This window comes from Tursiops truncatus, chromosome 2, assembly GCF_011762595.2.
Source record: "Tursiops truncatus isolate mTurTru1 chromosome 2, mTurTru1.mat.Y, whole genome shotgun sequence".
Taxonomy (NCBI): Eukaryota; Metazoa; Chordata; class Mammalia; order Artiodactyla; family Delphinidae; genus Tursiops; species Tursiops truncatus.
In genome coordinates this window covers 130,273,205-130,561,562 of record NC_047035.1, presented here as the reverse complement: position 1 = coordinate 130,561,562, position 288,358 = coordinate 130,273,205, and the positions used below count along the sequence as shown (strand labels likewise).

The 288,358-nt window shown below is 36.8% G+C and overlaps 1 pseudogene; it reads left to right on the top strand.

Annotated features, from left to right (window-relative positions):
* The first annotated feature begins 134,032 nt into the window (after nt 1-134,032).
* LOC101325711 (dnaJ homolog subfamily C member 7 pseudogene) lies at nt 134,033-135,407 on the top strand (annotated as a pseudogene).
* The last annotated feature ends 152,951 nt before the right edge of the window (nt 135,408-288,358 follow it).

The window sequence follows — 288,358 nt, the reverse complement described above, 5'->3', positions numbered from 1 at the left end:
GTCATATGTTGTCTCTCCTTTCCAATTTTTAGAAGAGTTTCTATAGAATTGGTGTTCTTTCCACCAAGTGTTAAAATGTTGGTAGAAGTCTCCAGTGAAACCACCTGGGTCTGGAATTTTTTATGTGGAAATATTTTTACTACAAATAAACACCTATGTATTCATAAGTGAACTTTTATTGTGCAAGGAATTTGTCCATTTATTTTAATTTGTCAAGTTTATTGGATAAATGAGTCATAATATTCACTTTTATTATTTTATTATTGGTAGAGTCTCTGGTAATGTCATCATGCTCGTTCCTAACATCAGTTAATCTTTCTTTTTTCCTTATTGGTCTGGAAAGAGAATTCATCCTTTTATTGGCTTTTTGCAAAGAATCACCTGTTTATTATCTTGATATTCTCTATATTTTTCTGTATTCTCTTTCCCTGATTTCCACTCTATTCTCTATTATTTCCTTTCTTAAGCTTATGTTCATTTAAATTTACTCTTTATTTCCCAGTTTCTTAAGGTTGAAAAAGAAGTCATTGATTTGAAACTTTTGTTCTTTTGTAATGTATGCAAATAGTCCTATAAATTACCCTATGGGTACTGCTTTAGCTGCATTCCACGAATTTTGATATGTTATGCTCTTATTTTTATATAGTTTAAATTCTTATTTCCTTTGTGATTTCTTCTTTCATACATTTGCTTTTCATAAATGTGCTATTTAGTTTACAAATATTTGGAATATACTACAGTCTATATAGCCATTCTCCCGTTTCTGGGCATTTGGCTTGTTTCCAGTATATTGCTATCAAGTAATACCACCAAAAATCCTTATATTCACAATGTATATGCTTAAGACTTCTTTTGGGATATGTTGGGTCATAAGGTATATACATCTTCAGCCATATAAAGTAATGTTAAATTGTTTACCAATTCCAAATTATAGCAATTTATGTCATTTGTATGTATTGCAAATATTGTCCCTTAGTTTGTGGCTTGTTCCTTATCTCATTTTTTTCTTTTCAGTTTGCTTCAGCTGTAGTTTATTTTTTAGTCTTTTAAGAAACTAATGTTTTACATGTTTATATTAAATGTAAATTTTCTTTATGATTAGTGCTTTTTTTGTGTTGTTTAAAAATTCTTTCCTTACCCTATGTCATAAAGATATATTTTCTTATATTGTCTTCTAGAATTTTTAAGTTTTGATTTTTTTGCATTCAAATTTTTAATACACTTGGGATTAATTTTTAAATTTTAACAAAAATGGAATCTAATTTTATTTTTTTCCATCATTTATGGATCTTTCCAGGATCTTATACTCAATAGTCTTGTTTATGTCCTGTGGATATGCAAAATTCACTTTATTATTTATCAAGTTTCCATTATGCATGAGTCTGTTATCTTTACCCTAAGCATTGGTCCAAATCTGTCTAGTCTAGCTTTCCTGTCTTATCTATTATTTTAGGTCTTTCTTGAACTATTATTTTTAACATCAATATTTGCTTTATTGCAAAATTGCTTTATTTGTAAACATATATGTAAGTCATTAATGTTTTATATTTGATTTGATATTTGTTTAAATTTTCTCATATATCTTCCTATTTCTTTCTCCCAAACCTTCTTTATAGAATAATTTGTATTTTTCCTGAAGCACATCTTTTAGAATACTTTTAGGAATAGTATATTGTTGGCAAACTTTTACTTTATCTCACAATGCCTTTATTTTACACTTGCTTTTGGAATACATTTTTGTTGAGTCCAGAAGTCTAAGGTGACCATTATTGTCTTTACATTTTGAAGTACTTTTTCAGTGTTTTCTTTCTTTCACTGAAAAATCTGCTGTCAGTCTAAATATGTAGTTGCAAATATTGTCACTTAGTTTGTCTTTTCTTTAGCTGCCTCTAAGATCTTTTCATGTTATTGTTCTACATTTTGTTTAATGTTCTGGAAATTTCTCAGCCATTATATTCTCCAAATTTTTTCTCCCCTACACTTTCCTTTAGAAACTGCAATTAAACTTATATGTTCTCTTTCTTCATGTTTTAACCTACTTTTCATAATTTCATATCCTTAATTTCTGAGCTATATTTTGAATTTATTTTTCATCTCCATCTATCTGTTCACTAGTTTTTTCTTCATTTGTGCCAATTATTCTGTTTATTTTATTTGTATTTTTGATTTTCCACAATTATATTTTTATTTTCAGAAGTTCTACTTGACTACAATTCTTCCTGATTCTTTGGATTATTTTTTAGATATTTGTTTTTTTTAATAAAATTCTATTATTTTAAAATTATTTTACACATTTAAAAATCTGCACTTGATAATTCAAAAAAATCCAGTCTTTTTAGAGACCCTAAATCTGTTGTTTTTCTAAATCTGTAATTAAAAAAATATATATTTGATAATTGTCACATATGGTAGTTTCTTTGTTTATTTGGCAGTTTTATTATTTTTATTATTTCCTGATATTTTACTGAATTCAATCAATGGGTATTTTCAGGGTACTAGTTTGAAGAGATTTGTTCTTTCTCTATAGAGAACTGGTAAGTTTTCCTTTGTTAGGTACAATGTTATCATTAAAAAGAACCTCTTTAATTTCTTAGCCTTGGGGTTCTCTGAAGCTTGGCAATAGTAAAAAGAAGTACCTACCTTTTTCAGGCTTGAAAAATCAGGCTTGTGGTTATACATTCGCAAAATATACAATTTTATTTTCACCTGAAGCAAGATCTCAGACAAAATATTTCTCTGCCTAATTTTTACCCATGGTTTAAACCTATTAAGTGTCCGTTCTTTACACATAAGTCACTGATTCAAATCCTCTACTTTGTGTGGACCTAAAGCATAGTCTGTCTTTTTTTTTTTTTTGAGTAGCCATTAAATAGGAAACTTTGCCTTGCTGGTATTGCTCTTTCAACAGAATATCACCTTCTTCTGTGTTACATTTACCAACATCTATGTTTTCAGCTTACTCTTTAGTTCTTCAACTTTTCTTGTGAACTCAGAAATGCATTTTAAATTACATCTGTTAAAATCCATTCACCATCTCTGTATTTTGCAGGGGTGGAGAACTAATCATCATGCCCACTTTACCATGCTGCAAGAGATATAGGTCCTATGATTCTTTTATTCATTCAAAAATATTTTTCATGAACTCACACTTACTTTTTGTTCGTCCCTGATTGAAGGCTAGAAATACACTGGGCATAAAGGTAGTCTATGTTCCTACTATCCTGAAGTTTGGATTCTAGTGGAGCAAGGGAGACAAACTTTTTCTATGTGTCTGTGTTTTAAGTAGTGCTTAATATTAGGAACACAAATAGAGTTAAGAAATGGAATTAAGATAATATGATGATGATGATGATAGTGATGGTGTGTGTGTGTATACGTGTGCAGTGGGGAGTGGGATGTTTAGGAATAATATCAACAAAGTTTTCTTGGAGAAGATAACATTTAATCAGAGACCTGGATAAAGTGAAGAAAGAGTCATGTGAAAAATCCGTGAAAAAAAATTTTTTTTAAAACTCTAAAATGGCAAGTGAAAAGTCTTGGAAATCCCATGGAGGGGAGACAAGTAGGAATGTTCCAGTGTGGCTAGAGCAAAGGGAATAAGAGTGATGATGATAGCAAAAGGGGATCTTGTTGACCATGGCAAGCAGTTTGACTCTTGTTCTGCTCATGACTGGAGTTTTGCACAAGTCAATCATAGTATGTGAATTTGTCTCATAAAAAAATTAATTCCACCTGCTGAATTGAGATTAGTTGGGGACCAGTTAAGTGGATTTTGAAATAATTGAGACAAAAGATAATGATGGCTTGGACCAGGACAGTGTAGTGGAGGTAGAAAGTAGTAGTAGGACTTGGGATGTCTTGAAACTAGATCTTCCAGGATTTCTTTATTAATTAGATAAGTGTGTGAAAGAAAGAAAGGACAAGTGATGACTTCTGGGTTTTTGGCCTGAGTAAATTTGTTTATAGCAAGACCATTTCCTGAAGGCACAGAGCATTTTCAGGGAGGTAGAGGGTATGAATTTTGTTTTTGAATTTTAAGTGTGAGATACCTGTTTGACATCCAACAAGAGGTTGAGGATGGCAGTGGAATACATGAGTTAGAAATGTCAGGGTCTTTGAATTCAGCGTATTTGTGGTCCACTGGTACTGATCCATCTACAAGATATTTAGAAGGATTCAGAGCAGTAAAGAAAGTAAAAGGACTGTAAATGATAATGCAAGTAGTGGTTTTAAAACTGTAAACTTTACTTGACATTTTTTTGCTTACCAAATTTATAATTAAAATTTCTGTGCAGCTGAGGCTAAGGAATTTAAAAAAAAATTCTATAACAACCTGTGAGACTGTAGCGCTCTGAAATTTTATTTATTTATTTATTTATGTTTTAAACATCTTTATTGGAGTATAATTGCTTTACAATGGTGTATTAGTTTCTGATTTATAACAAAGTGAATCAGTTATACATATACATATGCCCTCATATCTCCTTCTTCTTTTGTCTCCCTCTCACCCTCCCTATACCACCTCTCTAGGTGGTCAAAAAGCACCGAGCTGATCTCCCTGTGCTATACAGCTGCTTCCCACTAGCTATCTATATTCCATTTGGTAGTATATATAAGTCCAGGCCACTCTCTCACTTCATCCCAGCTTCCCCTTCCCCTTCCCTGAGTCCTCAGGTCCACAATTCCATTCTCTATCTCTGCATCTTTATTCTTGTCCTGCCCTTAGGTTTTTCAGAAACATTTTTTTTTAATTTTCAGATTCCATATATGTGTTAGCATATAGTATTTGTTTTTCTCTTTCTGACTTACTTCACTCTGTATGACAGACTCTAGGTTCAGCCACCTCACTACAAATAACTCAATTTCATTTCTTTCTATGGCTGAGTAATATTCCATTGTATATATATGCCACATCTTTTTTATCCATTCATCTGTTGATGGACACTTAGGTTGCTTCCATGTCCTGGCTATTGTAAATAGAGTTGCAATGAACATTGTGGTACATGACTCTTTTCGAACTATGGTTTTCTCAGAGCATACGCCCAGTAGTGGGAGTCCTGGGTCATATGGTAGTTCTATTTTTAGATTTTTAAGTAACTTCCATACTGTTCTCCATAGTGGCTGTACCAATTCACATTCCCACCAGCAGTGCAAGAGTGTTCTTTTTCTCCACACCCTCTCCAGCATTTATTATTTCTAGATTTTTTTTTTTTTTTTTTTTGCTGTACATGGGCCTCTCACTGTTGTGGCCTCTTCCATTGCAGAGCACAGACTCTGAAAGCGCAGGCTGAGCGGCCATGGCTCATGGGCCCAGCCACTCCATGGCATGTGGGATCTTCCTGGACCGGGGCACGAACCCATGTCCCCTGCATCGGCAGGTGGATTCTCAACCCTGGGCCACCAGGGAAGCCCAGTTTCTAGATTTTTTGATGATGGCCATTCTGACTGGTGTGAGGTGATACTTCATTGTAGTTTTGATTTGCATTTCTCTAATGATTAGCGTTGTTGAGCATCCTTTCATGTGTTTGTTGGCAATCTGTATATCTTCTTTAGAGAAATGTCTACTTAGGTGTTCTGCCCATTTTTGTATTGAGCTGTTTGTTTTTTTGATATTGAGCTGCATGAGCTGCTTGTAAATTTTGGAGATTAATCCTTTGTCAGCTGCTTCGTTTGCAAATATTTTCTCCCATTCTGAGGGTTGTCTTTTCATTTTGTTTATGGTTTCTTTTGCTGTGCAAAGGCTTTTAAGTTTCATTAGGTCCCATTTGTTTATTTTTGTTTCTATTTTCGTATCTCTAGGAGGTGGGTCAAAATGGATCTTGCTGTGATTTATGTCATACAGTGTTCTGTCTATGTTTTCCTCTAAGAGTTTTATAGTGTCTGGCCTTACATTTAGGTCTTTAATCCATTCTGAGTTTATTTTTGTGTATGGTGTTAGGGAGTATTCTAATTTCATTCTTTTACATGTAGCTGTCCAGTTTTCCCAGCACCAATTACTGAAGAGGCTGTCTTTTCTCCATTGTACATTCTTGCCTCCTTTTTCAAAAATAAGGTGACCATATGTGCGAGGGTTGATCTCTGGGCTTTCTATCCTGTTCCATTGATCTATACGTTTGTTTTTCTGCCAATATCATACTGTCTTGATTACTGTAGCTCTGTAGTATAGTCTGAAGTCTGGGATCCTGATTCTTCCAGCTCCGTTTTTCATTCTCAGGATTGCTTTGGCTATTCGGAGTCTTTTGTGTTTCTATGCAAATTGTCAATTTTTTTGTTCTAGTTCTGTGAAAAATGCCACTAGTAGTTTGATAGGGATTGCATTGAATCTGTAGATTGCTTTGGGTAGTAGAGTCATTTTCACAGTGTTGATGCTTCCAATCCAAGAACATGGTATACCTCTCCATCTGTTTGTATCATCTTTGATTTCTTTCATCAGTGTCTTATAGTTTTCTGCATGGAGGTCTTTTGTCTCCTTAGGTAGGTTTATTGCTAGGTATTTTATTCTTTTTGTTGCAGTGGTAAATGGAAGTGTTTCTTTAATTTCTCTTTCAGATTTTTCATCATTAGTGTATTGGAATGCTGGAGATTTCTGTACATTAATTTTGTATCCTGCTATTTTACCAAATTCATGGATTAGCTCTAGTAGTTTTCAGGTGGTATCTTTGGGATTCTCTATGTATAGTATCATGTCATCTGCAAACAGTGACAGTTTTACTTCTTTTTTTCCAATTTGTATTCCTTTAATTTCTTTTTCGTCTCTGATTGCTGTGGCTAGGACTTCCAAAACTGTGTTGAATAATAGTGGTGAGAGTGGACATCCTTGTCTCATTACTGATCTTAGAGGAAACTCTTTCAGTTTTTCACCATGTAGAATGATGTTTTCTGTGTGTTTGCCATATATGGCCTTTATTATGTTGAGGTAGTTTCCCTCTATGCCCACTTTCTGGAGAGTATTTTTCAGAAATGCGTGTTGAGTTTTGTTGAAAGCTTTCTCTGCATCTACTGAGATGATCATATGGTTTTTATTCTTTAATTTTTTATATGGTGTATCACATTGATTGATTTGCATATATTGAAGAATCCTTGCATCCCTGGGATAAATCCCACTTGATCATGGTGTATGATCCTTTTAATGTGCTGCTGGATTCTGTTTGCTAGTATTTTGTTGAGGATTTTTGCATCTTTATTCATCAGTGATATTGGTCTGTAATATTCTTTTTTTGTAGTATCTTTGTCTGGTTTTGGTATCAAGGTGATGGTAGCCTCATAGAATGAATTTGGGAGTGTTCCTTCCTCTGCATTTTTTGGAAGAGTTTTAGAAGGGTGGATGTTATCTCTTCTCTAAATGTTTGATAGAATTCACCTGTGAAGCCATCTGGTCCTGGACTTTGTTTGTTGGAAGATTTTAATCACAGTTTCAATTTCATTACTTGCGATTGATCTCTTCATATTTTCAATTTCTTCCTGGTTTAGTCTTGGAAGGTTATACCTTTCTAAGAATTTGTCTCTTTCAGGTTGTCCATTTTATTGGCTTAGAGTTGCTTGTAGTAGTCTCTTAGGATGCTTTGTATTTCTGCAGTGTCTATTGTGACTTCTCCTTTTTCATTTCTAATTTTATTGATTTATTTTTGTGACACATTTTTCTTTTCTCCCCACCATAAATATCAGAGTCACATACTGTGTGTTTTTTTTTTTAAATCATCAAATATAAGTTCATTTTACCAACCAGCATCTGCTGACTTTACTCCTGCTTCCACCAGGGACAGCTTATAGATAAATACCTGTTTCATGGCCATGGGGACCTATTGTCGCAGAACAAGCTGTCCCCAGACAGAAAGACTAATCTTTGTGGAGTTGTTGACACCCTGTGTGAACCTTAAGTTAATCATTTGATCTCTTTTTGTGCTTATCAATCCTTTAAAAACAATTGAATGCATAACCAAAGCTTGACTCAGTTAGATCCATCATTTTATAACCTAGCAAATATTTGCTGAGTGCCAACTACATGTTACCACTATGTTTTTGCTGGGTTCTCCACGCTGGAGGAACAAACCTGTGCTGTGACATCAAGACAGTCTTGCATTGAAGGAATTTCTGATCAATTGAAGAGGGTGGGAATCACATAAGGAAAGATGTCACTAAAATGCAGAGCTTGGACAGAAGTTTTCTCGACGTGCTGTGAGAAACAGAAAAGGAAAATCTTAGAGAGTGATTGACCAGGCATAGCATCAGATTTATTTCCAAAGAACAAAGATTCTTGAAGGGGGAATTAAAGAATCAGAAATCATGTCCAGAAAGCAGTGAGCAACTGAAAGTAGGGTGTGTATACTGGAGAGTATCCAGTGATTAGAAAAGTGAGGAGGTTTACAAATTATGAGCCTCTGTATTTCTGCAAGACTGAGCTATTTGAGATTCACACAGAAAGTGAAGAGCAACTTTTTGGAGGAATGACTTGAACATGATACAAGTGAATTCATTTTTTAGCTATTTCTCTCTAGGAAAAGAAAACATGTAAATGAGGGAAAGATAGATAATAGAGCTTCACTCCTGCATCAATACAGGTGACACAATGAGGGTGTGGACCTTGCCATTATGAAAAAGGATTCAGAAGGTGGGACAAATTCACATCACTTTCAGATATTGGAAGTCTCTAGAGTTAGTGATCAAAGGAAGTGTGAGGGAGAGAGAGGAGAAGAGAGACTCTGTCCTGGATGCTCTTGATTAATGCAGGTTAGGAATGAAAATGTTATGAAGTTGAGGAGGTAATAAAACTAATTTGGGTTATATTAAATTGGAGATTCATATCAAATTAAGATATGCAAAGAAGCCATATCCATGAAGAAGTTGAGTATGGGAGTCTGGGGGCACAAAAGTATGGTCTTACCTAGATGAAAATGTACTTGAGTATAAATACATACAATAATTTTCTGTAATTTTATTTTTCATATTTGGCTGTGCATGATTGCTTCCTTGGGAATGCAGAGGCAGAATAGAGAGTCATAGGCAACCATTCTGATGACAATACTTAATTCTTAATAAACAAAGGGTTTGGAGTAGCAAGTTAAAATTCAAATAATCATCTTGTGATTCCAGGTGGGTAGAGTTTGTTTACTCCATCTAAATTTGCCTTAATTTTCTTGAATGTCACAAATATATCCTCAATGTATCCTATTCTGTAGGACTTGATGGGTAATCATTCAAAGAAACAAGATGTAGAACCATTTCCTGGAGCATGTGTATTTCCACAAAGCTCCCTTTAATTTGAAGGTCAAGGGAGAGCCCTTGATTAACCAGTTAGAGTCAGCTCCCGTCTCTTTATATAGTTTTATTAGCTCATTTTATTTAATAAATATTTATTGAGCACCTACTAAGTGCCAACATATAGTGCTGGTGCTGAGAATTTAATCGTGGTGGAGAATGACATGGCTGTGTTCCTCCGCCCCATGAGATGTACAGTCTGGCTTCCTAAAGTGTCCACAGTGCACTTCATCTTGTAATTGGCATGGTTGAATGATCAATAGTCAGGAAAGGGAAGAAAAGCTGCATATGCCATCTGGCCCTAAAACTACAAGGGGATTTTAGAGAAATCAAACATTATCTCACATTTTATTTGGGATAAGATTTAGCAGAGAACGTTTATTTAAGATTATAATGTAACTAGCAGGCATTTATTCACTGTCCTTAATTAAAGTATTTATAACAGAATGACAGACAGAATTAAGTATTGGCCTTATAAGATTAAAAATTAAGTAGAGAGAGAGAGAGACCTTCAAGATGGTGGAGGAGTAAGACATGGAGATCACCTTCCTCCTAACAAATACATCAAAAATACATCTACATGTGGAACAACTCCTATAGAACACCTTCTGTATGCTGGCAGAAGACCTCAGACTTCCAAAAAGGCAAGAAACTCCCCACTTACCTTGGTAAGGCAAAAGAAATAAGAAAAAACAGAGACAAAACAATAGGGATAGGACCTGGCCCTCTGGGAGGGAGCTGTGAAGGAGGAAATGTTTCCACACACTAGGAATCCTGTTCACTGGCAGAGACGAGGGATGGCAGGGGGGGGAAGCTGTGGAGCCATGTAGGAGAGCACAGCAATAGGGGTGCAGAGGGCAAAGTGGAGAGATCCTGCACAGAGGATTGGTGTCACCAGCACTCACCAGCCTGACAGGCTTGTCTGCTCACAGGTCGGTGTGGGTGGGGGCTGGGAGCTGAGGCTCAGGCTTTAGAGTTCAGATCCTAGGAAGAGGACTGGGGTTGGCTTCGTGAACACAGCCTGAAGGGGGTTAGTGTGCCATAACTAGCCAGGAGTCCGGGAAAATGTCTGGAAGGCCTAAGAGGCAAGAGACCATTGTTTCGGGGTGTGCAAGGAAAGGGGATTCAGAGCACCACCTAAACAAGTTCTGGAGATGAGCACGAGCCACGGCTATCAGTGCGGACACCAGAGATGGGTGTGAAATGCTAAGGCTGCTGCTGCAGTCACCAAGAAGCCTGTGTGCAAGCACAGGTCACTATCCATACCTCCCCTCTTGAAAGGCTGTGCAGCCCACCACTTCCAGGGTTCAGTAATCCAGGGACAACTTCCCCAGGAGAGCTCACTGGGCACCTCAGGCTGTTGCAATGTCACACCAGCCTCTGCTACCGCAGGCTCGCCCCTCAATCTGTACCCATCCCTCCCCCTGACCTGAGTGAGCCAGAGCCCCTTAATCAGCTGCTCCTTTAACCCTGTCCTGTCTGAGCAAGGAACAGACGCCCTCAGGTGACCTACATGCAGAGGCAGGGCCAAATCCAAAGCTGAACCCAGGAGTTGTGTGAACAAAGAAGAGAAAGGGAAATCTCTCCCAGGATCTCAGGAGCAGCAGATTAAATCTCCACAATCAACTTGATGTACGCTGCATCTGTGGAATACCTGAATAGACAACAAATCATCCCAAAATCGAGGCAGTAGACTTTGGGAGCAACGATATATATATATATTTCCTTTTTCTCTTTTTAAGAGTGTGTATGTATATGTTTCTTTGTGTGATTTTGTCTGTATAGCTTCGCTTTAACCATTTGTCCTAAGGTTCTGTCTGTCTGGTTTTCTGTTTAGTTTTTTTTAGTATAGCTTTTAGCACTTGTTACCATTGGTGGATTTGTTTTTTTCTTTTTTTTTAAATTACTTTTAAATTTTTAATAATTATTTGTTATTTTAATAACTTTAATTCATTTTATTTTTTCTTTATTCCTTTCTTTTTTTCTCACTTTTCTTCTGAGCCATGTGGCTGACAGGGTCTTGGTGATCCGGCCAGGTGTAGGCCTGTGGCTCTGAGGGTGGAGAGCCAAGTTCAGGACATTGGTCCACTAGAGACCTCCAAGCTCCATGTAATATCAAATGGCAAAAGCTCTGCCAGAGATCTCCATCTCAACGCTAAGACCCAGCTCCACTCAGTGACCAGCAAGTTACAGTGCTGGACACCCTATTCCAAACAACTAGTAAGACAGGAGCACAACAACACCCATTAGCAGAGAGGCTGCCCAAAATCATAATAAGGTCAAAGACACCCCAAAACACACCACCAGAAGCAGTCCTGCCAACAAAAAAGACAAGATCCAGCCTCATCCACCAGAACACAGGCACTAGTCCCCTCCACCAGGAAGACTACACAATCCACTGAATCAACCTTAGCTACTAGGGGAAGACACCAAAAACAATGGGAAATACAACCCTGCAGCATGCAAAAAGCAGACCCAAAAAACAGTAAGTTAAGCAAAATGAGAAGACAGAGAAACACATAGCAGATGAAGGAGGAAGATAAAAACCCACCAGACCAAACAAATGAAGAAATAGGCAGGCTATCTGAAAAATAGTTCAGTGTAATGATAGTAAAGATGATCCAATATCTTGGAAATAGAATGGAGAAAATACAAGAAATATTTAACAAGAACCTAGAAGAACTAAAGAGCAAACAAACAATGATGAACAATACAATAAATGAAACTAAAAATTCTCTAGAAGGAATCAATAGCAGAATAACTGAGGCAGAAGAATGGATAAGTGACCCGAAAGATAAAAGAGTGGAAATACTTACTGCAGAACAGAATAAACAAAAAAGAACGAAAAGAATTGACAGTCTTAGAGACCTCTGGACAACATTAAACACACCAATATTCGAATCATAGGGGTCTCAGAAGAAGAAGAGAAAAGCAAAGGGACTGAGAGAAGTGAAGGGTCCATAGTTCCAGAAGATGTGGTGCTGAAGGCTCTTTACTGCATCTTGCCATAAATGGCCAAGTTCCAAAGCCCTGCAATGGAAACCTGCCCTGCCACTGCTTCCACATACAAGCCCTCCTCCCCAAAGCATAAAAAAAGCAGACCTCATCCCAGAGAGGGAAGACAGATTTCAGCCCCACCTCCCTTCTCCTTGCTGGTCACCCTCTCAAACACCGGTGCCATAGTACTGGCTTCTGTGATCTTCCGACAGTTAGCCCTGTATTCGGTCACACTGTTACCTGATTGGTTAAATTTTGAAGCAAGTCCTTTGTTAGAATTGGACTTTGATTCAACGTATCTGGTGTTGAGTTCTCAATTCAGATGAACTTTGCTGGTGAGCTACTGAGAACTGAGACCCCCCCAAACAATCAAGAAGCCATTCTGTGAAGTTGACAAGTGAAAGTCTGCAGACTGGAAAACCTCTCCCTTTACACACTGAGAATTCTCACCAGAGTGAATGGAAGGTGTGTGTGTGTAAAGAGCACATGAGCAGCGGGGGTTCATCCCCAGAGAAAGAAGGTATTGAGTTGCCTTGGTAAAGAATTTATACACCATATGTTCACAGTTTCTTGACAGCCGTGTGGATGAAAGAGTCTTGGTGCTCCAGCCAGGAGTCAGTGCTGTGCCTCTGAGTTGGGAGAGAAAAACTTCAGGACACTGGTCCACAAGTGACTTCACAGCTCCATGCAATATCAAATGGCAAAAATCTCCCAGAGATCTCCAACTCAACGTCAAGACCCAGCTTCACTTAACGACCAGCAAGCTACAGTGCTGGACACCCTATGCCAAACAACTAGCAAGACAAGAACACAGCCCCATCCATTAGCAGAGAGGCTACCTAAAGTCATAATAAGGTCACAGACACCCCAAAACACACCACCAGAAGTGGACCTGCCCACCAGAAAGACAAGATCCAGCCTCATCCACCAGAACACAGGCACTAGTCCCCTCCACCAGGAAGCCTACACAACCCACTGAACCAACCTTAGCCACTGGGGACAGACACCAAAAACAATGGGAACTACGAACCTGCAGCCTGCAGAAAGGAGACCCCAAACACAGTAAGTTAAGCAAAATGAGAAGACAGAAACACACATAGCAGATGAAGGAGCAAGGTAAAAACCCACCAGACCAAATAAATGAAAAGGAAATAGGCAGTCTACCTGAAAAAGAATTCAGAATAATGATGGTAAAGATGATCCAAAATCTTGGAAATGGAATAGGGAAAATACAAGAAACGTGTAACAAGGACCTAGAAGAACAAAAGATTAAACAAACAATGATAAACAAAGCAATAAATGAAATTAAAAATTCTGGAGAAGGGATCAATAGCAGAATAACTGAGGCATAAGAACAGATAAGTGACCTGGAAGATAAAATAGTGGAAATAACTACAGCAGAGCAGAATAAAGAAAAGAGAATGAAAAGAACTGAGGACAGTCTCAGAGACCTCTGGGACAACATTAGATACACCAGCATTTGAATTATAGGGGACCAGAAGAAGAAGAGAAAAAGAAAGGGACTGAGAAAATATTTGAAGAGACTATAGTTGAAAACTTCCCTAATATGGGAAAGGAAATAGTTAATCAAGTCCAGGAAGAACAGAGAGTCCCATATAGGATAAATCCAAGGAGAAACACGCCAAGACACATATTAATCAAACTACCAAAAATTAAATACAAAGAAAATATATTAAAAGCAGCAAGGGGAAAACAACAAATAACACATAAGGGAATCCCCATAAGGTTAACTGCTGATCTTTCAGCAGAAACTCTGCAAGCCAGAAGGGACTGGCAGGACATATTTAAAGTGATGAAGGAGAAAAACCTACAACCAAGATTATTCTACCCAGCAAGGATCTCATTCAGATTCGATGGAGAAATTAAAGCCTTTACAAACAAGTAAAAGCTGAGAGAGTTAAGCACCACCAAACCAGCTTTACAAAAAATGCTAAAGGAACATCTCTTGGAGGAAAAACAAGACAAGGAAAAGGCTTACAGTAACAAACCCAAAACAATTAAGAAAAAGGCAATAGAAACATACATATCAATAATTACCTTAAATGTAAATGGATTAAGTCCTCCTACCAAAAGACACAGACTCGCTGAATGGATACAAAAACAAGACCTGTATGTATGCTGTCTACAAGAGACCCATTTCAGACCTAGGGAAACATACAGACTGAAAGTAAGGGGATGGAAAAAAATATTCCATGCAAATGGAAATCAAAAGAAAGCTGGAGTAGCAATTCTCATATCAGACAAAATAAACTTTAAAATAAAGACTATTACAAGAGACAAAGAAGGACACTACATAATGATCAAGGGATCAATCCAAGAAGAAGATATAATAACTGTAAATATTTATGAACCCAACATAGGAGCACCTAAAAACATAAGGAAAATACTAACAAACAATATTACTAATTAATATTACCATTAATTACTATTTACTAATTACTATTACTAAGCAGTATTACTAATAATAGCAGACAGTATTTTGCTAGTATTCCATAAAAGGGGAAATTGACTGTAACACAATAATAGTAGGGGACTTTAACACCCCACTTTCACCAATGGACAGACCATCCAAAATGAAAATAAATAAGGAAACACAAGTTTTAAATGATACATTAAACCAGATGGACTTAATTGATATTTATAGGACATTCCATTCAAAAACAACAGAATACACTTTCTTCTCAAGTGCTCAGGTAACATTCTCCAAGATAGATCATATCATGTGTCACAAATCAAGCCTAGGTAAATTTAAGATAATTGAAATCATATCAAGTATCTTTTCCAACCACAACGTTATGAGACTGGATATCAATTACAGGAAAAATTCTCTAAAAAATACAAACACATGGAGGCTAAACAATACACTACATAATACCAAAGAGATCACTGAAGAAATCAAAGAAGATATCAAAATATTCCTAGAAACAAATGGCAATGAAAACATGATGACCAAAAACATATGAGATGCAGCAAAAGCAGTTCTAAGAGGGAAGTCTATAGCAATACAATCCTACCTCATGAAACAAGAAACATCTCAAATAAACAACCTAACCTTACACCTAAAGCAATTAGAGAAAGTAGAACAAAAAACCTCAGTTAGCAGAAGGAAACAGATCATAAATATCAGATCAGAAATAAATGAAGGAAACAATAGCAAAGATCAATAAAACTAAAAGCCAGTTTTTTGAGAAGATAAACAAAATTGATAAGCTATCAGCCAGACTCATCAAGAAAAAAAGGGAGAAGACTCAAATCAATAGAATTAGAAATAAAAAAGGAGAAGTAACAACTGACACTGAAGAAACACAAAGGATCATGAGAGATTACTACAAGCAACTGTATGCCAAAAAATTGGGCAAACTGGAAGAGATGTACAAATTCTTAGAAAAGCACAACTTTCCATGGCTGAACCAGGAAGAAAGAGAAAATATAAACAGACCAATCACAAGCAGTGAAATTGAGACTGTGATTAAAAATCTTCCAACAAACAAAACCCAGGACCAGGTGGCTTCACAGGCAAATTCTGTCAAACACTTAGAGAAGAGCTAACACCTATCCTTCTCAAACTCTTCCATGATATAGCAGAGGGAGGAGCACTCCCAGACTGATTTTATGAGGCCATCATCACCCTGATACCAAAACCAGACAATGCTGTCACAAAGAAAGAAAACTACAGGCCAATATCACTGATGAACATAGATGTAAAAATCCACAACAAAATACTAGCAAACAGAATCCAACAACACATTAAAAGGATCATACACCATGATCAAGTGGGGTTTATTCCAGGAATGCAAGTTTTCCCAAATACATGCAAATCAATCCATATGATACACCATATTAACAAATTGAATGATAAAAACCATATGATCATCTCAATAGATGCATAAAAAGCTTTTGACAAAATTCAACATCGATTTATGATAAAAATCCTCCAGAAAGTGGGCATAGAGGGAGCTTACCTCAACATAATAAAACCCATATATGACAAACGCACAGCCAATATGGTTCTCAATGGTGAAAAACTGAAACCATTTTCTCTAAGATCGGGAACAAGACAAGGTTGCCAACTCTCACCACTATTATTCTACATAGTTTTGGAAGTTTTAGCCACTGTGACAGTGGCTAAAACTTCCAAACAGTGACAGTGCAAACTGTCACTGTTTGCAGATGACATGATACTATATACAGAGAATCCTAAAGACTCTACTAGAAAACTACTAGAAGTAATCAATGAATTTGGTAAAGTAGCAGGATACAAAATTAATGCACAGAAATCTCTTGCATTCCTATACACTCATGATGAAAAATCTGAAAGAGAAATTAAGGAAACACTCCCATTTACCATTGCAACCAAAATAATTAAATACCTAGGAATAAACCTATCTAAAGAGACAAAAGACCTGTATGAACAAAACTATAAGACACAGATGAAAGAAATTAAAGATGATACAAACAGATGGAGAGGTATACCATGTTCTTGATTGGAAGCATCAACATTGTGAAAATGACTGTACTTCCCAAAGTGATCTACAGATTCAATGCAATCCCTATCAAACTACCAATGGCATTTTTCACAGAACTAGAACAAAAAATTTCTCAATTTGTATGGAAACACAAAAGACCCCGAATAGGCAAAGCAGTCTTGAGAAAAAAAAAATGGAGCTGAAGGAATCAACGTCTCTGACTTCAGACTATACTACAAAGCTACAGTGATCAAGACAGTGCGGTACTGGCACAAACGCAGAAATATAGATCAATGAAACAGGCTAGAAAGCCCAGATATCAACCCACGCACATATGGTCACCTTACTTTTGGTAAAGAAGGTAAGAATATACAATGGAGAAAAGACAACCTCTTCAATAAGTGGTGCTGGGAAAACTGGACAGCTACATGTAAAAGAATAAAATTGGAACATTCCCTAATGCCATACACAAAAATAAACTCAAAATGGATTAAAGACCTAAATGTAAAGCACAACACTATAAAACTCTTAGAGGAAAACATAGGCAGAAGACTCTATGTCATAAATCACAGCAAGATCCTTTATGACCCACCTCCTAGAGAAATGGATATAAAAAAACAATAAACAAATGGGACCTAATGAAACTTAGAAAACTTTTGCACAGCAAGGAAACCATAAACAAGGGGGAAAGACAATTCTCCAAATAGGAGAAAACATTTGCAAATGAAACAATTGACAAAGGATTAATCTCCAAAATGTTGAAGCAGCTCATGCAGCTCAATATCAAAAAAAACAAACAAACAAATCTAAAAATGGGCAGAAGACCTAAATAGACATTTCTCCAAAGAAAATATACAGATTGCCAACCCACATATGAAAGGATGCTCAACATCACTAATCATTAGAGAAATGCAAATCAAAACTACAACAAGGTATCATCTCACACCAGTCAGATGGTTATCATCAAAACATCTACAAATAATAAATGCTGAAGAGAGTATGGAGAAAAGAGAACCCTCTTGCACTGTTGGTGGGAATGTAAATTGATTAAGCCACTATGGAAAACAGTATGGAGGTTCCTTAACAAACTAAAAATAGAAGTACCATACGACCCAGCAATCCCACTACTGGACATATAACCTGAGAAAACCATAATTCAGAAAGTCACGTACCACAATGTTCATTGCAGCTCTATTTACAGTAGCCAGGATATGGAAGCAACCTAAGTGTCCACTGATAGATGAATGGATAAAGAAGATGTGGCACATATATACAGTGGGATAGTACTCAGCCATAAAAAGGAATGAAACTGAGTTATTTGTAGTGAGGTGGTTGTACCTAGAGTTTGTCATACAGAGTGAAGTAAGTCAGAAAGAGAAAAGCAAATATTGTATGCTAACACATATATATGGAATCTAAAAAAAAAAATAATGGTTCTGAAGAACGTAGGGGCAGGACAGGAATAAAGATGCAGAAGTAGAGAATGGACTTGAGGACATGGGGATGGGGAAGGGTAAGCTGGAACGAAGTGAGTGTGGCATGGACATATATACACTACCAAATATAAAAGAGATAACTAATGGGAAGCAGCCGCATAGCACAGGGAGATCAGCTCGGTGCTCTGTGACCACCTAGAGGGGTGGGAAAGGGAGGGTGGGACGGAGACACAAGAGGGAGGAGATATGGGGATATATGTATATGTATAACTGATTCACTTTGTTATAAAGCAGAAACTAACATACCATTGTAAAGCAATTATACAACAATAAAGATGTTAAAAAGAAAAAAAAATTAAGTAGAGAAAACACGTAAATTGTTATTTTATTTCTAGGTATAGTAATTTTGAGAGTTTTTACTTTATAAGGATATCATCCATTGAAGGATTTATTAAGAATAAAATTTTAATTCAAAACAAATATAGTATCCCAGATGTTTTGAACAAATTCTGAAATCTAATAATGATTAATAAAATGTCAAAAGCAAATCTATTCTGCCCACTCTTTACTTACTCTTTTGAACATGGTTGTATTAACTGTATTCTAAGAGAATTTATTATCTAATTTCTCATGTCAAATACATAGTAGGTCCTGAAAATGGAGGTGGTAAAATGCTTTTTTTAATTATTAAAAAGTTTCTTATATTAAAAGGGTATTACTGACCTGCATTTTATTGTGTTAGGCTGAATAATAATGATTCTAAATCATATTTTTCCCCCAAGAAGTCCATCATTCATTTTTTCAAGTATGATTTAAGAAAAAAAATGAAAGACAATAAACTTCCTTGAAAACAAATTAAAAGGGTTATGTCTGTTAACAGTAAACCATTTGGCAACTTGATTGGGGAAGTCAAATTTTCAGGATGACAATGGGCCAATAATCAGTTCTGGGACTGGGGCAGGGGAGGGGCTAGGCCTCAGGGACTGCATGGGTCATATTTACCATGTAAGGTTCTGGCAAAGCTTTCAGATGTGATCTTTATTAATTCCAATATTTTATTTTATACCTGAATTCATAATTGTGCCTTAAAATCAAATGAGATGTCATTGTATCACCATCTGTTGTTTCAAAAATAAGAGACATATTGTCGATGGCCACTTAAAAAAGATGAGTCCTTGGAGTGTTCAAAAACTGTTTCTGCAGCATTTTCAGATTTTTTTCCATTTTAATAGAAAGAAAAATTAGGAATGTAGGTAGAAAAGTTCCCAGCAGTCTTGTATTTACTGCTCCGAATAAATACGTGAGAAAGTGTGTTTTATTTCTTAATGTTCTCCTCACTCCCACATCGCCACCATCGTGATGCCCATGTAGACTGCATTTTTAGAAGCAGGAAAGGATTCAGTCTTCCTCAGTCAGGACTGGCCTGGACAGAGACATCACGGCAGAGAGAAGGTGACCATTTTTTTCCCAGAGGTGACCCTTTAGGTGTTAGCCATGACAGATCTGGCAGGGGTGGGGGGTGACAGATTCACATCAGATATGCAATGTGTGATTGGCAGGATGTTTAGTAAAATTTATACAGTCTCCTTTTCCAGATCTGCCAATCTATCATCTCCCTCAAACATGAAAAGATAAGAGACAGGGATTTTTTCAGCCTTGGTGTGATTTTCTTTGAAGTAAAGCAAACACTTTTACAGTAAGCATTTTATTGTACTCTGAATAATATTCCAAGTATTCTGAGTTGTATATCAAATTGGACATACATGTGTGCATATAAATATCTTTGTAGTTATGACTCATAAAATGTTTTGCCTGAATATATATACTATATATATTTGTATTACACATATGCATACAATCATGCATACAATCTATTCAATACCACACATACATAATCTTTTCAATAACATGAGAGCAAGAATCCCAAATAAAAACATATTCCTGGGATGTGATGGGTCATATTTTATTCCTTTGTGATTTTAACTCACATTTGAACCCAGATTTCTAAAACCAAAAGGCACAGTGCATAAAACCCAGCATGTTAAGGACAGGGTGGAGGTGGGAGATTTCTGATCTTTCTGACCTGAAGGAGGGTCGCATCTGTCAGACACCTCAATTTTAATGGAGCTGAAATCCATCACAAGCATGTAGCTTTCAAATCCCAAAGCTTGCATGTTCCTAAATCACACCATTTAAATCCATGGAAAAGATCTCATTGGATGGACTTCTGCTTTCAAGGAGGATATTTCTACTGATCCTAAGAAGTCTAAGGGGAAACAATTTTCTCATTATTTGCCACTCTCCCTATCTTGTTTCGCCCACCTGTAACCCCAGGAGAGGCCGTTCAAAGTCAGTGGCTGCATGAAGCACCGAGGAAGAACATTTGAAGAAATAAAAATAAGGGTAAACATTCCTGCAGATTTTCACTGAATTTTAATGTATATCTGTGAAAAGTAATAAGCGGGCTCTAGTTCATTAGGCAAGAACAAATTTCTCCCCACAATTTTATCTGTGTTTAATTAAATATTTAATTAGTATACCTCTAAAACTAATTTTTCAATGTGTTCAGTACATTTAGCAGGACGGACTGGTGCTGGGCTCTGTCTGCAGAAACACTTCTGTGGATGCGGACAGCCCCCATGCCCTTCTTGTCCTCCTGGGTGAGCTGATAGAAGCGAGTGGGTCATTTGGCATTAGCAAAGGAGTAAGTTAGCATTTGCACTGAGCTGGATCTTGCCAGGCTGTGCATATTGGAAGCCACAGACAGAGGCTCCTTTCACAGTGATGAATGGGTTTTTTCAAGCGTTCTGCTCCCTAGTTATGAGAAGGGTGACCCGGTCAGGAGACGACTTTATGAAGCTATAAAAAATGTATGTCACTTCGGACTCTCTAATGTCACCGGGAAGGGAAAAAAAAAAAAAAAAAAAAAAAACCTGTGCAAAAATGGAAGGGTAATAAGGCTGTTTTCAATGCTCGAAATAGCTTTCTGTCTACAGTCATATGTAGCCCTGAACCTGGGGCACAGAGAGTGCCCATGAAGCACTGTTGTTGGGCAGATTAGAAAAAAAAAATTTGGCTTTGTTTAGCTTTGCTTGTCTTTGCAGAAATGCTTATGGTAAGGACAATCAGACATTTCCAAAGGCAGGTCCGGTAGCTCTGTGTCAGAACTGGAAAAGGTGAAATGTCTTTTTAAAAGCCAGCCATGTACTCAAGGTGGTGATGACTCTTAAGTATGCAGAAGAGCCAGAAAGGGAATCACTACAAAGTAAACACATTTTGAAAGGGGTCTTTTAATCTAATATTTTATAAAGTCTTTCCTGTGTATCATAAGGAATTTTTTTTAAGAAAGAAAGGTTTGCCAGGTACGCTTACCCCTATGCCTTCTGTTGAATACTCTGGAGTTTACAGATAGTGACATGTAGACTTTAACAAAAGCAGTCCTCTGTAGACCCATAATTTAGCATTCATTGAATTCTCTTATTCTTCTCATCAATATGCAGATTTCACAGTATCAGGTGCTTTCCTTTTTGATATGTCACATATTTCATAACTCGTGTTCAAATGATAGTTTACACAAGGTAGGGAACCCAGAGGACCAAGGTCAAAGGTTTTGCCTTTATTAGGGCTTCAATTAGTCACAGGTGAACTTTGGAATGTCTCAACTGGATTCAAACACTAGCTTTGTTGGGGTTGAATTGCACAACACTGGAGTGTCCCCTTTCAAGCCTAGATGTGCCATTTCTTTTTCTGGGACCTGCCAACTTGCTCCATCAATGCACCTGGAAGGGGGAAAAATGTGAAAAGCAATGAGCTTAATACTTCAGTTATAGCAAATGTCAGGCTCATGGATGGTTCTGAAGAAGGAGGGAGAGAACTGAGTTTTTCACCCATACAACATGAGTTTGGCATTTCTCACCCTTTTTTTCATGAAGAGGACTCTGCACATCAGGCTAGCTTCCTAGCCACATTCTGAGAAAAGTTGGCCATAGGTGATTCTCTGTGTCCTGATCACTGTGTTTTCTACCATCGTTGCCACAACTAACCAAAAGCCCATGGAATGTCTAGACCTAAGAATTCTCCCCAGGGTGTAGACTATCTTGTAGAACCATTGAAGCAGTCAACCAAGTCTGTACTCTTGAAAGAGTTTGAATGTTAGACACATAGAAAGTTAGCAGTCAGCTGAAGCAGGCAGAGGGGAAATGAGAGACAGGAAGACACTGAATTAGACAGAGGACAGAGTCTACAGAGTCTTTTGCTCTGCACCAAAGAAGCAACGATATGAGGGCTTGCTCTGGATTCCCCAAGGCCTGGCTAATTAACAGTTTATCCCGACTTCTCTGAGCATCATAAAGCCCTAACATCTGTAAACTCCCGATCTGTTTTCTCTTTGTAGCCTGATCAACACAACATAATACAACAGTATACACTCATATTTCAAAGAGGTCTCATCTTACCATAGAATATTTTTAAACTTTACCTAAAAAGCAGCTAAGAAATAAGAGGGATTTAAGTCCTTATTTTTATTTAAAAAAATTTTTTTAACATCTGTATTGGAGTATAATTGCTTTACAATGGTGGGTTAGTTTCTTCTGTATAACAAAGTAAGTCAGCTATACGTATACATATATCCCCATATACCCTCCTTCTGGTGTCTCCCTTCCACCCTCCCTATTCCACCCCTCTAGGTGGTCACAAAGCACCGAGCTGATCTCCCTGTGCTATGCAGCTGCTTCCCACTAGCTATCTATTTTACATTTGGTAGTGTATATTTTGCAGCTCTATTTACAATAGCCAGGACATGGAAACAACCTAAGTGTCCATCGACAGATGAATGGATAAAGAAGATGTGGCACATATATACAATGGACTATTACTCAGCCATAAAAAGAAATGAAATTGAGTTATTTGTGATGAGGTGGATGGACCTAAAGTCTGTCATACAGAGTGAAGTAAGTCAGAAAGAGAAAAACAGATACCATATGCTAATATATATATATGGAATCTAAAAAAAAAAAAAAAGGTTCTGAAGAACCTAGAGGCAGGACAGGAATAAAGACGCAGACGTAGAGAATGGACTTGAGGACACAGGGAGGGGGAACAATAAGCTGGGATGAAGTGCCTATCTTTAAAGCATTTTAAAGAGGAGAGACAATATATGCTAATTGGAAGCTTCAGATTGGCTATTTACTCTTACAGCTTGGAAAACAAAAATAATGTACTGGAGTTGGCTTCTCTACCTAAGCTTTTGTTTTTGTTTATTAGTTTTCCTTTAATAAAAACGGCATCGCTCTGTGTATTTGGATGAGTAAGTTTGGTTTAAGCTAGCCCTGCAAGTTAAGATGGGGGGTCTCTGATGTAAAAGGAAATAGAAACCAAGTCATGAACATTGTAAAGATCAGCAAGTGTAAGAGGGAGAATCAGTGATGTTTTAGGCCCTGATCTCTTGCTAGTACATTATATTCCCATCTTTTAATCTCACATGAAGGGTAAGTAGGCAGGGATGAAGTTCTCCTCTAGGAACAGGCAAAAGGTGTGTATGATCTATACATAATTTTTAAACTATAATAAAACTGACAAAAAGTAGATCTGCTTTTTATTAACATCACCATTATCTCCCCAGGTCAGCCCTTGGAACTCCAATGCTATCGTTTTTTTGTTTTTTTTTGCGGTACGCGGGCCTCTCACTGTTGTGGCCTCTCTCGTTGCTGAGCACAGGCTCCGGACGCTCAGGCTCAGCGGCCATGGTTTACGGGCCCAGCCTCTCCGCGGCATGTGGGACTTTCGCGGACCAGGGCACGAACCCGTGTCCCCTGCATCGGCAGGCGGACTCTCAACCACTGCGCCACCAGGGAAGCCCCAATGCTATCTTGTATACTGAAGAATGTGTGCTTCACAAAATAAACCTAAGAAATTCTCGAGTAGAAAACGGATGCTATTTTCCAGACTCAAAGGATCAGAAGGCCTAATTTTGCCCCAGTGAGTGCTTGGCACTCAAGAGAACTCCTAAGACAGATATTTGGATCTAAGTTTTCATTAGTCTTGATTGGGCTCTGAGTATTGGAGCCCAATAGCATAAAACAGATATTTTTTCAAGAAATATTCCACATCACTTAAGAATTTATTAACAATTTACATAATTGTTTAAGTAATCTGCATAATTGACAGAAAGTTTAATTTGACCCTAGTTCAACTGTAACACTTACGGTTTTAAATTGAAATTGGTATAATTCATTTATGAGAGTAATTAAGCCATGGTGTCTAACAAATACAGTGTATGCTGCCTGAGGCCTCCAAGGCCAGAACATGCTATTAGAATGTTTTATTTAAATATGTCAAATCTGTTCATCTCTACCATCACCCATGTTAAAGTGGAACAAATGGCCTCTTTGACCTTGAGCACCATGCTTCTGAGACACAGTATTTGAAGCACACAATTCAACTATCTTTCTAGAGGAATCCATGAGCTAAAAAGTGTTTAAAGAAAGACTAAACTTTACCTAGTTTTTACTTTCCAAAAGTGTTCAGACATATCTGTTTCTATGATAACCACACATTATTAAACATCAGTTTTTCAGCATAGCAGAAAAATGCCCCAGAATAATGGATTGTTAGCTTCTGACAAGTTGACTAAAATTCATGAGAATGAGAGAAATGGGGAATCTGTCAACTTTCCTTGGAATGCATGATTTTTATACTTAAGTGTATAATTAATCCAAGTAATTGAAGGATAGTTATCCCGAACAGTATATAATAAGATAATAGTGCTGAACAGAGCCACTGCATATGTCTGGGGAAGGGCAGAGATTAATTTGGACAAGAGCTTGTGGCATGCAACATCTCTTCACTTGGAAACTATCAGATCTCATGGGTTTACTTTGTCACTGTCACCTGTTCAGCCTTGGGGACCAGAGGAATACGGACGAGGGTCACCTGCAGGTGACATGGTTATGTAGACAAAAACCTCTCTTGGGCACACTCAAGATCCATCCCTTTGTAAAACTCCCATGAGTATTCCAAAGAAAATTCTGGATGCATCATATGTTGTGTAATGCATACACAACATATGATGTGGATGCATCATATGTTGTGTAATGCATCATAATGTTGTGTAATGCATCATCACACAACACCACGTCTTAACACTGTAGGGATTTGTATTTTCCCCCTCGTTCTGCTCTTAGGATTTATTTTGTTTCTTTTTTCTCATTGATTCTTCATTCTCTTGATTAATTTTCTTATTACCCTCAATTCTCTTTTCTCGCATTATTTGAGAATCCAGAGTCTCAACCCTGCCCTTCAGACTTGCAATATTGAGTTGTTAGTAATAATTATGCTTCAACAGGTGCTTCTTCAGTGCCAAACACCATGTCAGGTATTTGATATAATTCATCTAATTTAATCACTATTGTAGTCCTACAAGTTATCTTCATTGTGCAGATGAGGAAATGGAGACTTTAGAGGAGTTAAATGACTCCTCTAGGTCCCAAAACTACCTGGGTTGCACCCATGACCACATGACCAATACACACACACACACACACACACACACACACACACACACACTTGGAGAGTTCCACGCCACTGTATAATGTCTGGGATTATGACTTCATTTCCTTTTTTATTGTATAATAATAAAAACAACAACATCAAATACAACAGAGAGAGAAAACCACAAACTTAGAGCTTTAATAAGTTATTATAAGTTCAACAGCCTTGTAATCATCACCCTGGTCAAGACAAACACTGTTAGCCACACCAGAACACCATGTGTATGTCCATTCCCAATCACAGCCCTCTTCCACACGTCATAACTATTGAAGTCTCATAGAGTCTCTCACAGTCTGGATTTTGTAGACTGCATACTCACAGTGCAGTTTTTCATGTTCCCATATCCTCGACATTTCCTGAAAACTGGCGGATGGGCACAGAACCTTGAAGAGACTCAGGTTTGATCGCTTTGGCAAGAGTAAAAGTGGAACTCTTGCTCTTTTGACAAAGGCACGTACCATCTGCTTGTCTTTTTGTGACGTTACCAATCACTGATGCCCAGTGACTTGATCCATTGATTCTTTGGAGGGTATTACAATATGGGAGATATTCTAATTCTTTCATTTCTTTTTCATGAATTTTCTAGAAAACTTTTATAGAGAGATGTTTTTCCTCTTTGGTCCTGTAATGGAACCATTCATATAGAAAGGCGGGATAAATGCTTGTTTCTTTCTTATTAATTATTGGTTTTAGTGATGATAAATATGCGTCTACTAGTACATGGAGGTGACAGATTATTTTGTTTTTAATATGTATATGAAGAAGTTGATTTAAAAATATGTGATGGGTTTCAATCCATTGTAATTATTGATATTATCCTTACTGAAGCTCAAATTGTCACATCTTTGGTACTAGAAGCCATTTAAAATTGGTCCCTGAGTCCCTTTGACATAATCCTAGTAATATTTAGTAACCTTTGATAGCTTCCTTGTTATTTAGTATAGCAAAATTTTTAAGGTTCATCTTCTATATTTTCTGCCCTAAATCAGCTATCAGCTATCTCTCCTTGAGTGAGTGTTATGGGTTGAGTTGTCTACAAGCAACTCACATTATATATAATAATATTGCAAGGTTTAAAGGAAAAGGAAGAAAAAAATATATCATGCAAAAACATTAATTAAAGTAAAGCCATAATGGTTATCTTAATATGAGATAATACAGATTTCAGAACAAAGAAAATTTTCAGATACAGAGTGGGACATTATATAATGATAAAGGGATCAATAAAAAATAATACATGACTATTCTAAATGTGTATGCACCAAATGGCAAAGCTGCAAAATATCTGAAGGAAAAACCAATAGAACTAAAAAGACAAATATAAAAATTCACAGTTACAGTTAAAAAATTCAATGCCCCTCTTTCAACAGCTAATAAAACACCTACAAAGGAGATCGGTAATGGTATGGAAGAACTCAACAACACTGTGAACCAACAGAATCCAACTCGCATTTATAGAACACTTCACGCAAGAGCATAATACACATTATTTTAAAGTGCCCGCACAGAATACATCAAGATGAGCCTAATCCTTGGTCATAAAAAAAGCCTCAAAAAATCTTAAAAGTGTTTAAATAGTGTGATGTCATTAAAAAACAATGATATCAGGGAAGAAATCAACAAGTGAAAGATAACAGGGAAATCTCCAAGTATTTGAGAACTAAACAGTACACTTCTAAATAATGCATAAAAAAAAGGAGTCTCAGGGAAAATAAAAATTACATTGTATTGGATGAAAATGAAAATACAATGTATCAAAATTATTGGGATACAGCTGAAACAGTTCTGAGAGGGAAACATACCTTTACAAGCATACATCAGAAAAGAGGAAGAGTCTCATGGTAATGCTCTAATTTCTCACCTCAAGAACTTGAAAAAATAAAGGTAAGATAAGCTGAAAGGAAACAGAAGGAAGAAAATAATAAACAGAGAAGCAGACATCAATGAAATTGAAAATAGATAAAAAACAGAGAAAAATCAATAAAACAAAGAGCAGATTCTTTTAAAAATATCAATAAAATAGAAAAACCTCCAGGATGACTGACAATGATGGCAGAGAAGATGCAAGTTATCAATGTCAGGAATGAAGGAGGAGGTATCACTATAGACCCTACAGATTCAAAGAATGAAAAGAGAATATTATGAACAATTTTATACACATGACTTTGACAACTTAGATGAAATGACCAATTCCCCCCAAAAACACAAACTACCACAACTCACTAAGTATATAATAGATAATTTCAATAACCTATAATTACTAAGGAAATAAATTCATAATTAGTGAACTCTGCAAAAGGAAATATCCAGATATGGATAGTTTTACTGGAAAATGCCACCAAATATTTTTTAAAATAACATCAATTCTACACAATACCTTCCAGAAGGTAGAAGAGGACAGAACATATCCCAAATATTTTTATGAAGTTACTATTACTCTGATGCCAGAACTGGAAAAAGAAAGTACAAAAAAGAAAGAAAGAAAAGAAAAAGAAAATCATAGACAAATGTTCTTCATGGATATAGACAAAAAAATCTGAAATTTGTTAAGATATGAATAAATATCAGCAAATTGAATTCTGCAATACATAAACAATTATCCACCATCACTAAGTGATCTAAGGTTGCAGAATGATTCAATATTCTACTATCAATCAATACAATCCACCATTTTAACATTCTGAAAAATAAAAAAAAAAATACATGATTATGTCAGTTGATGCAGAAAAGGGCATTTGACAAAATTCAGTACCCACTTATAATTTTTAAAAAGTCTCAGGTAATTAGGAATAGAGGTGAAATTCTTCAATTTGATAAAAATACCCTACAAAAAATCTACAGCTAGCATTATACTCTGTGATAAAAGACCAAATGTTTTCTCCCTAAGATCAGGAATAGGCAAGCATATCCACTCTCTTCAGACCTATACACCATTGTGCTGGAAGTTCTAGTTCTATAAGGCAGGAAAGGGATGTAAAAAGCAAAGCGATTGGAAAGGAAAAATAATACTATCCATGTTTGCAGAAGTCACGATCGTCTATGTAGAAAATATTAAGGTATCTAAAATTAAAAAAGTCCTCTTATGACTATTAAGTTTGATCGGCAGGGTTGCAGGACAGAAAATAAACAAACAAAAATACATTATATTTGTACATACTAGCAATGAATGCTTAGACACCAAAATTAAAAGTATAATATCATTTATAACATATCAAAAAATAAAACAGGTAGAAATTTAACAAAAATATACAGGACTTCTATGATGAAAACTACCAATGCTGATGAAAGAAATTCATGAAGACCTAAACAAGTGGAGAGACATACCATGTTTATGGATTAGACAACTCAACACTGTGAAGATGTCAATCCTCCTCACATTGAATAGAAATTCAGATCAAAATCTCAGCAAGATTTTTAGGAAAGAAGGAGGAGAAAATATCTGGAATCTAAGACTAGGCAAAGAAACCTTAGACTTGACACCAAAAGCATGTTCTATTAAAAAAAAAGAAGAAGAAAAATTGGACTTCATCAAAATTAAAACATGTTGTTAAAAAAGCTGAAAAGACAAGCTTCAGACTGGAAGAAATTATTTGCAAACTGACCAATGTCTGATATCTAAAATATATAAAGTGGTCTCAAAACTCAAATAAATGATAATAATAATAATCCATTTTAATAATGGGGGAAAAAGCCATGAAGAGGCATTTCAGCCAAGAGGTTTTACAGATGGCAAATAAGCACATGAAAAAATGTTTAATTTGAACTTTCCTAATTGTTAGCCTTTAGGGAAGTTCAAATTAAAATCACAATGGGTTATCACAACAAGCATATCAGAATAGCTAATATTAAAAAGAAAACAGCAAATACTGGCAATGACTCAGATAAATTGGATTACTCATATATTACTAGTGATAATGTAAAATGATACAGCTATTCTGGAAAACCATTCAGCAGTTTCTTTACTAAACTATAAATATATATACAATTAACATACAACCCATCAGTCACACTCCCAGGCATTCATACCAGAGATATGAAGATTTATGTTTCCAGAAAAGCCTGTATGCAAATGTTTGTGGTATCTTTATTTGGAATAGTCCAAAACTGGGAAAAACCCAGATTTTTCTTCAACAAGTAAATGGATAAACTGTGGTATATCCATACAGTAAAATATTACAATCAATCAGTCAATCAATCAATCGATCAGAACAAATTATTGACAGTCAAGAACCTGGAGGAATCTTCAGATATTTATGCTGAGTAAAAATTCCAATCCCAGGGCTTCCCTAGTGGTGCAGTGGTTGAGAATCCACCTGCCAATGCAGGGAACACGGGTTCGAGCCCTGGTCCAGGAAGATCCCACATGCTGCGGAGCAACTAAGCCTGTGTACCACAATTACTGAGCCTGTGCTCTAGAGCTCACGAGCCACATCTACTGAAGACCGCATGCCTAGAGCCTGCACACCGCAACAAGAGAAGCCACCGCAATGAGAAGCCCATGCACCACAATGAAGAGTAGCCCACGCTCCCTTGTTGTTCTGAAGTAGTGCTTGATTCATCTAACACTTAGATTTCAGATTTTAGTAGATAAACTTCTGTTTATATAAACCCTCATTATGCCTGGTCTAGAGCAAATTTCAAAAAATGGGAACATTATCAGTAATACTATTATTATTTAATTATCATTCATTTCTTAAAGGAAGCAAAAAATACACAACATGCTTGTAGATCCCATGATCTGGCTTGGGGATTCTTCTATATATGCACAATCAACAATAAGCTTCACACATGCTGCTCTGAGTCCCCCATCTGTCTCTGGCAGAGTCATTTCTCATTTCTCTGGCAGATTTTTCAAGCTTTATGTGCTCTTTTTGATCCTCTTATCTTTGGTGAACTCCTTTTGGTTCTCTGTGATATTGTGCTCTCTTGCTTCATTTGTTCTGCTTAGAATTCCACCCCATACTCCCAACCAACCCTCCCGCTTTCCCCCTACACACAAACACACACACACACCATTCTACCAAGCACTCTTTGAGTGACTAAACTTTACTCGTATCTCAAGGCTCAGGTTATCTATCTCCACAATATGGACCTCTCAGCTATATCAAGTGTTCCTGACAGTATTTTAATTATTGGTTAATTGTCTCCTCAGCTAAATTATAAGCTTTGGAGAGTAGATTCTATGTTTGTCTTCTTCACCACTGTACCCAAGTGCCTACGTCAACACCTGTCACCAAAAAGGCAACCAATAAGAAAGCATCATGTCGTTTTATCACTCTGTGCAGCAGATAATAAGGATCCTCTGCTAGAGTGATGCCAGGGGTGGAGAAGTGATCTACAGGCAGCTGAAGTTTTCAAAGGAAAAAAGCAAAGAAATAATTTTTTCACGTATGTTCTATGTTTGAAATGTATCCTTTATTGTGATTTTTATAGAAATTTGTTGCTTTATTAATAATAATCAGTTTCTTAAAGATGGCCCATTTCATGCAAGGAGTGAACTGATCAGATATTTTTTACTAATAATAACTTCACAGGGTACAAGCCGTCTCTGCTCACATTTTTCAGCTTATTTGGGGTTTTATTTTATTTTTTTTACTTTGGGTAGATTTTCATCTTTATCATTAATGCTATGTTGACTTATACCTTCAAATTACCAAAGTAGATAAATGGCTGCATTGAGATGTACACGTAGTGAAGGATTACAACTTAGAATATCATTATCAATGGAAACGGTGTTCAGGTATCCAATGTAAATACAAATTGTGAACCTTTAAGGGCTGGGACAAGTGAATTTGGCCTGGTAGCCAAAAAGGAAAAGTGAGATTAGAAGTGTGACAATGAACATCTGAAAACTGAATTTTATTGCACAAATTAACCATTATTAGTCCTTAGTGTGTTGAGTGGTATGACATTTAGGCAGAGTTAATAGGAAACATTGAAGGTTGTGTGCTCTTGTAAAACCAACCTACTCACCTTTCTGATAACCCAATTTAGATGTGTGTTTGCTTTTGTTATTCTCCAGACAAGCACAAAATAATGCTTTCTAGTAGAACTGGAGAATAAACTGGAAAGATTGAGTTGTACAACTTTTACCATAAGCAGCTACTGGTCACACAAGAGACTTGTGAAGCTAATCACAAGTTAAAAAATATCCTTAGAGAAAAAATATAATACTAACAATTGGCTGAATTGTTTCATCAAATGATATTATGGTTGTGTGTTAGGTAACATTGATTGCGTGTGGGAGCTGCAGTGCTATCCCATGGGTGTGTTTATAGTTCTGGCATGAGCATACAACTTACAGGGGCCAATAAGAAAATAACTTTATTCTCTCACACCCTCTCCCAACCTCTCATCGCCCCTCTAAACATGCTTAGTGGGGCTTGCTTCTTCCTACCCCCTATATTGAAAGCTATTTGGAGTCTTATGGTTTTCAGACTTAAAATAAAATCCTCTAATATTCAAATAATCTTTGTTCAGGAATTCATGTACCTAGTCTGGGCAATGAGCAAAAGCACATCTCAAATGTCACCTTTTTCTTTCCCTCAGTGTAAAGCAGCTTTGGTGGTCTGAGACAGGTCTGGTGATAGATCCCTTCTTTGCTCCCCTGTCTTGAATTTTTCCTCTTTTCCCCCATAACTGCAGGCCAAAGTTGTGTTTTTATAGAGACAGGTGCCAGTATGATTTGGCTTCAGTTTTCTCTGGCTGTAGTGGATATTTTGATCTAACACCCTCTGGTCTTTGAGGGCAGACAAAGCTGATTTCTTGTGTTGGGGCCTAGTGTGGATTCTACTATTACCCCCTCACCCACCACTACCACCAGACACATTGGACTCTACTTTTCATGATGGGCACAACGTATTTTCACTCAAATAGTCATGTAGTTGACTGTTGCTGCACTGAGTTTCATCCTATGTTGTTTTACTACTTCCTCCAGGCAGTTCTTCTGGGAAGAATTAAAATGTCTCCAGGCTGGCTCTTTTCCCCACCTGGCCCCTCTCTAGTCTATGAGACACACTCACTCAACCTCACCCCTTCATGAAGGTAAGTGCAGCCAGCTCCTAACGTGTCTTTTTCCATTCTCTCTCCTTTGGCCAGTAATCACAGATTTTCCTCCTTAGATTTTCTACTTAATTAATATTCTACACAGCCTCATATTTTTAGATCTAGTTCATTGTGCCCTAACTCTTCGCCTAAACTCTGAGAATCACATCTTGAAACTCCCAAGTGATCTCTTTGAAGACTACCTCACTAGGCTTGAGATTCACCCATCCTTTAGGAAGAGGGGTGAGAAAAAAAGCTATGAAATGTTGAGTTTCTCCAATTTTTTTTTCAATTTCCAATACTTTTAGCTGATTTCCTGGCCTAAAGTTTTAAATCTGGTTTTTAATATATCCGTTGCAAACCCTGAAAAGATAGCCTAGTATCTTTTATTTATTTATTTATTTATTTGAATGTAGGTATTGTGGATGCTATTGTGGTGGTCTTAGGGAGAGATCCAGCAAAAATGGAAACAAAAGGAACCCCATTTTAATACCCTACAGTACATGTATGAAAGAGGAGTGTTTGATAAAATTGTGTTTATCATTGAAAACCTGTGCTCCAGAAGACATATTTAATTAATTATTGATCATTTTGCAAGAAGTGAAGTAAGATTAGAAAAGTCACATTGGAGCCAGGACAAATACCACCTGCTAAGTATACATCAATATAGGTCCTTTTTATGAGAATGAAGTAAATGATATGGGAATAACAGAAAACAGTTAGCCAACAACAATTTTATCCCAATTTTGTGTTAAAGATGCTACAGAGAATTGTTACTGTGATAATATTGAGGCTACTGAAGGCCTCTTCAATATCCTGAAAGAAGTACTTTTTAGTGAGGTCAAGAAACTGATTTTTCAAAGAAAAAATATTCTATCTGTGCAAATGAAACCTTTTAATTTGGTTTTATTAATTGAGAAATTATGTAAAAATACTTTTTCATGAAATTACTTTTTTCATGAAAAATACTTTTTCTGATAAAGCCAGAAAAGACCCTTTGTATGATTTCAAGTGATGTGTTCAAATAACACATCTTAGTTATTTATTATGTTTAATAGCCTGAATCTAATTATAAAGTATTAATATCACAATTATTAATTTAAAAAATAAAATATTAGGATTTCTTGAGGGAACTTGATATTCTTCACTTTTGAGAAAAATAAACTGAAAGCATATTATTGGGGACATTTAAAGAAAATAGTTTCAAATTCTTCATCATGTATGAAGAAATATTTCCAGAGCTGAGTGCAACCAAGAGATTAAGAATTCAACAGAGCCATCAATTATTTCATTTTCTGAATATCAGTTGAAGTGGGACATGGCATCTGATAGTGTCTAAAAGAAACCTTCAATGAGAAATAGCTTCATAATTAGGGGGATATTTTAAATCTAAATATTCAGAAATATTTGATGGATGTTATCAAACATAGGCTGCCATTACTGAGAATCTATACTTGGTACATAATATTTTCTAATTTAGTAAAAAGAAAGAGAAATAAAAACAAAATGATAAGCAAACATGATAGTTGAACCAGCCATAGTTTTTAAAACAAAACTTTTCCACAGTTATGAGATAATTCTTTCTCCTTCCCTTTCTTAGTTATATGTAAGAGTAATGTTTTAAATATTTTATTGTTCTTACTAAATAGATTTTCATACATTTTTATTTTATATATTTGCCTAAAGTTTGTGATCAGTGCTAAATAGCCATTATATGACATGAATATCTAGTCTACTGAGAATACATTTCCCCATCTTTGTGCATCTGACACTTAGCACTCTATGTAACATGGAATTGTTACAAAACATGTGTCAAGTCAAGAAGCAGAATGAACAAATGGTGAGTGCTACAGACTGAACTATGTCCCTTTCAAATTCATATGCTTGAAGCTCTGACCCCCAATGTGACTGTGTTTGGAGACAGGACTTTCAGCGGGTAATTAGACTAAATGAGACCATAAAGATAGGGCCTTAATCTGATATAATTGGTGGCTTTATGAGATAAGAAAAATTTCTCTCTCCCTTTCTCTCAGTCTCTGTCTCTCTCTCTCTCTCCACCATGTGGGGACACAGAGAAAAGGTAACTGTCTACAAACCAGAAAGAGAGCTCTCACCAGCACTGGATGGGCTGGCACCTTGATCTTGGACTTTCCATCTCCCAGAAACATGAGAAAATAAATTTCTGTTTTTTAAGCCACACAGTTTATGATGTTTGTTATGGCAGCCCAAGCTTACCAATACAGTTGGAATGTAAAATAGTACAGCTGCTAAGAGAAACACTATGGCAGTTCCTCTATTTTTAAAAATTTTAAAATAGAATTACTATATAATTCAGCAATTCAACTTCTGAGTATATACCCAAATTAATTGAAAACAGAATCTCAAAGAAATATTTGCATATCTGTGTTCATAGCAGCATTATTTACAATACTCAAGAGATGAAAGCAACCCAAGGTTCCATCAATAGGTGAATAGGTAAAGAAAATATGGTGTATACATAAATGTGCTATTATTCAGCCTTAAAAACTAAGGCATTTCTGACACATGTTATAGCATAGATGAGACTGAGTACATCACGCTAAGTGAAATCAGCCAGTCACAAAAGACAAAAACTGTGTAATTCTGCTTACAAGAGGTATCTAGAGTAGTCAGTTCATAGGAATGGACAGTAGAATGATGCCAGGGACTGAGAGCAGGGAGGGAACAGGGAATTGTTGTTTAATGGATTTAGAGTTTTAGTTTTGCAGGATGAAAAAGTTCTGGAGATTGCACAACAATGTGAACATACTTAACACGAACTGTACACTTAAAAATAGTTTCAATGAAAATTTTATGTTATGTGTATTTTACTAAAATTAAAAAAAAATCTTAAGAAAGGTTTTGGTCAGATTTACTGTGAGACTCTGCCAAGAACTGAGTCCTTCACCAAACACTTTTCCAACAGTCAGAAACATCACTTGTTAACCACAGTCAGCCATTTATTCCAAAGGTCCTCTAAGTTTATACACTTATCTACATTGAGATTGCAAATGGTCTAGAATAACAGTCTGATGCTCTATATTTTGCATGTCTAAGAAAATTGTGTCTATTTCTTCCTTTGATGGAATTGGGAGTTTGAGGAAGAAAATAATGGAAAGCCTTTGCTCCAGGAAATTAAATGCTGCCTTGTGCAATATTTGCGAGTCTCAGATATTTAGGTTTATATCATAGCCATGTGTTTTCAATATGTGTACATCAGCAGACACTTTACTCTTTATATCCTATTGCACTGAAGATTTCAAAGCGCTTTATGAATAACAATTTCCTGAGATGTAAGCTTTTGGAAACCACAATCTGTTTTTCTTTTTCTGAGATGAGAGAATGAGCTTCATCTTGGAAGGTGTAGTGGGAGAATGTGGAAAAGAAACCTTACCTGTGTGGAGAGGCAGATATGGAGAGTGAGATGTGAGGGAACAGGAGAAGAATGTCTCCTTTTGGTCTCTGGAAGTAAAGTTTATGAAAACAATATAATAACTAGGCTACTTACAATGGTGGCATTTAAAAATGATAAATCCATATTATCTTCCTTGTGTAAATTAATAAGTCAAAGAGTGGACAAGCAAGGAAATACTGAACACTAAGGTACTGGAGTTTGTGAAGGAAACTAGGGTATGAAATGAGAAACACTTAGTTCCTGCCACTGAAGAGCTTCTCATGTGTTAGTTTATTCTTGCTGTGTGATAAATTACCACAGATGGAGCAGTTTCAAACAACACAGATGTATTACCCCACAGTTATGTAGGTCAGAGGTTCAGGCAGCGATCAAATGGGTTCTCTGCTCAGGGTCTCATTAAGTTGTGATTGAGGTGCTGGAGCTGCAGTCCTCATCTGGGGCTCAGAGCCTCTTCCAATCTCACTGCTGCTGGAAGAATTCACCTCCTTGGGGCTGTAGGACTGAGGTCCTTCTTCTTTCTGACAGTTGACTGGGGATGGCTCTCAGCTCCTAGGACAGTGTCAAATCCTTGCCATGATGATTACTACATTTTCAAAGCCAGAAATGGAGTAGAATCTCCAACACTCCTGTCAAGTATCTCTCACTCCCAGAAAGGACCTGTTCCTTTTAAGGGTTCAGTCAGGCCCAGCATCTGATCTCCTTATTGATTAAAGCAAAGCAAACTCATTGTAACCTGAATTATATTCTCCATATTCCTCTTACATATGTAAGGTGATGTAATCACAGGAGTGACAACCCATAACATTCAAAGGTTTTACCCACACTAAAGGGGGGACAGTAATACAAATTGTATACATGATGGAGCAGGAATCCTGGGGGGTCATCTTAGAATTCTACCTCTCATATCAGAGAGAAATGTATATAAATAGATAATGCATTATTTTAAAATGGTAAATGTTGGGAGCTATCTACTCAGGAGCCATGAGACCAGAGGAGGGGCCCTTGGCCAAGTCTGAGGATATAAGAAATCCTGGCGAATATAAGGTCACTTGAGTGTTAGAAGTTATGCAAAACTAAGGTAGGCAAAATAGGTTGAGATGGGCATAGATGAGCTCAGAAGAGATTGGAGAGAGAGCGGGTTACAATAGGCCAAGGTGAGAGTTCTGAGGATACACTGCTTTAGAGGGGCAAGAAAGGAGGCAAATAAGAAGAGTGATCAGAGAGGCATGAAGAGAATAAGGAGTAACATAGATGCCAAAGAGGTCAAAAATGATAAGAAGGAGTGAGTGATTTTACTAGTTTCTTAAGGCTGTGTACTTAAAGTACCACAAAGTGAGTGCCTTAAAAACAACAGAAACAAAATCCCTCATAGGACTGGAGGCTAAACATCTGAAATCAAGGTGTTGACACAACCATGCTCCTTATGCAGATTCCAGGGGAGGAATTTTCCTTTCCTCTTCTTAGCTTGTGGTGGTTGCCTATAAATCTTGGCTTTCCTTGGCTTGTCAATGCATCACTCCATTCTCTGCTTCTATCTTTACATGGTCTTCTTCCCTGTGTGTCTGTGTCCAAATTTCCCTCTTCTAATAAGGACACCAGTCATTGGATTAGGGTCCACTCTAATCCAATATGACCTTATCTTCACTTAATTACATCTGCAAAGACCCTATTTCTAAATAAGGTCACACTAATGGACTCTGGGATGAGAATTGTAACTTATTTTATGGGAAGGGAGGCACAAGTCAACAAATAAAGATAACAGTGATCAAGAGGAATAGAGATTGAAGGAAAGATAAAAATTGAAAGGTGATTTCTGGCTTTACCTGGGAATTTAGGGGTGAGCTCTGTCTGAGGGGAATGATTGGAAGCCAGATTGCAGTGGTTGATGGAGGAATGTGTGGTGCAGAAATACAGACTTGGAAGCAAGGAGAATAAATGAGAACTTAGAGGAATCCATGTCTGGGATCAAGGGAGGTGTAGGCAATTTTTAAATAAAAATGGAAGCAGATAAAGATGGGTATAGAAATGACCACTTCTTGGGGAATGTCTGGTAGTTACAATAACTCACTATTCATGGACTCAGTATTCTTCATGAATTAAGATCTGAGGCTGAGAAAGAGACCACTGGTGAGGGGTTGGGCTCTTGAAGAGGGTAGTATTTTTAAAGATTTGTTCAAGGGCAATGTGAAAGAGAACTAACAAGAGATGCTGAGGCCCAGCTGAAGTTGGAGACTGTTATGTGTGATGCAGACATCTGCAGCCAGGGAGGCTTGGTGTCAAGACTGTAAGATCAAACCAAGTGCTGGCCTTCTGCTAGAGCCAAGGCTGGCTATCTAATTTGCAGGACTTAGTGCAAAAATGAAGATATGGAGCCCCTTGTTCATAAAGCAAGAAACAGTCTTTTCCTTTCTTCTCTCTCTTCTCCTGTCATGGTAATTTTTATTGGCTACTTAATGTCATCATGCTCCCTCTGGCTCCTCTAGGACACCTGTGGGTGAGTATGGAAACAAGCCCGCAGAACCCCACCCCATACTTGGGGTACAGGGAGCATGTGCTGAACCACGACCTTCTTCATCTCCTATCAGGCGTAAAAAGTGATGGTGCTTGTTGGGTAGGAATTGGGGAACAGACTGATATGAGTTTATCCCAGGGAGGAGAGGAGGGTCCATGCAGGAACAGTCTCCAAGCTCCTGACACATGCTTCATTGCCCCATTGGACAAGTTTCAAGACAAAAATGCAAAGGTAAAATTATTAATAATTTCAATATGGTGAATGGAGGAAAATAAACCTCAAGTTGGGGGCCACCTTCTGAGTGTGTGGCCTTGTGGGACTGAACTGGTCCCCCTACCCAGGAAGCCAGCCCCAGCAGATGTATCAGGTGGAGGGTGTGAGGCACTAGATAATGTGGGTTTGATGGTGCCCAGCGTGAAGTTATCCAGAGCTCTAGGTTGAGAAAAGAAGGAAGAGATGCCAGAAATATTCTGATAGGCGTGCAGGAATGAGGCACTAGGAGTTTCAGTGGTGTTGGAAAGCATATGGATTGTAGAGGATGAAGTGAGGAAGAGCTGAAACAGTAGGAAATTGTGATCTCAGAGTGAAATGTGAGAATCTGACATTTTGGTAGCCATTGTACAGGAGGCTGAAATAGAATAAAACATAAAGAATTCTGTTCCTCGAAATGCAGGAGGCTTGAGGATGGGTATCAATGGAGGCTTGTCATTTTTTTCCCCTCCTTGTTCTCCTCCAAGCCCCCATCCTTTTTCCATTTACCAAGATCTCTGTAGAAAGTGAGGGGGAAAATTGAGTCATGATGTTTTAACTTAATAGCATTACTAATTTCTCACCATCTCCTATGGCTCCCAAAATGTATATACACAAACCATCAGTTTGTGTAAGTTGACACGTGATAACTTCCCATGGAGTTAAAATATCATGGAACTGCTTTATTTTACTCTAAAATTAAATCACAAATGAGGTATTGGAGACACATAAACACAACCATGTGTTATTTGTGTGACCTTTTTTTTTTGTATCTCTAAAGGCAACAGGGAAATTTAAACACACATAGCCAGTGTAGCCTGTGTATTTAAGAAAATGGAAAAATGCTTTATAATATTTAAAGTGTATAATGGAATATCATGCTTAATATAAACACCTTTTGTGTGGAAAGGGAGACCAGAACATAGGGCAGTATTATTTTCTCCTGTTGTGCTTTGCATTAAATTTGCTTTAGGCATAATTGATTAAGATCACATATAACAAATGTCTCTAACTAGAGAAGAGGCCACTGAGAAAAAGTTCTTTCTAACGATTCTATCAGGACGTTTTCTTATTGTCAAGGTTCAAAAAGTTAGTAAAATGCTGGGAAGAAGTAGCTGAGGAAAAGTATTAAGTGCAAATTTGTATGGAAACACAAAAGACCCCGAATAGCCAAAGCAATCTTGAGAACGAAAAACAGAGCTGGAGGAATCAGGCTCCCTGACTTCAGACTATACTACAAAGCTACAGTAATAAAGACAGTATGGTACTGGCACAAAAACAGAAAGATAGATCAATGGAACAAGATAGAAAGCCCAGAGATAAACCCACGCACATATGGTCACCTTATCTTTGATAAAGGAGGCAGGAATGTACAGTGGAGAAAGGACAGCCTCTTCAATAAGTGGTGCTGGGAAAACTGGACAGGTACATGTAAAAGTATGAGATCAGATCACTCCCTAACACCATACACAAAAATAAGCTCAAAATGGATTAAAGACCTAAATGTAAGGCCAGAAACTATCAAACTCTTAGAGGAAACCAGGCAGAACACTCTATGGCATAAATCACAGCAAGATCCTTTTTGACCCACCTCTTAGAGAAATGGAAATAAAAACAAAAATAAACAAATGGGACCTAATGAAACTTCAAAGCTTTTGCACAGCAAAGGAAACCATAAACAAGACCAAAAGACAACCCTCAGAATGGGAGAAAATATTTGCAAATGAAGCAACTGACAAAGGATTAATCTCCAAAATTTACAAGCAGCTCATGCAGCTCAATAACAAAAAAACAAAACAACCCAATCCAAAAATGGGCAGAAGACCTAAATAGACATTTCTCCAAAGAAGATATACAGACTGCCAACAAACACATGAAAGAATGCTCAACATCATTAATCATTAGAGAAATGCAAATCAAAACTACAATGAGATATCATCTCACACCAGTCAGAATGGCCATCATCAAAAAATCTAGAAACAATAAATGCTGGAGAGGGTATGGAGGAAAGGGAACACTCTTGCACTGCTGGTGGGAATGTGAAGTGGTACAGACACTATGGAGAACAGTATGGAGGTTCCTTAAAAAAACTACAAATAGAACTACCATATGACCCAGCAATCCCACTACTGGGCATATACCCTGAGAAAACCATAATTCAAAAAGTCATGTACCAAAATGTTCATTGCAGCTCTATTTACAATAGCCCGGAGATGGAAACAACCTAAGTGTCCATCATCGGATGAATGGATAAAGAAGATGTGGCACGTACATACAATGGAATATTAGCCATAAAAAGAAACGAAATTGAACTATTTGAAATGAGGTTGATAGACCTAGAGTCTGTCATACAGAATGAAGTAAGTCAGAAAGAGAAAGACAAATACTGTATGCTAACACATATATATGGAAATTAAGAAAAACAAATGTCATGAAGAACCTAGGGGTAAGACAGGAATAAAGACACAGACCTACTAGAGAATGGACTTGAGGATATGGGGAGGGGGAAGGGTAAGCTGTGACAAAGCGAAAGAGAGGCATGGACATATATACACTACCAAACGTAAGGTAGATAGCTAGTGGGAAGCAACCGCATAGCACAGGAAGGTCAGCTCGGTGCTTTGTGACCGCCTGGAGGGGTGGGATAGGGAGGGTGGGAGGGAGGGAGACACAAGAGGGAAGAGTTATGGGAATATATGTATATGTATAACTGATTCACTTTGTTATAAAGCAGAAACTAACACACCATTGTAAAGCAATTATACTCCAATAAAGATGTAAAAAAAAAAAAAGTATTAAGTGCAAAGCAGACTACAACATAACCATAAGAAAGAAATGAATATTAAGGAACTATAATTTCCCTATACTTTTACATTTTAAAGATCAATGCCCTTATCAAACCTCAGATAGAGTTTATATTTTATAATACATCTTCATCTGTAGGTGAAAACATTTTACTTAAAGAGAAGCCGGCAGACACTCTGGAACTCTCAGTACATGGAAGCTTGAAGTTGAAACGAATTTGTTAAAAAGAATTATTAGGGTTCGATAACAGCAATTTTTTCTCAGAGGAAGCAGGTTAAGATGCATCATTTGAAGAACAAGTATCCAGTAGGGAAGAGCTCAGAAAGGGGTGGTGAGAATGTCTCTTTTTTATTGCCATAAATATGTGAGTTGCATCTGGCTGGATACTCTCCCATCAGTTTCTTTTGAAGCAGAGTTAGACATTTCAAGTGGACATTTGGATGATAAGAAGAAGGAAGAGGAAGATAACAAGGTGACTTTTATTTTTATTTATTTTATTTTATATTATTCGTGGTACGCGGGCCTCTCACTGTTGTGGCCTCTCCCATTGCGGAGCACAGGCTCGGGACGCGCAGGCTCTGTGATCATGGCTCATGGGCCCAGCCGCTCCGCAGCATGTGGGATCTTCCCGGACCGAGGCACGAACCCGTGTCCCCTGCATCAGCAGGCGGACTCTCAACCATTGCGCCACCAGGGAAGCCCAACAAGATGAATTTTGCTGGACCATTTTAGTGCTATCTGGATTCCTAAGTGCAACCTTGTGGTTAAACTTATCTGTTGATGTAAGACACCAACCTGTAGGTGCTCACTAGCAATATCCAGTCTATCAGAAGATCAGTTTCACAGCATTTCCTAATACCCAGGCCGAATTCCTGGTAAATTTTAAGTATCAGATTTTCCCTAGTATTTCAGAATAGATGCAGTAATGCACAACTCAGGTTAAAAAGAAAAAGAAAAGAAATATTGCATAGAAGATTCTCAATGCTATTTTTTTCTGGATCTCTTTTCTGCTAAATGATAGGGTTTTGTAGAAGAAAATAAAATCCCATCCAAATTTTAAACAAAGTGCAATTCATTATATTTTGGCGATGTAAAAGTTTGTTTCAGAGAAAACGTGCGTTTATCTATCTGTATAACCAAAACATATTTCAGAGACAGGTTTAAAAAGTAAGTGTCCTAAAGAGTTAATATCGTCTTGAAAGAAGCACAAGGTTTTTTCAAAGCGTATCAGTTCTTGAAGCAATATGCTTGCTGTTCACCTAACAGGAAAGGGAAAGGTGCATCAGATCATCAGACATTAGAGCTTTAAGTGCAAGTGAATTCTTTTCAGCTTATTCAGGTGGCTCCAACTGGGCAATGAATTTGTATCTCAGTACCATTTGATGGCCTGGAGTTCTTAATTACCAAACAAATGGAAAGTTGCTGCCTGGTGCTGACAGCTCCTTTGTGTACCATCTTCACAGAACATGAATGATTAATGGAATTTTCCCAACACAGTCAAAATTGTTTACTGATGGAATTAAAGCTGAAATTGGCAAGGTCCTAGTGGGAAGACTTTTGCTATAATGTCACAGACCTGCCAAGCTCTCCAGATGAAAAATAGGAACAGTTAGTGATGGCTTTGAGCAGTTTTGGATATTCTTAGGGTTTGATCCCAAATGAAAGTCATCTTTACTTGGATGTTGTATTGGAGGAAGGTACTGACATTCAGTCTCTCCTCTCTTTGTGGCTTATAAACATCAGTGACAGGGTCTGTGTCCTGATGAAAGCACTGTACCCAGGTAAGTAGTAAGGTGACATCTTTCCAAAGCCTGAGCCAGAGAAAATGATCAAAGTCCAGATCTATTTATTTTGGCTTTATTACTCCAGAAGCCCCAGCACATTTCTTCTTAAGCTCAAGGCAGGTGGTCTGGGCATCAGAGGAAGAGGTTATCCTAGAAGGGGAAGATTGTTAATGTCTAGCTTTATGAATAGCTGTGATTCTGGAGACAGAATCCAAGTTCCAGGTAAGATTCGTGCTTGGTAAATATTACTGATTCTGGTGTTGGTGTGATTAACAGGATATCAGAGTGTTTCATTAGTTTCAACTGTCAATAAACCTTGCCAAATGTACTGGGTACCATTGCATGTTGTTTTCCTGTTGCCTCTTGAAATCAGCTCCAAATAAATAAAACAAAGGACACATTTTGATCCTTTTAAGAGCTCTGGGTGGTGGTTCTACAGTCAATGATTTGCAGATCTCTCTACCTCTGAGTGAGCTGGTGTATTTTCATAGTTTCACCTACTCCACAGAAAGTGCCAGGCACCATGCAAGCGGGCAGATGCCAGGGTGATTAGCTAGAAAGCCACGTAGATTAACCTCCTCTATTAGCATGTGGTTCCAGTTTGGAAGGGATGTGTGAGTTTTCTCAGTATGCTTCCAACACCATCAGAGACACATAATCATCCCCCCTGGGAGAGCAGAAGGAACAACAGATCGCCAAGTGTCTCTAATCCCCAGGGGAGTTGTTATTGTATAATAACCACATCTTTTCTTTGCATTATCCTACTATTGGTTCATAACAACAAATGACTTGGGCAAATCAGGGTGTAAAGCACAAACTATCTCAGAGAGAAAAGACTGTACATTTTCTCCCTAACTCAAAGTTCAACTGGTTTTACCACAGTGTTTAAAATGTGGTTCCTGACTAGAATGAGGAAAATATACACAATTAATCTGGCAGAAATCAGGGAATATGGGAGTGTAGTTCCTTTCCCTTGGATTTGTAGATTTTGGTGAATAATAATTTTTACAGATGAAGGTAAAAATCAGAGAATATCAGTTACCAAATGCAAGTTCATGTGTCCAATGCACGGTGAGGCCAGATAAACTGAAACGTTGGAGTTTGGAGCAGAGAAAGGCCATGCAAGGAGACGGGTGGCTTGTGCCCTAAAAGCCCTGAACTCCTTGAAGAGTTTCAGCAAAGCACTTTTAAAGGCAAGGTGAGGGAGTGGAGTGGTTAGTTGTTGTAAACTTCTCTGTGGTTGTTTCTGCAGCTGTCCACGTAGGTCAGGGCACGATGTTCCTGTAAACCTCCAACAAGACAAATATTATTCTCTGTTCTGCAACTGTTTGAACGGACTCTTAAAGGTCAGATCCCTGAGTATAGGCTGTCCTATATATTTCAGGCTATAGGCAACATTCTTTTACAAAAGACTCAGAGCCAGCATGACTAAGGACAGGAAAAGGAACAGATCTAATATGGAGTCAGATTTGTTCTTCCTTATTACATATCCAAAAGAGCACAAGCAAATGATGATCCAGTGACTCTTAAAGTGAGGTGCTCAGATAACACACTTCCACTCCCTTTGAGCTACACACTATATCAAGTTTGCTGATGTCTGAAGACCTTGATAAAGTACATAAGAGCCTGGTGCCCAAGAACTGAACACAACTCTACCACTTAGTAGTACTTGGGAAAGTTCATTTAATTCTTTGAGCTTCAATTTCCTCATCAGTTAAATGCAATCATAATAATACACAATTACAGTAGTAATTAAACGATGTCATCCGCGTAACTGCCATGCACAGTGCCTGAAACATAGTAAGCATTTGATAAATTGGCAGTTGTATTGCCATTCTGATGGCCATTCTGATCATTATTATTATTATGGGATGAAAATTCTAGTTCTTCAATAACTCTTCCATACAGAATGGCCTGAGGGCCATTTCTACACAAAATGTAGAAATAACCAAGTTGACTTAATGCTAATTTAAAGGTGTGCTGGAGTGTGTATGTGTGAGTGCGTGTGTGCCAAATCTGACACCAAGAGTCCAGCACTCGCCATGGTTCGGGTAACTTGATGATAGACAGTTGAGGCCTCCAGGATAAAAAGCCAATGGGTTATTGTGTCCAGTGATTCCCGAAAATTTATGAGTCATAAAGGGAGGGGAATGAGGAGAATGGGAAGTTCTTTGAACTTGGACTCCCTTAAGTAATTGCTTACAATGAAGTCCTCTGTTTCACCTTCCTCTTCCTGCCACAAAAGGTTTTTTTTTTCAGATATTCTCTACTTTGCGTGTCCTGTCTTATTTGTTTGCTTGTTTGTTTATTAGAAAAACTGAGAAACTCATGAGAATATTTACAATGAAGAATCAATTCTACACATTGTGCAGAAACACTTTCCATCTAGCTGGATGAAGGTAGCCTGTTAAGAAAGGTTATTTTCTTCTCTAGGTCTAGAGGGAGCAAGTTGATAGAAGAATTCATGTTGGTAAATACAATTAGGTAAAGAGAAGACATTGAGAAATTTTCCTCTGTATCAAATTTTGACAAAAATCTTGGAAAAAAATATTACAAGCTCTCTTAACTTGAACAGGTTGTATAACCTTCTCATGACTCAACCTTCCTCATGTCTAAAATAGGGATAATAATGGTATCTAACTCATCAATTTATGAGGATTACGTGAGTCCATTTTTATAAAACACTTAGAGCAGTGCCTGGCACAAAGTAAAAAGCTATATAAGCATTTATTAAATAAATAATATATTTATGAATAAAGTAGGAGAATAGAAATGTTTTATATGTTATTGCTTTTCTTCTTACAAGAAATACATGCATGCATATATATATATATATATATATATATATATATATATTAGAGAATGCTTGAGAAATATGTGTTAAAGAAGTAGTGAGTTGCATTTTAATCAGAAATCTAAACCATAATTTAGTTGACTTTGGTTTTTATCCAAATCTAAATGTTTTAACGTTCTAAATTTGGTAAACATTTAAAATTCTCTTTAGAACCCTAAGAATGTAGTATCTTCTCTATGAACTCAGTTGATTCATCTTTGAAGCTTTTAGAGTTCTAAAGGTGTATGATGGTAACAACTTTGCTATTATACAGAAAGTAACTCTTGCTTTATTTTTTAATATTACGCTCTCTGCATTGATTGGCCATGCTCCTGTTCTATTACTGAGAGTGAGATTCATCTCCTTTATGACTCTTAATGTCTTCAGAACTTGGGCTTGTGACGTTTCCCAAACCCAAAATGACATGGGCATTCTTATTTATTCCTTATAAAGAAATGAATCATTAAAAATCAGTCAATCAACCAATCAATCAATTGATCAATCAGTCAAGGAATTAAGGCTAGTCTCAGCTTTCCTTGGCTTCTATTTCTTTTCTTTTCTTTTTTTTTTAACATCTTTAATGGAGTATAATTGCTTTACAATGGTGCATTAGTTTCTGCTGTATAGCAAAGTGAATCAGCTATACATATAGATATATCCCTGGCTTCTATTTCTTAGACAATTTCACCATGGATCTAAAGAGCTGTTTCTCAGCCTCATTGATCCTGTCATATTCTAAGGATCCATCTACATGAGCATCAGAAAAAAATCAAGTACAACCTCAGAGGCCCCTGATTTGAAATACCAGCCACTAGGGACCCACTTTGATTGTTAAAGGTCAGGGAAAGGTCCAGAAGAGAAAAAAAGAAGGAACAGAAGCAAAAAACACACTCAATATTACCATCTTTGAGATTGTTGTGTGGTTCATCAGAATATCTTCTTAATCTAAAACCTTTTATAACAAGCATATGGTCCTACCCCAAGAACATTGTCATGCTATTTTAAACATTTAAAAAGTGCATCAACAGACACTTCCATCAAAATAAACCAACAGTACATTCAAACAGCAACCCCTGTCAACCTACCTACCTCATTGTTTTTGTTTTGTGTTTGTTAGATGAAAAATTGAGGGAAAATGGAGACCACTGATTATAGGAAGAACACAAATAAAGACAGTCCCATCAGAACCCAGAGTTTTCCACCAAGGCAGGAAAGTCTTCCAAAGGAGAATCACCTGCTGGGTGAATAATCCAGAACTGAGCCAGCAGTTTTATCTCATAGTAATGCTTAACCCGATATTCATTTTCAGCTCACAGTGGTAAGAGTAAAGAGCAATTTCACAAGAGCTGTCAAATTCTTGATTCTACTCTCCCAGCAACTGCTTCAGTCTCATTTTGGAGATGTTAAACACCCTATCAGAGGGCCACACGCTGTTACTGCACTGTTAACACTTGCTCTTGGGACATTGGTGAGAGAGGCTGAGTGGTCGGAAACTTCCCCTTAGGTAGTTAGGAGAGAGACCTACTAATGCACCCTCAGACAACATAAGGTGCACATGCCACAGTAGTGCAGAAGTATGTTTCTTTACAAATCATTTCAGGATAGCACTTCAGACACATGCTCTTGGGAATGTAGCCCTTGCTTGACTTTAGTTTTGAAATGTAGCTGCTAAGCCTTCCTTTGGGTTGTTGATGTGCTTTCTAACAACTCAATATTCTTAAGTTCTTCACACGTGATAAGCAGATATTCCATCAGGAGATTTCACTGCACTCAACAGAAAGCTGTCAAATGTTTACACTGAACTAAGAATGGGAAGAAGATTTTGATAATATGTTGGATTATTGGATTCATTATTCAAAGGCTTTAAACAGAAAGCAATGGTACTATTTTTCTTGAGTTCTGAGTTACTGTGAATTTTAGCTACCTGTGCCTGCCCATATTTTACCAATGCAAACTTGTATTATGGTGAAAAATAACTAGATTGGTGCTTAGGAGACCAGAGCTCTAGTTGTCACTCTGCCAATAACTATTTGACATCGGGTCAGTATTTTCACCTCTGTTCAACACTCTTAACCTGTGAAATGGAAGTGTTAGGCTAGATAATTTCAAAGGTCCCTTCTAACTCTGACAATCAATAATTATCACTCTAATACATGTGCCAATGAAATAAAATAATTGAAATACATTCCTGAATGTCTAATAATAATTAGGCATTATAGGTCAGTTCTTCTTAAAATTCAATGCTAGAACAACACAAAAAAGAATGGAAGAAGGAAAGAAAGAAGAAAGAAGAAAAGAAAAGGAAAACAGAAAAAAGGAAGAAATCTTGGTAGCATCACTGGCATTACTTCAGATGAGGATAAAAGATATGTACACATGCCAGGATGCTTGTAGAGTGGAGTTCAAAGGACAAATTGAGAAAGCCGAATGCTTAGGTCCACATCCAACCTCAGCTGCCTACAAACTGAGTGACTTTCATCAAATTGCTCATTTTCCTATGTACCTCAGTTTCCTCATCTACAAAATGCTTATAAGTAGTAATAAATACCTCATAAGGTTTATATCTCCTGTGTCTAGTCAAGAACAAAGAATCCATTCTATGATTTCAAAATATATTTTGGGTGAAAAAAATCGAAGTATTCTTGTTTTTTTTTTGTTGTTGTTGTGGTGCGTGGGCCTCTCACTGTTGTGGCCTCTCCCGTTGCAGAGCACAGGCTCCAGACGTGCAGGCTCAGTGGCCACAGCTCACGGGCCCAGCCACTCCACGACATGTGGGATCTTCCCAGACCGGTGGCACCAACCGTGTCCCCTGCATCGGCAGGCGGACTCTCAACCATTGCGCCACCAGGGAAGCCCTAAGGATGATTTTTTTAAATAGTAAAATAAAGATTAAAAAAATGGATTTGAGTGAGGCATGTATACCATTTAAGGGTTCTCACACCTCTTCTCTGAAAGGTTCTTTCAGTGGGTTAGTCTTTCTCACTTTTGCAAAATTTCTCCTTCACACTTTCCTAAGAATCCTAACTCTTAAAAGAATGAACATCATTAGATCAGAGCTAATATAGAAAGAATCAAAATTGGGGAATTTATTTACCTAGAAACAGAGACCCATACTTGTTTTAACCTTATTCCAGGCAGGAGGCAACTGGTATCAACTTCTTTGACCCATTTTATTAAACAATTTTAGATTGTTGGAATGATCTTAATGAGCTCCTTAAAGGTTTTGTCTTGTTGAATCACAAGCTTCCCAAGATTGGGAGTTCTGTGTTGAAGAAAACAACCTGTCACCAGCGAATACCATATCCTTTCCCTTTTAAAGTTAAGCATTGCTACACTTGAGTGATTATAACAGACTCGGCACCTCCGAAAGTAATGGGATTACTCGGGCATCACAGTTCACTGGTTAGCCTCATTTTGGAGAATTCATCTCTCTTAATGTTGTTCCAATAAGGTGAGGCAGCCCTAACCTATGAGAAGTGAGTTCTGATTCTCTGCAAGGGAGGGGCTTAGTGTAAACCAGGAAAATATGCATGGACAAGCATGGAGAGGCAACTGAGTAAAAATCTAAGATTTCCTACTAGGCCCAGAAGAATGAGTTTTTCAGTGGTGTCGTATTCACTGAAAACAAGTAAGAAATGGTGATGGTGAGAGAGAGAGTTAGTTGACAGTGTGCGGTGTGAGGCATGTACACAGTCACCCCTGCCCACCTCTGGGACTGGTCAATAGGGAATATGGGACATTCTTTGCTCAGAACTGTTGATTCGGCAACCATTCATTTCACAGCTATTAGGTAGCAATTACTCCATTATATCAAGGAAGGCATTGTAGACACTCCACTTGGGTTCATTGACTGGTAGGAAATGAAAGTCACTCAAATATCCAAAAATTGTAATTGAGTGTAGTGTCATGTTAGATTTTGTACAGAGTAAGGCATTGAGAGGATAAAGGGGAAAGAGACATCTAACCTCCTACGGTAAACTTTTCTGTGAAGATATGATACTTAAGTGGATTTCTGAAGGATCATTATCCAGGCAGAGAGAACAGGATGAATGGGGTGGAGGGAGAGATGCTTCCTGGAAACCATATGGAATTTGGTACATCAGGGGAAGGGATAAAGAGAGCTGATGTTTAGGCACATAAATGGCTTTGTGAGCCATGCACAGGAGGTGAGGTCACGCTGACATGGGCAGATGGGCATTTTAGGCACTTCCTTAGGGCAGCAGGGTGGTAGAAGATGGGAATGGGGGAGTAGTTGGAGGACAGGAATGCCAATGAATTACCTGTTATGATAATCCAGGAGAGACTTCATGAAAGACTGAACTAAGACGGGGGTCGGGCTAAAGACATACATAAGTGGGTATAAACATAAACAAAAAAGTTAAACTATCCACTCAAGAGTTCTTTTGCCCTGGACTGGATGCAGGGAGTCGGGGACGGAACTAGGCACACAAACTGCGCTGTTATTCAACAGCCGCAACTAAGCGGGTGCCATTCATGTTGTAGATGTCTCAAATCTGTATGTTTATTAAGGTAATATTCTTTTAAGGTATCTTCTATCAAATACCAGTGAGTGTATACTAATCTTCTGACAGAATAAATTGATTCACAGAAGGGGTGCCTTATTTTATTAGTATTATATAAAGATTCTACGGGTTGAGAGTCACATGGGTTGGCGAATTTCAGGTAACTAGTAAACTAATGAACTTTTAGGTAAGCAGTATTAAGGAACACAAGGATTCCACACCCGTCTTAGAGATACTGCTTGTAAATGCATGAATAGATGAAAATGTTGAGAATACAAGTAAATGAGTTAAAGAGACTTGTATAAATGCTTATATATAGAGAGAAAAGATAAAAGACTTAAAGTATATATTTTCCTAATTCTATCACTGAACCACAAAGTTTCTCTCATCACAGCATAATATCCTGGACTTCTATTTAGTTTGCTAAGTCAACCGATAGATAGAGCCAGGATTGGGGGGATCCGATGTTAGAATATAATGGCAGAATTTCTCTGGTGATAAAGAAGCCCACTTTGACACCGGGATCCCATAAAGCTGAATTCCTCAGTTGGGGATCTCAAACAGAAGTTGAATCTCAGAGCAGGAAAATGGAATTATGAAACTCTGTTCTTCCTGAATGTTACATTGGGCTCAATAGCATAAATATCTGTCTGCAGCTTTCGATCTCTTTGATGGTAACAAGCTATTTATTTACGGATAGAGTTTCTAAAAGGTAGCAGTTTAGCACTGCTTTCTTAGTGATCAGTGGGCTGCTTAGGAAGGAAAGGGAGAGAAATAGCCAGGATCCCCCTGTCAGGTACTTGCTACAGGCAGTGTCACAGCCCAGTCTGTGCAAGTGGGTGCCCACAAAGCCCTGAGTTAGAAAAGTGGACCTTTGGAAATTTAGAGATGCTTCATAGACCATGGAATGTTTCATCACTTCCTTGAGAAACTGCAAAAACAAATATATGTCACAGGTTACTACAGGAAGGAATGCCTGAATATTGAAAAGCGATATAACTTGAAAATTTAATAGTTGACATGAGGAATCCAAATTACGTTTTTGTCTGAAAAGGGCTGGAGAGTATTGATACCGGTCTAGTGTTTATAGAAGCAGCATGTTGCCCACGTTACTATAAAGACAAGAGAGATACCACCCTGATTTTATAGCATAACTGCCACATCCAAAGGTTTTCTTATTTCTAAGTAAAATAATTAAACAGAAAACAAGTAGTCTTTTAAAGAACTAGTTGTATTTTACATTTTGAGAAATAAGTGTTATCTAAGTTGTCTACTTCTGATAAAATTCAGAGTTTTCGACATATTGTGCTGCAATATTTGAAATTACTAATGTGTCTCTAAAGCTGCTTTATACATGAAAACAAATTAAATCTGCCTATTGTAAAGAAATTGCACCAATGTATGAGATGTTAAAATATACAATGTTTCTTTTTAAGTACTTTCTTAAGGCAGGCCTTTAGGAATGTATGATAAAGATTGTGAAGTTTGTTGCTTCTTTTAGCCTTAGCAAAGCCATTTATTTTTACAAATGCCATTCTGAGTGGGCTCTGGAGTGGAAGTGGCCTCCTCACAGTGTGTTAAAAAACCAGCCTGCATCTATGGATAGGAATGGGGTATAATGCTGAAAGCTTCTGATTTAACATAGTAGTTACTGGGAAAAATAAACCTTTTTTCATATTAGGCCTCGGAGAACATGCACGTTAAAAATTACATTCAAGGGAAGTCACCAGTTGTATAATTGATCAATTTAGCATGTTTCAAGTGTTTGTCATGTTAAAAAGGAAAATCCTTATAAACCTAGAATTGTAAATGTTTAAATAAAAATTCATGGTTAATCAGTCATTGAAATGATGTATCAAATTTGAATCTCCTTAAACCTGCATGACATCATGCCCCATGGGAGAGAGCTGAAATTAATCAAGGTAATTCTGTTGTATGACCTACTTTGGCATTTTCATCTGATGGAGCCAGGAAATGGGCTGGCTAATAGTCCATTTTGTAGTATCCTAAGATCTTAGCAATTCCATATTTAAGGAGGTTAATAGGATACTAATTGGGGCCTAGGTGAAAAGTTCACAAGAAAAATGAACTCACCTGGATATGAGGACGATGGCCTCCTTTTTACAACTATTCTTCTTAACAGTTTCACCTTGCAACTCAGCGGGGAAGAAATCATGCACCTTGGGAGACTTGTGAAGCTAGTATTTTGTCCTCTGGTCCCTGGGTAATAATGGCTAGCCAAATGCTGGGGTCACAGGTCACTAGCAAGATCAGCACTCTGCTTCTTATGAAACAGAAGTAAAGAAAATACCACAAAGGGGAAAAATTCATACAGAAAATACGGCCCATTTCAGAGCTGTTGTGAACTTTTAGGAAAAGCACATTTTTTCGAGACTTAGAAGGTCTAAATAAAAAGAAATCAACTTCATCATCTCTGCGTAAGTAGAATTAAACCATGATTTGTATGTGTGTGTGTGTGTGTGTGTGTGTGTGTGTGTGTGTGTGTGTGTGTGTGTGTATGTATGTTTTAACAAGCCTGGAAATCCTAGCTTTGGTCATTATTGACTAGCTAATGGCTCTATTCATCAAGGCCAATATGGTAGAGATGATAATATTCTTTCTCCATTTTCTCCCCTGTAAATATTTGCAATAACTCCTAGATCACTTGGGAAATTCATCAATAGAAAAAGCAGGTCCCTGAAATATTTCAAGCTCTTCCTACTGCCTTATGGCCCCTCTGGCAATGTTAGACAATCCTAACACTATCTCAGAGTATTATCATTTCTTACCTTGCTCTCATTATAATGCATCCGTAGATAACATGCTGTGTTGTGCTTTCCCTAATATTTCTTTAGGTTTTTATGTACAGAAAGAGTTAAGACATTTTCTACCATAAAGGCTCATGGCATGTCTTTCCATCTCCCTCTCAATGTGCGATCCATCTTCCAAGTTTCCAGAAGGGGCTGAGATTTTTAAAAACAGCTGTAATCTGCGGTCATTGATGGTGGAGTAGATTGTTTGCCAAACTATTACCATAACTGTCAACCGAAATCAGAAAAATAATCTCATTGTGCTGGACAGATGCGTTTCCTGCATTATTGATAGAGTCACTCCAGAGTAATAGAGAAATATAAAGCATTGTTCTATTTACAAAAGGAGATTGGTCAAGTCCTTGAAAGTGAACATGAGAGACAGGCACTTTCAGGAAGTGAGATATAGTCAACTCAGTAAAAGTTATGTGTCAGGGCCACGTGACCTCTAGAGTCAGCCGTAGAAGCTCAGGGCGCTCCCCCCCACCCCCGCCCCGGTTTGCTCTCAGAAGTGATAAATTGATGAAACCTGTGGAGTTTTTTTGTTTGTTTGTTTTTGCAGTACGTGGGCCTCTCACTGTTGTGGCCTCTCCCGTTGCGGAGCACAGGCTCCGGACGTGCAGGCTCAGCGGCCATAGCTCACGGGCCTAGCCGCTCCGTGCATGTGGGATCTTCTTGGACCGGGGCACGAACCCGTGTCCCCAGCATCGGCAGAAGGACTCTCAACTGCTGCGCCACCAGGGAAGCCCAAACCTGTGGAGTTTGCTGTGCATTCTTCATCTCTCACCCCATCTGTGTCCCTGTATATGCAAACTGTCCTAATGTGTTCACTACATACCTCTGGGTATCAAGCGAATTGCTCTGGACCACTATATCATGGAATCATTGAATTTGTTTATTTCAAGAAGACTATCCCGACATTCCACAGGAGCAGTGAGTGAAACACACCTTATGCCTCCTGGCTTTGCAAGGAGGGTTAGTCATCTTCTATGCTTAGCACATGGTCCACCATTATTTGAGCTGTGAATAATGCTGAGTGATTCTATTTTTAGAGCACACAAACTGTGAAGGACTAGGAACTTCACATTTATTATCACTAATCCACAGAGCATCCTGACCAAGATAGGGATATCTTTTTAAATCTTCATTTTACTGCTGAAGAAATGGATGTTCAAAGAGGTTCCATAGATTGTCCGAGGTCATGCAGCTTTTAAATAATTTATCAGGAATTTGAACCTAGCCCTAAATCCAGGGCACAGTTCCACTAGATCATGTTTTCTTCCATTTTATTGAGGTACAGGCAAAACTGTATTATGCATTGGAATATTTGTCTCTGCCCCATACACCTTCCTCAAATATTAATACACACACACACACACACACACACACACACACACACACACACACACACACCTTTTTTCCTTATGGAAACAAAAGAGAGTGCCATAGCTGCCCAGTGCATGAATTGAAGGATACTTAATGAGACGGGTGGAGACCTCGGCACAAATTCCTAAATGAACTCATCGCAATACCCAGATTCTGTCCTCAGTAAGTTCCATATATTTCTGAGCAGAAGTTTGTGAATGCTGACAGCTCCATCCTGAGCACAAGGTAGGCAGCCAGGAAGTCTAAATTCCAACCTGGACAAATCAAAGTCTCTATGGTTTAGTTTCCTGTCTTTTTAGAGGAATGCATAATCCTGACAGTCTTTTTGGAAGCAGCATGGGGATTCATTCATTAACAACCCAGAAATATGTTGTAAGCAGAAATTCCTGTAAAAATGTTGTATAATATCCTTAGTGGAAACTTAAATTAGTATTAAAATTCAAGGCCGTATGACAAATTAATTCACCTGCCCCAAAGATCTGTTATTATTACTGTTTTTTCTTTTGTTAATTAATATTTCCAGGGAAATGGCTCAGCATTTTGGGATTCTGAAAGAAAAGTGAGCATGTGTATTAAAGCTGGTTGGAAAGGTCCATTATGCGGCTATTCTAAAATGATTTACTTTAGTTTCTCCTGGGGTGTGATGGCTTTAATCTAGCTGCAGTCTTGCAGCTTGTACTGTTGTCTTGACATGAGGAGATCCCAGGGTATAGGTAGGGCACACAGACTGGTCCTCCTACACGAAGTCTCAAGCCTGTGGTCAGAGCAGTTGAGTGAGTTAACCACTGGAATGCAGTGGGACCACTGGCGCCATCTTGGAACCAACCACCTACAGAGCCCAGGGCATAGGTCTGTGGAATTGGAGCAGGTAAGTTCTGCCTGACCTGACCACTTTCTTTGCACAGCTATTGTCTTTCAGATTGACAACTGGTTATCCTCAGGTAAGAAAAGATAGCAAATCCCACAAGTTTGAAAGGCAAAGCATGGGGACAGAGGAGCCAGAAGTAGGGAAGGAAATGACATGGAGCAAAAAAGGGCATTGTATTAAAAACAAACAAAAAATTCAAACATGGACACCCTTTCTACACACACACACACACACCCCTTCATATATTGCCTTTTCTTATTTTCATACCAAAGTATGCCTTTAGGACTGTTAGGTTTTTTGAGGAATTGATTCTTTCACCACTATGAAATATTTCCCTTCATCTCTAGTAACACTCTCAGTTTTGAAGTCTACTTTGTCTGATATTGATATAGCTGTATTAGCTTTCTTTTGCTTGTTGGTTGAATGGTATATCTTTTACCTGCACTCTTTTATTTTCAACCTGCTTGCGTTTTTATATTTAAAGTGTGTTTCTTGTAAACAGCATGGATCTTGCTTTTTTAAAAATCCAATCTGATAATCTCTGCCTTTAATTGGAATAATTAATCCATTTTCATTTAATGTAATAATTGATATGATTTTATGAGCCACCCTTCTTTGTCTTCTTTTATTCCATTTGGTCTCGGTCCTTTGATTTTTTTTTTCCTGCCTTCTGTGGGGGGGTGACATATTTTTTAATATTCCATTTATCTTGTGTGTTGACTTTTTAGTTATTCCTCTCTTTTTTAGTGTCTGTTCTAGAGATTACAATCATCAACTATAAGTCATTATGTACTACAATCAAATCACGTTATGCTTCCTTTTACACAGTGTCAGTATCTTACCATAGTACCATTTAACCAGGCTTTAAAAAAAGAAAAAAATACTTTTTTTTCTGGGTTGTCAAATACAAATCCCATAGATTAGCAGTTCATAACCTTTATTTTGGGCCATGGAGCCTTTTGAGAAGCAGAGGAAAGCTCTGGACCCCCATCATATATGTGCACATAGTCACACATAGTTTTGCATGCAACTCCAGGAGGTTTGCACCTACATGGAAGCCCAGTTCATGGACTCCTTGAGTAGGATAAAATTTACCTTTTTAACCAGCATTAATGTGGAATCTGAAGCACAAAAGAATGGAAAGGCAATCAGAGGATGAGGGTTAACAGAGGATGGGACGCAGGAGGAAAGAGAAGGAAAAATATAAATTAAAAACTATTCCAAAATCCAGTTATTGACATTTTTTAGCACCCTATTATCATGCTCCTACCATGGGTCATATAAGGTGCCAGTGATTTAACCAGGTGTTTTATAAAGTTATCTTGAAATCTCCTAACAACCCATGAGATTTTGAATTTATAAACTTTTAAACTTATAAGGTTAGGGAATTTAAAATTTGAACAAATAACCTGTCCACAATACCACACACATATGCAGCTTCAGAATTCATATGCCCTCTTCCTGATTCCAGACTATCTGTCTTTCCTATACTCCAGGTGGTCTGATGAATTTTCTATCATCTTGTTGTCTAAAAACACTTATTTTAGTTTAGGAAAAATAGGCTATAAAGGTGCAAATATAATTCAGAGCACCTTTGTTGTCATAAAAGTGGTGAAGTGATTTCTCCTAAAGCAGGACTGGGGTGGGGGTGTGTTTTCCCATAAGCTGGCTCCCAGGACTCTTCTATCCTGAGCACTTGGTGCCCCGAGAGCACCCAGGTAAGTAAGAGAAGCAATTGCTGAATGGAACGAAGACAAATTGACTCATCTTCCAGGTGAGGAGGGAGTTAATTGCTCTGCTTATGGGCACCATAAATCATTGCTTGGTACATTTTCTGATAACCCATGGCCAAGAGAAAGATGTCCATCTTATTGACAAAATTTGGCTTGTTCACCCAGAAACGTAGTATCCTGCTGATATGCATAAATAACTAGGGTTAAGTTATGCATGAGCACTAGGGTTAAGATGTTTTCCACTGACTAGCTGGATGAACTTCAGAAAAAACTGTCCACCTCAAAATGTCTTCTTCATTTAAACTGAAAATAATATCTTCTCAAATTTTACCTATCATTTACAGAACAGTTTAAAAAGGTCTTCTTGAAAGAATTGTGATAGGAAAGTTCTATTTGTGCATACATAACTATTTCTGAAACATATATAGAGACTCAAGGAAGTTACCAAAACAGTTAAGAATTGATTTAATTAACCTCTGTATCTTAGTGTTGACCTAGGCTTTATGACTGGCACTTAAACTCTGGAGTACCCCGAGCCCAGAGTGCAGGTGTATTTGTTTGTACATGCACATGCATTCACACACACATACACACACACACAGACACATATACTCTTGCTCAGATACACCAACTGCAATAGCATTTTTAATTGAAATGCATAAATTTGGACTGCTAAATCTATTAACGATTTGTTTTAATTAGGAACCCAGCTGCTTCCTGAGATTTTGCAGTCTGGGTTTCAGTACTTTTGCCATCTGAAAATGAGTCTCAAGTGGGTTGCTTCAGTCTTTCAGATCAGCATTTTTAAAGACTTGTTGGAAGAGGGAACTGCAAATACTCTCTGCTGTAAAATTACAGCTGCCTTTGTCCTTGGGTGAGGACAGGGTTGCTTTGTTAGCGTAGCCAGTGCCCTGCCCCTGACCTCTCACTTGGGCATGTTAAGTCTAGCAGGCAGCCTGATCTTTGGATCACCTTTCTTTCAGATCTTGCCAACTTGGCTCACAGAGATGCAGCATCATGGTGATTTTGAGGTCCGTACTTATCCCACTATCGGTAGGGGGAGCTGTTACTTGAAGTCTAAAGCATCAAATCTATTTTTTTTTTTTCAATATTTCACTAGCTGAGAAGACAGATGTGTGCAAGTCAGTTCAGTGAAGTAGAGTCTGAGGAGCAGTCACATTTTTTTACCTCCTTTCTGGTGTTCAGCTAATGTCAGCAACATAACTTGTTATTTTGGTAACGTTAAATGGAGTATAACACATTCTGATCATCAGTCAGTATGGAAGCCATTCATTAGTCTATTCACTCACTCATTTTCTCATGTATTTATTCAATCCTTATTGATTGCCTACTATGTAAAAATGCACAGTGCTAGGAATAGGAAGATTACTAAGGCACTGCTTAGGTCTTTCAGGAGTTTATAGTCTAATGGATGAAACACAGACACAGAAATTATAATTACTGTACAGCATAATAAACACTAATAGAAGTATGTACAAAGTACACTGGGGCAACAGTTAGAATGATTGGGATGAAAGGAAGCAGGTCAGGGGAGAATTTGTGCCTGTGGTACTGGGAATGCTCTCATTAAATATTTGTTCCATGAATATCAATAAAAAATGGATGAATAAAGGAATGGATGGAGAGAAAAATGTGTTGATTGGAAAGTGTGGTGGAGGAGATCAGGCAGTCTAGGAAAAGTGGTGTGAAGAAAGCTTAAAGAAAGGGCATGGGGAAGCTGGAAACTATGAGAAGCCTGATGTGGTTAGAGTTTAGAGCCAGAGAAAGAGCCCTACATGGTGCCAAGAGGTGAAAAAAACAGAAAAGCTTTTTGTGCCATTCTAAAGAACTTGGACTTGATTGCCAGGAAGTCACTGGATCAGAGGAGAGATGAAGTCGGATCTGTATTATAAAAAGGTCATTTGGGCAGTGATATACATGACTGTATAGAATGTAAGACTAGAGGCAGAACAGAAGAATACACTTGAGATATTTTCAATAATATGAAACTTATCTAGAAGTCTGAACTAAAGATTGTGACAGATTGGAAAGATATTTAGAAAACAAATCAGCAGGACCTAGCAGGTAAATGAATGTGAGTTATTAACAGTTTTAAAGGGGAAAAAACATATTGTATTCCTTGGTAAGTATAGACATCCTTCTCTGTGGAGAAGCATTTTCCTAAACATTGATGTATATAGATCAATTGTAATAGATTTCTTGCTAGCTATTTGAAGACATCACCTGAAGAAGTCATACAGAAATTAAAAAATGTAACAATGGAGTGTAAAGCTTGGGTTAGCCAGTGTCTGTATTTGTATAAATTCAGTTATGGATGGAATATTTAGAAATATATGTTTTTATGTAAAAAGCCCTTTATTAATTCATATACATGTATTTATTTATCACTTAAGTTATCAATAAATTAGTTTGGCATTGATATAATAGGAAATGACTGTAGAATAGGAGTTGATAAACAACAATCTGTGGTACATACCCAGTATCTATCCTTCCCCATCTCCTTTTGTCAGTAAAGTTTATTGAATAAAGATTTATTGGAACACATCTAAGTTCATTCATTTATTGTCTATGGCTGTTTTCATGCTGCAGTGGCAGAGTTGCGTAGTCATGACAGAGACTGTATTGCTTAAAAAAACCTTCAAAGTATTTACTATCTGGTCCTTTATAGTAAGAGTTTGCTGATCCCTGCAGTAGAATATCAGATAGTTCTTACCTGGAGAGAATGAAAACAGGAAAATCAAAAGGAAAAATGCATTATTTATTTGGAAAGCTAATGTGTTATTGTACCATTTCTTCTGGGCTCTTGGGTGAAATAGGAGTAAAGAATGTTCAGAACGGCTTGGTAGAACATTAGTCACTCAGTCCGTTCAGATGGTTCATAGCTCATGTATGTGAGGCCAAGAGCAGCAAGTGGAATGTGGGTGTGACCTAGTGAAAGAGTCCCTGGACCCTAGGCATAAACCAAGATCTGGATACCCCAAGGAGCAGCCACAGGAGGGCAGCAAAGTCACATGACATTTAAAATATCTACGTGAGAACAATAATCATCAATAGTGTGTAGATTAAAAACACTATTTGGCATTTAGTGACATGGGCACCAAGCTCCAAAGGAAATTTCTTTTCCATAAATATATATGCCCAGTAGTCTCTGGTGGATCCACGTGAAGAAATATTCAGAAATAAAATCTGCCTTGGGGAGAAGTCAAACATGTGAAAACAAGAAAGAGCCTTGATTAGGATGAGAAATGTCAAGTACAGATACTGAGAATTTTTACTTCATGGAACAACATTGATACACATTCATTAAAATAACTAGTGTTCACATTTTGACTCCTTTAACAGGAAAACAAGATGTTCTCATCACAGCTCATAACCCTTCCATGGGAAAATATGCATAGTGTCTATTTTAATTGTTTGAATAATGAGCATTGAGAAATAGCATTTCTTTATTTTTTTTTCTGTTTTCATTCTTCTCAACATTTATCTATTTATTCTGTAGAATCCTGTGCCAAACATTGCACCAGAGAAGGGGGCATATAACATAAGAGTAAAAAGAGAGTGGAGTTATTTTATAATTTTAAAATTACACCCACACCGAGAATCATAAACATCTCTGAAAAAAAGCATGGTTTAAAATTATATTTCTGTTTTTCCTTCCACTTCTTTGCCTTAATTTTGGCCATATATTAAGCCATTTCTCAGTTTCAAAGTGTAGACAAATGTGTTCATAATCTTTGATCTGGTGAACAGAAGTTCTTAATTTTAATGTAGACAAATTTATCCCTATCTTCTGTTATGGTTCATAACTCTTGTTTAAGAAATTTAAAACATTGGTTTTAAGATTTGTATTAAATGTTTTACTAAAGTTCTAAGTCATTAGAATACTAATATCTATATTACAGCTTAACAAGTCATTTCTTGGCTGTGACTTGGCCACTGTTGATCCTTCCCTAATTAACTCTTGTTCCTGGTAGGTGTTTCTTGTTTGCACGTAGTACATCTACAATAAATGTTTGCTGGAACAGCTATTTTCTATGTCCCTGATATTTTGAGGGAAAGGATAATAGTTATTTGCAACTTCTTGATCAGGGTCAACTTTAACCAGATCTTTCCAACTGAAGAGAAATGATTAGCAGCTAATTATAACATTTTAAAATGTGAACATTTTTCCCTTTGATTATTCCAGTAGTTAATGCCTTAGACTTTGGGAACTAGAAGGAATTTTTGTAAAAATAATTAGCTTAGTAAAATCATGGATTTGTGTGGTGTGTGTGAGTGTGTGTGTGTGTGTGTGTGTTTGTGTGTGTGTGTGTGTGTGTGTGAGAGAGAGAGAGAGACAGAGAGAGAGAGGGAATATCTCAGGGGATAGCCATAAAAAGGTGTACACAGGTATTTTTGTCTCTAATTTGCTGACCATAATCCATATAATTCTAGGGAAAAATTTTGTGAGAAAACAACACATTCAAAAGCTAAATATAACACCCCCTTTCCCTGCTTTACTTTAAATAATTTCTCCAGTGTAGCATGACTTTCTCATCTTGAATCCTCTGAGATCTGCTTAAAAGATGTTTTGTTAGCCTGACAGGGGTGAAGGACTCAATTTAGGCGTGATTCCCCCACCACCCCACAGTGTGTAGATTAAAAAGACCATTTGGCACTTAGTGAGGTTAAAATGGGATATCTAGATTCTCCCTCATGAGTCACAAGTAAAAGGGTCCCTAAGCCTGAGCAAGCAGATAGAAATCTCAATAAACAAGAAGAAGATCTGGGATTTTAGCTAAGCAGCCCCAGGGTTCAAAGAGACATGTTCATAGGAGAGAACACATTACTGAGTGGTCTCTACAAAAGTCCGTTTACCATCATGTGGCATTATGTACAATTTCCCTGATTCACTGAAAATTGATGTTTTCACAAGACATGTTAAACTTATAGCCATACTCTCCCTGATTAAAAACAAAAACAAAAATCAGATGAAGAAATAAAAAACGACAGAGGAAGATGAAGAGAAAGAAAATATTTTTCAGAAAAATGTGTAAGCTTTGCACTCAGATCACCATCTAAATGTTTCTCAAGCCCTTTCAAATGGGAATGTGGTTTAGAGTAAAAGCTAAGGCTCTTGCTTTTGAGAAGCTTACAGTTTAAATAAAAAAGGTAGAGTGGTATTTCATTGCATGGTGATATGTGACATTTAGACTTAAAAAATGTCCTGGGGCTCTAGATTAGAAAAAAAAGATATAGCTATTAAGAAAAAAAAGAAGATTCTATTCTCTTAGCAGTTGGTCAGCATGTAATATATGTATTTACATTATAGATATAGATACAATATCTATGTTTCTACATAACTGGAAGAAAAAAGAAAAAAACATAACACCAAAAACAGGGACAGAGAAAGGACCTTATTTAAAAGGTTAATCATCAGGCCCTTAACGCAAAAGCTTCAGACAGTTATTCGTGTTGCTAAGGGAACAATTAATAAGAGGCATACAGCTTTAAAAAGTGAATTTCAGTAACATTTAGTTAAATCAAAAAGAAAACTCCTGTTGGTATTTTGATTGGGATTGAATAGCATTATTTAATAAGGAGATATGACAAATTTAGGACATTGTCCTCCTAGTCAAGGACAAACTATTTCTTCTCATTTATTCTTGTCTTCTTTTGTGGTTCTTAAAAGAGGTGTAAATCTTTCTTAAAGTATATCTATCTATATCTGCATCTATCATATGTATCTCTATCTATTTTTCTATATCTATCTCTATACATATTTCCAATAAGATGATATATATTTTTATTGTTGTCATTTTTTACTTCATTATATTTTCTATCTGGTTATTTTTGTAAAGTTCATAAAAATACATTGGAGAATTATTAAGATATTTCTGAAAAGAGAATAGTAGGAGGCTTGGCTAACCTAAGCATATAATAAAATATTTTATACAGGTTCAACAATTAAAGCAATTTGGTAGTGGGATTAAAAATTATACAGATCCAAAGAATAGAATAGAATTCAGAAATGGATCTAATAGTATATGGGAATTTAGTAGCTTATAAAACTACTATTTCAAATTAGTGGGAGAAAATGTATTTATTCTTAAAAACAAGTCCTTCCTAAGTATGACACATGAGCCAAAAAGGAAAAGATAAATAAATCTAAGCACATAAAATTTAGAAATTTCTGATGGCAAAATACCACAAGTAAGGTAAAAATACAAATAGCAAACTGAAAAAAAACTTATGACAGATGGAAGACTAATTTCATCAATATACTAGAAGGCAAAAAAATCAAATATAAAAATGAGCAAAAGATTCAAGAAGGCAATCCTCAGGAAATTAAAAAAAAAATGACTCAACAAAGGGGAAAATGCCAACTGTGTTCATTTTGAACAAATGCAAAATAAAACAAAATTATATGGCATTTTTCTCCCATAAAATTGTCAACATTTTAAAAGTATTTATTACAGTCATTGAATGTGTGGAATGAAAATGAATGTGTGGAAGGAAAATCATTTTACTCTTATGTGAGTAAAATTTTTGGTAAAATTTGGATAATAACTTGGAAATATCCATTAAATTTATGAATGCATATGCTATTTGACACAGACATTTCAATCATTCTATAGAAATATTAACACAAGTGTTGAATGAGAGATATATAAATATACTTATTGCAGTACTTTTTGAAAAACCTAGTAAAAAAGATCATTTTGTACAAGTATATGAAGATAGTTAAACAAATAATGATGTAAAACTATACTTTTATTAAAGCATTATTAAGTAATTATATATATGTATTGATTTAGAATGGTATCCAGGATAATACTGACAAGTGAGAAAAGCAATTTGCAGTTCAGTAGGTATGGTATGATTCTATTTGGTTTTAGACTACAGCTGTGTAGTCACCAATGTCTAGGGATAAGATGGAGAGTATGATTACAAAGGGATAGCATGAGGGAGTTTTCTGGAATGATAGAATTGTTCTGTATCTCATCCGTTATGTATCGTGATTGTGGTGGTGATTACACAAATCTACACATATGTTAAAACTCATAGAACTTAGAGTTATGTCAGCGAGATTGCAAACATGGAAGCTCTAGACCCTTGTTCCTCCTTGGAAACACTAACTAAACAACTGAAAACAGAACTAAAATAACTACAGGAGCTTTAGGAATCAGTCAAAGATCTATAGTGACCAAACCCAATGAAAAAAAGCTATGTTTAGAATGGTAGGAAATTTCATGGCATTTTTGCTCATCCTTGCTCCTTCCCCTCTCTGGAATGATATGGTACAGTGTTGTGGGGAATAGCGGCCTGATATAGTTCCTTCTGCAAATCAGAGAGATCAGAGTGGACTGCATTTGCAATATTCTAAACTGTCTGCAATCTTCCTCAGGGACTGACCTCTGTATCACCTAACTTGAAGCCCAGATGGCCAAAAGAATCTCAGATCTCAAGGTAGAAAAAGATGTCAGAAGGAACAGGCATGGTTACATGAAACTGTAAGAAGAAACAGTTACATGAAAACTGTAAGGGGATTATAGACTTAGAGATACCTGGAAGCCAGAGGTTATAGGCAGAGGAATTCAATAGAACAGCTGAAGCTCCAACAAGTAAAAGAGAGACTCTAAGGGAAATTAAAATAATTAAAAATAGCCATGTACAGTGGGGAATTTGGGGAAAATTCAGTACATACAAGCTCAGGGAAGACACCAACTTGGCAAAGGCTTCAGAAGACATTAAGTTTTCCTCCTGGGCTGATCAGTGAGGGTCTTCTCCAGCACAGAGCCAGTATGCAAAGACTGAAAGGGGTGGCTGTTTTTTCAAATGCCCAATTTCCAACAAACAACCACAAGGCATACCAAGAAACAGGAAAACATGGCCTTTTGAAAGTATCAAAATATATCCATAGAAACTGTGACCCTGAAAACAACACAACCTTCAGACTTATCAGAAAAAGACTTTAAAAGAACTGTCCTAAATATGGACAAGGAACTAAAGGATATCAGGAAAACAATATATGAACAAAAAGAATACCAAAGAGATGTTATAGAAAAAACAAACAGAAATTCTGGAGGTGAAAAATACAAAAACTGAATTGAAAATTTCACTAGAAAAGTTCAGCAGACTTGAACAGGCAGAAAAAAAGAATTACCAAACATAAAAAAAAATTGAAATTATCAAGTCTGAGAAGCAGAAAGGGAAAAAAAAATGAAGAAAAGTGAACAAGCCTAAGGGACTTATGGGGCTACATTAATTGGACCAATATATGAATTATGGAAGTCCCAGAAAGAGAAGAGAAAGAAAGAGGCTTATTTGAATAAATAATAGCCAAAAGTTTCCTAAATTTGATGAGTGACATGGCTATGTACAAATGTAATATGGTCAATGAAATCCAAGTAGGAAAAGTCCAAAGAGACCCACATGAGACACATTGTAATCAAACTGTCAAAGGACAAAGACAAAGGGAAAATCTTCAAAGGAGCAAGAGAAAAACAACTTATTGCATAAAAGATTTTCAGCGGATTTCTCAGCAGAAAATTTGCAGACCAGAAGGCAGTGGAATAATATATATAAGGCACTGAAAGGGAAAAAAAAAACTATCAACTGAGATACATATTCTTAAAAAATATAAAAATGAACTATCATTAGTGGAGTAGGAAAATGGGTCTGGGATTGTCTTTTTTTTTTTTTTAATTGAACTATAGTTGATTTACAATGTTGTGTTAGTTTCTGGTGTACAGCAAAGTGATATATATATATATATATATATATATATATATATATATTCTTTTTCAGATTCTTTTCCATTATGGTTTATTACAAGATTTTGAATATAGTTCCCTGTGCTATACAGTAGGACCTTATTGCTTATCTATTTTATATATAGTAGTATGTACCTCTTAATCCCAAAGTCCTAATTTATCCCTTTCCCCTCCTTTCCCCTTGGGTAAACATAAGTTTGTTTGTTTGTTTTCTACATCTGTGAGTAGGTTTCTGTTTTGTAAATAATTTCATTTGTACTATTTTTTAGATTCTACATGTAAGTGATATCATATGATATTTGTCTTTCTCTGTCTGACTTACTTCACTTAGTATGATAATCTCTAGGTCCATCCATGTTGCTGCAAATGGTATTTTTCATTCTTTTTAAAGGCTGAATAATATTCCATTATATATATATATATATATATATATATATGTGTGTGTGTGTGTGTGTGTGTGTGTATACACCACATCTTCTTTATTCATTCATCTACTGATGGATACTTAGGTTAATTCCATGTCTTGGTTATTGCAAACAGTGCTGCTATGAACATTGAGGTGCATGTATTTTTTTCTAATTAGTTTTCTCTGGATATATGCCCAGGAGTAAGATTGCTGGATCCTGTGGTAACCCTATTTTTAGTTTTTTAAGGAACCTGCATACTGTTCTTAGTAGTGGCTGCACCAGTTGGTCTTGGGTCTTGTTACTATTCATTAATTCTGTTTCTTTATTCTTAAAATCATGAGCATATTTTATTTCAGAATTTAAAAACTACTAATTAAAATATTCCTCCCTCACTCAAAAAAAGTGGTATATGTCTTAGCACTATGTTTTATTTTTATTTGCATTGGGCTCAAAAGGAGCTCAATTTTAGCTCTAAGATGCTACTTTACAAATGATTCCTTTACTAGCACTTAGGAAAACATATTTTTTTTCATCCTTATGAGTTTAGAGTAGAAGTAATGTTTCCCTTGGCAGATATATGGGATGTATGGGCTGGTGTGTGTGTGTGTGTGTGTGTGTGTGTGTGTGTGTGTGTGTGTGCGCGCACACATGCTTGCATGAATCTATGGGAGCCAACAGTTACCAACTAAATTAGAACATTAAAGAGGTGTGTCTGCCACAGACCTTAGTGAGAACACTTCTGAGAGGACAGGATACAGACTGCTAATTCCAGTTTCTTCTGCAAGACTTAAAATAAATCCCCCAGCATCCTTATTCTTCTCCATGCCATTGACTTTTAACCACAGTCTGTTCTGTTGCAACTCCCAAGGCAGTGTTCTAGACTGAAAAAAAAAATCAGACTTGGATAGAGGTATAAGTGGGAAAAAGGTAACAGATCTTGGGGTGAGGCCAACTCCTGCTGGATGGGGTGTCATGAAAAGCACATGGAGGTTTGCCTTGCAGAATATATAATAGAAATTCCCAGGACAATCTGTTTAGAGACACATTTATAACAAAACTTGTTAATAGTGTAGCAATTTGAATTTAGGTGTACAGTCTACATTAAAGATATAAGAAATGTTTGGTTTTTAGCAGTATCATTTGAAAGTATTGGTGATTTTCTTGTACATGGGCAGATTAGACATTGACAACTTGGCCAAGTTTGATAAGAAACAAAACTGAGTCCATCATTAATCATTAGAGAAATGCAAATCAAAACTACAATGAGATATCATCTCACACCAGTCAGAATGGCCATCATCAAAAAATCTAGAAACAATAAATGCTGGAGAGGGTGTGGAGAAAAGGGAACACTCTTGCATTGCTGGCGGGAATGTGAATTGGTACAGCCACTATGGAGAACAGTATGGAGGTTCCTTAAAAAACTACAAATAGAACTACCATATGACCCAGCAATCCCACTACTGGGCATATACCCTGAGAAAACCATAATTCACAAAGAGTCATGTACCAAAATATTCATTGCAGCTCTATTTACAATAGCCCGGAGATGGAAACAACCTAAGTGCCCATCATCAGATGAATGGATAAAGAAGATGTGGCACATACATACAATGGAATATTACTTGGCCATAAAAAGAGATGAAATTGAGCTATTTGTAATGAGGTGGATAGACCTAGAGTCTGTCATACAGAGTGAAGTAAGTCAGAAAGAGAAAGACAAATACTGTATGCTAACACATATATATGGAATTTAAGAAAACAAATGTCATGAAGAACCTAGGGGTAAGACAGGAATAAAGACACAGACCTACTAGAGAACGGACTTGAGGATATGGGGAGGGGGAAGGGTGAGCTGTGACAAAGTGAGAGAGAGGCATGGACATATATACACTACCAAACGTAAGGTAGATAGCTAGTGGGAAGCAGCTGCATAGCACAGGGAGATCAGCTCAGTGCTTTGTGACCGCCTGGAGGGGTGGGATAGGGAGGGTGGGAGGGAGGGAGATGCAAGAGGGAAGAGATATGGGAACATATGTATATGTATAACTGTTTCACTTTGTTATAAAGCAGAAACTAACACACCATTGTAAAGTAATTATACACCAATAACGATGTTAAAAAAACAAAACAAAACTGAGTCCACTTAAAAGAAGGACCTCATGATGGCCTGGGATACTAGGACATGCATTCTCTGCTAGGCCTTTGCTGTTTCACCTGCTGAACTGCTGAATCACTCCTCCCCATTCCTCCCATCAAATGGGGGAGACCCAGTTCCTGGGGGAAATACAGCTGTCTGGACAGACCCTCAGCAATGGTCTCCACCATCTGTGGGTCACATATTCTGGCTGCACTGGTGAGAGTAACTTCTTATTTTTCTTCTGGCTTGGATTCTTTCCTCCTTTTCCTCCATACTGCATCTAAAAGGAGTTGAGATTTATCAATAAAGCTCTTTGTTTTGTTGTACTCATACCATGTGAGTCTTGTTTTCTTTAATCAGGAGGGGGGAAATACTGCTCTCAATTCTACCTTTGAAACAAGGAAATTAATCTTTTACCATATAAAATGCCGAGGTTAAGAGTTCACTGTATTATCATAGAAAGGGAGCATCCTTGAGGCCAAGATAGCAATGTTCAAAACTGGTATTGGTGTACAACTCTGCTTGTAGTTGTTGTTATTGTGGTCACTTTTGGGGACTGCCTTTTCCCTGTTAACCACCTGATTCCACATATACTTTTATTCCAGGTGTAGGCTCATGAATCAACCTAGACAATCATAGTACTATATTCTTCTGATAGTGTTAGGATTATATATGGCCAATTTTATTGATTTAACCAACATAGAGAGCACTTACTATGTGTCCGGAACTGTTGTAAACATTTTACAAATACTCAGTGATTTAATATTTTTTAAATATATGTACGTTTTATGAAGCATTCTTTATATATATATATATATATATGTATATATGTGTATATATATATATATATATATATATATATATATATTTGGCCACACCATACGGTATGTGGGATCTTAGTTTTCCAACCAGGGATTGAACCTGCACCCCTTGCATTGGAAGCACAGAGTCTTTACCACTGGACTGCCAGGAAAGTCCCTGATTTAATATTAAAAATAGCAGAAAGTAGAATTCAACTCAGACAGTACAGGAGTCTTTAATGAAGGGACTACTTACTGAGCTGTGGACAGGGCTGAAGGGACCAATGAGAAATATGAGGTCCTCAGAGACAAGCAAGAGATGGTAGCCTTCGCCACCTCCAGGCCTAAAGGAGAATGAAAGAAAATCACCTTAGCTAACGGAGCACAGTGAGAATTGGGGCACTGAATATGGGCCCCTCTTTGGGAGCTGTATTCCTGGAGGGACCTAGTCAGTGACACTGATGTGGCCCATGGTAGGAGGAAACAAGGAAGAAATATGACAACCACTGTCTCCTCTTGCCCTCCAGACTTCTCCCAGGGCTTCCCATTTGTCCAACCCAACTGGAAGGCTGGTGATCAGGTAGCCAGGGTTATGCAGTCTGTTGGAGTCTGGGCACAAAACCGGGACAGTGCAGAAAATGGATCTGGGGTGGATGGTAAATAAAAAAAACAACCAATACACACTCAAATCATTTTAGACATTAAGCAGAGAACAAATAACAAAATCATAAAGTAAATAACAATTAAAAATTTTTCTTCCTAACTTTGTAGATACCCATCTCCTCCCTGACCCTTACAAACTACTGAAGTCATTAACAGTCTATAAATATCTTGGTTCTAGCCATGAGAATTCAGCTAGAACACCCCAGCAGCCTAGAAAGGCTGAGGCTTTCAGGCTTTCAGCAGATTGGGCAACAATTTTCCATTTACCATTTCCCTTTGCCAGATAATTCTAGGGTTAATCCCTTACACTCCCCTCACACCAAGCCAGCCTGTGATATTAACACTTAAGAAACACAGGGCTGTTTACATTTTGGTGGAGAGCTCATGTTATCAATTTGCACATTAGTGAGCTCAGCTATTGCTCTCTTCTATCGGGATCTATTGAGTGGTGGCTGGAGAGATATCCGCTGCTCAAAAAAAAAAAAAAAAAAGAAAGAAAACTTAGCTGTCTGATGAAATGTTTTAAATGCAGAGGGTTCACCTTGGGGTTGGCTGCTGTTCAGATTTTATCCATTAATAACACACAGGGCTGCCTCTGTACTTTCCAGGGCTGATAGGAAAAATAGTACTACTTATAGGTCCTTGTTTTGCCTGAGGGAGCATATTCCAAATGCAGGTTGTGGGTTCCTGTACACACACGTGTGCATATGTGGGCACATCTAGTTCCATGCATGTAATGGTGCTTCTTGGAATTCTTTTATTAAATGACTCATAAGAGGATTTTTCCATTATACATTATTTTCTTCTGATAGAACCATTTTTAAGAAAGAAGACAATGTGTTTGTCAGTGTGAATGCCTAAGCCTAATGCCTGACCCACAGAGCTGCATTAGCATCTTCACTCATTTCCAGTTATTTGATATTATGTTTGGAAATAGAAGGGGGAGGGAAACTCCGAAACTGTGATCCATTTTCAGTGTTTGCCCTACTAGACCTTATGCTGACATTTGAAGCTAAAGGAGGAAAATTAAAATTGCTACAAGAAGGTGGTATAAATGTACCAACATGAGCTGTTGGATAGTATTTGTGTTCTTAACAAAGTCCCATATTTATTCCCTCTTACTTTTTCTTTGAGATACTTTAAGAAAAAAGATATTTAAATGAGAGTCATGATTAGGTTTCTGCCATACGTTAGTTTTCAGATGCAGCTTGTGAAGAACTTGGCATCATTTGGCCAGGAGAGGATTCTATGCATGATTCCCTGAACGTTGATGATGGAGTTATCTGAATTGCATTGTGTTGTTTTCTCTCTTTCAGTGTAAACCAAATAGCTATTTGCTATGGAGAAGAGTTATTTAAGTATTACTTAAGATGATGATTCTCTAATGTATGAAAGCATGTGTATAATGGGGAATACTTATATGAAGGGGGAAGATGATCACTGAATTGTTTCCTGAAGAGTTTTGTTAGGCAATTACATTTAAAGCAAGAAGGGGATGGCTTTAGCACTTGGTCAGTGAGAAGCAATTCACTAATTTTTCTTTACCTCTAAAACTCAACTGCTTCAAGTTAATGAAAAACCTTTCAATCAAGTCATTCTATACTTAATATTTATCTAAACTACTTTATTAGCGCTAATGGTGTCCGGGGCTAAAGTTAAGAAAAGAATTGTCCCTAACCCCTCCTAGAAATGGAATTGATCATCTCAGAGAAGTTGTATCAGACACTAAGGCAATTATAAACTTTGGATTATCTGTGTTGGGTTAAGCATTTTATTTCATATTTTCTACACTGAAAGGTTAGTCTCAAGCTGAATTGCCCCATTTTTTTTAGCAAGGAGAATTACATGAATTAGCATGGACTAGAAAGAATTGAGTCTACAGTCAAACTTGCTGTTGAGTCAAGACGTAATAATAATTACTCACTAATTAACTAAACCCTGAAAAAAAATGTGAGAAGACCATGATGGCTTAGAAATGTTTCTACACATATGGCATGTTTATTTTTAGATGCTTCTTGTATTTGTTTCCTTATAACTTGCCATAGAAGTGACATTAAATTCCTGGCTTTGACACTAACTGTGTGACCTTGGGCAAAACAGTTGGCCTTTTTAAGTATCAGGTTTTTTAATCTGGATAGAGGAGATAGAAAACACTTCACAGTGGTTATGTGAGGATCAAGAGAGCTAAACTACATTTATTCTTTTTTAAAAGCTTTTGGGAAAATGTCATAGAGAATATGTTTATGGTGTGAAAGAAAATGACCATGCTAAGAAGGAAATAGACTGAGGGCAAAATTTTATTTCTCGAGCCAGTCTTCTTTCCATTTAACTATTAATTTCTACCATCCAAAAGGTCATGAAAGGCATAACTGTAACAAAAATACCATTAGAACCGTGATTTAAGGACAGGAGCCAAGTGGTGAAATGACGAAAATTCATCTTAAATCAAAGAAAGTCAGAATTATGGGCAGCTGAAGACAATGTCGGCAGCACAGCTATGTGCCTCCTCATTACAGTACAAAACAAGACAAAACAACAGAAAGAAAATAGGCTCTACGTGGAAATTTCACACTTGGCATACCTTGAAGAAAGATGTTGCCTAACTGAAAAATCACTGGGATTAAAAAAAAGAAAAATCAACAAATCCCAGCTTAAAATCTCTCACACTCCCACAACCCCATCCCAAATGTATGGCTGCCTAGAGAAACCCCCATGATTTTTCAAGGTATCAAGAAAATCTGTGAAGAAATGCAGAAGAAATACAGATGCTCATGAGGAGGAACAAGTTTGTTCTCAAACTGCCCCAGAAAAAGCAAGTCTAGGCTGAGTCTAAAGAGTATCCAAGTGGATCTAAGGATGGATTGTAGGAGAGAGTTTTCAATGTGTAAGTTAACGTGGCAGGCATAATCTAAAGGGGTGGTTTAGAGGGGTGGTGTTTGAAATGCATACATTGTAGGACAGAAAAAAGATGAGAGAAAGAGAGCAGAGACAGAGAGAGAATGAGAGGGGGAAAGCACTATTTGGCCGTGGGTACTGAAGAACAAAAGGAGGAAAAGGGGAAAATTCAGGGTCCTGAATATCAAAAGAGAATTTTAATTGAGACACATACATTCCCCCACCCCACCAACAAACATATTGAAGAAACAGGCCAAAATATCTGGACTTTGATATATTGATAGATGAGGATTCTTTTAAACTAGAAATCATGGAGAACACCTCATACTACAAAATTAAACAAATGGAAAGTCAAATCCATTCAGAGTTATTACAGAAAATCAAGAAACACAGTCTCATATATATTAAATGAGGAGTGGTCCCTGTAGGAAAAGAAAAAAAAAAACTATGAAAGAGAAGAAACCTGTAAGTTAATATTTCAAACAGAATTAAATATACTCAAGCAATAAATGTATGGAAAGCCAACGTGCATCAGAAAATTTTAAAGTAAGACAAAAAGGGACAAAAAACTAGGATGAAATTAAAAGAAAGTTGACTTAATTCAGGGAAGAAATGGAAGAAAAAGACAAAAATGTTTCACAAATAAATAATACATTGTAAGATGCTCAAGGGAGAATAGACTCAAATAATAATTTAATAAGGGTCATTGTAAAAAGAAAGAAACAACCAAGAGAATGAAAATGAAAGGGTCAGAGAGAACATAGCAGAAATGGGAGAAAAGCACAGAAGGAATAACTTCTATTTTGTTGGAGTCTCTAAGGAAAAAAACAAAACAAGGGAACAGAACTAATATTTAAAACTATAATCCAAGAGTATATTTACAGCAATGATCAGAGGAAAAGTCACAATATTAAACACCTTCATTAGACAAATAAAAAAATGAATATAAATTAATTCAATTCTCAGCTCACAAACTAGAACAACAAAATAAATTAAAATATACAGAAGAAAGGAAATAATAAAAGTGAAGAAATTGATAAATAACAGAATAACAATAGATATGGTTAATAAATCTACATTCTGGTTTTTAGAAAAAATTAACAACATAGACAAATCACTAAGTTCATCATCAAAAAAGGGAGATACAAAATAAGGGATAACAACAAGCAAATAACCACTGGCACAGAATAAAACTCAAAAATCATAAGAGACTACCTTGTAGAATTCTATGCAAATAACTATGAAAACCTAGAAAAAGAATAATTTCTTCAGGAAATGCATTTGACTGAAATTGGCCCCATTGCAAACAGAAAGCTTAAGACCGATTTCCATTTAAGGAGTAGAAAATGCTATTAAGGAAATGTGCCACAGAAAGCACTAGACCCAGATAGCTTCAAGGGGATTTCTAGTATATCTTTAAAGACCAAAGGGTAACTCTTTAAATTATTTCAGAGCATTGAAAAGGAAGAAAAATGTCATAATTTTTTTTGATGCAAGTCTAACACTGATATCTGAACCTCTTAAAGGCAGTACAAAAAGGAAAACTAAGATCTGTATTTTCCAGGTATCAAAGCAAAAATATGCATTAAAATATTGGCACACAGAATGCAGACCTAAATTAAGAAACAACTACACCCTGAATACACAAATGAAATGTATTCTAGGAACCTGGTCAGCTCTCCCACCAGGTCCTCAGCACCCATGTTACTCTTGATCCTCCTGGCTGGGTCTCCCAGCTCACCTCATGCTTTGCGCTTGTTTACCTTAGTTTTTATTGCCTGTTTTATTGCCATCAAAAAGCAATTTTTGATGTTGTTTTAGGAAGATGCATCCTAGACGATTTAAATATAAAATAACTTGTCACTAGTTAATAGTGAGTTCTTCTTTTATGCCACTTTCCCTATAGTCTCATTTAGTTCAATAGGCTTAATTATTGAACACCAACTTGGTACAACCCCTTGAACCAGAATCTAGGCCAGCTCCATTGTTCCCCTTAATTAAATTATTTTCAAACCTCTATTTACTTTGTCCTACCTTTTTCCCTAGTTTTCAAAATGGTATTAAATTTTGTAATAATAATAATAATTATATGATAATATACATTATTATTATTATTAACAAAAAAGATCACTTTATTTAAATTTATAATTCTTCTTTAGGTTTTCTATTCCTCCTCTGAGAAGATAACATTTGATTAAAAGGCCCAGATTTTGTGATGGGATGATTTCCAGGAGAGGAGCAAAAATGTTCCTCTTTATTTATAGCAGGTCTGAAGTGAGAAATTTCTTTGAGAATTTCTTGCCAGGAAAATCTTTGTTTCCCTAAGGAGTCCAGTGTGCTTTTTTTCATGCTCATGGTGAGAGCTATGTAAATTACTGTGTCACACATTTTTCCCTCAGACTCTTACTTGATATTTATTGATATATATTTATGGCAAAAATATTAATCCATAGGGTGGGAACACTTCTTTCTCTTTATTTACCATCTCATTTTTACTTATATCATTTTATTGAATATATGTTTTACTATAAATTGTCTCATATTCTTTGGACACTGACAAGCTAATTAATTATATTTAAAATTAAGATATTTAACATTTGAATGTCACTTAGAGTTTGCAAAGTATAGGAGAATACTTTTTGTCACACTCATCTATTCTTTTATATCTCGTGCAGTTTTACAGGCTTTCATGCATGTGCTTTATACTTAACATGATATAGAAAAGCAGTATCTTTCTCAATCATGACCTTACACTTGGAGTAGGAGGAAGACAATCAGGTGAGATTACGGAGAGAATAGGGGGGCCATGACCACAGAAGAAGTGGCACTGATGGACTAATTTCCATTTCCTCTTTAAAAACTTTAACAAGGTGCTGGCAATAAGAGTTGTGGAGACCCCAGGATCATCTTTTATTGTTGAAATAGACTTTTGCTCATGTATTATTGCTTGCAATGCACTTAGAGATGTGATGTTGCCGGGAATGGCTGTGTGACCTAGAGAGGGAAGAAACAGAGGTCTTCTCAAATGTTCCAGTTAATTCCCTAACTCTGATGAACAGAGAGAGCCAGGGTGCCAGTACATGCAAGGGAGTTTAGAGCATGAGACAGCTTCCCTTGCTTTGAAATATTAAAAAGAGCATCCAGAATTCTTGGTAGCATTTACTGGGTGTGGAATGTTTAGAAATCTGGGGGGGAAATGTGAAAGGTCTCTACTGTTATCACTAAAATCCTTGTCTCATGCGTATCCTGAGCAATAAATGTCTGGCCTACTGAATGGGAAGGGCCACAGATAAAAGAAAACACAGGGGAAAAGTATCATTGGTTAATCTTTTAAAACTCATCTCATCACAAAGCTATTTGAGCAGAAGATATCACTAGATATTTTTGTAAGAACCAATGTGTCTCTGTATAAGACCAGACCTAAAAGGTTTTAGTCTTAATAGTCAAGACTATTTCACGTTTGTTTTTGCTGATTTTTAATACATTGCATTTATTTAGCACCTACTATATCCCTGAAGCTGTACTAGATGCTGGGGCACACAAATACCAGAGACAGTGTTTTCACTCTCAAGAAGCTTACTTCCATGGGGGAGTCAGATATTGTAGAAAATCACGGTGTGCTTATGTGAAAACTATTAATAGGGAAGTGTTTTTATATTACTATGGAATTAAAAACTTTTAAAATCTAATATTGCTAAAATCGCTGTCAAAGGACATCTTAATTCTAAATATTGGATCCATTAAAATCAAATGGGAAAGTTTTTACTTGAATATCACCATTGTGTATCAGAAATCATAGGCATGTCATCGCCTCTATTCATCCACATAAAAATCACACACAGACACATGCACAGAGGCATAGGCATCCTTATCCTGTCTTCACTTTACCTGGGAATTCTAACCCACTAGGATGTGTTAGTCTCTTCATTAGTCTTCCATGGGTTTCCTAAGGAGAACAGTGAAGAAACAGATTAAAATGGGGAACTGGCCCTTGGCACTGACGCTTCAAGCCAGGATGTGACATTCAATATCCCAAGCCCAGAGGAAGACCTTGGTGTGCCTGTGCACTCGCCCTGAAGATATCTGGGCTTCATAATGGAATCCTGCCTGATGGTCGGAGGGAAACTTCTGAGTGGATCTTGAGAGCATTATTTTGTCACCCAGCTTCTGGTCCAGTTTCCCCTAAAGTGATGCTGAAGCCCAGGGCCCATAGACCACCAGAAACAGACGACATTACTTTATTAACTTGTCGCAGCTAAAAAGGATGCACGGGAGAAAACCATGGGGTTTCCTAGTAAAATAAAGTTGGGAAAGACTTGTGATAGGAGGTGGGCTTGTGTTAGGGGATTTTGAGGAAGATTTAGGAAAACTGGAATCAGTTCTGTATTGGGTGGTGTCAGGAAGAGGGGGTAATTTAGCCATTGGGCGTACTAATTTTCATCTAGGAGGACCATAAAGGGAGGTGTTGTTATTGCTAAAGAGGCAGTAGACAGGGGGTGTTTGGTCATTTTTGTGGTGGTGCAGAGGTCTTTTTTTGTCTTTGCTGAGACATGATTACAGAGCAGTCTTGTGTTTGTCCTGTTTTATCATGGTCAAGGAGTGATGTGTCTGATTGTTGCTATTCTGTGAGATTGTTTGTGTTCATTGGGCAACACCAGTCTAGCTACTGGTTGTCAGCAGCTAACTGTCAGAGGGCTCAATAAGCAACCCAGAGAGAGTGAGCCTAACTTTAAAGCACTGTCACATTTAGGATATTCAGGGAATGAGCAACGCCACTGTTTGGCAGTCTTATGTTTGGGACAGCCTAGTTGGGAGGCTGCCTCGATTACTTTGGTGGACATACAATTAATCGTGGCATTGGCAGGGTATTGGCAGTACCTCATTCATGAATTCATTCAAATATTTTTGTCCACCTTCCAGATGGAATTGGTGATGCCAAGGCAGTAATCCTCTGTGGCAATGACAAACAAAAGCAGTGGCTGCAGAGACTAGAAGTCAGAGACAAGAGAGGGTATAAGAGCAGGCAGAGGGATATGTCAGCCACCCAGAACCAGGGGCCTGAGCTAGCTACAACAGTCATGTGGAGCTCGGAGCCCTGTGTGGTCTTATCACTGTAATGGTTACACAATTTGGCTATCTTTCCAGTTGGGAAGGCGTGGGCTATGGTTCTCGTTGACTAGTGGAAAAGGGCTCTTGGTGGTAGGTTTAGAGAGCTTTGGGAAATTGGAATGGACTAGTAAGAAAATATGAATGACATGATAAGGCATCTCAAAGCAAATAGGTCACATAAAGAGAGAAAACAAAAACTGAACAACATGAGGGACTATGAAAAAAACAGACACCTCCCTTGTCTAATCTTCACTCACATTTGATGATGTTGCATATTCACCAAAACTGATAGCTAGTTTAATAACTGTTTTAGTTAGGAAAAAATATTAACATTTTATGGAACAAGAGAATACTGAATCAGCCCAGAGTACCGTCGTGATAACTTGAGGAAATCGAGTATTGACAGTTTCAGAATGGCCATAACCATGTCTTCATTAGATCTGCTTAGCATGTAGGATGTCTATGAAGTGCTCCCTTTTTAAAAAAAATTAAAAAGCTGAATTTCTTTGGCAGGAAAGTATTTGTGAAGTTTTTAAGTAAATGAAATGGCTCTCTTTGCATTGAAATGTAAAGCTCCCATTTCCTCTCTTTAAATGTTTAAAGGATTTTTTTGTCAGTTTCAGCATGAAGAAACATTAAAATTCATCTCAGCCAAAACCATATTGGATAAAAAAATAAAAAGATGTCAAATATCGGCAAATGGATCTGATAATCTGCAGAGTATTTCTGCTGTCAAAGAAGGACCGTGGGATAAAAAACACGTGTTCTGGATTTGACATCCCTTGGCATCTTGTAAATAGCCTCCACGAATCCATACCTTAAAACTGCCAACACCAGCAAAATTGTGCCCAAGTTTCTAGTAAGTTAAGCAAGCAAAGCAGAGACAGGAAATGTGACTAGATTGCATATAAAAACCCAAGGACCCCGAAAACTGACCTCAAACTCATTTTACCAAAAGAGCTGCACTGTTACAGAATTGTCCATTTATTTATAAGTCAAACAGCATTTTGTGGTATGTATGTATGAATAAATAAGAATATAGAGAATAAAACATGTTAGGAAGATCAGGGGAGGATGATGGGGTAAGTGGGAAGAATTTTCCTTGTGGAAAAATAAAACCCTGCTAAATAATACAAAATAGACATTTCTCATTATTAAAAGTTTCTGCCTCAAGAGAACATCTAAGTGATCCTTTGGCCTGGATTTCTAACATTTTAACACCACCTTCCTAAATAGGAAAAACAATGTATTTGTCAGTTTGTTGCCAGATTCAAAACTCAAAAAGGGGGGCTTCCCTGGTGGCGCAGTGGTTGAGAGTCCGCCTGCCGATGCAGGGGACGCCAGTTCGTGCCCCGGTCCGGGAGGATCCCACATGCCGCGGAGCGGTTAGGCCCGTGAGCCATGGCCGCTGAGCCTGCGCGTCCAGAGCCTGTGCACCGCAACGGGAGAGGCCACGGCAGTGAGAGGCCCGCATACCGCAAAACAAACAAACAAACAAACAAACAAAAAAACAACTCAAAAAGGTGAGTTTCCCTGGAGTTGGGAAGTGCTTTCTGCCCTCCTGTGCAAATCATTGACAAGGAGTCCTCCTCCAAAGACGAAGATAGGGCCCATGATGCATCCTGTTGAGTGAAGTTTCAGTGACTACCATTGTTACCGAGCCCACATTCAGCGGCTTGCCCCTCAAAAGCCAATAATTCGAGAGGCAAGTGTCAATAGAAAGGAAAGGTGCTTTAATCAGAAAAGCCAGCAATCTGAGGAGAAGGTGAACTCATGTCCATAGACCAACTCCAAAGATTCTGGTTAGCCATGACAGTTTTTAAACGAAAGAACTTCAATGAATCATCAAGGCAGGGGGCTGGGTTCTGCATCATTCTCCGTTGTGTGCAGGCTGGCTGACTGTCTTTTCAGATGTTGTCTTGCCTGTGTGATCTGCCTGCAGGATTGCTAAGAGGACTGTTGGGGGTAGAGAACTAGTCATTCTTTAACTACTTAATTCTTCATCCTTACTTCTTTTTATCTAAGGAACAAATCCACAGGTTCATTAGGTTTATTCAAGGTTAGAGGGGAACAGAAATGGGCAAACAGAAAAGGGGCAAAAGAGCTGCTTTCATCATCACAGATCTAGTTGTTTCCCCCAAACTGAAAAGTTTTGAAAAGTTTGTTTCATCAACCATTTCTAAGTAATATTCACTCACTGCCCCCAATTATTAATCAAGAAAATTGGTAATTAGAGCTCTTATTAGCATATTATATGCTGACATTACCTACAATGAGTGTGAAAGCTCTTTTGCCCCTTTCCTGTTTGCCCATTTCTGTTCCCCATCAACTTTGATAAAACCTAATTATAGGAATGAGATCACTAGGCAATTTAAACTAACTCCTGACTTATACTCTCCTGAATGCACACCATGCCTTGTCTAACCTGTTGATTCTTATCCTAGATTAAAAGAAGAATGAATAATTAAGTAGTTAAAGAATGACTAGCTCTTTACCACCCCCCCCCCCAAAGCCCCCTTAGCAAACCTGCAGGCAGATCACACAGGCAGGATAACATATGAAGAGAGAGTCAACCAGCCCACATGCAATGGAACATGATGCAGAATCTCAATGATTCATGGAGATTCTGTTTACCGCCCCCCATCCTTTTCCTTTAAAAACTGTTATGGTTGAGCAGAGTCTTTGGAGTTGGTCTCAGGACATGAGTCCACCTTCTCCCTATTTCCGGCTTTTCTGATTAAAACTTTTCTTTCTGCTAACACTTGCCTCTCAAATTATTGGCTAAGTGGCGAGCAGCTGAACTCAAGTTTGGTAACAAATAGTTATTTTGGCCAAAAAAAAAAAATCATCTTTTTTCTTGCTCTCTGAAATTTTATTAGGGTAAATGTGCATTTCTATACATGAAAAATGACAATGGCATATATTGGGAATACATTGTATGATAGATGATTTATAAACATTATTTTATGTAAACCTTATGGCAAGTCCACAATTTAGGAATTAGAGAGGAGGATGGAGGTCTACAAAATTGCCCAAATCTCACATAGTCAAGGAGGTGCAAAATTGGATTTTGAACACTGATCTGCAGGATGCTAAAATCCCATGTTTTTGCACCACTCCCTGCTGTCTTTTTCACAAATAGCTTAGTTGCCCATAGTGTATGGATGACAAAGTTCCTGAGGATTTCAGCTTGGACACATCTGCATCTCTGACCCTTCTCTGACCCTTTCGTACTCTGATGAAAACATATTTAGACATATTCCACTGCCACTTCCAGTAAACACAAATAAACATGCAAAGTCTGAAAATAACATAATAATAAAGCCTCATTTTAACTTGTATTTTCTGTTAATACATATAAATCCCAACTTTTTCAGTGGCTGTTTATTATGACACTGTACTATAATTTATTAAATATTTCTCTATCAATAAACACTTAGATTATTTTCCATTTCTTTTGCTATTGTCAACAATTCTGCAGTAAATACAAGCATTTATTTTTTGTGGATTTGCACAAGTCTTTCTGATCCCTAGCATTCATAATTCTGGGCACGTGAATCTGCATATCTTAAAATTTGAAAGACATTGTTAAATGGCCCTTTAAAAAGTCAAAATGAGTTTAAACAAATATTTTTAAAGTGAAAGCATGTTTATTGAGAGAGATACACATTCCATAGGCAGAATTTGGTCCGGCTCCGAAGGATTAAGCAGCCCCAGGGCATGGGGTCCTCTTGGAAAGTGAGAGTGGATAAAAAGTCAAAACAACTTTTATTCCCACCAACGCTGTTGAGGACAGCCTGTTTCCCAGTCCACTGGACAACCTTGGTATTATCAAACTTTTTACCAATGTCATAGGAAAAAAATGTTTTCATTGTTTCTTTTTTTTTTAATGTTTAGTGCTATTCCATAGATTTTTTTTTTACTATATATACATTTTCTATGGAGAACTGTCTGTTTATATCCTTTACTCATTTTCTCTTCTTATTGATTTTAGGAACTAATGGATACTAATATTTTGTTAATCAGTCTTTGTCTTTAAACTCTGTTTAAATGACTTTTGTTACATAATTAGACCAAAAAAATGTGTACTCAAATTATAGATGCTTCCAAGCACTTGACCTATGAGCTGTGTTTTATTATTTCCTATGTTGTATGAATGAGGAAACTGAAGGACACAGAGACACCCAGTAAGCAAGTTGCCAGGATAGGAACTCAAGAAGTCTGACCCAGGGCTACTAAGCATATGGCTTTTCAGTTGATTTTTCTCCCCTTAAATGCTTCTGAATTGAAAATGTATTTCAAAATAGGGTAATAGAATTATTAAACTCTAAACTTTGCAGAATAAGAGAGAGAGCTTTGGAATGTGGGTCTCATTTACCACGAAAGGTTAGGACTAAAGGTTGTAGAGTTCATTGCCTTTGACTCTAGTTCTGGGTTGGCCTTCTTATGACAATGGCTAAATAACCAGAGCAGGCATGGACGAGTGAATCAAAGGATGGCTTGAGAGCATAAACTTGCAATTAGCACTGTATTTCAAGATACACACACACAAACACACCCTCCCACACAGTTACACACTCTCCTATGAAAAGCTGGCAAGGGTGAACAAGGTCAGGTGGAAACTCAAAGCAAACAGAAAGCTCCAGAGCAGAAAGCTCAGGCTGCTGTAGAAGATCTGATGAGGCTGCTCTAAGGGGAGATGGGACTTGGCTGTTGCACTGCAGCCTGCGGAGCTGACAGGCGTGTGAAAGCGGCTCTGCCTGTCCTGAGAGCACCTGCTCAAGAGCACCAGAAGACGCTCCCTGACTTGTACCCTGATAGTTCCTTGAGCGTCCAGTCCATCCTTAGCATCTTCCTCTGATCTCTTAGGCCAGTGAAGCAGCCTCTTGCATTTCCCCATCTTTGTCCCTTTCATTTAAGGCTCATCCCATCTCTTCCAATCACTCTACAGCACCTCCCAGCTGGGTTCTTCTTCTCTTCTCTGACAGTGGCCCCAAGCATAGCTCAGGGGTTCCTGCCAGCCTGAGCTCCCAAACCGTACCCCAGGTTATGCTCCTGTGTCATTTTTCACAGGACACTGACTCCTTCCTACCTCCCGCATCCCTCTTTGGAGATGTCCCCTCAGAATTGCAGGCCTGTATCCCTGTCTTCCTCCTTAAGTACACAAAAGTCTCTGCTCAGCAGCAAACTGTGGCTTTCTTTCTCCAGTGACACCCACGGCCCCAAATATTTCCCAGTTGTATGTGATTTCATCAAAACATACCTATATGCTACATCTAATCAGCTAACCTACACCAATATGATAATTGGAGACAAAGGCTCAATGTTGTTCTGTGCCCCAAAGGAACAGATAGGGAGTCCAGAGGACCTTTCATCAGATCAGATAATGCCTTAACCCCCCAGAAAGGACTCCAATGATGAGAATTCCGCTTTCACCGCAGATGGGCCTTTCAGTGTTCATTAAGTTACACTGGATAGGTGAGCCCCCCTTCCAACTCTTCATGGGGTTAGGTCTAACCTAATATTTATGTAGGTCTGGGATTTTTTTTAATCCCTTTTCATTTCACAAATGAGAACTGCTCTTCTTTTTTGTGTTCAGCGTGTCTACGCCAGAAAAATGTCCATAATTCGCTGTTCTGCATAGCTTGTTTACACAACTCCTCAACACAAAATGTGATATGTGAAAATTGGTTCTTTTAAAATTTTTATTTGTATTTTTTTGGCAAGCTTTGGGAAAGGCCTGTTTCCTGGCACTCAAAGTAGCCAGTCTTGGCATGAACAGCCCCTGACAATTTCCAGCATATGGTAAGAGAAGATGCTTCTGCCCACCCATCAGGTAAGTGCCATCTTTCTGACTGCAGCAGTGATAGATGTTGTGCTTGGAGAGCAATGACTGCTGGGAAAGGTGCCAAGCAGCCAACTGGCCAAGGCTGGTGAGCAGGTCAGAATGTACCAGGCCTCTGGGGGAGGCAGCCCTGTCCGTTCCCAGTCACACTGAGGCCATACTCTGGAAAAACGTACACAGGCAAGTCCTGAATTTGGCTGCAGAGCTGAATATTATTATTTGTTTTGCTAATGTAGCCATAGTATTTTTCAACAGAATGGTAGTATTTCTGGTTAAATATACCTGCAGAGAGCATTGATTCAGCTATCAGGCAAGAGCCCCATAGTCAGCCCTCTCCTGTATGAAGCGGACTTAGCCATCTCAGAGAGGTGGGGCCTGACATCAAAGTTTTTGCTACCCAGTTTATCAAAGCAGTGTACCTTCAGCACTGACTGTCAATGCCAGTCATGTGGTCATTTTCAGTCTTTTGGAAACTATTTTGTTGTTTCATATATATATATATATATATATATATATATATATACACACACACACACATATGTATATATATACATATAAATATATATATATATACACACATACACACACATACACTCAATGTAGAAAAGTAAAATGATCCCCAAAGTATGAAGAACATAAATATTGTTCAAACACCACTACCTAGAGATCATAGCTAAAGTTTTGAAAAACTGTCTTACAGAAATCTCTCTATTCATGTATATTAGATTTTATGAATGAACTCATGCTACACACACTTGCTCATAACCTATATTTTTCATTCAGTAATATATCATGAATATTATTTTTTAAATGTGGCATCAGAGACTATTGCATATGTGCACAAATATTTACTTAAACAGTCCCCTAGGGAGGACATTTAGGTTGTTTCCAATTTTCTAATATTATAGCAATGCTGCTGGGAATGTCTTTTTATGCTTATGCAATTATTACTTGAGGGAAACTCCTAGAAACTGGATTATTGAGTCAATGGTAGGAACATTTTGCCCTTTGATATATTTTGCTAACTTTTCCAAAATACTTTATTAATTTATGTATTCTTAACAACATTGGGTTTTATAAAGTGTTATAATATTTATGAATTAATTTCTATTGCAATCTGGGGAAAGATAGCAGCTAGTAATTTTTAGGTAACTGGGATAAAAGTTCATGCATAGGAGATGGATTAGGAGCCCTTTGGAGGATATTGGTAAGGCCATTGATAAGAAGCTGGCAGAAATCTCTGCTGAGAGTTTTAGGAAATAAAAATATGAGGTCTTCAGGATCTGCAACCTCAAGTAGGGCTAATATGACCCATCATCCTACCATTTTGTCTTGTTTGGGGTCTATTCTCCCATCTCATATTCTTCTCTCTCTTCAAACCTCTCATTCTTGTCTTACCCTCCTCCATTATTTCAGTAGATGGCTTCTCTTAAAACTTTATCAAGAAAAAACAAAAACATCAGAAAGGGACTTTTTCTTTGTCAACAAATTTACAGATACAAATAGTAGTAGGCTTATATGTATTACATGTATTTTTCTTCTTTTATTGCATTGGCTAGAGCTCATAGAGCAATGGTGACTCATAGCAGTCAGAATGCGTAGCTGTGAACAGGGATGTTTTTCATATTCCACCAAAGTATAATGCTTGCTTTAAGGCTCCTCCTAGAAACCCAGCCTAGGGGTTCTCACCAGGAGCAATGTAGCCACCCCCAACCCTGGACACATGTAGCAAAAGATCTGGAGAGGGCTGCTATGGGAAACTAGTGGGTAGAGGGCAGTAACTATGCTAACATCCTATAAGCACAGTAAGACCCTCTACAACAATTATCTGGCCCCAAATATCAATAGTGTTAAGGTTGAGAAACCCTGCTCTAGCCCATGGTATGGCTCAGTGTTTAAGAAAGAGAACTTGGGAGACAGATTACCTGGATTTGAACCCTGGCTCTACTACTTACAAACAGTGGGGTTTGATCAATTGAGGTTAAGGTTTCAATAAAGCCTGAATTGTCTGTACCTGACCCATCATTGACTTTTTGGAAATCATGTCACATGTTAGTGATAGTATAATTAGAAAATACCTTATGTACAGAAAGTAATAATTAAGATGGAGCCATTTGATGTCTCTCTGGCTGCACTTAGGGAAAACTTTTTGGAAGTAGTTTGGAATAGGTTTGTTCCACAGGCAAAAAATAAAAATCATGAGGAAAGAATTTGAGTCAGGCATGAAAGAGTTAAATCGAACGTGAGAGGAGAATTTCTAGGTGTGTATCTGTACCTCCTGCAGTCTTTTCTCCTCTTGACTTTAGTCAAATCCAATGTAGATATTTAATCCTTTGGTTCCACATTCTTGTGTCATGCTCCTATTTATTAGCAACTCTGCCAGGATGGTACTATGAAATGACAAAATAAGAAGCTCATTGTTGGCCAAAATGTGCTGGCTTGGGATGAGAGCAACTACACGAGCTTGCTGCATACTTAAATAATATAACCCAGGAGGGTTAGACTGATTCCTCCCGGAAGGGGAGGAAAGAAGAGTGTCATCAGAATCTCCCATGTTGCTTCATTTATTTTTCATTTCTCTCGCATCCTTTGAGTTCTGTTCTGGAAGGATTCCTTTGCTTCTCTACCCATCAAAAATTGTTCTTCAGTGACATCCAGTCTTTTGTCCCATCCATTAAACTTCTCATCGATTAGCTTTAATTTCTTTATTTTGACCATCATATTTTCCTTTTCAAGATCTTTATATGTATAATATTGATATATAGTTATATATATATCAATATATTATACAGTTATATATAATTAAAAATCTTGAAATGTATATATCCTTTTCTTACTCAAGGTATATGATATTGTCTGTTCCCTCTTTAAAGATATTATATTTTAACCTGTATCCACATAGTGGAGGTATGAATATGTGTGTGTGTTGTGTATATACATCGTGCACATTTAATTCTCCTCATCTCCTTGCTTGATTATTTCCATAGCCTCCTATTCTGATCCCCTGTTCTGCCTTTTGCCAACTTTCAACTTCCAAAGAGTGGCGGGGATGTTTTTTTAAATGTTGGGCTTCCCTGGTGGTGCAGTGGTTGAGAGTCCGCCTTGCCGATGATGCAGGGGACACGGGTTCGTGCCCCGGTCCCGGAAGATCCCACATGCCGCAGAGCGGCTAGGCCCGTGAGCCATGGCCGCTGAGCCTGCGCATCTGGAGCCTGTGCTCCGTCCGCAACGGGAGAGGCCACAACAGTGAGAGGCCCGTGTACCGCAAAAAAAAAATAAAAAATAAGGAAGAGTTCCCTTTTGCTCTTTGCCATTTTTTAGGTGAGGAATCACTTCTGGAAACCCTGTTATGACAGCAACACAACACTGCAGGCTTTGTCTGCAGGAGGTAGCATGCACAGGGAACTGGAAGGCAAGCTGTCCCCAGGTACCAGCACTTACTGCTGCCTTGGGGACCAGAGGCAGCAGGAAAATGGAGTCTGCTCCAGAAGGCCCCTTCCAGGCTTGGCTTTTCTGTAGATCTCATCAGCAGAGGCACCAATTAGTGCTCATTAGAAAGGTGTTTGGGATTCTTAATTTATTTTGTTTTCCTGATGTGGAAAGCGTGGACTGAAAAAAGCAATGTGTTCCAGGAAAAGACACAGTGCTGGAGAGACAGCTGCATTCTAGACATCACGGAGTGAGGCTACTGTGGGTCTTAATGAGGACTGGTTGTCGCAGATCCTCTCCGCAAAGGAAGGGGCTGCGAGCTACCCTTGTGCCTGCAAGTCCTGTGCTCTGTGGCTGTGCAGATCATCCCGCCACAGATCACTGTCACTTCACAGGGATGGGCCCCAGGATCTCCCATAGCCCTTGGTAAGAAACAGTTGACAATAAGTTGTAAAGCTGGGATGGCTACACATTGCTAAATTACTTATCCTTTATGGATACTGTAGGATGGAAGGGTCTGAGTGGGTTTCCTGAACTGGGTCCTGTCTGCCTTATGGGTCATGTGGGGAAAGCAGGTGAGAAGTGCTGTTCTGGAACATCGAGCAATTGTACTTTCTTTAATGTGTGTGTGTTCCCCAGCTTCTTCCATTTACATTCTTTTGCAGAATAAGTTTTACTTTTTCTTGTATAATTTCTATTTTGCCTGAAATAGCACTAAGAGGATATGGATTAAAAATGGAGGATATCCAAGAGCACAGGGTTTGGAGTCAGAGGATATGTTCCAGCCCCAGCCAACCAATTTCTAGCTGGGTGACCTTGGGCTAATCATTAACCACTGTGAGCCTCAGTTTCCCTGAGTGGAAAATATGGAGTGGAGGTAATAATACCTGCCCTGCATATACCCCATGGCTTCTGTGACTACTAGCAGGGTGCTCTAGACTGAAAGTTTGAGTCCCCTTAAATTTCATATTTTGAAATCTTAACCTCCAATGTGATGGTATTCACAGGTGGAGCCTTTGGGAGGTGATTAGATCATGAGGGTGAATCCCTCATGAATAGAATTAGTGCCCTTACAAAAGAGATCACAGAGCTCTTTTTCGCCATGTAAAGATATAACAAAAGACAGCAATCTATGAACTAAGAACTTCTCATCAAATATTGAATCTGCTGGTTCCTTGATCTTGGACTTCCCAACCTTCAGAACTGTGAGAAATAAATTTCTATTGTTTATAAGATGCACAGTCTATGGCAATTTTGTTATAGCAGCTGAAACAGACTAAGACACAGAATGTTATAAGTAAAATTTCTCTGTAAACCTAAATAAACTACAGATAGGCTTTGAACAAGGATGATCAGTTATTTTACTATTGAAAGCTGTATTTACAAAGATTGGTACCTGAATGAAGTCAATGTTACCCTGCTCCCAGAACCAAAGCAGTACAAAAAATAAAAGTACAAACCAATATCCTTCATGAATATAGAACAGAAATTCTTAGTGAAATATTAAGAAATATACATATCCTTGAGAGACATAATACTGAAGTAACACTGAGATATAAATGACTGATAGCTAATTTTGACTACCAGGGCCAGTCTGGGGAGCCCTATGCACCCAGAAGAGGCCATAGGTGCAGGCTGGGGAGAGGAAGAAAGAGAGGTATGGGGTATGGGAAAATAGCCTCAGGAAAAAAAAATTCTAGCTACAGAACATGGACTGGTTAAGTGCACAGTTTTGCCTCTGAAAGGTCCTGTTGTTAATTATTTTACCACTCAATTTGGAATTATCTACATTTGAATTATTGCATTTCTTCATTCGTTTCTTTCCTCACTTGCCGGCAAGTTTTATTAAACTGCAGTATTGCGGTAGGTGATCTGGGAGATCTAAAGATATATAAACCAAACTTCTGACTTTAAGGAGTTTACTATCTAATAAGGAAGAAAAGAGAAATTAAACAAATAAGTATAATTCACCAGGGTAGTGACGTAGAGAGGAATGGCTTTCACATTGTGGATTTCAGAAGACAGGGCTTCTAAACTATACCATGGTGGTAAGTCTGGTTTTAGTAAATGAGGATGGATGGTTAAGGGTTTTCCAGGTGGAGGGAAGAGCATGAATAAGAGCTTAGTGATCCAGCTTTCAGTTGGACACTCTCCCTCTTGTCAACAAGTCTTCTCAACTCTTTCGAGGACCTTCTCCTTCTCTAAGAACAGCCTGGACTGCACCCGAAGGAAGGGCAGATCCCTTGGCCCATCCAAGAGCAAGACTGCCCCCCTGCTTCTCTCTTTTCACTAGTGAAGGGTAACAACTCCAGGTGTTTTCACTTCAGAGACTCCACTAGCCACCATACGCTCAGCACTTGGAAGGTAACAAATTTGCTATGTCACAATTGATAATCAACTCTAGTAAAAGAATGTCCAAATCAATTGAGCTTTAGCAAGGGCGAACCAACTGGACGCAGGCAGGCTCCCAGCTAGAGCTGGCTGGGCTTGATAAATTTGCCCTTATTATGGCTATTGATGTTTAAATTTCTTCAGGGATGTTGTTACATGGGTGCCTGGTGGTGACAGAGGTACGGTGACCTCCTTCGATCCTTAATCTACACCTGTTAGTTGGCTCCCTGGTTGCCTCTGAGTATGCTCAGGCTTAAAGGTTAACAAAAGAAAAACAGGCCAAGTTTACGCGACGGCAGCAGCGGATCAATGCAAGTAAATAACCTTCTCTGTCTTATTTCCCCAAGCATTATTGATCCACATTCTTTGTTCTTTGTCATGTTTCTGTCTTCTTTTCCCAGGGGACACTCAACAGTCAGCTTGTACTGGACATGTTAACTGACACATTATGACAGCTACCATTTTGTCACTCGATGTGATGAGGTATATATAAGTATATTTTATATATATATATACAGACATATATATATATATAATTTTACTTTGGTGTTTTCTAAGCTGTAGGCTGGTAAGTGAATTTCTGACATAAACGTCCTTTGCTCCAATTTCTTTTCTTTTTCTTCTGTAGCAAGCAGGTGAATTCTGTGAATCTCTATCACATTAACAGGTTTATTTGTTGGTTTTTAATACCAATCAAACTGGATATTAATCTGATGATTTAAAACTAAAGTCACTATCAGCTGAAGTTTAGGGCGATAAGTCCAGGTGAGTTGTACATGCTGATGTCTGGCCTGACCCCCCCAGGACTTATGTTTCTTTAAAAATTGGGTCCTTTTCTTTTCTTTTCCTGGTAGTTTTGAAAGGCTATTTGTCATCTTTCCTTCGTTATCTCTGTGGAACACTACGGGATGTTACAGTGATACCTCTGGCCATCCTGAGCTCCATCCTTTCTCCAGTAGGGGTCTGCTGGTGCTCCAACAAGATGGATACTCAAAGTGATGAATGTTAATTTGGACTTTTATAGTTTTCTTACCAAATGCATTGGTTCCTATTCATATGTATCTGATGTATGTATATCAATTCCAAAATAGAATTCCCCATGTAATTAAAAATTAGTTCTATAGAAGCAGGAACATTCTTTTCTAAAACCAATTATACTTTGCCACACTTGTTTAGTTGAAAAGAAAAACATCCTCTTTGAGTTACAAAATAAATAAAGCTAGGTGAATTATAAAATCATGACAGTCAGTGTTGTACACTTCTATAGATCTCCTGAGTAGGGATGTATAGTTTAATTCTGAAAAAAAATACTTGAAAGACCTTAAGAGCACTATAAAGTATTTTTATGGCATCCTGGGAGGTAAGACCACTACTTTTAAGCTAAAAATGTATTTGAATGAAAAAAAAATAGAACCCAGTATCTATAATTGTTGCCCTTGAACTGAACATTTATGTCAAACAAAATAAAGACAATACCACTTATTTTGCAAAGGGAAAAAATAGTCTGTTAACAAATAGCTAGTGCCAATATTTCCTTTGTGGACAAACTTTTAAAAATTAAGTCAATATTGGTGATCTAATGTGTTGAAACTGACTGTAATTATCTAAAGTCTTTAGGGTCAATAGTGTAAAATTTGTTTCTTAAATTATTTGACCAAAGAAACTTCACTTGCCCAGGGATGTATGTCAATAGTGTGCTTCTCTCTTTCATTTGTAAATCATTAAAATGCCCCATGTATAATAATTAATACCACTGTAAAGCCCCTTTCTCCCAGATCCCAATTTAGTATTCTGTTTAATCCACTGAAGAGTCACCTTTCAAGTGATGTGTTGGTGCAGTATGAAAACTTATTTCTAGCATTTCTCTACATGCAGAAATTTCTCTACTGCAGGCATTGCTGGAGAATGAGAAATTGGTTATCATTAATGTTTAGAGCTTTTCATCCTTGATGTGCGCAAAACTAATTAATGAATCCTTGTATGAGAGTCACACCAAATGAGTTGTTAACATTCTGTTCAACAGATAAGAACCTTTGGATTTTGGTCACTTACTTAACCTACCTCACTGTTCAGAGACAGTGAGTAGGGCAGGTAATGGTCCCAGGACTATATGCTCTTGCTCCTATGTGTAGTATACTGGGATGCTTTCTGAAATAGCAAATGTGTTTTCTTTCGGTTGTGTCATCTCTAGTTTCATGTAACCATGGCACTAAAATGAAGGGAAGACATTTTATCTGTATATGTTATTCAGGACTATATATTATAGAGATAATTTTGAAATTAGCCTTTATTTTTTTTTTGTTTTTGTTTTTGGTTTTGGTTTTACAACCACTGGCCCTCCCACAAAGGTCAGTACAGTTTTAGGAGAACATGGTCAAACTTTGAACAGAAATAAAAATGAAGTCAACTGAAAGTATTTCAACCTTTGAATTTCTGCCAAATAACCTCTTCTTTTCTATCCCCCAAGCTGTTGTTGGAAGTTAAAGAAGACAAAAGGACTATTTTCAAAGCTTTAAAGGATTTGGTTTTATAGGAAGAGTCTGTTTGGAGATTGTTTTTCCCTCCATATGAGAATTTTGTCAGCTCATGCCATACTATGAAAGAACCCAAAATTTCCCAGAAATAGTATTTAAAGACATCTTTAGTATAGAGAATGAAAACAAAATCATTACCATGTTTACAATTGCTACAAGTCTTCTATTTATTTTTTCTATTCCTCTCAAGATATACCTTTCTTACAAGAGTTTCAGTATCAAAATAAACTTTGTAAAGTGTTTAGATATTCCCGGTTTACCCCAGTCACAAAACTGGTCCATAGAAGCTTTGCTTGAGGATCAGACCAGTGTCAGAAATTATAGAACAATATATATAAAACCTCGCTTATCCAGAGAAATTGGAATATTTTTAGTGCACAAAATTTTTAATTTTCCCAAAATATCTCAGTAGTTTTTTTTTATGTAAGTATATATGCTACAATAGGAGAGGCACACTAAATAAATCTTTTCAACACATCCAACACAGGTAGGCACGTCTAGGTTCTCTACTAGTTTTCCCATGGAAACTTAGGCTGAGGAATCCCACAAAGATAAGATGTTCTATTGTATGAAAGTAGAGCACGTACAACTATTTTAACTGTGCTTCCATAGAAAGAAAGTCTACAAACACCAGAGCCTTTGTTGATTAGAGCCATATAAACATGGTACCATAATTCATTTGCATGAGATGCATATTAGGTGATAATTTTCATGAACATTCTCACTGAGATGACCTTATTATCAATGTACATAATTGAGTACCCTTCTTTTCTGTCCTATAAGCCTACTTATTTGATTTTATCAAGCAATATCTCTAAAACCATTGTGAACTTCTTGACAGCAAAGGCTGTGTCTTGACAGGTTTTGTAGCCCCAGTGTCTGCACATAAAAGGTATTTTATAAAAGTCTGTATGAAGGCTGATACAGCCACCAGTATTAAATTATTATACTGCTTTACCACTTGTTGACAGTTATCATTAGTGATATCTGGAATATTAGGAATATACTAAATCATTATGCCACAAATGAAAAGGTCTGGAATCACACACATGAGGATTTGGGGTGGCTCCAAGCATGAGTGAAGATGGCTTGAGGCAGATCTGTAAAGACACTACTGAATTTTGCCTCATTGCCTGAGAGATTTCAAATTCAACATGCCCAGCGCTGAAACCCAACTCTAAGTTTTGCTTCAAGTTGCAATAGACTTCCTAGACCAGGTAATTCGAGCTCTGTGACAAATGGACAAGCTTCCCCAAGTCTGATAGAAATAGCAATAGAAGATGAAATAATTGTTTTTTGGGATATACACTTCGGTTGGTTTTGAACTAATACCAAGGAATCATTGGTTGCATGAGCTTGTGGGAAGGCCATGTGGTATAGCATTGTGGTTCTCAAATTCCAACATACACACAAAGCACCCAGGAACCTTTTTGAAAATGTAGATTCTAAAACAGTAGATCTGAGGCTGGGCTTGAGATTCTGTATTTCTAACAAACTCTTAGATGGTGTCATTGGTGGTGGGCTAAGGCATACACTTCAAATGCAAGGGTATAGCATATAGCTATAGACTTTGGAAACAGAGAGACCCAGGGTTCAATCCTAGCTGTGCTACTTACCAGAAATGGGATTTTGTGCAAATTTAAAACATTCCCGAGTCTTGATTTTCTTAATTGTCAAATGGCAATAATAATTCTTATCCCACTGATTTGGGTTTAAGATTAAATGAGATGTAGAGTATGCAGCTTAGTTCTACCCCACCCCACCCCCTTTTCTTAAGGGTTAAAAATGCAACTCCCGGGCTTCCCTGGTGGCGCAGTGGTTGAGAGCCCGCCTGCCAATTCAGGGGACACGGGTTCGTGCCCCGGTCCGGGAAGATCCCACATGCCACGGAGCGGCTGGGCCCGTGAGCCATGACCGCTGAGCCTGCACATCCGGAGCCTGTGCTCCGCAATGGGAGAGGCCACAACAGTGAGAGGCCCGCGTACCGCAAAAAAAAAAAAAGAAAAAGAAAAAAAAATGCAACTCCCTTGTTTATTTGAGGACTTAACAAATGTCTGATATAAGAATATTTTTGTAACCTCTCTAAGCTTAATGATTCATATCTGTAAAGTGAAGATCATGCTCCAATTTCTGAATAACTGAGATCACAAATGGAAAAGTCTCTAACCATTTCTAGAGCAAAATAGGTACAACATAAGTATTATTCTCTTTCCCTTTGCATGAGCATAACTTAAGAAAACCAGTACATACCTGGACCCCCATGATGATAAAACAATTTTTGGAACACTGTCTCTCATCGTGCACACAGAAAAATTAGGCCTCTTAAAAGTTTGTGCACTATTTCAAAAGCAAAATTAGTTGGGAAATCTTTTTACGCTTCTAATCTATATTCTTATAGAGAAATTGCCATGTCAGGAATACATAGTTTTGCTCCATCTTATCTTGTGTTTTGTTTTGCAACTGGGAAATAGATATACTTCAGTAAAATAGAAAACATTTGTTATGCCTTAAGGCCCTATTTGGTCCTGTATCGTGGTCATATAGCTTAATTTAACTGTTATTCAACTTCTTGAGACTTACACAGCAAATATAACCAGTCAGAATAGGTTAGCTAGTTTTACAGTAATAAATCACCTCGAAAATACCCATGGTTTAAAGAAAAACAAGCTTTTTTTCCCTCCCTTTTATGCTGCATGTCTTTTTTAGATAAGGATGGTGGGGTGAAGAGACTCTTTACTGTAGTCACTTAGGGACACTGGCTGCTGGAACAGCCGCCATCTTGACTGTTGTAGCTGTCATCCCAGAGTGAGCTCTGCAGGGTATTTTACTGGTAATTGGATGCTATAGCAAAAACAATTTCCTCTCACAACTCACTGGTCTCAACGAGACACATGGCCCCATCCCACCAATGCAATGGACAAGAACTGTAATCACACCATTGTCCTGGAAGGAAAATAACTTGAAATAGTTGGCAAATAGCTCAAATGACCACCATACTTACTTTATCAGCCACAAATATTTATGCTTCCCCATAGATCCTGGGCTGCCTCCAGCATGGGACTAACCACTGATTCCTTCCATTCTGATTCCTTGACTTCAGCAACACAGCAACCAAACAGACACACACTGGGGTACCTGGACCCTTCCACCACCTTCAGACTCTGAATGCAGTGTATGGAGTCGGACATCCCTGAAAGCCTTGGAAGGAAAGAGATCATACCAATCAGAAATGTGTTGGATGTTAAACCTCCCCCCACCAGTTATGGAGTAAACTTTGACCAATGACAAAGAGAAAACTTCCCTCCTTCTCACCTTTTAAGGACTCACTGAGATTTTACCTTGCAGCATTTCAAGAAAAGCAGACAGACCTACTGAGTAGATTGCTGCATCTCACTATGGGTTCTCATCCACAGCAGTCAGCATCACCATGCATCACTTGAATTGCCTCCCATTTTCTCTTGCCTGAAGTTTTCTTTTTCCTCATCTTCATCAACCTGGGCTTACACCTCCCAACTAAAGTATTGACACTTGAATCCTTCCTTTAGGCTATTTTCTCAAGAACCTAGGTTGTGCTACCTAACAAATCTGCTTCAGGTTCTGCTTGTACACAGTATCATAGTGGGAGTCTGACCAAATGTAATATTTCTGATTCATGGAATCAGACATGGAACCAAACCAGGTCATGTTATTTGGTGGGTGACCTCCAGTGGACCTCAATATTGCCAAAAACTATTTTTGGTCATTTTCATATTTGACAGCTTAGGCAGAGAGCTTATTCAATTACATCAATAACTGATTCAATCATTATTAAAATTAAAATATTACCTTGGCACTATTGACATTTTGTGGTGAATATTTCTTCATCGTGGGAGGCTGGCTATAGACCTTGTCAAAAATTCTCTGAGGGACAAAATCAGTCCTAGTTGAGAACCACTAATTATAAACATTTTGGTAGCTTAAACTTTTCAAGGTAATTACTTTTTAAGCCATGATTTAAATATATTGTATTGATTTTCCATATTGTTACATGTAATATGAGATACTATACACACACACACACACACACACACACACACACACACACATATATGGATTATCTAACAACTTCTATAACATATTTTCCCCAATAAGTTAAATACCATTCATATGAAAAACATGGAGGAATACCATTCTAAATTAGTGAAGATGTGGCAGGTAAAATTTAGACAGATGAGGTAGAAAGATAAACTGGTAGATTGATTAGATAGATAGATAGATGATAGAAAATCACAATACACTAAGTGTATTTCTAAATAGATGTTATGCTGAATATACTTTTTTCATTGATAGTCATTACATTTGTATACACATGAATGCTGCTAAATTTCTAAAAATTATTTGTTCTATTCAATAATTTATATTGTAGTCCTGAGACCTTGTTGGGATTTTTTTTTTTTCCGCTACTGGGAACTTTTTTCTTAGGTAATGAAGAACAGTGTACCTGTTCAAATTGTCATGAAATTCAAATGAAGAAGTCTAAATTAATGAGGTTTTGCTGTGCTTGAACATATGCTGAGGACTGATATCAGATCATCTCTAGACTCTGAACCAATAGCAATTACGCTGTATCTTTAGTGGTGTCAACCTGAATTAAAAATTGGATGGCTTTATTAAGAATACCTGTAACAGATTTCTTAATTAATTTAGAGATACTATCAAGTAATGTAGTTCACTGCAGCTTCTAAAATAGATAACATATGAACACCTTTCTACCTTTTACTTACTTTATTATAAATTCAAGATTTTTAAAAGTAGAACATAATAATTGCTCAAGGTAAGTCAGATCTATGGGAAAAAATCATGTTACAGTTTCTTTGTTTACACATATTGCTAAGTCCTTTATCCATAGTAATTTTTTCTTTACTATTAAATTTAATTACACTGGTCAATTACATAATCTGTGTTCTACCTAGTTTTCTTCAATAGTCAAACTGATGTTATGGGCTTCATTAAATTGATTCACTTGCTTGAGTCACTCTTTGCATGTACATGATACGTAGTTAAAAATTACTTCAAGATAAAGATATACACTATGAATGTATAATAGTGTACATGTATGTAAGATGTTAAAATAAGATGCCTGAAAGGATGTTCCCTAAATGATTAAAATTGGCTCTCTCTGAGTGGTGGATTCAAGAACTCTTTAAAAAACTTTTCCTTTATATTTTTCTGTTTGAGTTATTTATAATAACTATTTACTGTTTTTCAACAAAACATTTTAAATGACATTTTAAATGTTCTTCAAAACATGGTTTTATACTTATTGAAACACTTTAAAGAATGTGTCAAAAATGTTATTAATTTTCATATTAATATATGTTTGATTTCTCAAACTATCCCTTCAGAAGTGAAATACGGTACCCTATATCTGAAAATACTATGTATGAGTATAATAATAAAACATTAAAGTAATTTCTTCTCACACTGTTAATTATATTTGAAATATTGCTAAACAACAACAACAAAAAAAACTAGGACTTAAAGGAAAATAAATGTAATGCTGCTTTTTCCAACATTTTAATTTTAATTAGGTATCCTGATTTTTATTTTTTTATTTTTGCAGGTCTATAATTCCCTTTCATTGAGATTGATTTGTTATATATAAAAGTATACTTGTATTTCAATACTTGTGAACAACAGCAATGAGGTGATAAATTCTTCCACAAAATTTTATAATTATATAGAGATAATTCATTCAAGAAATCAGGATATATATATATATATATTTAATATACAATGCTCATTTTAAAATGAATTATATGTATGTATATAATACAAACACACACATATAGACAAATGAGAATTCATTAAGCAAATGAACCCTCAGAGGACAAAGCATTGATTTAAATCATCATTTTTATAATGTTACTTAAATATATAAAAGTATAAAACTGAGTACATAATTTTCATGGTTATAATTTCTTTACAACTAAAAATTCTAAGAAGTTTATAAATGCATGGAAAACTATAAAGTCAGGTATATCTAATAAACCATTATTTTTAAAAATTAAGTATTGTTGATTTACAATATTATATTACTTGTACAACATAGTAATTAAATATTTTTATAGATTATACCCCATTTCAAGTTATTACAAAATTTGGCTATATCCCCTCTGCTGTACATTACATCCTTATATCTTAATTTTATACCTAATAATTTGTACCTCTTAATCCCCTTCTCCTACCTTGTCCCTCCCTCAATGTTCATAGCACCATTATTTACAATAGCCAAGATATGGAAGCAACTTAAGTGTCTATCAACAGATGGATGAATAAAGAAGATGCGATATATATATATATATATATATATATATATACACACACACACACAATATATATATATATACATACAATGGAATATTACTGAGCCATAAAATTAATGCAATTTTGCCATTTTCAACAACATGGATGGACCAGGAAGGTATTATGATTATGAAGTAAGATAGTCAGAGAAAGACAATAAACCATTATTTTTAACATGATGGATTATTATTAAAACTAAAAAGTTGAGGTTCCTATTGGACACATGTAACCTAAGATATGGTTCATCATTAAATTTATATTTGTGTTTCAACTTCAATATTACTATTCCAGATTTTTTATGTCATATAATAATGTATGTACTATACATAAAACAATTGCTGTAAGACTTCGCTTGCAATTCCGGGAATTATTGAGACTCAAACTTTATTCAAAATGCACACAAGTAATATCAAACACCAATTCTAATGAATCATTTGATATATATGTAAGACTTTTTTGTTCACTGGAATATAATGTTGGTGTTATGGAATTATTGATAGTTGTGTTAAATGGGCATCTAATTCAATTGTTGCTGAAACTGGGAATAGAAAAAACTTTCATTGATTTTATTTTTTTTAATCATTACACCTATTGCTAATGAAATGGCGTTATGCTCTTCTGCTTAAAAAACATTATCCACTCAATATGTCTGCCTCCAAGGTGTATATGGCATTCCTCCTTAAAATATTTTTGTTTAAGTCATGAACTAGAAGCAATTTGACTTCCATTTCTGTTTAATACATCAAAAACAAAAAAAGGCAAATTATAGCACTGAAATTGAGTGGCAGAATACTAATTTCCAGACAGTCCAGAATATGCTTATGTTGTTTTGTTTCTAGAATCATTTAAAAAATGAGAAAGTTTGTGTAGATGGTGGTAGATCCCAGAAAATGGGTTTCTAGAATGTGTTCCAAGTTTAGAAATCCTAGTTTAGTGGAAGACATGTTTAAAACTCAACTTCTTTTTATTCATTAATTCAAGATATTTAGTGAGTTCTTGTTTTTTTTTACATCTTTATTGGATGATGGTTGCTTTACAATGGTGTGTTAGTTTCTGCTTTATAAGAAAGAGAATGAGCAATACATATATCTACATCTCCATATCTCCTCCCTGTTGTGTCTCCCTCCAACACTCCCCATCCCACCCCTCTATGTGGTCACAAAGCACCAAGCTGATCTCCTTGTGCTATGCAGCTGCTTCCCACTAGCTATCTATTTTACATTTGGTATTGTATATATGTCCATGCCACTCTCTCAGTTCGTCCCAGCTTGCCCTTCCCGCTCCCCATGTCCTCAAGTCCATTCTCTATGTCTGCATCTTTATTCCTGTCCTGGCCCTAGGATCTTCAGAACCATTTTTTTTTTTTTTTTAGATTCCGTATATATGTGTTAGCATATGGTATTTCTCTTTCTTTTTCTGACTTACTTCACTCTGTATGACAGACTCTAGGTTCATCCACCTCACTACAAATAACTCAATTTCATTTCTTTATATGGTTGAGTAATATTCCATTGTATATATGTGCCACATCTTCTTTATCCATTCATCTGTTTATGGACACTTAGGTTGCTTCCATGTCCTGGCTATTGTAAATAGAGCTGCAGTGAACATAGTGTTACATGACGCTTTTTGACTTACGGTTTTCTCAGGGTATATGCCCAGTAGTGGGATTGCTGGGCTGTATGGTAGTTCTATTTTTAGTTTTGTAAGGAACCTGCATACTATTCTCCATAGTGGTGATATCAATTTACATTCTCACCAACAGTGCAAGAGGGTTCCCTTTTCTCCACACCCTCTACAGCACTTAGTTTTTGTAGAATTTTTGATGATGGCTATTCTGACTTGTGTGAGGTGATACCTTATTGTAGCTTTGATTTGCATTTCTCTAATGATTAGTGATGTTGAGCATCCTTTCATGTGTTTCTTGGCAATCTGTAAGTCTTTGGAGAAATGTCTATTTAGGTCTTCTGCCCATTTTTGGATTGGGTTGTTTGTTTTTTGATATTAAGCTGCATGAGCTGCTTGTATATTTCGGAGCTTAATCCTTTGTCACTTGCTTCATTTGCAAATATTTTCTCCCATTCTGATGGTTGTCTTTTCGTCTTGTTTATGGTTTCCTTTGCTATGCAAATGCTTTTAGGTTTCATTAGATCCCATTTGTTTCTTTTTGTTTCCATTTCTCTAGGAGGTGGGTCAAAAAGGATCTTGCTGTGATTTATGTCATAGAGTGTTCTGCCTATGTTTTCCTCTAAGAGTTTGATAGTATCTTGCTTTACATTTAGGTCTTTAATCCATTTTGAGTTTATTTCTGCATATGGTGTTAGGGAGTGTTCTAATTTCATTCCTTTACATGTAGCTGTCCAGTTTTCCCAGCACCACATATTGAAGAGGCTGTCTTGTCTCCATTGTATATTCTTGCCTCCTTTATCAAAGATAAGGTGACCATATGTGTGTGGATTTTTCTCTGGGCTTCCTATCCTGTTTCATTGATCTATATTTCTGTTTTTGTGCCAGTACCATACTGTCTTGATGACTGCAGCTTTGTAGTATAGTCTAAAATCTGGGAGCATGATTCCTCCAGCTCTGATTTTCTCTCTCAAGATCACTCTGGTTATCAGGGTCTTTTGTGTTTTCATGCAAATTGTGAAAATTTTTGTTCTAGTTCTGTGAAAAATGCCACTGATTTATTGATAGGGATTGCATTGAATCTGCAGGTTGCTTTGGGTAGTATAGTCATTTTCACAAGGTTGAGTCTTCCAATCTGAGAACATGGTCTATCTCTCCATCTGTTTGTATCATCTTTAATTTCTTTCATCATTGTCTTATACTTATATGCATACAGTTCTTTTGTCTCCTTAGGTAGGTTTATTCCTAGGTATTTAATTCTTTTGGTTGCAGTGGTAAATAGGAGAGTTTCCTTAATTTCTCTTTCAGATTTTTCATCATTAGTGTATAGAAATGCAAGAGATTTCTGTGCACTAATTTTCTATCCTGCTACTTTACCAAATTCATTGATTACCTCTAGTAGTTTTTTGGTAGCATCTTTAGGATTCTCTATGTGTAGTATCATGTCATCTGCATACTTTGACAGTTTTACTTCTTCTTTTCTGATTAGGTTTCCTTTTATTTCTTTTTCTTCTCTGATTCCTGTGGCTAAAATCTCCAAAACTATGTTGAATAATAGTGCTGAGAGGGGACAACTTTGTCTTGTTCCTGATCTTAGTGGAAATGGTTTCAGTTTTTCACCATTGAGAACAATATTGCCTATGGGTTTGTCATATATGGCCTTTATTATGTTGAGGTAAGCTCCCCCTATGACCACTTTTGAAAGTATTTTTCTGCATCTTTTGAGACAATCATATGGTTTTTCTCCTTCAATTTGCTATATGGTATATCACATTGATTTATTTGCATATATTAAAGAATCCTTGTATTCCTGGGATAAACCCCACTTGATTATGGTGTATGATCCTTTTAATGTGTTGTTGGATTCTGTGTGCTAGTATTTTGTTGAGGATTTTTGCATCTATGTTCATCAGTGATATTGGCCTATAGTTTTCTTTCTTTGTGACATCTTGGTCTGGTTTTGGTATCAGGGTGATGGTGGCCTTGTAGAATGTGTTTGGAAGTGTTCCTGCCTTTGCTATATTTTGGATGAATTTGAGAGGGATAGGTGTTAACTCTTCTCTAAATGTTTGATAGAAGTTACCTGTGAAGCCATCTGGTCCTGGGCTTTTTTTGTTGGAAGATTTTTAATCACAGTCTCAATTTCAGTGCTTGTGATTGGTCTGTTTTTATTCTCTATTTCTTCCTGACTCAGTCTCAGAAGTATATGCTTTTCTAAGAATTTGTGCTTTTCTTCCAGGTTATCCATTTTGTTGGCATATAGTTACTTGTAGTAATCTCTCATGATCCTTTGTATTTCTGCAGTGTCAGTTGTTACCTCTCCTTTTTCACTTCTAATTCTACTGATTTGAGTCTTCTCCCTTTTTTTTTTTGTTGAGTCTGGCTAATGGTTAATCAATTTTGTTTATCTTCTCAAAGAACCAGCTTTTAGTTTTATTGATCTTTGCTATTGTTTCCTTCATTGCTTTTTCATTTATTTCTGATCTGATCTTTATGATTTCTTTCCTCTGCTAACGTTGGGTTGTTTTTTCTTTCCCTGATTGATTTAGGTGTAAGGTTAGGTTGTTTATTTGAGATTTTTCTTGTTTCTTGAAGTAAGATTGTATTGCTATAAGCTTCCCTCTTAGAACTGCTTTTACAGCATCCCATAGGTTTCGGGCTGGTGTGTTTTCATTGTGATTTATTTCTAGGTATTTTTTTGATTTCCTCTTTGATTTCTTCAGTGATCTCTTAGTTATTTAGAAGTGTATTGTTTAGCCTCCATGTGTTTGTATTTTTTACAGATTTTTTCCTGTAATTGATATCTAGTCTCATAACGTTGGGGTCAGAAAAGATATTTGATACAATATCCATTTTCTTAAATGTATCCAGGGCTTGATTTGTGACCCAATATATGATCTATCCTGGAGAATGTTCCATGAACACTGGAGAAGAAAGTGTAGTCTGCTGTTTTTGGATGGAATGTCCTATAAATATCAATTAAGTCCATCTTGTTTAATGTGTCATTTAAAGCTTGTGTTTCCTTATTTATTTTCATTTTGGATGATCTGTCCATTGGTGAAAGTTGGATGTTCAAGTCCTCTACTTTTATTGTGTTACTGCTGATTTCCCCTTTTATGGGTGTTAGCATTTGCCTTATGTACTGAGGTGCTCCTATGTTGGGTGCATAAGTATTTACAATTATTTTATCTTCTTCTTGGATTCATCCCTTGATCATCAGGTAATGTCCTTCTTTGTCTTTTGTAATAGTCTTTGTTTGCAAGTCTAATTTTTCTGATATGAGAATTGCTACTCCAACTTTCTTTTGATTTCCGTTTGCATGGAATATCTTTTTCCATCCCCTCACTTTCAGTCTGTATGTATTGCTAGGTCTGAAGTGGGTCTCTTTTAGACAGCATATATATGGATTTTTTTTTTTTTTGTATCCATTCAGCCAGTCTATGTCCTTTGGTCAGAGCATTTAATCCATTTACATTTAAGGTAGTTATCGATATGTATGTTCCTATTCCCATTTTCTTAATTGTTTGGGGTTTGTTATTGTAGGTCTTTTCCTTCTCTTGTGTTGTCTGCCTAGAGAAGTCCCTTTAGTATTTGTTGTAAAGCTTGTTTGGTGGTGCTGAATTCTCTTGGCTTTTGCTTGTCTATAAAGGTTTTAATTTCTCCATCGAATCTGAATGAGATCCTTGCTGTGTAGAGAAATCTTGGTTGTAATCTTTTTCCCTTTGATCACTTTAAATATGTCCTGCCACTCCCTTCTGGCTTGCAGTTTCTGTGAAATTTCAGCTGTTAACCTTATGGGGATTCCCTTGTAGTTATTTGTTGCTTTTCTCTTGCTGCTTTTAATATTTTTTCTTTGTATTTAAGTTTTGATAGTTTGATTAACATGTGTCTTGGCATGTTTCTCCTTGGATTTATCCTGTATGGGACTCTCTATGCTTCCTGGACTTGATTGAGCATTTCCTTTCCTATATTAGGGAAGTGTTCAACTATAATCTCTTTAAATATTTTCTCAGTCCCTTTCTTTTTCTCTTCTTCTTCTGGGACTCCTATAATGTGAATGTTGGTGCGTTTAGTTTTGTCCCAGAGGTTTCTGAAGCTGTCTTCAATTCTTTTCATTCTTTTTTCTTTATTCTGCTCTGTGGTAGTTATTTCCACTATTTTATCTTCCAGGTCACTTATCCGTTCTTCTGCCTCACTTATTCTGCTATTGATTTCAAGAATTTTTAATTTCATTTATTGTGTTGTTCATCATTGTTTGTTTGCTCTTTATTTCTTCTAGGTCTTTATTAAGTGTTTCTTTTATTTTCTTCTTTCTCTCTCCTAGATTTTGGATCATCTTTACTATCATTACTCTGAATTCTTTTTCAGGTAGACTGCCTCTTTCCTTTTCATTTGTTTGGTCTGGTGGGTTTTTACCTTGTTCCTTCATCTGCTGTGTGTTTCTCTGTCTTCTCATTTTACTTAATTTATTGTGTTTGGGTTTCCTTTCTGCAGGCTGCAGGTTCGTAATTCCCATTGTTTTGGTGTCTGTCCGCAGAGTCTAAAGTTGGTTTAGTGGGTTGTGTAGGCTTCCTGGTGGAGGGGACTGGTGCATTTGTTCTGGTTGATGAAGATGGATCTTATCCAGGACCGCATCTGGTGGTGTGTTTTGGGGTGTCTGTGACCTTATTATGATTTTAGGCATCCTCTCTGCTAATGTGTAAGGTTGTGTTCCTGTCTTGCTAGTTGTCTGGCATAGGGTGTCCAGCACTGTAGCTTGCTGGTCATTGAGTTGAGCTGGATCTTAACGTTGAGATGGAGATCCCTGGGAGAGCGTTCACCATTTGATGAAGCTGGGAGGTCTCTGTTTGACCAATGTCCTGAACTTGGCTTTCCCACCTCAGGGGCACAGGCCTGACACCCAGCTGGATCACCAAGACCCTGTCAGCCACAGGGCTCCCACGTCTACACTTGCTCCCAAAGTCCACAGCCTCAATTTTGGGGTGATTTGTTGTAGAGATGCAAGGTACATCAAGTTGATTGTGGAGATTTAATCTGGTGCTCCTGTGGCTGCTGGGAGAGATTTCCCTTTCTCTTTTTTTCTGCACAGCTCCTGGGGTTCAGCCTTGGATTTGCCCCACCTATGTATGTATGTTGCCTGATAGCATCTGTTCTTCACTCAGACAGGATGGGGTTAAAGTAGCAGCTGATTAGGGTCCTCTGGCTCACTCAGGCCCAGGGTGAGGGAGGGGTAGGGAATGCAGGGCGAGCCTGCGGAGGGCAGAGCCCAGCGTGATGCCCGCAGCCTGAGGTGTGCCGTTTGTTTTCCTGGGGACTTTGTCCATGGATCACGGGACCCTGGTAGTGATGGACTGCACAGACTCCCGGGAGGAGAGGTTTAATAATTTTATAGCTCTAATTCCCTTTGAAACTAGCCTGTTGGAACTCTAAATCCAAAATGATAGTTCTGATGACATTATTATGATCAATATTAAAATCAGTCATGCCTGGAGTGTGACATGACAACTGTCTGGCAGCTGTATGAAGTACTACAAATAGATGAGGATGGTAACAGGAAAGCAACTTCTTTAGATGAAATTTCAAGAGGCATAGCATGTGGCTTCCTAGCTTGGAATGCCTCCAGGATCATTAGAATTACCAACCATCCTGCACTCGTGGAACATAACATGGGTGCTTTAATGGTCATCTTGACTTTCCATCTGAAAGACATCATCTCTCACAGCCAAAGGTCTGATGGTTACAGCACAACACATGAGGAATTAGTGGGGTAGTAAATCACTGCAACACTTTCTGCAAGCAAGGTCTTGCTTCAGTTCTTTTAGTGTGGAAAAGAGTCTGAAGAGCTTGAACTGCTAATGCCCTGAGCTTACTTTTACTCCATAGCTACTTTCCCCACCATTAGTGGGATTGTGCTCAGGGAGTGCTAATTTTAATATTGCCTTAAGAAAAGCATAATTAGAAAGGTAAATCTGCTGAGGGGACAATCAAATTATATCTTCTGTGTGTGTTTCTGTGTGTGTGCTTTAACCAGAATATTCCAAATTATGTCCATTCTGCTAGCACCATGGTTGATGAATGTATGCATTAATCTCTTCCAATATTCAAGTATAATCAAAAGATGAATTTTATGGCTATCCATGTCTAAAGTTGTCTGAAATCAGTTTTGAGGTCAAAGCAATGTGTACATAATTGTAAATTATATGTATATAAAAATTTTAAGTCTATATATATTTCTGACTTTAAAAGTAGTAGAAGCTTTCAGTAGAAAAATCTTAAAATATAAATAAGTAATTACTGGAATAATAACTACAGTCAGCCCACTATATCTTTGGGGTCCACATCCATGGATTCAACCAACCTTGAATCAAAATTCTTCCCCCCAAATCCAGAAAGTTCAAAAAAGCAAAACTTCAATTTGCTGGCAACTATGTACATAGTATTTACATTGTATTTATTACTTTTAACATAGCATTTACATTGTATTAGGTATTACAAGTAATCTAGAGGTGATTTAACACATATGGGAATCCTCCCATATAGTTATATGCATGTACTATGCCATTTTATATAAGGGTTGGTTCCTGGAATACCCCTTGCAACTATCTAGGGATCACTGTATCAGTAATCTGCTTATCCACTGATAACATTATAGGATTAACATGTTGATGTATTTCGCTAATTTGTATACATGTACATAATTTAAATCACATATGTGTTTGTATCAGTATTAGAATGTTGTCATTCATTGTACTAGTCTTTTGGTGGTGGTGTTGTTTCCTGATGCTACCAAAATTGGAGTCTTCCCTTATTAAAAAATGAGGGAAATATTTTCCAGAATAAGTCCAGATTTATCATCAAGCAAAAATATTAAATTAAATGTTTAATATAAAAGAAATTAGCATGTTGTATCTTTAGGAAAAGTCTACTAAGCCAATTTAATCTTGGGTCAACACAAATCATCAAGAAAGGGCAGAGAGGACTAAAAGTGCTATAAAATTTTTTTCACCTTTATTATAAAATAGTGCTCATTTGTGTCCCTTTTTATTCAATATAGTTCTGCTGGCTTTGCAGCATAAACCAGAGATGCCTGGAAAGTTTATTTAAAAATTTGGGAAAAGAAGTGGAGAAAAGTGTAATGATATTAATGTGTCTCATTAATTGTAGAGAGTGTAACCTCATTTACTCAACTCCCTTGGAGAGACTGTTGCTGCTTTAAATGGAGAACAACCAGCAAAATTGGGAACCAAGAGTCTGAAAGCTTAAAACAAGCTTCTCCTTCAGAGACAAAAAGTCATGTTCCAAAGAAAGCATAGTCTCTGCTTTGTCCATTTAAAGCTGAACAAAATGTAGTGGAATTGAAGAATGCAAGGGAACATGAAACAGCTGTGAAATCCTGGGGGTTGAGGGGGAGAAGAGGCTGAGTAAAAGTGGAATTTTTGATAACTACATCAGCATTATCTTTCCCAGTGGTGACTGCCAAAATTGTATTTGTTTATAGTTCCTTGAAGATAAAGAACTAACTTTGAGCTGAGGGAGAAATCCTCTATTTCCCTGAGAAATGAAGGCATTGGAGATTCTCTTGCAAAGTCTGGAAATCATGCCAGACAGGCCTGCCTGTGGGGTATTTCCTGCCTAATTTGCAGTCCTGAGGGGTGATGCTATGCTCCAGAAAAACATCCATATTAAATTGTGCTATTAATTGGGGAAAAGTTCAGAGGTGGGAATGATACACTCGAATGCAGTTTGCCTAAGTAGCCTTGAGCCTGCAAACTAGTGTCTTTCTCAGGCTGAGTTTCTTCAGATTAGCCCTGTGGTTTGGGAGAAATATGGTTGACCCCTGGTTTGTGAGCCTGTAATTCATTCCCTCATTGAGTCATAAAGTTTCCATCATGTTGTGTTACATTATTTTATAGAGCTTTACATAGAAACAAAACTCTTTCATATGGTGTATGACACCCTCCATGATTCAGCCTTGCCTCCAACATCCTTCTTCCTCTTTCTCAACATCTTTCTCACGAGCTATTCATTCTAACTTGGTAGTTCACATCTGTGCTCTAACTAAACCATGCTCTTTGGGGCATGCAGATAATGTCTCGAGCTTTGTAACGCCTGCAACTAACACAGATCTTTGCACGTTGCACTTGACAGAAACCAATGCACATTTATTTATCCACTGAATTTTCAGGCTACTGCAGGCAGCAGTGAAATGCTCATTGCCAAACATATGTGGCTAAAAATGGCCTTTTTTCTTTTTCCTACTGAAATGCTTCATAGTACCTGATTTGTTTTCATAGGACATAGGTGTAATAAGAATTTTTCTTTCCCTGTGATTTTTCAAAGCAGATAGTTCTACTAATATGGAAAAAATATCTAGGGTGAGTGATCAAGCTTCAAATGAGATTCAGCACTTTTTGTGAGTTCCTTAATAATAAAAGCCATGTTCCATAGCAATTCCATAGCACTGTTATTGTTCCATAACAATGAGTAAGAAATAATTCTTTCCCTTAAGGAGCTTAAGAGATGGGAAAAGATAAGCATACCCACTACAAATAGATTTGATCAGATAAACTGTGGTCAGTATTGTGGAACCCTGAGGAAGAGTGATGAATTCCTACTGGTTTTATGGAAATGTGACAGTAAATGTGGATCCCAAAGAACATGTAGATTTGGTAGGTGGAACCAAAGCACAGGGCATATTGGGAGGAAGAGATAGACTGGGTAAAGATCCAGAAGTGGCAGAAGTGTTTGTAGCTAAGTTCACCGCAAGTTAGGGAAGATGAAGAATATCAGGAAAAATTGATAAAGAAATAGGGAATGGCTAAGCCCTCATTCTTCTGGGACCATTTTGGGAATATCAAAGTGATGCTGCATAAGCTAGTGATGCTGAAGAGACAAAGCTGGTAGAACCCACTGTTTTAAGATGTTGTTAGGTACAGAAGTAGCAAGACTAGGTCTCCTACCAAAAAAGAGTCCAGGACCTGTGAGGTCAGAGAGATGGCTTAGTAGACAGGCTGGGTTGCTGTGCATCCTCACCTGGAAAGCAGAGTAAGGGTCCTGTTATACAGAATTTAATACAAGGCTACAAACAGCTGATTCACCCAAAGAATCACTAGTTGCCACAGGGGAGGAAAGCAAAGTATATGAGAAATGTACATATTAATGATATTATATTTGGGATGGGGAGATGTAATACCCAACATAAATAACAGTTCATGTGTTATTTCTACACAAAACTGGTGAAACTTTACTGGGTACAGGTGGCAAGCTAGGAAGTAGAAACCCAAAGTTCAATATAGCACTTGTCTCTAGGATCTCCTGGTCCACTGGGGAAGATGAGTGCATATAAATGAATTGAAATTTGATACAACAGGGATTTTCTTTTTCTTTTGAATAAAGTATTTATTTATTTATTTTAATATCTTTATTGGAGTATAATTGCTTTACAATGGTGTGTTACTTTCTGCTGTATAACAAACTGAATCAGCTATACATATACATATATCTGCATATCTCCTCCCTCTTGCATCCCCCTCTCACCCTCCCTATTCCACGCTTCTAGGTGGTCACAAAGCACTGAGCTGAACTCCCTATGCTATGTGGCTGCTTCCCACAACTATCTATATTATATTTGGTAGTGTACATATGTCCATGCCACTCTCTCACTTCGTCCCAGCATACCCTTCCCACTCCCCTTGTCCTCAAGTCCATTCTCTATGTCTACGTCTTTATTCCTGTCTTGCCCCTAGGTTCCTCAGAACCTTTTTTTTTTTTTTTTAGATTCCATATATATGTGTTAGCATACAGTATTTATTTTTCTCTTTCTAACTTACTTCAATCTGTATGACAGTCTCTAGGTCCATCCACCTCACTACAAATAACTCAATTTTGTTTCTTTTTATGGCTGAGTAATATTCCATTGCATATATGTGCCACATCTTCTTTATCCATTCATCTGTCAATGGACACTTAGGTTGTTTCCATGTCCTGGCTATTATAAATAGTGCTGTGATGAACATTGTGGTACATAACTCTTTTTGAATGACGGTTTTCTCAGGGTATATGCCCAGTAGTATGATTGCTGGGTCTTTTCTCAGGGTATATGCACAGTAGTATGATTGCTGGGTCTTAAAACTAAAAACATTTTCTGTTTTTAGTTTTGTAAGGAACCTCCATACTGTTCTCCATAGAGGCAGTAGAAATTTACATTCCCACCAATGTTTTCTCCACACCCTCTCCAGCATTTATTGTTTGTAGATTTTTTGATGATGGCAATTCTGACTGGTGTGAGATGATATCTCACTGTAGTTTTGATTTGCATTTCTCTAATGATTAGTGATATTGCACATCCTTTCATGTGTTTGTTGGCAATCTGTATATCTTCTTTGGAGAAATGTCTATTTAGGTCTTCTGCCCATTTTTGGATTGTGTTGTTTGTTTTTTGATATTGAGCTGCTTGTATATTTTGGAGATTAGTCCTTTGTCACTTGCTTCATTTGCAAATATTTTCTCCCATTCGGAGGGTTGTCTTTTCATCTTGTTTATGTTTTCATTTTCAATGCAAAATATTTTAAGTTTCATTAGGTCCCATTGGTTTATTTTTATTTCCATTTCTCTAGGAGGGGGTCAAAAAGGATCTTGCTTTGATTTATGTCATGTAGTGTTCTGCCTATGTTTTCCTCTAAGAATTTTATAGTTTCTGGCCTTACATTTAGGTCTTTAATCCAGTTGAGTTTATTTTTGTGTATAGTGTTAGGGAGTGTTCTAATTTCATTCTTTTACATGTAGCTGTCCAGTTTTCCCAGCACCACTTATTGAAGAGGCTGTCTTTTCTCCACTGTATATTCTTGCTTCCTTTATCAAAGATAAGGTGACCATATGTGTGTGGGTTTATCTCTGGGCTTTCTATCCTCTTCCATTGATCTATATTTCTGTTTTTGTGTCAGTACCATACTGTCTTGATGACTGTATCTTTGTAGTATAGTCTGAAGTCTGGGAGCATGATTCCTCCAGCTCTGTTTTTCTTTCTCAAGATTGCTTTGGCTATTCAGAGTCTTTTGTGTTTTCATGCAAATTGTGAATTGTTTTGTTCTAGTTCTGTGAAAAATGCCACTGGTTGTTTGATAGGGATTGCATTGAATCTGCAGATTGCTTTGGGTAGTTTAGTCATTTTCACGAGGTTGATTCTTCCAATCCAAGAACATGGTACATCTCTCCATCTGTTTGTATCATCCTTAATTTCTTTCATCAGTGTCTTATAGTTTTCTTCATACAGGTCTGTTGTCTCCTTAGGTAGGTTTATTCCTAGGTATTTAATTCTTTTGGTTGCAGTGGTAAATAGGAGTGTTTCCTTAATTTCTCTTTCAGATTTTTCATCATTAGTGTATTGGCAGAGTGCAAGAGATTTCTGTGCACTAGTTTTCTATCCTGTTACTTTACCAAATTCATTGATCAGCTCTAGTAGTTTTCTGGTAGCGTCTTTAGGATTCTCTATGTATAGTATCATTTCGTCTGCATACAGTGACAGTTTTACTCCTTTTCTGATTTGGAGTCCTTTTATTTCTTTTTCTTCTCTGATTGCTGTGGCTAAAACTTACAAAACTATGTTGAATAATAGTGCTGAGAGTGGACTACTTTGTATTGTTCCTGATCTTAATGGAAATGGTTTCAGATTTTAAACATTGAGAACAACGCTGGCTGTGGGTTTGTCATATATGGCCTTTATTATGTTGAGTTAAGCTGCCTTTATGCCCAATTTCTGGAGGTTTTTTATCATAAATGAGTGTTGAGTTTTGTTGAAAGCTTTTCTGCATCTATTGAGATGGTCATATGGTTTTTCTCCTCCAATTTGTTAATATCGAGTATCACATTGTTTAATTTGCGTATATTGAAGAATTCTTGAATTCCTGGTATAAACCCTACTTGATCAAGGTGTATGATCCTTTTAATGTGCTGTTGGACTCTGTTTGCTAGTATTTTGTTGAGGGTTTTTGCATCTATGTCCATCTGTGATATTAGCCTGTAGTTTTCTTTCATTGTGACATCTTTGTCTGGTTTTGATATCAGGATGATGGTGACCTCATAGAATGGGTTGGGAGTGTTCCTCCCTCTGCTATATTTTGGAAGAGTTTGAGAAAGATTTGTGTTAGCTCTTCTCTAAATGTTTGATAGAATTCACCTGTGAAGCTATGTGGTCCTGGACTTTTGTTTGTTAGTAGCTTTTAATCAATCACAGTTTCAATGTCAGTGCTTGTGATTGTTCTGTTTATATTTTCTATTATTTCCTGGTTCAGTCTCAGAAGTTTCCCAGGTTGTCCATTTTATTGACATATAGTTGCTTGTAGTAATCTCTCATGATCCTTTGTATTTATGCAGTGTCAGTTGTTACTTCTCCTTTTTCATATCTAATTCTATTGATTTGAGTCTTCTCCCTTTTTTCTTAATGAATCTGGCTAATGGTTAATCAATTATGTTTATCTTCTCAAAGAACTGGCTTTTAGTTTTATTGTTCCTTGCTTTCATTTCTTTCATTTCTTTTTCATTTATGTCTGCTCTGATCTTTATGATTTCTTTCCTTCTGCTAACTTTGGGGTTTTTTTGTTCTTCTTTCTCTAATTGCTTTAGGTATAAGGTTAGGTTGTTTATTTGAGATGTTTCTTGTTTCTTGATGTAGGATTGTATTGCTATATACTTCCCACTTAGAACTGCTTTTGCTGCATCCCACAGGTTTTAGGTTGTCGTGTTTTCATTGTCTTTTATTTCTAGGTATTTTTGATTTCCTCTTTCATTTCTTCAGTGATCTTTTGTTTATTTAGTAGTGTATTGTGTCACTTCCGTGTGTGTATTTTTTACAGATTTTTTTCCTGTATTTGATATCTAGTCTCATAGTGTTTTGGTCAGAAAAGATACTTGATATGATGTCAATTTTCTTAAATTTACCAGTGCTTTATTTGTGACTCAAGATATGATCTATCCTGGAGAATGTTCCATGAGAACTTGAGAAGAAAGCGTAATCTGCTGTTTTTGGATGGAATGTCCTGTAATATCAATTAAGTCCATCTTGTTTAACATGTCATTTTAAGCTTGTGTTTCCTTATTTATTTTCATTTTGGATGATCTGTCCATTGGTGAAAGTGGGGTGTTAAAGTCTCCTACTATGATTGTGTTACTGTGGATTTCCCCTTTTATGGCTGTTAGTATTTGCCTTATGTATTGAGGTGCTCCAATGTTGGGTGCATAAATATTTACAATTGTTATATCTTCTTCTTGGATTGATCCCTTGATCATTAGATACTGCCCTTCTTTGTCTCTTATAATAGTCTTTATTTTAAAGTCTCTTTTGTCTGATATGAGAATTACTACTCCAGCTTTCTTTTGATTTCCAGTTGCATGCAGTATCTTTTTCCATCCCCTCACTTTCAGTCTGTATGTGTCCCTAGGTCTGAAGTCGGTCTCCTGAAGACCACATATATACAGGTCTTTTTTTTTTTTTTTTTTTAATCTATTCAGCCATTCTATGCCTTTTGGTTGGAGCATTTCATCTATTTACATTTAAGGGAGTTATTGATATGTTTGTTCTTTTTCCCATTTTTTAATTGTTCTGTGTTTGCTATTTTAAGTCTTTTCCTTGTCTCTTGTTTCCTGTCTAGAAAAGTTCCTCTTGCATTTCTTGTGAAGCTGGTTTGGTGGTACTGAATTCTCTTAGCTTTTGCTTGTCTGTAAAGGTTTTAATTTCTCTGTCAAATCTGAATGAGATCCTTGCTTGGTAGAGTAATCTTGGTTGTAGGTTTTTCCCTTTGATCTCTTTAAATATGTCCTGTCACTCTGTTCTGGCTTTCAGTATTTCTGCTGAAAGATCAGCTGTTAACCTTATAGGGATTCTCTTGTATGTTAATTGTTGCTTTTCCCTTGTTGCTTTTTATATTTTTTTCTTTCTGTTTATTTTTTGATATTTTGATTAATAGGTGTCTTGATGTGTTTCTCCTTGGATTTATCCTGTATGGGACTCTGCACTTCTGGACTTGGTTGACTATTTCCTTTCCCATATTAGGGAAGTTTTCAACTATAATCTCTTCAAATATTTTCTCAGTTCTTTTCTTTTTATCTTCTTCTGGGACACCTATAATTTGAATGTTGGTGTGTTTTATGTTGTCACAGAGGTCTCTGAGATTGTACTCAATTCTTTTCAGCCTTTTTTCTTTATTCTGCTCTGCGGTAGTTATTTCACTATTTTATCTTCTGGGTCACTTGTCTGTTCTCTCTCAGTCATTCTGCTATTGATTCCTTCTGGAGAATTTTTAATTTCATTTATTCTGTTTTTCATCCCTCTTTGTTTGCTCTTTAGTTCTTCTAAATCCCTGTTATATGTTTCTTTTATTTTCTCCATTCTATTTCCAAGATTTTGGATCATCTTTACCATCATTACTATGAATTCTTTTTCAGATAGACTGCCTATTTCCTCTTCATTTGTTTGGCCTTGTGGGTTTTTACCTTGCTCATTCATCTGCTGTGTATTTCTTGTTTGGGGTCTCCTTTTTGCAGGCTGCAAGTTTGTAGTTCCCGTTGTTTTTTGGTGTCTGCTCCCAGTGAGTAAGTTTGGTTCAGTGGCTTGTATAGGCTTCCTGGTGGAGGTGACTTGTGCCTGTGTTCTGGTTTATGATGATGGATCTTGTATTTTTGGTGGGCAGGACCATGTTCAGTGGTGTGTTATGGGGTTTCTGTGAATTTATTATTATTTTAGACAGCCTCTCTGCTAATGGATGTGGTTGTGTTCCTGTCTTGTTGGTTGTTTTGCATAAGTTGTCCAGCACTGTATCTCTCTGGTCATTGAGTGGAGCTGGGTCTTAGCGCTGAGATGGAGATCTCTAGGAGATCTTTTGCTGTTTGATATTACATGGGGCTGGGAGGTCTCTGGTGTTCCAATGTCCTGAATTCAGCTCTCCCACCTCAAAGGGTGAGGTCTGACACCCAGCCAGAGCACCAAGACCCTGTCAGCCACACAGCTCAGAAGAAAAGGGAGAAATAAAAGAAAGAAATAATAAATAAATAAATAAATAAAATTTATTAAAACAGAAAAAAATATTAAAAATAAAAAAGTAATAAAAAGGAAAGAGAGAAAGAAATAAGAGATCTACCAAACTAAAAAACAAATCCACCAATGCTAACAAGCACTAAAAATTCTCCAAAAAAAACCCAAAAACAACAGACAGAATCCTAGGACAAATGGTAAAATCAAAGCTATACAGAAAAAATCACACAACATAGCATACACATACACACACACAAAAAGAGAAAAATGAATAAAAGTATATATATATATATATATATATATATATATATATATATATATATATATTTAAAAAAGGAAGAGAGAAACCAAATCAATAAACAAAGCTACGGCTGATAATAAGCTCTAAATAGTAAACTAATATAAACATAAAACCAGAAATAAATTAGATGCAGAAAGCAAACCCCAAGTCTATAGTTGCTCCCAAAGTCCACTGCCTGGAATTTGGGATGATTCATTTTCTTTTTTTTTTTTTTTTTTTTTTTTTTTTTTAATTTCTACGAAATAGCAGGGCTCAAATACCGAACCCAGAGGAGCCCAAAAGGCAAGCAAACACCTAAAAGCCAATTTCACTATTAAAAATTAGCGACAAAAAATGAATAAATCAAATTCATCTGTGTATTAAAAAATAATATATTATACCCAAGTTTAATTTGCTTTAGGAATGAAAGGATGGTTTGATACTAGGCAACATATTTTTTTTTTTTTTTTTTTTTTTTTGTGCTTGCTTGCCTTTATTTTTTTTTTTTTTTAAACATCTTTATTGGAGTATAATTGCTTTACAATGGTATGTTAGTTTCAGCTTCACAACAAAATGAATCAGTTATATATACACATATGTTCCCATATCTCTTCCCGCTTGCGTCTCCCTCCCTCCCACCCTCCCTATCCCACCCCTCCAGGCGGTCACAAAGCACCGAGCTGATCTCCCTGTGCTATGCGGCTGCTTCCCACTAGCTATCTACCTTACGTTTAGTACTGTATATATGTCCATGCCTCTTTATCGCTTTGTCACCGTTTACCCTTCCCCCTCCCCATAGCCTCAAGTCCATTCTCTAGTAAGTCTGTGTCTTTATTCCTGTTTCACCCCTAGGTTTTTCATGACATTTTTTTTTTCTTAAATTCCATATATATGTGTTAGCATACGGTATTTGTCTCTCTCTTTCTGACTTACTTCACTCTGTATGACAGACTCTAGGTCTATCCACCTCATTACAAATAGCTCAATTTCATCTCTTTTTATGGCTGAGTAATATTCCATTGTATATATGTGCCACATCTTCTTTATCCATTCATCCGATGATGGACACTTAGGTTGTTTCCATGTCTGGGCTATTGTAAATAGAGCTGCAATGAACATTTTGGTACATGACTCTTTTTGAATTTTGGTTTTCTCAGGGTATATGCCCAGTAGTGGGATTGCTGGGTCATATGGTAGTTCTATTTGTAGCTTTTTAAGGAACCTCCATACTGTTCTCCACAGTGGCTGTATCAATTTACATTCCCACCAACAGTGTAAGAGGGTTCCCTTTTCTCCACACCCTCTCCAGCATTTGTTGTTTCTAGATTTTTTGATGATGGCCATTCTGACTGGTGTGAGATGATATCTCATTGTCGTTTTGATTTGCATTTCTCTAATGTTTAGTGATGTTGAGCATTCTTTCATGTGTTTGTTGGCACTCTGTATATCTTCTTTGGAGAAATGTCTATTTAGGTCTTCTGCCCATTTTTGAATTGGGTTGTTTGTTTTTTTGTTATTAAGCTGCATGAGCTGCTTGTAAATTTTGGAGATTAATCCTTTGTCAGTTGCTTCATTTGCAAATATTTTCTCCCATTCTGAGGGTTGTCTTTTTGTCTTCTTTATGGTTTCCTTTGCTGTGCAAAAGCTTTTAAGTTTCATTAGGTCCCATTTGTTTACTTTTGTTTTTATTTCCATTTCTCTAGGAGGTGGGTCAAAAAGGACCTTGCTGTGATTTATGTCATAGAGTGTTCTGCCTATGTTTTCCTCTAAGAGTTTGATAGTTTCTGGCCTTACATTTAGGTCTTTAATCCATTTTGAGCTTATTTTTGTGTGTGGTGTTAGGGAGTGATCTAATCTCATACTTTTACATGTAGCTGTCCAGTTTTCCCAGCACCACTTATTGAATAGGCTGTCCTTTCTCCACTGTACATTTCTGCCTCCTTTGTCAAAGATAAGGTGACCATATGTGCGTGGGTTTATCTCTGGGCTTTCTATCCTGTTCCATTGATCTATATTTCTGTTTTTGTGCCAGTACCATACTGTCTTGATTACTGTAGCTTTGTAGTATAGTCTGAAGTCAGGAAGCCTGATTCCTCCAGCTCCATTTTTCGTTCTCAAGATTGCTTTGGCTATTCGGGGTCTTTTGTGTTTCCATACAAATTGTGAAATTTTTTGTTCTAGTTCTGTGAAAAATGCCAGTGGTAGTTTCATAGGGATTGCATTGAATCTATAGATTGCTTTGGGTAGTAGAGTCATTTTCACAATGTTGATTCTTCCAATCCAAGAACATGGTATATCTCTCCATCTATTTGTATCATCTTTAATTTCTTTCATCAGTGTCTTATAAATTTCTGCATACAGATCTTTTGTGTCCTTAGGTAGGTTTATTCCTAGATATTTTATTCTTTTTGTTGCAATGGTAAATGGGAGTGTTTTCTTGATTTCACTTTCAGATTTTTCATCATTAGTATATAGGAATGCCAGAGATTTCTGTGCATTAATTTTGTATCCTGCCACTTTACCAAATTCATTGATTAGCTCTAGTAGTTTTCTGGTAGCATCTTTAGGGTTCTCTATGTATAGGATCATGTCATCTGCAAACAGTGACAGCTTTACTTCTTCTTTTCCGATTTGGATTCCTTTTATTTCCTTTTCTTCTCTGATTGCTGTGGCTAAAACTTCCAAAACTATGTTGAATAAGAGTGGTGAGAGTGGGCAACCTTGTCTTGTTCCTGATCTTAGTGGAAATGCTTTCAGTTTTTCACCATTGAGTATGATGTTTGCTGTGGGCTTGTCATATATGGCCTTTATTATGTTGAGGAAAGTTCCCTCTATGCCTACTTTCTGGAGGGTTTTTATCATAAATGGGTGTTGAATTTTGTCAAAAGCTTTCTCTGCATCTATTGAGATGATCATATGGTTTTTCTCCTTCAATTTGTTAATATGGTGTATCACGTTGATTGATTTGCGTATATTGAAGAATCCTTGCATTCCTGGAATAAACCCCACTTGATCATGGTGTATGATCCGTTTAATGTGCTGTTGGATTCTGTTTGCTAGTATTTTGTTGAGGATCTTTGCATCTATGTTCATCAGTGATATTGGCCTGTAGTTTTCTTTCTTTGTGACATCCTTGTCTGGTTTTGGTATCAGGGTGATGGTGGCCTCGTAGAATGAGTTGGGGAGTGTTCCTCCCTCTGCTATATTTTGGAAGAGTCTGAGAAGGATAGGTGATAGCTCTTCTCTAAATGTTTGATAGAATTCTCCTGTGAAGCCATCTGGTCCTGGGCTTTTGCTTGTTGGAAGATTTTTAATCACAGTTTCAATTTCAGTGCTTGTGATTGGTCTGTTCATATTTTCTATTTCTTCCTGATTCAGTCTTGGCAGGTTGTGCCTTTCTAAGAATTTGTCCATTTCTTCCAGGTTGTCCATTTTATTGGCATAGAGTTGCTTGTAGTAATCTCTCATGATCTTTTGTATTTCTGCAGTGTCAGTTGTTACTTCTCCTTTTTCGTTTCTAATTCTATTGATTTGAGTCTTCTCCCTTTTTTTCTTGATGAGTCTAGCTAATGGTTTATCAATTTTGTTTATCCTTTCAAAGAACCAGCTTTTAGTTTTATTGATCTTTGCTATCGTTTCCTTCATTTCTTTTTCATTTATTTCTGATCTGATTTTTATGATTTCTTTCCTCCTGCTAACTTTGGGGTTTTTTTGTTCTTCTTTCTCTAATTGCTTGAGGTGCAAGGTTAGGTTGTTTATTCGAGATGTTTCCTGCTTCTTAAGGTGGGCTTGTATTGCTATAAACTTCCCCCTTAGAACTGCTTTTGCTGCATCCCACAGGTTTTGGGTCGTTGTGTCACCATTGTCATTTGTTTCTAGGTATTTTTTGATTTCCTCTTTGATTTCTTCAGTGATCACTTCATTATTAAGTAGTGTATTGTTTAGCCTCCATGTGTTTGTATTTTTTACAGATCTTTTCCTGTAATTGATATCTAGTCTCATGGCGTTGTGGTCAGAAAAGATACTTGATACAATTTCAATTTTCTTAAATTTACCAAGGCTTGATTTGTGACCTAAGATATGATCTATCCTGGAGAATGTTCCATGGGCACTTGAGAAAAATGTGTATTCTGTTGTTTTTGGATGGAGTGTCCTATAAATATCAATTAAGTCCATCTTGTTTAATGTATCATTTAAAGCTTGTGTTTCCTTATTTATTTTCATTTTGGATGATCTGTCCATGGGTGAAAGTGGGGTGTTTAAGTCCCCTACTATGAATGTGTTACTGTCGATTTCCCCTTTTATGGCTGTTAGTATTTGCCTTATGTATTGAGGTGCTCCTATGTTGGGTGCATAAATATTTACAATTGTTATATCTTCTTCTTGGATCGATCCCTTGATCATTATGTAGTGTCCTTCTTTGTCTCTTTTAATAGTCCTTATTTTAAAGTCTATTTTGTCTGATATGAGAATTGCTACTCCAGCTTTCTTTTGGTTTCCATTTGCATGGAATATCTTTTTCCATCCCCTTACTTTCAGTCTGTATGTGTCTCTAGGTCTGAAGTGGGTCTCTTGTAGACAGCATATATACGGGTCTTGTTTTTGTATCCATTCAGCTAATCTGTGTCTTTTGGTGGGAGCATTTAGTCCATTTACATTTAAGGTAATTATCGATATGTATGTTCCTATTCCCATTTTCTAAATTGTTTTGGGTTCGTTATTACAGGTCTTTTCCTTGTCTTGTGTTTCTTGCCTAGAGAAGATCCTTTAGCATTTGTTGTAAAGCTGGTTTGGTGGTGCTGAACTCTCTCAGCTTTTGCTTGTCTGTAAAGGTTTTAATTTCTCCATCAAATCTGAATGAGATCCTTGCTGGGTAGAGTAGTCTTGGCTGCAGGTTTTTCTCCTTCATCACTTTCAGTATGTCCTGCCACTCCCTTCTGGCTTGTAGGGTTTCTGCTGAGAGATCAGCCGTTAACCTTATGGGGATTCCCTTATGTGTTATTTGTTGTTTTTCCCTTGCTGCTTTTAATATGTTTTCTTTGTATTTAATTTTTGACAGTTTGATTAATATGTGTCTTGGCGTATTTCTCCTTGGATTTATCCTGTATGGGACTCTCTGTGCTTCCTGGACTTGATTAACTATTTCCTTTCCCATATTAGGGAAGTTTTCAACTATAATCTCTTCAAATATTTTCTCAGTCCCTTTCTTTTTCTCTTCTTCTTCTGGAACCCCTATAATTCGAATGTTGGTGCGTTTAATGTTGTCCCAGAGGTCTCTGAGACTGTCCTCAGTTCTTTTCATTCTTTTTTCTTTATTCTGCTCTGCATTGGTTATTTCCACTATTTTATCTTCCAGGTCACTTATCCGTTCTTCTGCCTCAGTTATTCTGCTATTGATCCCATCTAGAGTACTTTTAATTTCATTTATTGTGTTGTTCATAATTGCTTGTTTCATCTTTAGTTCTTCTAGGTCCTTGTTAACTGATTCTTGCATTTTGTCCATTCTATTGTCCATTCTATCTCCAAGATTTCGGATCAACCTTACTATCATTATTCTGAATTCTTTTTCAGGTAGACTGCCTATTTCCTCTTCATTTGTTAGGTCTGGTGGGTTTTTATCTTGCTCCTTCATCTGCGGTGTGTTTTTCTGTCTTTTCATTTTGCTTATCTTACTGTGTTTGGGGTCTCCTTTTTTGCAGGCTGAAGGTTCGTAGTTCCTGTTGTTTTTTGTGTCTGTCCCCAGTGGCTAAGGTTGGTTCAGTGGGTTGTGTAGGCTTCCTGGTGGAGGGGACTAGGGCCTGTGTTCTGGTGGATGAGGCTGGATCTTGTCTTTCTGGTGGGCAGGTCCACGTCTGGTGATGTGTTTTGGGGTGTCTGTACACTTATTATGATTTTGGGCAGCCTCTCTGCTAATGGGTGGGGTTGTGTTCCTGTCTTGCTAGTTGTTTGGCATAGGATGTCCAGCCCTGTGGCTTGCTGGTCGTTGAGTGAAGCTGGGTGCTGGTGTTGAGATGGAGATCTCTCAGAGATTTTTGCTGTTTGATATTATGTGCAGCTGGGAGGCCTCTTGTGGACCAGTGTCCTGAAGTTGGTTCTCCCACCTCAGAGGCACAGCACTGACTCCTGGCTGCAGCCCCAAGAGCCTTTCATCCACAGGGCTTCTTAATTTGGGATGATTCGTTGTCTATTCAGGTATTCCACAGATGCAGGGTATATCAAGTTGATTGTGGAGCTTTAATCCGCTGCTTCTGAGGCTGCTGGGAGAGATTTCCCTTTCTCTTCTTTGTTCTCACAGTTCCCAGGGGCTCAGCTTTGGATTTGGCCCCGCCTGTGCGTGTAGGTCGCCGGAGGGCGTCTGTTCTTTGCTCAGACAGGACGGGGTTAAAGGAGCCGCTGATTCGGAGGCTCTGGCTCACTCAGGCCGGGGGGTAGGGAGGGTCACGGAGTGTGGGGCGGGCCTGCGGCGGCAGAGGCCAGCGTGACGTTGCAGCCTGAGGCGCGCCGTGCGTTCTCCCGGGGGAGTTGTCCCTGGATCCCGGGACCCCGGCAGTGGCGGGCTGCACAGGCTCCCCGGAAGGGCGTGTGGCTAGTGACCTGTGTTCGCACACAGGCCTCCTGGCGGCGGCAGCAGCGGCCCTAGTGTCTCATGTCTGTCTCTGGGCTCCGCACTTCTAGCCGCGGCTAGCGCCCGTCCCTGGAGCTCTCTCAAGCAGCGTTCCTAATCCCCTCTCCTCGTGCACCAGGAAACAAAGAGGGACGTAAGAGTCTCTTGCCTCTTCGGCAGGTCCAGACTTTTCCCCGGACTCTCTCGCGGTGCACTAACGCCCTGCAGGCTGTGTTCACGCCGCCAACCCCAGTCCTCTCCCGGCGCTCCGACAAAAGCCGGAGCCTCAGCTCCCAGTCCCGCCCGCCCCGGCGGGCGAGCAGACAAGCCTCTCGGGTGGCGAGTTCCGGTCGGCCCGATCCTCTGCGCTGGAATCTGTCCGCTTTGCCCTCCGCACCCCTGCTGCTGTGCTCTCCTCCGCGGCTCCCAAGCTCCCCCACTCCGCCTCCCGAAGTCTCCACCCGCGAAGGGGCTTCCTAGTGTGTGGACACTTTTCCTCCTTCACAGCTCTCTCCCACTGGTGCAGGACCCGTCCCTATCCTTTTGTCTCTGTTTAGTTTTTTCTTTTGCCCTAACCAGGTACGTGGGGGGTTCCTTGCCTTTTGGGAGGTCTGAGGTCTTCTGCCAGCGTTCAGTAGGTGCTCCGAAGGAGTTGTTCCACGCGTAGATGTATTTCTGGTGTATCTGTGGGGAGGAAGGTGATCTCCGCGTCTTACTCTTCCGCCATCTTCCCGGAAGTCCTGGGATGATTCATTTTCTATTCAGGTATTCCACAGATGCAGGGTACATCCAATTGATCATGGAGTTTTAATCCACTGCTCCTGAGGCTGCTGGGAGAAATTTCCCTTTCTCTTCTTTGTGCACACAGATCCTGGGGTTCAGCTTTGAATTTGGCCCCACCTCTGTGTGTAGGTCGCCTGAGGGCATCTGTTCTTCACCCAGATAAGATGGGGTTAAAGTAGAAGCTGATTAGGGGTCTCTGGCTCACTCAAGCTGGGGGCAGGGTGTGGTACGGAATGCAGGTGAGCCTGGGGCGGCAGAGGCCAGCCTGGCATTGCACCAGTCTGAGGTGCACTGTGTGTTCTCCCTGTCCCTGGATCATGGGACCCTGGCAGTGGCAGACTGCACAGGCTCCTGAGAGGGGAGGTGTGGATAGTGACCTGTGCTTGCCCACAGTATTCTTGGTGGTTAAAGCAGCAGCCTTATCATCTCATGCCCATTTCTGGTGCCCATGCTGCTAGCCGTGGCTCACGCCCCTGACAGGGATTTTCAAAGATTTAGTTTCAGAACACCTTTACACTCTTAAAAATTATTGAGGGGTCTCCAAGAGATTTTGTTTGTATGGATTATATCTTTCAATATTCTCTATATTAGGAATTAGAAGGGAAAAAAGCTTAAAATATTTATTCATGAAATTTATTTTTAAAAGACTATTAGAAACCCATCACATATTACCATCAGAGTGGTGATGTCATCCCATATCCTGTAGCTTCTGGAAAATGCCACTGTACGATTTTGAGGAAAGGAGAGTGGAAAAGGCAAATCATGTTTTAGTCTTCTTATGAAAAATAATATTGGACTCACAAATCCCTAAAAGGATGTCAGGGATTCTGATAGGTTCCTGGATCACAGTGTTACAACAACTCTAATAGGACAAGAGCTCTAATAAGAAAAAAATGGGTAAACTGCAGCTGGTACCCAAACTATAGAACAGTTTGTACTATTTTGTGTAATATAAGAATGAATAATAAATGCTACTAGCTGTCAAACCCATATATCTCATTTAATATTCAAAATGACTATCAAGTATGACTTAACGTCTGTACTTTTCAGATGAAAAATTTAGTTTCTGAAGGTTTAAATAAATTTCTCAGACATAAACAACAAGTTAGTGGCAGGTCTGGAATCCAAACCAGGCCCATTTTACTCCACATCCACAACTATGACTCTGGCTAGCAGCTCAGTGTATAATTACATAACAGTACTATCCAATTCTTAATCAGGCCTTATTATTTGCCAATCATTGGGCTAAACCTCTATGCTCAGAATCATTATCCCATTTAATTCTTACAACATTAGAAGGTAAGTGTTCTTATTATCCCCACTTTATGTATGTGTAGTCCTGTTGGAGAAGCTAAGTAATTGGTCTGAAGTCATAAAATTAGAAAGCAGTAGAGCTAACATCAGTGCCCAGATTTTCCTGATGTCAAAATGAGGTTTTTCAATACAACACCCTGGAAGAGTAACTATCCCAAATAACAATACAATAATAGCTAAGATGCATCAAGTGCAAAGCCTTTTTGATACACTAACTTATTTAATTCTCAAAGATGAGTCCTTGTTAAAGATGGAAAATGCTAGAGAATCAAAGTAGTATGAGATCTGAATGACACATAAGAACTGAAGAAAACAAACCAAGAAATAGCTTTCCAGAAGACATGGGTCAGGAAAAGACCATTCACAGGCCATGCGTACGACATCAGGTGTCAGGTATGGGTGGGAAATGGGATTCTTAGGGCTCATCTAAGTCCTGGAGGAAACAGCTCATGATCTGAAAAGAATGAGGACCCCAAAATTTTAAAAATCAATATTCTTTGTGTCATTCAGAAGGCAAGCGGTCCATTTCTATTTTGTATATAAGTTCATTTGTATCATTTTTTTTAAGATTCCATATGGTTACCAAAGGAGAAAGGTGGGGGAAGGGATAAATTAGGAGTTTGGGCTTAATATATACACATTACTGTATATAAGATAGATAACCAGAACAGACCTACTATATAACACAGAGAATTATACTCAATATTTTGTACTAACCTATAAGGGAAAACAATCTGAGAAAGAGTATATATATATATATATATATATATATATATATACACACACATACACACACTGTAAGTATATATACCAAATATATATATATGGGTGTGGTTGTGTTCCTGTCTTGCTGGACACCTGAAACTGACACAAATTGTAAATCAACTATACTTCAGTTTAAAATAAAGGAAAGTGGTCCAATTTCTTCTCATCCCCTTCTTGCCTTTCTTCCTCACTTAACTTGACTATAGAATGGGTTTCTCCCTCTATGGTTCTAGCCAGGGAGGATGCCTCAGGTTCTGTTCCTAGTGGTGAAATGTCACCACAGTAGACTATTTGCAATGCAAATCTCCAGACTTCAGCATCCGAGATTGATGTCCCCAGTGAGAACACACTTAGCTGCTGGGCTGGCTCTGAGTGTAAGTAACATAAGGTCTCTTCCAGCCTCGAGTGGTTGTCAGAGGTAACAAAGCAGGGCTGGGGAGAGATGAGCAGTGTGTCCTTCAGACACCAGCCATTAACAGCACATGGTATTAATGCATCTAAATCTGGTTGGGGCCACCAAGTCTCAGAGGAGGGCAGATGGCATACCCAAGCTGGAGCAGAGGACAAGGGGACTTTCCACAGACTATTCTGGAGCCTAATGAGAGGGAGCAGAACCCATAGAGGCAGAGCACCTGTCTGCGTCAGACTCCCATTTACATTCCCAGCGTTTCTGGGCAGCTTAGGGTGGTGTCCTGTGGTCTTCAGGCAGGGATCAGAGATCCCACAGTTCCCTGGGAAACCAGTCCTGACGGCTGAGATGAGCTGTGTGCCCCCGGGGTGGGGCGCACGGGATAGTGTTGGGGTACTTGAAACTGGGCTAGGCTCTTTTGGTGCAAGAAATTCACAAGAAAGTTTGGAAATGATCTGGAAAAAAATTAAAAATCCATATGAAACCCATCTTTTCTTTTATGCTGTAGTTGTAATTTAAAAAAGCAGCTTTTATTTAATACATTATCATCAGTGGAGAGTTTGATTTGTTGACAGCTATGTGGAAGGAGGCTCTCTGTCAGGGCCTAGAAATTACAGTTGTGAATCTATACCTTGGCTCATTTTCTAGATTTTTCCTTAGATTAATGTTTCTAAGAACCCCAGGAAAAAGAAAACATACACCAATGAGAAATAAAGCATAACCATGAAACTCCTTTTGTAATTGTAGTTTAGAGGATCAATATAGAAAACAGAAAACATTGGTAGAAAATTAATTTCTTTTGGGAGTCACAAAATATCTAAATATCTAGAACTGATGACTGTGAACATTTTGTCTTTGGCTTTCTAGATGCACACACACACACACACACACACACACACAAATGCACACTCAGCTTATAAATTAGCATAATCACGTGGCAATTGCAAGAAACAGGAAATAGTAGGAAATAGCAATTTTCTATCATTTTAACAGCTGCTGAGTATTAGATTATACACATGCACCACCATCAGACTTACTTGTCCCCCAGAGCTGGGCACTTAAATTTGTTTTGCTATTTTAAAAAAATTACAATAAATGTTAACATGATTTCATCTTTAAGCATTTGTCTGGTTAAATATTTTTATTTCTAAATACAAAATTGTGGAGATCATTTTTTACTCTGTTATTTTCTATTGGTCTTTCTTATTTGCACTCATAACTTCCAGGCACCTTTTAAATAAAATGATTTGGAAGAAACTTTCTCTTTTGGTCAACATAGAATTGACAACATTTCTCTCAACTTTCAAATTTGGGCCACCTTGGGAACAGGCAGAAACAAAAGTATGATGTAAATAGTAAGACCCTGGCATTGTTTTTTCTCCTACCATTATCAGGTTGAGCTTCTATATCTATTAGTGAAGATAATGTACAATATTCAAATGTGTTAGCCTAAAAATTCATTTATAAATTGGACACTTGGAACTGGGAAAATATTTTTCCATATAAATAATACAAAAAATATGTGTACATCTCCCAAGAGAATAAAACGAAGCTTACAAAACCCTTGCAATAATAATACTTAACATTATGGAGCACCTTCTAATGTCAAGCAATTTATATAAATCACCTTTAATCCATATGGACCCTAAATTATTTATATTTGTAATTTTTCATTGTAAACAGTATGATGAAGTTACTTTTTCATTTTTAACATTATACATACATTTACTTTATCAATTCATGATGTATTAGAGAATATTAAAAAATTTCATATTTGTTAAGTCATCATTCTCTATTTTGTTATAGTCTTAAAGAAGTTGAAAAATAAGCAGCGAAGTTACATAAGAAATAGTCTTTATTTACTTAGGCTTTATTTACCTTTATTTGCTTTATTTGTTTGAGGTAGGAGGTGATCCTGTGAAGATTCTAAAGAGGCCCTCTGATACACTTTCAAGGACTTTACTGAGTGTCAAGACCAGGGTGTCCCTGATCCCTTACCAAGCCAAAATTTCTTTTGCAATTTATGAAATTTTTACCTTGATTGATACAATTAACATAAGTCTACTGCTTGTCATGGATGAGGTAGGCTTTCAGAAACACATGAATTAAAGGTAAACCTTCTTCTTTCACTCAAGGAAATAATTTCTTATATAGCAAGAAATTATAAGAAGACAGCATATGGTAAACTCCCATTCAATGTTAGCTTCATAATTATTTATTTGTGAATTTATAAATACACATATGTGTATTAGGAGTGTTTCCCCTCAGAAAATTCTGCTTTTGTTCTCTTGACTTCCTTTACTTTTTGTTTCTCCTAGTTTCTCCTGGTGTTTCACCCCATCTTCTTTGCCTCTGTTCTTTGGTTTTCCGTCTCTGAGTTTCATGAATTGCAAAAGAAAGTTTCACATAGTAAAAGATCAGGGTCATCATTGGTTTTGACACTCAGTTAAGTCCTTGAAAGTATATCAGAGGGCCTCTTTGGAATCTTCACAGGTCACCTCTTACCTTGAACACTAAATAAATGTAAATAAAGGCTATTTTTCATGTAATTTTATTGCCTTTTATTTTTAGCTCTTTGTTTAGTTCTAACAAAATGGAGAATGATGACATAACAAATATTTTCTTTGGTTTATGTCTCTGAGCCTCATAGCTCTCTCCTCTGACGTGGCCTTTTGGCTTAGTGGGGAATACAGGGGAGATAGCACAGGAGGATCAATCCTGATAGGGGTCATACCCTTGAATGCCCCTCAAAGTTCTAAATTATTTCTGAACTTTATACACGTCTTTTCTCTGACTACAGGGTTAAGACTTTTTAAAAGTTATTTAAAACAAATAATCCTAAAAATAAGTTTGCACAATTAAAATACTTTATTTATTTTAAATAATGGAAATTACCCAATTCATGAAGATCACAAGCCACATCTATAATATATCAGCAATGATCTTCAATTCTTTAAAATGGTATGTAGCGAGTGCAGTAACATGTCACTTGCTCAGCAAGTTAAGCGCACTGTCTTACATGGTTTTTGCTGTTATTTCACATTAGTTTTATCACCCATACTTAATTCCCAACAAATTTTTTTTTTTTTTTTTTTTTTTTTTGCGGTACGCGGGCCTCTCACCATTGTGGCCTCTCCCATTGTGGAGCACAGGCTCCAGATGCGCAGGGTCAATGGCCATGGTTCACAGGCCTAGCTGCTCCGCAGCATGTGGGATCTTCCCGGACCGGGGTGCGAACCCATGTCGCCTGTATCGGCAGGCGGACTCTCAACGACTGCGCCACCAGGGGAGCCCCAGCAACAAATATTTTTGATGATTGTTATGAACTGTGTGTTTGTAACCCTCTGATTCATATATTGAAGCCCTAACCCCTAATATCATGGTACTAGAAGGTGGGGCCTTCGGGAGGTAATTAGGTTGAAGCACTCATGATGGGATTCGTGTCCTTATAAGAAGAGAAAAAGAATAGACCTCTCTTTTGTCATCATGTGAAGAGATTACAAGAAGGCAACCATCTGCAAATTAGGAAGAAGGCTCTTACAAGAACCAAGTTGTCCAGCACCTTGATTGTGGATTTCCCAGCCTCCAGAACTGTGAGGAATAAATGTTTGCTGTTTAAGCCACCCAGTCTGTGGGATTTTTGTCATAGTAGCCTGAAGACAATGACTAAGACAGTAATTTTCTTTTATCTTGTCTCTCCCAAACTATCAATTTAATTTTTATAGTAGCAACAACTCACGCTCATATTTCATCAATTTACATATTCATTAATTAAAGTATATAGTTGCAATAATGATAAACCTGGCATAAAAAGATTTTGAACAAACACACCTGATTTTTGGTCAGAATAATATTAATTCTTTTTAGGCACTGTTCCAAATTTAGCTAAAATGTCTAGGTGTGGCAGCCCACTGAGTAGTTTCCTTAGTACCAGACATAGGTATACATGTGTGTGTATATATATATATATATATATATATATATATATATATATATATATATATATATATATATCTGTGCTATAGTGAGAGATAGAGAGAGTATAATATCCTGTAATTCATGATATGGAGGCTGGTTCAAATCCTCTATTCCACTTTTGACCTTGAAGGTATCAGGGAAAGGAAGACCCTGTTCTCAAAGGGTGAGATATCGAGAAAGGAAATTGACTAAGTCCTCTGGTATGAGGTAGCAGACATTCTCCCCCTATTCTCAGTAGAATCTGATATGTATCCAGTGGGGGTGTTTAAAAAGTTCAGAGAGGATCTGTGAGACAGAGGCATGAAGAAACCAGAGGTAAACCTTTAAGAAAGGGAGACATGAGGAAACACTGATGGAAGGCAGTATTGACAAGTAGCACTCACAAGAGAAGGGTTGAACAGGCCAGTCCTTCCATGGTGGAAGTAAAAAAATTCCTATACTAAAGCTTTTATCACAAAGAGAGAGTTGAGCTCAAGTGGGCCTAGAAAATGCTCAATGACCACAGAGGAATCAGGGCAGCAAAGAAAACGACTAAAAAGCTGACATTAGAAGACCACACAATGAATAACCATGGTGAGTTACCTTGGATGTCCTGACTTTGGGACACACTCAGAGCTTTATTTTTCTTTAATATTCAATAACAGTATAATAAAAGCAAATGTGTACAAATTGCTTAGGACTCAGGATTCTTTAAACCCAGAGGCTATTTAATCATTCTAATAATTTTATGAAAGGGATGCAATTCTCATTCCCATTATTGACTGATGAACCTGAGGCTTAGAGGGTTTTAATAACACAACTCAAATAGCCTGAAATTCTCACCAAGGTCTCTCACTCCAGAGCCCTTGCTAGGAACTACTGCTATACTTGGTAATGCCCATATTCACATGTACCTTGAAGGTTCTGGCTTTTGTTTATAATTCTTAATTGAGATGGTAAGAGTAAGAGAGGCATATGGGGGACAGAAAATTTGAGAGAAGCTACCCTGGTGTATACAACGGTATACAACCGAAACCATTCCCCTTCGTGCCTGGCAGAGAGAGTGGATTCTAAATGTTCTTCTGTTCTCTCTGTGGTCTTCATTAGAGATTACAACAGTTACTAGATAAAGTTAAAGACTCATGTAGTGATCTTCACATTAATTGGACTGTAATGTATAGCCTTGGTCAAGCACATCTTTCCCAGCACTCCTCTCTACAGACGGCAATCAAGCCACTTACAGAAGATGCACTGGCTACCGAGACCCCAGGGCAACCTTAAGTTTCACTGGCCTTTTAGCGGAAAACACACTTAATTTTGATACTGAAGGGCTATTAAGACTGGGGTTAAAATAAAAAATCTTTTGGAACATGGAATGTCAAATATTGGATAGGAAATGTTTTCCCCTCATATATTTTAGAAGCCCATGAGCATACCAACCTCTGGTAACTCCACTTCAAGTTGCCAAATTCCTGTTTCATTTCGGTAAATGTGAATTGTAGTGAATAGCTGTATTAGCTCTGTTGCTATTCTGAAAGGAGATCGCTTCCATCAACTCTTTTGCAAGCAGTAGCTATGAAAAACACATGTGTGCCTGGACACCTGTTACATTCATACATTTGTAGAAACAACTACACAGATTTTCTAAACGCATGCACACATCCGTAGATAACACACCATGTGTTCCAAGTTGCTCTAGCTAATTTCAGCTTAGAGAAATCTTCCTAGAAAAAATGTTTTTGTTTAAATAAAAGGACACTCCAAAAGCAGGAGGAACACGCTGCTGTTACACATCGCTTAGAGAAGCAGAGATTCAGTAATTGGAGGATTAATTGGAAGAAAAGTGGAGTAGTGGAGAAAGTCTGCGTGTGGACTTGGGAAATGTGCATTAAAGCTACTTTGGATCACTTACTTACAAGGTTTCTAACTACCAGTTAGTCAGTTAACCTCTCTGACTCTATTGGTCACGGAAGTTTCTTTTTCGGTGAATTTTCTATTGACTCTATTGGTCATGGGAGTTTCTTTTCCAGTGAATTTTCTATTCACATTTATTTTCCCATTTTTTAATGGGAATATTTTTTCTTATAAACTTACAGAAGGTTTCAGTAAATGTGCATTCTGGACACGGATTTTTTTGTTGAATATATGCATGTCAAATACCTTGACCCAGGCTGGTTGTCTGATTCCATCAATATATGATTAGAATTTGGGAAAAGCTAGTGGAAATGCACCTTCATACCACTCTTTTGAGCTGGACATTGCATATTTTATTATCCAGAAATTTCATGAGATATGTATGAGGGTGTTTCCTGCAGCATTGTTTATAATAGGAACTAATTCTTGCCAAGGCATTACTGTTTCCCAAGAACTCTTTTAAGATTTTCATTTGTACTACGTAATTTAATCCTAAAAATTATGTGGCAGATACTATTGTTATACCCATATGAGTAAATCAAGGCACTGCAGTTAAATAATTTTCCCCAAATTACAAACAAAAGTAACCCAAAAGGGATTAGAGTCCAGGATTTCTGGCTTCAGAGCTCACACCACTCACAACAACTGTCCTGAAGTGTCATCAGTATAAGACTGAATAAATAGAGTATATTTGATAATTTAATGAAGTACTATTCTGTTAAACTATAGATTTATATGCAACAGCATGGATAAATGTCAAAATGATAAAGAAATGCTAGTTTCAAAAAGAAATGTATAAAAGTAAGCTATCATTTAAAGAATACACAAGACAGTATACAGATATAGATAAATACACATGTATTTTTATGCATTGATGTACCAAAGTTTGCAAATATGATTAGCATTAACAAATGTGAACCTCAAAAGAGAAGTAACCTCTTTAGAGGGTAAGAAGGAAAAATAATCAACATATTTCTTTCTTTCAAAATAAAAAGAGAAAAATGAAGCAAATATGGCAAAATATTTCATCTGTTAAATATGGATAGTGAGTACAAGAATACACTATAAATTGTTTTCCCTACATTTTATGTTTAAAATATTTCACAAATCAAAATTTAAAAAGAAAAAGAGGTAATACATGAGGGTCCTTTGTAAAAACTAGCATACTATACAAATGGGAACTATTTGTTTTGATCATCAAAAGTGAAGCAGAGGGGCTTGATTTCCAAATGTCTGAGTAAAGATTTCTGAAAATCCTCTCCCCTATAAAAGCTATATAAACTCTGCAAATGAATTAAAGGCTTGAAAAAATCCATGAAATGTTTATTCAAGAAAAAACAACTAAATTTTAGTCAAAACAGTGAGCCCTGCAGTCTTTTAGCTTGCCATAATCCGATCACTCTCTCCCCAGCTCCATGGGAGCTTTGAAAAGCAATAGTCTCACAACTATACTAACTGTGAAATCAAGTAGTCTAGCAGCCACCGGAGGAGCCAGAATAGTTTGGAGCTTCCAAAAAAGCCCCAGAGAACTGTCACCCTTTGACTTGCTTGCAGCATGATGAAAAGTCCAGTTTCAGTACTTGTTTTTACTTGACCCAACTCAGAACTCACTCTCTGTCAACAGCCCTAACCTGTATGGTATTTGCTGAAAAGAATCAACAGCAATTGTTTAACATAACAGTTGCCTGAGGTAGTGACACCAGTCAGAGGTAAAACTTAGGGCTTTGTCAGGCTCCGCATAATCAGGAAGTGAAGGCTAAGACAGAGAGGTAGACTGCTTTTCAAAACATTAAAGACATGCTCAACAGAGCCTCTCAGCAAAGGTTGGTAGACTCACTGGTTCACGACATTTAAGAAAATCTCTGTTAGCTTACAACTAGGATAACTGAGCACACATCAATTGCCACATAACAAATAATACACACTTTAAAGAAATAGTCAAAAAATACTAAATAACAATAACAATAAAACAAATAACAATGACAACAAACCCTAGTGGGAGAGAGAATTGGATTGCTAAAGGTGCCACAGTACATTATTCTAAATGTCTAGATAATCAATAAAAACTTACAAGATACCCCAAAAAACAGGGAAGTATAACCCATACACAGGCAATGGGAAAAACAAGCAGCCAATAGGAACTGACTCTGAGAATTCTAGTAAGATGTTAAACTTAAATCAGCTATCATAAATACATGCAAAGAACTAAAGGAAAACATATATAAAAATGAGAAATATGTGTCACCAAAAAAAAAAGAATATCAGTAAAGAGACAGGAAGCGTAAAAAAGAACCAGGTAGAGGGTCCCAGAGGTAAGATGGCGGCTGCCCTGGAGTGCAATGTGGTAACTGCGGCAACTGAACCAGAGCTGCTATATGACGAGGAAGCAAAGAGATATGTGTCCTAAAAATGCTAGCTATTACAGGAATCGAGCAGCCACCTTGATGATGCTCAGAAAGTTCTGGGAAGCTCTTGGAGATGTACAGCAGTCAGTGAGGGACATCTACGAGAGGACAAATGCCACCTATCTCTAGGGAATGCTATGGTGGCATGTCGCAGTTTCCAGAGAACCCTAGACCTGGGTCAAAAAAATGCTCAGGTACAACAGGAGTTCAAGAATGCCAATGCAATCATAGAATATGAGAAAATAGCAGAAACGGATTTTGAGAAGCGGGATTTTCGGAAGGTTGTTTTCTGCATGCACCATGCCCTAGAATATGCCCCTGCCTGCCATCACTTCAAAATCCTCAAAGCATAATGTTTAGCAATGCTAGGTCATTATCCAGAAGCACAGTGTGTGGCCAGTGACATTTTACAAATGGATTCCACCAATGCCGATGCTCTGTATGTACGAAGTCTTTGCCTTGATTATGAAGATTGTATTAAGAAGGCGGTTCAGTTTTTTTGTCCAAGCTCTCAGGATGGCTCCTGACCAGGAGAAGGCCTGCGTCACTTGCAGAAATGCCAAAGCACTTAAAGCAAAGAAAGAAGATGGGAATAAAACATTTACAGAAGGAAATTACAAGCTAGCATGTGAACTGTACACAGAAGCCCTGGGGATAGACCCCAATAATATAAGAACAAACGCTAAACTCTACTGTCATCGGGGTATGGTTAATTCCAAGCTTAAGAAACTAGATGATGCAATAGAAGACTGTACAAATGCAGTGAAGCTTGATGACACTTATATAAAAGCCTACTTGAGAAGAGGCCAGTGTTACATGGACACAGGACACTATGAAGAAGCAGTACGGGACTATGAAAAAGTATATCAGATGGAGAAAACAAAAGAACACAAACAGCTCCTAAAAAATGCACAGTTGGAACTGAAGAAGAGTAAGAGGAAAGATTACTACAAGATTCTTGGAGTAGACAAGAATGCCTCTGAGGATGAGATCAAGAAAGCTTATCGGAAACGGGCCTTGATGCACCATCCAGATCACCACAGTGGAGCCATTGCTGAAGTTCAGAAGGAGGAGGAGAAAAAGTTCAAGGAAGTCAGAGAAGCTTTTACCATTCTCTCTGATCCCAAGAAAAAGGCTCGCTATGACAGTGAACAAGACCTGGATGAAGAGGGCATGAATATGGGTGATTTTCATGCAAACAATATCTTCAAGACATTCTTCGGTGGTCCTGGGGGTTTCAGCTTTGAAGCATCTGGTGCAGGGAACTTTCTTTTTCACTTTGGCTAATGAAAGGAAACCATCCAGAACCCAGAGAATGCAGACTTGCTCAGTTTAACCTCCAGTGTGGACACAGTTCGCCTCCTCCCTTCATCATGATCCACGTACTTAGAGCAGTTTCATTCTTTCAATTAGATACCCTGTGTCTGAGTGAGTGGGGTGAAGGAAAGCGAGCCAGCACTGAAGACTGCGGGTAGGGGAGGGAGGTGGGGGTGGACAGGGCATCTTGTGTATTTTTGTTTTACTGTTTAACTTTATTAAAACAAAACAAAACAAAAAACGAACCAAGTAGATATTCTACAGTTGGAAAGTAAAACAATTAATATAAAACATTCACTAGGGGGGCTCAACAAGGGATTACACTGACAGAAGGAATAATCAGTTATCATGAATAAGGGTCAATTGAGATTATCCAGTCTGAGAAAGAAAATGAAAAAGGAATAAATAAAAACAACAGGACCTTTTGGTTCTTATGGGACACCATCAAGCATACCAACATATGGCTAATGTAGGCCCCAGAAGGACTGGAGAGAGAGAAAGGTGTAGAAGGACTATCTGAAGATGGAATGGTCCCAAACTTCCCAAATTTGACCAAAAAGTATTATACTGTAATCTAAGTAGCTCAATAAATTCTATGTAGAATCAACACAAAGAGATCCATGTTTAGAGACATCTTAGTCAAATTGCTGAAAACCAATATAATGAAAGAATGCGGAAGTAACAAGAGAAAAGCCACTTATCATCTGCAAGCTATCTTTAGTAAGATAACATCTGACTTTTCATTAGGGATCAGGAAGGTCAGAAGGCAGTGGGATGGCATGTTTAAAGTGCTGAAATAGAAGATTGTCAACTAAGAATTCTACATCTGGCAAAATTAACCTTGAAAAATGAGGGAGAAATTAAGACATTCTCAAGTAAATAAAATCAGAGAATTCATGGATAGCATGTCTGCTCCACAAGAAATAATAAAACATTTAACTTCAAGCTGAAATAAAAGGATATTAAACAGTAACTTAAATACACATGAAGAAATAAAGAACACTGGTTGAGGTAAATACATAGGTAAATATAAAAGACAGTATCAGTGTATTTTCATGTGTAACACTTTTCTAATCCTCTCTGATTTTTAAAAACTGCATAAAGCAATCCTTATAAAACTGTGTTGATATGTTTATAGTGTATACATTTGTAATTTGTATGTCCATACAGTGGAGATGAGGGGATAGGAATGGAGCTCATTGGAGCAATCACTTTGTAATTTAGAAATATGTGGAAATTAAACATGTTCCTAAGTAACAAATGGGCAAAGAAGAATCAGTGGGATTCTTCTTTGTAATTTCCCCTATAATTTAAGGGGAAATTACAAAATACTTTGAACTGAATTAAAATGGTAGCACAAAACTTATGAGACATAGCTAAAGCAGTCATTAGAAGAAAATGTACAGCTGTAAACACTTATATTAAAAAAAGAACTTAGATTAATAACTTAACCTTCCACTAGGGGAAAAAATAGTAAAAGGAAAGAATATTAAAACTAAAGCAAGCAGAAGGAAGGAAATAATACAGATTAGTGCAGAAATTAATGAAAAATAAAGAAGAAAAACAATAAGGAAAATCAACAAAATAAAAAGTTGGTTCTTGAAAAGATCAACAGAATTGACAAACCATTACCTAGTCTAACTAAGAAAGAAAGAAAATTCCAATTAGGAATAAAAGAAGGACATGACCTAAGACATATATAGAAAGTAAAATATAAGGGAGTATTATGAACTATTATGTGCCATCAAACTCAAAATCTAGAAGAAATGAACAAATTCTTAGAAAGATACAAACTACTAAAGCTGCTTTACGAAGAAATAGAAGATATAAATAAACCTATAACAAGTAAAGAGAGTGAATTAGTAACAAAAATTCTTTCCACTAAGAAAAGCCCACTCACATAGATTCTACCAAATAGTGAATTCTACCAATTAAAAAAGAATTAACAACAATCATTCACAAACCTTTCCAAAGAAAATACAGATGAGAAACAATTCCCAGCTCATTCTATAAGGCCACTGTTACCCACAGCATATATAAAGATTTAAACACCATAACAAAATGGAATATGCTACAGAAATTCAAGGCTGGTTCAACATACTAAAGTCGATTAATACATTCCATATTATAGAATAAAGGACAAAATTCACATAATTAGCTCAAAAGATGGAGAAAAAATTTTATAATATTCAACACATTTTCATGATAAAATACATAACAAACCTAGGAGTAGAATGGAACTTGCTTAACCTTATAAAGAGCAGCAATGGAAAATCCACAATTAACTTCATATTTAATGGTAAAAGACTGCATGCATTCCCTTAAGATCAAAACAAGACACGAATTTCAATCTCATATCTTCTATTCAACACTGTACTGGAGATTCTAGATAGAAAAATTAGACAAGAAAGTGAAATAGAACATCCAGATTGGAAAAGAAGATATAAAACTACCACTATTTGCAGATGATATGATCTTGTATATAAAATCCTACCAAACTCACCACAAAACTATTGCAGTTGATAAATGAGTTAAACACAATTGCAGGATATGAACAATATAAAAAATTCAATTTCAAAGATAAATTTAAGAAATAATTCTATCCACAAGACCATAAAATGATAGAATACATAGAAATAAATTTTTAAAAAGAAGTGCATTACTAATACACTGAAAACTGAAAAATATCATTGAAATAAATTGAAGATGTTCTAAATAAATGGAAAGACATCCCATGTTCACTTAGTAGTGTTAAAATGTCATTACTCTTCAAATTGTTCTGTAAAATCAATGCGCTCCCTATCAGCATACCATTTGACCTCTTTGCAGAAACTGAAAAATTCCAAAATTCACTTGGAAACTCAAGAGACTGAGAACAGCAAAAAACATCTTGAAAAATAACAAAGTTGGAGGGTTCACACTTCCTGATTTCAAAACTTGCTACAAAACTACAGTAATCAAATAATGTGGTGCAGACATAGAATAGACATGTAGATGAATGAAATAGAATTAAGTCCAGAAATAAGTCTTTACACTTATGGGGGATTGATTTCTTGACAAGGGTTCCAAGAAAACTGAATGGGGAAAAGACAATCTTCTCAACAAATGGTGCTGTGACAAGTGGATATCTCCATGCAAAAGAATGATGTCAGACCCTTACCACCTACCATATAAAAAAGTGCACTCTAAATGAAAGGGAGGCCTAAATGTAGATGATAAAACTATAAAACTCTGAGAAGAAAACATAGGCAGAGTTCTTCATGACATTGAATTAGACAACAGTTTCTTAGATATGACAGCAAAATTACAAGAAAAAATAGATAAATTGAACTTTATCAAAATTTAAAATGTGCTTCAAAGAGCACCACCAAATAAGTGAAAAGTGAATTTATTGATGTTAGAAAATCATGGTGTTAGCAAACCATGTATCTGATAAAGAACTATTTTCTGAATATTTAAAAAACGATTACAACTCAACAATGAAAAAGTTTTTTAAAAACCCAATGAAAACATGTGCAAAGGTTCTAAAATGACATTTCCCAAAAGAAGATATAAAAATGGCTAGTAAGTAATGAAAATGCTCAATGTCATTAGTCATTAAGGAAATGTAAATCAAAACCACAATAAAATACCATTTCACACACACTATTATGACCATAATAGAAACGACGGGCAATAACAAGTTTCAGCAAGGATATGAAGAAACTGAAATATCATACATTGTTGGTGGGAAGGCAAAATTGTGAAACTATGTTGGAAATCAGTTTGCCAGTTCCTCAAAATATTAAACTTAGTTACCATATAACCCAGAAATTCCACTCCTAGGTGTACTCCCAAGAGATATGAAAACATATGTTCACATAACAAATTATACAAAAGTATATTAATAATAAATAATAATTGCTATTAATAATAATGATAAAATTTAAAACATTATTAATAATAACCCCAAAGTGGAAATAACCCCAATGTCTATCAACGGATGAAAGGATAAACAAAATGCAGTACATACAGACAATGGAATGTTAGTCATAAAAAGGAATGAAGCTCTGGATATGTGCTACAACATAGATGAAGCTTGAAAATACCATGTTATGTGAAACAAGCCAGACACAAAAGATCACATATTATGTGATTCCACATACATTCAATGCGGCAAATCCATAGGGACAGAAATTATTATATCAATGGTTGCCAGGGGATGGGGACAGGGGTCGGGGGGAATGAGGAGTGATTGTTAATGTTTATGGAGTTTCTTTTTGGAGTGATGAAAATGTTCTGAAGTTAGATAGCGCTGATCTATATGCAACTTTTTGAATATTCTAAGAAACACTGGAGAGGGACTTCCCTGGATAAGGATCTGCCTTCCAATGCAAGGGGTGCAGGTTCGATCCCGGGTTGGGGAGCTAAGATCTCGCATGCCTCACGGCCAAAAAACCAAAACATAAAACAGAAGCAATATTGTAACAAATTCAATAAAGACTTTAAAAATGGTCCACATCAAAAAATATCTTTAAAAAATGCTGGAGAGTATATATTAAATTAGTAAACTGTATGGTATGGAAGTATATCTTAATAACATGTTATTAAAAAATGTGAATTGAAGCAGACACATTTTGCATTGGAGTGGGATGGCTATGCTGTCAGCATTGATCAAATTAACTGGACAATCACCAAATCTTTCAGCAACTTCAGGCCATGAAGTCACAACTGTGACCAGACGCCTCATTTTTAACCATAGACCCATGCTACCTTGCAGTGCTTTCAAATGAATATTTATTTATGAGAGAGATGTCATAAAGAGCCATACTGTTCTTATCGCCTCAGTATGGAAAACTTCCACACCAGAGTTGAAGGTAAAGTATCCGACATTCAGGGGAAATTGCATAACCATTATGAGCTCAGGGATAGAAGATTATAGTAACTGTTCAGATGGAATGGATATGATACATGTCCAAAGACCCAGGCTTACATAGACCTCTGATAAAATCCCTGTTGTCAGAGTAAGGAGACAGTCAGAGATTCAAGGTCTCTGCTCTCACACGCTATGAGGTCTGAATCATGGGCTGTGCATCAACAGAAAGCTGCTGAGATTACTCACTAAAGCAGTCCCTACCAAGCTTTTATTCTCACCAGCCTGATTACCATCTCAGTCCATTGCTTTTGATCTTAGAATTGCTGTCTCCATAGCCAGTAAAACAGACAGATATATGGACTCCTGTCTCCACAGTTTGTCTTTTCCATGTTCAAACTAGATCCCGGTATTAATTCTCTATCCTGAATGGCTTACAAGATAAAATAAATGTATCTTTACCAAAGAAATTGGAAGTCAGGCTAACTAAAAAATGTTGTAGTAGAAGTCTTCAATCTTTAAGGTATGGGTATCTTGGTATCTTCAATTACTGAAATTACAAGGTGCAGGTGGTGAAAGCACATCACTGATTCAGATAGCTCATGAAACTGCTTTAATATGATGTACAAGTAAGGAATAAACATTGTAGTTATCATTATGACCTCTCCTTCACTTTTCATTCCCAACACACAGTAGTTTTTGCTAAAGCACATAACAGAGTACATGTAAGCAGAGTATCTTGAACAACTCTGACCAGACTTTTCTGTTTGTTTTTTTCTAATTAAAAAAAAATTGATATATAGTTGATGTACAATATTACATAAGTTACAGGTGTACAACAGAGTGATTCACAATTTTTAAAGGTTATACTTCATCTATAGTTATAAAATATTGGCTATATCCCCTGTGGTATATAATATATTCTTGCAGCTTATTTATTTATGCATAGTACTTTGTACCTCTTAAACCCCTACCTCTGTCTTGCCCCTCCCCACTCCCCTCTACCTACTAGTAACCACTAGTTTATTCTCTATGTCTGTGAGAATGCTTCCTTTTTGTTATAGTTATTAGTTTGTTGTATTTTTTATATTATACATATTAGTGATAACATACAGCATTTTTCTTTCTTTATCTGACTTATTTCACTTAGCATAATACCCTTCAAATCCATCCATGTTGCTGCAAATGGCAAAATTTCATTCTTTTTTATGGCTGAGTAGTATTCCATTGTATATATATACTGCATCTTCTCTAGCCATTCATCTGTTGATGAACACTTAGGTTGTTTCCATATCTTGGCAATTGTAAATAATGCTGCTATGAACATTGAGGTGCATGTATCTTTCCAAATTAGTGTTTTCATTTTTTTTTTCAGATATATACCCTGGAGTGGAATTCCTGGGTCATACAATAGTTATATTTTAGTTTTTTTGAGAAACCATCATACTGTTTTCCATAGTGGCTGCAAGACTTTTCTGTTTTTGAAATGAACAAAGACAACATCTATAGGATGGCTAGTCATCACTTAAAATCCTAGGGGATCGGTCAGTGCTACTACATTGAGTTCATTCTAGTCCACTCCAAAACAGAAGAGATTGACATTTTGGTTATCCTGCACATCTTGCCTATAAGCAAAGGAACAATTTCAATTAGGATGTTCAAAATACAGGAAATAGCCCATGGTCTCTTATTGCTGCTTTCCCAAACCTCTAGGGATCTGAACACTTCAGGTCAGAATTACTGGTGAGGTGGAAAAACTCAAAAGCCCTGCATTCTGATTCCAATCACTAGCTTACTTTCTAGCCCGATCGTAGCATAAAGCATGGGAAAGTCATCCTAAAATTGTGATCAATATCCTTGTGCACTATGCAATCATGAGTCAGGCAGGGACTACAGCATGAATGGTGGTGTCTATTGCCACATGGTGTAAAGAGGGTAGATGTTTTCCCCACCGATTGTTTTTTTAAAAATGGAATTCATAGAATCATAGAAACTTGGATGATTTTTTTTCGATAAATTAGTTTAAATAATGGCCCCAGAAAGATACATTTCAATTCCTGGAACCTGTGAATGTGAACTTTTTTGGAAAAATAATCTTGCAGATGTAATTAAGTTAAAGATCCTGGAGATGAGCTCATCCTGGATTATATGGATGAGACCTACATCCAATGACAAGATTCCTTAAAAGAGACACACCAGAAACAGTTACAGAGAGAAAAGGACCATATGAAGATGGAAGCAAAGATTAGATGTTTGCAGCCCCAAGCCAAGGAATATCTGGTACCATCTGAAGTTAAAAGAAACAAGGAAGGAATCTCCTCTAGAACTTTCAGTAGAAATGTGGTCCAGCCAATGTCTTGATTTTAGACTTCTGGCCTCCAAAATTTTGAGAGATAAATTTCTGTTGTTTTTAAGCCAACATTTTTTTGTGTGGTAATTTGTTACAAAAGCCACAGGATACTAATACACTTGCTTCAACACCTAATAAATAGCTTTTCACACATAGATTTTTTCCAATTCTGTAGTAGTGTCATCAATACTGAAATGAACATTGCACCATCTGGTGACCTAGGGTGACATATTTTCAAAATCTTCTGCTAGGGTATCAGGTCTGTATCCTGGTTTAGACATGTTTCCTTTTCACAAGTCTATGTGGGTTCACTTATCCAGTAATGAGAATCTTTAAAGCAAAAGTAATAACTGTAATCATCTCTCACTTAACCAAAAGAATATCACTTTTAATCACAATAATACTTGTTAGGGCAACAATCGTACCATGTTGTGTATAGATTTGGATTCTTCCTGTTAGGCCTAGGACTAGTAACTCAATCTCACTTGTGCCTCTGTTTACTCATCTATACAATGGGGATATTAACAGAGAATATTAGAGTTTACTGTGTAAACTTCATACCGAGTTCCTTAGCATAGTTCTAGACACTCAAAGCCTTCACTCCTCAGTACCATTATCACAACAGGAATTGAATAACAGAAGAAAAGAAAAAAAATAGAATAAATCGATCTTAGTTCTTCTGGGACTCTCTTTGCTTGTAGAAAATGACTCAGCCTAGAAGGTACTTTTAAATAGTGAAAAGAAAGAGATAAATTCTTGTTGTTTATAAGCCAAAATTTTTTTGTGGTAATTTGTTACAAAAGCCACAGGATACTAATACACTTATTTCAATACCTAATAAATAGAATGTATTAGTTTTAAATAGTGAAAAAGGGATTAATGCTACAAATGTTACCTTACTGCCAAAAGAAATATACTCAACCCCTACTACCATTTCACTGTCCCCTGAAAATTACCTCTGGTCCTAATCTGACCACTACCCTTCAGTTTTAAAAAATAAATTTGGTCAGGTTTACCCCACTCCACCTCAACACATCCCATGCCCCTCCCTGGCTGTTACAAGAGGTGCAAGGCACAGAATACAGCAAGTCACCATGTCTCTGTACATGGTGTTCATGCTAACTGCAATAATGTGCCCTTTTCTTCTTCCTGGTGAACGCTATTTGTGTGTGTGTGTGTGTGTGTGTGTGTGTGTGTGGCATTTTGCAGTTAGCACTCCAGTCCTGCTAGCTGGGAGGCTGTATATGCTCTTTATTTATTTATTTTTAAATAGACTATATTTTTAGAACACTTTTATACTTACAGAAAAATTAAGCAGACAGTACAGACTGTTTCCATATATCCCACACCCAATTTTCCTTATTATTAACATCTTATATTAATTAATATGGTACATTTGTCACAATTAATGAAACAATATTGGTATGTTCTTACTAACTAAAGTTCATACTTCATTCATATTTCCTTAGTTTTTTCATAATGTTCCTTTTCTGTCCCAGGATCCCACCCATGACACCACATTACATTAGGTTGTCAGGTCTCCTTAGGCGTATCTTAAGGGTGACAGCCTTTCAGACTCTTCTCACTTTTGATGACCGTGACATTTTGAGGAGTACTGGTCAGATATTTCCTAGAATGCCCCTATATTGAAAGTTATCTGATGTTCTTCACATAATAAAACCCCAGTTATGAGTTATTGAAAGGAAAAACACAGAAGAAAAGCACTACTTTCATCACATCATGAGTACATACTATTGACATGATACATGATTTATCGACCTGATTTATGTTGACCTTGATCACCTGACTGAGGAGTGTGTGTCAGTTTTCTTCACTACACTTCTACTCACTTTTAATACTCAGTATAAATGTCACCACCTCTTTGAAGTTTTCCTGGCTTCTTTCAGCCCTTAGCAGACCATTTAATCTATTTTTTAGTTATTAAGCATTTGTTAATCACTCACTATATGTCTAGCATGTTGCAAAAGTGAGGACGCAGCAATTTAAATAGGCAATACACGTTTTGTGAATGAATAAATTACTATATGAGTTAATGGTTTTATGCATAAGCAGAGTATTTTCTTTTAATATTTACTAAACATTTATACATTAAGTGCCTCTAGTTTATGTAGTACTATAGGAGAAGTGTGAGGTACAAAATAAATTAGAAGTACAGACCTTACTCTGAATCAGAGATTGGCAAAATATAGCCCTCAGAGCCAAATCCTGACCACTACTTGATTTTGTAAATAAAGTTTTATAGGAACCCAGCCACACTCATTCATTTACATATCATTTATAGCTGCATTTACCTTAGAGCAGCAGAGGTGAGTGGTTGCCCACAGTGCCTGTATGGCTTGCAAAATTTAAAACCTTTACTATTTGGCCCTTTACAGTAAAAGTTCGCTGATCCCTGCTCTAAAACATTACACTTGGTGATACACATGGAAACTCATAGCTCTTGTTAGGTAGCTGTAAAAATAAACATTTAACTCTAAATAGGAGAGATAGTAGAAGACCTTAATATATTATTGCAAGAATTCTTTGGTTTACCTGTAAATCCAGAGTGAGAATTGATCACTGTGGATGCGAGTCAGTAAACACATATTTATTAAAGATGTTATGGGCCAGCATGGTGTTGCAAGCAAGGGATTTATTGATGAAAAAGGCACACTTCTGCCACTAAAAAGTATACATTTTAATGGGATAGGGCTGCTGTATCCAATATAGCAACCATCAGCCACATGTGTCTGGTGAGCACTTGAAATCTGTCTAGTTTGAATTGAGATATACAGAGAGTGTAAAATATATAAAGATATTTCCATACACTCAACATAATGAAAAAACAATGTTAAATACTTCATCATCAAAAGTTTAATGTCAAGTACTTGTTTATTTTATTTTACAACATTACATGGCGATATAAGAACAAAATATATTGTTAAAATAACTTTCACCTGAATCTTTTTTTAACTTTTTAATGTGGCTAGTAGAAAATTTAAAAGTACATATGTGACTTATATTAAATTTCTATTGGACATTGCTCATCTAGACTTCAGAAATGTGTTGTGAATACAGTAGCCACCAGCTACATGTTGCCATTTACATTTCAATTAATTAAAATTAAATATGCAGTAATTAAAACTTCAATTTCTTAGTCCCACTAGTTACACCTCAAGTACTCAATGTGACTCAAGCCCCAAGATATATGTGGCTGTTGGCTACCCTACTGGTCAGTCCAGATATAAAGGAGTTCCATCACTGCAGAAAGTTCTGTCGTACGGGGCTCTTCTAGAAAAATATGAGAAGGCTTCGTAATTTTTTTTTATTTATGATGATAAACATTCTGTTAGGAAGGTAAAGGACTACAGACCAAACTGGAGACTGATATCAGTCAAGGGCATCTATGTTTTGGGACGTGAATTATTTCATATGCAGGTCTTTGCATGGCCACATTTGTGTGCTGGCAGGAAAGGGACCGGCAGAGCCAGTACATGAATACTTAGGAAGAAAGAGAAGTAACTTCAGGACACACACACACAAAAAGAACAGACAAAATACTGCTGCACATTTAACTCCAAAGTCCTGTAAGGGAAAGTATGATATTTTAATTATTTTTAAAAATATACATGTTGGAGTATTTTGACTGAAAGACCTATGTAACTGCATTGTGTATTAAATGGATGAAATATTTCCCCTGGATACGGAGGAAAATCATTCTAATGGCAAGAAACCGAATTTTCTTTATGACCACTGTTAGTTTCAGTGGTGGATATAATATCTGCCCATGGCCTTAAAAGCTAGAATTAGAGCATCCACAGGTGTGGAAAGACTAGGAAGACATACTCCAAAGGTGTGAAACAGGCAGCACAGAGGAGAACAAGATCTAAACACCAGAGCTTGCTCTTTGGGTGGCACGATTATGAGTTTTGGAGCTTCAGAGATTTGCATTTGAATTTTTCACAACCACTTACTAGCACTGGAAAAAAGATATCAGCACCTATGGAGCTCTAACTATATTCCAGGCACCTTAGGTATATTATCTCATTTAATCCTCCCAAGAACCCTATGAGACAGGTTCTATCATTATCCTTATTTTACAGAAGAAGAAAATGAGGCTTTGTAAGATTAATGGTTACATTCTAATGAGTGACATAGGTAGGCTTTGTCAAGAGACTCAAGATTCCACTCCTCACCAAAACATTTTACTGTCTTCTGTGCAACCTTGGTCAAGTCGTTAACTGCTCTTTAGGCTCATTTTCTTTATCTGTAAGATAAGAATTATCACATCCACCTTGCAGAATTGTTATAAGAAGTTTTCAGTCAAGTCAGTGAAGCATCTAATTGGTATAGGTATACAATATAAATGTTAGCTCGCTCCTACATTCATTAGGAAATGGCAAAGTGGTTACGATTTTTCACAAAATATAGTATCTAGTGATATATTTCTCTTGTTCATGACTGACCTAAGTGAGCTTTCAGCTGGTAGGTGTTCTGCTCCACGAGGTCATCTGGGGACCTCCCTAATATCTGCATGGTTCTACCCTGTCTGGGTTCCAGCAGGTGAAGATGGAGAAGAAAGTGGGGAGAAGCCACACCCTCAATCATACGGCTTACATCTGAAGACACACACACATATCACTTGTGCTCACAGTCCACTGGGGAGAACTTAGATTTTGACTTTCTCTAGCTGAGAAGGTAGCTGGGAATATAGTTTTGCTATGTGCTTAGCTCCAACTCAATTACTGTGGAAGGAAGAATAGATTGTGGTGATTAAGGGGACACGTTAGAGGCTGCATGTTTGTGCTTCCTCAAAATTCATATGTTGAAATCAGAGCCCTACTACGGTGATATTGGGAGGTGGAGCATCTGGGAGGAAATTAGGTCGAGAGGGTGGAGTCTCAATGGGATTAGGGTCCTTATAAGAAGAGGAAGAGAGCTAGCCCTCTCTCTTGCTCTTCACCATCTGAAGATATAGCAAGAAGATGGCCATCTGCAAACCAATAACTGGGCTCTCAACAGATAATGTATTTGCCAGCACATTGATTTCAGACTTCCAGCCTCCAGAACTATGAGAAATAAATGCTTCATTCCACCCAGTCTATGGTAATTTGCTATAGCAGCCCAAACTGATTAGAAATACTTACCTGCCCTCAATTTTATTGCTATGGGAAATTATGGTACTAAACAACCCGACACTCTGAAGTCACTTCGTTTAACTCCTGTATTGCATTCTTACACTTAATACTGGATTCCTCCATCAGATTGCAACCTCCTTAAGACATGTTGCAAGTTTTACACTTTTCATAGACTTACCTAACCTCTTGGGGAATGAAAAATATATTTTTGTTTGTTTGTTTTTTTCTTGAACCCTTGAAAAATAAGATTCCTTGGATACTTAGAATCTTGACACTTGGTCTGACTTTAGAGCAAGAAGGCAAAGGAAGAATCAGAACCCCAGTACCTTTGTATCCAACAGACTTGGGTTTCCCTCCTGAATGCTCAGCCCCTATTTCCCTCAGGAGGTCTCTTTGTGGGATCGTCACTGCTTTCTCTTCACAAAATTGTGCAATGCTCCTATGAGTTGTATGGAAATCACTAACTGATGTCAGATTTGCACAGTGGGTAGGTTTTATAAATGTTTCTCTTATAAAGAAACATCCTGGGGAAATACCCTTGAGGCATGTATAGCACAAGTCTTGCTAGCAGAATGCGCTGGATATTTCCAGCGTTGAATCCTTGCTCCCAGGAACTGATTCAATTTATGTTCTGTCAGCCAGCTTACCTGCAGGCTGTGGTGTGCTCCATGATTTCACACAAAAGGAATATGTAAAACTGAAGTCAGGATCTCAGAGAAAATGTGAGCCAGCACACCACCATAAAAATGCTACACATTGCTTGACCCCCGAATCTGGTATGTAGGCTCTTCATACAGACAAAAGGAAGTGAGGCCTAGGGCTAAAATTTGCGTTGTTAAAGTGGAAATATTATTGGTCCCAAATATTTAGAAAGTTTAAGCAAAATTGAGACAATTTTCTTTTGCCTAAAAAATAGAAAATTATTGATTTGTCTCAGCTCCCACATCATTTCCATTTTTCATGTAGACCAAATGTTGGTTGGGGTTTGGGATTGGTGATATAATGGGGAGACCCCTGGGCTGGAACTTGCTTGGAGCATGAGGTCACTGAGATTATTGCTATTAACCACTATAAAAACAGATATTGCACCAGGCAGTCTCTGATTCTTGCTTAGATTTCAAAATCTGTCATTCTTTTAGGGAGATTTTGGTCACTATCTTCTTTTTGTAATATTATATTAGATTTTGCTAAATAAAAAAATGTGAAGAACCATGAGATGTAAGGGGTGCATGAATATAGTAGTTTGAATTGTGTTTGATTGAAACCAACAGCAACAAACCATACCGCAGAGGCTTTGATATGCTGAAAAACACTGCTACAGCACTTCTGAGAACTCACTCAAGAGACATATATAAAAGAAGCCTATGTACAGGTTTTTAAATTTTATTTTGTCTTTCTAATTTACAGAAGGTCGACAGATTCTGGGAGGAAAACTAGAAATCAGAGAGACCTGCAAAGAGCCCCATAGGTCCCAAGAGCCCCAGTGGGGGTCTTTGAGCTACTGAAACATTTTAGAGACAAAAAGAAGCCCTACTTTCATTTCTATAAAATTACAGGAATGTTGAAATGATCTGCTTTTGATATGGATGATACAGATTCAGTATATCTTAATGTACCGTGATCTTAACTCATCCTGATCTTAAGCTCTAGTGGGAAGCTATATAAGCTTCTGGTTAAGTAAAAAGGAAAATGATAAAAACAGGTTTCTTGGTAAAATATTTAAAATGATGGGGCAATTCAGTTCAGTGCCTATGGGGAGAAAGGGCTGGAAGAAAGACCTATGAAAAGATGATGTCATTACAACATGGTATACTCTATAATTGTCATTTATAACTGTTCCTCAGGGGTCACACAGAAAGGAAAGACTTCCTGGCTGGTGGGATGCTTCAACAGAATCATAAAAGGCAATGAGTAGTTAACTTTTGAAGAAGGTGGTAAAGAACTTTCCAGGAAATCAAGATCATGTCTACAAGGGCAAGAGATGTTAAAGACTTTGATGCACTTAGAGAGCTCAGAGCAGGAAGTTTGAGGGAGAGATTGGTAAGAGATTCATCTGAAGAGGCAGATGGGGCTCTGTGATGGAGGGACTAATGTGATGCACAGGAGGATTAGGCATTTTTGCGTGGGCAGTAGGGCATCATTAAAAGGTTTTTTTGTTTGTTTGTTTTTTGTTTTTGGTACGTGGGCCTCTCACTGTTGTGACCTCTCCCGTTGCGGAGCACAGGATCCGGACACGCAGACTCAGCGGCCATGGCTCACGGGCCCCGCCGCTCCACGGCATATGGGATCTTCCCGGACCAGGGCATGAACCCGTGTCCCCTGCATTGGCAGGCGGACTCTCAACCACTGTGCCACCAGGGAAGCCCCATTAAAAGGTTTTAAGTGAGAGTGTGACAAGGTTGGTTTTATATGGTTCCTATAGTGAAGAAGAAGAAAGCATCCTTGTAGTTGACAAATTTAGGAACAACTGCCCTAAGTAGACAAGTAGCCATTTTAAGTTTTATTATTTCCCAGTGCATCAACTTTTACTCCATGTTTGTTGCCCAACACCTCCTGCCCTCCTAAGCTACAGCAGGGTCAATTAGCCTGAGTGTCTTTTATATTTACGACATTTTCTACACCAATCCAAGGCTTTCTATTATTCAAGTCTTTATAATTCAAACTACCTCTCTTCTTCCCAAAATCTTCCTAAATTTTTCTAGGTCCCAAAGATATCTCACTTTTAATATGATTGGTGTATTCATTATTTCTTTTTGTGTAATGAATATGCCAAGATGCAGAAGCTTAAAGCAGTCATCATTTATCTTCTTATAAATTCCATGGTCAGGAGTCTGGATCAGTCTTAGCTGGGTACCTCTGATTCAGGACCCCTCACAAGGTTGCCATCAAGATGTAGGCCTGGCCTGTAGTCATCATAAGGCTCAATGAAGAAGGATCTGCTTACAAACTCACTCAAATGGCTGTTGACAGACCTCAAGTCTTCGCTGACTCTTGGAGCAAGAGCTCTGAGAGAAAGAGCCAGCGAGGACAAGACAAAAGTCACTGTGCTGTTGTGATCTAACTTAGAAGTGACAGCCTATCACTTTTGCTGTATTCTACTCATAAGGAAAGAGTTAGTAGATTCAAACTTACTTAAAGGACTTAAAGGGAAAGAATTATACAAGAGCATGAATACTATGAAGAAGAGGCATTGGAAGCTATTCTAGAGGATTTCTACCACAGGGGTTACTCAACTGCCTCCAAGATGATAGTAGAATGTATCTATTTATATGTAGATAGTAGAATATATCTATAGAGAATAGACAATTCTAAAGAGTCACATGTTTACCCCTCCACCTTAACATATTGGTGTAATTTCCCAATCTCAAATTTTACCACCAAACTCCATTCACAGTCCAGTTGTTTTAGTTGGATTTTTAATCGGGGTAAGAGCTATATCCTAAGAATATTCATATTTAATTCCCTTATCTGTAAAATGGAAATAATGATATCTTCCTCACAGGGCAGATGTTAAGAGTGAAATAAACTATATATTAAACAAGAAGCAGCTATAAATTGAGAAGGGGTTGCTTATAAATTTCAATGTTCACCTTGGTGACATATCTTTCTCTCCATTTAAGCCCAGGAGTGAGCAAAATTAAAAAACCCTAAAAGTCTCAAAACTGAGGATGTCTAATTCAGTTCTCAAATATCCATTCATTTCTTTCTGAGGACTTTTAGACCCATCCCTGTAAGACCCTTTGCAACCAAGGTCTTTTGGTGATCATGAAACTGAGCAGGACCCTGGGGGGACCTCCCAGTTACAAAAGCTCCTCCATGTCCCCTGTTTCTTATTTGTAGAAAAAAAAAGTCTTTGGTCTTCTAGGACTTCCTCAAGTTCCAAAGAGCAGATTCAACCAATTAGTAGGACAATGGAGTCACAAGCCTCCTAGTTCATCCTGAAGTAATATAAATAACAATCTTATTCATATCTTTGAGTTATTCTATGGAAACTAAGACCTTAACCCAGGTGGAGGATAGTGACTATATGCTGACCAAAAGAACAAAGACCCCAGACTGGTTGGAAGCAGAAGGCTGGGATATTGGAGACATCACTCTGTTACTGCACCACCAAGCAATCAAAAGAAAGTCAAACATACTGCAGACCTCATCCCAAATTTTACTTTTAAAAACTCTTCCCTGGGGCTTCCCTGGTGGCACAGTGGTTAAGAGTCCGCCTGCCGATGCAGGGGACACGGGTTCGTGCCCTGGTCCGGGAAGATCCCACATGCGACGGAGCAGCTGGGCCTGTGAGCCATGGTCACTGAGCCTGTGCATCCGGAGCCTGTGCTCTGCAACAGGAGAGGTCACAACAGTGAGAGGCCCGCGTACTGCAAAAAAAAAGAAAAAAAAAAAAAGTAAAAAGTATAAAAAACCTCTTCCCTGAAAAAGGAGTTTGGCCCTTTTGAGCACAAGCTGCCCATTCTCCCTGCTTGGCCCTTGCAATAAACCTTTCGTTGCTCCAAACTCCAACCTTTCAGTTTGTTCGGCTTCATTGTGCATCAGGCCCACAAATTGGGTTCAACAGCATCCAATTGTTGAATTCACATTCCTGGATCCACATTCCTGACTTTTCAAAGCCCATCTCAGAGCCCCTCAAATAGGAGTACATGGGCTAATGTAACAGAGAACATTCTGCCAGCCCAGAGAAACCACTCACCTGCCCTCAATTTTATTGCTATGGGAAATTATGGTACTAAACAACCCGACACTCTGAAGTCACTTCGTTTAACTCCTGCATTGCATTCTTACACTTAATACTAGATTCCTTCATCAGATTGCAACCTCCTTAAGACATGTTGCAAGTTTTACACTTTTCATAGACTTACCTAACCTCTTGGGGAATGAAAAATATATTTTAGGTACTCATTCAGTCAACATTCCTGGGAATTTAGAGTTGGAATCCAAATAAAGGAACACCTGCGTCATTTCTTTTCTCACATAGTGAAGAGGTCATTCTTACTACATTGATGAAAATTCATACAGCAACTTAGCCTCTCCTTGTATTGCTCCACTTTTGGAAAACTTTGTACATCTGGAGAACTGTTGGCTTTGGCAGTTCCACCTGATTGCAGGTTACTGATGATACTGAGCTCATTCCTGCTCCCTTTCTTGTCTAGAAGAGTCATAGGAAGGGACAATATAATATGTGCAACACTGAACAAGGTCACACTCCACACTTTCTTCTAAATGACAAGGCAGACTTTCAGGTACTTGAAGATGATATTTGTGCCTCCTCTGTATTCATCTCTTCGTCTGGTAAAATACCCCCAATTACTCATATAGGAATTAATTGATTTGATCAAATATTTTTCCCATATTCAATGTAAATCCAATAAGGTAGTTTGGAATGGTTACTTCATGACAAGTAGAAAAAACAACTAAATTCATTCTACTCTATAGTGGGTTGGTGTACTAGTTCAGATGACAGAATTCCAGGGCTCCTTGGGAAGAGAAATAAGTAATTATAGAAACCAAATATCCTTGCCCTCACCAGGCCTATCATTGAAGGCTGTGTTAAACTAAAACAAAAAAAAAAAAAATAAAGAAGACAGTTAAAAAGTAATTAAAAAATTGAAATGCCATTTTCAAAAATCTATGATGTTTTATTTAGGACAAATACACTTTGTCTTCCTGGCAATCAGCCTGTTTGTACAAAAAATATTGTACTGTAGCCCATGACTCCATTCATTATTTGTTCAACACATATTTGTTGATTCCTTACTATGTGACAGACTTTGATTCAGGCACTGGGGATAAGCTGGGGATGAGAAACTGAATTGGTTCTCTTAGGAAAACTATTTTAGTGGAGTAGATACAGACAACAGAGAAATGAATAAGAAAGCTTAATGAGGGTGAGGGGTCTTTTCCATTTCTATTCTTCCAGGCAATAGGTGATTTTTGATAAGGCATAAAGAAGAGACCACGATAGGTGTTATGAGGGACTCAGAACTGACCAAATGTATTTTTAGGAGCTACAAATCTGTTTGAGTTAGGGGTGAAACCTCCATTTTTATAGTTACCTGAATGCTTTAAGGTAGATATCATTAATCCTTACCATTTCAAAGACTAAGAAAGTTCAGGCTTCCAAGGTCCCAAACTGAACAATAATGTGGAAATTATGGTGTAAGTTGGTATCTGCCCTGGGAATTTGTCATAAGATGGAAAAAAAAAAATAAAGTCGAGGAGAACTTCACCTGTGTTGCAGGTTCCACACCTGCTCAGACAGGGGCTTTGTGCTCTGAAAAAGGGTCAAAATCTACCTAGGTTTTGACACAAGTCACTAAGATGTAGTTTCTTTCCCCACTCTCTTTTCACCTAAACTGCACTCATTTTACCAACTCTTATTTCTTCTTACCACCCTTTGTATTTTTCCTGAATACTTCCATTTTCCTGAATAACCTTTTTTTTCTCGGTCTTTCTATAAAATTAATCTTTCAGATAATAAAATACAGTATAAACCTTGTCATCAACAAATGAGAAAAAAATAAATTTAGGATGAGATATAGTTTCCAATCCAATAATTCTTTTGTTAACATGCTTTTCCCCTTTCATTCATAAGTAACTAAACAGCATTTAATGCAGAGAAAAAAAATAACCCAATATAAATATAACATTTAATTTAAATATAAGTTGTTTGGAATGTTCTGTATTCTGCTCCATGGCTGATGGGGCTTTATTATTTTTTTTCTTCTCAGTCATACCTGCTATCTTTCATGTTCAGTATATAAATTACTCTGGATTCACATTTCTGTTCTGAGATTTATCCTACAACTGACTTCTGAGAATGGCCATCTTACCAAGTCCACCAGGCCAGGCCTGATTATAGTAGTTACAGGGGTTAAAAAAATGTTATATGATAAGAGAGGGTAAAAAAAAGGACTTGTCATTTGTCCACTGAAGATCTGGATAATTCAAAATATTTTAAGAAGCTAGTAGTTTTAAACTGTATTTATGGTTTAATTCTTGGAAAGGGAGAAAGAAGGCTGTGGTTGTGAATGTGAATAGTCTATGATAGAGTCCAGTCAAAGGAATAGAAAGTGGTGAAATTAGCTCTTCTTCATAGTACCAGAATCTGGGTTCTTTACTTCTGGTATTTTCTACTTATGCTTAAAAGCCAAAGACATTTAACAACTGGAGAAATGAGAGATTCTGACCAACACTCTATGTGATCAAAGTGATTATAATAATCCTACAGCCATCTTCCTCAAACTCACCTTCTCCCTGCATGTAGTAAAGGAAGTCAGACTGTAGAGAGGGTGAAGTGATGTCAAGCCAGTTCACTGTAAAGGTCAAAAATGCAGTGGGTGGTGGTCTAAGTAGAATATTAACCTCCAGGCCTAAAAGAAGTGTTTGTAGGTAAGAGGGACATATTGAACAGGTAGGGGAAAATCCAAATTATTTGCTTTTATTAAACAAAAAATGATAAATAAATCATAGATTAAACTGAATCAAGAAAATGAATAATAAAATATAAAGAAAGAGATAATAAAGATGAAAGCATACATTAATGAATTAGAAGAGCAGTAAAAATGGATTGATCTGAAATGGTTCTCTCAAAAGGTCAATAAAATCTGAGAACAGTTTCTTGAACAGATCTCTATTATTGAGAAGGAAGACAGAAAACCCACATAAATTTTTTTTTAAATGTTGTATCTATGAAAGGAATCAATAGACCATTTTATAAGAAAATATTATTTCAACTCAGTGGTGACAAATTTGAACATTTTGGTAAAATAAATGATTTTTCTACAAGGAAATTAAAATACACAAATTTACTTGAGAATAGACAGGAAACATTTTGACTAAAAACTTAGGAAGAAAATTTAAAGTTTGTCAAAATACAGCATCTAATGTCTACTGTATGTCCAACAAAGGTATAAAGCCTAGATAGTATTACATATAAATCTTTCACAACTTGAGAAATAGATACTTATTATGTTACTTTCCAAAGATTAGAAATATATAGAAAGCTTTATAGTTATTATCATGAGGTGACAATTCCCAGTACCAAAACAAATTACTCTCACACTAAATGGAAATCAATGTTATATAATTAAAGAATACTAGTACTGCAGTATATAGTTACAGGGTTCCATGATAATATTCCATGATATTCCATGATAAATTAGGGTTTATTGTGTAAATATGAGAAGCATTCAATGTAAAAAATCAATTAATATGCTATATCATCAATATATCAAAAAGGAAACACCATCTATTCATTTCAAAATCTACCAAAAGGCATTTGATAGAGTTCAACAAATTTTGCACAAAACTTTCAAAAATTATGTTGATCAAATGATATTTCTTTAGTATGATAATATTTTGCTAAAATAAAATAAGTAGCCCATATTATGCCCAACTGTAAAGCACTACAGACATTCCCATTAAAATCAGGAAAAGAGGGCTTCCCTGGTGGCGCAGTGGTTGAGAGTCTGCCTGCCGATGCAGGGGACGTGGGTTCGCGCCCCGGTCTGGGACGATCCCACATGCCGTGGAGCGGCTGGGCCTGTGAGCCATGGCTGCTGAGCCTGCGCGTCTGGAGCCTGTGCTCCGCAACAGGAGAGGCCACAATAGTGAGAGGTCCGTGTACCGAAAAAAAAAAAAAAAAAAAAAAAAAAACTCAGGAAAAGAAATTCCAACTGTTACTGTTATTTGTATTATTGTTCTTAAAATACTAACAAATGCGATATGACAAGAAAAAATAAATATACACATGGAATAAGAAAGCAGTTATTACCATTTATAATAACTATCTAGCTGGAAAATCCAAGAGAATTAACTGGAAAAGAAAAACTACTGAATCTAATAGAGAATTCTGCAAGATGGTCAGTTATAAAGGCAAGATAAGAAAATAAATATTTACCTATTGAGGAACAATACTTGTTGGTATTGTAATATTTTAGAAATCTACTATTTACTATAAAATCAAAAGTGTAAATGTCTAGGAATACTTGTATCAGTAAGCCTTCTTAAGATCCACTTAAATAAAATTATAAATGCTTTTCCTGAATGACACTTAAAAATATTTTAATAAATAGTGAAACACGGAATGCTCTAATACAGAGACCATATGTTATGTAAATGCCAATTGTCCACAAGTTAATTCATAAAGATAGTATAATTCCAATTAATACTCCAGAATTATTTGAGATTAGGGACTTGATAAAATATTCTAACTTTACCTGGAATATTTATTGTTATAATAGCCAGGATTTTTTTTTCTTTTTCCTAGTGAAATATTTGAGAGCTATAAAAATTCAACTTCCTTAGTACTAAAAATTTAAAATAAAAATGTGCTTGTGTGAACATACATATGCTACTCATTAGCTTATATGTTGATGTGTTTATATGTGTACATATACATATGAATTACACATACGTATGATCATAAGCTATTCATTTGTAGCAATGAACCTTGTTATGATATTTTTGGAAGGCATCTTGCATTCATCATTTCTCATCATTTCTCTCTCCAAGAATTTGTCCTAAGGAAATAATCATGAAGATTCATCATGTTATACCTAGAAATATATCCACCATATTGTTGTTTATAACAGGTCAAAATTAGGAAAACAAAAAACAAAACTGAGGTTTCAAATATGGGTGAACTTATAGTAAATCATGATACAATCATTTGAATCAAATATTATACAAACATTAAAAGTAATGTATAAATATTTAATGAAACAGATTTGTTTCAAAAGGAAAATCTAACTATAAGTAAGGGGACCAACAAAAGACGTTCTCTGGGGACTGTCCTTGTTCCAACTGACCTAAATCACCCTAATCTGCTGAAAAACACAAAACACATGATTTTAAGGAATGTTACTATAGCTAACAAGGACTTTAAATGATCTCTTTCATAATAGATTTTAGGAAGATAGATTTCACAGGAAGTCTCAATCTTACCCTCGGTTGAATTCTTATAGCTCACTGTCTTTTGGCTACATTTGTTGGCCTTCTAAATGATGTCAGGATAATGGTGGTCTGAGCTAAAATGCAGAAGTGAAATGTGGTGTTGATAAAAGATTTGAGGAACACATTGAAGGTAGAAACCAAAACCAGGTTAAACAGATGTGTGGAATGAGGCAGAGGGAAGTGTGGGAGATGTCTCCTGGGTTTCTTAATGTGTAACACACAGCTTCACAGCAAAGATCTACTACAATCTGCTTCTCCAGTCTTCATTACCAGCCTTCACCCTGCCTTCTGGAAGCCCCACACTAATGAGTGTACCAGATACACTTACTATTAGGGCATGGGAAACTTGGCTGCTGCTGTCTGGTGGGCAGGTGAGCTTGAGGAAGCAGAGATTTTGTCCCATTTAAAATCCTGAATCCACCTCTCCATAATTTTTTTTAACCAATATCTAGTTTTTGAGAACAATTGGCAAATGCTTCTGTTGTAAAATATTATGTGCTAAGTAAGCTTTTTGGACTTAACTGTTATGCATATGCAAAGCCCAATGTTATGATAAAATGCACTCTAAGTTCTCAGCATTGACTGAATTACCTATGGTAAATTGGGGGTTATTTAGTTTGGACTGCTTAATGATATAAGAGCATACTATTTAAGCTGGAGGCAGAGTTCTAAATATCTATTCAGTCTATTTCCATATCAAGAAAGTAAAATTATCAAGTCCACATTGTGTAAAGTAATTCATAAATATGCAACCTACACCTTAAAAGTGTACTTAAGTGTTGATCCACTAATTTTATTCTAAGTGAGCGAATATCTAAAATGCCTTAAAAAGTTGATAAATAAAAAATGCTCTCTTCAGTTTTATTATAATTTTAAAAATGTAAAATCACAATAGTTGAGGATTACTTAAGTAAACTATTTAATGTACTATATTGGAGTAATTTGCAGATACCAAAAATATTTGAGTGTTTATAAACAGTAGGATTTATGCTACAATACTACATTTAAATGTGAAAAATTATGCATATTATGTGACCTCGACTTTGGGAACTATCTCTGGGAAAAATATTGGCAATAATTATAGCCAATACTTATTTTCTTCTTATTCTGGGTTGGAGGATCAAAATTGAGTTCCTCCTCAGATGACTTGATAATCTGTGTATGAAGATAAGTCCACTGTCTGGGAAAAATAGTTTGTGCTTAATAAACCCTGCTAAGTGCTGCCATGCCAAACACTTAATACATAGCTTTTGCGCCTCTCAGTCAATTCTACGATATAGGTACTCTTAATAACTCCATTTTGTAATGGAGATAATGACACATGAAGGGAATAATCCTCCCAGAGACCCACTGATATGAAGGGGCAGAGTTGGGATTAGACCAACTAATTGGATAGTTAGGTATGTCCAAATGCAGCTCACAGTGACTGTTGTTTACTGCCCCACCACTCAAACACTCCAAAGTATGGGTATGTTGACATTTATAGCAAGTTTTTCTTTTTATTCCTGATATGTTTGTTTATTTTCCAAATTTTCTGAAGTGGGTATATGTTGACTCTAATGTAAGAGGAAAATCTTTGCCTTTGTCTTTTGTTTCCTTCATCCAATGAGAAAGTTAAGGGTGTAACATAAAAAAGAAGTTAAGAGTAGAAGATAAAAATGATATTGATAAGTGTAAGCTCTCAGCTACATCAACAATTTAGCTTTGGAGAGCAATGCATTCTTAAATGTTTCAGGTATACACACCTTTTAAATTTTTTACTCTTCCACTTCTTATAACAACCCAAATAAGATCAATATGTGATACTCCTTGACTTGAAAATATGACCCTTATGCCATGATCTGGTTAATGTCTCTGGAATGCCCCCTTGAGTTGCTTTGATTAAGGCTGCAGAAAGGTTTGCCTGTTTTGTTTAGTTTTACTTTATTTTGATGCCTCAGTCTACGGTCTGGGGTGTGGCCCAGGATGAAGAGGAAGAACAGCTGGACTGGACCAGAAGCCGGAAAGCCTGGGTGCTCCTCCCAGCTACCCACTTAACCTCTAGGTGTTTCATTTTCCTCTATAAAATACTTTCACTATGTGCCCTTGAATTGGACAACAGAGAAAACAACTTTCTACCTTTACAGTAAATACAGAAGATTACTTGTCTGTGTCCTTACTGGTTTCTCTATTTATCTCACCCATACTCTCTTTCCTTCCTTCCTTCCTTCCTTCCTTCCTTCCTTCCTTCCTTCCTTTCTCCCTCCCTCCCTCCCTCCCTCCTTCTCTCTCCCTTTCTTTTCTTTCTTTTTCTTTCTTTCTTTCTTTCTTTCTTTCTTTCTTTCTTCCTTCCTTTCTTTCTTTCTTTCTTTCTTTCTTTCTTTTTCCTTTTTCCTTTCTTTCCCTTTCTTTCTTTCTCTTTCTTTCTTTCTTTCTTTCTTTCTTTCTTTCTTTCTTTCTTTCTTTCTTTCTTTCTTTCTTTCTTTCTTTCTTTCTTTCTTTCTTTCTTTCTTTTTTCCTTTAACTCTGGCCCCAATGCTTGTGCTTGACCACAGGGAATGCTCAGACTGAAGGATTGCTTCTGCAGACCTGCAACAGGCACTGGGGTTGGTTATGACCCCTCTTCACCATGTCTAATTCCTTTCTCTCCACTACTCCTGTTTATGGAGCCCTTCCTCCTTAATGAGGACACTACCTTTGATGTGTTATTCCATTAATTCTGACACTTAAAGAGTGATAATAATAAATCAAAGGCATTTGTGTATTCATTAATCTACTTTTGCACTTTGCAAAGCTTCCTCTTAATTGTCTTGAAAAGCTCAAGCTTGCTAGGCTGCTGTGTTAAATATCCTTTGTCCCCTAATCGTGCCAGGCATTGCACTCCTGAATCCTGAGACCAATTTGGAGCAAGGGTGCCCCATCTTATGTGACTCTGAGGCCCCATTTGTAATCACCATAAACCGGAAGGAAGAGTCACAGGGCTACCATCAGCCCTGCAGAGATGGTGGAGCAGAGGAGACTAATTACCAAAATTAAGGTCTGGAAAAGACACAGGTTGCAACTGAAAGATCTGCAGGCACCTTGAGAGCCATTGTCCAAATATCTCTGGGATGTAAGAATGGAAATATGCTAACATTAATTAGCCTGTCACCAAAAGAGAATAATTTTTTTTTTTTGCGGTACACGGGCCTCTCACCATTGTGGCCTCTCCCATTGTGGAGCACAGGCTCCCGACACGCGGCCTCACCGGCCATGGCTCACGGGCCCAGCCGCTCCACAGCATGTGGGATCTTACTGGACCGGGGCACGAACCCGCGTCCCCTGCATTGGTAGGCGGACTCTCAATCACTGCACCACCAGGGAAGCCCGAGAATAATTTAAATGCAAAAAAAAAAAAAAAAAAAAAAAAAACTCACTGCCTTTTGATAGAGAAAAGTTGCCCTAGATTGAAAGTTTGAGATTTCCATGTCAGCAGTGTGTGTGTTTGTACATTACAGCAGCATGAGAGATTGGAAAGGGCAGGGATGGACATACATTTTGAAACGCTCCTCTGCCTCTTGCTATGTGATCTCTGGCAACTGACCACTCCTCCCTAAGTCTCAGTGTTCAGTTTTCTCACTCATAAAATGATGAAAATAGTACTCATTTTAATGAGATATTGTGAGGATTGAATACAATAAAGTTGATACTGTCTCTGATGGTTGAGAAAAGTCACAGGCACATTATACCCTCCAGAAACAGTCAGGTATTTGCTATGTATATGTCCAGGCATCTGTGCACATATAATTTGTTACCTTTTCATCTTGGTATTGCCGTTTAGTTCATTCTGCTGGCAGTTATTAAAAGGCTTCTCAACACAATAGCAAAGGTTAGTTAACAAAGGAAAGCACACACTGCAGTGAAAGCTATTGAAAAATGTACATTCACCCTCCCCACACCCTTGACCTCTAGAAACAGATCAGTAACTTCTCTCCTCTTCATTTCCCCTTCCTGTGTCCACAGTGAAGGGAAGTTGGTTGCAACCTTTTGCAGATAATGTGACACAGGGCACACAAGAGCGGAAGGGAGAAAAGCATTTCAACAAAAGCCTGGAACTTCAGTTTAGGTAAATTCAGGAAGGAGAGAGATAGGAAATGGCAGCAACCTTGCCAGGAACTAAAGGAAAAGGATTCTGGCATAAGCCCCAGAGCGAAATGTTAGGTCATCTATAATAAGGGCTGGGTGAAAAACCTTCAACTCAAAATGAAAGATATAATGACACAAAGAAACTTATCAAGGCAACTTTGAAAGCAGTTAAGAAACTAATTCCTCTTTCCTAAAGAAAGTCCTCAGATGAAAGAGAGTCCCTGATCAGCGTGTGTCGAGTTCCATGTAGGATAAACTCTCTTCACAATCTCATGAGCCAAGTTTCTGAGCCAAATTTTTCTTATTTATGAGGAAAAGGAAAGGAAACAGCAACTTAAAAATGAAATGGAGTAGATTAAGCAGAATTTTCCTCAATTAAATATCTTTAATAGGTCATTTCTATTTTTGACCAAATTTCTTGTTATTTAAGTTTTTGCACTTATTATAAATGGCACTGACAGAATACAGCTGGTAATGACAAGTGAGCCAGTTTACATATAAAATCAGAAAAAGCATATCCTATTCCTTACACTACAGTCATTTAATATTTGAAGGTGAGAGAGAGAGACATAGAGAGAGAGCTATATACAGGAAGAGAATGTATTTTTCTAAAGAGTACACATTTTGTTTCTCCTGGCACTAGAAATGCTGAACTTCTGAGAAAGATGTTAACCATGATATCAGAGCTGAATCAAGATAGAAGAGGATAGCCTAAATTTCAAAGATCCCAGGTCTGAAATGATTATCTTTCTTTGCTCCTAAGATTTGGCTCCCATCAGACATGAATTAGACTCACGGTTCTACATTAATTTCAGATTGTTTTCCAACCAGTCATTACAGATGGGCCAGTCATTTTGCACAAACGATATTCAGACCAAATGCCTTGGAAGAAACCCCTTCTTGGTAAGCAAAATGTTCTGATTTCCACCCTGGCACCTTAAGTGCCAGCATTTCAATAACTCAAATTTTTTTTGTGAAGGGGTTAGAAAGTAAGATGTTGTAAATCCACAGTGAGAAAATTTTGGGGTTAATATGCTAGAGAAAAAATCATTTTTCTCCTTAATAATCTTCCCAGTTGTATAGTAAAGTAAATGGAAAAGTTCTGTAATTGGTTGTGTTAAATCACTACCTATCCACTATCCCCTGGGGTTGATAAGGAAAATTATTAGCCATGAGTAAAACTGCTAACTGCCCTGGAACACAGTACATACTGGGTGGACAGTCACTTGAATGTTATGTTGGAACCTGCTCTTTGGACCACAGGCCATGCTGACTTACAGTTTGAGGCTCACATCTGAAGCTATAGGTTTCTGGTCCATCATTTCTTCATTTTTCTGGGGATCATTTAAGCCCCTCAGATGTGAATTTTACACATGCTACATGGGGTATATTTTAAGACACACACCTTTTAATTTTGGTAAAAATCCATCTGGCCATTTTCCTACGATGCAGTAAAAAACACATTTCAAAAAATGCGTATTTACATAGACAATGATAGCTAACACATACCATGTACCAAGTAATTATCTACACTGTTTTTCATTTAGGCTTTATATTAAAACTGCCAAGTAGATATTGTGATCATCATTTTCTTGATAACAAAAATTTTGACTCAAGAGAACTTAAGAATTTGCCCAACTTTGTTCTACCAGTAAGTGACAGCTGAAATTTGAACTTAGATTTTTCTGTTTCCTAAGTCTGTATTCTTCTGCCTTTACATTCTATGACCTTGTATTCTACAAACTTCTCCTCAGTCATAAAAGTCTTTGCCCTTAAAGCAATACATATTTATTACTAAGTATAATGATGACTATCTCAATAAGCAATGAGATGCTTTCCCATAATCTATTTTCAAATTTGTTTCAAACAGGATTGACATACCTTGTGTCTCTTTAGATAAAGGGTAAGCATCCCACCTGCTGTTCAGTCCCTACCTTACCACCATCCCTGCCCCCATACCCACCCCAAGTCTCTTCTGTTTGTTTTTTGGTGGTTTTTTTTGAGCTACATGATTCATGCTCAGGACACTATTGATTATTAATTGTCTTGAAAAGCTCAAGCTCACTAGGCTGCTGTGTGCTCAAGCTCGCTAGGGGACTTTGGATAGGAGTTTGGACTTTCTCATTCTATCACTATAAGCACTGCCAGTAGAAAATTAAAAAGAAAAATAAGAGCCCAAAAGGGTTCTAGGCATAAGTGACTTGATTAAAATTATTTAGCCATTCAATTAGAGCTTTAGAAAATCCATGTGGATTTCTTTCTATTTGTTGTCAACCCTGTCTATAGCTACATAGAGTTTTTTGAAATCGATTTAATTACATACATAAAAATGCCCCAAACTTATGTCCCAAACTTAAGCAGTTGGAATACAAATTTCCCACTTCCCCCTACCCGCTGACATTAAATTCTTCTCAGCTGATGTGGTTTTAAAGCTAAGAATGTTTTCTTTCTTTTACAGCTTAATGTTACACAAGACTTTCTCTGGTTCTTCCAACCTAATGCCACACATGACATTCTGTCCCCATCAAAAATCGAATCATTTCTCAAAGAAAACTGGCATCAAGGCAAACCCTAGAGATGAAAGGAAGGGTTAAGTTTACTTCCAATATTAGGGAATGATTCGGAAATAAATGTCGAGGTTAAAAAGTCCAGATGGTAATTCAGCTGTATCCTTACTATAAACATGATTTGATTTATGGGAACTACTAATGGTATCTCAGTTTAGATCTGCACGGCTTTGCTTTCTCTCATCTGAGTTTTAAATTCATCAGATTCTTTTACTCCCACTATCAATCCTTCACTACAAAGAGACACTCCTAATCAAGAATTTGGGAGTATTTTAAAATGCAGAAATTGATCAATGTTAACAACCTTAATTCATGCAAATTACTGTCTGTTGTCATTATTTATAACCTGGCGGAAGTGCTTATTCAAAAAATCCTCAAAGAGCTCTGACAATTCATGCTTCCAGTTGTGAATCATCTTTTGCTCTTTTTCCCTCTTTCATAAGGGATCACACTGAATTAGTTTTCACTTTTTTTTCTTTGCCTGACATGGCAATTATTAGCTTTCTTGGCTTTGTCAGAAAAATCCATCGGAAATGTTTATCTCCTGGGGCAAATCTCAGGGAAACAGCATGTTTATCACTTCAAGGGACTGTAATCCAAACGCAGCCCCAGGCCCACCAGTTTTATGACACAAGAACTGAAGGAGAAACATCCATGTTATTGAGAAGCTATGGTACAATAATCCTCTGTCCTGAGCTTCACTGTCACCCCAGCTCCTCTTTGTTCTCCGACCTCTGCTTGATTAAATGTACGAGCTGAAGTAATACTACTTTAATGTCTTATTTGCAGCTGACTTCATCAACTACCAAATTATTGGTCTGGAGAGTAGACACCCTTCACAATTAGGTCGCTTTCTTCCACAGTGCGAATCAATGTGTTTTATGTGGTGGCTACTGCTAATATCTAATTTGAATATCATCTCAGGAAAGAATATCATTGGAAATAGAAGGATGGCAGGAATGACCAGATCAGTTGTATTTTACTTTATTCCATTATGAGGATAAACATAACTGAGGTTTCTTGTTCTATGATAGACACACAATTTTGTATCTTTCTTCACATCCTTTCAAGGCCCAGTTCTAATGTCATTTGTTATTATAAATGACATATTATGACATATAGTCATTCCCAAAGCTAAATAAACTACTTCATCCTCTGGGCTTCCAGTGGTATTGTGGACACACTTTGATTCATTCACTATTCAGCACACATATAAAAAAACAAACAACCCAATCCAAAAATGGGAAGAAGACCTAAATAGACATTTTTCCAAAGAAGATATACAGATTGCCAACAAAAATATGAAAAGATGCTCAACATCACTAATCATTAGAGAAATGCAAATCAAAACTACAATGAGGTATCACCTTACACGGGTCAGAATGGCCATCATCAAATAATCTACAAACAATAAATGCTGGAGAGGGTGTGAAGCAAAGGGAACCCTCTTGCACTGTTGGTGGGAATGTAAATTGATAGAGCCACTATGGAGAACAGTATGGAGGTTCCTTAAAAAGCTAAAAATGGAACTACCATATGACCCAGCAATCCCACTACTGAGCATATACCCTGACAAAACCACAATTCAAAAAGAGGCATGTACCTCAACATTCATTGCAGCACTATTTACAATAGCCAGGACAGGGAAGCAACCTAAGGTCCATTGACAGATGAATGGATAAAGAAGATGTGGCATATATATACAATGGAATATTACTCAGCCATAAAAAGAAACAAAATTGAGTTATTTGTAGTGAGGTGGATGGACCTAGAGTCTGTCATACAGAGTGAAGTAAGTCACAAGAGAAAAACAAATACCATATGCTAACACATATATATGGAATCTAAACAAAATAAAGGTTCTGATGAACCTAGAGGCAGGACAGAAATAAAGATGCAGACATGGAGAATGGACTTGAGGCTATGGGGAAGGGGAAGGGGAAGCTGGGACAAAGTGAGAGAGTAGCATGGACATATATACACTACCAAGTGTAAAATAGATAGCTAGTGGGAAGCAGCTGCACAGCACAGGGAGATCAGCTCGGTGCTCCTTTGATGACCTAGAGGGTTGGGATAGGGAGGGTGGGAGGGAGATGCAAGAGGGAGGGGATATGGGGATGTATGTATACATAGTTGATCCACTTTGTTATATAGCAGAAACTAACACAACATTGTAAAGCAATTATACTCCAATAAAGATGTTTAAAAAAAATGTTCTAAGTTGTGTTAGAGCTTGAAATACAATCAAGACAGAGTTTATGCACTCCAGGGAGAAAGGTAATGGGCAGTTACAATAAACTACCCATAAGTGGTAAACTCAATATATGATCAGAGCATGTAAGAAGGGCATCTTCCTTGTTAAGGACATGACCCTTCCAGAGTTCACAAGGAGAGTTCGGTCCCAGTGAGTAGGAAAAGGGATAAGGCAGAAAAAGCCTCCTTAGTTTAAGGAAAGAGTTCACAATTTCTCTTTTTTTCAGAAGGGAAGGAACAGATTTGGGGGAGAACTGCTAATAGAACAAATTGTTAATGCACAAAATCCAATATTGATAATTGACTAAAAATAGACAGGATAAATAAGCAGAGGTCAGTTTATAAAAGATTAAGTTAAGAATTTACATTGTATTAAGGGCAATGGAGGCTGGGACTTACAGTGATGATAATGGAGATTTGAATGCAGCAAATCATTATGGGAATAGAGAAAAGTAAAGAAAGTTGTCAATTATTAGAAGATAAAATCAACAGATGACTATCTGGGTGCAGGAGCCAGATAGATGTAAACACAAGGATGATACACAGGTTTCTGTCCTGAGAACTTGGGAGGCAGGGATAACTTTGGCTGAGGTAGGGAACTCAGTAGAAAGAACCACTTCAGGGGAAAAAGTACTGAGTTTGGTTTGGTGTTGAGATTAGGTTGCCTGTGAAACATTAATTTGAGATATCTAAGAGATACCTATCTTGTATGGTGGGTTTGCCTTCAGAAAGACATCTAGACTGCAGATGGGTACTGGGAAGCAACCACCAAAGATCTGGTAACTGATAGATGAAACTACTTAGGAAGTGTGTATAGTATGAAAAGAGAAGAGAGCTGAGGTTTGTACACTGAAGAAATATAACAATTGTGATTTGGATGGGAACTAAGAAGAACTAGCCAGAAAGGAAAACCAGGGGGAATTAATTACCACCAAGGAAACCAAGGAAAAAGAATAGTTTATGAAGGAGATGAGGCCAGGGGTAGTACATTTCAAGGAAATAATAGAAAATTGAAAACCAATAAGCATCCATATAATTTTTAGAAGTAAATAAGTTATTGGTGGACTTGGCTAGAGCATTTTCAGGAAAGTGTGGAGGTCAAAGACAATTTGCAGCAATATGAAGAGGGAAAAATGGAAACATGTAGAATTGTTTTACAAAAGACTTGGATAAGGGAGATAAATACCTTTATTATAAATCACAGTTTCTTTTAATATGCAAAATATCCCCCCCCCCCCACTCACTGCCCCAATTCACAACACTAGATTGAATTCTTGTAGTCACTTGAGTTTTTCATATATTTAGAGATTCTCGGTGACTAGCCTAGTGCCTGGAGCTCCATAAATATTTTGAAATAAATGAGTGACTGGGGCAGAAGTGATGAACAGTTTTTCCGTCACTATTTTCCAGGGAAACACCAATTATTTGGATAGAAATTATTTGGGGGGACTGCAGTACAAATCTAAGTCCAATGAATTAAGTCTTTAAGAGGTTAGGATGCCACATATTTAATTACATTTTCAATGGAACTCAGTGATACCCTTCTCTCTGATAGAAAACTGACTTTCTAAATTGAATTAAAACTTGTGTATGACAGGATTATTATACTAGAACAGTCCCACTGCAAGTACAGAAGACTCTATTATGGCAATAACTGAAGAATTAAAATAGATGTCTATGTAGACAGCTACACATTTACTGCCTGAGGCTTAGAACTAATCATAACTCTAGGTGAAATCAATTCCTCAAAGCACCAGGGGAAGCCAAGGAGCCTTCCAGGTGACCTCTGGTTGACTGGCTTCTGGGATATATATAGCATAGGTTGAAGTGTGCTATCAAAATCAGCACTTAAGTATTCTCAAAGCCATTAAAATATTCTTTTCAAAGAGAAAGAACTACAGACTGAATATAAGAAGTGTCTGTTTTATGACATGTGGGATTTGGAGCTCAGGAGGGGCAAAGGTGCTGAAGATGTGGATTTGGATGGGACCAATATGCAGATGGTGACTCAAGAAAGGAAGGTCTGTAAGAGTGAGCAGAGAGCATTGCATCATTGGAAGAGGAGAGAGCTGTCTCCAGACCCCTCTGGTACACTGGTCAGGGAGAGAATTCTTAACGGGACTTAAGAGGAATGGTCTCCATGCTACAGTGGCATGCATTCCATTTCTAATCTTCCTCTTCTGCATTTTGAAAAAGGAAAATACAATCATCAAATTAGGCATCAGTCACCTCTTGAGATATGTTTTAAAATATTGTTTCTTTCCTTTAAAATATTGTCCCAATGTATTGCATGTATTGTTTGTTTTTTTTTTTTTTCCGGTATGCAGGCCTCGCACCACTGTGGCCTCTCCCGTTGCGGAGCACAGGCTCCAGACGCGCAGGCCCAGCGGCCATGGCTCACGGGCCCAGCCGCTCCGCGGCACGCGGGATCCTCCCGGACCGGGGCACGAACCCGCGTCCCCTGCATCGGCAGGCGGACTCTCAACCACTGTGCCACCAGGGAAGCCCTGCATGTATTGTTTTTGACCTTACTGTGAACACTCAATCAGGATTTATTGAGCACCTACAATAGACTCCATGTCCCAAGAAACATCTAGACACTTAAATTTGAATTATTTTGTATAGTGGCCACCATCAATGTAGAAACAAGGAATTAAGGTCCCCAGAGAAAATGGTCCTGGATTACATACCAGAAGGAGGCAGGGCCAGAATTTGAACCCATATATTCTGAATCCTATGATCTTTCTATGATGGTTGGTATGGCTATTTGATACATACATTAACCCATAAGATACGTGTTTTTATATCTTTCTCAACATTTTAAGACTCCAAGGCCTGTAGAACCAGTCACGTCATTACACAGTGAACTTGTGAATGTTGTAAGAGCCATCAGATATATAAACCTCCTCCCACCTTCCACAGATGTCTCTGTAGCTTAATTCAGAGTCTGCATGACAATGGGCCAGAGGTATAGTACTGAGTGATTATCCTCTGAGCTTGGGTTTCTCCAAATTCCAGTGTATAGAAATACATGAGAAAATGTGTATATTAAGCTGGTCCAATGTCAAATACAAAGAATCATAGCCTACATGTGACATGGAAAGTATGGTCTTCCGTGTTTTAGAAAGTGTGTCGGGCATCTTTTTGCCTTAAGGCATAATCTCTGACAATTGGAAGTTCAAGTCCGTTTGGTCCTTTTCAATCAGTAGGGGGTGGCTCAATTACATTGTAGAAGCACGAGCAATTTAAACAAGGTATAACATACCAGCCCCCATATTTTGACAAGAAAAGAGGAATTTTTAAGTGGCAGTCCATGTTCACAGAACATTAGATAACTAAGTCAAATTTCAGGAAGAAAAGCAAGGGAGAGACTAGATGCTATCAGGTTTCTGGGAGATCAAAGAGGAAGAAACTTCTTTTTCTCCAGAAAAACGTGGGTGGAGGAGAGGGCTGTAGGGATCTGCTCTGTGATCTTTAGGCAACCTGATGTGCACTTAAAACCTCAAGGCGCTTGACAGTTTCAACTGTTTATCCTTATATGCTTTAATTATTGTGGTTATAAAATATACACACACAAAAGAGTATCAATGACACAATACACAAGAGCTCAATGAGTGATTATAAAAACATGCATGTGTAATCAGCAAGTGCTTCAAATTTTAGCATGCTCCCAAAACCTTGCTTGTCTCCAACAAATGCCTTCCCAATCACAGCACCATTCTTTCCCCCAAAGATCACTACTCTTGTGATTTTAGAGGAAAATTTGCTTTAATCTACATTAATACCCACATATGCATCCCTAAACATGATAGTTGAGCTCTGCCTGTTTTTGAACTTTGTGTAAACTTTATTCTTTTGTGTCTGGCTTTATTTATCCACATTACGTTTGGTACATTCATCAAGGTTTTATGGGTAGCTATAGTTCATTAATCTTCTCATTGTATATTTCACTATTTCATGATCATAAGTTATTTACTCATTCTATTATTGATGAACATTTGATTTATTTTTGGTTTAGATCTATTAAAAATGATGCATTTATGAACTTTCCCATATCTATGTGTCTCTTGGTACATATTTGAATACGCATATCTTCAACACTAAAAAAAGTGCTATACTGTTCTCCAAAGTGACTGTGACCAATTTACACTCCTGACAGCAGTGTATGAATGTTTCATATAGCAGGGTTTTTTTACTTTTTAAAAATTATAGACAGTCTGATATGTATTTAATTGTATCACCTTGTGGTTTTAACTTTGCTTCTGTTGTAAGTGATGATGTTGAGCTTCATTATTCATTTGGATACATCTTTTATGAAGTGTTTCCTAGGTCTTGTGTCCATTTTTCTATCTTTTTTTCTTTTTATTGATTTATAGAGAAGTTCTTTATATATGATAGACACAGCCTATTTGATAATTTTATAAATTTTGTTGGCAGGTAGAAAAGAAAATAGTTTTTATTTGTTGCTATGTATCAAACAACTTTGCCAAATTCATTTATTTACACATTGTACTTATTTATCAAAATGTATTTGTTGATTCTCCTGAATTTTATACATAAAAATGTGTCATCTGTAATAATAACAGTTTTGTTTACTCTTATCCAATACTTAGGACTTTGATTTAATTGTCTTGTTCATTTCATTGGCTAGTATCCATAGAAAGCATATTTTTTTATTGTCGTTGCTGTTTTCAGTCTCAAAAGGACAACTTGGAATACTTTACCATTAAATGTGCCCTTTTGATGTGAGTTCTGACATACACTCTCTATTGGAGAAAATAAATTTCTTTCTATTCACATAATGCTGATATTTTTTAAAATGTTATGAGAGATGTTGATCTTTATAAGATTCAATTTTTCCATCTATCAAAATACTCCTATCATATAAAAAATTTATTCTGCTAATGCAGTAAATAACAGTAATTTTATATTTCAGATGCCAAATTAGCCTTGCATTCTTGGAGTAACTCCAAATTGGTAATTGTATTTTTGAATTTTTATTTAATAATTTTATCTATATTAATGAGTGACATAATTACACTATAATTGTCTATTATATTAATGTTGTTTCAGATTATGATATCAAGGTTATGCTGACCTCATAAAACAAATTAAGAATTATTGCCTCTTTATTTATTCTCTGGAATATTTTGCATGAGATTTTAATTTTCCTTAAAGTTTTGTGAAGTTTTCTGGCAAAACTACCTGGAGTTTTTCTTGAGGCAAGTATTTCAATTATTGATTCAATTTTTTTCTGAAAGGGGTGGTATTCAGCTTTTAAATTTATTTTTGTATTTATTTTGCTAAATAGTATTTTTCTAGGAATTTGTCAGCTAAAATTTCAAATTTACTGGCATAAATTTCCTCAAAATATATTTTTTTCTTTGAATGCCATAAGTTTAGTAGAGATGGCCTTGATATAAGTTATTAGTTCCTTTGCATATATTTCTTTATCAAACTCATCACAACTGTAGTAACTTTTTAATTTTTTCCAATAAAAAACTTTTTACTTGGTTGATCTATTATGATTTGTTTTTTATTTCATTTACTTTTATACTTATATTTATTATTTCATTTTTTGTAATTCTTTTGAATTTAGTTTGTTCTTTTTCTAACCTGAGATGGTTTTTAAGATCATTACTTTTCACCCATCCTTATTTCCAAAGATGTGCATTTAAAGCTATACATTTTCCTTTAATCATGGCTTTAGCTGTTTTCCAAAAGTTTTAAGATACCTTACTTTTTATTATCACTCAGTTCCAGATACTTTTTAAGTTCTCATTTTGATTTTTTTCCTTCACCTCTGGGTTATTCTTCCATCTCCTGGAATATAGTATACATGTTTACTTTAAATTCTATGTTTGATAGCTACAGTATCTCAAGCCCTTAAGAGGCTTTGTGTAATGTCTGAAGTTTCTTCTGGTTTTTCTTCATATTGCTTTAGTTTCTTATAAGCCGGTGATATTTTATTATGTGCTATAAATTATACTTTCAAAATTGTTTGTAGAAATAACACAAAGCCTGTTGTATCTTCCTCCAGATATGATTTACAGTTATTTCTGCCAGTTACTGGAGGCATTAGCAATCTGGAATTCTCTTCATCCAGTGTGCTGACTGAGAAAATTCAAAGCTAAGCTGCAGTCTCTATGAGGTGCAATCTTTCCCTAAACTAGAACTTTTCTGTGGCTCAGCTTAAATGAGGATTTTCATCTGGGCCCCCTTTACTGAGTTCCAAACTCTAATCCCTGATTCTCTGGCCTCCACAGATGGCTAGAATCACTGATGATTCCTTCATCCACTCAAATACCAGATACTGAATGGCAACATCCCTCAGTGGAAAAGTGACCCCAAATCCTAGACTCACTCTCATTGGACCTCTGTCCCCCTCCGGTATCCTGGCCTAGTCATTTTCAGAGTCCTGTTAGTAATCTTATACTTTCCAAGAGAATACATATCCAGCTTTTCTCTGGATAAAGAAGATACTCAAATTGCTTGGTTCTTCATTACTCGAAGCAGAAGCCCAGCCAGAGATATTTTTCTTCCCTAATATAAATAAAAGACAACAAAAGGCTTCTTGTTTCTGATGTATCAACTTAACTAGGCAACATAAGTTACAGGCTTAACTTATTCACTGTCTTAGCTTTTGTCCTGATGCAATTGGATCTTAACTCAATTATATCATTTTAGCATATTGCTCTGAGCAATTTTTCCTGTCAAAAGCATATGGTGTTTTTAGTTCTACTGTTAATTCCTTTCCACTGGACTTGTTTAAAACATGCTCATTTTCAATTTAGAACCTGGGTTATTCATGCATTACTTTCTAAAATGCCTGGCTAGTTTCCTCAGGAGATTAAATTATGAACTGGTCACTCAGATTTGCCTAGATTTTCCAAGAATTATTTGTAGAATTATCAAGTACCAGGTATTCAAGCTTGAGAAAGGCTGTACCCTGCCTTGCTAGTCTAGGAAGCATTGCCCCCCTTATTTCATGTGGAATGCCTCTATCAAAGCAAAAGAAAAATGAGAGCCCGGGAGCCCTCACTTGAGAGAAGATTTGACTCTAAAGTCATACGAAACTATTCCAAAATTTATTCAGGGTGTTCAGTGAAGACTCACAAGAATATGGAGCCATGCACCTACATACATGTCACAGTGAACTGGATTACCCAGACTTCCAGGAAGCTGCCAATCAAAATGAGGGAAAAGAAGTCATTTTAAGAACGCTGAAAATAAAAATCCTCTTGTTTAGATTTCTAGTTAAAGTGAGTATTATTATTTTTTTCTGTTCTGAATCTCTCTTTCTTTCGGAAATCTCCTCTTCCCTACCTTGGAGAAATTGCTTCTCCCTCCCTTTTCAAATATGTGATCTGAAATGGTGCCATGGTCAGTATACTTCCATCGTCATTATAGTTGATCTAGGTGTGGGAATATTTCACAATCTGAGGACCATATTCCCCTTTCACAGCCATTGCTCTGAGGGGTGGGTGGCAAGAATCTGGGCAATCAAGCTAGAACCTGTGATTTAAACTAATTTTTTTTTTTTTTTTTTTTTTTGCAGTACGCGTGCCTCTCACTGCTGTGGCCTCTTCCGTTGTGGAGCACAGGCTCCGGACGCGCAGGCTCAGCGGCCATGGCTCACGGGCCCAGCCGCTCCACGGCATGTGGGATCCTCCCGGACCGGGACACGAACCCACATCCCCTGAATCGGCAGGCGGACTCTCAACCATGCGCCACCAGGGAAGCCCTAAACTAATTTTTAAACTAACTTTTCCCACTGTGATGGCCCAGAGTGACCATCAGAGATAATGATGCTCACTCAGAGAAAAGCAAAGAGGAATAATATTGGGTTGGTCAAAAAGTTCCTTTCATTTTTAAGTAACAATAAAAGACACATTTTTCACTTTCACCAAGAACTGTATTAAACAATGTAATCACCATTTTGTTCCACTACCTCCTGTCATTTTTCAGATAACTTCATAATTCCATCTTCTCAAAACTTTTTCTCTTTTTGAGCAAAGAACTGTTCTGGATGCCTTTTACAGCCTTCCAGGGAATTGAAATTTTTTCCATTAAGAGAATTTTTTAAAGTTCAAAATAAATGGAAATCCAAAGGTGCAATGTCTGATGAATATGGCAGATGAATCAGAACTTACCAGCCAAGCTGTAACAGTTTTTGCCTGATCATCAAAGAAACATTCAGTCTTGCATTATCCTGATGGAAAATTATGCCATTTCTGTTGACTAATTCCGGACACTTTTCATCGAGTGCTGGTTTCAGTTAGTCTAATTGGGAACAGTACTTGTTGGAATTAATTGTTTAGTTTTCTGGGAGGAGCTCACAATAGAGGACTCCCTGCCAATCTCACCATATACACAACATCATCTTCTTTGGATGAAGACTGGCCTTTGGTGTGGTTGGTTGTGGTTCATTTCACTTGTCCCACCATCTCTTCCGTTCCACATTATTGTACAGTATCCACTTTTCATCACCCATCACAATTTGCTTTAAAAACAGAATGTTTTCATTACGTTTCAGTAGAGAATCACATGCAGAAATACGGTCAGGAAGGTTTTTTTTGCTTAACTTATGTGGAACCCAAACGTCAAAGTGATTCACATAACCAAGCTGGCGCAGATGCTTTTCAGCACTTGATTTGGATATTTTGAGTATGTTGGCTATCTCCCACGTGGTATAACATTGATTGTTCTCATCTAATGGCTTGATTTGATCGCTATCAACTTCAACTGGTCTACCCAACTATGGAACATCGTCCAGTGAGAAATCTCCAGTATGAAACTTCACAAACCACTTTTGACACATTTGATTAGTCACAGCACCTTGTCCATACATTGCACAAATCCTTTTTTTCTTTTGCATTTCAGTTGTGCTTTTACCTTTCTTAAAATAGTAAAGCACAATGTGACGAAAATATTGCTTTTTTCCTTCCATGTGCAATATTCAATTGGCTACACAAATATTCACCAATTTTGATATGTTTTTTTTAAATGTACACTGATATGACTGCTGTCACATTGCAATCGAACAAAATTGTTTCGAATGAAGGTAAAGACAACTAAATGCTATGAGAACTGTCTTGCGGAAAAATTTGAATGAACGTTTTGGCCAACCCCTAGCAAAACTTCTGATGACACTTAAGCACGATACCCTGCTGAGCAGGAGGCCCAGTTGTACTCCTTGCCCTTCCACCAGTGGAACAAATGGTCCACTAAGTTCCTCTTTTCTGTCTAAACTACTTTAAGTTGGATTCCTTTCATTTGTGACTAAATTTGTAGGGTTGACAGATAAAATAGAGGATGCCTAGTTAAATCTGAATTTCAGATAAACAACAAATAATTTTTAGTTTTGTTGCAGTATATGAATTCAAATTAACCTTCAGTTAATATGAATTCAGGTAAACAGAAATAATGTTTGAGTATAAGTATGTCCTAATTATTGCATGAGACCTACTCATACTAAAAATTATTTTTTTATGTACCTAAAGTTCAAATTTAACTTAGTATCCTATATTTTTCTTTGCTAACTCTGACAAAATTGAGTTAAAAGAATCTTGATCAATGGACTGAAACCCACTGTGTAAAGTAAATGAAGTAAGACAAATACTATATGATATCACTTATATGTGGAATCTAAAAAATAATATAAATGAATCTAGATACAAAACAGAAACAGACCCACAAACTAGAAAACAAACTTATGGTTACCAAAGGAAGAGGGGGAGGGGTAAATTAGGACTTTGGGATTAACGTACAAACTACTATACGTAAAATAGATAAGCAACAAGGATTTGCTATACAGCACAAAGAACTATATTCAATATCTTGTAATAACATATAATGGAAAATAATCTGAAAAAAATATATATGTATAGCCGAATCACTTTGCTATATATCTGAAGCTAACACAAGATAGTAAATCAACTATATTTCAATTAAAAATAAATAAATAAATAAATACTTGATCAATGTGTGGATCATATTCTGGTTGTACATTTTGATCTTTCATGGATCAAAAAAAAATTTTCTTTCATTAAAAGTGTGTTAAAAATAAGGGTGCTCATTTTTATTAACTAATTTATTCTTATAATGACTGGTTTATTTTTACCTTAACTCAATTTAACAATTTTCCTTTTACTGAATTTCCACTGTGTGCAAGACAGTGTGCAGATTGCAATAAGGGATAAAAACAGATGTGCAATCCTTGTTTCTAAGGACCTGAAAATCTACTTAAGGGAGAAAAACTAAATTTGTTGCTATAATTTGTAGAAAATATAAAACAGGAGAGTACAACTTCCCATTTATTTAGCATTGGATAATTTATAGACTATTTTCAGATAACTTCTCATTGAATTCTTACAACTTTGTAACGTAGAATTATTATATTTGTTCCCATATTTGTACAGAATAAATTGAATTTCAAAGACATTACATGAATTTCCTAGATCTCTCTGATGACATATAATATAACCAAATTTTAATTCCAGTTATTTTCACTCAGAAGTTTTCCACTCTATTACTCTGCCATTAATCATTCAGTAAACCTTCGGAATACATGGCATAGAGAATAGACCAACAGTGATATAAGGAAATGTTAGGTGGAGTCTGTAGATGACTTTATGAAGGATGTAGAATATGAGAAGGGCTTTAAAAAATGGATATGATTTAAGTAGCAAAACACAGAAGAAATAAAAAGGTATTTAGGAAAGAGGAACACAAGTGATATGAGGAGAGAGAGAACACCCGTTCATAAGAGGTCAATGGAGTGAACAGTCCATCTGGAATAGAAGTCTCGGCAAGTTATTAAGTTGAACTCTGCTTTGTGCCTGCACTCACATGGGTGAAAGAGAAGGCATAATCATGGACACAAGTCACTGACAGGAAATCACAGCACATACCACTGGTCCATTGAGTTGACCCCTTGACTGGGCAACCACTACGTGGACTTTGCCTCCAGTGGAAACTTTAAGATAGCAGTAACAGCAGGGGCAGAGAGGAGATGAGCTCTGCCCAGACAAGAGATAAAGAGACCACATATTTCCCATTCTTCAGGTCGAGGAGACATTCCCAACTACACGTGCTCAGAAAGGCTCCTCAGGGGTCAAAAAAGGAGGGGGCACCACCCCATAGTAGGTGATGTCAACCTACCCATAGACCTCTGCGCTAGAATCCATCTTGGCTAAGAGATGCATGTGCACGCAGGGGAAGACTCTGAGATAAACCAAATACGAAGTCAGAGCCAGGCAAAGCAAAATGATTGGCCAGAGGAAAGCTGGAAGGAATGCCCCATATAAGTGATTCAAACTACTATGAGTGGGCAACTCTCTCTCTGAGCCCACCCCTGTGTGCCTATTCACATGTACTCTTTTCCTCCTAATAAGCAACTTACTTGTTTCACTACTTTCCATCTCTTTGTGGGAATTCATTTCTACCAAGCCGACAGGCCAGGGTCTTGTCACTGGTCACTGGCCCTCATGGTCTAGTGGCTACGATTCAGTGCTCTCACTGCCGTGGCCTGACTTCAGTCGCTGGCCAGGGAACAAAAATCCTGCTTCAAGCCACTGCAGACCGAGGCCACCTGAGATCAAAACCAGGCAGTGAAATATAGGGACACTGAGCCATTAAGGTTCTTGGCAAGATAAAAATTATATGGGAATTAATATGGCAGAAATTGCTAGAATATATTATGTATCAGAATAACTAAGATAATAATTAGTTATCTGAGGGAGTTGTGTTGGTGGCAGAGTCTTCTAAGACCTACCTGGGGTCAGGAATGGGGAGTTTCTTAAAGTATTTCCCCAGTTACAGGGTATGATCACTAGACGTGAGACAAAGAGACCAGATGGGAGGCTGTCACAGTATTCCAGGTTTGAAAAAATGTGGGTATGAATTAGGAGTGTGACTGGCAATGAGAAAGACAGAAAGGCACACATCTGAGAGATGGTTAAAGAAAGATACACAGAATTAAAGGGCAAAGTGGAAATAGAATGGATATTATTGGTAATTGATGACTTCGAGGTTTCTAAATTAGGACTGGAAAAATAATTGAACCCCTGATTTAAAGGAGATATTTGGCCCTGTTAAATGGTTTATTTTTGCTGTTTTTCACTTATTTTGTACTTTTAGCGGGCAAGAGAGAACAGAAGTAGACAAAAGATAGAGGCTGAATCCATAGTCACTCGGCAACTCCCCACTTTTCCAAGTTAGTGAAAATCCTTTTGGAGATTAGACAAATACTTGAACACTCTCTGGGTCGCCCCAGATCTGCTTGGATGGTTTCAGTTTCTATTTCTTCTCTCCATGGCATGATGGGACCACATATTTCCTGTAGTTTTTTTGGTTTTTTACTAAAATGTACTTTTAAATTTGTGTTGTTATCCCATTATTCTACCAGTAAAGTTGTGTTTGGTAGTGCTATTACCAAGTGAAGTCAAGGTCACCAGGGAAGTTTTTGGTTTTGCTGGGAATTCTCACTCACTAAACTCCCAGTAGTTGTGTATCAAAACAGGTTACTGCTACGGTTTGTCAGCCATGCTCAGTGGTATAAGCTCGCACACCATCTGTTCTCAGATGCCTGGTTTTGCCCAGAGCTATTCGTTCCTCTTTGTTTTCCCCCACCAATTTCCACAAATACCAAGCAGGCAAATTTTAACAAATTTTACTAATATTGGAGTGATTGAGTGTTACATGAATTAAACTTGGGGAGGCCACCTCATTGAGGGGCTGTGCTGACATTCATGCATAAGGAGAAATGGCAAATCCCCTGCAAACAGATGGTCCCTGGACAGATTCATCTTAAAAGGTTAGAAGGAGGTGAGAAGTCATTCCCTCTTTTCTGTGTAGCTCTTTTTGCCTTCCACTAAACCTGAGGCCGGGGGGTGGGGGGGTGGGGGAATTAACATTTACACAGCATTATAATCACCTTCCATTACTGAGAGTTATTATGTACTGGTCTCTATACCAGGCATTTTACATGTAAGAGCACAGTTAAGAAGGTATTCAGTTGGTTAGTCGAATCATTATTTTCAAGATCAAACTCACCTTTAAAAATTAGAGAACATAGCTGCCTTCATCCTATACTGATGAATCTATTCTTGGGGAGAAGCCAGGGGACCTGTCTGTTTAACAAGAGCCCAGTGATTCTCAGAGTCAGGCAATGTGGAAAATTCTGAAGAGGAGAGTAATTGAGTTAAGTCAGAGAAACTGGTGTGAGGTCCAGCTCACCAACTGAGGTCACTTTGATTCAATCAATCTCCACAAATCTTTGTTTCCTTAGTTTTGAAATAAGAAAAATAGTATAAATCCCTTTTAATGAAAAGGCAAATCTCAACTGCACAAGTAAAATATCTGGTACTCAGTCAATATAAAAGAAATTATCTTTATATTATATGTGTATATATAAGAAATTACTGTTAACTTAAAGACGAGAGAACATAAATACTGTGATACATTTGAATGAAAAGACTGTTCAATGATTCATAAAGTTGTTGGTAAATAATCTTTTACTGTTTAAAATTTAGTAACTAAGAAATGAAAGTCTACAGCCATTTAAAATCACTCAGGTCCTCTGCTGAACTTGCCATAGTCAACCACATTAATTAACTAAAGCAAATCTAGATGTTCTGTGCCAAGGTCAGAGAGTACAGGCATGCAGAAAATCCAAACTATGTAGATAAGCCATCTGGGGCTTAGGATATACTATTAGACATTTTATAACATTTTTATATTGTGTTACGTTTAGCTTGGGAGCTATTCCAACTATTATATTATAGGCAGTTTCGAGTAAAATTTTAGACAAATGTTAACTAAAATTTTATTGGAGGTAGAGTTTGCAATACTAATAAGTGTGTGTTTTTTTATGTTCTTTCATTTAGTGAGTATTTATTTAGTCCTTCCACATATAAGGTATGGTTTGGCCACTGGAAAGGCTACAATGACTTTCAAAATATGGAATTTATAATTTAGTGACAACAAGGAGGAAATAAGTCAGAAAAAGACACAGTCATTGAAGAAAGACTGCAAAACCTAGAGTTTCCTCCCTGAGAGGTATTAAGCCTTGCCCACATCCATTGTGAGTATAAATGTGTCATGTATTAAATGCATATTCATATCCCTTCCACAGTTCTAGTTCTACAGACGTGAAACCAACTGAATATTGTTAAAACTTCAGTGTTGTCTTTGAACTTGTCCACTCTGGTCCTGCTTCTCTAAGTTTAAGGCTGCATTTGGAGAACTCAGTAATTAAGGAGGGAGGCAAAGCAGCTGATACATCCCACTTGGATGGCATAGATTTGCGGTTGAGCTCTTCTCTGCTCTTGCTTGCCATGCAAATTTGGGCACCTAATTTATGTTTTCAGAGCTTCATTTTCCCATCTATAAAAATGTACAGCCTCTAGTGAACCACCCAGCAATAAAGGAAGATTTCTTTTAGATAGCAGGAGAGTCCTTATTACTCTGTAAACTGAGTGGAAATTTAATGATGGTAAAGAATTACTGAAGTGAAATTTTAGAATGATGATATTAAGTTTATTTTTTATAGAGGTCATCATTTGAGGATACCCACTGAAACATACAGAGGTTCAGTACTGTATTACCTATACTTTCATTTATTGAAATATATAAATTGAAAAATACGTTTATAACTTGAAATAGTCTATAACAAAAAATTTTAAAATGCAAGCTATTTGAAGAATGGCATGAAGGAAATGCCTTTTCCCAAAACCAAAACATTTTTTTACCTATCTTTCTCATGGGATTTTGCCATGTATTCAGGGATACACTGGGTATACATAGGCAACAAAAGGAAGAACTATGGAAATAATCCCCCAGCATCCTTAAACTAAAAAGGGAAACCATTGTACAATGCCAAAATCTGGGAAGGCCCTCCAGCTTCCCTATCCCGGATCCCCCTTTTATGGCGTCTACTACAATGTGAATTTATGTTCACCAGAATATCACCTACTATATAACAAGTAGAGTATAAAGTACCATATTGGACTACCATATGGCTACTAACCTCAGAGGTTGGTAGCAACTATCAATGTAGAAATTTGAGAGCAGAATGAGCCTCAGGATAGAACCAGTTCTCACTCAAGCATGCTATATAATTGGCTGTAGTGAGAAACTAAAAAAATGTCTCAGAAACCAGATGGATTTGAAATGTTCCATTATTCATAAACACTTTTTTTTTGCATTTGTACTTGTTCCCATTCCCAAATATTCTGCCACAGAAATTTGCTGAAGAAGGTGTGAAAAGGGACAAAAATCTTTGCTTGCTTTTCTGGAAGGTGTCCCTGCAGCCACTGCACCCAAGGAGCTAGAAGAAATGGCTGGGGCAGTTTCTTTAAAGACCCCTTTCAGTCTATTCATGTTATATGTGAATGTATGTATAGGGGAGTCTTTGGAGGTGTGGGGAAGGCTTGTTGTGAACATGGCCATGGGTAATCATGGGCTTTCTGAGCCTGGAGGTGTGCAAGCTCATCCTCTCCAAACTCCAAGCTGCTATTTCCCCCTTTTTGATCATTCAAATGACAGTTAGTCACTGATGTCCTTCTGACAGGAAGTGTCTCTCCAGGGGAGAAAATTGCTCGGTTTACTTCCTACCTTCCATCCTCCCCCACCTCCCACTCCTTTCCTCCAGCTAGAGAAAGAAGAAGACAGGGGCTCCTTAAATTGGAGGTGGAGATTATTTTTTTTCAAATAAATAACATGCCGAACATGCCGAGCAGCAAAGGAGAAACTCATCAGTGACATGTATAAACAACGAAGGGTTATAAAACCCTCGCAGACAAACAGCTTTGCAGTTGGGTAATTTACATACCAGATGAAATGAGAGCAGGAGAGCACCTTTCAAAGAATATTTGTTTGTGAAGAACAAAATCCAGGCCCTCTGCTCTGTCACCTGGGAATGGAGAATGCAGGCTTGCACAATGACCGTGGGACACCAAAACCATAGCAATTCATCAGACGTTTTCACTCTCCTCAGAAGTAATGCATCTAACTCTCAGAAGGTTGAGAAAATGCCTATTTAAGGCATTAGTGTAATGTTTTTTTGGCGGGGCAGTATGTTTTGTGTGATTTATACTGAGAATTAAATAACTGATGGATTTGAGGTTGGTGATATACAATTAGTACAAAACATTAATCCTGGGACTTCCCTGGTGGTGCAGTGGTTAAGAATCTGCCTGCCAATGCAGGGGACACGGGTTCGAAAGATCTCACATGCCATGTAGCAACTATGCCCGTATGCCACAACTACTGAGCCTGCGCTCTAGAGTCCGCGAGCCACAACTACTGAGCCTGAGTGCCACAACTACTGAAGCCCGAGCACCTAGAGCCCGTGCTCTGCAACAAGAGAAGGCACTGGAATAAGAAGTCTGCATACTGCAATGAAGAGTAACTCCCGCTTGCTGCAACTAGAGAAAGCCTCCGCACAACAACGAAGACCCAACACAGCTAAAAATAAATAAATAAATAAACAAATTAATTTAAAAAAAAATAATCCTATCCATGCTTTCACACCTAAATCTTACTCATCCCAACTTCAGTTTATATCATCAAAATTGCCAGGACAAAATCCACAAGTCAGAATTTCAATTTAAATGTGATGAAATCTAACTGCTGTAATGGTAAATACAACCTGCGTTTTACTGGGTCACTCATGAGGTTGTTATAGCTACCTAGAATTTTTATATGCCTGGGCTTCAGCTGTGGAGAAGAACACAACTTTAAATGATTCAGAACTTAATCTGTAGATGATTTAGCTATAACTTGAGAATGTATTTGGACCTCCTCATCAGATTTGTTCAATAGTAAAGATATTTTGAAGTGACCTTGGCAACCCTTCCAACCCAGCCTTCTATGATAGGGGTGATACCCATCCCCACTGTCTTTTTTGAAGCATTGCCCAGGGAATACTGCCACTCGCATATTCTCAGATATTGCTTTTCATGATATGTATTATCTCTACAATCCAATGTTGTCTTTAAAATCTCCCAATCATTTTTGGCCTGGGGGAAAATCTAGAGACCATCTCATTCAGCCTTCTCTTTCTGTAACCTATGGGACATCAAATGACTTTCCCAGGGTCAAAAGCTATCTGTAAAAGCCAGGAAGCAAAGTAAGCATATACTTCTCAGATGACAATGGTACCATCCTATTATAGTCTGTTTTGTATTGTTATTCCATTGCTTTATTACTTACCTCCCAAAAGGTTTATAAAACCTATGATGGCCTGGAGCTGTTTACTTCTTCTTCCACAGTATAATGATGGAAACACATTATAAAAGCAACAAATATATTGAATATGTTGGATAGTGATGAAAAATACAATTTTTTTGTTGAGGGGAAATTCAAGTAACATAAAATTAACTATTTTAAAGTTAACAATTTAGTGAAATTTGGTATATTCACAATGTTATGCTACCACCACCCCTATCTAGTTGCAAAATATTTTTATCACCCCAAAAGTATACCCAATATCCACTAACAGTTTCTCCTCATTCTTCCCCATCCCGACCCTGGTACCTACCAATCTTCCCCTGTCTCTACAGATTCACCTATTCCAAATATTTCATATAAATTGAATCATACACAATGTGACCTTTAGTGCCTGGCTTCGTTCACTTAGCATAATTGGAGTTTCATCCACATTGTAGCATGTATCAGTATATCATTTATTTTTATAGCTAAATAATATTCTGTTGTATGCATATACCCCAACTGGTTGGTCCATTCATTGATTGATGGACATTTAAGTTGTTTTCACCTTTTAGTTCTTGTGTATAGTGCTGCTATGAACATGCATGTACATGACTTTGAATAACTATTTTCAGTTCTTCTGAGTGTATACCAAGGAATAGAATTGCTGGTGCATGTGATAACTCTATATTTAACTTTTTGAGAAACTGACAAAATCTTTTCCATAGTAGCTGAACCATTTCACATGGAGGAATACAAATTTGGATAGAAAATTACGAAACATAGTATGATTTTAGTGGACAAAAATATATTCCTTGACAATTTGGTAAGCACTGCTGTGCATTTTGCCATTTATGTACATTCTCCATTTATAGGTGGAACTCTGACACATCTGGATTTTATGAGATACACATGATGAATTTTCCCAGGATGTGTTCAATTCATGGACCTTCACAAGTTCACATCAATGCTTTCAGTTCCACTCTGCTGCTGTGAACAACCTCTATTGCCATATCAGCTACCCTGATTAGGGAATGTTTGATTATTTAGACTCTAAATTTGACCTTTCTGATGTGAGAAGTTATCAGTCTATCTTAATGTTCTCAGTCATCTTTTAGAGTTTAAATACCTACTTTTCTACAATTAATCAACAATATCTCTAATATCATCTACAAATCCTGTGCCAGCTCCTTAGAGGGATTCCAAAATGTATGAGATGTAGGTATTATCTTCAAGGAACTTAAAGATTGTATGGAGAAATGAGACTGACATGCTTGAAAAATCTACTAGCCATATAGAGTGTAAATGCCAAAAAATTATAGGAAGAAACCAATCTAGCTGAAAGATTAGAGAAGATTCACAGAAAAGATGGAATTTGAATTTGGTTCTGGAGAAAGGGTAGTAGTTAAAAGACAGAGAGGAGAGAGGCTGGCATTTTTTGTGTGTTATATGAAGAGTATTCAAAGGCATAAAGCAGGTTTAAGTGAGATTTTAAATAGAAGATAGAATTTGTGCATCAGAGTAGTAAGAGGTATGAGTTTGTAATAGTCTGGAACCACTGGTCAGAGATCCTGAATGTCAGTCTGGCTTTCATTCTGAGGATATATGGTCTTTGAAAGGGCAAAATGATGGAAAGCAATCTCAGATCAATTCTACAGGAATGGATTGAAGAGGGAAGAGAGTTATTAAGTTTTCATTATTGTTCAGTTATAACATGATAAGAAAGGATCTGAATTAAGTTAAAGATGGAAGAAACTAAAGGTATGTGAGATCTCAATGATAAAATCAAGAGGACTTGGAAAATGATATAGCCTGAGCTTTAAAGGAAGAAATAGTAGTTATTGATGGTGCCCATGAAGTTTCAAGCCCTGGACCGATCAAATGGTAGCATTCTGTATTGAGCTGGTTCATCTGGAGGAAGAGAGGAGAGGATAATGCTGAGTCAGTGAAGACAGGAGACACTTCAGGAGAAACATGTGCTATACCCTCACTGTATAAAAAAGACTGTCTTGATAAATTTCTCACCTTTCTACAAAAAAAAGTTTTAGGAAGTTGTTTTAATAAGGTGTTATTTGAAGACATTTGAAAGAAAATGAGAACTTTGAGGATTTGCACTGAGTCTACCTATTTTGGGACATCTCCTTTATCTAACCCAGGCAAAATTTTTTGAGATTTTTATTTCAATAAGATATATCCCTCAGAGAGATAAAATCAATGGGGCTCACACTATCTTCCCTCCTGCCTTCAAAAGCAATGCTGAGCAAAATCTAGATATTATTCCTACTACCTCTGGCACACTCAACCTGAATCGGCAAATTTTCTGTCATCTAAATGATCCCAAGAGGCGGAGCTGATGAGCCACAACCTTCATTCCTGATTGGGAGCTCAGGATGATGAGTCAACCTCATCTGGGAGCCAACTGGTTCCCAATTCTAATCTGGAAAGGGGCTCATCTGACTTTTTTTATTACTTTCTCCAGGGTGCTATTTGAGGTTCCATAGGGGTGAAATCAATAGGCATATCACTTTGCCTTATTTTTCATAGAGAGGGACAAGCTTTATTTTTTCTAATCTGTCTAAGGAGATAAATGATAAAAAAAAAAAGACTAGTGACCATGACCTAAACAAAGAAATATATTTGAATTAATTAAAAATTAATATTAACTAAATTAATTAGAAAATTTTAGATATTACTTGTTCTGCTATAGTATCTTTCAGACAACATTACAAATATTGCCGAAGAGAAAAGATCATAATCGATTTCTTAGCTCCAGATGTTCACCAAAATAGGTAAAATTGTTACATGGTAGTGCCAAGTGTTCTTGATCCTAAGCAGGGAATTCTGCAGAATCTTCCATAATATAATTAAAAAAAGAAGAGGACAACAGTAACACTAATAATATTTATAGACAGTTTCTCTGTGTAAAGATCTGTGATGGAGATTATTTTATTTAATCCTCACAACTCTCTATATATGATAATTAACCCCATTTTATAGATGGCAACATTCAATCTTAGAGAAGCCCAAGTTTCTAGGTCAAAGAAAACAGAAATAAAGTGTTTGGGACTGTAGCACATCCCCGTAACCACATAACTAATGGGGAATATTTAACACAGGTAAAGAAATTGGAGGGGAAAACACTGGATGAATACAGAATTAACTATGAGGGGAAAAATTCAAGAAGGCGGCTGTATTAAATATGTTCCACACCAAAGAGGTACAACAAGGAAAATGTAGATTAACAAAAGACACAAATCTGGGTAAAAGGAAGTCACAGGGTAGAACTTTGAGAGAGTACATTTTTGGACTAGTCATGAGAGTTGAAATCAGAGGCAGGGAGTTAAGATGTAATTGGGTGATGAAGATGTGGTGGACTCAAAAAGAAAAAGTAGGCAGCTAGAAGTCTTAGAAGACTTCAGTGAAAAAGAAAACATGGTAGCTACCACTGAAGAACCAAGGGAGCTTTCCTCAATGCAGGGACTTTCACATAAATGAAAACAGACGTGGGGCTCCTCAGCTGAAAGGGGGAGCAAGGGGAATGAGGAGAGAAGGGAGATTTGAAGAAAGGAGCGGTAACAGGAGCAAGTGAAATCAGGAACTTGGGTCAAGATGTAAACAACTTTTCCTGTAGGGAAGACAAACACCTTTCTCTTGTGGGAGAGAAGGAGGATAAAAGTGGAATGGGTGGCTAAAAAATGACAACCCACTACCATGCCCTCACAAATCCCAATAATTTATTTACTTAGTTAGCCTCATAGTTAGTTTTTGTTGTTGTTTTGCTTTTGTTTTGTTTTTGTTTTTTGCTTCAGTAGGAAGAACATCCCTGTCCTATTACTGAGCTTGAAAACTTTGGACTACCTCTGACCCCATCAGCTCCTGGATGTCAGTGATTGCTTTCCAATCTGACAACCCCTTTCCATTCCCACCAGCATTTGGAAACCCACTGCTACAAGATTTGTAGTTTTTTGTTAATAATACCATTAACTGAACCCCTTCTATGTTCCAGGTGCTACGATTCAGCCTCAGAACAGCACTGCAGAAGAGGGGCTTTATTACCTCTTTTTGTGAAAGGATACTGAGGCTTTCAGAGGGGAAGTAACTTGCTTGAGTCCATAGGATTATAGGTGAAGAACTAGAAACCAAACTCTGGTCTATCTAACTGAAGAATAGTCCTCTGCCATGTCACACTCTTGAAGGCACTTGCCTTTTGCTGTAAAGGGTAAGGAAGATATTTATCAATATAAGAGTTATGGTAGAAACTGAACTAGAGAATCAACAGAGATAGTCATCAGTACTGACAGCCCCATTGGATTTGGATAGTGTGAATCTGTAGTGGACATTTCCACCCATTTCAGTGACTTCCTCCAGAAAGGTACTGCAGCCTCGGGGTGGAAACATAAAAGTGAGAGTGAGGATTATCACAGGGGAGAATTGTCATGGGCAAGGATGACCAGCAAGCTGGAAGCAAAAGCCAAATGGCAGCCTTGGGATTCAAGGAAAACAGGACTGGTCACAGAGGTAAGTGAATGACTGTCACCTGAAGGTCCTCTCTGCTGAGTCCTTTTGTGATGGAGGCCTCCCTTCTTTATCTGCATCCTTGAACCTGTGGTGTCGTCTCCTGGTTCTCAGGTTCTGGCCTCCAGGAACTCCTGATCTTAGTCCATTTATTGTTCCTCATCTCAAGCCTTTTCTTTTTCTTTTAATTTTGTACTAAGATATAACAAGTGTATGTGTGTAAAAACACCACCACTATAATAAATTTACCATTTTCATGTTTTTCACTTTCTCTCCCAGTCCTTGTACAGAATCACATATGAATTTTAAATAGTTCCAGTGAAGAAAGAGATGCCGCATTTTACTGGGCATGTTTCACTTTACCTTACCTTTCATAATTTTCCATTGCAATGGAGGCTAAGTCTCCATTGTTTTCCTCATTTTTCCCTAATCAGTACCCTCCGTTGGACACTTAGATTGTTCTCAAACTTTTATTATTGACAACAGTAATTCAAGAGAATATTTATGAAGAAAGTAATCTCCTTTTGAATTGTTTCCTTAGTTGAAAATTTCAGAAGTGGAGTTACTGGGTTCAGAGATTCTCTGTTGTAAATATGTCTTTATATCCCCATTAGTTAATCTTTCATTGTTTTTTTTCACAACTCCCATATTATTTCCCCAAATGTGGGTTTTCAAAGACACGGTAATAGCTTTGACATTCATGTCATTCTTATCATTGCTAGATAGAAATTTTTGTAGAACATATATATAATTGGAGGAATTACTTATCACTATAGAGTATAGCACTTGCAGTACTAAAATAAAATCTTCTATATATTTCTCAATAGGATGCACAGGGTACCTTTACTTCCTTTGAAAATCACTCATGCATTCAAAAAATATTAATTTTCTGGCCACTACAAGCCCATACCATCATATTTTTACCATGCTACTAGGAGAGTGATCAGTGACAAGAACACTGATGAAGGTAAGCCCAAACTGGCAATTGAGGCACCAAGAAGAATCATCCCACTCAGAGAGGTCATAAGGAAAATGATTTTTTTCTTTTATTGACAAAATTGTATCACAAAAGATATGCAGATGAGTTTTTTATTTGAGGACCCAATTTAGGGTTTTAGGAATAATTATGTAGGCTTTTCTATGGAAGAGCTTACTTACCCCTAGGAGTGTCAAATGATGCTTCATTACCCTGTTGTTATTTTATTACTTGCTTTTAAAAGGGAGTAACTGAAAGAATATATCCTAGAATTGTGGGAAGTCATAAGCCATGCTCTTTTATCTGGCTATTGAATGGTGCATAATGTTCTTTATGGGTACCTGAAAATATTGGAGAGTTAAAATTATCATGTAAATTTTTGTCAGAGTGACTTCTTTCCATCTAACCTCAGCTCTTACAAACCTTTTCTTTCAAAGGGGGGCACATTTTTCTTGCAATTTTAGGAAAATGACAATATAATCTAAAATATCCTTCCTTTTGGAAAATAAAACATGTGGATTCATTGTATGTGTCATGCTATTCGTTTACCTCTGTAGTCTTAGAAATATGATGAGGAAATGCATTCATTTTCATGTGTCAGATATTTAGGCTGTTTTTCAACATGTAAAAGGAGGTGCCAGACTGATAAAATCCTAATATCATTTTGCAACCAAAATGCAAATTCCAGGTTTATTTCCCCTAAAATCTTTGTATGTAGATGAAGACTTAATTGAATCTACTTCTGACTTTAAAAGTATGTTCTTGTTTCCTAAAATCCTGTAATTGGTTTGTGTGATTTTTTTTTTCTATTACATGCAATGGTTCCTGCCATCTCTAGTCTTTGGCAACTGTAAACAACTTGATTACCCCTCATATTTAGGATATCTTTTGAAGCTCCACTGACCATTGCCACAAAAGAATGGACAGATGTGCTCTATGGATCAATGTTTCCTCCTGACTATTGAACAAAAACCTCCCTGAGAGGTTGATAAGCAAACAGATATCAATGAGAGAATGGCAGCTAATTCCCCAGAGAGAATGGTGGAAGTCATACTTCCCAAGACAGGAAAAGAGAGGCAGGACATGGGTGATGCAGAGAAAGGTGCAGCATTCCAGGACAGACAGGAAGCACTGACATATGGCAACTGAATCAAAGGACACTGTCCAGTCTCTGTTCAATTGTTTGAAACAAAAATTCCATGATCCTTAAGCAGTCTGGTACTTTGACCATAACTTAAGTAAACTCAGAAGTGATGGTTGACGGCAATGTCGGTGAATGAAAGAGCACTGCAGAAAGAAGAAGTCATTGTGAAATGAGTATGAATGATCCTTTTGGCTTTGATTTTAGTTGAGGGTCTTATAGAGACAATTTGTCCAAGAGTTATGACTTAGGTTTTTTTTTTTTGAGATATTAAATGTCCATGATGATTTTGAATCTTCACAGATCATGTACTAATTTAGAGTTGAGCCATGTCATCATGACTCCAGTTAAGTGCTAAAGAAGGTACATTTTGAAGAATGAAAAAGTGGGTATAAAAAATTTGGTGATTTTTAAATCTCGATATAGACAATAATAGTAACGATCCTACTGAAAAGTTTCAGAGTCAGGGTCACAAATCTCTGGGGTTGGTATCTTTTATACTGTTGAAAAGGAGATTATTTGATGGAGAAAGCAGATGAAAGCCTTTAAGGGGAGAGAGCCAAGGAAGAGTGTATGGAACCCAGAAGAGCCAGTTGGTTTAAGAGCATGTCAGTTTCAGCCTGCTTTCCTGTTTCAGTCTCTCTAACTACCTCTCTCTTCCCCCTTCTCCTGAAGTCACTCAGATAAATCTCTATTCCTTGGAACCAAAAGATGTCCCCACACTCTATACTCCTGTCCCAACACATGGCCCATTATGCTTACCCTATGTCAAAGATACACTTGAGATCTTGGAAATTCTAGGTAAATATTCTCACAATCCTGAAAGAGGAAAGAAAGTAGCAGAAAAGGACAAACTAGGATGTGTGTTAGTATACGTCATCATTTTGAAATTATAGGGAAATGGAAAACACACCTGGTGCTCTGCATTCTTATTAAAATAAATAAATAAAATGACTAAAATCTAGAAGCTTGGAGTGCCACCTGAGGAGAGTTTTTCCCTTCCCTGGCAATTTTATTCCCCTTTGAGATTTAGTTTCATTTTCGGCGATTTCTTCGGTGAGTAAAATAACATTTCACTCAAGAGTTAAAAGGGGTCAGTTTGGGTCTTGTCAGGGTGCTTTGGATCTTTCTTGCTGACCTGGAATTAGTGCAAGTGTGCCTAAGTGCTACTTCAACCAGCCAGCACACCATGAAATATGTTTTCTGCTACAGTGATATTGTTGGCAGTGCATGAAACAAATGGACTGGGTTAGAAATAGTTTGACTCCATCTTTAAATGGAATCTTCTGGATATATGTTACATTGGAGAGAACTTCCACAACCTTCTTCTATTAAGATTTTATTATAATTTTAATTTCTATCTACAGAAGCTATTTATTAACTCAGTTCATCCCTATAACAGTCTCAGGAAATGAGTCCTGTATGGTAAGCACCAGTGCACAGATGAGGAAACTGAGGTTCAGAAGCTTTGTTATTTTGCCTTAGGTCTCAAGCTAGTAACTGGTGAAATTGGAATACAAACCAGGAGCCCAAAAACCTCAAGTCTTTGCTTTTTCCACTTTGACTCATCTCATTCGAAACTGCATCATTGAGGATTTGGGTTCAGTTGCATGCAACAGATAAGCCAGATAACCAGAGGTTAGACAAGATAGAGATTTATTCAGAGCTAAGCTGTCCAGAGCTGGCTGAGGGAAATGCTTTCAGGTTTCCCACTGTGATCAGGCACATGAAGGCAGCTGCAACTCCAGCCATCATGATTGTAATCTAGGTAGTAGAAAGGAGTTAGGAACAAGAGGATGAGTAGTACCTATAATAATAGGCAAAACTTTTCTAGAAATACATAGGAATGACCAGAAATGTGTTTCCTGTGCTCACCACTGGTGGTCTAGCATACCCAGAAATGTAACTTTGATCTGATCACACTGCTGTCCCCCCACCCACCCCAAATTGAGATTCTGTCAGTAAGGATGGAAATGGGAGTGGATTTTGTATAAGCATCCAGCAGTATCTACTCCCCAAGACATTTATATTTCCACTTCAAAAATAATCAGATGTTTCCTTTGGGGCATTTTTGTCTCAATGACATACTCTTACACCTTACTTTATGTTTACCAAGCAAGAGCCTGTACACATGTTGACCAACAGTGACTTTGGCTGATTGTCTGCCAACTATATAAAGACTCTCCATATAAAGACCACATCAGAAAGAGGCTTAAACCTAAGGTTTAGCTGTTTAAAGGTTTTGATGTTCCTCTAGTTTATACAGAATCTTACTGGGTAAAGTTACAAAACTATTTTCTAGAGAAATAAGAGGGGAAGAGTTTCAAATATAAAATTCAACTTTTTTTAGGTAATGGAGAGAGGCAACCAGAAAAAATAGTATTACAGGGCATATAAAACTTGAACCAATCAAGAAATGTCTTTAAAGTTGGAAGCTGACTTGATCATCTTACGTCTTTTTTTCCCTTGAATTTACTCATCTTAATGGCCGATTCACCCCGTTCACCCTCCCACTTGGCAGAGGAAAGTAAATGGCTTGTGATTCATATTCTCAGCCCTCAGAGTAGAGATTTGTAATGAAAGAGGTTTAGAATGTATCTCTAATCTCCTTGGCCTCCTCTTCCTCCCCACTAAATCCCTCTTGTCTGTGGGATTTACAGGGGACTTGATGTCCTCAGGTCTTGCCAAGCCAGTGAAGATGTTTACAAGGGATTGTACATAAGCTTCCCAGCCATCAAATTGGCTAATTAATCCCAGATTATGATGAAACTGCACCAGACAACACGAACTATCCAGAAGATGCATCCATCAATTAACATAGAGGTGGGGCTGCAGAAGTAGAGGATCTGAGGAAGAGAAGACAGTAGTAATGACTGAAAAGAGATGGTCAGTGGGATTAAAGGAGAGTCAGGACAGTGTAATGGCTCTAAGCTCAGGCTAGGAACTCCAAGAAGAATGGAGGGTTCCATAATGCTAACTACTCTAACCCTTGAGTAAGATTGTAAGGTGAAACCATTGTGTTTAGAAATTAGCATGTAATTGATGAGCTTGCTAATGTAGTTATAAAGGGATGGTAATGAGAAAATTAATAAAAAATAAACATGTGGCAATATATATTTAGAGAAAAAAGAAATTTAAAGTAGCAATATTAATGACTAATCATTTTTTAAAGACTTCATGATGAAGGGAAGACGAAAGAGATGGTGGAAACCAGGGAGATATACAAGTTGGTGGGGTTAGCTATTAATATGGTAACATCTTGGCTAAAGTTTGAGCCTCTGGGAAGGTAGTTAGTAGAGAAGGATGAATGGAAATAAGTTTGCAAAGAGATGGAGTGAGGATTGGAAGAGATGAGAAGGATGTTATATCACGATGAATTAATATTAATTAACGCAATCAATGCTTTTCTACAATAGTCCCACTAAATACAAAGTATTCGCTACCAAATATGAACACAATACACACACATGTGTACAAACATATACCTTTATATAAACCATAGGTGTGTGCAGTGTTACAAGTCTCAGTGTATACAAATGGCAAATGTAACACAAGGAATTTAGAAGGGTGATTATTTAGATTATACTAAATGTGATAAAAAATAATAGGGTTCCATAAAATGTTCATCTTTCCCTCCACATAATTTAAGAGCATGTCTTTTGGACATTTTTATTCTTTTTATTTGGACATTTATTCTTTTGGACATATTTTTTTTTCTAGCTACACATACCTTGACAGATAGAAGTTCTACAGCTATTTTGAGCTATGTGACTAGAAAGAGAAATATGAATACATAGCCTTGTTTCAATATGACACATTAAAATGAGAAATAATAAGATTTATAGAGGGTTATTCAAAAATTTTATGTATCATCAACATCAGTGTATAGCTCCAGAATGTTTTCATAGCCCTCATATTATTCATAATCATTACAGTAATTTTTTTATCAATTTTATTTTTTCAGTAAGCTTTTATAACTGGAAAACTCTCTTAGACTTTAAACAAAATGATTTCGTTGTGTCCTCACCCTGAAAGGATGATTTAACTGAAAACAGAATCTTAAGTTGATGGTTATTTTTCACTCATACTTTGAAATTATCATTTCATTGTTTTATGTCCTCTATTACCTTTGCAAAAAGTTTAGGGTAGATTTAGTGAGTGGATATGCATTTGTGGGTAATTTGCTTATTCTCCATGGTTGCTTAAAGAGTTTCCTCTTCCCTAGGGTTTTAAAGTTTGACTACATGGCCAGTGTGACACTCTTTTTAATTTCTTATATTTTGGTCTTACGCCTCTTAAATACAAGGCAAGTCCTTTGTATAATGGCAAAGCCTTAGCTGATCAAAATCCCCTTTCCCCCATTCTTCGTTTGGCTCTTCCATTCTCTCTTCCATATCACTTGATCTCATCTTCCTATTCGCCATCTCTTTATTTTTATGTAGATTCTTGATAAGTATCTTCCCATAAAATTACTAATGCATTTTTTACATATGTCTAACTCACTATTTAACACTATTGACTACTATTAAAAGTTTTAAAGACTATATTTTACAATTGCAATGCTATTTTGTTCTTTTTCTATACATTTTGTCTGTGAGCATTGCTTTTCAGTGTGATGTTTTATTCTTTACTTATATATTTTAAACTTTATACTTCTTGGAACTCTAGAATTTTTTTCTGTGTGTTTCCTGACTCTTAATTTTAGTCAAGTTCTCTTTTTTCTCTAATTGGTTATCTTTTTAAATGGTGGACTCAACTTCAATAAATATTACCTTTTCCTCTGTGTGATTCCCAAGCAAAGTCAGCTGTAAGTTTCAGTTTTACACAAAAAGGGGATGAAACATAGGAATATGTTTTTTGCCTAAAAGAAAAAAAAGATGTCTAGTCCCTAGGTTTACTCAGAGGCCAGATGGAGCCCCTCTACTCTATTCTTCACCCTGATATTAGAAGAATCACATAAAAATTGATGTTGGACTATGTTACAACACTGTTTAATAGCCTTTAGGATAAAGTGTAATGTCCTTTCCTTTACATGTCATTCTAAATAAAGACTGGATAGAACCTTGCCAAATCATTTGTTTGTACTGGGAATCCAACTAAAAGGAAATTCCAAACCTATTTGCATCCCGGTGAGGCGTTCGGAGCTCTCAACAATGGAATCCTGCTGAAGTGAGAAACGCCTCTTGTAGATCAAGGCAATTGAAAGCATGTGAGCCTTCTCTGTGTACCTCTCCTCACTCCACCCCCTTGACTATACAGAGTAGAATTTCTCCATCCATCATGACTACAACCACCACCATCATATCAGAGTGTGAGATGTACAAACTACCATAAACTTTTATTTTGCTGTGCCACTGAGATTTTAGATTTATGTGTTGTTGCAGCAGAGACTAGCCAACACTGACTAATACACCTGATGCACAAGGCCCTCCAAGAGCTACTTCTCTAGGCTCATTTTGTACTAGTCACCCCTTGTTTACTGCATTCCCAGCACATTACATGGTTCAGTTTCTAAATACAGCTGCTCTTTTCTACTTGGGACTTTTGTACATGTTGTTCCTCTGTCAGGCACACTCTTCCTTGTACTCTTTGCCTGATTTCACCTTCAATTCTCAGACCATACACCAATTCCTTAGGGAAGGCTGTCCCTTGTTCTCCATTTTAAACCACATGCTTTTATTGATTTTCTCTCTCATAGAACACTATTTTCACCTTAATAGCATTTTGTTCAATATTTAATTATATGTTTATTTGTACAATGTCTTCCTTCTCTATCCAGTACTCTCTGTATGTGCGAGGAAAGGAACTGTTTGGTTCAGTTCTATTTATGTGATACAAGATAGGGACTCAATACACATATTTATCGATTAGTATTTATTTTGTTGTTCAGTGAATGAGCTGCTTATTTCAAACCCTTATATTTGTTAAGTTCCTAGGTGAAGAACTTCCATTATGCATTATTTTGTGAAATGTGAGGTTAAAAGTGTTATAAAATTGACAATTTGAATAAGATAGTATCAATATATGTCAAAGTCCCCTGAAACTCTCCTTGCCATATACAAATTATCCTTACTAATCATTATAATAACTAAACTGTACAATCCTGGACACATTTCTGGAAATATTCTATCAATAAATAAATAAATGATGATAATTCTTCATGCCATACTGTTTTCCCTGGAAATAGAAAAACAAATTTACACTTACACAATTCATAAGCATATAATATATGAATATTACATAGATATACATATATCTTATTGTATATTATATAACTATTATTTTATCTTTCATCTCATGAGGAATTTGAAGACAGAAATTATTTTGTTTTCTTCATGTACCTGGGAATTTGCAGCATGTTTATCACATACTAGATGCTCAGTACGTTTTATGAAACATAAATGAATGACTAAATGCATCAATTTTCATTGATTAATGATAATTATAATAATTAGTGGTGACCTCCATACAAATCAAAGATGAACAAAGATAAGAATTTAATACTAGAAGCTCATTTTTTTTTTTTTTTGTAAGAAAAGGCTCATTTACAGGTTCCTGGTAGAATGAGATGATTTAACAGGTAAAAATGTCATGAGAATGGGGTTTCTGAGACTCCGAATCAAGTCCAGGCAAACATAAATAACAATGAAATGATGATACAGTGCATGGCCTATTTGCTATTCTTATTACGGTTCTGAGAAATTCCGTGACTGGATTTGTACTGTAGTGATTCCAAGCCAAACACAGACATCTTGACAACTGGTTTCAGTTTTGAGTATAATTATATTGTTCATTCAAACATGCATGATAAAGCTGTTTAATCAGAAACCTATCGTTTGTTCAAAATCCATGGAAGAGCTATTTTTTCCCCAACGCAAGCTCAGTTGTTTTTGCTCATACAGAAGAAAGGATACTCAGGGAGACCATTCTGATGTAAAACTGAAGAGTTAGTTAGAAAACGTGTTTCAACATGGGTTTACTCTGGCTTTTGGTCCCTTGAAATCAAAGGAAAAAGTGGCAGATGTTGAACAAAAGAAAAAGAGAGTTAAGAAAATGAGAGAGTCAAATCCAGCTTTCGAAATAAAAATTTAACACATGCCAGACACGGAGCAAAACCCTAAGGTCCAAATTCTCAAGTGGTTAAAAGAGGGCGTCCTCTGTCTGTGGGTCTGTGTGTACATGTGTTTAATAATGGTTTACAGGTTAAACACAGCAAACTCCATCTCTCACTGAGAAATTGAAACCTCACACCCAGGTTTACACCCTGGGACTGAAGCTGATGGATGTGTGTCACGGTGAAGAGGTAAAATTATTTCTCATTGTCAACTTCATTTTTGTCAAGTTTGTGGACGGATGAAAGGTGTGGAATTGAGAGAATCTAAAAACAGAGGCCCCGACAGCTTGGAACACATCAAATATATTGAGCGGAGAGAAGAGCTGGGGTACTTCTCTGTCAAGCTGATTAGCTTGTTATAAACAAAACAGCTTTAAACTCCCACTTCACACTGTTAACTAATCTGGTCCCTGACCTTGTTCCCATTTCTGGGGCCGGGTGAGGCCCTGTCTGGAGACAATCCGACCAACAGTCATAACAGGGACTTGCTTCCCCTTAGGGGGGCCACTCTTCAGGGTGATTGCTTCCTTGTGCCTTAAACTCTTGACCCAGTCCAGCTTTTAATTCATTATTCATCAGTTTTCTTAGTCCACTGAAAAAAAAAGTGGTAGGGTTGCTGCTCAAATAGGAGGGGGTGTAGGGGATAGGGAAAGTGGCATTCTGGCAAAAAAGGACAACCCTGTCAAAACATGACAGCCGATCCAATGCCTGTTTTATACTATTCGTAGAAAATGCCAAATTCTGCAAATAGTAACCACATGTACATTGGCTTCACAGACGCAATGTTCTGCTACAAAATGAGACGTTCTTTATTTTAGTGTGTCATCAAAGGCAGCGAAAATATCATTCTAGCCTTCTAGGCTTAACCCTGTGGGCTCACGATTGCTAGAAGTTTAACATGAGCAGCGCGCGCGCACACACACACACACACACACACACACACACACACACTCGTTTGGGCTCCATGAGCAGCAGCTCTGGTCCATGCAGCCCACTACCCAGAAAGACAATTCAATTCACAAATTTGTTCCAGGGCCATTTTTATTCATAACCATAGGATCATTGCAGCGACAAGCTCACATCTGACGTTTTAGGAACTTGCTTGCTTTGCCAAAGTGGAAGAGTGGGGAGTAACACCTGGGGGGACCCGTAGCAGGAGAGATATGGCATTGCTCAGACTCGTGTGAGCTCCACAGCAAAGGCGGGGGCCCCGAAGACCGTTCCTTGCCCTGGCTTTCCTGGCTGGTGCTGTCCAGGTTTTATTTGCATGCATCGGTGTTTTTAGTCAAATCTATCGTGCAGTTGTTCTTTTCGGATGCCTGGCTGGTAGCCCCTTGCACTAACATTTAAAAGAGCCCGAGCACAGATCTGAACTTAAGATGAATGTTTTGAGCAAAGTGGACCTAAGTCGACAGCCACCAGCTGCTGCTGAGGCTGGGTTCTGTTCTTGCCCAGGAATGCTTCTAGCACCTTCCACATGACCACTGGCTCCAAAGGCACCTCCTGTTTATCTTCTCCTCTATCACAAATAGTCTCTGTAGTGGCTGCAGTAAATCTCTTGGTCTGGAAGCCTCAGCCATGGGTGTTTGTTCTCTTTCTCCCGGGCTAACTGGCTTCCCCTGCCGAGTCTGCCTGTGCTCTGACTTTGACAATTATTTCAAAATTTCTGTACTTGGCCTCTTGATGAAAAACAAAAGAGCCCATAAAGAGCAAGGAAACTTCTCTCCCTTTCCATTCAGACTTCAGTCCCCACGCAGGGCAGCATGTCCTGGGGAAATGGCGTCCCGACCAGAGGGGAGATAATAAACGGCAGAGGCTTCTGTCTCCAGCCTTCATGACACAGGACCCGGCTGATCCTTTCTGATGGCAATAAATAAATGACGGAAGTTTTAGGCACCAGACTAGTGAATTGGTGGTTAAGCCTCAGGCTTTTATCTCTCTGACCCCTGTTTGAACTCAACCTTGGTTCCTAAGTGCAGGGCAGACAAAGTGGGGTGGGAGGAAGGTTTCTTATCGACATGAACACCCCTTCCAGCTCAACATAAAGAAATATGATGCTATGTGTGTGCCTGCGACTCGGGGGCGAAGTAGGGGTTAGGACTATTTGTAGGAACAAAGTGAGAACAGAGCAAAATCCCAGCTCTTATTTCTTGATGCCTATCCCATGGTTCCAGAGTTTAATAAAGAACATATTAAACAATTCTACTAGCATTTATTGGGGTAGCGGGTAAGGAGGTTCAGTTGTGGATAAGGCACTGTTTACACTGCTGAATATACAAGTTTAAAAAGACAAACTGTTTCAGGAACTTAGAAAGGAATAATCCCAGTGCCGACACTAGCTGTGGCTAACGTTTATTGAGTTATAAATATGCCAGTTGCTGTGTTAAAACGCTTTATATGTGTCGTTTCATTTAATCCTCACAACAACTCTGTGAAGTAGGTTCTACTATCTTTTCTAATTTTACAGATGAGGATCCTGTGATTTAAAGAAGTTACATGATTCCTCTAAGATCCCATGCCTGGAAAAGAGTGAAACCAGGAGAAAAATCCAGATCTCACTCCATATTATATCACTTCCTTGAAAAAGAACTTAACCCATAAGGTTCCCTTGTCTGACAGATGATGAGCACATTTCCAGCCAAAATTCCATGTGCCTATTCTTGCCATTCCAAATGTATCCATGCGAACCATCAATCTGACTTTTTGAGATCAGGACTGTATTATCTCTCTGTAGTCCCTTTCCTCATCTGAACAATGAATATGATAGTAATGATCTCTGTGTCTTTTGGTAGAGATGATTTTCAGAATGGTTTGTCCAGTAAATGACTATCATTATGCAAGATTTAGATGTCGTTTAAAGCAGCTGTTCACCAGGCCCTCCAGTAAGATTCCCAAGCTCATTGTCAGAACAAGACTTTCAATGTTTTGGCAACACCTTGAGTTTTAGAGAAGTCCTATTTAATTAGAAGCCTTAAGGATTCCTGTTCTCAATAGGAACAAGGCAAAGAGGGGGCTTTAATGTAGTTTTGTAGTAGTTACTATGGTGGGTGACCAAGAAACCATGCTCATGTGGGGTAACACACCCATTGGTGGAGGAATTACAGGATGCACAAATCTAATTTTGGTTTAATAGTAAAGAGTAAGTAGACATTTTAGACATTTGAATATTTGTTTTATTTTATATCAAGGAAAGGCTTGGATGCTTAAATGTCAGGGGATTTCATCTCATGTTCTTTGTTACTTTCCTAAAGCCAATCCACAAGATAAACCTATAGGTATGTGAATTAAAGCAATAAAGGTATGACTACTCTAAGCAACTTACCACAAGAGTTGGAAAAGAATGCCCTGTAGGCATAAAGACCCAAGACTTAGGGGGTCTTTGAACAGAACACAAATAGCTTAGGAACTGAAACATACCCAACTATTTCATTGTCCAGTGGAAAGTCAAGTCTCGATGTGCCCCATTTCCATTTCATTTATACTCCTTTGACCCCAAAGAAGTGATCCTAACCTTTCCCCCCATTTGAACTTCCTAGGTTGCTGCTTTTTCTTTCACCTGAAGGTCCATGTCTGATGTTCCTCTAGATTTGGATCAACACACAGGTCATTCCTTTGCCTGACCAATTCCATCTACCATGAAGCAACATAATTATGGCAGGAAGTACTTAGGCTTAGAGTTCACACTTCAGTTTAAATTCTAAATCCCAACCCTGAGTATTTTGTCTTTGTGCCCTACGCCAAGTTCTCTAACCTCATAAAATTCGATTCCCCCCTCTGGCAATGGCGTGGGCAAGTTGAAATTACATGAGATAACATATATAGATTTACTTCCAGTAGGTGCTTTTTAAAGAAAATGCCTTCTTTACCATTTATATGCAGAGCTTACAGGCACACTTTCTTTTGTTCTCATATCCTCTATGAAGGAGGTACAAAATCTTTATCTTCTATATCATTTGGTCCCTGAATCAGGCATTTAATAAACACTTTGCTAATGAATGTGATGGAGGGATTAACTAATAAACCCCTTCACAAAAACACATGCCCAGTTTTAGTGATGTACCAATACACAACCTGTTTGCAAGACATGGTAAAAGAGTAAAGTTTCTTTCACTTGAGGAAATTGTCTTCACATTCTTTTTTCTTCCTGTAGTATCAATAATATGATTAATTTGTATGGAAACTTTTAGAAAGCTTCGTGCTTAATTATAAGTGAAATAAGTTCACTGGGAGAGAAATAGGGATCAGAAGTGTGAAAGCATTTACTTTGAATGGTTTATCCTCTACCCTAGCCCAAAATGGGTATTTGTTATGAAGGATGGGTCTGGGTAAGTAAGCAAAGGGTGTAAAATTTATCCAAAAGAGCTCAACCATATTGGAAATGCAAACCCAAGCTTGTCACCTCAGAGGACTTCAATTCTGGCTCTTTTCCTAGACTCTAGAAGAACTAAGGTCACTGTAATTCATTATTGGCAAGACTATAAATGTCTAATAAAAATAACTTGATTATGAGCATTTTTATTTAAAGTTTTATATGCATGTCTATGCTGAGATTTTAGATTCTTTACTTTGAACATACTCCCCCATTTTCCTGGCAATGTATTTCCATGTTTCCTTGAAAAAGTCACTCAAGACTATTTTAAGTAACATTTTTAAACTTTGCCTCTGTATTTAAGAAAGAAAAAAAAATCAGAAAGTTGCTGAGGAGAAGTGAGGTTGCTTTCTGGCTCCTGTAAAAATTGGGGATTATGTTTAACCACAGAAACCAAATGGGAGTGCTCAGTCTAAATTCTGCACAGCCATGTCAATGGCCAAATCCCTGGGAATGTCTCCTTTGCTGCACCAATGAGGCAGGAGCAGGTACAGCTACTGGATGGGGCTTTTGGAACCCTCTGGCAATTTGCAGCTACTAAATAAAGAGCTATGGATTGAGTGACGACCGGACCCTTGCCAACACCATCACACAGCTTAGGACGTTTTCCCCGGCCCTGAATGGGCCCCAGCTAAGTGGACAGGAGTGGGGTTACAGGACGTGCTAGGGCTCCAGACCCTTCTCCTCTGGCCTCTAGGTCACATTCTGACCGTCTGCTTGTGTCAAAGTTCTTCCCAGAATGCCTATGTAAGGAAAGTAAAATTTATACTCACACAGTCTTAAAATGCTGACATTCCACGTTTACACGGATTGTTTACACAGAAAATTAATCAGTTACGGTTTTAAATTTTAATTAAAGAATGTTTTCCGGTGTTATTGCAAAACAGACAAAAGCCCATAAAATGTATATTTGACTGCTGTTGTGTGTTGTCTTTGGATCGAGGCGCAGTCATGAGATCAATCATGCGTGATATTTTTGTGAACTTTTCTTTTAACAGAACAACCTTCACATAAATTAGGTTCATTAAAAAATATCCATCAAAATAAGTCATTCTGAGAAACTGCTAGATGGAATTTCCTTTCTAATCAGCAGCGGACTACTTTGTACTTGTTCTGTAAATAATAATATGGAAAGAAAATAAGTAAACACTCAATTGTACAATCAGCTGCTATTTGCCATTTAACCAGAAGTAACTTTATAGGAAGTTACACATTTTACTCACATTTCGGTCAAGAAAAAATTAGTGGTTCGATGAACATTGTCATAGTGGAAATATTTTGGTTCTAGATGGTGCTGAAAGCTACGCACATTTTTAAAGATTTGTCTTCTTTTTTTCCATTTCTATTTCTTCTTTACCTTGCTTTATTTCTCTGATAATTAAAGAAATAAATGATTCTTATATTAAAAGGGAGAAAAGAAGTACATACAAATCAAAAATTTTAATAATTTCTCTTAATAAATAACAATAGTTTCATTTCTCTATTCTTTTTAATGTATTTGCTAAAACCATTTATATATTTATTGGCATAAATACCTTAAAAAAGAGCCAAATAGTACATAAAGTGTGCATAATCCTTGCCTACTGAGAATTCAAAACCTAGTGCTAAAACCACTGATAAGAATAGTTACTACAACAATACCTCAAATTGAAAGTATATACAATAGCAAATAAAATTTGCAGTACCTTAAAAGTAAATAGGTTTGTTGCAGAGTATTACCACTATAAAAAGCAAAAGTGAACTATTATATGTTGTTATATATCATACATTGCTTTATATTGTTTAAGGACTTTTTTTTTTTTTTCATTTAGCAGTTTATTCTGGAGCTCTTCTCAGGTTAGATGTATAACACAATCTCATTCTTTTTAACCACAATCTAGAATAACATTAGATGAATCCCGTAGCCATGGTCATTCTTTGTTTTCAATTATTTATTCTTACAACCACGGCTTAAAGAACATATTAATACACTTTGGACATTTTATTAAATTATATTAATTACATAAGGTGTTCTGCCAGATAAATTGTTAGAATTAGTATTGGCAAGTCAAAAACATTTTAATTTTATTATATGCATTTCCATTTTTGACAAAATAATATATGCACATACTTTTATAAATCAAAAACCACTGAGCGCCAAATATAAAAAATAGTACTTTCTTGACTTACCACTACTCATTACCCCCATTTCCCTTCCCTGAAGCATCCGTTCTACATTTTGTAAGTCTTACCTCTTGATTTACCTCCATATTACTAAATGATATGCTTATACTCCTAATTTTCCTTAAACACAAAAGTGGACAAAATAGTATAATAAATTGCTGGGTTCTCATTACTCAGCTTTACAAATCATGTACCAATGATCTCCTCTGATCATCCTCTGATCATCCTCTGATACATCCTCACTCCCACCTTACACTTCCCATTTGACTTTTAAGCAAATCCCATTATATTATTATTATTTTATATTTAAAATATATTATTATATTATTTTATATTTAAAATATATTATTGTATTATTTCAACCATAAATATTTCAGTATGTATCTTGAATACATAAAGATAATTTTAACATAACCATTACACATATCATATCCTAAAGTAATTTTAAGATAATACCTTAATATCATCAAATATTTATTTAGTGTTAAAAATTTAAATTATTTCATAAATATTATAATGCCAAATATTTTTAACCATTTGAGTTTTTATTTTTTAAATAAAGATCCAAATAAGGTTAACACATTGAGAATGGTTGATGGTCACTGCCCATCTCTCTCTCTCTGCCTCTTTTTTTTTTTCATGAAATTTGAGGAAGCAATCATTACTATATTTTCCAGAAATTTGAATTTTTCTAATTGCATACTTGTCCTGAAGTTTAGCATGTTTCTTTGTTCTCTGTATATCCTGTAAATTGGAGGTTGGAGGTTGGAACTGTAGTCTTGATCAGATTCAGGTTTGTTCTTTCTTTCATTCCTTCCTTTCTCTTTCTTTCTTTCTTTCCTTTTCTTTCTTTCTTTCTCTTTCTTTTCTTTCTTTCTTTCTCTTTCTTTTCTTTCTTTTTCTTTCTTTTCTCTTTCTTCTCTTTATTTTTCTTTCTCTCTTTCTTTCTTTTCTTTTTCTTTCTTTCCCTTTCTTTCTTTCTTCCTTCCTCCCTTCCTTCCTTCCTTCCTTCCTTCCTTCCTTCCTTTCTTTCTTTCTTTCTTTCTTTCTTCTTTCCTCTTTCTCTTTTCTGATTAAAATGATATCATAATATTTTCTGTTCTGCCATCAGAAGCCACATAGTATCTAATAATCTATCCTTTTGTAATATTAACAACCCCAAATTCTTAATACCTAGAATCATGAATTCATTATGAGTTTCAATTTGGAAATATTCTGCCATTTTTTTCTTCATTTATTACCTGGAATTCCTCTATAAGTTATCATTTTCCTTCATCTAATATTGGATTATCTTGGTGTTATGCTTCCTATAGGAAAGCAATATAAATGCTTGATTCTTCCCTTTACCAACCAGTTTTCAAATTATGAGGTTGTTCTCTAGCATGTTGCAATGATGACTTCATGTAGTATCATTGAGAACTCAAAAATTCAAACATATTTTATGTGTTTACATTTATTGTTGTTGTTCTTTTTTATTTATTTAGTTATTTTATCTCTATTGGAGTATAATTGCTTTACAATGTTGTGTTAGTTTTTGCTGTACAACAAAGTGAATCAGCTATATGTATACATATATCTCCATATCCCTTACCTCTTAAGCCTCCCTCCCAGCCTCCCTATCCCACCCCTCTAGGTCGTCACAAAGCATCGAGCTGATCTCCCTGTGCTCTGCAGCAGCTTCCCACTGATACTCATATTTCTCCACCTTTTGCAAAGGAATATTTTCACATTGCCTCCTGAGTCATTTGGTCATGAACCTGGCTGTCTTCAATAGTTTGCTTCTTATCTGGTATGACAAGATATTCAAGGATCATCTTGTGTAGTGTCTGACCCAGTCATGAAATCAGCCATTTATCCAAAGAGATTTGTTCCTTTAAGTGGGTAATTGTACTTAGACAACACAGTCTGAGAGCTAGAATTGCTCATTGTTACTGGGTTGATCATTTTTTCCATATTTTAATGGGCAAAACTAAGAATATGCTTTAATTTTACAATAAAAATGCATCATGAGTTCACACTAACCCTTCCTATTCAAATTCAGAACTATAGCATTTTTAGAATAGAGTATGACTTAATTTCTTTATCCCATATTACCCCTGGATCTGTCTCAGAATAGTAAAATCAACATAATCACAAAAAATATGATTAGTAGAAAATGTTAACACATTTTAAAATGCAGTCTGAATGCAGTTTTTGTCCTTAAGTTATAGTCCACTGATATGTGTAAAGTTACTCTATTTAAAAATGTATGTATATGTTCTTTTGGGATTACTACATAATCCAGCAAAATGTATTGTTACTTTCAAAAAAGATTTTTGGGTTTCCCTGGTGGCGCAGTTGTTGAGAGTCCGCCTGCCGATGCCCGCCCTGGTCCGGGACGATCCCACATGCCCGTGAGCCATGGATGCTGAGCCTGCATGTCTGGAGAATGTGCTCCACGATGGGAGAGGCCACAACAGTGAGAGGCCCGTGTACCGAAAAAAAAAAAAAAAAAAAAAAAAGATTTTCATATTCATTAACCTGGTAGTCTGTGGGGAGACATTTTATGACCACATAAATATTCTGATCCTTATCAAATTTCCACCTTTGATTTAGCATCAATAGATAGTACTTGCCTGATTTAATCTTTACTGTGATAATTGCAAAATACTTATGTTCTAACTCCAGTTTTCTCTATATATTTACAAATCAATATTCAGTTTTCAGCTTATGCAGAACCCTCTCAACTGCATCATTTATTTGTCACTTATTATCTATATAAACTCATAAATCTGTTTTTCAATGCCTTATATTTATTCCTGTATTTAACTATTTTAGACACTCAAAGTGTCCCACATTTGATGAGAGAAATTACATCAAGCTGGCATCCATGTCCTTGTGATGTATATCCCATGTTCTTTTTTAAAAAAGATATTTTCTTACTTTCAGAAATAACAAAATATTCTAGCTCATATTATACATATCTTGTCTTAGCTTTACAATAACCCATTTCTCCAAGAATCCCAGGTTCCATTAACTGGGGCATTAGAGACAAAAATCTGTGAGTTAGGTATGTCCACTACTACTAGAATGTCTTTATTGTATATGGGCAATGAATTGTTGACACTAACAAACTGATACTTCCTACTGAGATGAAGATCCACATTGAAAAGAAACTTTCAGGTATATAAAACAATATAGTAAGGACAAAAAAATAAAGTAAAACATCCAGATAAAATTGAGGCAAAGAGCAGGGGAGAAACATTTCAGAATGAGGCATATATTCTTATTACTTTGTGAAAACACTAAAAGATGGTGCTGTAGAAACCATAAACAAGACAAAAAGACAACCCTCAGAATGGGAGAAAATATTTGCAAATGAAGCAACTGGCAAAGGATTAATCTCCAAAATTTATGAGCAGCTCATGCAGCTCAATATCAAAAAATGAACAACCCAATCCAAAAATGGGCAGAAGATCTAAATAGACATTTCACCAAAGAAGATATACAGATTATCAACAAACACATGAAAGAATGCTCAACATCATTAGAGAAATGCAAATCAGAACTACAATGAGATATCATCTCACACCGGCCAGAATGGCCATCATCAAAAATCTACAAACAATAAATGCTGGAGAGGGTGTGGAGAAAAGGGAACCCTCTTGTACTGTTGGTGGGAATGTAAATTGATATAGCCACTATGGAGAATAGTATGGAGGTTCCTTGAAAAACTAAAAATAGAATACCATACGACCCAGCAATCCCACTACTGGGCATATACCTGAGAAAACCATAATTCATAAAGGGTCAGGTACCACAATGTTCATTGCAGCTCTATTTACAATAGCCAGGACATGGAAGCAACCTAAGGTCCATTGACAGATGAATGGATAAAGAAGATGTGGCACATATATAAAATGGAATATTGCTCAGCCATAAAAAGAAATGAATTGAGTTATTTGTAGTGAGGTAGATGGACCTAGAGTCTGTCATACAGAGTGAAGTAAGTTAGAAAGAGAAAAACAAATACATATATATGGAATCTAAAAAAAAAAAGAAAGAAAGAAAGAAAATGGTCATGAAGAACCTAGGGGCAAGACAGGAATAAAGATGCAGACCTACTAAAAAATAGACTTGAGGACATGGGGAGGAGGAAGGGTAAGCTGGGACAAAGTGAGGGAATGGCATGGACCTATATACACTACCAAATTAAAATAGATAGATAGTGGGAAGCAGCCACATAGCACAGGGAGATCAGCTTGCTGCTTTGTGACCACCTGGAGGGGTGGGATAGAGAAGGAGGGAGGGAGACGCAAGAGGAAAGCGATATGGGGATACATGTATATGTATAACTGATTGACTTTGTTATAAAGCAGAAATTAACACAGCATTGTAAAGCAATTTTAGTTCAATAAAGATGTTTAAAATAAATAAATAAATAAAAATACAAGAACAAATAAGGATAACAGATAACGTCCTAAGAGAATTATAATATAAAAGGGAGGAAGATTTTAAAGAAAAAATGATGCAAAGAAAAGAGATAAAGATAGTTTGAAAATATTATAGAAATTAAATAGGAAAAGAATAATATACGTATAGCAGAAATTCTGGGAAAAGGAAACCAAAGAAATGTAGTAGGAAAATTAAAATTTCATAATTCAAGGAAATTTCCTGAAATAAAAGACTACTTGAAATGAATTTTCTGCCTGCTCCATCTGTCCATTTATGATACTGTGGTATTGAAGTTACAAACTTTGATAGTGGGCTCACCTATTTCTCCTTATAATTCTATTAGTTTTTGCCTCCAATAGTTTGACACTGTGCTCTTGGTTGCATAAACATTACTGTTTATTATGTCTTCTTGAAGAATAGAACACTTTGTCATTATACAATGCCTTTCTGTATTGCTAATAAATTTCCGTGCTTTGAAGTTTTAGATCCAAGATTATTATAGTTTTTTCTGTTTTTTTTTAAAACAGTGTTAGCATGATATATTTTTCTCCAGCCATTAACTTTTAATCTATATGTACCTTTATATTTGAAGTGAATTCCTTGTAGACAACATGCAGTTGGTTCTTATTTTATAATCCATTCTGACAATCTGTCTTTTATTTTTATTTCTTGCTCTGCTATTTTTTAAATTTAATTTAAGTATTTTATAGAGCAGGTTATAATTATGTATCTATTTTATACATATTAGTGTATATATGTCAATCCCAATCTCCTAATTCATCCCACCACCGCCACCCCACTGCCTTCCCCCTTTGGTGTCCATATGTTTGTTCTCTACATTTGTGTCTCTATTTCTGCTTTGCAAAATGGTTCATCTGTAACATTTTTCTAGATTCCACATATATGCATTAATATATGATTTTTTTCTCTCTTTCTCACTTACTTCACTCTGTATGACAGTCTCTAGGTCCATCTATGTCTCTACAAATGACTCAATTTCATTCCTTTTTATGGCTGAATAATATTCCATTATATATATGTAACACATCTTCTTTATCCATTCATCTGCCAGTGGGCATTTAGGTTGCTTCCATGACCTGGCTATTGAAATCGTGCTGCAATGAATATTGGGGTGCTTGTGTCTTTTGGAATTATGTTTTTTCCAGATATATGCCCAAGAATGGGATTGCAGGGTCATATGGTAATTCTATTTTTAGTTTTTCAAGGAACCTCCGTACTGTTTTCCAAAGTGGCTGTATCAATTTACATTCCCACCAAAAGTGCAAGAGGCTTCCCTTATCTCCACACCCTCTCCAGTATTTGATGTGTATAGATTTTCTGATGATGCCCACTCTAACCAGTGTGAGGTGATACCTCAATATAGTTTTGATTTGCATTTCTCTTATAATTAGTGATGTTGAGCAGCTTTTCATGTGTCTCTTGGCCATCTGTATGTCTTCCTTGGGGAAATGTCTATTTAGGTCTTCTGCCCATTTTTTGATTTTTTTTTTTTGTTGTTGTTGTTTTTTAAATTTTGAGCTGCATGGGCTGTTCTTATATTTTGGAGATTAATCCTTGTCTGTTGCTTCATTTGCAAATATTTTCTCCCATTCTGAGGGTTGTCTTTTTGTCTTGTTTGTAGTTTCCTTTGCTATGCAAAAGCTTTTAAATTTCATTAGGTCCCATTTGTTTATATATATATATATTTTATTTCCATTACTCTAAGTGGTGGGTCAAAAAGGATCTTGCTGTGATTTATGTCTTAGACTGTTCTGCCTACGTTTTCCTGTAAGAGATTTTTAGTGTTCGGTCTTACATTTAGGTCTTTAATCCATTTTGAGTTTAATTTTGTGTTTGGTGTTAGGGAATGTTCTAATTTCATTCTTTTACATGTAGCTGTCCAGTTTTCCCAGCACCACTTATTGAAAATACTGTTTTATCTCCACTGTATATCCTTGCCTCCTTTGTCATAGATTAGTTGAGCATAGGTGCGTGGGTTTATCTCTGGGCTTTCTATCCTGTTCCATTGATCTATATTTCTATTTTTGTGCCAGTACCATACTGTCTTGATTACTGTAGCTTTGTAGTATAGTCCAAAGCGAGGGAGTCAGATTCCTCCAGGTCTGTTTCTTTTTCCCCCTCAAGATTGCTTTGACTTTTTGGGGTCTTTTGTGTCTCCATAAAAATTTTAAGATTTTTTTGTTCTAGTTCTCTAAAAAATGCCATTGGTAATTTGATAGGGATTGCATTAAATCTGTAGATTGCTTTGGGTAGTATAGTCATTTTCACAATATTTATTCTTCCAATCCACACACATGGTATATCTCTCCATCTGTTAATGTCATCTTTGATTTCTTTCATCAATGTCTTATAGTTTTCAGAATACAGGTCTTTTATCTCCTTAGGTAGTTTTATTCCTAGGTATTTTATTCTTTTTGTTGCAATGTGAATGGGATTTTGTCCTTAATTTCTCTTTCTGATCTTTCCGTTTTAGTGTATAGGAATGCAAGAAATATCTGTGCATCAATTTTGTATGCTGCAACTTTACCAAATTCATTGATTAACTCTAGTAGTTTTCTGGTGGCATCTTTAGGATTCTCTATGAATACTATCATGTCATCTGCAAACAGTGACAATTTTACTTCTTCTTTTCCAATGTGTATTCCTTTTATTTATTTTTCTTCTCTGATTGCTGGGGCGAGGATTTCCAAAACTATATTGAAAAATAGTGGTAAGAGTGGACATCCTTGTCTTGTTCCTGATCTTAGAAGAAATGCTTTCAGTTTTTCACCATTGAGAATGATGTTTGCTGTGCGGTTGTCAAATATGGCCTTTATTATGTTGGGTAAGTTTCCTCTATGCCCACTTTTCAGAGAGTTTTTATCATAAATGGGTGTTGAATTTTGTCAAAAGCTTTTTCTGCATCTATTGAGATGATCATATGGTTTTTCTTCTTCAATTTGTTAATATGGTGTATCACATTGATTGATTTGCATATATTGAAGAATCCTTGCATCCCGGGGATAAACCCCACTTGATCATGGTGTATGATCCTTTTAATGTGTTGTTGGATTCTGTTTGCTAGTATTGTTGAGGATTTTTGCATCTATATTCATCAATGATATTGGTCTGTAATTTTCCTTTTTTAGAACCTTTGTCTGGTTTTGGTATTAGGGTGATAGTGGCCTTGTAGAATGAGTTTGGGAGTGTTCCTTCCTCTGCAATTTTTTGGAAGAGTTTGAAAATGATTGATGTTAGCTCTTCTCTAAATGTTTGATAAAATTCACCTGTGAAGACATCTGGTCTTGGACTTTTGTTTGTAGGAAGATTTTTAATCACAGTTTCAATTGCAGTGCTTTTGATTGGTCTGTTCATATTTTTTATTTTGTCCTGGTTCAGTCTCAGAAGGTTATACCTTTCTAAGAATTTGTCCATTTCTCACAGGTTGTCCATTTTATTGGCTTAGAGTTGCTTGTAGTAGTCTCTTATGATGCTTTGTATTTCTACGGTGTCCATTGTAACTTCTTCTTTTGCATTTCTAATTTTATTGATCTGGGTCCTCTCCCCCTTTTTCTTAATGAGTCTAGCTAAAGGTTTATCAATTTTGTTTATCTTCTCAAAGAACCATCTTTTAGAGTTTTATTGACCTTTGCTATTTTTTCCTTCATTTCTTTTTCATCTATTTCTGATCTGATCTTTATGATTTCTTTCCTTCTGCTAACTTTGGGTTTTGTTTGTTCTTCTTTCTCTAATTGCTTTAGGTGTAAGGTTAGGTTGTTTATTTGAGGTGTTTCTTGTTTCTTAAGGTAGGATTGTATTGCTATAAACTTCTCTCTTAAAACTGTTTTTGCTGTATCCCATAGGTTTTGGGTCATCATGTTTTCATTGTCATTTGTTTAGAGGTACTTTTTTGATTTCCTCTGGTTTCTTCAGTGATCTCTTTGTTATTATGTAGTGTATTGTTTAGCCTCCATGTGTTTGTATTTTTTACAGATTTTTTTTCCTGTAATTGATATCTAGTCTCATAGCTTTGTGGTCAGAAAAGATACTTGATATGATTTCAATTTTCTTAAATTTATCAAGGCTTGAATTGTGACCCAAGGTATGATCCATCCTGGAGAATGTTCCATGAGCACTTGAGAAGAAAGTGTATTCTGTTGTTTTTGGATGGAATGTCCTATAAATATCAATTAAGTCCATCTTGTTCAATGTATCATTTAAAGCTTGTGTTTCCTTATGTATTTTCATTTTCGATGATCTGTCCATTGGTGAAAGTGGAGTGTTAAAGTCCTCTACTATGATTGTGTTATTGTTGATTTTCCATTTTATGGTTGTTAGTATTTGCCTTATGTATTGAGGTGCTCCTATATTGGGTTCATAAATATTTACAATTGTTAATCAATCAATTAATCAATCAATCTTCTTGGATTGATCCCTTGATCATTATGCAGTGTGCTTCTTTGTCTTTTGTAATAGTCTTTATTTTCAAGTCTATTTTTTTCTGATATGAGAATTGCTACTCCAGTTTTCTTTTGATTTTCATTTGCATGGAATATCTTTTTCCATCGCCCCACTTTCAGTCTGTATGTGTCCCTAGGTCTGAAGTGGGTCTCTTGTAGAAAGCTCATATATGGGTCTTGTTTTTGTATCCATTTCAGCAGGCCTGTGTCTTTTGGTGGGAGCATTTAATCCATTCACATTTAAGGTAATTATGAATATGTATGTTCCTATTACCATTTTATTAATTGTGTTGGGTTGTTTTTGTAGGCCCTTTTCTTCTCTTGTGATTCTCATTTAGAGAGGTTCCTTTAGCATTTACTGTAGAGCTGGTTAGGTGGTGCTAAATTCTCTTAGCTTTTTCTTGTCTTTAAAGCTTTTGATTTCTCTGTCAAATCTGAATGAGGTCATTGTCAGGTAGAATAATTTTGGTTGTAGTTTCTTCCCTTTCATCCCTTTAAATGTATCATGCCACTCCCTTCTGTCTTGTAAAGTTTATGCTGAGGAATCAGCTGTTATCCTTTTGAGAGTTCCCATGTATGTTATTTGTTGTTTTTCTCTTGTTGCTTTTAATACTTTTTCTTTGTTTTAATTTTTGTCACTTTGATTACTATGTGTCTTGGCATGTTTCTCATTGGGTTTATCCTCCCTGGGACTCTCTGTGCTTTCTGTACTTGGGTGGCTATTTCCTTTCTCATGTTACAGAAGTTTTCGACTATAATCACTCCAAATATTTTCTCGGGTCCTTTCCCTCTCTCTTCTCCTTCCTGGACCCCTATAATGTGAATCTTGGTGTTTAATGTTGTCCCAGAAGTCTCTTAGTCTGTCCTGATTTCCTTTCATTCTTTTTTCTTTATTCTGTTCCATGGCAGTGAATTCCACCTTTCTGTCTTCCAGGTCACATATCCATTCTTCTGACTCAGTTATTCTGTTATTGATTCCTTCTAGTGTATTTTTCATTTCAGTTATTGTATTATTCATCTCCGTTTGTTTGTTCTTTAATTCTTCTTGGTCTTTGTTATATGTTTCTTGCATCTTCTCAATCTTTGCCTCTATTTGTTTTCCAAGGTCCTGGGTCACCTTCACTATCATTATTCTGAATTCTTTTTCTGGAAGGTTGCCTATCTCTTCTTCATTTCGTTGTTTTTCTGGGGTTTTATCTTGTTCCTTCATCTGGTACATAGTCCTCTGTCTTTCCATTTTGTCTGTCTTTCTGTGAATGTACTTTTTGTTCCACATGCTGCAGGATTGTAGTTCTTACTCCTTCTGCTGTCTGCCCTCTGGTGGATGAGGTTATCCAAGAGGCTTGAGCAAGCTTCCTGATGGGAAGGACTGGTGGTGAGTAGAGCTGTGTGTTGCTCTGGTGAGAAGAGCTCAATAAAACTTTAATAAGGTTGTCTGCTGCTGAGTGGGGCTGAGTTCCCTCCTTGTTGTTTGTTTGGCCTTAGGTGACCCAGCACTGGAAGCTACAGGCTCTTTGGTGGGGTTAATGGCAGACCCCAGGAGGGCTCATGCCAAGGAATACTTCCCAAAACTTCTGCTGTCAGTGTCCTATTCCCTGTCATGAACCACAGCCACCCCCCTCCTCTGCAAAAGGCCCTCTAATACTAGCAGGTAGGTCTCTTCAGTCTCCTTTAGGGTCACTGCTCCTTCCCCCTTGGTCCTGATGCACACACTACTTTGTGTATACCCTCCAAGAGTGGAGTCTCTGTTTCTCCCAGTCCTGTCGAAGTCCTGAAATCAAATCCTGCTAGCCTTCAAAATCTGATCCTCTGGGAATTCCTCCTCCTGTTTCCAGACCCCCAGGTTGGGAATACTGCTGTGGAGCTCAGAATCTTCACTCCAATGGGTGGACTTCTGTGGTATAAGTGTTCTCCAGTTTGTGAACCACCCACCCAGCTGTTATGGGATTTGATTTTATTGTGATTGCACCCCTCCTACCCTCTCATTGTGGCTTCTCCTTTGTCTTTGAATGTGTGGTATTTTTTTTTTTTGGTGAGTTCCAGTGTCTTCCTATTGATGATTGTTCAGCAGTTAGTTGTGATTCCAGTGCTGTCACAGGAAGGAGTAATCTGTCTTTTAATTGGTACATTTAAACAATTGATCCAGCCAGATGAATTGGATCTAGCTGGATTAATATCTACCATATTTGTTACTGTTTTCTATTTGTTGCCCTTCTTGTGTCTTCCACTTTTTGTCGCATTTTATAGCTTTAATTGAGCATTTTATGTAATTCATTTTCTCTCTGTTATTAGCATATGGATTATATTAACTTTTATTTTTTTAATGGTTGCCCTAGAGTTTGCACTATACATTTGTAAGTAATCCAAGTCCTCTTTCAAATAACACAATACCACTTCATGGGTAGTGTGAGTACCTTATAGTAAAATAATATTAACTTCTCCTTTGAATCTCTTGAAGTATTACTATCATTCATTTCACCTATGTATAGACATACATAAGCATATATATTATATAAATCCATAAAAATACACAATCAAATACATTATTAATGTTGATGCTTTTAGTTTGAACACACTGTTATCTGTTAGATGAATTCATGAAAAGAAACCTAAAATTTTTAATTTTACCTTTACTTATTTCTTCTTCTATGGTGTTCCTTACTTTATGTAGATCCAAGTTTCTGATCTATTATTTTTCTTCTGTCTAAAGAATTTCTTTTAATATTTTTTGCAAGGCAGGTCTAATGACATCAAATTTCCTCAATTTTAGTTTGTCTTAGAAAGTCTTTATTTCTCAACTTTTGAAGGATAGTTTCACAGGGTACATAATCCTAGGTTGGTGAGGTGTTTTTTTTTTTTTTTTTTTTTTTTTTTTTCTCTCCACACTTTAAACATTTCACTTCACTCTCTTCTTGTTTGCATGATTTGTGAGAAGTTGGATGTAATACATTTTTTTTCCTATATGTAAAGTGTTTCTTCCTTCTGGCTTCTTCCAGTTTTACTATTTATTTTTGAGTTTCTGTACTTTGAAAAAATAAGCTTAGGTGTAGCATTTGTTTGTTAGTTTGTTTGACATTTATCCTGCTTAGTGTTCTCTGAGCTTCCTGGATCCGTGCTTTGATGTCTGAAATTAATTTGGAGGAAATTCTTACTCATTATTGTTTCAGTTTCTTTGGTCCCTTTTTTTTTTTTTTTCTTCTCCTTTTGGTATTCAAATTACACCTTTTGTAAATTGCCCCACGGTCCTTGGATATTCTGTTTTATTTTTTTTTTCAGTCTTTGCTCTCTTTGCTTCCTGGTTTTCAAGGATTCTATTGATATGTTCTCTAACTCAGAGATCCTTTTGTCAGCCACATCCAGTTTCCATTATCATGTCTGTTTTAGAGTTTTTAATCTACAGCTTTCCTTTGGTTCTTAGGATTTCCATCTATCTGATTGCAGTGCCCATCTATTCTTGTATATTGTCTACTGTATCCCCATTAGAGCCCTGAACATATCAATCATAATTACTTTTCAAGTTGTGTTTTTTGCCTTTCGGTATGTCTTGTAATTTTTTTCTCTAGAGCCAGATATTATGTATCAAATAAAAGGAATTGCTGTAAGTGGTCTTATTATTGTGATGGTGAGGTATGAGGGGAGAGGAAATGTTATATAGTCCTATGATCAGGTCTTAGTCTTCCATTTAGCTTATGCTCTGGACTGTGAACTTTGCAGGAGATTTTCATGTTTTTTTCTCCCACACTTGGTGAGACAGGATATCTAGAATAGGCTGGAATTTGGTATTTCCCTTCTCCCAGGTCAGTTATATTCTGATAATACTCCAGCAGGTTAGGGTCTGGTTAACTACAGGCATACCTCAGAGATATTGAGGGTTCAATTCCAGACCACCACAATGGAGCAAATATATCAATAAAGCAAGTCATACAAAATTTTTTGGTATTCCAGTGCATATAAACTTTTACACTATACTGTAATCTATTAAGTATATAATAGTATTGTGTCTTAAAAATATATATATATCTTAATTTAAAAATACTTTATTTCCAAAAAAAATTGCTAATCATCATCTGAGCCTTCAGCAAGTCATCAGCTTTTTGCAATAGTAGCATCAAATATTGCTGATCACAGATCAACATGACAAATATAACAATAATGAAAACATTTGAAATATTGTGAGCATAAACAAAATGTGACACAGAGACATGAAGTGAGCAAATGCTGTTGGGAAAATGGTGTGATAAACTTCCTTGGCACAAGACTACCACAAAACTTCAATTTGTAAAAAACACACTATCTACAAAGCACAATAAAGTGAAACACAATAAAATGAGGTATGCTTGTAGTCTCTCCTGAGTGTTCCCTTGTTAAGAAGAACAAAGTGCTCTCTGGTGTATTTAAAAATGGCTTCTTTTGGGCTCCCCTGGTGGCACAGTGGTTGAGAGTCCACCTGCTGATGCAGGGGACATGGGCTTGTGCCCCGGTCCGGGAAGATCCCACATGCTGCAGGGACGCTGGGCCCATGAGCCATGGCCGCTGGGCCTGCACGTCCAGAGCCTGTGCTCCGCAGCGGAAGAGACCACAATAGTGAGATGCCCATGTAACACACACACACATACACACACAAAAAAGGCTCCTTTTCTGCTCCCTTTGCTGAAAGACTGGGGAAATTTTTCTCTAGTATTTATACAGAAAATTGAGGTTGAACTAAGCTAAATAATTTGCCTAGATTTTAGCCACTGATGAAAGCATTTTCTGTAGAGGGAGTCATTAGGCCTGAATAACTAAATATGAGGTCTTGGGTAAATCACTCATCTTACTTCAATCTCAGTTTCCTCGTGTGTACAACAGGAATATTAATACTTTAGCTATTTTACATGACATTTATGATGATCATACCAGTTAATAAATGTGATGTTTTCAAAAATATAAAACATCTAATAATGTCAGGCAATTGTTGCTATTTTCATAGTTCAAAATAATGTTGCCTTTAAAAAGATGTATGAAGGTTTTGTTTCTAGGTATAGAATAGATAAGACTGCTGGCTCCCTCCTCCAAAATCAATACAAATTTTAGAGGAAAAATACTTATAAAGGAAAGATGAGAAAAAAAAAATACTCCCAGGTAACAGGGTATTATTTTGAAATAGTATGTATGAGGTGGTGGCTTTGGCCCAAGTAGGAGGCAGTATAGCATAGCTATGACATGTGCAAGTAGGAAAGGCATCTTTGGAATTCTGAAATTGATCTTCTGTCACTGTCTTGAGACAAAAAATAAATGTCTGGGACTTCCCTGGTGGCACAGTGGTTGAGAGTCCGCCTGCTGATGCAGGGGACACGGGTTCATGCCCCTGTCCAGGAAGATCCCACATGCCGTGGAGTGGCTAGGCCCGTGAGCCATGGTCACTGAGCCTGCGTGTCTGGAGCCTGTGCTTTGCAATGAGAGAGTCCACAACAGTGAGAGGTCCGCATACCACAAAAATAAATAAATAACTAAATGTCTGCCATCCCATTTGTGCTGACTCTGGTTCAGATTTCTTCAAAACTACTATCAGTTTAGCCTTTTGCATAGCTGAGGAAAAAAATGGGCAGAGAGAGTAACTAATTTCAGGTATTAGATTTTTAATACTATCTATCAAATATTACAGGGCTGTTCTACTAAAATCTAAGAAGTGTTTCCTCTTAATGCCTCTCTTTCTTGACAAGAAAAGTGCAAAGCCTTAGCTTAGTTGTTGTCTTGAGGGGAATGATGTTTTTCTGGTTTCTGGAGTAATGTACTCTTTACAGTTTTTCTTCTATCTTCCCTCTCCTTTCATTTCCAGTGATCTTTTTGGGACTGATTCATAATCGGGCCTGATTTTTTACTTTATGCATTCATTACCTGATAGAGTAACTAATACTTGTAAGAGAACGTAGCTCATATGCTAAAATAACAAGATGTTTGAGAATCCAAACATTTTCAAATGAATATCAACAGGATGATGTATTCCATAAGAAGTAGAAGTAATAGGCACAAAAGTTTAAAAGTAGATTAATGAACATTATTGAAAAATAAAATATTAGCAATATGAAACTCGAACAAAAGAACATTAAAATAATAAAGCAGAAATATTAAGAATAAAAAGGATAATAGTTGAATTAAATAATTCAATAAATGGTATAAATAGACGAATAGATGCAGTTCAGACATGGACTCAATTCATCATGATGATATATGCACATATTGTAAATATATATGCATCCAAAATTTGACCACCTAAATATATTAAGCACTTATATACTTTAAGATCTGAGGGGGGAATTAGACATTGACACAATAATAGTAGAGGACTTTAATACCCCAATTTCAAGAATGAATAGATCATCCAGACAGAAAATTAATAAAGAAACATTGGACTTGAATTATACTTTAGATCAAATGTACCTAAAAGATAGATACAGAACAGTCCATCCTCAGTATACACCTCTCAAGCACACATGGAACACTTTCCTGGATAAATCACATGTTAGATCACAAAATGAGTCTTATTAACTTTAAGAAGATTGAAATAATATCAAGTATATTTTCTGAACACAGTGGTTTGAAACTAGAAATCAATAACAGGAGGAAAAACAGAAGATTTACAAATAAATGGAAATTAACAACACACTCCTGAATAACCAATGTTGTCAAAGAAGGAATTAAAAAGAAAATTTAAAAAATATCTTGAAAAAAATGAAAAATGTAAACATAGTGTACTAACACTTATGGGATGCAGCAAATGCATTTCCAAGAGGGAAATTTACAGTTATAAATGCCTACATCAGGAAAAACTAAAGATCTTATATAAACAACTTAATTTTGAACATTTAGGAGCTAGAAAAAGGAGCACAAACTAAGCCTACAATTAGCAGAAGGAAGGAAATACAAAGATCAGAGCAGAAATAAATGAAACAAGGGCCAGAAAAACCATAGAATAGATCAATAAAAATAAGAGCTGTTGTTTTGAAAAGATAAACAAAATTGAAAAACCTTGGCTAGAGTAATAAAAAAGAGAGATGATTCAAGTAAAAATAATCAGAAATGAAAAAAGAGACGTTACAACTGATAACACAGAAATACAAAGGATCACAAGAGCCTACTATTAACAATTATATGCCAACAAATTGGATAACCTGGAAGAAATTAATAAATACATATAAATATATGACCTATCAATACTGAATCATGAAGAAATAGAAAATCTGAATAGACCAATTTTTGTAACAAGATTGAATCAGTAATCAAAAATCTCCCAACCCAGAAAAGGCAAGGACCAGATAATTAAATAATTAGTTAATTCTATCAAATATTTAAAAAAGAATTAGCACCTGTCTTCCCAAACTCTTCCAAAAAAAAATGAAGAAGCAATACCTCCAAACTCATTTTATGAGGACAGAATTACCTTGATACACAAAACCCAGAAAAGGACACTGCAAGAAAAGAAAGCAGGTGAGCATCCCTGTAAATATGTGCAAAAATTATACATGCAAAAATTATCACTAAAATAATAACAACCAAACTCAGCAGCATATTAAACGAATCATATACCATGATCAAGTGGAATTTATCCATGTGATGCAAGAATGGTTCAACATATGGAAATCAATAAATGTGATACATCATACTAGTAGAATAAAAGATAAAAATCATATAATCATCTCAATAGATGCAGAAAATGTGTTTGACAAAACTCAACATCTTCTCATGATAATTTTTTTCAAAATTACTCCAAAAAATGGTTATAGAAGGAAGATATCTCAATATAATAAAAGCCATATATGACAAGCCCATAGCTAGCATTGCACTCAACAGTGAAAGATTGAAAACTTTACCTCTAAGATTAGGGATAAGACAAAGATGCCCATTCTTGCCACTTCTATTCAACATAGTACTGGAAGTCCAAGCCAGAGCAATTATACAAGAAAAATAAATTAAAACATCCAAATCATAAAGGAATAAGTAAAATTGTCACTGTTTGAAGATTATATGATCCTATATAGAGAAAATCATATAAACCCAACCAAAAAATCTGTTAGGACTAATCAAGTCATTCTGCAAAGTTTTGGGATACAAAATCAGTTGCATTTCTATATGTTAACACTGAATTATCTGAAAAAGAAATAAAGATAATAACTCCATTTACAATAGCATCAACAATAATTAAATACTTAGGAATAAATTTAACCAAGGAAATTAAAAAAGGACACTGAAAACTAATGACATTGATAAAAGAAGCTGAAGACTCAAAAGGAAAGATATTAATTTTTCATGGATTGGAAGAATTAACATTGTTAAATGTCAGTACTACCCAAAGCCATCTATACTCTCAATGCAATCCTATTAAAATTCCAATGACATTTTGCAGAGAAATAGAATAAGTGATTTAAAATTCTAATAGAATCACATACACACACACACACACACACACACACACACACATACACACACACACACAACACCCAAATTGCCAAAGCTATCCGTGGAAATAAAGACAAAGCTGGAGGTATTTTGCTTCCTGATTTTAAAATACATTACAAAGCTATAGTGATAAAAACAGTATGGTGCTGGTATAAAAAGAGACACATAGACCAATGGAACAGAATCAAAAGCCTAGAAATAAACCTACACATATATGGTCAAGGCACATTTGAAAAGGGATCCAAAAGTACTCAGTGGGGAAAAAATATTATCTTCAATAAATGCTATTGGAGAAACTGGATATTTACATGGAAAAGAATAAAATTGAATCATTATCTTACATCACTCACAAAAATTAGCCAAACTAGATCAACAACTTAAATAGAAGTTATGAAACTATAAAATTCATAGAAGAAAATTTTGGGGAAAACTTCTTGATGTTGGTGTTGGCATCAATTTTTTTGGATATGACACCAAACATACTAGCAACAAAAGCAAAACTAAACAAGTGTCACTACATCATACTAAAAAGCTTTCTACACAACAAAGAAATAATCATAAATGAAAACGTAAACTATGGAATGGAAGAACATATGTACATACCATTTTTCTGATAAGCATGATAATATCCATAATATATAAGGAACTCATAGAATTCAATAGCAAAAAAAAAAAAAAAAAAAGACAAAAAAATCTAATGAAAAAGGAGTAAAGGAACTGAATAGACATTTTTCCAAAGAAGACATACCAATGTCCAACAGGTACATAAAAATGTGCTCAACATCACTAATCGTCATGGAAATACATGTCAGAACACCAATGAGGTATCACCTCACAACTGGCAGAATAGTTATCATCAAAAAAATAATAGATAATGTGTTGATGAGGATGTGGGGAAAAGGGAACACTTGAATATTTTTGGTGGGCATGCAAATCTGTACAGCCACTAAAGGAAATGCTATGGGGGTTCCTCAAAAGATTAAAAATAGAACTACCATATAATCCAGCACTCCTGATTTTGTGAATTTATCTGAAGAAAATGAGATCACTATCTCAAAGACATATATACACCTCATGTTCATTGCAGCATTATTCACAATAACTAAAAGATGAAAATGACTTAAGTATTAAACAATGAGGTTTATACATATAATGGGATATCATTCAGTCATTAAAAATAAGAAACCCTGCCATTTGCCACAACATGGATGAATCTTGAGGGAATGCATTATGCTAATTGAATTACATCAGATAAAAACAAATACTTTAAGATCATAAGTGTATGATCTCATATGTGAAATCTAAAACATCTGAACTCAATAAAACAGTGAGTAGACTGGTGGCTGCCAGGGGCTGGAGTGGGATGGAGGTAAAAGGGTGATAGTGGACATGGGGTACAAACTTTCATTTACAAGATCAATAAGTTCTGGCAATCTTATGTACAGCATGGTGACTATTGTTAACAATAATGTATTGTATACTTGAAAATTGCTAAGAAAGTAGATCTTAAAAGTTCTCACCACAAAAAAAAAATGTAACTATGTGTGAGGTAATGGATGTGTTGACTAACTTATTGTGGTAATTCTTTCTATAGACATATATAGATAGAGAGATAGATAGATCTCTCTCTCTCTCTCTCTCTGTCTCTGTCTCTGTCTCTGTCTCTTTCTGTCTCTCTCTCTCTCTCTGTCTCTCTCTCTCTCTCTCTCTCTCTCTCTCTATATATATATATATATATATATATATAAAACCATCATGTTTTATACCTTAAACTTACACAATGTTGTATGTCAGTAACTTCTCAATAAAACTAGAAAAAAAAATTCCCTAGATATGGGTTCTTCCATATGGATACAATAGTAAAAACTGCAAGAACTGAAAATAAAGAATGATAATTAATATTATTAATAATTTTTAATAAAACCAAAACAAAAGATATAATATAGATCAACAAAAGCAAAAGTTGTTTATAAAAAAGAAAACCTCATAATGTAGAAAAAAATTCTAGCAAGTTTAAATAAAGGGAGAGAATACACAAATAATATTATGATGACAGTGGGAAGGGTTACTGTAGACAAATCTATATTATAAAAATAAATGAAAGGTAAGCAACACAATAGAAGACTGGAACGATGTTATAAACTAACTAGATATAACAGAAAATCTACTTAATAGTGGAACATCCTTCTCAGGTATGCATACACTATTATCAACTATAGAAAATATGTTAGGTATAAAACAACCTCAATGCATTGAAAAGGATTGAAGCTAAATATGTTATACATTCACTGAGAATGAAATTAGAAATCAATAATAAAAATAAATTTGGGAAATTTCACAAATATGTGACTATTAAACAGTACATTCTTGCATAGATTTGGTTACAGAAGAAATCACAAAGGAAATCAGAAAATACTTTGAGATGAATAAAAATGAATACATAATATACCAAAACTTAGAGGATGCAGCAAAAGCAGTACTTAGAGGGAAATTGATAGGTGTAAACATCTACATTAACAAAGGAGAAATATCTAAAATCAATAACATAAACTTCCAACTTAAGGACACTTGTAGAAAAAAATAGTATACTAAATCTAATGCAAACAGAAGGAAGGATATAATACAAACTAGAGAGGAAAGTAATGAAATCAATAATAGAAAAATTATAGCAAAAACTTATGAAACCAAAATTAGTGCTTTGGAAAGATCAACAAAATGAAAATAAAATGGACAAACTTTTAATTACACTAGCAAGAAAGAAACAGAGAAGTTTCAAATTAATAAAATCATAATTGAGAAAGGGAGCATTACTATGAAACTAACAGAAATACAAAGGATTATGAGGGAATACTATGAACAATTGTATGCCAATAAATTGGACGATTTAGATAAAAATGTACAATTCCTAGGAAGACACAGTCTGAAAGTGACTCAAGGAGTAATGGAAAATATGATGGATCTATAAAAATTTAAGAAATTGGGCTTCTCTGGTGGCGCAGTGGTTGAGAGTCCGCCTGCCGATGCAGGAGACATGGGTTTGTGCCCCGGTCCGGGAAGATCCCACATGCCACGGAGCAGCTAGGTCTGTGAGCCATGGCCGCTGAGCCTGTGCGTCCGGAGCCTGTGCTCCGCAACGGGAGAGGCCACAACAGTGAGAGGCCTGTGTACCGAAAAAAAAAAAAAATTATGAAATTGAATTAGTAGTCAATAAACTTCCTACTAAGAAAAATCCAGATCCAGATGGTTTCACTGGTGAATTCTACCAAAGAATCCTTAATCATTAATTCTAATCCTTTGCAAATGCTTCTAAAAAATATAAAGGGAGGGAAAAATTTCTAACTCATTACATTAGGCTAGTAATGCCCTCATTGGTAAAACTGTGATTATGAAGAAATTACAAGAAAAGAAAACTAGAGTTGTCTCTCTCATGAGTATAGATGCAAAAATTCTCAACAAAATACTAGCAAATGAATCCAGGAACATATGAAAAGGTTTATACACCATGACTAAATGTGCTTTGCCCTTGTAATACAAGATTGATCTAACATCTGAAAATCAACTGATGTAAATACATCATGTCAAAATAATTTTTTAAAGATATATAATAGATTCAGAGAAAACATTCGACAAATTCCAACACTCTTTCATGATAAAAACATTTAGCAAAGTAGGAATAGAAGGGAACTTTCTCATCCGGTTAAAGGTAATGTGCATAATTCCCAGAGCTGACATTATACTTAATGATTAAAGACTTAATACTTCCCCTTAAGAACAGGAAAAAGACAAGGATACCCACTTTCACCACACATATTCAACATCATACTGGAAGTTCTAGCAAGGGTAATTAAGAAAGAAAATCCAATAAAAGAAATACAGAATGGAAATGTGGAATTAAAACTATTTGCAGATGACGTGATCTTGTATATAGAAAATACAAAGGAATCTGCCAAAAAGCTTATTACACTAATAAATGAGTTCAGCAATTTGGCAGGACAAAAGGTCAGTTTACAAAAATAAATAGTAAGTTTATTCACCTGCAATGTATTATCCAAAAATAAAATTAATTAAATGATTTCACTTATAATAAAACAAAAATTATTTAAGAATAAATGTAATAAATACAAAACTTTTACTATGAAATACAAAACTTTTACTATGAAATAAGTACAAAATGCAAAACATTGTTGAAAGTAATTAAAGTATACCTGAATAAATTGAAAGACATCCCATGTTCATAGATCTGGTAACTTAATATTGTTAAGATAGCACTACTCCCCAAGCTGATTTACAGATTCAGTGCAGTCTCTATCAGAATCCCACCTGGCTTATTTGCAGAAATTGATAAAATAATTCTAAAATTGATATGAAAACTCAAAGGACACAAAGTAGCTGAAACAATCTTGAAAAAGAATAAAGTTGTAGAATTCATATTTCCAATTTCAAAAATTACTTCAAAGCAGTAGGAATCACATCTGGGTGTCAGTGGCATAAGAAGAGACATATAAACCTATGGAATAGAATTGAAAACCCCAAAATAAAACAATATTTACAGTCAATTGATTTCTGATAATTGCATAGACAGTCCAATGCAGAGGATGGTCTTTTCAACAAATTGTGCGGTGACAACCATCTACACATATGCCAAAAAGTGAAGTTGGATCCCTATCTCACATCATACAGAAATTCACTCCAAATGGAACAAAGACCTGAATCTAAGTGCTAAAAATATAAAGCTCTTAGAAGAAAGCATAGGGTAAATCTTTGTGATCTTAGATTTGTCAAGATATGTTTTCTTAGATATGATACCAAAAGTATGAACACAAATAACAAATTACATTTTATCAAATTAAACTTGTGCTTCAAAGGACACCATCAAGAAAGTGAAAATACAATCCGTCAATGTAAGGGAGTATTTTTAAATCATATATCTAAGGATGTGTATCTAGAATATATAAAGAACTCTTATAACTCAATAATAAAAAGATCAAAAAATGAGTAAATGATCTGAATTGACAATTCTCTAAAAAAGATACAAATTTCCAATCAACACATGAAAGAATGCTCAACCTCAGTAAAGGAAATGAAAATCAAAACCACAGTGAGATATCACTTTATACACACAGAATAGATATAACAAAAAATGCAGATAATAGCAAGTGTTGGTGAGGATCTGGAGAAATCAAAACGCTTATTCACTGATGGTGCTAATATAACATGGCACAGTGACTTTGGAAAATAGTCTAGCAGCTCTTCACAAAGTTAGATGTAGAATTAGCATATGTCCTTGCAATTCCACTCCTAGATACATACCCAAAAGAAATTAAAACATATGTCCACACAAAATCTTCTACACAAATATTCACAGCAGCATTATTCACAACAGCCAAAAGGTGGAAATGATACACACATCTATCAACTGGTGAAAGGATAAAAAAATGTGGTATATCCAAACAATGTAATATCATTAAGCTATAAAAAGGAATAAAGACTGATGAATTCTACAATGTGAATAAGTCTGAAAAAAATGCTAAGAAGTCAGTAATGAAAGACAACATATTGTAGGATTCCATTTATACAAAATGTCCCAAATCAACAAATTTCTGGATATAAATTTTATATTCATGACTGCCTAGTGCTGGGGGATGGGGGGCAATGGGGATTGACAACTGAGTTTAGGGTTTCTTTTGAGGGGTATGGAACTGTTCTAAAATTAGTTTATGGTGATTGTTGGACAACTCTGTGAATATACTAAATATAATTGAATTGTACTCTTAAAATGGTGAGTTTTATGAGATGTGAATTATATCTCAATAAATCTTTTACAAGAAAAGCAAACACTATCAACTATCAATATGCTAACAGCTTTGAAAACTTAGACAAGATGGACATATCCTTAGAAAAATGTGACTACTAATTTATAAAGTGATAAAAAGTTTAAATATTCCTATGCTTTTTTTAAAAAAAAGAATAATAGTTTAAATTTTTCTCATAAGGAAACTCCAGACTTAATTGATTTTACAAGTGAACTGACTATATAGTCATCCATTATGACTAACAGTTATTATAAAAAATTAAAACTGAAAAAGACACTAAAATTTGGGTACTTCCCCTGCAATAGAACAGTTTAATGAAACTTTGAGTCCATTGTCTGAAGAGATGTTTACTGTCCCATTACAAGCTCTACTTCCAAAAAGTGTCTAGGAGGATTTTTGTTCATTTATCTCCAGATAGATTTTAAACTTTCTCTGTGCTCACACAGAATCTGATACAAACTTTATCTCAGCATCAATAACATTTCCTTGTATTATAGTTATTGCATATTTATTCCTAAAACTAGACTAGGCTAGTTGATGTTGAGTCATCCTTGTACCTCCAGAGTCAAGCAGAGTGCCTGGTTCATATTAAGCATTCAAAAATGAATACTTAATAAATCAATTAATGACTAACAAATAAATAAATTATTGGCTTAATGTCACATTTTATAAGAATCAATCCATTGTCAATAGATGATAGAACTAAGCCAACTAAGAAATGCCAACACACTCAATAGGAAGGGCAAGTCCTCCTGAAGGATGGAATATTTTTTGATGGCTACTGGACTCCTACTGACATTATTTTTACTTTACAATACAAAATTTCATCTATGGATCTCTATAATAGTCTCTTGTCCAGAATTTTTCCCCAGAACAGGCTATAAGCACTGAAGAGAGGCACTGATGAACAGGCTGGTTATCAGGCTGCATAACCCAGAGAATAAGCATTTAGCCTACTTCTCACACCCATGTGGGCCAGGATTATAATCTCAGGACTGCTTAGGTAAGGAAATCTGGGTGACATCGTTTTTGTAAAACATCTAACTAAATTTCCATTTTGTCTAAAACATGAGCCTATTTGGAAGAGCAAATATTTCCTTATTGTTTTCTTACCTTGATAAAGAAAAGGAATGATGTAACCAATTTAGAAGCCCCACCTCTTGAGACCATAACATGTTTTTCCTATCAAATAAACTAACAGGATACTGAGTCATGTCTTTTAAAAATAAGTCAAGTGTCCATATGTTCCCTTACTTAAGGCATCCACTCCCTCCTCCCCATTTCTCCCTCTTTCTTATTACCTCCTCTCCACTGTATTATCCCTTTAAGCTGTTTGTTCTTGTTCTGAAAGACCAACTCTGAAGAGTTATTTTTTCAATCATGATTATGATTTACAAGATTATAATTTTCTTGTTTCCTTTCTTTATTCTATTGGTGTTTGGCCAGTGCATATAATGTGTAAAAAAAAATGATAGCATTGGGTATACCAGATGATATACTTCCCTTCTTTAGCCTAGAGGTTTTCATAGCCTCTCAGTTACTTTCATGTAACCTTAAGGATAACAATGTCACCTTTAAAAATATCTCAAGGATCTAAACTGAATTCACTTTGAAACTTTATTACTGGACATGCACAAGCATGTCAAAGTCAATTAACAGATGAAATATTATCTCCTTTTTCAGTCTTAAATGTCTTCCAAAGCATTTCATGGACATGCAAAATAGTTGGTTGATATTTTGGGGAGTATCCATGGAAGTAATTGAGCCCTGGCTAAGAGTACTTTTTGCACTAATTAAATATTCCAAACTTCTATCAAGATTATTGTCACCTATTTAATGGCTCATTGAGTTTACAGCCTAGGCAAGTTCTCTTTCATCAGTAGAGTTAGGACATCTATTCTTGAAATGACAAACTGGGTAGCAGGCTAAAAAGATAAAAGAACATCTGAAAAATATTCACATTTCAAATTTCTGGCATGGTTAACTCTTCATTGATGAAATAAATAATTTGATAAGCTTAGAAGAGTCATTCTTTTCAAAGAGTCCACTTACACTTTTTATACAACCTAGGGCATTAAAAAATAATGTTATGGGAATATTTAAGTGCCCTTAAATGAGATATATACAGAAAAATATCTTTAATATAATTGCTAAATCTTATCTTCAAAAGAAATCCTTATCACATGTACTCAAAATGGTTGAAACATGGAGCCATAAACAAATTCTAGCATTTCTGGCACAAAGAAGAAAAAAAAAGGTTGGCATTAGAAGTTGACTATTAATAGAAGCTGACCATTATTTGTTGAGTGAATGAATGAATGAATATATGCTGGGGACAGTGTTGTGCCGCACTATACACTGGAGAATAAAATGGGTCTGAAACATAACTTCTTTTTGCTTACAGTCTATTTGGGAAGATGGAAAATAAACACAGAAGTAAAAATGTAATTATGAGTTTTGATAAGTGCTATGAAAAATATTGGGATAGTTCTATTTAAAGGAAGGGTAAAGGTGTAGTTTTACGTGAAGTGGTAAACATATTTAAGCTGAGATACAATGGAAATAAGGACTGAGCCAAGCAAATATTAAAGGAATGTGTTCTCCAGGCATAGGGAATAGCTCATACAAAGTTCCTAAAGTGAGAAAGTCCTTGGTGCCCTCAAGGGTTGAAAAGTCATTGATGGAACGTGATAGGCAAAGGAAAGAGTGGCCAAGGATGGGTGAAAGAACAAAATCCTGCCAGATTAATCAAAGCTTTGAAGATTATGGTAGGTAAATAGTTCTGATCTTATTCTAAGTAGAGGAAGAGGCTATTAAAATATTACTTGGGCTGATACGTGAAGAATAGATTGGAAGAGGCCAATATTTGGAACAAGGAGAGAGATAGGTTCACTATTATTTGTGTTAATCTAAGAATGAGACATGGGTGGCTTGAATTCAGGGAAAGTAGTGGAGATGGAGACAAACGGACAAACTTGTGACCTGTTTTTGAGGGAGAAAGAACAGTAATTGATGATATATGGGGTGAGAAAGTTGTCAGAAATGGTGAATGAAGATGATTTTACAGAAACTCAGAAAATGAGAGAAATAGATTTGTGTGTGTGTGTATTGGCGGGGTACATTTTGGATGTCAAGAAGGAATTTAAGTCTATAGGTCTGAAGCTCAGCTGAGACTACTATCCTGAAAGGTACAGATGATCTTTGAAACCACAACAATAACAGAGATCATTCAGAGAGAATTTAGAGAAAGAAAAGAAAATGGCTAGAACTGAGCCTGAGGAATGCCAGCATTTTACCAATAGAGAAAATGAGCCTTTAAAGAAAACAGAGAAAGCACAGACGTAGGGGTAGGAAGAAAAGAGAGTCATCATTCTAGGTAAGAAATAGTCAAAGGATCAGGTGCCATCTGAAGGCAAGAGGAGATGGGATGGATAGCACAAGCAAATGTTGTAGTCTTTCATGTATGAAAGATTTCTTCATTTCTAATAGGATATGAAAAGGTATAGATGGGTACAGATGAAAGTAACATTTTGAATTTGTGGAACTGTGTATTAGCTTATATTGGGTTGGCCAAAAATTTCGTTTGGGTTTTTCCATAACATCTGATGAAAACCTGAATGAACTTTTTGGCCAATACAAGTATTTTCTCAATGTAGTATGAAGCAAAACCTTTAGCTTTTGAAAATGGGAGACAACAGGGGTACAAAAAAGGGAAAGGGGACTGTATGGGAGAAGAGAGAACATTAATCTTGAGAATGGGAAAACAGACTCACTAGAAAAGGGTAATAGAATTGCTGGGCAGAGTAGCTTTATTATAGTTTGTATAGGGCTTTCCAATTTACAAAATACTATATTCATGTCCAATGTTTATTCATTTATTCAGTAAACACTACTTGATATCCATTTTCAGTTGATGCTCATTATAGCCTATGGGATACCTAAGCCAAGACCTCTCTGCAGATGAAAAAACTAGTTTGGAGGATATCACCTACTTCAATGGAAGTGGCTCTGTTACCATGTGACAGAATTGGGATTTCAGTCCAGATTTTCAAATAAATATTCAAAGCCTTATTTCCCCCATTAATGTACATTCCTTATATAATTTTAAGCTTAAGTAATAATGATATAAACTCTAAATACTTTAGGCTCCTACTATTTTAAACTCCAGGTTGTTAAGATTAAAGATAAAAATATTTTTTTAAAGTCATGTTAAAATACTAGCTCTATAATTTTCTCTATAATCCATGCAGATTCAGTGCTGGGACATGGCTCTGCACAGCTGTGACCAAAACGTTGCATGGGATCATACTTTTAGACTGACATGAAAGGTCAAGGCAGATGAACATCCAATTTAGTTGATTTTGTTCCACCAACTTGACTGGTCATTGGACTGAGTTGACCAGAAGGCACTACCATGCAAATGCAGAAACATATTTTTCTAGAGACTGCAAGCTATGCACTGGAAGTTGTATTAACTATTTCAGAGTAGTATTCTGTCACTGAAGTAACAATATATTATGAATCAACTTTATATGAGGAACATGGTGATTTCAGAGAGAGAAACAGAATATCTAAGTTGTCTCATCTGGAACATCAGATCTCTTGGATTGCAAACAACAGAAATTGACCCTGATTAAATTAAACAGAAAAGACATTCGTGAAAGAGTGTTAAATAGGTCATGTTAGGAAAGATAAGAGAATTACAGAAGAGACAAAAGTACAGGGCACCTACTCACTAATCTGTGCTATAGCCTGGATAGCCAGGACAGATTGTACTGGGCTAGTTTTTTGGAAGCTTATTTTCAGTGCTTCTGAGTGTGTGTGTTTAAGGTTGAGCATCTCTATTACTATTATTAGTACTACTACTATTAATAACAACATTGGAATATGACACATAACGAGATCCTACTCTATGGTGCTAAATACTTCACTTGCTCATACAAACCTAGAAATTAGTACTATGCATATCTACATTTAATATAAGAGGAAACTACAGTATGGAGAAATTGACCTTCCACAAAATCACGTGGTTAACAGGTGGCAGAGTCAAAGACTCAGTCTATATAAAGTCAAAGTTGTGTTGTTAACTTCTAAGTAGTTCGTCAGGTCAACTTAAAATAATGGTATCTCTGGTTAGTTAATACCATTTAAGGAAACACAGCCCGTAGGAAAATTAGATTTTATTTTTATTTTTCTCTTGGCCATTTCACTTTTCCTTTAGGTCTCCTATAGGCCTGTGTAAATATATGCTTATGATTAAAAATCTAATGCGTATGGTTTTCAATTTCCACTTAAATCATACCATGCACAAACTACCAAGGAAAATAAAGAAGTGACTACAAGAAAAAAGGGAAGTGTTTTCTAAGACTTGTTTTCAAAGGATTAGTGAAATTCAGTTAAGACCACGTAATGTACTAGTTATGTGTTGAAAGAGTAGAATGCTTCTCTTGCTTTATGAAAATTATAAACACAGTTTTAGAGGAAAAAGACCTCTGAAAGACATCTTCATTTCCAGAAAGTTACCAACTTCAACACTAGCATTTGATATAGGAAACACAGATTCTCTAATGACTGTGAATTTTGAAAAGAAAAGTAGTGAAGAAAGAAATGAACTGGTAAACTTACAATTAGACTAACGATCAAAATCAGGTACACAAGATTTTGACCAAAACAATGTTGAGATTGGTAAATGATGTGGGAAGCTCTTGTATACAATAGGACTTCTTCAATGTACTAATTGCAAATCAATTTTCCACTATTTATATTTAGAGTCTGGTACAAACAGAAAATGGGAATTCAAAATGTTTCTCACTATAAATTTTCCTATTTCTAGCGAAAAACACAGGGGTTTAGAGTTCTGGGTAGGCAGAAATACAAATATATTAATTTCCTCTAAGGTAAGATATACAGCAAGACCTTCCTCTGTTTTGTTTTTTTGTTTTCAAAACAGACCTTTCAGTGGGATAAGATGTGACCAATATAAATAACATATGTGGTTATATTCATTACATCTGGTTAAAAATACTGTTTCAGTTTACCACCAACTGATGGCCCAGATTAAGATGGAAGAGGCTTAACTCCAAAATAAGTTATTTACATTTGTATCTCTTACTCAAAATAACTACATACCTTCTATCTGCATAAAATATAAACTGGAATAATTTAAATGAGGAAAAAAGAAGAATTGCTGAAAATAATGTTTTGAAAAGTTCTGGGAAGTGGTCACAGCCTGTTGAGAACACTTTGAACTACAGCTAAGGTAAATGAGAGCATTGTCATCTCATACAAAAATTCCTAATCAGGCTGTCTTTGTTCTGCGGCTCATATTTTAAGTAGAAGTTAATTTCCAATACCTGCACATATTCTTCTATTCATATGTAAATTGAATTAAAGCTGTTATTCTTTCTTCCTCACACTCTGCTTTTAAAGTAATAAAATTTATGGAAGAGTGCCATGAGAGATGGGGGCTTATGGACACTAGCATGTTCTGGCTTTGAACCAAGCCCCTGCTGGCCGTCTTGAAGGAAAGGCTGTGTCTCTCCTGTCCACAGGGATCTATTTGAACATTAAGGGGTTATCATTGGAGTCGTTATTGACTAAGATATTTCCACTGATATGACATTTGGATTCCAATGGCAGTTTTATGGCTCTCTTTACAGCTGTGATTGGAGTGGAGGTGTGTAGATGGTCCCACCGCCTGTCCAGAGAGAGGAGAGGGAACCACACACCCTGGGTTTTATTCCTGGTTTTGCCAGTCACCTGCTGGGTGCCTTGAATAAGTCACGTAAGATTACGTAAGATTACAGGGGCCTCCCCTTCTTCTGTGTGCAGATTAATTGCCTGTGGCAAATGTTGTGTGCAAATTTCAAGGGCAATTGAGTCCTATGTGCTTTCTCACTTGCTCCTCTTCTTTTTTCCTTTGTTTTTCTTCTTCTGTTTTTCTCTTTCTCTTTTTTTAAGGACATGAGATGCCCATTTTACATGCAATTAAGTTGTACATACCCCAATCTAAGTATGGCACTTCAACTGCACTTTAAAATCATCAGTTATAAACATATCCATGATGATCTGATGTCTTAAGGGAATAACCCAATTCTGCTTTGATGAAGTCATTTTATAAGAAAGCTTCTTCCTGCTTTTACAAGAGTGCAGTGGTTATTAATGTAAACCAAACAGGACATTTCATTCTTAAATGCCTTGGTTTCTCAGTCGGTTAAAAGATAAAGAAATAAAGAGCATTTACGGAGCTTTTCAATTTATTTTAGAAGGGAAAGGGTTAATGCAATTTTAAATTTCTAAATACAAAATATCTACAACTCTTTCTTATAGCATGCCCCAAGTTGTGTTCACTATTTAAAATAATGGCTTATAAGCTTATTTATTAATGAATTTGAATAAACTGTTTTCTCTCATGGAGGGAACATTGAATCAAGACAACCATCTGGGATCATACAATTGTAGATTTAAATCCAAGTTTTGTCAACTAACAACTCTATGATTTTGAGAAAATTCCTCTCTCCTAAGCCTCAGTTTCCTCCTTTCTGAAATGAGGAAAAAACAAAAACAAAACAAAAACATAACTTGTAGACAGTTGTACAGATTACTTGGATGATTCCTGAAATACCCAGCCTCCATCAGGAGCTCAGAAAACAGTGACAGTTATTATTCACAACTTCTCAAAAGTTCTCTTTCATTTCAGGAAGACTATGTGCTTGGGACCATTTAGAATCATACTGAATAAATGCTGAAAGTGTTCAGGGAAATTAACTAGGTTATCTGACAGGGGTTGTCCAATTAAATAGATGTATATTTCAAGTTTTCAATCCTATTACTGGACTAGCTTAGACAGAGCTGGCTCTCCTTACCTGCCCCCTTCACGCTACTATACATCTGCAGAGGTGGAACAATACTTCCACTGATGGTGGCAAAGGTCCCTCCATTAGCTCTCTGTGGAGTCCATCTGTCCATTTGCTTATTCCATCTTCTGTAGCTTTTCTTTGGTACTCTTTATATATCATTTGCATAGTGTAAAATTTAACAAGTGATGTTAGAGATAATAAATCCCACAACTGCTATTTCTGTTAGAAAACCATGACACAGTGTGGTGAAAGCGCCAAACAGTCTGGGGTCTATTCCTGTTTGCAGGGCTTTTTCTTCGCATATTTTACTGTCACTTTCTTGACATTTTTGTCAGTTTAGAACTGGAGGGCATAGGTGCTGGTGGCAGGTCTCACCACATTTTATTCTCCATTGCATTTTCAGAGACTATGAAAACAAAAAATAAAGCTGGGGGTGGGCGGGGACGGAGGGCCGAAGAAGAACTAGGAAGAGAGGTGATCTGTCAAAGGCAGAGCAGCGAGGGTAAGGCTATGAAAGTCAGAATGTGCAGCCTCTTCACTCTGAGCCGGCGCTCACCGTGCAAGGTCCTCTACGGCACCCCACAATCCCCACGTACTGCCGCACAAGTCCTAACACAGAAACGCTGAGATTTGCTATAAAAGACATGCCATTTTTTTTCATTTCCTCATTACGCCAGGCAGATAGAAGGCAAATATTTGAATCTGTTTGCAGAAGAAAAAAAAATTTTTTTTCTTTTCTTTTTTTCTGACAAACTGTGCATTTCTAGGCTGTGGAGACGGTGTCTACACAAAAGAGCGATTGTTTTTCCTGGCTCTAATCAACTCTTATGGTTTTCTGCCCTTTAGAACTAGTATCTTTTTTTTTTCTTCTTCTTTAGTTCGTGGGAAAATGTACAGAGGTATATAACAGGGCATTTGAGAATTGCTAATGTCAGAAACACCTTTTCTCACCACCTCCCAGCTTTTGTAAAGAGAAAAAAAGTGAACAGGCTATCATGTACATCTATTCAATTTTGGCCGCCAAGGACACTTAAATAACAATAATAATATTAACAATTAAACAACAACTATACTACATATAGTTCAGAGCCATCCTCCCAAGGAACCCTGGTATAATTTATTTTAATTTCTCTAAGATTATATTTCACCAAACTCTTCATGACGGGAAAAGAAAAATGTTTTCTTATTAAATACATTTTGATAATGCACATTCCCAAACTTAATCTAAAGTGGAACCATTTTTTACCATTGGAACATGTATTAATGTGGTGGTGGGGGTGGGGTAGAGTACACCAGTGCCAATAGTACACAATTGGGCAACATAGTTCTAGTAGGCAGATTATAATTTCAGCTTTCAAACCATTTCCAGAGTATGCTGATGTTCTCTTGGATATTAGAACAAAACAAAACATTTACTAAGGCTTTAAAAAATAGAGAAACGAGTATAAAAATAAATAAAATATATTTTAACAGCCTGCCTACATGACTGGGACCATAGTAACAATATAAACAAAGTAAGATGTGAACATGGTTAAAGGAGTAGAACAGTACAAACAGTACAGCTCTCGGTAACATCTGCAGACACATCAATAGGGTGAATTTCTAACAGAGAATTATTGAATCAGAAGGAATGTGCTTTTACAAATTTGACAGATGTCACAAAACTGCCTTCCAAGCAGGTCACATTGATTTATACTTCCACCAAGATTTTTTTTTATGTATATGGTTCTTTTTTGTTAATTTGCCCTTTCCTATCCTTTCTTTATTTCTCTATTGGGCTCTAGATGAACTTCAGTTGATATTTTAAATGAATTATATCAAATTTACAAATGAATTTGGGAAAACTGACATCATTACAGTATTGAATCTTACTGTAAAGGAGCACAAAATGACTTTCTTTTTTGTCTTAGTAGAGTTTTAGTTTTCTTTAAATAGTAATTAATGTTTCTTGTTAAGGTGCTTGGGCATTTGTTATTTTAGACCAGATGTTGCCTGTTTAATTTTTGCTTAAATAAAGCTTAATGGAACACAGCCACACCCATTCATTTACATACCATCCATGGTTGCTTAAGGTTGAGTTGTTGCAAAAGAGACCATATGACCTGCAAAGCTTAAAATATTGACCACTTGACTCTTCTGACTCCAGCTTTAGACCATTTGTTCCCTTCCATTATATTTTCAATATTGACTTCTATATAGAAAAAATATCATTTTTATTGTTAATTTTGTAACAGACCACTTGTTTGTATTGATTTCTGATGATTTCCCTAAGATTTCTAGGTTTATATCATATGAAAATAACTATAATTTTCTTTTCATATTCCCATTGTATTTATCTGCTCTTTCTTTCATTTGCCTAGTTCTATTGACATACAGATACATATAATGTGCTTCCTTTATTTATATATGAAGTTAAATTTATTTCTTTATATATAATATTATATAATTCATTCCTATTTCATTAAAATAAATATGGATATTAAATGCAGTCGAATTTTTTCCCACATTCATTGAGATATTTGTAAATAATGTTCTCCTTTGACCTTTGGATATGATGTATTTTATGAATAGATTTTCTATTTTGAAGTCATTATGAATAAACTCCACTTGGTTAGAATATTTTATTCTTTAATGCCCAGTTGAATTTTATTTGCTAATAATTTAAGATATTGCATCAATATTCAAAAGTAAAATATATCTATTTCTAGTTTTGTGGTTTGTAAGTTTAGGATGTTAATGTTATATTGGGTCTGTAAAAATAATTTGCAAGTTTCCTTTTTTTCCCGGGATCCGGATTAGTTAAGAGCATCAGAATTGTTTTGTCCTTGAATGATTTAAAGACTCTACCTATGAAACGATTTGGATGCTGGGGTTTACCAGGCAATATTACTTTAATACATCTGTCAATATCCTTTGTTTCTAATGGATGAAATGCTCTGTATTTGCAAGAAAAAATTTAGTATCATATTTTTTATTAAAAACTATCCATTTCATTCAGACTCTCAACTTTATATAAAACAGAAGATTTAGCAAGCATAGATATTTTTTCAGATTTAAAAAAATTATTTTCTATGTATCCTTGATGATATTACTTCATATACTTCAGAAAATGAGAGTGAGTGTCAAAAAAGAGGATGACGTGATAGAAGAAATGGTGGCAAGATCCCAGGAGAATTAACTAGATATAATTTCCTTTTAGGCAGGTCTAAAAGAAAAGAAAAGTGACTGGACAAAAAATAGGAAATCAGTGTGTCCCTGGATACAGAAAAGAATGAATCCTAAGTAATAAATATAAAGCATACAAAAATGGAAGTTATAAATGAGAAGGTGAAGAGGCATCTTTTAAAAACATAAAAAAGATGTAATTAGATACTTAACAATATCAAACAAGGTTGTACAAAGAATATCTTGGGACAATTATGAAGCAAACCCTAAAATGGCATGATTATGAACATGGTACTCAGAAGAGATTGAAGCAAAAAGAACATATTCAACCTGGAATCAGAGACATTCTTCACTCTCATTCAAACTGAGTTTGTAAAGAAAATGTAACTGTAGCACCCTATTGGTTCTGCAATGGACAATATTTCTACAGTCATAATGTATGTATAGAGTCATAATGTATTAGGTTTTTAAAACTTAGAATTAAGCTATAGACAACACTTAAATAGTTTTCATATAGTCTAGAAGTTATTTATCTGTGCTGAAATGTGAAAGGGGAAAGGAGTGATGCCTGTGGGGAGGAACATAGAAGGGAAAGTTAGGGGCTTCAAAATCCCCATGTTATACAGAGGGGAGCAAAAAGATGCCTCAACCAATAATAAAACAAGAAACAGACTTTTAAGGAATATCATTTTGTATTATAAAATAACAAATAAAAGAACTAAAAATAGTATTTTTTATCTACCTTTCAAATGTTGATGGGGTAGGGAATTGAGATATTTTAAATAGGTTGTATCTTCTCTCCTAGTGAAAGTCAATCATTAATGTCTGAAATTGACAAGCCAAACATTTCTATGAACATCTGTTTCAGTTGTGGAGGTCACACTAGAAGGGCTGAGAACAGACCATGATAAACATGGTTGCCTTTGGGAGGGAGGATTTGGTGGGAGAAAATACTCTGAAGGAAAGAATATGAGCCCTTCTGCTATTTTATGTCTTACTGTATCCATGTTTTACTGCTGTAATAGTGTGTATAATCACAAGAATTATGGAATTTGCCCTTATGAAAAGGCCTTTAAAAACTGACCCCTTAGGATTTTTTTCTCTAGGAACAACAAATATATAAATGGGACAGTTCTTTGGAATCTGAAAAGTATTGAGATTTTTCTGAAAACAGTCTTCATTCAGAAAATCTGCACACTCTATGCATGCTTCTAAATCTTATTGCTATTATGCTTGTAAAGTTATTTTTCTCATTCATACTTTGGTTTAATTAGTTCAACTTCAGATCAATTTTTGTTGTTAGAAATGTAACTTATACATTAGAGGCATATTTTAATGGGGAAGTGTAAATACAATGTATCAAATAAGTAAAAATATGATCTGAAAACATATTTTATGAAACTTACCATATTAAACATATTGTTGAATAGATCTTGCCCTATATCACTTCAGGCTATATGAAATGAGTCAGGTGAGTCATCATAAAGGAGATCTAAATTCCAGAATATTCTGCTTCTCTTTAAGAATTGATATCATATTTCTTTATGAAAAAACAAGCAAATCATTTAGCCCAGTAATTTCTAGAATGGGCTGAATATTAGGTTCACCTGGGGATGCTTATAAAAAAACACAGACATGTTGGATTCCCTCCTGGAGATGCTGGTTGAGCAAGTCTCAGGGAAGGTATCAGGAATCTCATTATTTAACAGTGCTCCAAGGGATTCTGAGACACATTCATGTTGAGAACCATTAACTGCCCTCTCTTGTTTCCTTTTTCCTGGCCAATAGAAAACTCAGGGACAAATTAACTCTTCGATGTTATTAAATATGTGAGAACCTACAGCACTTGTCTCTTTCCCCCTTGACCTTGGTCATTTAATTTCACTTGGTCATATCCTGATCCTGATTTTAAAAAAAAATGAATATAGAAATAAATGTGTAAAATTCATAGATTTTCTAAATGGGCAATTTATGGATTGTTTTTAGTGCTACTTTTGAAATCCAGGAAAATCTGTTCTGCTAACACCTGTAGCTGCCTGGGAAGTAGGAACTTAACAGCTCATTGTACATACTGTGTGAGGGCTGTCAAGACGGGCCCTGGTGTGAATATGGAAAGTTGGCTTTATGCCCAAGTACAGAGGTATGTGAGCCTGAGGTCATCTACCAAGAACTGTGTATTTTCATTGTATACATCTTGGAAAAAGTGGAAAAGAGGCAAACTTTTCCTAAGGAGACTCTCCGTGAGAATCCCATTGTGTTGAAAGAGTGAGACAGCATTTCGTGTCTTGTGGTTATGATGGTGCTAAAATGTTCTGGGTAGAGAGGAGAAGTCATGCTTTGGAGTTTCTGTGATACAAATGGTGTCTGTGGTGTCTGCTTTTGTTATTGAAGACAATTTTTAAAATGTAGATATTGAGAGATTACAGATCATGACGCTCTCCCTTTGGTGAACTCTTAGAAGCAAGCCAGCAAAAAATTCAGGCAGTAAGTGGGAAGAGTTATGGTTGACATTGCTGGCCCTGGTTTCGTGATTCTTTCTCCCTTGATCTTCAAAATCAAGCTCTTAATTAGCATGTTTACAAGGTATAAGGGAGAACAGAGCTGTTTATCAAGAATTCACCTTGATGTAGGATTGTCTAGCCCACAAGGGTCACTCTTTCTTTCTATCTTAAAAGGCATTGGAGGCAGGAGGCAGGGAGGGGGTGGTAAGAAGACTTTCAAGTCCTGAAAAAAGCTGCATGGTAAGCAGACTCAGACAAGTGAAGTATTCTGGAATCACTGATCTCAGACTGGACATCACATGGGGACTACTGAATTTGAACGATGACCTGAGCCTTCTGCAGCCCATTAACCGCAAGCCCCCGGGGCAGGTGTCTTCTGAAGTATGAAGAAAAAAATGAAGCATGAAAAGTTTGTTGTATGTCTTGTTTGTGTTATAGTTCTATCTGAGACAAAGTGAGTTTTGTGGCATCCTATCCTCTCTTCCCTAGTGAGCTTGGAATTGGATATTAAAGATGAAAAACAAGGAGATATTTGTCTTAAAGCTTAGAGCATGGAAAAAAACAGAGTGTGAGAGGGCAGTTAACCCTTCTCATGTGCTTCCAGATGTATGTTGCTATCTTCTTACATATACATACAAGCTCACAGAAAACACAGAATATTCATGCCTATGTGTAGAGGGGGATATTGACTAGATATATATCATATACTTCAGTATAGTTAGAATAAAAGAATGGCAAAGTTCATGGATTGGCTACTTCAATAAGAAATGCTTTCTTTCTGCATAGATCAAGGAAACAAGATCCAGATGGGAAAAAAGTGACACTATTTAGAGCAAAATAGCATTTATTTATCAATGTCCCTAGTATGTGTGGGCAATGAGACAGATGCCCTTTTTCTAAGTTATATAATTGACAAACATACTAGTAGTGGGAGAATTCTGGAAAGGTTTATGCATTTACGAATGTTTCTAAAATTTCTAAATGTTTGAAATACAATATAATCATGACACAGACTGAAAAGCCAACTCTTACTCCATCAGAATGATCTCTCCTCACCTCCATTCTTTTCTTCACGTGCCTGAAGAGAAAAAAATAATAATTCAAAGACTTCTCTAATGTTTGGAATACTAGAGGCTAAGAAATTCTAAAAGTATTTAGATAAATCAAAATCTTCCTTTCATCTCCCGGAGTCTGATGTCTTTAACAGTCTTACAAGCAGGACTTATGTGCAAAATATACTACAAACCATCCTCATGCTCCTTCACTTGTGGGGACGGGTATTTTCAGAAACCAATGATTCTTACAAAACAGTAAGCCAGAGGGGGATATGTACTATTTTTTTTCACATCTATGGGCAAAAGTAGCTCATAACAAAAAAATATATAATCCTATTTCCTTGAACTGCCCTAGGTGGAAATCATCTCTTTTTTTCCCCCACGGAGAATTTTTTAGCCACTTGTCTAGTGCAATAAACACAGTTTTTCTGTCACTGAAATTATTTTCCCACTCTTCAGTTGAAAAGCCTGAAGCTTAGTTAATTCCAAGAATGTCCTCCCCTCCCTGCCAAATGTTGCCCTGCTTATCATCCTATTTAGCTATGAGAACATTACAGACAATTAAATGAAGATTATATATGATGGCAAAATATTACCTTTACAGCTGTCTTGAAGTTTTTTCTACAACACCCTTTAGTCATATGAGAATAGCCAAATAGGGACACTCTGAGGAATAATAATCAAAGTCCTCTTTTCTTTTTGTTCTAGCACTTTCTCAAGGAGGAGAGGTCCAGGGTTATGATGTATAAGCTGCCACCACTTATTGACTGCAGGATTCAGCAGTTGCTGCCCAAACAGGTTGCCTGCTCTTCATCTGGTTACTAAGAACTGAGAGTTAACAGGCCATCATGGTGCATAAAAGTTCTGAGTTGCTTTGCCTGTGGCCATGAACAAGGTCTTGGCTCAATAAGGAGAGTGACCATTTATGGACCATTTCTCCTGTTCCAGGCACTATACTCAGAGCTCCCTTATATTTTCTGTGTAATCTTTTCAAAAGCGTGTGAAGTAGGATGGTCATCCACACTTATAGGTAGGAATTGAATTACTCTTTATAGGTAAGAAATGGTAGATAGATGTGGATAACCACCTTACTTTGTACCTTGTCAAAAGGATTACACAGGAAATGTAGGAGAGCTTTGAGTACAGTACATTTGATATGCACTTCTAATTATAATATGCATAAAGGTTGTTTTACTTTTCTACTGCTGCTGCAGCAAAAACAATCACAAAGTTAGTGACTGAAAAAAATTGTCATTTATTACCTCAGTTCTGAAAGTCAGAAATCTGGCCAGGGTGCACCTGAGTTCTCTGCTCAGGTCAAACAAGGCTGAAATCAAGGTGTCAGCTACAACTGAGTTCGTTCGCATCTGGAGCTCAGGGTCTTTTCTAAGCTCATTCTGGTTGATGACAGAATTCAATTCATTGTAGATGTAGGACTCTTGGTGACTCATATCTTTTAGGCAAACAGGAGAATTGCTGCTGCTGCTTCTTGCCATCAGTTAGATCTAGACTGCTCCCACCCACTATAAACGCCTTTTGAAGGGACTCAGATTCAACTGATTAGGGACCTTAATTACATTTATAAAATCTCTTTTTCTGTATAAAGTAACACAATCATGGGAATGATATCCCATCATATTCACCAGGCTGCCCACTATTAAGCAGACAACGATTACAAAGGGCATGTGCACTATGGGTCAAGAATCTTAGGAGCCATCAGAGAATTCTGCCTACCACAAAGTGTTACCACTTATTTTTAAATTTGGCAACCACAATGGACATTGTCTGGCAGAAATGCAAATGTTTTATTTTTTAAATATATTTAATAATATGTAATTAATTAAAAGAAAACAAGTTAAAACTGTTCAGATTTATTAAACATGTTTTATTTATATCTTAGTCCATTTGTGTTCTATTAATTCTATAGATATTTTAAATATTTAAAAAATAATTTAAAAATATACATGAACAATAATTTATGTTTTCTACATTTTCTTGATTTATATTTGTTGGAAGAGGCCATCTGCCATGGGTCCCTGGAGTCTCTGCCGTCCTTGCTGAGTATGTCAAATCACAAGTCCTAACTATCCTCACCCTGAGATGGTTCTGTAGCTACTGACGTAACCAATTAAATAAGTTACGTTGACCACAACATGAGTACCCTGAGACTGCTCACCCTCATGGGCATTAATTGAGGCAATTGAACACCTTCCATGTATTACTTGCCATTTTGATATCTTTCAATTCAACAACAGATAAACTTATCTAATTGAATAAATGGGCAAAAGACTTGAACAGTAACTTGACAAAAGACCCATGATCCCTAGCATGCTGGGGTTACATAAGAAAACTAACTTCACAACCTGGGTTCCATTAAACGTAGATTGGTAATTCTAGAGTGTGACAGTAATAACATGTAGCAAGGTTTCAGTCTCCTGGGGAGTTGACGAATCCACTGATGTGAGAAGTAGAGAGAACGTGGAGGTGCTAGTTAACTGGAAGATGCATCACTTCATTCCATCAAATAATTCTCTTAAAAACATAGTTGTGACATTGGTTAGCAAACAATTCAGATGATTCCAGAAAAAAAGTAAGACTTTTTTATACTATGTTTATGTCATATTTTACCAACCTGTTGAAATAACTTGGTTCTGTTCTGTACTAGTTATACCTGTGAAGTCATTACCATAAAGCAAAGAAGAAAAAGAGCATGACAAAATGAGCTAAGTAGTAGAGTTCTAAAGAACCAAATTAAGCAATAATATATAAACAAAAAGATAAATAAAATTAGCTTCACAAATCAGTATTTCCTCTCTTTTATTAGGATTTCAGACACGTCCAATACATTACTTAAATATTTTTACTTTCAAAGCAGTAATTTACCTTGAGTAATAAAATGCTGATGGCTTTGGTATCTGAGTGACAAATATGCATGCAGCAATTTACACAGACTGTACATAGTTTGAGGAAGATAAAGTCAGCTGCAAATGCAAACTGTACTCCTCAAACTTCTTCCACACACATATACAATCACTACAAGGTTAAAAAACAAATCTCCTTTCCCACAAAGACAGCCACCTTCCCAATGTCCCTTTCCCAATCAAGTTAAGAAACAAAGCCCTCTTGGGTAAATTATTGCACTGCTAATGAAATCCAGACAGGCAACTTGAAACTTGAAACAGAAAAAACAAAATTATCTAATGGAAATCATTCATTAGCAGTCCCTGGTTCATTGAAACTAACAAAATGTGGAAGAAACATGACCTGAATGTGTCACGGATGATAATGATCTTATGCCTATGCTGTGCTTTCTACCCAGATGGGTCCAAAACACTTTTCTGAGTTTCCTAAGGGGTGGGAAATAGGCAGTTGACCATTATTACAAATTAATAACTTCTGGGATGACTAACAGCATAGGTTAACAACTAGATTCCATCATTACCCAAGAGTTTTGAGAAACTCAACACGACCCTAGCAGCAACCTACTTCCACTAGAGGAACTGAATAAAAAGCCCTATTAGCAATCCAAGTTCACACCAGCTCTAGCACTTGCCTTTAGAACGATAGTAGAAATAATGAAGACTTCCTATTGTCTTTAGTATGGGTCATGTTTACGTGTTGCTGTTTTTGTTTCCTAAGCTTTTTCCAAAATTGCACTTGTAAGTATTAAAACACCTCAGAGTGAATCAAGTAAGGAGCAGCAATCCCGTACATTTTTACTGTCTTGTATAAATGCTGGCTTGAGGCTGCTCCTACTTTGCCATCACACACACACACACACACACACACACACACACACACATACACACACGTTATCACAGAATTAAACTCGGTAGCTTCAGTGAATCTTTTTTTTTTTTTTCTATTTTTTTTTTTTTTTTGCGGTACGCGGGCCTCTCACTGCCGTGGCCTCTCCCGTTGTGGAGCACAGGCTCCGGACGCGCAGGCTCAGCGGCCATGGCTCACGGGCCCAGCCCCTCCGAGGCACGTGGGATCTTCCCGGACCAGGGCACAAACCCGTGTCCCCTGCATCGGCAGGCAGACTCTCAACCAGTGCGCCACCAGGGAAGCCCAATGAATCTTTCTTTTGATTGACTCCTCCACATCACCGTCTTTGCCAACTCAGCATCAGTCCAACCATCTTTTGAAAACATGCACCAAAACATGCCTTCTGGAAAATAGTTCACCCACTTTAGATGGAGTCTGATGAGAGTACGTGAATCAGTCACCCTGCCCCCTCTTGTGGATGGGCAGGTACCCCTAAGTAAGGCAAAGTGGGCATGCTCTCCTTGGCTTTTGAACTGTAAAGAGAAGGTCAGAATAGCTGAATGTTTGAGGTTGTTTATTCCAACAGTGGTGTGCAGACTAGTCTGTTGAATTCCTGATACCAGGGCCCACTAGTACTACTTGAGTCTCTTCCTTTTCAACCATGGTCCTTAGGTTTTCCCTCCTGTTCTTTAAGATGCTCCCTACAATTTCAATGGATATCCTGTTGATTTAAGTTTTTCAAAGTTGGTGTCTGTTGCTTTCAATCAAAATCTACAGTTTCCAGGTTCTATCTCTGTCACTTAGAAAATGCAGCCAAAAGTTTCACTCTGGGCTTCCATTCCAAGAAGGATTTATTTTATATATAGACCTTTTAACTGAAGTATAACATATATACAAAAAGTCCACATAGCACAGTTTGATGAAATTTTACAAATAAACCTGTGCATCCACCATTCAGATAAATATATCAAATTTGGCTATTCAGAGTGTGATCTATTTACCAGAAGTCTTGGTATTACCTAGGAGCCTGTTAGAATGAAGAAACTTAGGTCACACTGAGACATTTTGAATCAGAATCTACATTGCAACAAGATTTCCAAGGAAATCCATATGCACACTGAAATTTGAGAAGCACAGATATAGAACATGACTATCTCTCTAGAAATCTCCCTTATTGATTTACTCAGTCATTAAACCCTCAAAAGTAAGCACTTTTTTGACTAATCTTGGATTAATTTGACCTGTTCTAGAACTTTCTATTAATTGATTTATGGTATGTACTTTTGGTGATCTGGCTTCTTTTGCTCAACATTATGTTTGGAGATCCCTTCATGCAGTTGTATGCAGCAATCTGTTATTTTTAATTGTTGAATGAACATACTGCATTTTATCTATTCCATTGTTGATAGTCATTTGGATTATTTTCATTTGAGGCATATCATGAGTAGTTCTGGTACCACCATGGTCTTGGAAGAACTTATTTATGTATTTCTATTGGGCGAATATGTAGGATTAAAACAGCAAGTTCATGGAGGATGAATGTGTTTAGTCATAGTAGATACTGACAGAAAGTTTCCCAAAGTGGTTGTCCTAATTTACACTCCCACCATCAGTGTATGAGAATTCTCTGCTTGTAGACTGTCCTTCTCTCCATTAGTTGTCCTCATCATTCACTGACATTGTCAGATGTCTGTTGGTTGACTGGCTGGTTGAATAGTTGATTTAGCCATTCTGGTGGTTGTATGATGATCTCACATTGTTGTTTCAATTTCTATTTCCCTGTTGATTGAAACTATTGAGTACATTTTCATGTTTTTTGGCTATTTGGGTATCTTCTTTTGTGAAGTAACTGTTCAAATCTTCTCCCAATTATAAAATAAGTCAGTCTCTTTTTGGTAGAATTACTTTATTTAGTCTGGAAATGAGTCTTTTGTCAAATATGTTTTTCTATTTCTTCTCCCCCTCCTGTAGCTTGGCTTGATAAACAGACATTTTTAATTTTAATGAAATTCACTTATCAACCCTTTTCTGTACAGTTAGTACTTTTCACATTCTATTTACAAAATAGTGGCCAATTCAACTCTAATCTGTTTTCCCTTTTTGTAGTGGGAGATAGAGAAAATTTTCTGGAAGAGAGTAATTGCTCCTATTTGGAAAGATGACATGTTCAACTGAAAACGTATGCTTTTTGCTTACATTGATATTATTTGTGGGAAGGACAAGTTACATTTGTTGTAATCTCTAATGATGATACAGTAGGATTTTTTACATAGTTACCTTCAATCTAAAAAATAATACAGAACCACCCTGCCTAAATTATGGAACTACAAGTCAAATCTGCTGTGTTTATATTACAAATTGCTTACTAAACCATGCATGGTGTTATGAGCCAGGAGCAACTCTGGTCAATGGAGACAAGAAGTTAATGCTTACGGATTTTTTACCAGGAATTTCCTTCCAGCCACATTATACTTTATATATAAAATTGAGCAATCACCGATGCAACATAATCAATAGCCAGTCTTTATCTGTCAAGTACACTCTGATACGTTTACCTAGGTAATCTGAGCAAACACATTATTTTGCCTGGATTTCTTGGATAACAACTCCTTTTGTCAAACCTTTATTATGCACCCACATTATATTAGATAAGAAAAATGCCATGGGGCAATTATTCTTCCCAATAGACTTTATTATATTAGGAGGACCATTTATGACATGGAAAAGAGGAAGGAGCACTGTTTCTCCTACTAAAGAGGAGAGGTAATATTGAAAACTAATAATGCAGCCCTGCCATTCTCATATACTGACAAGGAAAAAAAATTAAATGGCATGGTTTATTTTCTCCAGTGCACACTGATTTGGAAAAGACATATTTTTCTGTTCCCAAGAGTATAGAAAATAGGAACTGTTTATTGAATACGTTTTCATGCAAGGCACTTAATATAATGATATTTTATTTAATTTGACGTCAAAACTGATGAAATGAGCAGCATTAAAACTATTTTACAAATGAGGCAAATGGGGTTCAGAGAAAAATAAACAAACAATATGGGCCAAATCATACAGCTAGTAGAGCTCCGCCTGACTTGAAGGGCATGGCCTTCTCATTTCATCACACTTTCCCTTCCAGTTGAGATATTTCCTCAACTAGATTGAGGATGCTGGGAATTCCATCTCCACAATTACCTAGGATGCTGGGAATTCCATCTCCACAATTGTCCACTCTCCCAGCGGGGCATTCACATCAGCCCACCCACCACAGCCGCTGAAGCTCACTGAGAGGAATCAAAAGAGTCAGCAGAACTCAGAGTGGGGTCTGGTGTCCCTGGGGAGCTTCAGAGAAAGCCTTTTTGCAGTAGTCCAATTTCCAATGTAGTTTGTTGTGTGTCTGAACGTATTTCTTAGTTTTTCTCACTCTAACTTCAAGGCCTTAGCCTTTTTTCCAGGTTTCATCATTTGGTTGCTTATGGAAAAGTTTTCCATTTCATTAGCTATATTCATCTGGAATCTCCAGGACAAAACATCCTTTGTGCAATAAGGAATTAAGTAAAGATTGTAAGAGCTTTTAAACTTTAGAAGGTCCTGGAACACTGGTTTTAATAATTATGTCTTGTGTGAGTAATGAACACACCTGGACTACACCAGACTGTACTTCATAAAGAGTCCTATTGTACTTTTCACTTTCTTTGTATAAAAATGAATCATAATCTGGAGCATGAAATAGTGAGAGGAGGGCATTGTAGTGAAAATGGCATGGGTTTTGCCATCAGATAACCGTCCATATTCCAGGCCTGCCTTTGGTTGTTGTGGGATCTCAGGCAAGCCACCCAAGGCATTCAAATCTCAGTTTCTGCACTTCTGCATTATGATAGGATACTACAAGAACATGTTGTTAAGCCATAAAGAGGATAGAAACATAAAAATACTATGCTGGAGTTTTCCTGCCTTTTTAAAACCAAAAATTTCCTTCAGATAAGCACCCATCGTGTCAAAACACTATACAAGCATGTCAAATCTTGTCCATCTCTATGTCTGAATCAGGCAAAGTAAGCAGCACAGTAGCTGGGTGAGAAATAGCTCAAGGGACCCTCAGATGAATGATATGTAGAAGAGCAGAGAGTTAGGTTAGCATAAAGACATGGAGTCAAGCTGGTCCTGTGAGAGGACAGAGGGCTGTAAAACTTACCAAACCCAAAGTTCAGGAACTGGGGCTGAAATAAAAAGCCCATTTAGGCAGGAATTTAAATAGAAATTCTGTGGGTTCAGAAACTAAGGAGAAGTAACTTCTTCTCTCAGACTGCACTTTGAAAACCAAGCAGCAGACCCAGGCTGGCACTGAGTCATTGTTCTAGGAGCAAAGCAATAACACAGAAGAGCATTTAGAACCAAAAGCTGAATCTCTAGGTACGTTCTCCAGGGTCATTCAGAGTCAGCATGGTTTTCTTTTAAAGTATTTTTAGAAATCTATCATGCACTCCAGGAATCAATCTTCCCCAAGCCAACATTCCTAATTTCTTTAACTTGGCTTCATCTTATAGTTGTTGAGTGCATATTATGATTACTTTCTTCTGAACATATCATGATTTATCAATTGCTATCTTTAAGTGAAGGGACATGAACACAGTAATATTCTTCTGTATTTCTAGAGGGTGTATTTTCTTGAACTCAAAATTGCTTTGGCCAGGGCGGGGAAACAGATAACAAGGTCTGCCCTTCCCACCCCCATCTGCTGTTAAGTTATATCTGTAAGCTGAATTTGCACACTGGCTTGTTTGTGGATCTCAGTGTCAGACTTCATTTATGTCTATGAAGCATAGTCTAAAGGCTTTTAAAAGATCTTCCTGTAAAGAGGGAAAAAAACCTCCCTCCTGTTAATATTTCTTGTGTCTAATCCTTATAATCAGGTTGCCAGATTTCTGACTAGGCTCATTAATTTACTTAATTATTAGACTTTAGAAATAATTGATCCCTCAATTTAAAAAGCCTTGGGGCATAGCTCAATAAAAACTTGAGCAGCTGCAATAATAACAAAATTAAGATCTATCTGCATAAAACTGCATATTTTGCCCACTTTTCCTCTGGACAGACCAATTTATAAGAACAAGTTTAGCCTCCTGCCATAAAATTAATTATGACCTGGCATGCATGGATTTAAGACACACGTTTTCCATTGACATGTGCTGCCTCTAACACTAAAGAAGAAATCGGGGAAGTTTGGGGTCCATAGTTGGGAGTACTGGTGTGGACATCATACATTCTGGGGGCCTGACAGCATCACACTTTGGGTAGGTCACATAATTTATGTGAGTCATAATTTCCAAATTTTAAGATAAAGTCATTGGAATAAATGACCTCCATATTTCTTTCCAGCTCAAAACTTGTTTGAATCTTTGAGCAGTCAATGAGTTAATAACAATCCCAACCACACAGAATTCTGTTAATATTTTATATCTTGGATATTATTCACTGCATCCAGCTATTTGATTTGTTTTCCAAACTTTAGAATCATGTTGCCATTAGCAGTTCATATTCATTTAGAATCCATGGGCCCAAAGTGATTTATGGTAGTTTATAAAACAGAGGGAAGACGTGATCTCTCTGCCCTTGATATACTACAGCAGAACTTTTGTTTTGTAGTACACTCACTTATAATAACAAACTCCTTTTCCATATGCAGAAATATCTCCCAGAAATAATTAGCTGCAGACACAGAACAATTAGGTGGTTTCAACCTTACAAAATGTGGTTCTTGGTTAATTGGCTCATATTCACATTGTGATATTTGCATCTACCACCTTACCACCTGCAAAATTTTAGCTCACAAAAATAGAAGTGAGGTTTCAAAAATATGGCCTGGCAAGTGTAGTCTAAATAGTCAGTGTGACCCGCATTTTCTGTGGGCAACTTTAATAGCACTCAAAAATGTTCAAGCATATGGAAATATAAAATGTTAATCTCTGGACTGCAAACTCTTTGCAGGAAGAGTAATGAATAGCAGGGGCTTGGAGTAACATCCAAACTTCATCTCTGTTTTCTGTCCAAGCTTGTTTTCCTTTGTGGGTTCATCACCCCCAGACCTCTTACACTTGAATGTACTGGGTTCTATTTTCTTTTCAGTTTTTTGACAAATGGGAGCACATCTTCTATGGAAAGGCCCATGAATGATAAACAGGCTGCATAGCAGTAAAGCATACTTGCTTTGAGTGGAGTATTCTCCTTTTCATCATGGCTTAAACTAAATTCTCCACTATCTCTCAAAAGTTTTCCCTAGTGACCAACTATATATTAGCCACATCTAGTCTGAGAACCTGGAACATGGTCTTTTATTCCCCTTTAATCTGTGACCTGAAATTTGGAGCCAGGATCCTGATACTTACCATTAATTGACTAAGTTAACCAGACCAGACCCTTGATACACTGAAAAAGATTCTCTTCTTGACCAAACACTATCCAGGGTTATCTGAGACCTTTCTCTGCTGGGATCCAATCTTGGGCTGCAAAGAAGGAAACAAAACACCAACATAGTTTCTAAAAGTTCACAGCCATATCCTTAGGATGACCCTAGCCCCCTTAAAGTACCTGCCTGAGAAAACTCAAGGCTACCAGAAGAGTGTACTGTCTATTCCAGCCAGCTCCTCTCTCCCTACATCTATGGGAGGGCAGGAGGCTAATTTCCATAAGTGCCAGTTAGCCAGTTAGCAAACCCAGAGGGATTTCATGTGGACTAACCCCCTTCCCCCTTTTGTAATTTTTCATGTCCCTGACTCCACTGGGCCCCCACTTAACCCCTCCCTACTCCCTCATTCTCCCTTTAAAACAGCCAGTCACCCCTGTACAAATCAAAGTTGAATTCAGTTCACACTGGCCCTTTTTCCCTATTGCAACAGCATATTACTGATTTAGGTTTGTCCTTACCACATTAGCTAGTGTCTGGCTTTGTTTGTTTATCTTTGACAAACCTACTTAAATGCCAAAGGGCACATGGTGCACAAAGGCTGAAACAGTTACAAAAGAGTTATCTTGGCCACAAGTCTTTTGGACTGGCATCATTTCAGACATGTCTGGCCTTCAAGTTACACCACACCTCTCGAATCCATGATGACCCAATATGAGAGTGCCTACATCAGGAGAAAAAAACCCTAAGTGCTTCCAGAGATTTTCAGTGTGGAATCAGTGTCCACCAAAGGAGGAATTTTGCTTCTTTGAGACACATGAAGGAGGAGGGAGGAAAAAAATAAAAGAAAGAAAAGGAAAAAGAAAGTCCTTTGAATATCAGAGAATGCCAAAATGGGCTGAGCCAGATGCAGAGGAAATAGGTGAAAGCCAAGGTCAGAGCAATATGCCACAGCTGGTGTTAAAAGAATTCAGAGGAGGTTACCTGGACAGCTGGCCTGAAACTCAACAAGAAGTTCTGTTCACCCTTTACTGACTAGAGAACACTCTCCATCTACAGAGAATGAACACTGCTTTGAGACATTAGGAGATATATACCACAGTCACGTCTCAATGGCAAGGTCAAGATCTTCTAAATAAATTATGGAATAGAACTATATTAGATAGATTGCAATTAAAACATATTTTAGAGAGAATGAGAAAGAGTGTTAAGAGACGTAGTTGTGCAGTGTGAGAGAAGTAAAAACTGAAAATTGCTTCTCTCAGTAACTAACTTCTAGAAATGACACTGATGGAAACATCTTTGCCAAAGGAAGAGGTGAGTGCTGTGTGAATCAAGGCTAATATAGCTAAACTTTTACAGGAGGTAGTATCTGGTATCTATCTTCTTTATTTCCAGTATGATAACTTTGTATTATTGTTCATGAAAGGAAATAACTGGGAAATAATCAAAGTAATACCTGAAGGTTGAATTCTAGTTCAAGACAGGTTACTGACCATATCATTTTCCTTCTCTGTCTCCCAAATACCCTGCCAATGAATGTAAAAAATAGTAAGGAATAAAAATAGACATAAACCTACAAAATCCCAGGCCATCAGAGCACCAGAGCTTCTCCAACATTTCTGGAAGCAGAAAGTGTATGGGAAATGTATTATGAAGTCAAGGGGAAGACACAGCCCAGAATGAATGTAGAGAAGACTAATGCTGAGGGAGCTGCCAGGCTGGCTGGCAGGCCTTTAAGAGGTTCTAGCATTAGACTGGGAGGAAAAAGTGAGCCTGGAAAAGAGGGATTAAGTGATGGTCAACAGTCAATTTCCCCCTTCACGTAGCAGGCATAAATATTGGCAACCTGGTATATACTCCTGGGAAAAAACACACAATCATTCTTTAAAAAACTTTGAGTTGTCTAAGGAGAACTTGGGAAGTGAAGGTTTAGGATTGCAGGAAAAAAGCTCTTCTTATAGCCTTTGTGGGTGTTTCCCAAGGACACTAAACCAAGGTCCATCAATCAACAAGCCTTACCTGTGCGCTCTCAACTTCAAGTAAAACTTATTCCTTCCACATTCTTGAATAGGGACAGATATATTTCCAGAAAGTTGAGGAATATTTTGGCATAAAGAAAAGAGGGTTTAAAAAAAATAAGGAAAAAAACAAATAGAATTAAGAATGGACTTCAACAGGAGATGGGTTGAGATGAAAACAGAAAATCTCTAATAATTATTCTGAGAGAAATGTGAGAAGATATTGTATTCATCAAACAAGAAAAGTTACTATGAAAAATGAACTATTGGTGAACGAGTGAATTTCTAGGAATTTAAAATATGGTTGCAGAGGGAAAAAAAGATTTAAAAAAAAAAGAATTGAGAAATAAATATAAGTACATCTCTCAGAATGTGGAACAAAGGAAGAAGAGACAAACTGTGACAGAAAAAATAAGAAACAGGAGAGTAAACTCCAAAACTTTGATGTCTAATGAGAGAAATGAGCAAATGAGGTAGGAGGAAATTATCAGAGTAATAGAAGAGACTTAATAGACAACAGGGAGACATGCAGTTTCAAAATGAAAAGACCTGTTAAGTGCCAAGCATAAAAGTAATGAAAATGAAGCAAAACCTAGACACACAAATGTGAAATTACAGAATGCCAAAGATAGAACTGGAAGGTCTTAAAAGTTTCCACAAGGGGGGAAATAGGCCATCTAAAGAGATGGAAGGAGAAAGAGGAGGAAAGGGAGGAAAAGGAGGAAGATGGGGAAAAGGAAGAGAAGGAGAAAAAAGAAGGAGAATTATTATTGTTTATTACTATTTATTATTTTTATTATTCTTATGGCATTAAATATCATGTTAATAATAATAGAAGCAAAGAAATTTCACACAGATTTGGTTCTTATTCCTTAGACCTCACATTGCAAGTGATGAAAGTTACTGCAAACATATCTTATTTTTTAATTGAAGTATAGTTGATTTGTAATATTATACTAGTTGCAGGTGTATAGCATAGTGATTCAATATTTTCATAGATATACTCTATTTAAGGTTATTATAGAACATTGGCTATATTCCCTGTACTGTACATTATATCTTTGTATATTATTTATTTTTACCTAATAATTTCTTCCTCTTACTCCACTTCTGTTATCTTGCCCCTCCCTTCACCCCTTTCCCCATTGGTAACCACTAGTTTGTTCTCTGTATCTGTAAGTCTGTTTCTATTTTGTTATATTAATTCCTTTGTTTTATTTTTTTAAATTCCACATATAAGTGAAAACATAAAATACCTTTTCAAGATCTCTTTAAAAACAAAGTAAGTGGTTATATTATGGAGTGTATGACTTTTCTCTTACAGATTAAAATTTTAAATGTAATTGGTAACTTGAAGCTTGAGATAAAATTACAGTGACAGCACTGTATGAACTCAAAAATATCTGTATCTGAACCAGTCAAGATGGAAGCAAGGATGATTCCAAAACGGTCTCTAATGACTTCACAAGTATCTCTAGAGAAGACGGTGATATATGTAAAGACTTTGAAAAGAATTGCTCCATAGCAACAGAAAAGTAAGAAAATACTTCTAAATTAATAGTATGTCTATAGAATATACTTTCATATACTTTTCTTTTACTAATTTACTAAATTAAATATAGTAGTCAGCTATTTTATGACATATAAATGTATATATTCAAGTTAGTCCAGTCCCTATGAAAAAACCTTTCATTTGGAAAAATACATGCTCTGTAATGATTTCAGAATGTAATGAAATTATGTTAATAATATTAGTAAATTACAAATAATAGTAGATCTGACAGAGTTAAAAAGTAAAAAGGAGAAAGAAGTAGAACAAGATGTAAAGGTTTAATTATGTTAAATAGAATTGTAGAAAGATAAACTGAAAGTGGGACACATGAGATTCTTACCTACCATAAGAGGAATTCAACAGATAAATTTCAAGTTGCTAAATGAAGAAATAGAAATAGCATACTATTTAAATTTGGAGACAAGAATGTCTAGAATTTTAACAAAAATGGGTAGAAGTAATTGCCTTTGGGAAGAGAGAATGTATTTGGGAAATTGTGAGATTACCTTTGAGAGTTCTTTATTAAAATTAAGACAGCTCAAACTTCATAGATTATATTCAAATATACTAGGGTATACTTACAGGCCTTACTGTAAGTCTTAGAATTAGGTGTTACTGCTATCCTAGGTTCGATAGGAGGAAATTGAGACTCAGAGAAGTTAAATGACTGGTTAGGTATAATAGCCTTATAGGTGATAGAAGTGAAGGTTTTATATCCAGATTTTCCAAATGGCATTCTTTTGGAAATCTCAAAATAAGGATGGACACCAAACAGCATTATTACAAAATTTTTCAGCTCTCCTCTCATCAATGTATAGAATGTAGTTAAATCCAGGTGTTGGCAAACTTTTTTTGTAGAAGACCAGATAATAAATATATTTTTAAATAATTTATTTAGTTTATTTTTTTATTGAAGTATAATTGTCTTATAATATTATATTAGTTTAATGTGTACAACACAGTGATTCAACATTCTTATACTTTACAAAATGATCATCATGGTTAAGTATAGTTACTGTCTGTCACCACACCAAGTTATTACAATATCATTGACTATATTCCTTATGCTGTACATCACATCTCCCCTAACTTATTTATTTTATAACTGGAAGTTTGTACCTCTTAATCTGCCTCACCTATTTCCCCATCCCCCTTCTTCCCTCCCCTCTGGCAACTACCTGTTTGTTCTCTATGAGTCTGTTCCTGTTTTGTTACGTTTGTTTGTTTGTTCTGTTGTTTAGATTCCACATATAAGTAAAATCATATCAGATAGTTAATATTTTTGACACTGCCCATCATGTGATCTCTGTCACATTTACCTCTGCCATTGGGGCACAAAAGCTGCCCCATTTAGACAATCCGTAAATGGATGTGTATGGTTGAATTTGGCTTGCGGGCTATAGTTTGTCAACCCTTGGATCAATATATTAACTCTCTCTCTTTTAATTTTCTTTCTCTCTCTCTCCTCTCTCTTTCTTTTTTTTTTCACTTCTGAGAACAGGAGTAGGATTGTGCTTTCACTGGGCAAAATCCACAGTCTCCCTCTGGTAACCCCTACCATTACTACATACACATAATTGTACAAGTATCCATACCACTCATGGCATCAGACAAAAATCTCTGTGAAAAGACTAAATCACTGTTTTCAATGCTCAGGAGTAACATGGAAGTGGCAAAATTTCATCAGCTTAGGACTCATTGAGGTGTCCAGTGAATATCATGGTAGGTGATGTCCAGCTTGTATTTATAGAATTTAAGTGGGCACAGAGCTGAGCCAGGAAAGGGATGTTTACTTGATTGGTTGATGCAGTCATGATTCATTTAAGATGACAGAAATGGGGCATGTGAAAAACCCAGTAGAGTCTATAACTAGATTTTTCAAATACCATCAAAGCCAAGTAAGAAAGGACATTCATGATGTGTCAGCCAATGGCGTGAGAACTGAAAAACAGTCTCTTTTGTGTGCTTTTGAAAGAAGAATCAGCTCTCTTTTTCTATACAGGTCCTCATAGAAAAAAATTTGATAAAGTTTGAATTTCTGGGACAGAGAATCCTATTAGTGGAGCCACTGGTCTCTCCTTGGGTAGGAAGAACAGATACTGATTCTTCCTTACTTTTGGACTGTATGCAGTATGACTGGGTATTTCTTCAAAGAAAAATCAAGGTGGGGGAGACCTTCAAGATGGTGGAGGAGTAAGATGTGGAGATCACCTTCCTCCCCACAAATACAACAGAAATACATCAACATGTGGAACAATTCCCACAGAACACCTACTGAATGCAGGCAGAAGACCTCAGACTTCCCAAAAGGCAAGAAAATCCCCACGTACCTGGGTAGGGCAAAAGAAGAAAAGAAAAGAAGAGTCAAAAGAATAGGGACAGAACCTATCTGTCCCATCTCTGGGAGGGAGCAGTGAAGGAGGAAAAGTGGTGGCGGGGGGGAAGATTTGGAGCCATGGAGGAGAGTGCAGCAACAGGGGTGCAAAGGGCAAAGTGGAGAGATTCCTGCACAGAGGGTCAGGGCTGACCAGCACTTACCAGCCCAAGAGGCTTGTCTGCTCACCTGACTGGACGGGTGGAGGCTGGGAGCTGAGGCTAGGGCTTCGGAGTTCAGATCCCAGGGAGAGGACTGGGGTTGGCTGTCTGAACACAGACTGAAGGGGGCTAGTGCGCCACAGCTAGCCGGGAGGGAGTGCGGGGAAAAGTCTGGAGCTGCCTAAGAGGCAAGAGACCATTGTTTCAGGTTGCACAAGGAGAGGAAATTCGGAGCGCCGCCTAAAAGAGCACCAGAGACGGGCGCAAGATGCAGCTATCAGCGCGGACCACAGAGATGGGCATGAGACACTAAGGCTGCTGCTACAGTCACCAAGAAGCCTGTGTGCAAGCACGGGTCACTGTCCACACCTCCCATCCCAGAAGCATGTGCAGCCCACCACTGCCAGGGTCCTGTGATTCAGGGACAATTTCCCCAGGAGAACACGCGTCGTGCCTAAGGCTGGTGCAACGTCATGACGGTCTCTGCCGCCACCAGCTCGTCATACATTCCCTATCCCTCCTTTCCCCCGGCCTGAGTGAGCCAGAGCCCCCTAATCAGCTTCTATTTTAACCCCATCCTGTCTGAGTGAAGAACAGACGCCCTCAGGCGACCTACATGCAGTGGAGGGGACAAATGCAAAGCTGAACACCAGGAGCTGTGCGAACACACAAGAGAAAGAGGAATTTCTCCCAGCAACCTCAGGAGCATCAGATTAAATCTCCACAATCACCTTGATGTACGCTGCATCTGTGGAATACCTGAATAGACAACAAATCATCCCAAACTTCAGGTGGTGGACTTTGGGAGCAACTGTAGACTTGGGTTTTCTTTCTGCATCTAATTTGTTTCTGATCTTATGTATACCTTAGTGTAGTATTTAGAGTTTATTATCATTGGTAAATTTGTTTATTGATTTGGTTGCTCTCTTCCTCTTTTTTTTAATATATAGATATATATTTTTTTCCTTTTTTCTCTTTTTCTGAGTGTGTATGTGTATGCTTCTTTGTGTGATTTTGTCTGTAAAGCTTTGCTTTTACTATTTGTCCTAGGGTTATCTCTGCCTATTTTTTTTTTTTGTATAGTTTTTAGTGCTTGTTATCATTGGTGGATTTGATTTTTGGTTTGGTTGCTCTCTTCTTTCTTTTTTTTCTTTATTACTTTTTAATTTTTTATTATTAATAATTATTTTTTATTTTTATAACTTTATTTGATTTTATTTTTCTTTCTTTCTTTTTTCTCACTTTTCTTCTGAGTCATCTGGCTGACAGTTTATGGTGTTCTGGTTGGGTGTCAGACCTGTGCCTCTGAGGTGGGAGAGGTGAGTTCAGGACACTGGTCCACCAGAAACCTCCCATGTCCACATAATATCAAATGGCAAAAGCTCTCCCAGAGATCTTCATCTCAACACTAAGACCTAGCTCCACTCAATGACCAGCAAGCTACAATGCTGGACACCCTATGCCAAGCAACTAGCGAGACAAGAACACAGCCCCACCCATAGGCAGAGAGGCTGCCTAAAATCATAATAAGGTCTCAGACATGCCAAAAACACCACCAGATGCGGTCCTGCCCACCAGAAAGACAAGAGGCAACCTCATTCACCAGAACACAGGTATGAGCCACGTCCACCAGGAAGCTTGCACAACCCACTGAACCAACCTTAGCCACTGGGGGCAGACACCAAAAACAATGGGAACTATGAACCTGCAGTGTGCTAAAAGGAGACCCCAAACACCATAAATTAAGCAAAATGAGGAGACAAAGAAACACACATCAGATGAAGGAGCAAGGTAAAAGCTCACCAGACCAAACAAATGAAGATGAAATAGGCAGTCTACCTGAAGGAGAATTCAGAGTAGTGATAGTAAAGATGATCCAAAATCTTGGAAATAGAATGGAGAAAATACAAGAAACTTTTAACAAGGACCTAAAAAGCAAACAAACAATGTTTAAAAATACAATAAATGAAATTAAGAATTCTCTAGAAGGAATCAAACGCAGAATAACTGAGGCAGAAGAACGGATAAGTACCTGGAAGATAAAATAGTGGAAATAACTACCGGAGAGCAGAATAAAGAAAAAAGAATGAAAAGAATGGAGGACAGTTTCAGAAACCTCTGGGACAACATTAAATGCACATTAAATGCAACACTAAATATTGGAATTATAAGGGTCCCAGAAGAAGAAGAGAAAAAGAAAGGGACGGAGAAAATATTTGAAGAGATTATAGTTGAAAACATCCCTAATATGGGAAAGGAAATAGTGAATCAAGTGCAAGAAGTGCAGAGAGTCCCATACAGGATTAATCCAAGGAGAAACAAACCAAGACATATATTAATCAAACTATCAAAAATTAAATACAAAGAAAAAATATTAAAAGGAAAAAACAACAAATAACATAAAAGGGAATCCCCATAAGGTTAACAGCTGATCGTTCAGCAGAAACTCTGCAAGCCAGAAAGGAGTGATAGAACATATTTAAAGTGATAAAAGGGAAAAACCTACAACCAAGATTACTCTACACAGCAAGGATCTCATTCAGATTCGACAGAGAAATTAAAATTTTTACAGACAAGCAAAAGCTAACAGAATTCAGCACCACAAAACCACCTCTACAACAAATGCTAAAGGAACTTCTCTAAGTGGGAAACACAAGAGAAGGAAAAGACCTAAAATAACAAACAAAAAACAATTATGAAAATGGTAATAGGAACATACATATCAATAATTACCTTCAATGTAAATGGATTATATGCTCCACCAATAGACTAGCTGAATGGATACAAAAACAAGACCCATATATATGCTGTCTACAAGAGACCCACTTCAGACCTAGGGACACATACAGAATGAAAGTGAGGGGATGGAAAAAGATATTCCATGCAAATGGAAATCAAAAGAAAGCTGGAGTAACGATTCTCATCAGACAAAATAGACTTTAAAATAAAGACTATTACAAGAGACAAAGAAGGACACTACATACTGATAAAGGGATCAATCCAAGAAGAAGATATAGCAATTGTAAATATTGATGCACCCAACAGAGGAGCACCTTGATACATAAGGCAAATGCTAACAGCCATAAAAGGGGAAATCGACAGTAACATAATCATAGTAGGGGACTTTAACATCCCACTTTCACCAATGGACAGATCATCCAAAATGAAAATAAATAAGAAAACACAGCTTTAAATGATACATTAAATAAGATGAACTTAATTGATATTTACAGGATATTCTATCCAAAAACAACAAAACACACTTTCTTCTCAAATAATCATGGAACGTTCTCCAGGATACATTATACCATGTGTCACAAATCAAGCCTTGTTAAATTTAAGAATATTGAGGTTGAATCAGGTATCTTTTCTTGGGCTTCCCTGGTGGCGCAGTGGTTGAGCATCCATCTGCCAATGCAGGGGACATGGGTTCATGCCCCGGTCCAGGAAAATACCACATGCCGCGGAGCGGCTAGGCCCGTGAGCCATGGCTGCTGATCCTGTGCATCCAGAGCCAGTGCTCCACAACTGGAGAGGTCACAACAGTGAGAGGCCCATGTACCACAAATAAAAAAAAAATGTATCTTTTCTGACCACAACACTATGAGAGTAGATATCAATTACAGGAAAAAATCTGTAAAAAATAGAAACACATGGAAGCTAAACAATACACTACTAAATAACCAAGAAATCACTGAAGAAACCAAAGAGGAAATCAAAAAATACCTAGAAACACATGACAATGAAAACAGGGCAACCCAAAACCTATGGGATGCAGCAAAAGCAGTAGTAAGAGGGAAGTTTATCGCAATACAGTCCTACCTCAAGAAACAAGAAAAATCTCAAATAAACAACCTAACCTTACACCTAAAGCAATTAGAGAAAGAAGAACAAAAAAAAAAAAAAAAAAAACAAAGTTAGCAGAAGGAAAGAAATCATAAATATCATAAAAATAAATGAAAAAGAAAAGAAGGAAATAATAGCAAAGATCAATAAAACTAAAACCTGGTTCTTTGAGAAGATAAACAAAATTGATAAACCATTAGCTAGACTCATCAACAAAAAAAGGGAGAAGACTCAAATCAATAGAATTAGAAATGAAAAAGGAGAATTAACAAGCGACACTGTAGACATACAAAGGATCATGAGAGATTACTACAAGCAACTATATGCCAACAAAATGGACAACCTGGAAGAAACAGACAAATACTTAGAAAAGCACAACTTTCCAAGACTGAACCAGGAAGAAAAAGAAAATATAAACAGACAAATCACAAGCACTGAAATTGAGACTGTGATTAAAAATATTCCAACAAACAAAAGCCCAGGACCAGATGGCTTCACAGGCAAATTCTATCAAACATTTAGAGAAGAGCTAACAACTATCCTTCTCAAACTCCTCCAAAATACAGCAGAGGGAGGAACACTCCCACACTCATTCTACATGGCACCATCACCCTTATCCCAAAAGCAGACAAAGATGTCACAAAGAAAGAAAACTACAGGCCATTATCACTGATGAACATACATGCAAAAATCCTCAACAAAATACTAGCAAACAGAATCCAACAGCACATTTAAAGGATCATACACCATGATCAAGTAGGGTTTATCCCATGAATGCAAGTATTCTTCAATATAGGCAAATCAATCAATGTGATATGCCATATTAACAAATTGAAGAAGAAAAGCCATATGATCACCTCAATAGATGCAAAAAAGCTTCTGACAAAATTCAACACACATTTATGATAAAAACCCTCCAGAAAATAGGCATAGAGGGACCTTACCTCAACGTAATAAAGGCCATATCTGAAAAACCCAGAGCCAACATCGTTCTCAATGGTGAAAAACTATTTCCTCTAAGATCATGAACAAGACAAGGTTTCCCAGTATCACCACTATTATTCAATGTAGTATTGGAAGTTTTAGCCACAGCAACCAGAGAAGAAAAAAGAAATAAAAGGAATCCAAATTGGAAAAGAAGAAAGCTTTCATTCTTTGCAAATGACATGGTATTATACATACAGAATCCTAAAGATACTACCAGATAACTACTAGAGCTAATCAATGAATTTGGTAAAGTAGCAGGATACAAAATTAATGCACAGCAATCTCTTTCATTCCTATACACTAGTGAAGAAAAATCTGAAAGAGAAATCAAGGAAACACTCCCCTTTACCACTGCAGCCAAAAGAATTAAATACCTAGGAATAAACCTACATAAGGAGACAAAAGGCATTTATGCAGAAAACTATAAGACACTGATAAAAGAAATTAAAGGTGATACAAGCATATGGAGAGATATACCATGTTCTTGGATTGGAAGAATCAATATGGTGAAAATGGTTATACTACCTAAAACAATCTACAGATTCAGTGAAATCCCTATCAAACTACCAGTGGCATTTTTCTCAGAAGTAGAACAAAAATTTCACAATTCGTATGGAAACACAAAAGACCTTGAATAGCCAAAGCAATCTTGAGAAAGAAAAACGGAGCTGGAGCAATCAGCCTCCCTGACTTCAGAGTATACTACAAAGCTACATTAATCGAGACAGTAATGGTACTGGCACAGGATAGAAAGCTCAGATATAAACCCACGCACATATGGTCAGCTTATCTTTGATGAAGGAGGCAAAAATATACAATGGAGAAAAGACAACCTCTTCAATAAGTGGTCCTGGGAAAACTAGACAGCTACATGTAAAAGAATGAAATTAGAACACCTGCTAACACCATACACAAAAATAAACTCAAAATGGATTAAAGACCTAAATATAAGTCCAGACACTATAAAACTCTTAGAGGAAAACATAGGCAGAACACTTTATGACATAAACCACAGTAAGATTCTTTTTGACCCACCTCCTAGACACATGGAAATAAAAACAAAAATAAAGAAATGGAACCTAATGAAACTTAAAAGCTTTTGCACAGCAAAGGAAACCATAAACAAGACAAAAAGAATGGGAGAAACCTCAGAATGGGAGAAAATATTTGCCAAAGAAGCAACAGACAAAGGATTAATCTCCAGAATATACAAGCAGCTCATGCAGCTCAATATCATAAAAACGAAAAACCCAATCCAAACATGGGCAGAAGACCTAAATAGACATTTCTCCAAAGAAGATATACAGATTGCCAACAAACACATGAAAGAATGCTCAACATCATTAATCATTAGAGAAATGCAAATTAAAACTACGATGAGGTATTACCTCACACCAGTCAGAATGACCATAATCAAAATTTCTACAAACAGTAAATGCTGGAGAGGGTGCGGAGAAAAGGGAACCCTCTTACACTGTTGGTGAGAATGTAAACTGATACAGCCACTATGGAGAACAGTATGGAGATTCCTTAAAATACTAAAAATAAAACTGCCATATGACCCAGAAATCCCACTACTGGGCATATACCCTGAGAAAACCATAGTTCAAAAAGAGTCATGTACCATAATGTTCATTGCAGCTCTATTTACAATAGCCAGGACATGAAAGCAACCTAAGTGTCCATTGACAGATGAATGGGTAAAGAAGATGTGACACATATATACAATGGAATGTTACTCAGCCATAAAAAGAAATGAAATTGAGTTATTTGTAGTGAAGTGGCTGGACTTAGAGGCTGTCATACAGGTTGAAGTAAGTCAGAAAGAGAAAAACAAATACTGTATGCTAACACATATATATGGAATCTAAAAAAAAAAAATGGTTCTGAAGAACCTAGGGGCAGGACAGGAATAACAAAGCAGACATAGAGAATGGACTTGAGGACATGGAGAGGGGGAAGGGTAAGCTGGGACGAAGTGAGAGAGTGGCATGGACTTATATATACTACCAAATGTAAAATAGATAGTGGGAACCAGCCTCATAGCACAGGGAGATCAGCTCAGTGCTTTGTTACCATCTAGAGGGGTGGGATAGGGAGGGTAGGAGGGATATGCAAGAGGGAGGAGATATGGGGATATATGTATACATATAGCTGTTTCACTTTGTTATAAAAGAGAATCTAACACACTACTGTAAATCATTTATACTCCAATAAATATATTAAAAAAAATAAAAGAAAGAAAATGGTAGTTGCAGAGGAAAAAAAAAAAAAGTCAACCTGGTGCTACTAGATGAATGTGTAATAGATGGTGGGCAGGCAAAAACAAATGATGTTTGCTACACTTTATAATACTCAATATAAAAGTTTTAGAAAGATAAATACATTGCTCATTCCAACAGTCTGTCTCCTTAGGTAAAAAGAGGTAGCTTTGATATCATGTAAAGGACCCTTTCCCCATAACTAATGTTGATTTTATTTTTTTAAAAAAAATTTTGTGAGGAAAAATGTTGAACATACACAAAGTCAGCAGAGTAGTAGGATGAGTGCCCTGTGAGGCTCACCCAGCACAGCGATAGTGAGCATCCGCCTTCCTCCTGACATTTACAGCTCTACCCACAGCCCCTTTGAGACTGGGTTTCTTGACAAATTTTACACTGGGTTGAAATGCACAAATGTTGGCTGTACATTGTTGACAAATGGTTATGCCCATGTGGCCAACACCCCTAATAGAATATGGAAACTTTATGTTCCTCAGAATGTGCCCCCTGTCCTTCCCACGCACAACTGGTACTCAGTCTGATTTCTATCACCCAAACTCTGTCTGGACCATGCCCTGTGATCCTTTTATGCTGCTCCTTCTGCTTGCCATGATGTCTGTGATATCCTTGCAGATTGTTGTGTGTGTGTCAATAGTTCATGCCCTGTCCTGGCTGTGTCGGGTTCCATAGTGTGATGTACTGCCATTTGCTTATCCATTCACCCTCTGGAGTGCATTATCTTTATTTCTTCCTTCCTTCCTTCCTTCCTTCCTTCCTTCCTTCCTTCCTTCCTTCCTTCCTTCCTTCCTTCCTTCCTTCCTTTCTTTCTTTCCTTCTTTCTCTCTTTCTTTCTTGTTCTCTCAAGCATTCTTTATGTTTTTAATTTCTCTGATCTGATTGAGAATGTTTCCAATGCTATAGAAGTTGGAATTTTTAGATAAAAGCAAGTACACCGTCTACAGCATCACTATAATCGAAACTACTGCTTCATATCTTTGTATTAAGTTAAAGTAGAAAAACAGCTGACCTACCTTGGTCTTGCTTCCAAGCAGAGTTAAAGACATATACACATTGAATTGAACGTACATATTAGGATTTTAGATGAAAATTGTAGAGTTACCACAAAGAGTTTGTTACTGATTTTTTTGAAGTTTGCAGCAGACATAACCATAGACTAACAGCATAGCATATTTAAAAGTAATGATTGTGTGTGTCAGTGAAATGCATGTTCTTCCTCACAGTTACCCCATTGGGAATGTTTCAATTCCAGAGCTATGGTCACATAGGATAAAAATGGAAAATAAAATTTCTGGATTTTTCCCTCTGGAATAGTGCTTGAAATCCAGATTATCTGAATTGATTTTGGTATATTGGCTACATTAGAAGACAGACTGAAAACCTGTTTCATGCCCCATAGAAATAAGTGCTGAATTCACTCTTTACAACACTTTTTAAAATTCAAAGTCATTTTCTTGGATCTTGGGGGCAATTAACACTTATATTGTGCAGGAACGTGTGTGTTTTTTGGTATTATTAACTTTGACAAAGGGAAGTTACTTCCCAATCTAACTTGAATTTAATCAAAATGTTTCAATTGGCTTCTTATAATTTGTTTACCTAAACATTTTCTACTATTTAATTGATTCTAGTACTATGCCAGTATTTCAGATGATAGTGCTCAAACCTGAAAACTCAGTTGTGTATCCAGTATTTTCCCAAGTGTTTGCTTACAATATCAGCCCCACAACACATTCCACTAAAAAGAAGTTTTGTGGACTAGCAGTTTAGATAATAAAATTAAAATTATCTCATTATTTCACAGACTTATATATCATGACATGTTTCTTCCTGATTAACTCTTTCTAACCCAAACTGATGTACTAGTATTCTCAGAAACCAAAAATTTAAATACCTTTGGTAATATGCAGATGAATAATCTTAATAATTGATCAAAATTTTCTGTTTTATTCACTGAAAGCCTTGTACAATTTATAAATAAAATCCCAGCCTCTTAGTAGAATAAGGTTAAGGATATAGGCAAAAGAAGAATAGTGAAAAAATTAAAATAGGATATGAAGACAGAAAATGCTCTTGTAATTAAGCAACCTCCAATTTAAAATAGCAGAATTTAGTGATAAGGAAAATGTTGTTCAATTTATGTGTAAAAAGAGGTGACAGAGGCCATTTTGAGGGAGACTTCAGAATTTCTGCAGTTCTAATCCTGGCATTCCAGGATGGGTTTAAAAGGTCAGGAGAAAATAGAGGAGAAAGGAAAGAAACAGTAGCCTTATCTACTACCTCTGCCTCATAGCAGTCCTTACCATAGGCTCGTAAACCCAAATTCAGACCTCCTAAATACAGACAAAACTCAATTGTCTGGTATGCACAAGTATCTGGAAAAATGTCATCTTAAAACAACAGGTACACATGTTTGGGAGTGTGAGAGTTTTGAGTGAGGGTATAGCAAAATAATTCCTGGTGGTCAAAATAGATATATTAAGAAGTCAGTGAGGTTACAAACATAAAAAAACTTATAGAGTCCAGAGCACCAATTAATCAGTTCACTGATCAGAAGAAGCAGACCATTCTAATTGGCTACTACTTTCTGCAAAAAAGATTCTTGGAGGGGGGCAAAAAGGAAGCAAATATAAACAGAAAAGGAGAAAAAAGATAAAAGAAAGGCAAGGTGAGGAAAGAGGACAGCAGAATGCAACAGGAAGGATGACAGGATTGGAAGCTCTGTTGAAGTTGAATAGCAGTCATTCTGACATCAGAAAAGACAAGGGCAAGGCATTTATTTATTGAGCATCAACTTATTCTTGGCACTAAATTGGATCATTTACTTTATTAGTGCCTTTACCTCTTGTTAGCAATTTTGCTGAGTGTTCCTTTTAATTCTCACTTTATGTATGAAATGAGATTCTTAAGAGTTAATTAACTTGCCCAAAGTTCACATATTGTAAGTAAATTTGCAATTCAGGCCTTGTGACCCAAATGTCCACATTCACACTACTACACCCACTCCCCCAACAAAAGGATCTAGAACATCTAGCCTCAACATAACATAATTTTGCTTGATTGTGCCAGCATAAGGTAGTCCATTGGAGTTCAAGTGGGCTTTGGCCAAATGGGTATTTGTACCTTAATGGCTCCTAAGGGTATTCATGTGACATTTTGAAAAGATGTCAATCAGTGTAGTCCATGACTTTAAGGTACTGAGTGGAGAATAGTTAGTTTATTAATATTCACAATGAAGACAGTCTTCAATATAAGGTCCGTTGACTCTATTTAAAAACTAAGGCAACTATGTTATCAGTTCTAGAATGCTTTTCATAAATAGAATTATAAATAAAGGGTTGAAATATAAACCACTTAAATAATCAGATGCAGGTACTTTTTTTTTCAAAAATGGTGAGTTTTTGTAAGATCATTTTTTAATGATTTTTTCTATGTTATTATATCTTGTGGCTCATGGACAATATACAGTAAGAGTGTCCACAGAGAAGACACTTGAATTTCTCCCCCTAATTCTGTGTGTGTGTGATTTGGAGACTCCCTCATCAATCCATAGTCTTTCTATCAATAAATACCTCTTGTAGTATAGGAAAATTCACAGAGAAAACAGCTTATCTGCCATTGTGTTTTCCTTAACACTACATTCTAGATGCATAAGGACTGAGTTTTCTGGAACCCAGTAAAAGCAAAGACTGCTTTATCTGTGTCAGGTAGACAGGTGGATGAACAGATGGATAAATGGAAAAAAGAAAAAAGAAGAGAAAGAAAAAAAGCAAGAAAGAAAGAAAGAAAGAGAGAGAGAAAGAAAGAAAGAAAAAGAAAGAAAGAAAGAAAGAAAGAAAGAAAGAAAGAAAGAAAGAAAGAAAGAAAGAAAGAAAGAAAGAAAGAAAGAAAAAGAAAGAGGCAAAGAAGGAGAGAGGGAGGAAGGAGAGAGGGAAGAAGAAAGGAAGAGAAAATAAAGTAATACTATGCCCTAGAAGAAGAAAAGATTTCTTTTAAGTAACAGGTATGTGTGTCTTAGTGAGAGTGTGCATGGTAAATGAACTGAGTTGCAGCAAATACAGCAAACAGAGCAGTGATTAGGAGTCAGAAGAGATGAGTTATATTCTTTGCCACAGACTTTACAGCCTTAAATAAGACCCTTAACCTTATGCACTTCCTTTTCCAACTTGAAATCTTAACCTAGAGGAAAGCATGCTGACATCGTCTAAGCATGAGAGAATGTGGACATTTGAGAAGACCTGAAATAGTTAAAGGCAGGGCCAGACTTGGGAAAGGATTGCTGAGGCCACATGTTTTCCCAGTGTGTGACCTGCAGGCACACACCTGGGCACGGTCAGGTTACAGCTCACTTGTTTCCACCCCCAGGTCAGACCCTGGTCGATGATAGACCCAGGACCCTCCTTAATTAAGTATACCAATCACCTAAAGCAACAAGACGGTATTAGGGAATATTGGATGTCACTCAGTCTCTCTTTAGACTTCCTTTCCCTTTAATTATTTCAAAAGAAAAACACTTTTTTTTTAAGTCAAAAATAACAAAAGCAAAGCCCTTTAAAGGAATAGATATCTGTAAAGATTAAGTAATGACTGCCTGGACTTTTAACTGCCCTGTATTTGCTTCTAAATTTGATGCTATGTTGAATATAGGCAGCTCTGGATTATCTATTCCCACTCATTTGTCCCTCCTGTTGCCTCATTTAGAAAATATCAATGAATAGTTACCATCTGGTTTCATAAAGAAAATATCTGGAAATTCTTATTTGATTCCCTTTTACTTAGAATTATTTTTTTTGTTGTTGTTGTTCCTTAAATCTAAGGAGCAGGAGCTAGAGCATATTTAAAAACATTGACGCTTCTTTCCTCTTCCAAGAGTGGTTCAGAGAAGTCTCTAAATCACCAGTGGCTTTTGGGAATTTACCACATCCAAGAAAAGGAAGCAATATTTTCAGTTATCCAATGGGAGCTGCAGGTGTACGGGATGGGCTCCCTAAAGTTAATAATTTGATGAGTCAAGTTTGTAATCTATCTCATAAAAAAAATGTGTCATGGGGACTTAAATATAATAGAGGTTTTGCTTTCCATTACATCAGAAAGTAGAACTCAGAAGATAAACTAATGGAATTTTATTTTCTTAATTCAGTCACTATTAATCAATACACATTTTCTTTCTCCTCTCTTGTTTCATTTCGTAGATAGATTCTATCAAAATATTACTGGATGATGTTTACAATATCGAACTTAGAATATCACTTAATGTATTTTCTTATATGAACTTCCCATCAGTCCTTGATATCTGTATTGGTAATATTAATATCCCCATGAAGATACAAATATCCAGAGAAGTTAAGACTTGCTCAAGATCCACAGTGAAATCCACTCTACTCTAAACTCAAAAAGTTCATTTTCTTGCTCTGAGTCCGCAAAAGTGAAGTCTGACTTCATTTTCTCCTGGACAAATCCTCTTAGTGCTTTATGCTTTCCTATAACTTTCTTCTAGGCATCTATTTACTTCCAGTTCTCCAAGTCACCTCCAACCTGGCCTTATTGACTAAAATACTAAAACTCTGAATTATTACCATACGCCATCATTTTTGACAGTTCCATTTCCCATTCTTTGTTCTCACCCTCCTTACATGATAAAAATCTAACCTAAAAAAACTTGATTACACAAATATTACCATATGATAATAGCATAATTACCCAAGTCATGTTTTATATATTTTTTCAGTTCAGCTGAGTTATCCTAGATAAAAATCTTAACCCAGTGAATTTACTGGTGAGAACTGAAAACACAGGGGTTTGATAACCTAGTTGAAATGGATTAATTCCTTGAAAGACACAGTATACCAAAACTCACTTAAGAAGAAATAGATGATATGAATAGACATTTATCTATTTAAGAAATTGAATCAATAACTAATAACCTTCTAAAACAGAAAGCACTATGAACAGATGGGTTCACTAATGAAGTCTATCAAACAATTAAGGAAGAAATTTTACCAGTTCTCTACAATCTTTTCAAAGGATGGAACCTGAATTAATACTTCCTAACTCATTCTATGAGACCAACATTTCTCTAATGCCAAAGCCAGAAAAAGACATTAGAAGAAAAGAAAATGACAGATTATCTCCCATGAGCATGAGTCCTCAACAAAATATTACCAAAAGTATAATAAGAATTATATACCAAAACCAAGTGGGATTGAACCCAGATATGCAAGACTAGTTCAACATAAAAATCAATTTTTTAATTCATCATATCAACAGACTAGAAAGAAAAATCATATGACTAAACAAATGCAGAAAAAGCATCTGAGAAAACTCAATACCCATTCATGATTAAAAACTTTCAGTAAACAAGGAATAGAGGGAAACTTTCTCAATCTGATAAAGATTATCTACAAAAAACCTACAGCTAACATCATACTTAATGATGAGAAAGTGAAAAACTTCCCACTAAAATTAGATAAAAGACAATAATGTACTCTCTCACCACTTCTTTTCAACATCACACTGGAAATCCTTGCTAATTCAATAAGGCAAAAAAGGGGTTTCCTGGTGGCACAGTGGTTGAGAATCTGCCTGCTAATGCAGGGGACATGGGTTCGAGCCCTGGTCTGGGAAGATCCCACATGCTGAGGAGCTACAAGGCCCGTGAGCCACAACTACTGAGCCTGCATGTCTGGAGCCTGTGCTCCGTGACAAGAGAGGCCGTGATAGTGAGAGGCCTGCACACTGCGATGAAGAGTGGCCCCCGCTTGCCACAACTAGAGAAAGCACTCGCACAGAAATGAAGACCCAACACAGCCAAAAATAAATAAATAAATAAATAAAAGCCAAGCATTTGAAGCCCTTTAAAAATAATAATAATAAGGCAAAAAAAAAATAGGAATAAAAGATATACAGATTGGGAAGGAAGATATAAAACTTTGTTTTGCAGATAGTGTGACTATTTGTAGAAAATCAGAAAGAACCAACAATAACAACAAAAAAACAAAACAAAAAAATTCTGGAACTACTTAGCAATTATAGCAAGATTGCAAAATACACATTAATATACAATTTTCAATTGCTTTTCTATGTACCAAATAAGAACAAGTGGAATTTGAACTTAAAAACATAATGCCATTTACATTAGCATCCCCTAAAATAAAATACTTAGTTATAAATTTAACAAAATGCATACAAGATCTGTATGATGAAAACTACAAAACTTTGATGAATAAAATTTCAAAAAATCTAAATAAATGGAGACATATTTCATGTTCATAGATAGGAAGAACAGATATTGTCAAGATTCCAATTCTTCCCAACTTTATCTGTAGATTCAATGAAATCCTAAACAAAATCACAACGCATTATTTGTAGCTACGGGCAACTAATTCTAAAGTTTTTATAGATGGAGAAAAGACCCAGAATAGCCACAAAATATTGAAGGAGAAGAACAAAGTTGGAGGACCGATGCTACACAACTTGAAGATTTACAATAAAGCTACAGTAATCAACACAGTGTAGTTTTGGAAAAAAAAAAAAAGACAGAAAGAAAGAAAGAAAAATATAGATGAAAGAAACAAAATAGAGAGCCCAGAAATAGACTCCCAATAAATATAGTCAACTAATCTTTGACAAAGTAGCAAAGGCAATACAATGGCACAAAGAAAGTCTCCTCAACAAATGATGCTGAAAAAACTGGACAGCCACATGCAAAAATATGCATCTAGACACAGAGATTACACACTTCACAAAAATTAACTCAAAATGGACCATAGACATAAATGTAAAATGCAAAACTATACAACTCCTCGAAGATAATATAGGAGAAAACCTAGACGACATTGGGTGTTGTGATGCCTTTTTAAGCACAATCCAAAGATACAACTCATTATCATTAATAAGCTGGACCTCATTAAAATTAAAATCTCCTGCTCTGTGAGAAACAATCTCAAGAGAATTAGAAGAAAGACCATAGACTGGGAGAAAATATTTGTAAAAGACACATCTGGTGAAAGATTTATCCAAAATATACAAAGAAGTATATATTTAACTTACCCACTTTATTTATTTATTTTAAATTGAAATATAGTTGATTTACAATATTATTAATTTCAGATGTACAGCATAGTGATTCAGTATTTTATAGATTATATCCCATTTATTTAATTTGTTTTTTTTAACTTTTTTTTTTTATGTGGACCATTTTTAAAGTCTTTATTGAATTTGTTACAGTATTGCTTCTGTTTTATATTTTTTGGTTTATGGCCACAAGGCATGTGGGATCTTACCTCCTCAACCAGGGATCAAACCCACACCTCCTGCACTGGAAGATGAACTCTTAACCACTGGACCACCAGGGAAGTCCCATATACCCCATTTAAAGTTATTGCAAAATAATGTCTATAATTCCTGGTGCTGTACAATATATCCTTGTTGATTATTTATTTTGTAAATAGTAGTTTGTATCTCTTAATCCCCTAACCCTATCTTGCCCCCCACTTCCCTCTCCCCACTGGTAACCTCTAGTTTGTTCTTATATCTTTGAGTCTGTTTCCTTTTTGTTATTTTCACTAATTTGCTTTATTTTTTAGATTCCATATACAAATTATAGCTACAGTATTTGTCTTTGTCTTATTTCACTAAGCATAATACTCTCTAGGTTCACCATGTTGTTGCAAATGGCATTATTTCATTCTTTTTTATGGCTGAGTAGTATTCTATTGTATATATATATATATATATATATATATATATATATATATATATATGTGCATACCGCATCTTCTTTATCCATTTATCTTTTTATGGACACTTGGGTTGTTTCCATATATTGGCTATTGTAAATAGTGCTGCTATGAACATTACATTACATGTATTTTTTTCCAGTTAGTATTTTCATTTTGGGGGGATAGATACCTAGGAGTGAAATTACTGAATTGTATGGTAGTTTTATTTTTCATTTTTTGAAGAATCTCCATACAGTTTTCTACAGAAGCAGCACCAATTTATAGTCCCACCAACAGTGTACAAGTGTTCCCGTTTCTCCATATCCTCAGGAACAGTTGTTATTTGTGGAATTTTTTTTTTTTTTTTTTTTTGCGGTACTCAGGCCTCTCACTGTTGTGGCCTCTCCGACTGCGGAGCACAGGCTCCGGACGCGCAGGCTCAGCGGCCATGGCTCACGGGCCCAGCCGCTCCGCAGCATGTGGGGTCTTCCCGGACCGGGGCACAAACCCGTGTCCCCTGCGTCGGCAGGCGGACTCTCAACCACTGCGCCACCAGGGAAGCCCTATTTGTGGAATTTTTGATGATAGCCATTCTGATAGGTGTGATGTGATATCTCATTATTTTGATTTTCATTTATCTAATAATTAATGATGTTGAGCATCTTTTTATGTGCCTGTTAGCCATCTGTATGTCATTTTTGGAAAAATGTCTATTCGGGTCTTTTGCCAAATTTTTAAATGGGCTGTTTGTTTTTGTGATATTGAGTTGTAGGGGCTGTTTATATAGTTTGGATATTAACTCCTTGTTGGTCTTATCACTTGCAAATATTTTCTCCCATTCATTAGGTTGTGTTTGTTTTGTTGATAGTTTCATTTGCTGTGCAAAAGCTTTTAAGTTTAATTAGTCCCATTTTTATAATTTTGCTTTTATATCTTTTGCCTTATAAGACAAACAAATATTGCTACAATTTATATGAAAGAGTGTTCTGCCTATATTCTCTTCTAGGAGTTTACAGTTTCAGGTCTTACATTTAGGTCTTTAATTCATTTTGAGTTTATTTTTGTACATGGTATGAGGAAATGTTCTAATCTCATTCTTTTACATGTTGCTGTACAGTTTTTCCAGCACCACTTATTGAAAAGACTGTGTTTTCTCCATTGTGTATTCTTGCCTTCTTTTTCATGGATTAATTGACCATAGGTATGTGGGTTTATTTCTGGGCTCTCTATTCTGTTCCATTGATCTATGTTCTGTTTTTGTGCCAGTACCATTCTGTTTTGATTACTGTAACTTTGTAGTACAGTCTGAAGTCAGGGAGCATGATATCTCCAGCTTTGTTCTTTTTTCTCAAGATCACTTTGGGATTCAGGGCCTTTTTAGTTTCTATATAAAATTTAGGATTATTTGTTCCAGTTCCATGAAAAATGTCATGGGTATTTTGATATGGATTGAATTAAATCTGTAGATTGTTTTAGGTAGTATGGACTTTTTAATTCTTCCAGTCCAATAACACAGGATTTCTTTCCATTTCTTCATTGACCCATTGGTTTTTTAGAAGCATGCTATTTAGTCTCCACATATTTGTATTTTCCTGTTTTTATTTCTGTAATTGATTCCTAGCTTTATACCATTGTCGTTAGAAAAAAATATTTGATATAGTTTCTATCCTCTTAAATTTAAGTCTTGTTTTGTGGCCTTGCACATGATCTATCCTGCAGAACATTCCATGTGCACTTGAAAAGAATGTGCTTTCTGTTGTTTGTTTTTGGATATAATGTCCTGTGGATATCTATTAAGTCCAACTGGTCTATTGTGTCACTCATGACCACTGTTGCCTTATTAACTTCCTGTTTGGATGATCTGTCCATTGATTTAAGTGGGGCTTTCTCTCACTCTTTCAATTGAGACCAGTTACTCTGTCTTCTCATTTTGCTTAACTTTCTCTATCTCTATGAATTTTGGTGAATCAGTTATATTGCAGTCTTGGAGGGGTGTCCTTATAGGGGAACATCCCTGTACAGACTGCTTGTGCTCAGTGCCTTTTGCTGTAGAGCTAGATTTGACCTAGATGCAGGTTATGTCTTTCCTTAGGGTATGCTGTCAGCTATCACCTTGGTAGGAGGCAGGACTGGAGAAGGAGAGTCTAGGGCTGAAGGCAGGTGCTTATGCTCAGGTGCTGTCATGACCTTATGCTCAGGTGCTGTCATGACCCCATTGTGGGGTGGGGCTGGACCCCTAGTTTCTGGGGCAGACATCCCGAGGATTTGTTCTGAGCTAACTCTCTTCCCTTTAAGTGTGTGTTTTCCTCTTTCCCAGCACTGGGATCCTTTGCCCAGAGAGAAGCAATGCTGAAGCAAGTGGGGCCCATTCAGGCTCTCAGCTCATGATTGGGCATGAGCTGCACCTGGTCAGCTTCAAAGAGAAGTCTGAGCTACCTCCAATGCACTGCCTGTGCAGGTGCAAGTGATTGTTGCCCTTGTGCTGCTCAAACAAAACCTCAGGTCCAAGCCTTCTTTGTCCCTCACAGCTGATCTCTCCCCCCAGCCTCTGCCACCCTCTTCCCTGTTATGGAGCCACACCACCTGCCCTGGGATCCATGTGGGCTCTTGGTGTGTATCATGAATTGGGGCAAAGGCTGTGGTGGACCAGCTGCCATCAGAGTTCCAGGGTGCTTCTTATGCATTACCTGAGTAAGTGCCACCAATGTCCACCCCCACCGCACCCAGATGTGTCCTCGGATCTGAGTCACCTCTGCATCCCATGGCCAGGCCCTCTCCTTGGTGTGGCAGCCTTAGGCCCAGTGCAAAGCTGCAGTGTGGAGTTAAGTGGGGCTGGAACATTTACCCAGCTCAGGCTGAGGCATGTGCCAAGGCAGTCATGGGAAAGCAGGCAACCACTAGAGCAGTCTCAACCTGACCTCTCTGCTCTGCCTTGGGGCAAGCTAACGTTCATGTGTTCCTCATCAGTGGAGTCTAGGCTTCCCATAGCTCTCTTATTAGTCCCAGAAGCCCTCCAACTAGACAAGGGGATGACCTTCCCTGTGTAGGCCCCCACAGTTGGAGCACCCAATAAGTGGCTTGAACTTCTCACTCCCCAGGGTGAATCTCTGCCCATGTAATCTCCATTTTCCTCTGAGTCCCCTCCCAGGGGCGTGGGTCTTGATCTGATCCCTTCTCTTCCTTTCCTACCTGATTCTGTCTAAATGTTTATTACAGTCTTGGTTGCACAGGAGTCTTTCTACCAGTTTCCAGTTAGTTTTCAGTAAGGATTTTTCCACTTGTGGATGTATTTTTGATGTGTTCATGGTGGGAGCTGAGTTCATATCTTCTTATTCCGCCATCTTGATCAATCTCCCAAAATACACAAAGAACTTGTAAAACTCAACAGTAAGAAAACAAACAACTGATTAAAAAAAGAGCCAAAGGATGCTTCACATCATGACATCAGGGAAATGCAAATTAAAACAATAACAAGAAAAAACTGCATACCTGTTAGAATAGCCAAAATCCAGAGAACTGACAACACCAAATGATGGTGAGGATGGAGGGCAACAGGAACTTGCATACATTGCTAATGGGAATGCAAAATGGAACAGCCACTTGGGAGACATTTTAGCACTTTCTTATAAAACTAAATATACTCTTACCATATAATCCAGCAACTGCACTCCTTGTTGTTTACCCAAAGGACCTGAAAATGTATGTCCATGCAAAAAGCTGAATACAGATGTTTAGAGTAGTTTTCTTCATCACTGCCAAAACTTGGAAGGAACAAAGATGCCCTTCAGTAGGTAAATTATGGTACATCTGGAAAATGGAATACTATACAATGCTAAAAAGAAATGAGCTATCAACCCATGAAAAGACATTGGAGGAATCTTATATGCATATCACTAGGTGAAAGAAGCCAATACGTAAAGGCTACATACTGTGTAATTCCAAATATATGACGTTCTGGAAAAGGCAAAACTATGGAGAAAATAAAAAGATCAGTGGTTATGGGGTTGGTTCAGAAGAGTAGGATGAATAGGCAAAGCACAGTATTTTTCAGGCAGTGAAAATATTATGTATGATGTTATAATAATGGATATATGTCATGAGAGATTTATCCAAACTCACAGAAAGTACATCACTAAGTGTGAACCCTAAGGTAGACAATGAACTTTTGATAGTTGTGATGTGTCAGTGTAGGTTCATTCTTAGTGAAAAAATGTACCATTCTGGTGAGTAATGTTGATAATAGGAGAAACCATATATGTATAGGGTCAGGGAAATATCTTTACTTTCCTCTCAATTTGGTTGTCAATCTAAAACTTCTCTTAAAACCAAATTCTTTAAAATTAAAAAAATAATAATAATTATCTACTATTAGCATTATTTTATTATCTTCTCCAAAACTTGAGAGGAGAAGGAAGGCTAGCCCCCCTGGTCTCTGGCTGGTTTAGCTTCTCTTACAACTTCACGCTCCTTCTGCAGTTTGAAGCCTTTCCCACCACATGTGTGGACACCCAGGCTTCTCCTTCCAATTCTGTGTACCTCCAACCACTAGGGATGACAGTGAGAGAGCCTAGTCATGTGTGAGGGCAGAGAGTATATAGGAAATCTCTTTACCTTCTTCTCAATTTTTTTGTAAACCCAAAACTGCTCTGAAAAAGTAAAGATTTAGAAAAAACACAAAATGGTAGATTAACAAGAAAATACTGTTTGGAAACCCAGACAATGAATGATTTAGGTAGACATCCATCTAACCTGCATACATGGGAGGGGTTCGGCTCATGTATGAAGACTGACATTGAGATCAAATTTGGCAAATAAACACTACTCATTGTCAATGTGTGCATCTCCATAAAAGTAACATAATGCAGTAATGAAATTAAGGTTTCCCTTGTAGGAGATGATGTAGTTCATGGGAAGAATGTCCAGCATTGCTGTCAAAAAGGTATGTGTTTGAGTCCCATCCTTTATAAGTGATGTGACCTTGGGCATGCTTACATTTTTTTTTTCTTTTTTTTCGGTACGCGGGCCTCTCACTGTTGTGGTCTCTCCCGTTGCAGAGCACAGGCTCCAGACGCGCAGACTCAGCGGCCATGGCTTGCGGGCCCAGCCACTCCGTGGCACGTGGGATCTTCCCGGACCGGGGCACGAACCCGTGTCCCCTGCATCGGCAGGCGGACTCTCAACCACTGTGCTACCAGGGAAGCCCACATTTTTATATCTCAGATTCTTCATCTAAAAAAAAGATGCATCTGCCATACAGTGAGGATGTAAATATTTTTAAAAAATGTAACCACATGTGGTGATGGATGTTAAGACATATTGTGGTAATCATTTTCTAATATACACATATATCAAATCATAATGTTGTACACCTGAAACTAATATAATTTTATATGTCAATTATATTTCAATTAAAATGTCTTTAAATCCCATAGTTTTAGCTCATTTCCTGGCACACAGTAGGATATCAAAAACTGGGTGGCTTCTAGCCATAGGGGGGGAAAAATGTTTACAAGATTGCTAGGTCTTATACCCTTCACAAGAAGGATAAATTTGAATAAAAAATTGAGTACAGGAATTGAACACACCAAGTTCAGACAATCAGAGGCTAAATATTTTCTAGAAGATGAGGGTTTTCCCTAGGGTAGGTAATTTTACAGACAGGGAATGACAACAAGCAGACTGCTCTATAAAAGAGATGTTAGGTTTGTTGCCTGAAAAATTAATACTGTAGCTTCAAATTAGGCTCCCTACATTTAAAGTAAAGTTGACTTTAAATCTTTCTTAATCCTTACAGTAAAAGTTACAGTTTCAGGGAACAGGTTCTTTCTATTAAAGTCTAAGCTTCACCGGCATAATTAAGACTCATTTAAAGTAGAATTAATTTTGGCATGTGGCAGAGAGGTCGTAGTTAATTCCTATTCCTTATTACCTTGTAACCTTGGATATGTCGAGATGTGTACCTGGGATGGAGCAAGAAGGCCAGGTGTTCTTCACTCACTTTGTAAATGTATCTTTTCTCAGGCTTGGGCTTTCCCTCAAGAGTTCAGCCACTGAATTGCTGTACCCCGTGCCTAGTCTTGGTAATTTACAGAATTATCTAACTACGGCACTGGATGGATCCTCAGAGGTCATGGAGCCCAACTGCCCTCCAAGTATAGAATCTCTCGACGTCTACAGAAAACCTCTTGAGGTGGGATATAGGGATATGTATGCAAATTTATTTCTCTGAGTCCAGGGTGGCACTCCTTCTAGGCAGCTGCTTTAAGTCCTGCTTTCTTTCTGTGACATTAGGAATTACCTAAAGCAAACCTAAAGCACTAAGTAGCCCTTACACCTAAGAATAGCAGTAGGATGGGTTGGGAAATGACTTTCTAGAAGAAGAAAATTTAAATTAATGTGTTTTTTTTGGCTAAATACAAGCTGAATGACATCTCATTTGATTAATTTAAAAAATCAATGAATAATTTGCTATTTTATCTGAAACACAAATAAGCAAATAAACTTGGCATTCTAGGTAGTAGAACTTTTCAAGTTATTGTAATCTTATTTTAGTTTATTTTTTTAAAATTATTTATTTATTTGTAAACATTTTTATTATTTTACACACGTTAGATAATTAATTTAGAAAGCACAGAAAACAGCAAAGAAGAAATAAAAGTTATCCATTATCCTTCCACCCACTCAGAATTAGGTATCATTAATATTTTGGATTTCTTTCTAACCTTCCTTGCCTGTGTTTGTGGGTGCATATCGGTTTCATAGAATTAGGGACATATCATGTTGTATATGTTACTGCTTTTTTCATCAAAAGTAATTTCATGCATATGTCTTAATACCATTTAATATAATGAAGGAGGCTACTATAGGGTAAATATTATTCAAAATAAAAATATATCTCACCCAACTCCTATTATATAGCAATAGTAACATTTCACATCAAATGGGAGAAGTTGGATTATTAAACATTGGAGATGAAAACTTTTGTCAGAGGTGGGAGTACAGTTAGTTTCCTAATTCACAAAGTACACAAAAATAAATCACTGACAATTATGGTTAATTGAAATGTAAAAATTGTCTAAGCATACAGTAAAGCATACAGCAAAGAACTATTAAATTATAATTTAAAGAATTTCTGTTTAACAATAATATACAATTTTACTCAAATTGCGAAAAATATTTGCAACAGTTATAATACTCGATATATGTAAACATGTAATATATAAATATAAGTAACATGAAAACAACTGCAATTAGAAAAAGATGAACACCCTAAAGAAAAATGTGTAAGTCACATTAAGAGGCAAATTTCAGAAAAGAGAATACAAAATAGTCAACTTCATTAGTTGTCAAAAATGTGCCCCTTACGTGCCACTTTGTATTCCTTATTGATTTAATTTTTCTTCCAATCAAATCACTATAGATATAGATAATATTTTTATATTGTATATTTTCCCCTCAATCCAGTATAAATAGTGTTGTTGCCTTTTTAATCACTGCTGTATATTCCCAGTAACAGGCCCATACTTAATATATGTAGTAATTAACTACTGCTGCATTAAAAAATACTCTCAAATTTTCAGTGGGGTATAGCAATAAGAATTTACTTTTTGTTCATGAGTTTCTAAGTCAGCTAGGATGGTTCAGCTTCATGTTGCAAGTTGGGTGGGGTAGCTGTACTCCATCTGTCACTCATCCTCCTCCTGGACCAGCAGGATGGGTGGGCCATGTGCCTCTTTTAAGAATGGCATAAATACAAGAAAGCATAACCAGCCACAAAATCTCACTTTAAGTTCCTCTTACATCATATCTTCTACCTTCACATTGCCCAAAGAAAGTTACTCTGTGAAGTCCAAAGTCAAGAAAAGGGAAGTATACTGCCTTTGTGAAAAAAAAAAAAAAAAAAGTGTACTACCTTTTGTAAAAGCATACTGCGAAGGTATATAGCAGAGAGTGCAGATATAGATAGGATAAAGAATTGGGCCCAGGGGCTTCCCTGGTGGCGCAGTGGTTGAGAGTCCGCCTGCTGATGCAGGGGACACGGGTTTGTGCCCCGGTCCGGGAAGACCCCACATGCCGCGGAGCGGCTGGGCCCGTGAGCCATGGCCGCTGAGCCTGCGCGTCTGGAGCCTGTGATCCGCAACGGGAGAAGCCACAACAGTGAGAGGCCCGCGTACCCAAAAAAAAAAAAAAAAAAAAAAAAAAAAAAAAAATCATGAACAGATAAAAAGGTGCAGTGATGGATAGATACAAATTCTTGATATTAAGAGGTCCACCTACTAGAGAATGGACTTGAGGATATGGGGAGGGGGAAGGGTAAGCTGTGACAAAGCAAGAGAGAGGCATGGACATATATACACTACCAAACGTAAGGTAGATAGCTAGTGGGAAGTAGCCCCATAGCACAGGGAGATCAGCTGGGTGCTTTGTGACCACCTAGAGGGGTGGGATAGGGAGGGTGGGAGGGAGGGAGACACAAGAGGGAAGAGATATGGGAACATATGTATATGTATAACTGATTCACTTTGTTATAAAGCAGAAACTAACACACCATTGTAAAGCAATTATACTCTAATAAAGATGTAAAAAAAAAAAAAAGAGGTCCAGATAAAAGACAACTGACTCAGCTGGAAGAATCGGGACAGATCCCTCAAGAAGGAAGAGTTAGAATCTAGGCCTTGCTTGTAAATATGATAAGAATGAGAAAAGCTTAGCAAGGGTTAATCAGTAAATGGGAGCTTTGAAAATGCCAAGATTACTTTAAGATCTGTACTCATGGCAATTGATTGACATTGCTCTCCACTTCAGGGGAGAAAAAGGGGTGTCCTTCTCTAGGTCCAAAGCCTCTGGAAAAAATGGGATGTCAGCTTTGTTAAGTGACCCTGAAAGGGGACACATTACCAGATGAGCTGTGGAGAGCCTAAGTTCACTTCTTATTCTGGCTTCTGGCTCTAGGTCCTGGTTTTAATTTCTATTGTGCTGTCCCAAATGAAATTTGGTAGGGGAGAGAGGGAAGGAAGGTTCATTCACTTATCAGCGTTGGTTGAAAAAGGAAACTAATTACAATTTAATAGTCTTCTTTATTTCATAATATCCAAAATATGAACTCGTAGAAAACATTGGCACCAAAAGGTCATTGTTAAAAGCAGAAGTCTGTCAAGTAGGTGGCAAAGACTCTGGGAGACTCATATGTTTTATATTGTATTTGTTCTTTTGTTTATCCAGGTATTAATTTGTTTAACAAATATTGCAACACATATTGGAAAGCTTGACTCCTTATTTTCTTTTAGATGGTTTAGGATCATAAACAAATTGTTTAGGATCCATTAACACCAGATAAACATTCACAGGGAGGGTGGTAAGCCATCTTCAAATCAAAGCCCATCCATGCCCTTAATTGGTTAGCAATGCTGCATTCAAGACACAGGAGTCTGCACTTCAATCTCTATCACACAGGATTCAAAAGACCAAGACAGGAATCCAGTGCTTTAGAAATAGTTTTTCTGTCCTAAAAATACAAACAATTGAGCGAAGCAACTCACCACTTTTTTTGATTAATTTTGAGTAAAAATGGGCTTCGAGTCATCAGGCTGGGACCCCTGATTTGAGCAGCATCAGAGAAAAGAAACTCATCTTTATCTGGAATTAACTACAAATTCAATTAGAATGAAAATCTTAGCCCACCTCGTGGAAAAGATTTTACACAAAGAAAACCAGATGTTTCAACAGCATTGAGAGTACTTTGCCCAGCAGTATAAGGAATTTTCCATCTTGTAAGCCCAATCACTGGTGAAAGTTACACAGATCCAGCTTCCCTAGCACACAAAACAGCTTCCATTCCCCATGCTCCTTTAATTAGATTTACTTCTTTAACCAAAGTAGGATTGGGTTGAAAGAATGGGAGGAGAGGAAGGACTTTACTTAATACTGTGTTAGCAAGTTTAGAAAAGATTGAAGAGTAAGAGGTTGAAGTCTATTTGGAGATTCTCTCCCAGATGAAGCATTTCTTATTTATTGTGAGTTTATTCAGTTGGAAAAAAGTAGTAATAAAATTAATCGCTAGAGGTTTTAGTAAGATCACACCTTAGTTCTATTTTCAGCTTCGAATAGATTATAGAACAATGGAGCATAAATGGAAAATAGAGGAGATTTAGAACAGACACAGACGTTATGTAGCATTTTGTTTCACATGAGAATAATAAATGTACAGAAAGACCTGTGAGACAAGGTTGTGAAGGAAAACACAACAGGATCACTCCTACCATACGTGGGAAAGAGCACTCAAGTGAAAGGGATCCAGGTGGGCTTAAATGACCTCTGCTTGGTTTCTGGAGATGTCTTAACTCTGCATTTTTTAAGCCTGTCTTTTTATTTGTTTAACAAGAACAGTGAGAGAGCCTGAGAGACAAGTGACCATTCACTCTTTTATAGTTACGTCTGTCACAGTGTTAGACAAAACCAACCCACATGTGGCTTAGTTTCGACTTCTTTCCATACTGCAGTGTTCAAATGTGTCATATCTTCGGACCTTTCTCACTGTGATCATGAGGGTCTCCTAACAGCTATTTCTAGTCCTCTTAACCCTTTTTGGAGACTAATTCACCCCTCAAAAAGCACTAAGAGGGAGTTTCCTAAAATATAAATCTGGTTGCGAAAGTCTCTTGTTTAAAATCGTGTAGGCTCCCCCATCTTCTTAAGGAACAATACCCTAGTCCTTTATTTTTTTTATAAGACCTCCTCCTCTTTCCTGGACCATTTCCCGTTGCATGTTGCCACTCTCAATCCAGTTCCCATGAATGTGTTAAACCCTTCCTCATCTTTGTCCATTCAATGTATTTTAAAAATTATTTATTTAACACCTCCTATGTGCCAGGCACTTTTATAGTCTTTGGGAGTGGAGTGATAAACCAGAGGTTTAGTCTCTCACCTCATGGGTCCATCTTCTAATGGGGGAATAAGAACCATAAACACACCAGCCAATAAGTACAAATGCAGATGGTGACGAGTACTATGAATAAAAGTAAAGAAGTGAAAGAAAATAAAGAGTGATGCTTAAGTAGGGTTGTAAATGAAGGTGACATTGGAGTTGGTGAAATCAAGTGAGGGAGGGAGAAGGGATGGCTGCAGCCTGGGCACCACTTTAGATCATGCAGGACTTTGGAGGTGGAGACCAACCATTGACACTTTTTAGAAACTCTCTAGGGTATTCTAATGTTCAGCTAAGAAATGTGGCATCAAACCAAGGCAGGGGATTTTGTTTTAACTCTGACATGGGATGTCACTGAGTGCAGAAATGGCATGAACTTACTTATGTGTTGTTCTCTTCCCTTGATTTCTGAGAAAAGATTGTGGAAGGCAAACATGGAAGCAGCAGACTAAACAGGAAGCCATTGCACTTGACCTGAGGAGAAAGAAGTTCTAGACTAGACTAGTGCAAAGTATTGGACTAGGAAGGTAATATTGGATATGGTGATAAACCACGTGGTCAGGTGTGAGCTATATGTTGAAAGTGGAGTCCACAGGGTATCATCATGATTATGCATAATATTCCTAGTCCCTAGAATGCTATGTTCACTTCTACACATTTGCTAAATCAAATTTCATCAGAACAGTTCCTTGCATTCCCCAGCACAGGAGATTGTTCCATACCTGTCCCCTGCAGACATCTGAGTTTTCCAATTTCTCTCTGAAGGGTTTCCTTCTCTGTGTTCTCAAGGTAACTTCATGCCTCTGTTGTGTCATAAACCCTATCCCCATTAGGATCGTTTTCATATGTATCTCTCCAGATTACATTTTACTCATCTTCATATCCCTGAGGTTTAGCACAGAGCCTTGCAATTAGTGGGTGTCAGGTCATTGTTGAATAGGTGATGAAATAAATTAATGAATGAATAAACAAATGAGTAAATAAACACATTTTTTTAAGGAAGGTAGTCTCATGGCAGAAACGAGAACAGAAAAATCTCATCAAAATATGGAGTACGAATTTATTCCTTTGTTGATTAAATATTTCCTAAGTGTCCTAAATTAACAAAGCTATAAGTCCTCAGTAGATTACTAACATTTCCTCAACTGTAAAATGGCAATAATAAATGAAATGTGATAAAATCCATCAACATGTCAGCTACAAATTCTTCTGTTTTTCTCCAGTTCACAGGCACAGTATTAGGGGAGTATGATAAGGAGAAAAGGACCAAGCCCCATGGACTAATTTTCCTAGGAAACTAGGAAATGGAGGAAGGTGCAAAGGAAGAAATGCACAGCAGGGAGAATGTGTGTTGGTGGTAGCTCATCCTGTTGGGCCACATCCAACAAGCAAGTGAAAGGAGGGTGAGTGTCTGAGATAGAATGTTTGGTTTGGCACATTTAAGGAAAGGAGAGTAAGAGGGTCTCAGGAGTTTCAGTGTGTTGAAGAATTCAGAGACAAAACTTACTGTGGCCTCTGGACTTGGACACTCTTTTGGTTTTTTTTTAATTAAAGTATATTGATTTACAATGTTGTGTTAATTTCTGCTGTACAGCAAAGTGATTCAGTCATACACACATACATACATTCTTTTTCATATTCTTTTCCATTATGGTTTATCACAGGATATTGAGTATAGTTCCCTGTGCTGTATAGTAGGATCTTGCTGTTTATCCATTCTGTATACAATAGTTTGCATCTGCTAATCCCAAACTCCCAATCCATCCTTCTCCCACCCCCCCACACACCCTTGGCACCCACAAGTCTGTTCTCTATATCTGTGAGTCTGTTTCTGTTTTGTAAATAAGTTCATTTGTGGACACTCTTGAATGTCTGAGAGAGATATGACAAAAGATGAGAATTTCCCCTTAGTGGTTCTTTATTTTTTGTTGTTGTTGTTGTTGTTTTATTTTTATTTTTACTCTTTTATGTTTTTTTCGGTACGCGGGCCTCTCACTGTTGTGGCCTCTCCTGTTGCGGAGCACAGGCTCCGGACACGCAGGCCCAGCGGCCACGGCCCACGGGCCCAGCCGCTCCGCAGCATGCGGGATCCTCCGGGACAGGGGCACGAACCCGCGTTCCCTGCATCGGCAGGCGGACCCCCAACCACTGCACCACCAGGGAAGACCTAGTGGTTCTTTAAATGTCACATGCTCTTCCATTAAGGTACAGGAGCCATGCTTTTAAGAGTTTCACATAAAATACTACCATATAGATATAAAGTAAGGAACATATTTAACTTAGCCTGGCACACATTAGCCTCCAACAAATGTTAGCTCTTTTCTTGTAGTACTTGAAGAGTTAGGAAGCACTTTCACAATCATTATTCCATTTTCATTGCATCTTGACTACAGTGAGTAAAAGAAAAATATGCAGGGACATTACGTCCATTTAACTGAAAGGGAAGTAGGCTCACAGTGGCTGAGTACAATTGTCTAAGATTATATAAGATTCAGTTGTCACAGTCAATTTTTTAAGTGTAGAATAATACAGATGTTAGATTATAAATCTTGCAGAAAATTTTTAAACTTTTTATTTTAAGATAATTTCAGATTTACATGCAGTTGTAAGAAATATTACAGAACAATACTTTGCCCAATTTCACCCAATGATTACATCTTGGGAAACAATAGTACAATATAACAAATAGGACATCGACATTACACAGCCATAATACAGAGCACTGCTGCCATCATAAGAATCCTTCTTATTGCGCCTCTACATATTGCCTTTATACCCACCTTAACCCTTAATCTGTTCTCACTTTCTATAATTTTGTCATTTCAATAATGTTATATAAATGGAGCCATACAGTATGTAACATTCTGAAATTTACTTTTGTCACACATCATAATTCTCTGGAGATTCATACAGGTTGTTGCATGTATCGATAGTTAGTTCCTTTTTATTGGCATGCATGTACCTACCACAGTTTGTTTAATCAGCTATATGTATACATATATCCCCATATCCCCGCCCTCTCATGTCTCCCTCCCACCCTCCCTATCCCACCCCTCTAGGTGGTCACAAAGCACGGAGCTGATCTCCCTGTGCTATGTGGCTGCTTCCCACTAGCTATCTATTTTACATTTGGTAGCGTATATATGTCAGTGCTACTCTCTCACTTCGTCCCAGCTTACCCTTCCCCCTCCCCATGTCCTCAAGTCCATTCTCTACGTTTACGTCTTTATTCCTGTCCTGCCCCTAAGTTCATCAGAATCTTTTTTTTTTTTTTTTAGATTCCATATATATGTGTTAGCGTATGGTATTTGTTTTTCTCTTTCTGACTTACTTCACTCTGTATGTCAGACTCTAGGTGCATCTACCTCACTGCAAATAACTCAATTTCGTTTCTTTTTATGGTTAATATTCCATTGTATATATGTTGTGCTTATTTTTTAACTGTTAAAT